This window comes from Schistocerca serialis, chromosome 4 (genome assembly GCF_023864345.2).
Source record: "Schistocerca serialis cubense isolate TAMUIC-IGC-003099 chromosome 4, iqSchSeri2.2, whole genome shotgun sequence".
Classification (NCBI taxonomy): domain Eukaryota; kingdom Metazoa; phylum Arthropoda; class Insecta; order Orthoptera; family Acrididae; genus Schistocerca; species Schistocerca serialis.
In genome coordinates, this window is record NC_064641.1 from 398,794,340 (window position 1) to 399,082,697 (window position 288,358).

Here is a 288,358-nt window from a genome sequence, read left to right on the forward strand (position 1 = left end):
CACTTGCAATAGGATGCTGTCCAGACAAATGACTCAGAATAAAATACGACTGCTCAACACAAAGTTTAAATAACACAAACTTATCGCTGAATAATAAATTGCATAACCGGTCATGGAGTTATATAGTGCTCAACTGATTCTTTAAAATGAAGGTGGTGATAGTGTCGATCTCTTGTGTTTATTCAAAAAATGCGGCAAAAGTATCCATTGCACTTGCTGTATAACAACCTCTGAAAATTATCTTCTTAGCGTAGTATTTTCATATTTCAGAGCAAACCAATGAATGCCATGGATAATGAACATAATTTATTCCCCGTCTAAGGCTATATAAAATAATCCTGCTGCTCTTATTGCCTCATTCCGCTCACAAGATGCGAACACTTCGCCTGATAGCTACCAACTGACTCTTGTCACAAATGAGCCTTGCCCCTCGACTGCCAAATCCATCTTTTATAATTCCGCCTACCCAGTGTCGTTGGAGAGGACTCTCCCTCCAAGTTTTACGTGATCACAAACCTACTTTTCCTATGCATGAATCAGCATTACAATTAAAGTTTTAACATTTCTGTTCTTTTACAGAATGTTATTCTTAAAATGACACTTATAGATTAATTACACTGTCAGAAATAATGAAAAAAACTTTACATATACACTCCTGGAAATTGAAATAAGAACACCGTGAATTCATTGTCCCAGGAAGGGGAAACTTTATTGACACATTCCTGGGGTCAGATACATCACATGATCACACTGACAGAACCACAGGCACATAGACACAGGCAACAGAGCATGCACAATGTCGGCACTAGTACTGTGTATATCCACCTTTCGCAGCAATGCAGGCTGCTATTCTCCCATGGAGACGATCGTAGAGATGCTGGATGTAGTCCTGTGGAACGGCTTGCCATGCCATTTCCACCTGGCGCCTCAGTTGGACCAGCGTTCGTGCTGGACGTGCAGACCGCGTGAGACGACGCTTCATCCAGTCCCAAACATGCTCAATGGGGGACAGATCCGGAGATCTTGCTGGCCAGGGTAGTTGACTTACACCTTCTAGAGCACGTTGGGTGGCACGGGATACATGCGGACGTGTATTGTCCTGTTGGAACAGCAAGTTCCCTTGCCGGTCTAGGAATGGTAGAACGATGGGTTCGATGACGGTTTGGATGTACCGTGCACTATTCAGTGTCCCCTCGACGATCACCAGTGGTGCACGGCCAGTGTAGGAGATCGCTCCCCACACCATGATGCCGGGTGTTGGCCCTGTGTGCCTCGGTCGTATGCAGTCGTGATTGTGGCGCTCACCTGCACGGCGCCAAACACGCATACGACCATCATTGGCACCAAGGCAGAAGTGACTCTCATCGCTGAAGACGACACGTCTCCATTCGTCCCTCCATTCACGCCTGTCGCGACACCACTGGAGGCGGGCTGCACGATGTTGGGGTGTGAGCGGAAGACGGCCTAACGGTGTGCGGGACCGTAGCCCAGCTTCATGGAGACGGTTGCGAATGGTCCTCGCCGATACCCCAGGAGCAACAGTGTCCCTAATTTGCTGGGAAGTGGCGGTGTGGTCCCCTACGGCACTGCGTAGGATCCTACGGTCTTGGCGTGCATCCGTGCGTCGCTGCGGTCCGGTCCCAGGTCGACGGGCACGTGCACCTTCCGCCGACCACTGGCGACAACATCGATGTACTATGGAGACCTCACGCCCCACGTGTTGAGCAATTCGGCGGTACGTCCACCCGGCCTCCCGCATGCCCACTATACGCCCTCGCTCAAAGTCCGTCAACTGCACATACGGTTCACGTCCACGCTGTCGCGGCATGCTACCAGTGTTAAAGACTGCGATGGAGCTCCGTATGCCACGGCAAACTGGCTGACACTGACGGCGGCGGTGCACAAACGCTGCGCAGCTAGCGCCATTCGACGGCCAACACCGCGGTTCCTGGTGTGTCCGCTGTGCCGTGCGTGTGATCATTGCTTGTACAGCCCTCTCGCAGTGTCCGGAGCAAGTATGGTGGGTCTGACACACCGGTGTCAATGTGTTCTTTTTTCCATTTCCAGGAGTGTATGTTATATCAAAGAAATTGGTGATACAGAAGTCACATCAAGTAAATCGCAGAGAAAGAGGTTAGATAAGACAAATATAGCTAATATCGATAATAGTGCTTCACATGCCTAATGTTTCAGTGAAACATACGCAACACCTCAAACAGTGATGGGAGAGAAAAAAAATTCCAAACACTTCGCTATAGCAGTCACTCTACATAAACAGCAACACAAAGGATATTTCACTCACATAGGAACTACTTAAGTTGCGTTTTGCAAAAACATACTTCATCATAGACAACTGTCTGTGTTACGTAGAACATTGGGTAATAACGACTATACCAACATCAGAATGACGCTACATAAGTGAATGCATAATGCATAAATACAAGAGAGAATATATGGTGAAAACTTTTGCATAAACATTATTTAAAATTCGTTCAGTATTTACTGATGTTTACTAGAAATTATTAGCAATCTGTTTATTTCACTTTCGAGGAAATATTTAATTTAAAATTTTTATCAATTTCTGAATATTACTAAAGTTTTTACTTTCAATTCATGTACAAGAAAATTACTTAGAAATAATTATTATTTTCAACAGATAGATTCTTCTGGCTGCACTGACTTTATGCAGTTAGACCAAGTAACACACTATTATTTATGCCCCTTCATTATTTCAGGCAGTTCACTCTAACACCCTTAATTACAAATCTTGTTTTCTCAAGGAAACACTTGGCTGTCCACGTAGGTTTCGTCAGTTCACTTGACGTACCCTTTTCTGCTGTATTCACTTAATAAGAAATAATGCTACCTATTTACTATAAAGACGACCCCTTTTTGAAGCTCCATTTAATAATGCATTGTAGGCTTTTAATATGTTATTCCTCCCTTTTGGGACGTTCATTTCATTGCATACACAGTTTAATAGTTCAGACTCTGAAATATACAAACATGTATTAGCAAAATTATAACAGAAATCTTCACAACAGTATAAAATTTGTTGAAACATTTTGTGTAAGAATAAACATTTTATAATACAGTACGTATTATTCATGACATGTTGTCAAACTGTATTCCTTTTGATTCTGTTCTGTGGACATAAAGTTACAAGTCGACTATACTGCAAACACCTCAGTACTTCTTTGATGTTAGCATGAATATTAGACCACTACCCATTTATAGAAAGGATGACTGCGTTCAACATTTTTTCTTCATCAGTATCAAAATTTCCGTCACACCAAGGCGTATCTATAGTGAAAATCACTGTTACATGAAGAATGATACTTTTACCCATCAAAATAGCGCATGGTCACTGTGATGCATGCAGCTGAAATTTTAGGATTATGAATCTAAAAAGATTCAAATGGATCTAAGCACTATGAGACTTTACATCTAAGGTCATCAGTCCCCTAGACTTAGAACTACTTAAACCTAACTAACCTAAGAACATCACATACATCTATGCCCGAAGCAGGATTAGAGCCTGCAACCGTAGCAGCAGCGAGGTTCCGGACTGAGGCGCCTAGAACCGCTCGGCCACAGTGACCGGTTACTATAAATCTACTAGTGCTACTACAGCTGACTGCGAATGTGTTACACTCTGTAGTAAAAATATGCCACCGAATTTGCCAATCGATCTACCTTTTGAATCTAAGGAATGAATGTACTACTAATACAAGCAAAAATACTCTACTTATTAAACTAAATTGATCACACAGCTTTGAAGATATGCCATAGCTCATTTTCCCTCACAAACATCCTGTGGTATAAGACTCGATGGTTCCACAATATGTTGAGGAGCACTCGCATTGACGTCCTAACCATGAAGGTTATATGTTTGGAATGCTATTGAACATTCATTGTTGTTGTCGTGGTCTTTAGTCCAGAGACTGGTTTGATGCAGCTCTCCATGCTACTCTATCCTGTGCAAGCTTCTTCATCTCCAAGTACCTACTGCAGCCTACATCCTTCTGAATTTGCTTAGTGTATTCATATCTTGGTCTCCCTCTACGATTTTTATCCTCCACGCTGCCCTCCATTACTAAATTGGTGATCCCTTGATGCCTCAGCACATGTCCTACCAACCGATCCCTTCTTCTAGTCAAGTTGTGCCACAAACTCCTCTTCTCCCCAATTCTATTCAATACCACCTCATTAGTTATGTGATCTACCCATCTAATCTTCAGAATTCCTCTGTAGCACCACATTTCGAAAGCTTCTATTCTCTTCTTGTCTAAAATATTTATTGTTCATGTTTCACTTCCATACGTAGCTACACTCGATACAAATACTTTCAGAAATGACATCCTGACATTTAAATCTATACTCGATGTTAGCAAATTTCTCTTCTTCAGAAACGCTTTCCTTGCCATTGCCAGTCTACATTTTATATCGTCTCTACTTCGACCATCATCAGTTATTTTGCTCCCCAAATAGCAAAACTCTGTGACGTCGGTGCCAATTGTTACGTCATACACAAAAGAAGTTACATATATATTTTATAGATTTTTATTTTTAATTTATCAGCATGAATTTTTTCTTTATTATAGCATGATTCTTTCTCTCAAGGATATTATCTTTTCTCGTCACTTTTACTTACGTGCATACGTAAATACACTCCTGGAAATTGAAATAAGAACACCGTGAATTCATTGTCCCAGGAAGGGGAAACTTTATTGACACATTCCTGGGGTCAGATACATCACATGATCACACTGACAGGACCACAGGCACATAGACACAGGCAACAGAGCATGCACAATGTCGGCACTAGTACAGTGTATATCCACCTTTCGCAGCAATGCAGGCTGCTATTCTCCCATGGAGACAATCGTAGAGATGCTGGATGTAGTCCTGTGGAATGGCTTGCCATGCCATTTCCACCTGGCGCCTCAGCTGGACCAGCGTTCGTGCTGGACGTGCAGACCGCGTGAGACGACGCTTCATCCAGTCCCAAACATGCTCAATGGGGGACAGATCAGGAGATCTTGCTGGCCAGGGTAGTTGACTTACACCTTCTAGAGCACGTTGGGTGGCACGGGATACATGCGGACGTGCATTGTCCTGTTGGAACAGCAAGTTCCCTTGCCGGTCTAGGAATGGTAGAACGATGGGTTCGATGACGGTTTGGATGTACCGTGCACTATTCAGTGTCCCCTCGACGATCACCAGTGGTGTACGGCCAGTGTAGGAGATCGCTCCCCACACCATGATGCCGGGTGTTGGCCCTGTGTGCCTCGGTCGTATGCAGTCCTGATTGTGGCGCTCACCTGCACGGCGCCAAACACGCATACGACCATCATTGGCACCAAGGCAGAAGCGACTCTCATCGCTGAAGACGACACGTCTCCATTCGTCCCTCCATTCACGCCTGTCGCGACACCACTGGAGGCGGGCTGCACGATGTTGGGGCGTGAGCGGAAGACGGCCTAACGGTGTGCGGGACCGTAGCCCAGCTTCATGGAGACGGTTGCGAATGGTCCTCGCCGATACCCCAGGAGCAACAGTGTCCCTAATTTGCTGGGAAGTGGCGGTGCGGTCCCCTACGGCACTGTGTAGGATCCTACGGTCTTGGCGTGCATCCGTGCGTCGCTGCGGTCCGGTCCCAGGTCGACGGGCACGTGCACCTTCCGCCGACCACGGGCGACAACATCGATGTACTGTGGAGACCTCACGCCCCACGTATTGAGCAATTCGGCGGTATGTCCACCCGGCCTCCCGCATGCCCACTATACGCCCTCGCTCAAAGTCCGTCAGCTGCACATACGGTTCACGTCCACGCTGTCGCGGCATGCTACCAGTGTTAAAGACTGCGATGGAGCTCCGTATGCCACGGCAAACTGGCTGACACTGACGGCGGCGGTGCACAAATGCTGCGCAGCTAGCGCCATTCGACGGCCAACACCGCGGTTCCTGGTGTGTCCGCTGTGCCGTGCGTGTGATCATTGCTTGTACAGCCCTCTCGCAGTGTCCGGAGCAAGTATGGTGGGTCTGACACACTGGTGTCAATGTGTTCTTTTTTCCATTTCCAGGAGTGTATGAAAGGGGTTCCTGAAGGTCCGCTATTATTCATGTACCAACTTTAGATTTTGAACGTGATGACTAAAATCTAGTTGCCGTTAGCTGAATTGAATGTAAATTTGTTAATTTCTATTTATTGATTGCAAAGCAAGGCTCGAGAGAATTTCGATTGTTGCCGTGGAGCGGCCAAAATAAAACTTTCTGAACTCATGGAATCTGTGTAATTTAAAAAATGAACTTTAACGTAAACTAATTATCTGTTGCAGTTTAAAAAGATTCTTACAACGAAATCTCTGGCATTTACATTTACTGTTAACACTTTGAACAGTAAATTAACTGCATCTGTAGCACCTGCACACAAATTAGCAGATAAATATATACATATACATTTACATTACAAAAACTCTTCATTCGAACTGTAATTACATAACGTACAACAGTCTTTTTCCTTCTGTACAGATAGTTGTTTTAGTGTTTGCTTTTTTTTTATTTTGGTAGTAATGTTTGTTACAATTTTACATGGTGTATCAGTTTATCGTCGACTAGACGTTTTTAGATCTGATCGAAGTAAACGTTGCCGACGGCGGTTTGTCGCTGCAGGCGTAGACGGTAGCGTATGTGACAGCTTGTTGAAACCGTCTCCGGTTCGTTGGCCCAAGCAGTGACGTAGGCGCTAACAGCTGCCGGTCGGTGGGCGGGGTTCCGCGCCACTGCACGGAAGGGACAACCGCCGATCACTCGCCGCATCGTGCAAAATGTAAACATTTCACCGAATATCAGTTCATCAACATAACGGAGTAAATATACCAGCTATAAGTGTTGGAAGAAACTTCATTAGTTTCCCAGACACTTCACAGTCACTCGTGTTCACTGTTTACAGAATGCATTGTAAGAATGTACGAACGAACGAGTTCCAGGTCGTTAAATAAGTTCTGGTCCGAACTCACACATTTTACACTGCTTTAACATAACTGTAGTTTTGAGCTAAGTGTTCACTGGATCGCAGTATGCACTGTCACTATGGTGAGTGTTCAGTTGAGTACGTCGCGGTGACACTTTTCGCTTCATACCACTTGGCCTGCGTCGCTTCTAGCGTGCATCTGCCGGTCCAGAAACCACAGTTCGCTGTGCGCTACCTATAGCGTATTTTTACAGGCCACTGGTATGGCTTCGTTTATCAGAAGTCTCACGTCTTTACAGAAACACTTATTCACACTATGAATGTCTATCAATTTGTGCATCCATTTTTTTTTTTTTTTTTTTTTTTTTTTTGTAAAGGCACACCATTTGAGTTATTAATTTTTATTCTTTTACTCGCCATACTTTCAGAACAGTCTTCCACTGTTAAACACAGTCACACATGTTGTGCTCTTGCACAGTTAACTGTTCACACTTTTATGTCGTTACAATTCGTAGTTCAGTATATCCGTCTTTTCACTATTTGAGCGTTCGATAGTCACTTTTAAATTGGAACATGATTTAATGCACTTTACAAGAAGTACATAATAAATATGCTTTTAATTTGACATGTTAATATTATATATATATATATATATATATATATATATATATATATATATATGTATACTCCAGGAAATTGAAATAAGAACACCGTGAATTCATTGTCCCAGGAAGGGGAAACTTTATTGACACATTCCTGGGGTCAGATACATCACATGATCACACTGACAGAACCACAGGCACATAGACACAGGCAACAGAGCATGCACAATGTCGGCACTAGTACAGTGTATATCCACCTTTCGCAGCAATGCAGGCTGCTATTCTCCCATGGAGACGATCGTAGAGATGCTGGATGTAGTCCTGTGGAACGGCTTGCCATGCCATTTCCACCTGGCGCCTCAGTTGGACCAGCGTTCGTACTGGACGTGCAGACCGCGTGAGACGACGCTTCATCCAGTCCCAAACATGCTCAATTGGGGGACAGATCCGGAGATCTTGCTGGCCAGGGTAGTTGACTTACACCTTCTAGAGCACGTTGGGTGGCACGGGATACATGCGGACGTGCATTGTCCTGTTGGAACAGCAAGTTCCCTTGCCGGTCTAGGAATGGTAGAACGATGGGTTCGATGACGGTTTGGATGTACCGTGCACTATTCAGTGTCCCCTCGACGATCACCAGTGGTGTACGGCCAGTGTAGGAGATCGCTCCCCACACCATGATGCCGGGTGTTGGCCCTGTGTACCTCGGTCGTATGCAGTCCTGATTGTGGCGCTCACCTGCACGGCGCCAAACACGCATACGACCATCATTGGCACCAAGGCAGAAGCGACTCTCATCGCTGAAGACGACACGTCTCCATTCGTCCCTCCATTCACGCCTGTCGCGACACCACTGGAGGCGGGCTGCACGATGTTGGGGCGTGAGCGGAAGACGGCCTAACGGTGTGCGGGACCGTAGCCCAGCTTCATGGAGACGGTTGCGAATGGTCCTCGCCGATACCCCAGGAGCCACAGTGTCCCTAATTTGCTGGGAAGTGGCGGTGCGGTCCCCTACGGCACTGCGTAGGATCCTACGGTCTTGGCGTGCATCCGTGCGTCGCTGCGGTCCGGTCCCAGGTCGACGGGCACGTGCACCTTCCGCCGACCACTGGCGACAACATCGATGTACTGTGGAGACCTCACGCCCCACGTGTTGAGCAATTCGGCGGTACGTCCACCCAGCCTCCCGCATGCCCACTATACGCCCTCGCTCAAAGTCCGTCAACTGCACATACGGTTCACGTCCACGCTGTCGCGGCATGCTACCAGTGTTAAAGACTGCGATGGAGCTCCGTATGCCACGGCAAACTGGCTGACACTGACGGCGGCGGTGCACAAATGCTGCGCAGCTAGCGCCATTCGACGGCCAACACCGCGGTTCCTGGTGTGTCCGCTGTGCCGTGCGTGTGATCATTGCTTGTACAGCCCTCTCGCAGTGTCCGGAGCAAGTATGGTGGGTCTGAGACCCCGGTGTCAATGTGTTCTTTTTTCCATTTCCAGGAGTATATATATATATATATATATATATATATATGTATATGATACAATTAGAGTTCCTTCTAGGTCAGTTTATCACTAAGTATCCAATGATTGACCTAGTTGTCTCCTCTTATTTAAAGTGCTGACCAGTTGGTCATACTGGACCCGTGAGTTCAGTAGGTTTTATGACATGTGTATTATTTATTCATTCAACACTGATTCAGAAACTTTTTTGTCATTGTTGCGCTTGCAGCTGCCTTGCTTGCGTGCGGGTGTACCTGCAAGCGCCTTCAACTTGGAATCAGTGTGGAAGTTAAGAGATATTATTCTGTTTGAAATTTTTTTATTACGCGTCCATACAGCGATTAGCTGTTAACGTGCGCGTCCGACGACCATGCACAATGCTTCTTCTCTTTTCAAGGTTTATCCTGTGCAGAGCGTCCTTACGCAGATTAATTTGCTAATCTCTTTTCTGTCACGGTTCTTGTTGAAGTGCAGTATTCCCCCTCTGTCACAACTCACTCATACATACACTTAGCAACTACTCTATATCTAACAAGCACAAGTATAAAATGAAATAAACATGAAATAAATCTTACTAACAAGGCATACAACTTACATCTACCTTTACACACTACACATTTTGGACTTAAACCCTTAAGTATCCCTGGATATAAATGGTCTTAAGTCCTTGTGTGTGAACAACCCTCTTATATTTACCGTGTCCGGGCGTGCCAGCATTGTACACCCGTCATAAGGTATTGCATGGGGCTTAATTAAAAAAATAAGATGGAATAATTTTAGTAGCTGTGTGTCCGGTTGCGAAGTCTCGTAACTGGTTGGCCCTGACTAGTATTAGTACGCAATCTGGCCGCATAAAATAAAAATAGAGAATGACAAGAAGTTTCAATTAACACAATTGATTAATTAAGTCCCCTGCAACTATAAAAGCTACGTAACAACAAAGCACAAGTGTAACTGTTCTGTGTGTGGTAGTGTGACTCAACGTACATGTATCTGGCTCGGTTCTTCCTCAATACGACAAGATATTTTAAACACCATTTACAATGAACTAATTGAAAAACCACAAATACTATAATTGCACATAGAAACCAGAATTACAAGTCTAATACATGAACACGAGCCAGATGCTTTGTTGACTGTACCTGTGACCAAGAGGCATTGTCATTAAAGAAATCTGTAATACCGTCTTTTTTACCTCCATATATTGTCGAAAAATACACTGTGATCATTGCAACATCTTCCATCTATACATTACATCAACCGAATAGCATATACTCTCTCGCTCAACAGAACAACAACTGCACTCGACATCCTCTGAACTACTGCTGCCCTCGACATCCACTGACTACTACTGCGCCAGTGGAGGCGGCGGAATAATAATCCTTGGCACAATCTCTGGCGCTGTGACTCAGTGTAGCCACCTTTTATATGCCCCTCCTCCACGGGCTAGAATTTGGTGGTATTTTTGCCAGCATTGGTGGTGAAAATACCACCAAATTCGTCCAAAAAACACAGACAAAAATAAAAGATGATATTAATAAGTAAATATTACATAACTAAATAAATTTTGGCTTTGCACTGACCCTTCAATACCCTAATATATAAAAGTACAGTAAAGAACACAAATGCTTGCATACATGAGATTTACGCAAGTATCATTTCTCAAAGTAGTTAAACAGTTCGATCAATAGCACCAGCAATGACGAATAGGTGCAGGTAAGAGTCTCATAACATTTCATAACCAGTGTATACACAATAAATCAGTTTACACAAATATTCACATAAAATCTTTTCACTAGTTCAATAAACAAGTAGCACTCCTCAGAGTAGTTGACAGTTCCAACAGTAGCACCCAGCAATGGTCAACAGGTGCAAATAGCAATCCCATAAAATTCACCAGTAGTAATTAAACAGTAACAACAGTGGCACCCATCAATGTTGAACAGGTACAGACAGCAACAAGTTACATCATCTCAGTAGCAGTAGTTCCATCAGTGGCACCCATCAATGGCGAGCAGGTGCAGACAGCAACAACTCACATCATTTCAGTAGCAGCAGTTCCATCAGAGGCACCCATCAATGGCGAGCAGGTGCAGACACCAACAAGTGACATCTCATCAGTGGTTGAGCAGTTCCAACAGTGGCATCCAGTAATGGCGAACAGGTGTAGGCAGGAATAAGTGTCATCACATCAATAGTAGCAGTTCCGACAGTGGCACTGATACCCAACAATGGCGAGCAGGTGCAGACAGCAGTCCCATAAAATTCACCAGTAGTAATTAAACAGTTCCAACAGTGGCACCCAGCAATGTTGAACAGGTGCAGACAGCAACAAGTGACCTTATCTCAGTAGCAGCAGTTCCAACAGTGACACTCAGCAATGGCGATCAGGTGTAGGCAGGAATGAGTATCAACACATCAATAGTAGCAGTTCCAACAGTGGCACCCAGCAATGGTGAGCAGGTGCAGACAGCAACAAGTGACATTCATTAGTGGTTGAGCAGTTCCAACAGTGGCACCCAGCAATGTTGAACGGTGCAGACACCAACAAGTGACATCATTTCAGTAGCAGTAGTTCCTACAGTGGCACCCAGAAATTGCGAGCAGGTGCAGGCAGGAATAAGTGTGATCACGTCAATAGTAGCAGTTCCAACAGTGGCACTGGCACCCAGCAATGGCGAGCAGGTGCAGACAGCACTCCCATAAAATTCACCAGTAGTAATTAAACATATCCAACAGAGGCACCCAGCAATTTTGAACAGGTGCAGACACCAACAAGTGACATCATTTCAGTAGCAGCAGTTCCAACAGCAGTGGCACCCAGTAATGATAATAGGTGTAAGCGCGAACAACAGTTTGAATGCACGCGCAATTGCTTTTACAAAATTATTATCAATGCCCTTACACTAAACAAACAAATTATAGTTGTTGTTGTGGTCTTTAGTCCTGAGACTGGTTTGATGCAGCTCTCCATGCTACTCTATCCTGTGCAAGCTTCTTCATCTGCCAGTACCTACTGCAGCCTACATCCTTCTGAATCTGCTTAGTGTATTCATCTCTTGGTCTCCCTCTACGTTTTTTACCCGGCATGCTGCCCTCCATTACTAAAATGGTGAGCCCATGATGCCTCAGAACGTGTCCTATCAACCGATCCCTTCCTCTAGTCAAGTTGTGTCACAAACCCCTCTTCTCCCCAATTCTATGCAATACCTCCTCATTAGTTATGTGATATACCGATCTAATCTTCAGCATTCTTCTGTAGTACCACATTTCGAAAGCTTCTATTCTCTTCTTGTCCAAACTGTTTATCGTCCATGTTTCACTTCCATACATGGCTACACTCCATACAAATACTTTCAGAAACGACTTCCTGACACTTAAATCTATACTCGATGTTTACAAATTTCTCTCCTTCAGGAACGCTTTCCTTGCCATTGCCAGTCTACATTTTATATCCTCTCTACTTCGACCGTCATCAGTTATTTTGCTCCCCAAATAGCAAAACTCCTTTACTACTTTAAGTGTCTCAATTCCTAATCTAATTCCCTAGCATCACCCGACTTAATTTGACTACATTCCATAACCCTCGTTTTCCTTTTGTTGATGTTCATCTAATATCCTCCCTTCAAGGCACTGTCCATTCCGTTCAACGGCTCTTCCAAGTTCTTTTGCTGACTCTGACAGAATTACAAAGTCATCGGCAAACTTTAAAGTTTTTATTTCTTCTCCGTGGATTTTAATACCTACTCCGAATTTTTCTTTTGTTTCCTTTACTGCTTGCTCAATATACAGATTGAATAACATCGGGGAGAGGCTACGACCCTGTCTCACTCCCTTCCCAACCACTGCTACTCTTTCGTATCCCGCGACTCTTATAACTGCCATCTAGTTTCTGTACAAATTGTAGATAGCCATTTGCTCCCTGTATTTTACCCCTGACACCTTCAGAATTTGAAAGAGAATATTCCAGTCAACATTATCAAAAGCTTTCTCCAAGTCTACAAACGCCAGGAACGTAGGTTTGCCTTTTCTTAGTCTAGCTTCTGTAATCTGTCGTAGGGTCAGTATTGCCTCATGTGTTCCCATATTTCTACGGAATCCAAACTGATCTTCCCTGAGGTCGGCTTCTACCAGTTTTTTCATTCGTCTGTAAAGAAATCGCATGAGTATTTTGTAGCTGTGACTTATTAAACTGATAGTTCGGTAATTTTCACATCTGTCAACGCCTGCTTTCTTTGGGATTGGAATTATTGTATTCTTCTTGAAGTCTGAGGGTATTTCGCCTGTCTCATACATTTTGCTCACCAGATGGCAGAGTTTTGTTAGGACTGGCTCTCCCAAGGCCGTCAGTAGTTCTAATGGTATGTTGTCTACTCCTGGGGCCTTGTTTCGGCTCAGGTCTTTCAGTACTCTGTCAAACCCTTCACGCAGTATCATATCTCCCATTTCATCTTCATTTACATTCTCTTCCCTTTCTATAACATTGCCCTCAAGTACATCGCCCTTGTATAGTCCCTCTATATACTCCTTCCACCTTTCTGCTATCCCTTCTTTACTTAGAACTGGGTTTCCATCTGAGCTCTTGATATTCATACAAGTGGTTCTCTTTTCTCCAATTGTCATATTAACTATTACAAATACACAAATATCAGTAAACCTATAATATTTATGGGTGTCAGTGCAAGCAACTACAAACAAGTAAAATAATTTTTAGGGGGTAAGTTGGTACCAATTATTTGGAATTAGCAAAGGAAAACACACAAAACACACTATCTTTCATCCACATATTAAGTACTATTGTGTAATTGAGTAGTTTTAACTGTGTAAATGCAAATCTGTCACAATTTGATGTTCAACATGTGTACCAAATAGTTGTGGCAGCAGTGTATAATAGTCAATAATAATTAGTCAACGTCATAGTCATCATGTCAAGACCAATATTTGCCAAGCCAAATCAAAATGTACAGTTGCTGAACAACTGTCAGTGTGCCAAGATATCCAAATACTTTCTCTTTCCAAAAAAACTATATACTGCTTATTGATTTAACACAGCATCAGAAAATCTCAATATTTCAATAATACCTCTTCAATACGTTGATACGTATAAACCTTATCACCAATATCATTTACCTTACCTCTTATCCACCAAAACTCCAGTAATCATCAGCATTACATAATCTAAATACTTCAATAACACCTCTTCAGTACGTCGATACATATAAACCTTATCACCAATATCACTTCACTTCCTTAACAACTCTCTCCTCTAGTCAGTCTCCTCGAACAAGTACAGATAAAATCCTAGTGCAAACTTCAATTCGTCATCCCATACAATCCTAAGTCACAGTGTCCACACACAACCTCTGTGTAATCCACCTGACGCAAATCTTCTACTCATTATGAATTATAAAATACGTTTTGCTTACCTTGTCCATCATAAAATAAAAGAAATGCATACATGACCTCTAACAGCCTTCAGTTTGAATAACTTTCAGTAAGTAGGTGCGAGTACACAGTACTAATTATCAGCTAAGAATCTGAATGAATAAACCGTAATATTTCACAGTGTGTACACCACTTCAAGAATCATGGCAAAACAGAAGCAACATGTGGAGTATTTTTTTGCGTCAAGTGTCACTTGCTATTTCAATTCCTCACGAAGAATGCAGTGTAATAACTGTCAATGGTCTAAAGTTAGTGTTGGTATTTCATGTCGTCAGCTTCCTTTCTATTAAAATGAATTAATACAGTTTCCACAAAACCTCCAGTTCATGTGACTTCAATGAAGTTTCTTGTGCCCATGTAGTTCGTAGAATTATAGCAGTTAATCTTCTTATCTTAAAATGTAAAGCACTGAGCGTAAGCAAAACATGCAATACCGAGTAAATATACCAGTAGAGAACTGAATTTCAACAAGTGGATGCAACACAATCCCTACAACGAGGCTCTGCCAAGCGATCAGTCTATAATGAATACCACAGTGTAACCTAAACTGTACGTTCGTACACAGTATATAAGTATTTCTCTATATTAAATTAAAGAGTAGTTATGACAACAAAACAGAAGTGTGTAAATATGAAATCCATACGCAAAGCAGTAAGTATATATCTTACATAATAAATAGGTCATTAGCATCTTATCAGCATAAGCAAATAAATGTTCATATGTATCTTAATAAGTAAACATGAAGGCGCAAGTACATAAATCACAAAGTGTAACTTACATACATCACCATATCAGCACAACTAATCAGGTGACAATTATAATTTAAGTAAATAGGCACAGCAGGCACATAATAAAAAATATGACATCAGTGAAAAAGCTGAGCAGGCAAGCGATGCATAATATACACAAGTAACAACACTGTTCATTAATAAAACATTGTCAAAATCAGTTAACACAAAGTATAAATCACGTAATCGCAAGCAGCAAATTACGTATAAAGTACGTACCTAAGTAGAAATATGTTACCTGAAAAATAAACTCAATTAATGGTTACCTCTGCAGTTTATTACTTTCTTCTTCGAAATTACATTCTTCTTGAAATTTTCTCGAAAGCAAGTTCTCGCAAAATCAGACACGGACAGAATTTACCTGAAGTTCTTAAATATTTTATACAACTGTACCCTGGAAAAAAACTGAACGTTAATAACATAAGTTATCAAGTCACTATAGCTTTATACTGAATTTCATCCGAGAAATTAGACTGTGTATTTGACTAAGGCTGTCAGTGTATTCGCACTGAGCGCTCGATCAGCGGTAGGTAAGCGTGACGTAGGAAGTAATTGTTTGCGGTCAACGGCTACCTTGTGCGGCGCGTGGACTGACTGTGGCTTTGTGTATGTGCCGCCGCCAGAACACGGCGCGGCACCCCTGGATTTTCTGCGCGTCCACGTGCAACTGTTAATCTCTCAAAAGCATGTCATTCCATAAAAACTTTAACGTTCGATATATGATGTATTCTCTTAGAGCGCCGTGATTTAAGAGTTTCTACTTCAACAGTGTTATCATGAATAATTTTGCGAACTCTATATGGACCGTTATAAAGCAGAAAAAAATTTGCGACACAAGCCTTTTCCTTTGTGAGACAAACGATGAGACTTAATTAACACCTTTTGACCAACTGACAAAGTTTTTAAACGACCAGGACGTTTAGCTGATTTCTCTCTTCCAGCAGCCGCAGATACAATATTTTGGGGAGCCAGGTTCACAACTTCAGAATGACGCAGTTTCCGAGTAGGCGGAAAAGGAACGATTTCAGAAATGCAATTTGTCGTTGCTTTATTTTTTAGTATCAATATAGGCGGTAAAGAAGTTAAATCATTAGGGAGTTCATTCAGAATGTTTTGAAAAATATGAAGTTACTGATCCCACGTTATGTGATTATGATGACAATAAAGACGACACAATTTATTGATTTCCTTAATCCATCACTCTAAAGCGTTAGATTGAGGGTGAAAAAGTGAAATCAAAATTGGTTTAATCTTACGACGCAGTAGAGTACGAAGCCAAATTTTAGAGCGAAACTGTGATCCATTATCTGATATAACTTTATCAACATGACCCACTTCTTTAAGAAAATGTTTGATGAAAGCATTAGATACTGAACGAGCTGTTCTCTATCCTGTTCCTTTTGTCTAATTTCTATTGAAATTAATCTATTATTATGAGCCTTCAAAATCAGTTGTACTTCTTCTCTTATTTCTTTCTTTAATTCATCTTTTATGTTTTTAAAACATGTCCCTATTCATGACTCTAACCGTGTTTCCATTGTTTTAATTGTTCCTATTTGTGAGTCTAACTGCGTTGCCAATGTTCCCATATGAGTTTTAATTGTTCCTATTTGTGAGTCTATTGACAATGTTCCCATATCAGTTTCTAACCGTGTTGCCAATGTTCCCAACTCTGTTTTTAATTCAGATCCTAACTGTGATCCAAAATTTAATATTGCACTCATCAACTGCTCCATATTAAATGGTTCGAAATTCTTTTCGCCCCTAACATTTCCCATAAAAATAACTTTCTTCGTCATAGCTGTAAAGCTATTTGTATTCGATACAATTCCAGAATCTTCTGTCGTTAATCTCGTATTCTGAAAATTTTTTGATTGTGAAAAATTTTGAACTGGTTCCGGACTATTTTCCCGGCTTATTAAATTGTTTTCTGCTTCATTATTAATCATACTGATCTCCTGTGTGGGCGAGTTCGCCATGTTAACAATTTCGTCATTCTGACTATCCATCATGTTTGGCTTTTTCATCGATAGCGTAATCATTTACAAAACATACAAAACTCGTCACTATACGAAAATTACACGCAATATAACACTTTATCACCAACAATACCATCCACACGAAATGCTTCCCGACAAACACGATTAACGAACAATTAAAACCTTCACAATTGCACAAAATTGTTAAACCCGTATATGACTCATCAAAAATTAAACTCTACAAAAATACCGTCAGAAGAATGACAAAACAACTACAAATGTTGAATTACAAAATCTATACGTTCAATATAGACTACAATTACTAAACTACAAATTACTACAACAATACTACTGTCTGCTATTTTTACTATCAAAAGAATTCCAAGGGACGATCCAAAGCAGCGGTCGCCACGTGCATGGGGGCTTAATTAAAAAGAAAGGATAAATACAATAATTTTAGTAGCTTTGTGTCCAGTTACGACGTCTCGTAACCGGTTGGCCCTGACTAGTATTAGTACGCAATCTGACTGCATAAAATAAAAATAAAGAATGACAAGAAATTTCCATTAACACAATTGATTAATTAAGTCCCCTGCAACGATAAAAGCTACGAAACAACAAAGCACAAGTGTAACTGTTCTGTGTGTGGTAGTGTTACTCAACGTACATGTATCTGGCTCGGTTCTTCCTCAATACGACAAGATATTTTAAACACCATTTACAATGAACTAATTGAAAAACCGCAAATACTATAATTGCACATAGAAACCAGAATTACAAGTCTAATACATGAACACGAGCCAGATGCTTTGTTGACTGTACCTGTGACCAAGAGGCATTGTCATTAAAGAAATCTGTAATTTTTTTTTACCCCCATGTATTGTCGAAAAATACACTGTGATCATTGCAACATCGTCCATCTATGCATTACCTCAACCGAACAGCATCTACTCTCTCGCTCAACACAAGAACAACTGCACACAGCATCCTCTGAACTACCACTGCCCTCGACATCCTCTGACTACTACTGCAGCAGTGGAGGCGGTGGAATAACAATCTTTGGCGCAATCTCTGGCGCTGTGACTCAGTGTAGCCACCTTTCAGTATCTCTAAAATTTGTCCGAACAGGTATTATTATATTATTAATATCACGAGCGTCCAGCATCAGCTGAACCCTGCCGTCTGTTTTTGTAACCGCTAACAACGGTCTACAATTTGGTGATGTTGAAGATTCTATTATTTCCCACCGCAGCATTCTCTGAATTTCTCTCCCCACGGTTTGTCTTTTCGACCACGGTGTTGATTAGGAGGCACGGCAGAAAGTTTGGTGAGGTTTTACTTGCATGTCGAACTCATTCTCTTTTATTATCCCCGGTTACTCTGAAATCACTTGTACAAATTGGTTTAGCACTTGGCTCAAATCAGATTGCTGTGACAGGCTCAGGTACGAAGATTTGGCTACTTTTGATGCAATATGTTGCGAAATAATAGCATTTTCCCGTTCCCAACCGGGTTCCGGTTCGCTGCTGTTTTGATTTAGAACACAGTTGATGTGATTCAATGCGTCAGGATCCTGTTAAGTTACCCGGACGTTCCGGCAGTAGTTCACATATGCGTCCGGAGTCCTCATTAATGCCAGATCAATTTGTCGGCTTAGACAGGTTAAGGTGCATCTGGCTTGGGTGAGGTCAATTTTTGCCTTTAATTCCCTAAGCGCGTCAAGGCCCAGGATGCAAGGTACTGTGAGATTTTTGATCACCAGGAATGAGCACAGCATGGCTTCGTTTTCCAGGGCAATCTCTGCCTGCACCGGATTCATTATTAGCTGCACCCTGCCCCGTAGGGCACCTACCATCCTACAATTTCCTACTGGCAGGCTCAATAACTTTTTCACACGATCAATGCACTTGAATAACTGCTCATCAATACAAGAAGCACTCGCCCCTGTATCCTATATTATTGTTACTTTGACCCCATTTATCTTTGCCACAAAGGGAGGCGGCATATGTTCTATTTCTTGTTGGTCCGCAGGTCGCGGATTAACTGTCACTTCATATTCCATCTAGCATCCGTCATTGTAGCGGAGCAGATTCACCCCCTTATTCTGTCTGCCCCCCTCTTTCATCTTGCCGACTGTCTGGGAAGGGCCTACAGAGGTCGGCCAGAGTTCGACGGCCTGTCGCACACTGCCGACACGTGATCTGACACACCGGTTATTCGAACATTATCAGTCACAATTGGTGACGTGCAGTGCGGTGCATACATGTGTGAGTGATTGTTCGGAGGCTGAGGTGAAGGTGGTGGCATCGGCATGACATTGATGTGATTAACAGGCACATGACCTGACGGTATGCTTTGATCTGCCTGCCAGTTTGCTGGCTCTGCCCGTTGCCACTGCTCATTGTTAGTTCTCATATTTTTATTGCCGAAGTTGGAGTTTCGTCCCCCTTCGCCTCGTCTCTTTCCATTGTAGTTTTCCCCACCTCTTTTTGGTGAAGACCGGTTTGACTGGCCATGCTGGTGCAGTGACCATCCACAGTGGGCGCACTATTCATAGTGTTTCCTTTTTAGAGAAGTTTTCCCATTGTGAATATTTGTCAGTCTTTGAATACCCGTTATTATGAGGTCTATTATTGGTTTTTTCCTTTACCGCTCGCCTGTCCGTTGTTTGTATTCCCTTGATCTCCCTGCCTGGCATCCTCGTCTATTAAATCGAGGGAGTCTATGGCAGCCATAAACAACTCCAAGTCCGTGTCAGGGACGTGTACGAGCTTCTCTCTAATCGTTATAGGTAGTTTACCCTTCAAAATTCTTAGAACGCCCCTGGCAGCCATGGGTTCGTCCCAGTATCTCGTTTTGTTCAGGTATCTTTCAAAATATTTTCGCAAGTTACCTGAACGGGGATTGAATGTTTCCGGGTTATACACTTGTTTGCGGAGACGCTCCAGAACAGACCTGGACCAGTATCTGGCAAGAAATTTACTTTCGAATTCAGACAACGACGGACACTGCACGGCGATTTCCATCGCCCACAGTGCCGCGTCACCTGTCATGAAAGAGATCGCCAACTGAACTTTTTGGTGCTCAGTCCATGACGCCGGGAGTATATTCCGGAAACTTTTTATAAATATTACCGGATGGACATCCTTTTTCTCATTATTAAACGTCTGGAACTGCCTGTGTTTTAATAGTGTTTCCTTGTGCTTTACTTGTGCTACAGTTGGTAGCACTACCTCTCCGTTCGCGGCGACAACGCCTGAACAATTGACTGGCGAGTACTGTTACACTCTCTCGTAGTCAGCTTTTTCCACTCGACATACATTTATCGGCACATTTCCGTACTGTGTATTGCTATTACATGTCGTGCACGTCGATGACTGCTCGGTCCGCTCTAATCGAGCTACCGCCTGTGTTACGCAGCAGTCGACTCGCTGCTCGAGCGAGTTAGAAATTTCGTCAACAGTTTAACAAAGTCTTTCACTTGACTTTCTAAGACGCTATGCGCATTGTCTAATTGATCTACGCGTTCATCTAATTGTACGATCCTTTGTGTAATATCTTTGTTCTGGTCTACCAACTCAGCCACTTGCTGTTTTACTGCATCGATATGTTGTGACAAATATGAAACGAGCGCCCTGTCACGTTGTTAAAACATTTCATTCATTTTTGCCAGGAACTGAGCATCACGCGGCTGTTCCTTGCTATCGTGTTTAAGGCGTCCCTGTCTTTCCTCTTCCTTACGTTTGAGACGTTCTTTGGCTCAAATGTCCTTAACTTGGGTAATTAATGCCTGCTCCCGTTGCTTGTCTCTCACGTCTAGTTGTGCCATCAGCACCATTAGAAAATCCGTCGTTGGTACAGGTACTTGTACAACATTTGATGTCGGTGCTGTAGCATCCTCCTTCCCTGTACCAGTAATAGAGTGGATTTCTTTGCTCAGTTGAGCTTGATCCTGATCAGTGCCTAATATTTTGTCCGTTTCAGGTTGCTCAGCTTTCGGTTTTGGAAGTTGAGAACCTGTCATTGTGGGTGGGTTCCTCACTGAAAACTCTTGTGTATTTTCGTCTGTGTCATAGCCTGACAGATCTTCCCCCTCTAACCATTTGTCCTTGCGTGTTTTCACCATTTCGACTAGTATTAATCCTGACTGGTAAGACACGAGTACACACAAAATCTATTTTCCCCCAAAAATGACTCACATACAAAATATACTAACTACACAAAGCATATACAAAACACTAAAATCAAGTAAAGCGAAGAAGCTACCTACTACTATTACTACTGAAACTAACAGTAACATTTTCGCACACGTAATATGTCCGTAGCACTGTGAAAAATTTTACTTCTGCTAAAACATTACTTTGGCAATCAATTGCACTAGCATTTATTTGATTCACACAGCTGATTGTGTGACCTCAAATGCAGAACACTAATAACTGTCTCAGAATTCCAACACTGATTTCTGTTCAGTAGCAGTTAATGAATCTGTTTCACTATCCGGTGACGTTATAACAAATTGAATAAGCACTTCTCACAAATTTTAACTCAAGAAGATAAAAACAGTGCATGGCCCCCGGATCCTTTCTTCCTTTAGCTTCAAGCCCAGAAGCGCATGCATATACACCCTTACCTTTATTAGTTATTGTTGCTTGGTGTTGTCTTTATCTCAGTCGAGACAATGGTACGCATCTAGTCAGCTTCATGTCCATATATCTTCAGTGGTTGGATCTCGTACAAGTTTTGTATTACATGGTACATGGAAATAGATTACATATATGGCATTAATTTCACATACATATAATTACATACATAAAAAATTTTCTTTTAAATATAGTTTTCTAGATGGACAACCATATCTCAAGTCAATTTCTGTGTACTTAATATTGGTACATAAAATTTCGGGCCCTCACGTTGTTGGGCGCCATTTGTGACGTCGGTGACCATTGTTACGTCATATACAAAAGATATTACAAATATATTTTATATATTTTTATTTTTAATTTATCAGTATGAATTTTTCTTTTGTTAGAGCATGATTCTTTCTCTCAGGGATATTATGTTTTCCTATCACTTTTACTTACGTGCATAAGTAAACATGAAACGGGTTCTTGAAGGACCGTTGTTATTCATGTACCAACTTTAGATTTTGAACGTGATGATTAAAATATAGTTGCCGTTAACTGAATGGAATGGAATTTTGTTAATTTCTATTTATTGATTGCAAAGCAGGGCCCGAGAGAATTTCGATTGTTGCCACGGAGTGGAAAAATAAAACTTACTGAACTCATGGAATCAGTATAATTTCAAAAATGAACTTTAACGTAGACTAATTATATGGTGTCACCGCCAGACACCACACTTGCTAGGTGGTAGCCTTTAAATCGGCCGCGGTCCGTTGTACGTCGGACCCGTGTGCCGCCACTATCAGTGATTGCAGACCGAGCACCGCCACACGGCAGGTCTAGTCTAGAGAGACTCCCTAGCACTCGCCCCAGTTGTACAGCCGACTTTGCTAGCGATGGTTCAATGTCTACATACGCTCTCATTTGCCGAGACGACAGTTTAGCATAGCCTTCACCTACGTCATTTGCTACGACCTAGCAAGGCGCCATAATCAGTTACTAGTCTGAACAGATAATATTGTGAATCATGTACCGTCAAGAGCGACGTTCATCATTAATGGATTAAAGTTAAGTATCAAATTAGCTACGTCCGCTGTCTGAATTCTAATTCCTTGTCATGTTCCAGACCTCACGTCAGTATAGTTCTTCCCTCCTCACGCCAGCCTGCATGAGCTAAAACGCATGCATTTCGGCCTCCTGTAGTAACACGGTGTTGGCTCTTCTGCCAACACAACATTGGCGACGAGTCAAAATGGTGTTCTTATCTATACTTCCCTGATTTAATTGTGTAATGGCTTCGCCACAATCTCCTGATGTACTGATCGAATTTTATCGCTTACAGAATCAGCAGACGCAGGCATTACTTGATGCCCTTGGACAGCTCGTCCAGGGTCAACGTGCAACGCAACACGATGCTGCAGCCGCCGCTCCACAGCTAACGAAGCTACAACACGCAGTTGCACCGACTTTCAGACCTTTTGATGCTGCACTGGAAAGCTGGACAGAGTGGTCACGCCAGTTTGGATTCCATCTCGTCGCCTACAGAATTCAAGGTAACGAGTGGCAGCCTTTTATTTTGTTGTCCATTGGTGTGCAAACCTACCGTGTGATAGTCAAATTATTTCCTCGACGCGACGTAGCAACTCTGTCCTACGAAGAAATTTTGTCTGCATTAGATGCATATTTCAAACAATGAGTCAATGTAGTTGCGAAATGGTATACCTTCTTTCGTACAGGTCAGACTAATCGGGAGTGGGTTGCAACATTGTAAGGCCTTACTAGGGATGGTGCTTTTGAGTGTCAATGTGGACTCCCATATTGAGATACTATGGTACGTGATGCAATTGCACAGAACGTTTCTGATGTTTGTATAAGGGAACAGATTTTGAAAGTAGTGAATCCCTCCCTTCAACAAGTAATGGACATATTGGATCGGCAGGACACACTTGACTTTGCTCAGGAATCATTTGAAACTTCGCCAGCCGTGTGTCAGGTTAACCGTCCTGCCGGGCGAGCTGCACGGAGCAGTAAACAGACCTCGTGCCTGGCCCCGCCGCTGCCGCCAGGCTCTCAGCCACACGTGCCGCGCCGGTAAGTAAATGCAGTGCCAAATCATGCCCGCGGTGCGCTACTAAACATTCGCGTGACAATCGCCCGTCACGCCAAGCTATTTGCTTTTACTGTACCAAAAAAGGACATGCTCAGAATGTTTGCCAGAAAAAGCTCAGATCGGAAACTCAAAACCATTCCAGGACCTTTGCTTCGCGCCAGAATGGGAATCGAACCAAGGATACTCAGGCTTGTGACACTTCGCCAATGGAAAGTAATGTCGTTCAGTCCATTCCACCCAGTGCCACTCTCTCTAACAGTGACTGTGTTCGTCCCACAAATAGTGTGTGTGCCGGAACTCCCATCAAGTCATAAGTGATTTTGTACCAGCGTCAGTTCATATTGCATGAGACAGTCGCTCCGGTCATCAGCAGGACAGTAAACTTTTTGTAGACTTGGACGCAACATGGCGGCGAGTGAGTGACGTGCGTTAGCTTGGCTCGCAAGTTTACGTGAAATCTGGAGGTGTTTTAAGCAGTTAGGCTAGTCTACATATACTAAAGCCGTATATCTACTGCCGAGTGTCGTATTTTACATCACATACTGAGCACCAATTACACGGAATCGTACTAAAAATGGAAAATCGCCGAACAACGCGCAGTGCAGCCAACGGCCAGGCCGGCGACAGCGCAGGCGTGGAGTCCACACCGGGAGCTGCGGCCGCTCCGCCCGGGATCGCTGACATCGCCGCACTCGTGAAGGCTGAGGTGAGTGCCGCGCTGCAGGCTAAGGAGACGCTCGGGCTCGTTGTTCAAACCATCACTGATGCTGTCACTGCAGCAGTGACGGACAAAATACAGAAAACTCTGGAGGCGAATGCGAGCGAGATCCGTGCACTGGACACATCTTTAAAAGCAAGTGAGGAGAAAGCACGACTGCTCGAACAGAAATTGATCGAGAAGACGGACGAGCTCGAACAATATCAGAGACGCAATAATCTCAGACTGTTCGGCATTCCAGAGAGCAGCAGGGAGAACACAGATGAACTTGTGATAAACCTTGTCCAAGAAAAGCTAGGCGTGCAGGTGACTCTGAGTGACATTGACAGAAGTCATAGAGTGGGTCGTAAGTCGCCAGGTTCTACAAAACCGAGACCTATAATAGTGAAATTTATGTCGTATAGGAAGAGATCTGAAATCTTCAGAGCAAAGAAGAATCTCGCGAAGTCGGGTCTGACAGTACGCGAGGATCTGACCTCTGAAAGACTAAACATTTTGAAGAGCGCGATTTCGAAATTTGGGCTACATAACGTATGGACAAATGACGGCAGGATAATGGTTAAGACCGAAAACGGAAAGAAAACAATTTGCAGTGTTAATGAACTCGAAAGCCTGTGCTTTAGAAGCTAAATCATGTCTAATCTTGCTGCCACTAACCTGTATGTTTATATTGTTTACACTGTCAACCATATCGTAACTAATGTATCATCAAATTGTTCGTTTCTCTAAATAACTATTTTTTTATCTCTAATTATTTTTTCTCGTGTAATATTTGTTATTATTTGTATTATCAACTCTTCGTTTCTCCACATAACTATTTTCATTTTTAATTGTTTTTCTCATGTAATTTTGTTAATTATTGCATTAGGTAGTCTCACTTCCATCCTTAATTAGCAACCCACCATCATACTTTAGTTGTTATCCTCATAAGTGCAATTAATATCACACTATGTCATAACGTGCAGATTACTCCCGTTGTATTTAGCGAAATTCCTTCCCCTGCCAGCCCACTGCTACTTCCATAACCGTTGCAGACCTCGCTGACCTTGGCCGCAGATCCCGTTGTCTCCCCGGGGACCTACCCCCTCCCGGCCGCTTTCACTGCACAGAACTGGGAGGACACTCCCTCACCCGCCTCTCCTTCACACGCTTTCCGCATTCCTCATGCCAGACCCTCTTGTCACCGCCAACCACGACCCGCAAACATCGGTCGGCAGCCTCCTCGGGCAATCAACACCCGAACGCACCAAGCTGCATATTGCACATGCAAATGTCCAGTCTCTGCCAGCTCACTTCGACGAGTTCAAATATATATTTCAAACTGCTGATATACACGTAATACTTTTGTCAGAAACTTGGCTCAAACCAAGTATTCCTACAACTTCCGTAAACCTAGATGGCTATATCTTTCTCAGGCACGACAGATGCAACAGACGAGGGGGCGGAGTAGGGGCGTACATACGCTCTGATTTGTCACCTACAGTACTACACACATCCGACAACAATGTAGATAAACAAGTGGAATATATGTTCATAGAGATCAAATCACTTAACAGAAAGTGCTTAATATGTGTCCTTTACAAACCTCCTAAAGTAGGTGGGTTCGCCTGCTTCGAAACTGCCCTCTCTAGTCTCGAATCGTCATATGAACATGTAATTATAGCTGGTGACACTAACATCAATTTTCTGTGCAATAGTCCTTCCACTGGGAAATTTAAGAGGATGCTTTCTTCCTCAAATATGACGCTACTTCAGCTGGCACCTACTCATCACACGACTACCAGTCACACGTTCATAGATATATTCGCAACGAAATCTCCGAACAGAATAATCTGCGCCTGGCATGTCTGCCCATGACATCAGTTCCATGACGTATTCACTAGAATGCCCTAGAAAGAAACAAAAACTGTCTACATACCGAGACCTCAAACGCATAAATTAGCCTGAACTAGAAACTGAGGCACAAAAAATAGTTTGGGGGATGACCTCTACTCCCCTCATGGACATAAACGACAAACTCCACGATTTCACTAACAAAATTACTCATCTGTATGACAAATATGCTCCAATAAAGACCAGAAAAGTAAAAAGGCAACCTGCACCTTGGCTGACTGATGAACTAAAACAGCTCATGAATCTCAGAGATGCTGCACATCGAGCATACAAGATACACCCTACACCTGAAAATCACGCTGTATACAAGCAGAAACGAAACAAAGTCAGTCAAGCGGTGAGAAACGCTAAGCTCAGACATGCCCGTACATTAGCTGACAATAGATGTAGACCAGCTATCCTGTGGAAAAATCTCCGTAGTCTCGGTTTAGGCAAAATAAAAGTTGCAGAAAATCCCATGGTCCCAGCTGAAGAACTAAACCGATTCTTCACATTACCTGCAACCAAAATTGATCCGCAAAAAAAACAGAGAATCATTGATTACTTCATTGGGATGAACGACTGTAGCAAAGAAAAATTCTATCTACAGCACATCACTTGCAGTACTGTCAAGAAAGCCATAATGCGGATTAGATCAGCATCTACTGGACACGATGGTATCACTATCCAGATGGTAAAACTTATTATTGACCAACTACTGCCCTCTATAACAGACATTTTCAACGATTCATTAATCACAAGTGTTTTCCCTGAGGCCTGGAAACTGGGACAAATTAAGCCACTGCCTAAAAAGGACATCGCCACAGCAGCCTCTGACTACCGCCCCATCTGCCTTCTTCCTGCACTATCAAAGGCCTTAGAATATATAGTTCATGACCAGCTCACCAACTACCTAACTACTAACAACCTACTAGACGAATACCAATCAGGTTTCCGTAAACATCGAAGCACAACATCCGCTCTGATAAAGGTGACAGATGACCTGAAACTTGCCATGGACAGACAAGAAGCGACTATTATTTGCTTCTTAGATTTCAGCAAAGCATTTGATACTGTCGACTTCGACATCTTACTAGCCAAACTTAGCGGTCTAAATTTCTCACAAAGCGCAATGCAATGGTTTCGCTCATACATGATGTCTCGTCAGCAACGCGTCCTGTCTGGGGATATAAAATCACAATGGCGGCAGGTAGTGTCAGGCGTTCCCCAAGGCTCAGTATTAGGTCCTATACTCTTCTCTCTTTATGTCAATGATGTGTCATCGGTCCTGACCTATTGCAAATACCATATGTATGCTGATGACCTTCAGTTGTATCTAAGTGCGAAACCAAGCAATCTCAAGAAAGCTATTGAAAATTTCAATACTGACCTCGATGCGCTGTCAAACTGGGCACAGGACATAGGTCTAAAACTAAACCCATCTAAAACCCAAGCGGTACTTGTTGGTCACTCTAAGCTCATTAGCCCAAAACATCGGGAATCCGTACCACCTCTTATCCTAAATGGAACAAATATTAACTTCTCGCCATCAGCAAAGAGTTTGGGAGTAATCATTGATGAAAATCTAAATTGGACAGAGCACGTAACTGCAGTGTGCAAAAAAGCATCAGCATCCCTTCATGTCCTACAAAAATATAAAAAACTCTTCCCTTTCGATCTGAAAAAGAAATTAGTACAAACGCTTATACTCCCAATCATTGACTACAGCGATATTATCCTACAAGTCCTCTCTCAGGAAAATTCCCGACGTCTAGAACTGGTCACGAATGCCTGCGTCCGATATATCTGTGACGTTCGACTTTTTGATCACATTTCACCAGCATATGCAAAATTGTCCTGGCTGCGTGCAGACAAACGCAGAGATTTCCATACACTCTGTCTCATCTACTGCCTTATAAATGTACACTGTCCCTCATATCTCTCCTCTTCCCTAACACTCATGTCGGAACAACATGACAGAAACACACGTTCCCATCATAATAAAATCCTCTCCGTTCCACTGCATCGCTCAGTCACCTTCTCCAAGTCCTTTACAGTAGCGGGAACCCGACTCTGGAATAACCTCCCTCGTTATGTTAGAGAACTTAAAAACATGACCGGCTTCAAAAAACAGTTAATGACGTATCTACTTAAGCAACAGTAATGCCTTCCTCTGTACATGAGTGCACTTCACCTCATTACTTCCCTCTCTCCCCCTCCTTAAACCTCCCTTACCCAAAACTCGCTATACTAGTAAACATCTACTTTACACACCAATATATTAATGTACATCTGCACAAACCTTCATTATTATTGCCACTCTTTCTCATGTTTGTCATTATTATTTGATTTTTTTGTACTGTTATTATTATTGCTTTCACCATAATCTGTATGTATAGCACCTGATGTAAAAATACTGCCAGCATTTACTTTATTAGGTCTTAGTCATATTCATCATTATTATTTGATTTTTTGTTTTACTGTTATTATTATTGCTTTTATCATAATCTGTATGTATAGCAACTGTTGTAAAAATACTTCCGCATTTACTTTATTAGGTCTTAGTCACTACTCTTTATTCATATTGTCACTAGAGTAAGCTAATTTTCTCATTTAAACTATGTTCATGATGTAACTCTGATGTGTGAAATGATGCATGTGTGAAACACTGGTCCGATGTAAGAGAGGGCCTGATGGCCCTAATCTGATCAGGTTAAATAAATAAATAAATTAATTAATTAACGGCAAAGTGATACCATTCCAGCTCGATACCAGAGCTGCAGTTTCACTGATCAATCAAGATACGTACAAACAGCTGGGCACACCTCCGTTGCATGCCGCAAATGTTACATTAACTAGCTATTCAGGTCAAGAGATCCTTGTGTTAGAACACTGCAGCCTTCTTGCAACATACAAAGGACAAACAAAACTTGTGTCATTTTACGTCCTTGGTTCATCTTCTGCAATGAACTTGTTTGGTTTCAATTTATTTCAGTTGTTTAACTTGTCTATAGTAAATCAGGTCCTATCAGTGAACCAGACTGTGGCTTCAGACAGTGTTTCTCGTCTATGTGAAGAATTTGCAGACATTTTTGCACCGAGCCTCGGTTGCGCTAAAAATTATGCAGCACATTTGGACCTGAAAGTAAACGCGCAACCAAAATTTTTCAGAGCGCGCAATGTTCCCCATGCATTGCGTGATGAGGTTGCAAAAACATTACACAATTTCGAATCACAAGGTGTAATTGAAAGTGTGCAGGCTTCTCTCTGGGCATCACCCTTAGTAATTTTGCCAAAACCTTTGGGGAAATTGAGACTTTGTGTGGCCTTCCACGCAACAGTGAATTCACGTCTAGTGATTGCCACTTTTCCTTTACCCCGCCTAGAAGATCTTTTTGACAACCTGATCCCGGGCAAATATTTTTCAAAGTTGGACCTAGCAGATGCGTACTTGCAAATACCCATGGATGAAGAATCCCAGCACGTCTTGGTGGTTAACACGCATCTTGGATTGTATCAATTCAAACGACTGCCATTCGGGTGTGCATCCGCCCCTGCATTGTTTCAGCAATATCTACAAACTGTTTGGGCGTCGGTCCCTACTGCAGCAAACAATCTGGACGATACTGTGATCTCCGGAAAGACGGAAGAAGAACATTTAGCCAATCTCAGAACATTATTTCAGGTCTTGCTACAAAATGGTCTTCGTTTGCAGAAGGAGAAATGTGTGTTTTTTGCTCGTGACTTACCATACCTGGGACATGTACTCAATGCCCAAGGCATACATCCTAGTCCCACGCCCCTCCGTGCCATACAAGACTTGCCTTCACCGCAGAATTTGAAGCAGCTACAGAGTGTGCTGGAGAAAATCAGTTATCACAGATATGTGCCGCATGCCTCTTCCATTTCAGCTCCGATTCATCGCTTACGCCGTAAAGGTGTTCCGTTCGTCTGGACGACGGAATGCGAACGCGCCTTTCGCTGGTTGAAATCGGCGTTGCTTTCCAATACTTGCCTTACGCCATTCGATCCCCGGTAGCCCCTTTTGTTGATGGTGGATGCATCGGATTTCGGGATCGGTGCTGTGCCTGCGCACAAAGATGGCTCGCACGATCGCCCAATTGCCTTTGCGTCCAAATTGCTCTCGTCTGCGCAAAGAAATTATTCACAGATCGAGAAAGAAGCATTGGCTCTCGTATTTGGTGTACGAAGTTTCATGATTTCTTGCATGCTCGTCGCTTTACCATAATCACAGACCACAAACCTTTGACATCGCTTTTTCATCCGAACAAGCCTGTACCTCCACGTACAGCGGAGAAATTCATTCGCTGGTCTATTTTCCTCTCGCAGTACCGCTACGATATCCTGTATCGGTCCACTTCTAAGCACGGAAACGCCGATGCGTTGTCCCGTTTGCCTGTTGCTGAGGTTAGGGCATTCGATTCCTCCGAACTTGCTTGCATGTTCATTGATTCGGAAACCGATGACGTGGTCGAATCGTTTCCGATTGATTTTCGTCGTGTAGCTACAGCCGCAACTGCCTACCATGTCCTTGCTACCGTTCTGCGTTTTGTTGCCACGCAGTGGCCCTTGTCAAAGTCACGGATCGGGGACCTGTTGGTTCGCCGATTTTTCTCTCACAAGGAGAGACATTTTGTTCGACGTGGTGTTTTTCTGTTGCGTTCTGATAATGATCAGTCCAGGGTCGTGGTCCCATGTTCGTTACAGTTCTCTGTCTTAAAGCTTCTCCACCAAGGACATTGGGGCATAGTGAGAACGAAACAACTTGCTCGTCAGCACTGTGCTTGGTTCGGAATCGATGCCGCTATTACGAATATGTGCTCTTCTTGCATGGTGTGTGCCGAACAACAATCAGCACCACCGCGGAAATTCTTTGCATGTCCAAAAGCCACTTTCCCCTGGCAACGCTTACACATTGATTTTGCTGGTCCATTCTGGCATGCTCGATGGTTGGTTGTGATAGATTCATTGAGTAATTTTCCTTTTGTTGTCCGGATGTCTTCCACAAAATCATCTGCCACCATCCAAGCGTTATCTGCTATCTTGTGCATTGAAGGTCTTCCACAGACAATTGTTTCCAACAATGGCCCACAATTCATGTCCGCATAATTTCAGTCATTCTGCAAGGCCAATGGTATGCAACATCTGACGTCCGCGCAGTTTTCACCACAGTGAAACCGTGCCGCTGAACGATTGCTCAGGACTTCCAAGTCACAGATGTTGAAGTTGAAAGAGTCGCATTGCCGGGAGGACGCGTTGTTGCTCTTTTTGTCCTGGTATCACTCTCAGCAGCAAGATGGTCGCTCGCCGGCTGAGTTGCTCCACGGTCGCCATCATCCACACTTGATGTCTTTGCTACATCCGCCGCATCGGGTTCCTGTGCAGCGGCAGACACCTGCTTTTGCCCCAGGCGACGTTGTTTGCTACCGCCACTATCGAGGTTCACGGCGTTGGCTCGAAGGGCGCATTTTCGCTGCCTCGGACGCGCTATGTATCTGGGTTTGGGGGCCTCTGGTGAGGTGCGCTGGCATCTCAATCAGGTGCGCCTCTGTCGTCGCACGGGATCTGCCGCTCCCCGTCTGATTTCAGCGACGGTGCCGTCCGGTCAGCGCCCCAAGGGACCCATCTACTGGCTCGCCTCAGCCCCAGGTGTTACCGACGCTGCCTTCCATTTTGCCCAATGGCGACACGCCGCCGCCGCCGCCTGTTCTCCCGCCGGCGACGCCCGCAGTGGACGCGTCGCTGCAGCCGCCGGGCGCCCCCCTGGGTCACGCGCCGCCGATCACTCCCCGGGACCAGTTGTAATCCGACTTGGAACTCTTGCCCGCTCCGGACCATATGTCGTCTTTGCCCGTCGGGTGCCCCGGCCCGATGGAGGTCGACCCTTCGGCAACTCCTGACTCTCTAAGGGCGCATACACCGCATTATGGCGTGCACCCTGGAGTAAGTTTTCAGGCGTTCCCTAGTTCCCCGCGGTCCGCCTCGCCTGTTAGGCTCCCCATCTCGTCACATACGTGAAAATGGGGTCCTCCCCACGGCGGGCGGTGGCCTTATACCACAACCGTCCGCCGATTTGCGGGGGAGGAATGTGGTGTCACCGCCAGACACCACACTTGCTAGGTGGTAGCCTTTAAATTGGCCGCGGTCCGTTAGTATACGTCGGACCCGCGTGTCGCCACTATCAGTGATTGCAGACCGAGCACCGCCACACGGCAGGTCTAGTCTAGAGAGACTCCCTAGCACTCGCCCCAGTTGTACACCCAACTTTGCTAGCGATGGTTCAATGTCTGCATGCGCTCTCATTTGCCGAGACGACAGTTTAGCATAGCCTTCACCTACGTCATTTCCTAACACCTAGCAAGGCGCCATATTCAGTTACTAGTCTGAACAGATAATATTGTGAATCATGTACCGTTAAGAGCGACGTTCATCATTAATGGATTAAAGTTAAGTATCAAATTAGCTACGTCCGCTTTCTGAATTCTAATTTCTTGTCATGTTCCAGACCTCACGTCAGTATAGTTCTTCCCTCATCACGCCAGCCTGCATGAGCTAAAACGCGTGCATTTCGGCCTCGTCCAGTAACACGGTGTTGGCTCTTCTGCCAACACAACAAAGTATCTGTAGCAATTTAAAAAGGTTCTTAGAACGAAATCTCTCGCCTTTACATTTACTGTTAAAACTTTGAAAAATAAATTAATACTTAGGCGCGTAATGGCCGACCAGAGGCTGCATTGGAAGGTGAGCTTCTCGCAGCGCAAATTACTGTAAAAATGCTTATTAAAAATAATTAGCCACTGCGAGCATTTGAGGTGACAACTACTACAAAGAAATTCATTTTGTGATAATAACAAATTTATTTTAGCATAATACAGAATAACTTAGGCAAAATATGTGTAGCCGCTCAATGGCTGCCTTCCGTATCGCGAAACAAAACAGCGTGTGTACCATAAAATACGTCCTTCCTCCTCGGCCGGACAATCGCGTCTCTTTTCCATCTTTTATTTTCATAGACATTAAATAAAGATGCTACTCTTAAATTATCGCTGCATATCAGTTGTTTCAAGATCATTAACTGTATCTTTTATGCTAATTATATTCATAAAATATGTAAACTACGGTTTACAACCGATACAAATGTCAATATTTATGTGACGTACCGTTACAACACCATTACTACTTTAAGTGTCTAATTTCCTAAACTAATTCCCTCAGCATCACCCGACTTAATTCGACTACATTCCATTATCCTCGTTTTGCTTTTGTTGATGTTCATCTTATATCCTACTTTCAAGACACTGTCCCTTCCGTTCAACTGCTCTTCCAAGTCCTTTGCTGTCTCTGACAGAATTACAATGTCATCGGTAAACCTCAACGTGTTTATTTCTTCTCCGTGGACTTTAATACCTACTCCGAATTTTTCTTTTGTTTCCTTCACTGCTTGTTCAATATACAGATTGAATAGCATCGAGGACAGGCTACAACCTTGTCTCACTCCCTTCCCAACTTCTCTTTCATGCCCCTCGACTCTTCTAGCTGCCATCTGGTTTCTGTACAAATTGTAAATAGCCTTTGGCTCCCTGTATTTTACCCCTGCCATCATCCGAATTTGAAACCGAGTATTCCAGTCAACATTGTCAAAAGCTTTCTCTAAGTCTGAAAATGCTAGAAACGTAGGTTTGCCTTTCCTTAATCTATTTTCTAAGATAAGTCGTAGGGTCAGTATTGCCTCACGTGTTCCAAACATTTCTACCGAATCCAAACTGGTCTTCCTCGAGGTCGGCTTCTACCAGTTTTTCCATTTGTCTGTAAAGAATTCGTCTTAGTATTTTGCAGCCGTGACTTACTAAACTGATAGTTCGGTAACTTCCACATCTGTCAAACCCTGCTTTCTTCGGGATTGGAATTACACTCCTAGAAATTGAAATAAGAACACCGTGAATTCATTGTCCCAGGAAGGGGAAACTTTATTGACACATTCCTGGGGTCAGATACATCACATGATCACACTGACAGAACCACAGGCACATAGACACAGGCAACAGAGCACGCACAATGTCGGCACTAGTACAGTGTATATCCACCTTTCGCAGCAATGCAGGCTGCTATTCTCCCATGGAGACGATCGTAGAGATGCTGGATGTAGTCCTGTGGAACGGCTTGCCATGCCATTTCCACCTGGCGCCTCAGTTGGACCAGCGTTCGTGCTGGACGTGCAGACCGCGTGAGACGACGCTTCATCCAGTCCCAAACATGCTCAATGGGGGACAGATCCGGAGATCTTGCTGGCCAGGGTAGTTGACTTACACCTTCTAGAGCACGTTGGGTGGCACTGGATACATGCGGACGTGCATTGTCCTGTTGGAACAGCAAGTTCCCTTGCCGGTCTAGGAATGGTAGAACGATGGGTTCGATGACGGTTTGGATGTACCGTGCACTATTCAGTGTCCCCTCGACGATCACCAGTGGTGTACGGCCAGTGTAGGAGATCGCTCCCCACACCATGATGCCGGGTGTTGGCCCTGTGTGCCTCGGTCGTATGCAGTCCTGATTGTGGCACTCACCTGCACGGCGCCAAACACGCATACGACCATCATTGGCACCAAGGCAGAAGCGACTCTCATCGCTGAAGACGACAGGTCTCCATTCGTCCCTCCATTCACGCCTGTCGCGACACCACTGGAGGCGGGCTGCACGATGTTGGGGCGTGAGCGGAAGACGGCCTCACGGTGTGCGGGACCGTAGCCCAGCTTCATGGAGACGGTTGCGAATGGTCCTCGCCGATACCCCAGGAGCCACAGTGTCCCTAATTTGCTGGGAAGTGGCGGTGCGGTCCCCTACGGCACTGCGTAGGATCCTACGGTCTTGGCGTGCATCCGTGCGTCGCTGCGGTCCGGTCCCAGGTCGACGGGCACGTGCACCTTCCGCCGACCACTGGCGACAACATCGATGTACTGTGGAGACCTCACGCCCCACGTGTTGAGCAATTCGGCGGTACGTCCACCCGGCCTCCCGCTTGCCCACTATACGCCCTCGCTCAAAGTCCGTCAACTGCACATACGGTTCACGTCCACGCTGTCGCGGCATGCTACCAGTGTTAAAGACTGCGATGGAGCTCCGTATGCCACGGCAAACTGGCTGACACTGACGGCGGCGGTGCACAAATGCTGCGCAGCTAGCGCCATTTGACGGCCAACACCGCGGTTCCTGGTGTGTCCGCTGTGCCGTGCGTGTGATCATTGCTTGTACAGCCCTCTCGCAGTGTCCGGAGCAAGTATGGTGGGTCTGACACACCGGTGTCAATGTGTTCTTTTTTCCATTTCCAGGAGTGTATTATATTCTTTTTGCAGTCTGAGGGCATTTCGCCTGTCTCATACATCTTGCTCACCAGATGGTAGAGTTTTGTCAGGGCTGGCTCTCCCAAGGCTATTAGTAGTTCTAATGGAATGCAGTTTACTTCCAGGGCCTTGTCTCGACTTAGGTCTTTCAGTGCTCTGTCAAACTCTTCGCACAGTATCATATCTCCCATTTCATCTTCATCTACATCCTCCTCCATTTCCATAATATTGTCCTCAAGAACATCGCCCTTGCATAGGCCCTCTATATACTCCTTGCACCTTTCTGCTTTCGTTTCTTTGCTTAGAACTGAGTTTCCAACTGAGCTCTGTATATTCATGCAAGTGTTTTCACCAAAGGTCTCTTGAATTTTCCTGTAGGCAGTATCTATCTTACGCTAGTGATATACGCCTCTACATCCTTACATTTGTCGTCTAGCCATGCCTGCTTAGCTATTTTGCACTTCCTGTCGATCTCATTTTTGAGACGTTTGGATTCCTTTTTACCTGCTTCATTTACTGCATTTTTATATTTTCTCCTTTCATGAATTAAATTCAGTATCTCTTCGGTTAACCAAGGATTACTATTACCCCTCGTCTTGTTACCTACTTGATCCTCTGCTGCCTTCACTATTTCATCTCTCAAAGCTACCCATTCTTCTTCTTCTACTGTATTTCGGTCCCCCATTCTTGTCAATCGTTCCCTAATGCTCTCCCTGAAGCTCTCTACAACCTCTGGTTCTTTCAGTTTATCCAGGTCCCATCTTCTCAAATTCCCACCTTTTTGCAGTTTCTTTAGTTTTAATGTACAGTTCATAACCAATAGATTGTGGTCAGAGTCCACATCTGCCCCTGAAAATGTCTTAAAATTTAAAACCTGGTTCCTTAATCTCTGTCTGACCATTATATAATCTATTTGAAACCTGTCAGTATCTCCAAGGTTTTTCCATGTATACAACCTTCTTTTATGATTCTTGAACCAAGTGTTAGCTATGACTAAGTTACGCTCTGTGCAAAATTTACCAGGCGGCTTCCTCTTTCATTCCTCACCCCCATTCCATATTCACCTACTACGTTTCCTTCTCTTCCTTTTCCTACTATCGAATTCCAGTCACCCACGTCTATTAAATTTTCGTCTCCCTTCACTATCTGAATAATTTCTTTTATCTCATGATACATTTCATCAATCTCTTCATCATTTGCGGAGCTAGTCGACATATAAACTTGTACTACTACGGTAGGCGTGGGTATCCTATCTATCTTGGCCACAATAATGCGTTCACTATGCTGTTTATAGTAGCATACCCGCATTCCTACTTTTTTAATTCATTATTAAACCTACTCCTGCATTACCCCTATTTGATTTTGTATTCACCTGACCAGAAGTCTTGTTCCTCCTGCCACCGAACTTCACTAATTCCCACTATATCTAACTTTAACCCCTCCATTTCCCTTTTTAAATTTTCTAACCTACCTGCCCGATTAAGGGATCCGACATTCCACGCTCCGACCCGTAGAGCGCCAGTTGTCTTTCTACTGACAACGTCCTCCTGAGTAGTCACCGCCCAGAGATCCGAATGGGGGACTATTCATTATACACGTATAATTTACAGGAGTTGTGTGTAAAACTTGCAGCACCAAATGCCTGAGGAGGAAACCGCTACATACTCGATCTGTCAGCTGTTGAATCTTTCATTTGAAATACACTATAAATCATAAGAGGAGAAATTTCATTGTAATGGTCATGTACTACCTCGGCCAGCAAAAGACTTCTAATACCAACATGTTGTGAAATGAATGACACCTTCCAAACCGCTGGATAACCTATACCAAAGAAAAATATTTTGTTCCAACGCAAAACTGAAAAATCAAGTTGTGCCCTTCTTAGACGTTAGTCACCACCAAAGGAAGATGCATGTGGGACGATGCGAAGTATGATATTTTCTTGTTACATTCTGGATGTTAGTTGAGTCATTTAGATTCTTAGCTGTACAGATTCTAAGCCAGAAAGTGGTGAAATACTGGCATTGCATATATTTCTCTAGCCATTTGCTTGATAGTTTTTATGTGTTCGAGAGAGAGAGAGAGAGAGATTGTGGTGATTTGGTGTTTTTTTCTGTTCTTCTTCGCAACATTAGTGCAGTGTATGGTTTATATTTGGACGTTGATAACATACATTTATTTGTTTTCTCCAAGGAACTTTCTGTCATCACAATGGCTAGTGAAGACGTGTATTGACGACAGTCTGTATTTTGTAAATGTAACGGGTAGCTAACAATGAAAAACCTGTAGTTTTCAGTGGGCAATGGTTAAATCTAAAAGCATGTTTGAAGAACCTGTGTAGTAGTTGAGATGAAGTACACCCTCAAGACGTGCAGAGATTTCACACACACATGATCAGCGAATATAGGGCTATTTGCAGCCTTTGTCTATGTCCAATACTTTCACATTTCTTCTCTCAAGGTCGAAAACTGTGATCTTATAAGGAGTTCGTGAGAAGCGGTTTAGAAAGCCCTCTAAAACATTTGATGTCTATCTCGTTTATGAGTACAGAGACGTGGACTATTCTCAGTCCTGTATAGCGAACTGTGTTCTGTAAATCCCAGGGAATGTTCTGCTGTAAAAATCTGTCTCAGATTCCTAACATAATCTTCTCCATCTCAATTTTACTTGTATGCATTTTGAAATAAACTGAAGTGTTCCATTTCATAGCTGTAGTCAGTGGCTGGATGTGGTGAGATGCTGTCAGCACTATTCATGCGTTCATCCAGCCTTCATCAGCTTAATAGGAGTGCTACACACTCACATAATCATGACTGAATCCAGATATACAGTTCAGAACATAACTGATTGCCAAACAGTAGTAATAAGTTTATGTACGTGTCTGCTATGCAAATTCTTCAGTGGCAGACTGGAATGAAGTAGGAGTCCCACATCCCATGAAAAGATTGTAGTTAAGGAAGCCTTTGGCAGTTACAGAGGCATAGTTCATTGCATTCGCAAGGTAAAAGTCTCAGTGGAAAATAATAAACCATACGCATCGAAGGATGGATTGTACTTTTTGTCTGACTAATTCGGTGATATCAATGCCATCAGCAACATTCTCGTAACACGGATTTCATGCTATAGTGTATACTGATCGCTCTTCAACAGCCATTCCTACTTCTCAAGAACTGGCCATAAATTTCAGATTTTTTGCAGAAATAATACTACTTTTCTCGTGATATCTCGACATCCTACTTGTAAATACAGGGCAAACGTTTGATGTATTTGTAGTTTGTATTGAACATATATCGCCGATTAACTATACTTTAGCGAGGTCCTTACATGACATGTTGATCGACCTGCTACTTGTCATAACTATAGGCTTTTTACAGTTTAGCGTCAACGTTTCGCAAAATAAATGTCCACACACTCTGAATTGCTTTGATACCTTCCGTTTGTCTGATTGTCTAGTTAAACAGTATTACATTGTAGTAGATGATGAAACAATTGTCTGGATCATGTGAGTTAACGAGAATTTCGCTCCCATTTAAGGATATGCCCGAAAGAGTCAGCCTTCAGGAATTGTGAAACGAACCCCGTCGTCCAGGACCGGAAGACACAAAGGGCACAGATTCACCACAAAATGGGGAAACTCACAGGCGTCTATTGTCTATCGAGGCCTAAGAGCTGTAGTAGCGAGTGAGGCAGACGAGAAGCTACGTCATAGGGAAACGCAGTAGAAGCCGTTGTGCCAAGGAGACGTAGCGGTGTTAAATATGGCGGACCTAAGATCGCTCATATAGGGAAGCATTTATCAAAACTATTTAACTCTGTAGTAATGCAGGAATGAAGCTGCAGTAATTTTAATCTGCCATGCTCCATAAATTTTTATGGTGATCCCAATAAAACTTGAATATTGATCATACGTATAACAGTTTAGTATTTACTGTTAAAGTGAAATTAACAAGTTTTGTAGCAAAGACCTGAATGCTAAAATCTGAACGCTTTGGTCGATTTTAACGATCGACATTTCGTATAGTAGCTCATCATTAACATGACAAACTTTGTAAATATCAACTTGTAAGTAGGCTGTTTAGGTTTTTATATTGGTAACGCCACGTAGCGCTCTGTATGAAAATCACTGACTGTGCTGTGTGCCGTCTGTGGCTAGTTTGCATTGTTGTCTGCCATTGTAGTGTTGGGCAGCTGGATGTTAACAGCGCGTAGCGTTGCGCAGTTAGAGGCGAGCCGCCAGCAGTGGTGGATGTGGGGAGAGAGATGGCGGAGTTTTGAAATTTGTAAGACTGGATGTCATGAACTGCTATGTATATTATGACTTTTCAACACTATTAAGGTAAATACATTGTTTGTTCTGTATCAAAATCTTTCATTTGCTAACTATGCCTACCAGTAGTTAGTGCCTTCAGTAGTTTGAATCTTTTATTTAGCTGGCAGTAGTGGCGCTCGCTGTATTGCAGTAGTTCGAGTAACGAAGATTTTTGTGAGGTAAGTGATTTGTGAAAGGTATAGGTTAATGTTAGTCAGGGCCATTTTTTGTAGCGATTACTGAAAGTCAGATTGCGTTGCGCTAAAAGTATTGTGTGTCACTTTAGTGAATGTTTGAGTACGTTCAGTTTTCCTCAGCTGTTTGGAAAGCAAATAATGTAAGAGGTTTATCAGCACAATAATTCATAAATTTTTCTAAGGGGACATTTCTAACTCTGTAAGAAACTTCCTGGCATATTAAAACTGTGTGGCGGGCCGAGACTCGAACTCGGGACCTTTGCCTTTTGCGGGCAAGTGCTCTACCAACTGAGCTACCCAAGCACGACTCACGGCCCGTCCTCACAGCCTTTCTTTCGCCAGTACCTCGCCTCGTGAGTCGTGCTTGGGTAGCTCAGTTGGTAGAGCACTTGCCCACGAAAGGCAAAGGTCCCGAGTTCGAGTCTTGGTCCGGCACACAGTTTTAATCTGCCAGGAAGTTTCATATCAGCGCACACTCCGCTGCAGAGTGAAAATCTCATTCTATCAACTCTGTAACTTTTTCAGATTTCCTCCACGCAAAACACATTGAACGATGACAGCATGAGACTTTATTGAATCGTTAGGTATTAGAATATTTGTTGTTAGGTTTTGTGCATAATACTTACTTTTGTTCTTTATTTATTTATCAGAAAGCACATTGGTGCAAGGGTACTGGCTGTGACATTCAAAGTATCTGTTTCATGTAAAAGAATTTAACGTTTATTAAGTGATGGATGTCATTGTTACTTTATTTAGAACGTGGAAGTGGTCAAGCTTTGATTATTTAAATATGTTAAAATGTAAAAAATGTAGAATAAGCTGTAGCCAATCATGTGGGCGGCTTCAGGAAAGCGAAATGCCATAGTCAGTCGAGCGAGGATATTCGGCGCGAGAAACGCGGCCGGGGACGGGCAGAGGGACTGCTGCTGCAGACGCGAAAGTGGACAGTTCGGCTCGAGACACCAAAGGGGATAGTCCGGAAGCAGGCGCCAAAGCCGACGGTCAGTCTTTAGGCAGCTAGGAAGTGAAACGACTTTGAAAATTTCGCGTTGTGTGGTATCGCGGATAAGCGCTCGAGTGTAACCTTCAAATACGACCATTTTTACAATTAGTTTGCTTTCTGAATAAACATTATTCTAACCAAATCGCAACTGTGTGGACCACATCATTTACGGGTCGTTAATTTAGTTCCTGATATTACTATTAATACTGTTATTATATGTTATGTTAACTTTATATTTCGCAAACTTGACATCAGCCAGACAATTTAACCAAAGGGTGACAAGTGTCAAATTTAGGGCGTGTAATGCGATTCGTGCGGTTCAACCCCTAGATGAGTTTGAGCCAAGACATTCCGACGAAGAGGAACCGCATGTGAGCCTGAACATCTTTGAGATGTTAGCTCGCAATGATCACATTTTTTGTCATTTTTTCGATAAATTTCGTTGCAGTAAACATTAACGAGTTGTCAATCACCGGACTAATTTCCAATTTTGGCAACTTGGTAGGTAGTGTACCCTCCCAGGTAGCGATTAAGAGTAGTAGTACATTCAGATGTCTTAAAGGTGGACGCAGATGATCACGCATACAACCGAACACTCACACCGTTCACTCGCAGGCACCTTGAGTTCTTACATCCGCGTGGAGAAAGTCTCTCCGACAATAGTGATAAATAATATAGGCACGTGAATTCGGTATAGTTCCCTGGTTGCACTCTTGAGGTACAGTATTTTTTTCTCCATGCATCTGATGGAGTCAGCCACTGGCGGTGTTCGGTGGCACAGCACAAGAACTCTTCCGACCGCCTGGCATGTGTAAGATGTTCACCAGACAACCACCGCTCTTATGCATTTCTTCCCACAGGAGGGATCTGGGTCCGACACCTACAACTGTTGAACGTTCTTCGTATTGAAATGCTGTATACTGCTATATTACAAAGCTTTACTCTCATAAAAATACCGTTCTTTTAGATATATCCCGTATTTTGATGGTTGCAATTCCAGTTGTTAAGGTACACTAGCGTTTGTGGAAATTGCAACACCAAGAAGGATGCCGGCCGGAGTGGCCGCACGGTTCTAGGCTCTACAGTCTGGAAATGCGCGACCGCTACTGTCGCAGGTTCGCATCCTGCCTCGGGCATGGATGTGTGTGATGTCCTTAGGTTAGTTAAGTTTAAGTAGTTCTAAGTTCTAGGGGACTGATGACCTCAGAAGTTAAGCTCCATAATGCTCAGAGCCGTTTCAACCATTTGATCCAAGAAGGAAACGCATGAATTCAATTAATTTAATACCACAGGTTAGGTACATGACAAGTAAGAAATCATTACCTTCTCAAATCTGTACATGTCCACTGAGCCCTACTATTCAGTATGTCGTGTGCCACCATTCGCTGCGATTAGAGCCGCTATACGCCGTGGCATTGAATCAATAAGGTTCTGAATACGCTCTTAAGGGATTTCCCTCCACACAGTTTGTATCCCAACCCACAAATCCGTGACACCATTTACTGAAGTACCGTGACGCACCTTGATCCGACCAACCATATCCCAGACATGTTCGATGGGCGACATGTCTGGCGAACGTGCAGGCCAGAGAAGCACTGGTACCCGTCAGTCTTCGAAGAATGCCTGTACAGTCCTCGCAATATGTGGCCGGGCATTGTCCTGTTGATATGTGGCCTGTGGAGATGCCCGAAGCAGGGGGAGTACTTCAGGCACTACAATCTCCGCTAGGAACCGGTTGCTGTGCAAAGTGCCCGCAATAGTACGAGGCGAGATCGGTTGTTGTAGCCAGTGGCACCCCAAACCATCACACCTATCTGAAATGATTACATGTAGCCACTCAACAACCCCAGCAGCGGTGATCATGTGCCCATTGCAGTCGGAAGAGCTTGTGATTTCTGGACAATGGAAGCCGTCGTAATGGCATGCGTGCAACCTGTCCAACCTGCAGCAGACGGCGACGAAACGTCGATGTAGACAAGTTCACACTTGATGCAGTGCTCCAATGACAAGCCAACACTGCGGATGAAGCTGTACGGTCCACAGTGGCCATGCATACAAGATGACGGTTATCTTGTGCTGTGGTCATGTTCCATGGTCCAGTTCCCGCTCATCGCTGCGTACGACCTTCCTCTATCCACTGCTTCCACATACGCATCACTGTCGTAGCAGTATGCTCTGTGTGAGCCGAAATGTCACGGTATAGCAACCCCGTTTCCTGGGACCGATCTTTCTGCCCCGTTCGAACTCGCTCATATGTCCCTTTGACGTCGACGAGGCATACTGGCACTCAATGTATTGTTTCCATCTTGTGTGACAGCTCTGCACCGACTACACTAGGCGCAACATTGACCCTGTCTGCCCGACACGAGAGGGCTCTGGTCGGCCCACTTCTACACCATCTCGCTGCAAAACGTATCAGGTATTGCTTGCACACCTGTCGCACATCCACCACATGTGGCGCTATTGGGCAATTCTTTCTCAGTGTTGCACTTTTCACAAACGACAGTGTATTTTGCTCTCATTGTGCTTCATACACGTCATAAACATCTTCACATGTTTGGATTTATCTTTGGGCCTGGTTATTGACATACCTGCCATCTATACCCTATACAAATTTCTTGTGTCGACTTTTACGGGAATAGTACCTCAACATATTATTTAAACCTGATTTCTAGAATTTCCTTCCAGAGAGAACACTGATCAGCCAGAACATTATGGCCACCTACCTAATAGCGAGTATGACCATTTTCGGCACGGATAACGGCAGTGATGAGTCGTGACGTGGAAGCAATGAAGCCTTGGTAGGTTTCTGGAGGGAGCTGCACCACATCTGCACACAAAAATCACCTAACTCCCATAAATACCAGGGAAGGGAAGTCCATGACCTCTAACGCCACTTCAGTCTCATCCCAGACGTGTTCTATCAGGTTCAGCACATCAGGAGGAACTCGATGCTGTGTTCCTCGAACAGAATAATGCCGCTACCGTTAGGGAACACGATCGTTATGAAGGGACGTACGTGGTCTGAAACCGGTGTATGATACTCCTTGGCCGTCATGGTGCATTGCACGAGCTCCACCGGATCCATGGATCCCACATGAATGTCCCTCGAGAGCACGATGCAGCCGTCGCCACCTATCCATGATGTTCCCCTGGAAGATGACGGACTGGTGACTTCCCATCGGCATGATGAAAAGGTATCGGGATTCATCAGTCGATACAGCATGTAATTGTGTTACGTTGGCCCATGCACAGATCGTCGGCTGTGGAAGCCCTTCGTTAGGAGTTTTTGGTGCTCTGTGTGTTCCGACACACTTGTACTCCGCCAACCATTAAAGTCTGTTGTTACTTCCACAACAGTTCGCTGCATGTGAGTAGCGGGACAAGGGGGTGTCGCCCCACTCTCCATTGTTGCCAAATTTATTCAAGATGGCGGCGATGCGTCATCCAAGATGGTGGCATGTAATCTTGCCAACAATGCATAATGTCATCCAAGATGGCGGATTTTGGCGGGAAAGTAGACCAATTCAGCTATGTCCACTAACTTAACCTAACCCCGGACATCCATAAATTGGCGCCAAATTCAAATTCCAACACGGTAATGCATGCAAAACCGTAGATGCATTTATTATCCTTTATTATAAGTTATCATCATTTATTATAATTTATTATCTTTATTATAATTTATTATTATTTATGATTTGTTATTATTATTATTATTTATTACTATTGCCCTATTTCCACTAGAAAATTCGCTCCAAATTCAAATTCCAGCACAATAATGGCTGCAAAACCGTACTTGTCTTTATTATTATTGATTATTATTCATTATCATTCATCATTTATTATTATTGGCCTACCTCCACTAGAAAATTGCGCCAAATTCAAATTCCAACACGATAATGTCTCGAAAACTGTACTTCTATTTATTATTATCGTTTATTATTTATTCAAAATGTCTGATTGCGGTGGGAAGAAAGCCATTTGCGTTACATTCATAGCAAAAAATTTGTCGCAAGTTCAAATTCCTGCACCATAATCTACGACATGTGTGAATTTTTGCCGTCACTTATCTTTTTTCACTGGTAACCTCTCAAAATCACATCAAATAATAAAGTGCAGTTATAGTAATCTAATGCACATCCTTTGATGTTGTGTGAAAAAAGGGCTTATGTCTTTATTTCAAGCAGTACAGTTACCATGTGTTCTCCAACACAATCAGTACACATCTTCGAGATCCCAGTGCAGTCGCCACAATGTCCACACAACAACTGAATTAGTTGAAATCGTTGCCACATCTGGCCCCGTCTCCCCGGCACCATGGTCACTGAGCGAGCGGCCGCATAGCCCCATGTGCCACAGGCAAGGGAATGGCCGCATCGCCCTATGTCATGCTGGCCTCTTGTCAACATGTTTTTGTGTACAGGGGAGTCTGACCCCACCGACCAGTTGGCGCCAAAGCTGTTCACTGGACACATTCAAACCTGTCGATGCCGACCATTCACCATCCACCACGTGGCTTTGTGCGACCAAGAACGCCATGCTACACTTTTGGCGCCAAATTTGTTCGACAGTGGAATATGTCACGATTGTAAACAGCACGTTTGGTCGCCATGAGAATGCTCGCTAATTAACTCTCTCTCACGCATTAAAACTATACATTCGGGGCGCCGCCATCCTGCTGATGTCCGACCGCTTACGTCACACACCCTCGATACACGCAATGGTCGTAGTCTTCTGTAAATATGCTAACTCCCACATCGTACATCTAACCTATCAATTACCTAGGTACTTAATTCCATTTTACTTTTAATAATATTAAATAATTCATTTTACAATTTCAAATATGTATGCAAATGTCTTCAACTACCTAATTTCAACTACTTTTCGAGGACCAGACCGCCACCTCTTCCTAGGAACCAGCGCCGAGTTTGAATTCTGGCAGTGAAGAAAGGTCACTTCTGCTTTCTCTACCAACCTAAGAAAATTGTTGGAAAGAAAGGGCACTTGTATTAACCTCAGCCACGCGACCGCCAATTCCTCCTAGGAACCAGCGCCAAGTTTGAATTCTGCCAGTAAATAAAGCTCACTTGCACTTCCACCACCAACCTATGAAAATTGTTGCAAACGAAGCTCATCATCACTAAACTAAGCCACCAGATCTCAACCTCTTCCTACGTATTTCAGGTAAAAGGACTCACCCTGCACTAGGCTCATGGATGGAGAAACGAATTTACTTTATTTAGGGATGGAGTACACACGCACTGACATATCCCACACCATACATACCTGCAAACCACTCATACATAACTCATTTATAATGCTCTAGACACACGCTTGCTAATTGTAAGCAGTTAAAAATAATGCATAACACAGCCCACAGACATGCGAACCGCTCGTAAATAATGTAAAACATTAACCTCCAAATAGCCAAACAGCTCCTAATTTTCGGAAATAATTTCAGTGCATAGGGTGATAGAAGGAGGAAGGAGCGTAGTACTTTTTTTATTTGGGACACATCTTTTTGAAACTTTTGCATCTCATAGGTTTCGATATGTAAGGCTGACCTAAGGCAGGTTCTGAACTCCAGTAGTGCACTACGCTTGGCAACACAACCACACCCATCAAGATATTCATTCCAATCCAGACCTGTAACTCCTCTACAGATAAATTTGTCCAGTTATTTGGTGACTCACTCACAGTCTGACCAGATTGCCATTTTTGCGCAAAAACTGCTCAGACTGCGCTGTGCTGCTCGTGGAAGCAAGGAAGGACTGCACTCTATTAATTTCGAGCCCTTTTATTTAGTTGTGGAGTGTATTTGTCACAAAACACCCGCACTGATCCGACCGTGGTCTTCCGAGACAGGTCACGAACACGTAAACAACTCCTAATTTCACCCCACAATAGCAAACTCCTCTTAAATAATGCATTACACAATATACACAAGCTCTGTACGCTTGTACTCTCCAAATAAAGCACAGCACAGTGCACAGACATCCTCGCAAAATAGTGCAACCGACACGCCCAAACACCTCCAGCTACCAAACCGACCAAAAGTCTCTGCTCAGCCTTCCCCAAACATGACCTCAACACAGTCGCATTCATGCGTAACGCCGGAGAAGTTGATGTCACATTTGCGCTTTAGATCACGCTCCAAGGTAGGCCGCGTGCGCGTGGGATCGGCGGGAGGGGGTGTTCCAGAGCCTCCAGCCTAGTTCAGCTTCCCCGCGCTCGTGACAGCCGACCAGAAAGGGTACTCTCCTGTGATACATTTGAAAGCTGCATCGTTCTTCTCAAGTATACCGCCGGCGTCTCAGAGCTGGACCTGCCTTCACGTCTATTGACAGAATAGCCCATAGCTCGTTTACACACAGGATTAACGCCGCCGCGAAAACACTCAGTACTCGCCTGCAACCGAGATGGTGACGGAAAACCAATCAAACTGATCTGCGCTGCAGGGGCGTGTAATGATTGACAGCGCTCTTTTTATTTTTTCAAAACATTTATTTAACCATACGGTATATCTATCACAGTATCACAAAACACCCATCCAGATGTACCCTGGGGCATGTTGCACAGCCTACAGACACGCACTCAACTCATAATTGCAGTACACACAATAACAAACTGCTGCTACATAATTCTTCACACAGATGTGTAGGTACACTCAGTATTCGCCAACTTTCCAAATAACGCATAGCAGAGCCTGCAGAGCCTGCAGATCCGCTCGCAAAATAACACAGATGACGTGCACAGGTACCCACCAACACACCCTGTTCACAGGATCGTGAAGTCACGCATCCGTCTGATTACAGACCGCCCACAGCCCCTGCTCGGCTTCCGCAAGCGTGAGTTGGCGCGGTCGACACGCTCTTCAGCTATCAAAGCACACACAGACGTCCGTCCAGGACCGTGATCTGTCACAACCGTGAGCCACGACCACCAAACGCGGGTGAAAGTCAACTTTATATCAATGTAACATAATTCCAAAGCACAGCCTCCATACGCTAGACACATCATAGCAGGTGCACATGTCTTTACCTCCTATGACACACTGCGCATTGCTCCTGACATGACATTACACAGCCCTTTAACTAAACATAACTACACATCCCTGCTCTCGCCTTGTCGCTTGACCAGCCATCTAAAACTTTCTCAATATTGTTCTTACTTTACAAGATTAAAAAAAAAAAAGATCTAATTTAAACCCCCCACCACGCCTAACCTCACACCCATCCCATCATCAACATACGCAAACGTCCTCAACCCTATCTTGACGCTCATATATCACCCCACAAACCATGTCCATCAATCAATTTACCATTGTCATCCCCTCTTTTCGAATTACAAACGTAGCCTCTATCTAAACACCAATCAACTCATCTTTCTCACACTTTCAACAGAAAATTAATTTTACACACACCCCGAAATACCAAATGCAATTAAAGAGTGAAACTTTTATACAGAGCATCAAACACATACAACACTCCCACCAATATTCAAAGTCTGGTCCATATTATCCACCTCCGACTTGAATTAAATATTATTACCATTGCCACAACATTATGCCAGCGCTCGATTTGGACCTATTTTTCCGTTCTTAACTTTTGTCACTAGCGGTCGAATACCACTGTCTATAGTTTGCATAAATTTCCACAGTATAAAAATCTCGCACCGCCGTTTAGAGACTCCTATATTCAAACACATAGCATCATTCAACAACTATCACTTGCTCTTATCTAATAACTCATCCATCAGGTCTGGGGGCAAGGTCACCCCTTTCTTTCTTCCTTTCTGTCTTTCTTTCTTTCTTTCTTTCAGCAGCAGACATCTATTGTTTACAGTGGTAGTTAAATTGCACCATCAACTTAACATCACCAATCACGAAACGTATTTTCAAATACATAAACACTCTTACTCAATCACACAGCATTCACGCTGAGGACATGACCTTCAGTATCACAATTCTTAATCCAATCACCACCAAAACAAGTACTAAATGCTCAAACTAATCCCATAGCACCTTACAAAGCTAGCATCCGAGCGCCGCCAGTGGCATCTGAAAGCCACAAATCTGTCCATCTAAACAGCCGTCCACTCAGCCCCAGGACCAGCATGCTGAAGTGGGCTCTCTCTATAACTGCTCTGCAGCTATTGTGTAACGACATACAGTACACAAATGGATTCCTGAATAGCGCGGATCTCCATCCCCCCCCCCCCCTTGCATCACCAACTCGACATGTAAACAGTGTCTCCCCCAACCAGCGAACCCGACGTCATTCACCAATTTGCTGACAATTTCCACTCACAAATCTTAAACACTCACATATATAAAACCATATTCACTCCTGCTAAATCTCACTTAATAATAAAAATGCATTCTTCCTTTCGAAACATAGATGAGTATGCATTTATCTTCACCCATCTGATCTCTGCAATTTAAGTCAGAGAAAGAGATATCCATTACCTTCTGCAGCCTGTCTAGAACCAGAATGACCTCAGTTACTGCAACAGGACCTTGTTTTGACCATTCGCCGGAAATGCGCGCAATGTTGTACGTCCCAAACCAGATACAAGTACAACAGGTCCTCAACACCCTATCATCTTTATTCCGTACCATCAAACAGTGAAAAAAGAATTACCAGCTATAAAAGCTCATCATATCTACAAGTCACGTAGGCACCAATGCAATCCACCTCCAGTGTGGACAAAAAGAATTCACAATACTCCCCCTCAATAACTCAGAGTGCTACCATTTAAGAATTCCTAACAGCTCACCTAGTCAGACACCTCAAACTGCAGTTGCCTATGTGAACAAGATCATATTAAATATACAGACGCTGCAGAGACCAGTTTAAAGTTTAATCACCCATACTCAAAGCGAATGAGAAGCTACCTCTGACCCTTGTTCAAATAGTGTTTTCTAACACGCTTTTGCACACATCTGAACATTTAGTCATTCTGCCGCGACTTCGAAGTCCATGTCTGGTTCTAAACAGACATTAACATGGACTGATGTATGGCCTCTCACAGGAAACTATACCTTGCACCTTGTAAATCATATTCTTACAGTCGATAGCATAACACTGAATGATTTTAAATAAAGGACAGCCACAACACAAGGAAACTAGAAGAGCCTGGTGGCGTTGTGGCGACTTTCCAAACTCCCCCCCCCCCCAAAAAAAGTGATTGACCACCTCTACATTTAAACTCATATGTCGGACTGACCGAATAGTTGATAACTCTGCGTTCCATTTCTAGTGACTGTTCATTTTGCACACAAGTACAGGATCACCGTTTTCAGTGCTAGCAACCCTGGAATTGCGATCCATCAACCAAAATTTGTTCCCCAGCTCAAACAAGCATTGTCAGTCATTCCAATGAACGGATGGGATGGATAAGACGCCACCTATCTTTTTTTTTTTTTTTTTTTTTTGGTCAGCAGTCTACTGACTGGTTTGATGCGGCCCACCATGAATTCCTTTCCTATGCTAACCTCTTCATCTCAGAGTAGCACTTGCAACCTACATCCTCAATTATTTGCTTGATATATTACAATCTCTGTCTTCCTCTACAGTTTTTGCCCTCTACAGCTCCCTCTAGTACCATGGAAGTCATTCCCTGATGTCTTAGCAGATGTCCTATCATCCTGTCCCTTCTCCTTATCAGTGTTTTCCACATATTCCTTTCCTCTCTGATTCTGTGTAGAACCTCCTCATTCCTTACCTTATCAGTCCACCTAATTTTCAACATTCGTCTATAGCACCACATCTCAAATGCTTCGATTCTCTTCTGTTCCGGTTTTCCCACAGTCCATGTTTCACTACCATACAATGCTGTACTCCAGACATACATCCTCAGAAATTTCTTCCTCAAATTAAGGCCGCTATTTGATATTAGTAGACTTCACTTTGTGGTGTCACCGCCAGACACCACACTTGCTAGGTGGTAGCCTTCATATCGGACGCGGTCCGTTAGTATACGTCGGACCCGCGTGTCGCCACTATCAGTGATTGCAGACCGAGCGCCGCCACACGGCAGGTCTAGAGAGACATCCTAGCACTCGCCCCAGTTCTACAGCCGACTTTGCTAGCGCTGGTTCACTGACAAAGTACGCTCTCATTTGCCGAGACGATAGTTAGCATAGCCTTCAGCTACATCATTTGCTACGACCTAGCAAGGCGCCATTATCTTTTGCTATTTATCTTGTGATGCACGTACCGTCAGACCGATGTTCACCAATTATGGATTAAAGTTAAGTATTCCAGAAGCTACGTACTTTTTTTACTAGACTCAACTCCTTTAACTGTTCCAGACCTCACGCCAGCCTGCGTGAGCTTAAACGCGTGCCTTTCGGCTTCCTCTCATAGTGGCTTGGCTGTCTTGCCAAGTCACAACACTCTTGGCCAGAAATGCCTTTTTTGCCATAGCGAGACTGCTTTTGATGTCCTCCTTGCTCCGTCCATCATTGGTTATTTTACTGCCTAGGTAGCAGAATTCCTTAACTTCATTGACTTCGTGACCATCAATCCTGATGTTAAGTTTCTCGCTGTTCTCATTTCTACTACTTCTCATTACCTTCGTCTTTCTCCGATTTACTCTCAAAACATACCGTGTGCTCATTAAACTGTTAATTCCGTTCAGCAGATCATTTTATTCTTCTTCATTTTCACTCAGGATAGCAATGTCATGAGCGAATCGTATCACTGATATCCTTTCACCTTGTATTTTAATTCCACTCCTGAACCTTTCTTTTATTTCCAACATTGCTTCCTAGATGTACAGATTGAAGAGTAGGGGCACAGCCTTGTCTTACACCCTTCTTAATACGAGAACTTCGTTCTTGATCGTCCACTCTTATTATTCCCTCTTGGTTGTTGTACATATACACTCCTGGAAATTGAAATAAGAACACCGTGAATTCATTGTCCCAGGAAGGGGAAACTTTATTGACACATTCCTGGGGTCAGATACATCACATGATCACACTGACAGAACCACAGGCACATAGACACAGGCAACAGAGCATGCACAATGTCGGCACTAGTACAGTGTATATCCACCTTTCGCAGCAATGCAGGCTGCTATTCTCCCATGGAGACGATCGTAGAGATGCTGGATGTAGTCATGAGGAACGGCTTGCCATGCCATTTCCACCTGGCGCCTCAGTTGGACCAGCATTCGTGCTGGACGTGCAGACCGCGTGAGACGACGCTTCATCCAGTCCCAAACATGCTCAATGGGGGACAGATCCGGAGATCTTGCTGGCCAGGGTAGTTGACTTACACCTTCTAGAGCACGTTGGGTGGCACGGGATACATGCGGACGTGCATTGTCCTGTTGGAACAGCAAGTTCCCTTGCCGGTCTAGGAATGGTAGAACGATGGGTTCGATGACGGTTTGGATGTACCGTGAACTATTCAGTGTCCCCTCGACGATCACCAGTGGTGTACGGCCAGTGTAGGAGATCGCTCCCCACACCATGATGCCGGGTGTTGGCCCTGTGTGCCTCGGTCGTATGCAGTCCTGATTGTGGCGGTCACCTGCACGGCGCCAAACACGCATACAACCATCATTGGCACCAAGGCAGAAGCGACTCTCATCGCTGAAGACGACACGTCTCCATTCGTCCCTCCATTCACGCCTGTCGCGACACCACTGGAGGCGGGCTGCACGATGTTGGGGCGTGAGCGGAAGACGGCCTAACGGTGTGCGGGACCGTAGCCCAGCTTCATGGAGACGGTTGCGAATGGTCCTCGCCGATACCCCAGGAGCAACAGTGTCCCTAATTTGCTGGGAAGTGGCGGTGCGGTCCCCTACGGCACTGCGTAGGATCCTACGGTCTTGGCGTGCATCCGTGCGTCGCTGCGGTCCGGTCCCAGGTCGACGGGCACGTGCACCTTCCGCCGACCACTGGCGACAACATCGATGTACTGTGGAGACCTCACGCCCCACGTGTTGAGCAATTCGGCGGTACGTCCACCCGGCCTCCCGCATGCCCACTATACGCCCTCGCTCAAAGTCCGTCAACTGCACATACGGTTCACGTCCACGCTGTCGCGCCATGCTACCAGTGTTAAAGACTGCGATGGAGCTCCGTATGCCACGGCAAACTGGCTGACGCTGACGGCGGCGGTGCACAAATGCTGCGCAGTTAGCGCCATTCGACGGCCAACACCGCGGTTCCTGGTGTGTCCGCTGTGCCGTGCGTGTGATCATTGCATGTACAGCCCTCTCGCAGTGTCCGGAGCAAGTATGGTGGGTCTGACACACCGGTGTCAATGTGTTCTTTTTTCCATTTCCAGGAGTGTAGTTTATGACCCGTCTCTTCCTATAGCTTACCCCTACTTTTTTCAGAATTTCGAACAGCTCGCACCATTTTATATTGTCGAACGCTTTTTCCAGGTCGACAAATCCTATGAAAGTGTCTTGTTTTTCTTTAGCCTTGCTTCCATTATTAGCCGTAATGTCAGAATTGCTCTCTCGTCCCTTTACTTTACCTAAATCCAAACTGTTCGTCACCAAGCGCAATCTCAATTTTCTTTTCCATTCTTCTGTATATTATTCTTTAAAGCAGCTTCGATGCATGAGCTGTTAAGCTGATTGTGCGATAATTCTCGCACGTGTCAGCTCTTGCCGTCTTCAGAATTGTGTAGATGATGCTTTTCCGAAAGTCAGATGGTATATCGCCAGACTCATATATTCTACACACCAACGTGAATAGTCGTTTTGTTGCCACTTCCCCCAATGATTTTAGAAATTCTGATGGAATGTTATCTATCCCTTCTGCCTTATTTGACCGTAAGTCCTCCAAAGTTCTTTAAATTCCGATTCTAATACTGGATCCCCTATCTCGACTCCTGTTTCTTGTTCTATCACATCAGACAAATCTTCACCCTCATAGAGGCTTTCAATGTATTCTTTCCACCTATCTGCTCTCTCCTCTGCATTTAACAGTGGAATTCCCGTTGCACTCTTAATTTACCACCGTTGCTTTTAATGTTAGCAAAGGTTGTTTTGACTTCCTGTATGCTGAGTCTGTCCTTTCGACAATCATATCTTTTTCGATGTCTTCACATTTTTCCTGTAGCCATTTCGTCTTAGCTTCCCTGCACTTTCCATTTATTTCATTCCTCAGCGACTTGTATTTCTGTATTCCTGATTTTCCCGGAACATGTTTGTACTTCCTCCTTTCATGAATCGACTGAAGTATTTCTTCTGTTACCCATGGTTTCTTCGGAGCTACCTTCTTTGTACCTATGTTTTCCTTCGCAACTTCTGTGATGGCCCTTTTTAGAGATGTCCATTCCTCTTCAACTGTACTGCCTACTGCGCTATTCCTTATTGCTGTATCTATAGCCTTAGAGAACTTCGTCATTCCTTAGTACTTCCGTATCCCACTTCTTTGCGTATGGATTCTTCCTGACTAATGTCTTGAACTTCAGCGTACTCTTCATCACTAATATATTGTGATCTGAGTCTATATCTGATCCTGGGTACGCCTTACAATCCAGTATCTGATTTCGGAATCTCTGTCTGACCATGATGTAATCTAACTGAAATCTTCCCGTATCTCCCGGCCTTTTCCAAGTATACCTCCTCCTCTTGTGATTCTTGAACAGGGTAGTCTTTCTCCTCTTTCATTCCTTGTCCCAAGCCCATATTCCCCTGCAACCTTTTCTTCTACTCCTTCCCCTACAACTGCATTCCAGTTGCCCATGCTTATTAGATTTTCGTCCCCCTTTACATACTGCATTACCCTTTCAATATCCTCATACACTTTCTCTATCTGTTCATCTTCAGTTTGCGACGTCGGCATGTATACCTGAACTATCGATGTCGGTGTCGGTCTGCTGTCGAATCTGATTAGAACAACCCGGTCACTGAACTGTTCACAGTAACACACCCTCAGTCCTACCTTCCTATTCATAACGAATCCTACACCTGTTATACCATTTTCTGCTGCTGTTGATATTAGCCGATACTCATCTGACCAGAAATCCTTGTCTTCCTTCCACTTCACATCACTGACCGCTGCTATATCTAGATTGAGCCTTTGCATTTCCCTTTTCAGATTTTCTAGTTTCCCTACCACGTTCAAACTTGTGATATTCCACGCCCCGACTCGTAGAACGTTATCCTTTCGTTGATTATTCAGTCTTTTCCTCATGGTAACCTCCCTCTTGGCAGTCCCCTCCCGGAGATCCGAATGGGGGACTATTCCGGAATCTTTTGCCAATGGAGAGATCATCATAACTTCTTCAAATACAGGCCACATGTCCTGTGGATAAACGTTACCTATCTACTGTAATATTATCCATCACAGCTGATATCGAGAAAAATTTGACAGTAAGTCCAACACCAGCCAGTCATGTGACAGCATGTTTTCCTAATTTCAGTATCATAGCTAAACCATACCTCCTCTACTTTGCAGGTATTATTGCCAACATTCGTAGATGACTGCTCAGTACGTCCATTCATTCTTAATTCTCAAAAACCTAAAAATGATTAAAGTATACCAGTCAACACTGTAGATATTTCTAAGACCTTGTACATAGTGCCTGATCAATCTCTCTGCATATGGCGGTCACAGAGCAATCTCGCAGTTTTTCATGAAAAGACCATCCTCACCTCGGCATCGACCAACCTACCCCGCAACATCGCTACCCAATTATTCCTCAACCGAGCAGATGAATACAGCTACACTCCACCTCTCTTGACTGAATAGAGCTTTCCTTATCCTAACCCCTCCAAGTGCACCACATTTCTCGAAATGTAACCAAGACTTGAAGCTTAGCACACCATGTCGATCTATAGTAACATATCTCAAGGTACCTTAATTTAATAGCATACAGTTAAGAAGAACAAGAACGGAGTGATATTTATACCTAACGTAGTTCAACACATTTTTACGTAAATCATCCACTCTATCATGTGTAAAGTATTGTTCTAGAGTCTAGAACCAGTGCATCGAAGGTTCTGGTAGGAGAAAGAGAGAGAGAACATAAACACACGCACTCCTAAGACTAGAACGGTCAGCACTGAAAAACGGGCGATCATCTTAGATAGCCTACTTTTCTAGTCAGACATATATCCTTCACCCCGGTTCCCCTACACTGAGCCATCTCCCCCCAATCGTAAAACTTTTCCTTTGTTTGATACGAACGCAATATAGCCCTGCGGACAAGTCTAGTGCCCACTTATCACATCCGATCACGAGTCAGAAATTATGCTATTGCTCCATCAGGTCTGTATAAAAATTATAGTTCGTAGTAGGTGGTACATCCTACAAGCAAACAGATACGCATAACAGCAGCGTCCAACATGTGAAAATTACAAATCATCCCATCACCAGCTCTGTAGACAGCCCATCTGTCCGGTAAGTGTGTACACAATGATTACAGCCCCTCACAAATACCCACAGCTAACTTAGTTATGACGCTGAAGTCTTGAGTTTACACCAGGCATGAGACAGGGTGGGGATCTTGTAAATCAAAGTGTATTTAGAGGAATGTCAACTTTCATCACACATGAGATGGAAGTTCACCTTTAACGATCGCAAGTAGACAGTGCTTTAAACCACATATGGAACACATAGCTGCATACAACTAGAACGCAGGCTATATCACGTGACTAAATCATCCAAATAGAACACTGGAATAAAATGTATCTTCAGCAACTTGTCCTTCTCTACAATAAACGAGTCAACGTTCAAATCGTACCTAGTTACAGCTCTATCTCAATCGATCATCCCATACACTCTGGTATCCTTTAACGCAGATGTGAGTAGGTTTGGATGTGAATGATTCTCTGTCCTCCTGAAAAGCATCAAATACAGTATTCAACTCGCCTGTATCACTGCTACCTCAGTAGACATACACTATAATACGAACTCAACGAGAAAAAATTGACTACCTTCCTGATTACACTCGCTTCGATGTCATCGTTTTCCTACATTCCTCTTGTTGCCGCGTATTTGACTCCATGTACAAATTGCTCCGTGCAAACAAGAAGATAAGGAAGTATGTCCTCATTTTCACCACATTTCGGTGTATATTAGGTTAGTTTATACATATACACTAATCAGTTTTCGCATTTCTTTCTAATTTATGTCAGATCCATTCACGCAACCACGACATAACATATCGTTCTGTGTTCTAAAATCACGTGTAAATGTACCCCAGATGTATCCAGCCACTTCCACATTCGGAGAGTGCTTGCTCTGTTTTCTGTATGTCTGTGTACATGCACACCTTGCAGACAGTGTATGTGCTTGATGCTTTGTATAAAAGTTTGACTCTTTAATTGCGTTTGGTATTTCGGGGTGTGTGTAAAATTAATTTTCTGTTGAAAGTGTGATAAAGATGAGTTGAATGGTGTTTAGATAGAGGCAACATTTGTAATTCGAAAAGGGGGGATGAGAATGGTAAATTGATTGATGGACATGGTTTGTGGGGTGATATGAGCGTCAAGATAGGGTTGAGGACATTTGCGTATGTTGATGGTGGAGGGTTTCCTGCCAAAATCCACCATCTTGGATGATGTCATGCGTTGTTGCCAAGTCTACATGCCGCCATCTTGAATGATGTCATCGCTGCCATCTTGAATAAGTTTGGAAACAATGGCGAGTAGGGCGACACCCCCCTTGTCCCACTACTCCTGTGCTGTTTTATCACCCTGCCCAGCCTTCGATGTCAACATGGGGGTAGTTGGACCCACCACGTCTGGATGTGGTTTCACCTTGGTTTCGCCAAGTGTTCGAGACCCTCATCACAGTACACCTTGAACACTCCACACGTCGTGCAGTTTCCCAGATGCTCATGGCAGATCTCCAGGTCATCACAATTTGCCCTCAGTGAAAGTCAGACAAATCCCGCATCTTCCTCGTTCTTAACACGGAAAGTACGCTCACTCGTACTATGTGAGCGCACTGGGTAGCTGCATGGTCTAGGGGTTATTGTCATGGTTCTCGCGGCCCCCCGACAGTGGTTCGAGTCCTCCATTGGGCATCTGCCATGGGTGTGTGTGTGTGTGTGTGTGTGTGTGTGTGTGTGTGTGTTGTCCTTAGTGTAAGTTAGGTGAAGTTAGAGTAATTAGTGTATAAGCCTAGGGACCGATGACCTCAGCAATTTGGTCCCATACTCCTTACCACGCATTTCCATTTTTCCATGCACCGAGTTTCTGTCTGAAGTCATTGCTCATCAGTTGACTTACTACTGTGTAGACGGGTTTATATTGATAGGAGGTCAGTGGTCATAATGTTCTGGCTGATCAGTGTATTTGTCATTTTAAATTCAAGTCAGTTCCGAATTTCGCCACCTGTTTACAATGTAAGTTAAAGCAAGTGTGTGAAGATTGCTTTTTAATATTTCCCATTCATTCAAACGCGGGTCACCTGGGCTGTGACTGTGGCGGAAATAGTAGTTACTATTCTGCTCTTCATGTTAGACAGCTGAACCGAGAGTATATGTCACGCAGTTTTATCCGGTACATCGAGTAGCTGGTGGCAGCTGCGGCAGTGGGACTACAGCGGGCAGAGCTCTAGTGATGGCGGCCATGGTTGACCAACCTTTTGACCAGGTGGGGAAGCCCACAGGACTCGCATTCGGGAGGACGACTTTTCAAACTGGCGTCCGACCATCCAGATTTATGTTTTCCGTGGTTTCCCTAAATCGCTTACAGCAAATGCCGGAATGGTTCCTTCGAAAGGGCACGGTTGCTTTCCTTCCCCATCCTTTCCTGTTCCGAGTTTGTGCTCCGCCTCCAATGACCGTGTTGTCGACGGGACGTTAAACACCAATTTCCTCCTGCTCCAGCCTTTTGCGGCATATCAGCGGCACAGGGCCCAGCATAATGCGGCACAGACTCGACTTACTAATCAGCATGGCGATCATGACCTCCACGATTGCAGAAAAGTTCTCTCCTCTGCGTGGTGTTTGCTTGAAAATTTAAAAGAATGCACAAACATTCCTATGTGCTCCCAGTTTAGCACAAGTGGTGAGATCCAAACGTAGGAGAATTTATCTGCACCTTAGGAAAAACGTCTGTGCGTGACGTCAGAGGCCATCTTGAAATGTAAAAGCGATATGACGGCTAAGAAAATAGATCGACATGCCTCAGAGAATAACAGCTTGGAAAAAACGTGGCACTGAAAATATATCAAGCAAAGACTAGTTACTACCTATGAAGCCAACAGTTTCTGATTGGCATTTATCTAACAGTGGGGCTTCAACCAGTGACGAAACAATCACATTTTGTCCTGACTGAAAAGCATACACGCCCTGGACCTGCAGTTGGGAGGCCGGCCAGAGTGGCCGTGCGGTTCTAGGCGCTGCAGTCTGGAACCGAGTGACCGCTACGGTCGCAGGTTCGAATCCTGCCTCGGGCATGGATGTGTCTGATGTCCTTAGGTTAGTTAGTATTAATTAGTTCTAAGTTCTAGGCGACTGATGACCTCAGAAGTTAAGTCGCATAGTGCTCAGAGCCATTTTGCAGTTGGGGAAACATCTTTTACCTGGATTGAGACAATGTCCTAGAGCTTGTGAGGGAGATAAGCAGCTTGGACCTTTAGGGAAACAAACACCCCTTACCTAAGGTGAGAGAAGTCAGAGTATCTGGCGATAAAGCAGAACTCACCAGCGTCCCAGGCCAATAATCTAGAATCGCCATTGTTTTCTGCGCTATCACAGAGTTGCACCGGTATTCCAGGTCAGCCATCTCGGACGTGCACTTTACATTATGACGTCATTAAACCTATTCCAGTATGCGGAGGTCACCATCTTGGATCACCATCCAGAATTTTTGAATATCATACCAACATGACAATTGGATCTTGAATGTCTGCATTTACTGCCAGTCTGTGCTTGGTACAACAGCTCTACTTCCACAGTGACATCATAGGAATGGCGGGTAAATCCACTAACGCAACTGGACTATTTCTAAATTTTACAATAAACTTTGTAATTTCCCACCAATTTATGATGTTTTTGCCAGTTTAGAGTAGGGTGACTGGAATACGTCTGAAGGGGACGAGACCGAAATCTAGAAACAATATGTGACATCGCGATGGGGATAAGGGATGGGGAACATTTGCAAAGGTGTGGCGTTAATGGAGATGGTATGTCAGAGTTGTGAAGTGGAGTCGGTGTGGGGAGGGCGAAAGGGGTGGGTTATAGAGATGGGTGGCGAGGGTTAAATCAGGCAAAAACGGGAAGTATGCCAGAACTGTCATAGCATATCTTCTGAAGCATAGCTAATAGTACACTCCTGGAAATGGAAAAAAGAACACATTGACACCGGTGTGTCAGACCCACCATACTTGCTCCGGACACTGCGAGAGGGCTGTACAAGCAATGATCACACGCACGGCACAGCGGACACACCAGGAACCGCGGTGTTGGCCGTCGAATGGCGCTAGCTGCGCAGCATTTGTGCACCGCCGCCGTCAGTGTCAGCCAGTTTGCCGTGGCATACGGAGCTCCATCGCAGTCTTTAACACTGGTAGCATGCCGCGACAGCGTGGACGTGAACCGTATGTGCAGTTGACGGACTTTGAGCGAGGGCGTATAGTAGGCATGCGGGAGGCCGGGTGGACGTACCGCCGAATTGCTCAACACGTGGGGCGTGAGGTCTCCACAGTACATCGATGTTGTCGCCAGTGGTCGGCGGAAGGTGCACGTGCCCGTCGACCTGGGACCGGACCGCAGCGACGCACGGATGCACGCCAAGACCGTAGGATCCTACACAGTGCCGTAGGGGACCGCACCGCCACTTCCCAGCAAATTAGGGACACTGTTGCTCCTGGGGTATCGGCGAGGACCATTGGCAACCGTCTCCATGAAGCTGTGCTACGGTCCCGCACACCGTTAGGCCGTCTTCCGCTCACGCCCCAACATCGTGCAGCCCGCCTCCAGTGGTGTCGCGACAGGCGTGAATGGAGGGACGAATGGAGACGTGTCGTCTTCAGCGATGAGAGTCGCTTCTGCCTTGGTGCCAATGATGGTCGTATGCGTGTTTGGCGCCGTGCAGGTGAGCGCCACAATCAGGACTGCATACGACCGAGGCACACAGGGCCAACACCCGGCATCATGGTGTGGGGAGCGATCTCCTACACTGGCCGTACACCACTGGTGATCGTCGAGGGGACACTGAATAGTGCACGGTACATCCAAACCGTCATCGAAGCCATCGTTCTACCATTCCTAGACCGGCAAGGGAACTTGCTGTTCCAACAGGACAAAGCACGTCCGCATGTATCCCGTGCCACCCAACGTGCTCTAGAAGGTGTAAGTCAACTACCCTGGCCAGCAAGATCTGTCCCCCATTGAGCATGTTTGGGATTGGATGAAGCGTCGTCTCACGCGGTCTGCACGTCCAGCACGAACGCTGGTCCAACTGAGGCGCCAGGTGGAAATGGCATGGCAAGCCGTTCCACAGGACTACATCCAGCATCTCTACGATCGTCTCCATGGGAGAATAGCAGCCTGCATTGCTGCGAAAGGTGGATATACACTGTACTAGTGCCGACATTGTGCTTGCTCTGATGCCTGTGTCTATGTGCCTGTGGTTCTGTCAGTGTGATCATGTGATGTATCTGACCCCAGGAATGTGTCAATAAAGTTTCCCCTTCCTGGGACAATGAATTCACGGTGTTCTTATTTCAATTTCCAGGAGTGTACTTCCAAAGCTTCACTGCTTCAGATAGATGAATAAGGGATGAAAAATTTTAGTTTTTTACAGTACTTCCTTCTGGCAGTGAGTGGTCCACCGTGTTTTGCTTTGGTTGTTCCTTTGTGAATGCAACTGTTTCTTTTTTCAGTACTGTACTGCAAAACTATTGACCACGAGCGTCTACTCTTGTCGAATCTTTGGTCGCACTGGCGTAAACCGTTAATAAGATTATTTTGCAGACTTACTAGTGTAGCTCACATATTTCGCGAAGTATTTGTTTGTGCCATAGACTTCAGTAGTCGAACTGCAAATCCTCTATCACGTGATGGTCGCTCAAATTGGAGCCCACACATCTATCGTAGTCCATTCATTTATTGCGCTGTCTACGCCGATACAGACTAATATTCCTGTGCACACTCTGCTTTGAAGTGTTTACACCTTCTATAATCACTCGTCGTCTCAACATTTGTGTCTATTAACAGTCGTATGATGACCGATGCGTCATAGGAAAGGTTCACTGCATTTTGTAACTGCTTCGTAACAAAATGAAAGAGGGTAATTATCAACCAGTCAAGTTACACAGAAAATATTTCTTTTCTCCAGAAGCTATGTTTGTTGCTAAGTTGTTTCAATGCAGGCGTAACATATCTACCTGTGGCCGAGTAGTTTGGGAACCGTCATTCGTTGGTCATAGTAGTGTGGGCAGCGATACTGATCGATTTCAATGCATGTGTTTGTTAGTTGTTGCACTGAACATTAGTGGTTATTAAAGTAAAATAAGTGTCGACGATAGGTAAGCAGTGGATGTGGGAAGAGTGTAAGGATATTAATTAGAAAATGCGAATGTAAGTTGGTAGGAAGGAAGTTGCTCATGGTATTAAAATACTTCAAGTGACAGTTTAACAATCACTTGTGAATGACATGAAAAAATTTAAGTGTTCAAAAATGGTTCAAATGGCTCTAAGCACTATGGGACTTAACATCTGAGGTCATCAGTCCCCTAGTCTTAGAACTACTTGAACCTAACTAACCTAAGGACATCACACACATCCATTCCCGAGGCAGGATTCGAATCAGCGACCGTATCAGCAGCGCGGTTCCGGACTGAAGCGCTTAGAATTGCTCGGCCAAAGCGGCCAGACAATTTCAGTGTCTTATGCCACGTTTCATCTATATTAATTTTTGTGACGGAATTTCCATAATGGCACTAAGAAGATTATAAGTAGTTTGTAGAAATAGTTTTAAGTTTTTAACAGCTGAAATTTTTATTCCGTGAACAAAGAATAAGTCATCAGTGTAAGTCACAGTGCCATATGCGAACCTCCAGTTATTAAGGGTGTTTTTGTGATCTTAAGTCAAGAGACTGGTTTGACGCAGCTCTCCATGCTACTCTATCCTGTACAAGCCTCTTCATCTCCGAATAATTACTGCAGCTTACATCCCTCTGAATCTGCTTAGCGTATTCATCTCTTGGTTTCCCTCTACTATTTTTACCCTCCACGCTTCCCTCCAGTGCTAAACTGGTGATCCCTCGATGCCTCAGAACCAATCGATCCCTTCTTCTTGTCAATTTCTCTTCTCCCCTGTTCTATTCATTATCTCCTCATTAGTTACGTGATCTCTCATCTAATCTGGAGCATTCTTCTATAGCACCACGTTTCGAAAGCTTCTATTCCATTGCCTAAATTGTTTATCGTCTATGTTTCACTTCCATACATGGTTACACTCCATACGAACACATTCAGGAATGACTTCCTGACACTTAAATCTACACTCGATGTTAACAAATTTCTCTTCGTCAGAAACACTTTCATTGCCACAGCCGTCTAAATTTTATATCCTCTCTACTCCGGCCATCATCTGTTATTTTGCTCCTTAAATAAGGAAACTCATTTACTACTTTAGGTGTCCCATTTCCTAATGTACACTACTGGCCATTAAAAATGCTACACCAAGAAGTAATGCAGATGATAAACGGTTATTCAATGGACAAATATACTAGAACTGACATGTGGTTACATTTTCACGCAATTTGGGTGCATGGATCCTGAGAAATCAGTACCCAGAACAACCACCTCTGGCCGTAATAACGCCCTAGATAAGTCTGGGCCGTGATTAAAACAGAACTTGGATGGCGTGTAGAGGTGCAGATGCCCATGCAGCTTCAATACGATACCAAAGATCATCCAGAGTAGTGGCTGGCGTATTGTGACGAGCCAGTTGCTCGGCCACCATTGACCAGACGTTTTCAGTTGGTGAGAGATCTGGAGAATGTGCTGGCCAGGGCAGCAGTCGTACATTTTCTGTATCCAGAAAGGCCCGTATAGGACCTGCAACATGCAGTCGTGCATTATACTGCTGAAATGTAGGGTTTCGCAGCGATCGAATGAAGGGTTGAGCCACGGGTCGTAATACATCTGAAATGTAACGTCCACTGTTCAAAGTGCCGTCAATGCGAACAAGAGGTGACCGAGACGTGCAACCAATGGCACCCCATACCATCACGCCGGGTGATACGCCAGGATGGCTATGACGAATACACGCTTCCAATGTGCTTTCACCGCGATGACGCCAAACACGTATGCGACGATCATGGTGTTGTAAACAGAACCTGGATTCATCCGAAAAAATGACTTTTTGCCATTCGTGCACCCAGGTTCGTCAGTGAGTACACCATCGCAGGCGCTCCTGTCTGTGATGCAGCGTCAAGGGTAATCGCAGCCGTGGTCTCTGAGCTGATAGTCTTTGCTGCTGCTAACGTCGTCGAACTGTTCGTGCAGATGGTTGTTGTGTTGCAACGTCCCCATCTGTTGACTCAGGGATCGAGACGTGGCTGCACGATCCATTACAGCCATGCGGATAAGATGCCTGTCATCTCGACTGCTAGTGATACGAGGCCGTTGGGATCCAGCACGGCGTTCCGTATTACCCCCCTGAACCCAGCGATTCCATATTCTGCTAACAGTCATTGGATCTCGTCCAACGCGAGCAGCAATGTCGCGATACGATAAACCGCAGTCGCGACAGGCTACAATCCGACCTTTATCAAAGTCGGAAACGTGATGGTACGCATTTCTTCTCCTTACACGAGGCATCACAACAACGTTTCACCAGGCAACGCTGGTCAACTGCTGTTTGTGTATGAGAAATCGGTTGGAAACTTTCCTCATGTCAGCACGTTGTAGGTGTCGCCACCGGCGCCAACTTTGTGTGAATGCTCTGAAAAGCTAATTATTTGCATATCACAGCATCTTCATCCTGTCGGTTAAATTTCGCGTCTGTAGCACGTTATCTTCATGGTGTAGCAGTTTTGATGGCCAGTAGTGTAATAATATAAAGATATAATGAACAAAAAACCAACCGATAGTAAAAAATCGAATAGTTACACGGTGGGGAGGGGTGGGGGGGGGAGGGGAGGGAAGCTTATGACAGTCACTTACTAATCGTTTATTCTTTTCAGAATGTGCCGCACATTACGAGGTAGGGAGTTTCAGTTTCATCATGACTGCGTGAGAGATAGTGGCTATGCTCTACTTGAAAGCTAAGTTCGGATATACGGAATGGAAAAACAGTAAGTTAAGGTGTTTCGAAGGTACTGTAATAGTGTCTTGCACTGACAGGGAATATCAATAAGAATTATGTTTGGTAGAATCCTACTGCACTGCGTTAAGAGTACTACCTTTCACTAGACAGACACAACTGAGAAAATAAATATGAAAAAGATTTCAATATTAATAACCAATTATTTCGTCATTAAAGGACCATCTTTCTTTAACAGCTTAGTCACGTGTAACACCTATGACATTCCATTTTCTCACGCTCATTAAGTATCACTTGGATGTAACGATCGTAAAAAATATGGTGAAAGGTTTTTCTTTGAAATACGCGAATTACAGTATTTAATATGAAGTAGTGACTGTATGTTATATTACCTTAAATTCGCAAATTTTGCTCCCTAACTTTTACTTCGTTTATAAATTTCGCACATACATCTAACCAAACTTCCAATCCAGTTACTGTTCCGAGTAAAAAAAAAAAAAATTGCAGGGAGCAATATTAATACTGTAAATGTTCTCCTTAATGTAGCGGCACTTACATTAGTCTGAGACTTTAAATTACGTCATTGAATGATTACTACAATATGGGAACGAAACAGAAAGTTAATCATATTTTAGGAAATGCTTTCATCTTCAGAAGTATCTTCACACAAGCATATTGGTGACAAAGAAGGCTTCATGGTACACCACCTCAGCGAGCTCCAGTAAGGCTACCTCCTACCTAGTAAATAAGACCTACAGTCTAACGTGGAATCCGAACTTCATGTCGTTACATCGTTAAGTGGTGAAGACTACGTTAACATAAACGTAGACCGACAGGGCCTCGATTCCACGATTTTTCAGTTGCGATACATGCCCTTTACCACTAAACCCCACATACTCGACATGGGTATGTGATGTCCTTAGGTTAGTTAGGTTTAAGTAGTTCTAAGTTGTAGGGGACTGATTACCACAGCAGTTGAGTCCCATAGTGCTCAGAGCCATTTGAACCATTTGAACTCGACATGGAAACAGTTTATAAACATCCATCCATGCAAAATGCTCGTTATTGTCTATTCCACTCAATAGACAGCTGCCAAGATTCTGCATGATTGAGCGTATGTAAATGTTTTACATGTACTGCAGATTCATGTGTGAAGATGGGGGTATGTACCTTATCCCTTAACATAAGAAGCGGGCGGCGGGCGGTTGGCGGAGGTGTCGTGGGGTTTCCTACCGTGGGGTTTCCTACGAGCAGTGGCGCGATAAACCTGTCAGAGGCCCGGGACGGCAAAACAAATTGAGGTTCGCACTTGCTGCCCCCTCCCACCCTCCTCACCACGGAGGAGTTCTCCGACAGTTTCAAATGCAAACGGAGGGAAATCGCCGGCCGTGGTAGCCGTGCGGTTCTAGGCGCTGCAGTCTGGAACCGCAGGACCGCTACGGTCGCAGGTTCGAATCCTGCCTCGGGCGTGGATGTGTGTGATGGCTTTAGGTTAGTTAGGTTTAAGTAGTTCTAAGTTTTAGGGGACTGATGACCTTAGAAGTTAAGTCCCATAGTGCTCAGAGCCATTTGAACCATTTTTGGAGGGAAGTCCCATATTCTTCATTTTGTGTCGTGACAATTAAAAGGTATAACGTTATTTTACATTATTATCATATTTATTTTACATTATTATCATTACATGATTTCTGTTGTTCGAATCTATTATTTATGTTTCGCAACTAAGTCGGCATAGAGCGAGTGGGGTGTATAAAAATGAATCCGTATTTTCCAAACCAAGAGGAAGGTCATTGTCTACATAAAACTTCGTTCAGTGCATGGTGGAGGGTACTTTACTTACCGATTTCAACAAAAGCCACAGTGTTCCTCCACTCTTGATGAAATTTTGTACATTTCATCTTCAAACCAAAGGGAACATCACCGTCTACGTGAAATTTCATATGGTGTATGGCGGAGGGTACCTAACAACAGAATTACACACCGTTTGACTGATCATCATGGGAGTTGGCTCATGTATGTATGTTTACGTGGTGAAGGTATTTATACAAGCCAACGTATGCTGGATGGCGGAGGGTTGACCTACCTTAAAATGAATTCAACATCGTTTCGTCAATCAGCATGAAAGTTGGCAGATATACGTATGTTTTCATAGACAGGGAAAGAGGAGATGGCATGACAGAGGTGGACGAGGAGATATACGGAGAGAGGAAAACGTGATGGGGGCGGGGAGGGAGGAGGAAGTGCATCCAGAGAAATCAGAGAAGCAAATTAAAAGAGAGAGGGAGCAGCAGGTAAACAGAGAAAGGGGGAAGGTGGTGAATGACTAATGGAACACTGTAATAAATACATGAGTTAGGGGTGTTATTGTGAATTTGAGGTACTATGAGAAAGAGCGCAGGAGGAGGTGGCCAGAGACGGGAAGATGGATGGAGAAGGAGAGGAGGATGGAGAGGAGGAGTAAGTGTTGTGAGAGAGTGTACACTGCATAGAACAGAAGTCGTATAGGAAAACGCACCGAACGTAAGCTATCGACGACACTGTCTGAGAAACGGTGACAACACCTGCACTAAGGGTGAGCGACTGTGGTAGACAAGCAGTGGGGGAGGCTCAGTTCGCAAACACCTCGTTAGGGAACCGGTTGCTCGGGACAGCTTCGCTACCTGATGCACCCTTGTAGGAATCCCCACGATAGGAAACCCCACGTAGCCGTTGGCGGCGGGTGTTGTTGGGGCGGGGAGGTTCAAATGGTTCAAATGGCTCTGAGCACTATGGGACTTAACAGCTGTGGTCATCAGTCCCCTAGAACTTAGAACTACTTAAACCTAACTAACCTAAGGACATCACACACATCCATGCCCGAGGCAGGATTCGAACCTGCGAGCGTAGCAGTCGCGCGGTTCCGGACTGCGCGCCTAGAACCGCGAGACCACGGGGCGGGGAGGGTTGGGGGTTTGGGTGGAAGGTAGGAGGGGAGTCCTGGGGTCCTCTAGAGGCTACAGCCAGTGATGACTGGTAATATTGTGCTACAGATGTGAGAGCCATTTGATTCTTGATTTTTATGTGTATCTTGCATCTGCCAGAGAAATAGATGCAGCGTTCGGAAAAAAAAAGCACTTGAAGCTTAAGGGCCTGGCGGGACCCCGCTCGGTACCCGATCTTGCAAATTTTATGAATTTATTTTTTGTTGGTTTTCGCAATGTGAACACAATAAAATCTCAAAAATGGCATCCAATCAAATCTCACATGATGATGTTTTTCGCACACTGGATGGATGTGATCTCAGTGACTCGAAAGACGTCTCGAGTGAACCTGACGAGGACTTTATTCCAGAACAAGATCCGCCAAAATCGCAAGATAACCTTGGTATGAAATCATGAGAAAGTGTCAAAATTCTGATGGGGTTTCCTACGAAAGAGATGAATTTATTGCAAAGTCATGACCAAAACGGACAATTTTAGTGTCCCCGTGACTTTCTCTTGTCAATATAACATTGTCAAAATCCCTCCCAGGCCAACGAAAGCCAGTGATCTTGCACCCACAACGCCCGATGTTTTCAACGTGTTCTTTCATGACCAAATTCTAGATTCTATATGCAACTTCACCAATGCTGAAGTGCCAAGTATTGTTCAGCATTACAGTGCAACTCGTGAACAGAATGTGAATTAGGACAGATATAGATTCCACCCAAAGGAGAGTGTTCTTTGGTGTGATACTGATTGCTGGAGCTCTTATATAATGTGGACAACTGATGGAAATATTTACCGTGCAGTTTTTACTGTTGCCAAGGCACGCAATCGATTTGCTGTATTTTTCAGTTTAACGACAAAGCAATACGTCAACATTGCTTATTTAATTTCAATATATTTTTAGACATCCAAAGAACCTAATCTCATTGATAGTCTACACTACTATGTTGAGAAATTATGAAGAAATTGGGGACCCCACAAGACTCCCCGCTTGGTAAATAACTTCGACGAGTTAGGCTTGGTGCGTTAAGGCTGAAAGACGCGCTGGATTATTATTTTTGTATTGTGAATGGCAGAGCTTACATTTTAGCTTTCAACCCTATAGGGCAGCCGCAAAAACTTAAACAATGACACTTATGAGATTATTAAGAAGTGAGACACTATAAATTATAGATGGGTTTTGCTGTTTGAGCAACATGGCTGAAGAAGAGTGGATGCAAAATGCAGACTGACAATAGGAAGGGATACTTCTGAGACAGAGAAATTTGTTATCTAATGCCGAGTATTAGGAAGTCTTCTATAAAGGTATTTGCTTCAAATTTACCCTTGTACGGAAGTGAATCGCGCACAGTAATCAGTTTAGCAGGAAGGAGAATAGAAGTTTTAGAACTGTGCTACTAAAAAAGATAGCTGGAGAAGCAGATCCACAGATGGAATAAGTAATGAGGCGATACTGAATCCAATTGGGGACAAAATAACTTTATAGCATAACTCGACTAAAAGAACGATAGGTTGATGGGGCACATCCTGAGGCTTCAGGGAACCGCCGCATTTGTGATGGAAGGAAGCATGTGGGCCCAAAATTATGGAGGGAGACAGAGGGATGAATTAATCAGTTGAAAATGAATGTCAACTGTAGTAGTTATTCAGAGATGAAGAAGCTTGCACAGGAACAAGTACCGTGAGGAGCTGCACCAAACTACTTTTCGGACTGAAGATTACAACAGCACCAAGATGGGGGAGAAACATAAACAGTGGCGTTTAATGTTCTGTTAACGGGCCATTGACTCAAAGACCAGCTCACAGCGTTGTTTGGCATACCGCTGGGATTGCACCACTTTCCCAGTGAGCACTCTTTGTGTCGTCTGTTAGCCCCAGGCGACAATATCGGGGAGAGAGAGAGCGCTGCGGGAGGCCAGACAGACAGAGCTGGCTGCGGGATTCTCATTAGCAGGCCGCAATTAAGGCCGGTGCGGCCTTCGCTTTGCGGCGCCGGCCCTCGACCGCGGCAGCGCGCGGGTTTTTGTGGCGGCTGCGCGCAGTACATCACTGCCAGCGGCCGGCGCGGAGCGGCGATAAACCACGGCTCGCCCGGCAATACTAACGTTGTTTGGAGCCGCGATTTATCGACTGCGCGCCGGCTGAGGCAGCAGGTCTTCTTTCCGGAACGGGACGCCGGCACAGCGGGAGGAACGCCCCAAACGCGAGGCTGCCTCGGATGGGAATCCTATCGTACTGCATCGGCACGAGTCATCGAAGTGGAAATCAACAGAGTATGACCGTAGGCAATATGGTACCGGTGGGCCCACTGTACCAACAGATTAGCCATCTGATTAAACGGAATTCTAAACGTAATGACGGACAGTTCCGGTCTCCTGTATACGATCAATTAGGACGATCTGAATATTTTCTGCCTGCATAATCGAATTTAAGAGCCTCCAGCGCTCTGAAGTAGAGCATAAGGTTGTCAGTTCAGTTCCACACTATTCATTACAATGTGAGGTTACTGTGCTCATTAGAATGTTGTGCATCTACGTTGCTTAGAACTTTACCTGAACTTCAGAACACAAATTAAATTTATTAATAATAATAATTCTGTCAGAAACAGCAAAGGGCTTGGAAGAGCAGTTGAACGGAATGGACAGTGTCTTGACAGGAGAGTATAAGACGAACATCAACAAAAGCAAAACGAGGATAATGGAATGTCGTCGAATTAAGTCGGGTGATGCTGAGGGAATCAGATTAAGAAGTGAGACACTTAAAGTAGTGAAGGAGTTTTGCTATTTGGGGAGCAAAATAACTGATGATGGTCGAAGTAGAGAGGATATAAAATGGAGACTGGCCATGGCAAGGAAAGCGTTTCTGAAGAAGACAAATTTGTTAACATCGAGAATTGATTTAAGTGTCAGGAAGTCGTTTCTGAAAGCATTTGTATGGAGTGTAGCCATGTATGGAAGTGAAACGTGGACGATAAATAGTTTGTACAAGAAGAGAATAGAAGCTTGCGAAATGTGGAGCTACAGAAGAATGCTGAAGATTAGATGGGTAGAGTACATAACTAATGAGGAGGTACTGAATAGAATTGGGGAGAAGAGGAGTTTGTGGCACAACTTGGCTAGAAGAAGGGATCGATTGGTAGGACATGTTATGAGGCATCAAGGGATCACTAATTTAGTACTAGAGGGCAGCGTGGGTGGTAAAAATCGTAGAGGGAGACCAAGAGATGAATACACTAAGCAGATTCAGAAGGATGTAGGCTGCAGTAGGTACTGGGAGATGAAGAAGCTTGCACAGGATAGAGTAGCATGGAGAGCTGCATCAAACCAGTCTCAGGACTGAAGACTACAACAACAACAACAACAACAACAACAACAATTCAATAGGAAGAAAATTACATAAATCACTTCTGATTTTAGTCACAAATGTTGTTGGCGCAAATGAGTGAATTCATAAAGCTGCCGATAAACTTTGAAACCCCTCTGCTGTTGATATCTTTAATACTACACATTCTAGTCATATTAACGTGATCACTACCGATTTTTGACGTGTAATAACCACTCACAGATGGCAGGTGGCAACAATAGCAGTGGATGGTATATTAAGCGATCGGTGTGATCTGGGTAACAGTATAGTCATTGTCGTTATGCGGAAAAGTAACTATATATTTGACGTCCAAAAGAGCATGATCAGTTACTTTCGGGCGAAAGGTGGAAGCATCTCCAAACGGCTAAGTTTGTAAACTGAGCATTTCCGAAACGTCTAAGTTTGTAAACTGAGCTTTTCCGAAACGGCTAAGTTTGTGAACTGTTCACGTGCCGCCGTGTTTGCAATATACCACGCAAGGTAAAATGTTATCCAAAACTTGCGCCGAGGCTACTGTGGCCATAGATGACAAGGGTGAACGACGGCTTCGGAGGTGTGTACGGATGAATAGACGTTCAGCTATAGATCAGAGTCCCTCCCAGACGATCCAACGGCTACCAACAGTGTCTGCTCAACCACCATTCAGAGACTGGACGTCCACTAAGATGCGACAGGGGGCCTATTCAGATGAATCACGCTTTTTGCTCCATCGGACTGAATACAAACACCCTCAACCATCGCCGGCCGGATTGGCCGAGCGGTTAAAGGCGCTACAGTCTGGAACCGCACTGTTGCTACGGTCGCAGGTTCGAGTCCTGCCTCGGGCATGGATGTGTGTGATGTCCTTAGGTTAGTTAGGTTTAAGTAGTTCTAAGTTCTAGGGGACTGATGACCATAGCAGTTAAGTCCCATAGTGCTCAGAGCCATTTGATTTGTACCCTCAACCATCGCTTGAAGGATACAGGCTGGATGGGACAGCACTGTGGTCTACGTAATGTTTTCGCGACATTCCCTGGATCATCTCACCTTTCTGGAAGGAACAATGGATCAACACAAGTATGCATCTATCTATGGGACCCCGTTCACCCGTACATGTTGTTTCGTTTTCCTCGGCACAGTAGCAGCTACCAACAGGACACCGCTCGCAGTGTAAGTGTGTTACCTGAAGAGCGCCAGGATGAGTTTATTGTATTTCCCTGGCCACCAAACTCCCGGACTTGAACCCAGTCGAGAATCTGTGTGTCCACCTCGACTGGATCCTCAACCGAGAAATCAAGTACAGCTGGCCACGGAGGCATAGCTCCACATCACTGCCGTCATGTTGCGCAACCTGACTGACTCTCCTCCTACACTTCTCGCAGCAGTCCGCACTTTAAAAGCTGGTTATTCAGATTTTTTACAGCTTGTCACATTAATGTCACTGGACACTGTGTGTATTCATACATGTGGCTACATGCAGTTGCATGTCTCAAGTAAGATGTAGTCTTTTGTCTGCTAGAGTAGCTTCATCTTTGATGAAGAACCGCAGAGACATGTACGAGAGTAGAGATTATCCAAGCAATAGTGATCGTGGGGATCAGGTTACAGCGATCACACTCCATTGGTGGCAAAGTGATCATATCATTCACTTCCTGCTGCTCCCGTCAACACGCTCTGCTTTCCTGCTGGGACGTTCTGTATTATTTAGTACAGATGCTCCTCTTGTGACACGGAAATGGGCACATTGAAGCGACGACATCCGAGAACATTGTGAAGTGACAGATTGATCGTGTGGCCTTTGAGTCACCTTACGTGATGTGCTTCAGGTGCATTCATGTGAGATACTCTGTAATTGCATTTCGTGTGAGCAAGGTTAGTTTCTTTGTTAGGTTTCTCAACTTGGTTGGAATATACGGGAATTACTAGCGACTTTCACTTCTATTATCTGAATCAGCGAGTAATTTCTCCCATTGCTTTACTATTCTTTAAGTAACATTATGTGGTTTGGTATGAATACAGGATTATTTTTCTGGAATTTGTAGCTGTGTGGTAATGTAAAATCATATGGTCCACAAAAGGGCACCAGTACGTAAGGTTTGAGACTGTTTGTACTAATTTCCTGCGTAATAGACAGGATCAACCAGAATTCCACAGACGAAATTTGAGAGATTTATCTGGGATACCTTCTAAGTATTTTGTAAGAAAGGATCGGCAGTCTCCATTGGCACGTTACAGAGTTATTGAATTTAGTTTGGTTTCTTGCCTCACTCAACTTTGTATCTGTATAGCACTGAAAATAGTTCATGAAAGTCAAATCTCGACGATATGCGCTCTTTGCCTTAGTTTTACTCGCTCACGGTACCTGTTGTTGGCAGCAGTGATGCCGTCCTTACCTCACTGCCCTCTTGGTTCAGCACTGCTAAGTTCGGTCTAAGTTTTTGTTTTATAGCAGTATTAGCTGCACATTAACAGTGGTGGATAGGTTTACTGATGAAGAGCCGGTTGTTACATACCTCGTTAATGGTTCATTGAATGTAATGGAAGATGAACGCTACGATGCTCTGCTAATGTTTCCTCACCAACGGCAACCACATCACAGTAGTTTTGCATTTGTACATAGGCACCAACAAGAAACTGAATTCTTATATGTTAGAATGGAAGAAACTGCCTGTGCTGGTGTGCTAGAACACTCGACATGGTAGAGAGTGCGTGTGAGACGTGATTGGTGGCAATCCTGCCTCCAGTATTCGCCACGTTGCATGAGCTCTCAACTCTAGCCAATCAACTGTCTTGAGAGTCTTACATTAACAACAACTGCACTCGTAATTTCCGTACAAGGAGCAATCACTGCAGTCTCGTTTCAAGTGGCGTTTGCAAATCGGTCCCTGTGACAATGTACTGTGAAACCAAATTTTCTTACTTTCATGTTGTTTACTGACGAAGTCATGTTTACAAGAGAGGGCATGTTCAACAGTAGTAACAATCATGAATGGGATGACAATCCACATACAATGGTCTGCTGGACCTATCAGCAGATGTGTGCTATGAATGTATGAGATGGTCTTGTTATTGATTTTGTAATTGGATCTCAGCTACTTCCCGATATACTGCAAGGAGCCGTGTGAAAAACATATCTTCAACATGTTCTCCAACAGTTTTCATACGATGTATGTATGTGGCTTCAACATGACGGTGTGCCGGCACGAATTACACTCGATGTTGGGAACCAAATTGGCGTATAGTTTGGACGACAATCGATTGGTCGCTGTGGTCTGCTCACTGGCCAGCTTGGTCACCCTAAATGACACCAGTGGACTTCTTCTCCTAGGGACACATGAAGAGTCTAGTTTAACACATTCCGGCCAATATTCCCACAAACGTCGTAGTTGGGAAGTTCGAAGCCACAGAAACCACAGAAATAGTGCACCGAACTGCTGGAATTCTCGAGTGTGTAAGACAGTTGATGGTGCCTCGTTGTGCACTCTACCATGATCATAATGGTCCATATTTTGAACAATACCTCCAATTGAACGTTTCTCGATTTGTTACATGCTGCACAACAGATTGAACACATTGTAATAAACGTGTACTTGTTTACTCAAGGGCTGTTGTGTGTGTTGTACGTTTCGCTTATTGAACTGTTGTGAAGGAACTTTCACAAAAACAAGGATGCTGCGGTAAGAAACCGAATAAATCGTAATTTTTCAAAGCATTTTTGTGAAGAACAAAATAGCAGTCTTAAAGGAATGTTTTAAATTAACAATTATAATGGAATAAATATTTTATTCCATTCAAGACTTTTAATTTTAAGTTGGAATAAATCGTAACTGCATTAATATTCTCTAGAGAGCAGCTGGAGACCTTCGTTACTTCGTACCAAAGTACTCAGAAGCTACCCTGAGTAACCTCTGAAAGTTTGCCGCTAGAGTTCTGATTCATCATGCACACAGCCTAGCCTGTTCAGTGTTCACATAATCTGCGACTCTTGCGAAGTCATTTTCCACTCCTCTAATCTATGATTAAATTCTTACATGTGCTCACTGCAAAGAGACGCTCACGTGGAATTACTTTCAGTTTAATTACACTTCAAGAAGCGAGTGGCTTTGCTCGGTAATGTGGGCGCAAAGTTAACAGAAATTGAGGATTGTAAATATTGTGTCAAAGGAGTAAGATAGGAGTGAATATTAGACAAAGTACCATGTTTATTTCGTTTGACGAGGTGTGTAATGCACGGCTTAAAAGGTCGGTGGTTTTGAGCGTGAGCACTCGCCCTTGCTCACGGTCTTATAAGCAAGTAGAGCAGTTGCGGCGAGGTGGGGATCGAGGGAAGAAATTACAGAATTTTAGGTTTCTCGTGGAATTTACTAATTTGTGTTTCTACAGAGGGAGCACGAGGCATGTCCGACAATAAACAAGGATTGGTAGCGCAAATTGAAAAAGCTTCCACTACCCAATCCTCGCTGATCCAGGTTCAGATAACTACTCTGCAACGCTATAGGGAATATAAAGACAGTCTAGATTTCTCCAAGCACTTCACTCAGGATCGATTTCCTCGTTTACACAAATCTCCACACGATTTATCACCCTGCTCCCTGTGACGATGAAGAAGCTACAGTACGTACACGTTGCCATCAGGCCTGTGCTCGCTGTCTGCTCACGAAGCACGCTGGCCGCGCGGCGTGGCCGCGTGGTTAGAGGCGCCACGTCACGAGTCGCTCGGCCCCTCCCTCCAGAGGCTCGGGTCCTTCCTCGGGCACGGGTGTGTGTTTTGTCCTTAGAGTAAGTTAGTTTAAGTCGTGTGTAAGTCTAGGGACCGATGACCTCAGCAGGTTGATGCCTTAGTAAGTGACACACATTTGAACATTTGAAGCTTCGTGTCATTGCAGCTGGGCTGCAACGACCATATTGACTAAATATAGTATTTCTTAGAAAAGTACGGCGAGGAACTTATTAGTGCAACGAGTTTTCATTAATCATGGTTGCAGAATTCATGAATTTTAGAAATAGCAACTGGTAATGCAGAAACCGCTGTACGCACGGGGCGCAGAGGCTCCATGCAGTACAGCGGAATCTGACGGGTTACCTACACAGTGGGCGTACACAGGTCGCATTGGGGCGCAGAAGGCGCCACCTTCTTCATACTACTTTCCTCCACCGATCACGTGGCTAGATGTACAGTTTTACTCACTATCCTACCACCCGCCGAGTACTTATGGGGCGGCACGGCCAGAAAACAGCACATCGAGATTGGAAGTCAACGGAAGTTCAACATGAAACTCGGTGGGTCTACTTCGAAGTCCGAAGTCGTGCCAACTGGTATGACAAGCCAGTGCCGGCCTACCATATTCGTTGCTTAGGGGAACTGACTTAAAATTTTAGGGCAGTACTGTATAGTAGTGAAACTTGGACTTTGGGAAAACCGAAAAACGAGATAATCGAACCATTTGAGGTGTAAATGTTACAGAAGAATGTTGAATATTAGGTGGACTTATAAGGTAAGGAATGAGAGAGGAAGACGGCGAGGAAAGGAATATATGGAAATACTGACAAGAAGAATGACAGGGTAACAGGACATCTCTAGCTGTAGAGGGTAAAAACAGTAAGTAGTCATCCTCTTTGTGTCAACGACTTTCTGAAAGAGTGCTGTGAGAACTCCTCCTAAAAGGCAGAAGAATCAACAGTCATCAACGGCATGAGGATGCAAAAGAAAATGGTAAACATTGCATTAAAGACACGTATGGACAGTAACTAGGAAAGTGTGATCATTTTCTCTCCATTGCCAAGCGATTCCGGATTGGTTCCTCATTTGGATCTCCGAGAGGGGATTGCCAAGGAGGAAGTGACCAAGGGTAAAAATATGGGGTAACAAACGATAGGATAACGTTCTACGAGTTGGAGTAAAGAATATCGGAGGTTTGAACGTAGTTGGAAAGCTAGAAAATCTGCAAAGCAAAGTCGCAGTACAGAAGTAGAAGGCGCCTGTAAAGTGAATTGGAAAGAAAATAATAATTTCTGGTCATATGAATATAGGGAACTCAACAGCAACAGAAAATTGTATAACGGGAGTAGGATTCGTTATGAATATTAAAGGAGGGCAGAGAGTGAGCTATTGTGAACAGTTCAGCGATATATTGTTTTCATCAGATTCGACAGAAAACCTACACAGACAATGATAGTTGAGTATATATGCCAACGCTGCAAACAACAGATGAAGAGATTGGCATATTCAGTACGTAAAGGGAAATGAACCTCTAAAAGCCATGCGGGCTTGTAACGTGGTTTCAGGGGAAGGAATTCTAGCTGCGATGACATACTTAAATTGATCGACAAAAGAAAAATTACAAAATAGTTCAGGGAAAGACAGGATTACAGCAACATAAATCCCTATGGAATAATATAAACAGCAAATGTAGGGCAACCAAGACGAAACGGCTGCAGGAGAAAAAGGAAATGATAGTCTATACGGCTGATTCAGCATAAAGAAAGGCCGGCCGGTGTGGCGGAGCGGTTCGAGGCGCTTGAGTCGTGCCTGATCGCATATCAGGCACAGTAAGCTTCCAACAGCGGTGAATAATTAAACAGGGGTACTCCACAGTATTACTCCGTCGCAGCAGCTCAGAGGCTTGTCAAAACGCAATCTGGTAAATGTACAAGGATCTCCACCTGGACATGGGCGAAGCTATCTTGGTGATGTTGACAGTTGTGCATAATCCGAAAAGCGCTAGTATCGGATCATTCCTGTCAGACCAATACTATAATTTCATAAAATGAAAATTTGGTCCCATGAGAGATTTAGGAACTATAGCGGTTTTACTGAGAAAACTTGCATCACGTTGGCTTCTGAAAGTTAAAGGGACCTCGCTGTAATACTCTCTCCCAGTGTAAGTCGGACGAAGACGTATTTCATAACAATTTCGGTTTTCAATTACTTTCCTTGTTCTGGAGCCCCTAAGTTTAAAAATTTATGGTTAAATTGACGAGAATAAAAGTGTCGGAGAGACCGACAATTATACTGAGTAGAAAATGCAGCTTCGGCGAAAACAAAGTTTTTGGAATTCTTGTGATTTCTTAACACCTGACAGGTACTTCTTGCTTAGTGACGATTAACGGTAGTAAAAATCGTCGTAGACGTCTGGGGGTGTCACTAGCAAAGCTTGAGAAGAGTTAACAGATGATCGTTTCTGGCTTATAAGAATATATCAGTGTCTTCCATCACCAAAAATCCCAACTTTTTGTTATAATTTTAAATCGTTCGTCAACCCTAAGTGCAATGGCCGCACGGAGTTCTGTCCACTGAAAATGAAATGTTTGGGCTTTGATTTATAATGAAGCGATCTTAATCTATCCCTGTGCAAGTTAATGCGAAGACGGTACTGCCTTGGGATGACGACTACTAGATCTTCACATGCGGCTGGTACCTTTCTCAATTATGCCACCGACTACTTAAAGATTAAAAATAAAAGGCAGGTTACACGAATACTTCCTCTGGGCTTCGGTATTACTCCACAGACATGAAAACAAGGAAAAACATATTATGATACGTAGTTAAATTAATCGATCACAGGATCAATGAAAGAGTGAACAGACAATGTGCATCTTACACACTGTATTGGAATCACTTGTTTAGTTCACATATGTCATTAACTCATTCTAATAGAAAATAGCGGTATCACCTGACCAAACGTACATCGTTCGTTATTGGACAGCAGGCTATTACAAATATTCCTGTGAAGCAGAGTACTAAATCAAAATAGGTTAAACATCTTTTCCATAGTACTACAGTATGGGCATAGGAAGCAATGGTTGGTGGTGTAAGGAGGTCAGATCGAGGTCAGAAGGCTGATGGAGCGCCACCCTTGGCTCACGAGTGCGTTGGTGATATTGTGTTTCAATATTATTCATTTACTGTTCACAGAGTACAACAGTTGATGCTATGAAGTTCAGGCGTCCGAACACGCAAGGCTGGCTGTAGCGTACTGCCGCTGAATGCGACTGTCAGCATTTTTGCATGCAGACGCCGGCGCTTCGTCCCAGCAGCTGCAACGTCACGAGGCTCAGCCATGTTCTCGCCAAATGCAGCTGCACACAGCTCCTGGGAGATGATGGGCTTGGCAGCCATGACTCCATTGTAGATTGCACTCTGAGAAGCAGTCTATCGGCTCTGTATGGCGTACGTCAAGTCGTCCAGAGAATGTCGTGGCCTCCCATCGAGAGAGAGACAGAGAGCTTGGCACGATTGAAGTTGACAACAAGAAGGGAGGCGTGCAACGGCAGTGGCTCATCCACATCATGACAGCTGACGGTCTGCTCCCAGACTCAGCTCTTTAGGCCTCCAGAAGACCTATCTGACAGTGACAGTCACAGATTCCCATCATTTACGAGTCGGTAGTCGGCGCTCCAGCTCACAGAGACCAAGTCTCTCCAGACAGAAGCTGCTGCTCCATAGAAAATCAAAGGCGACTAGACGAGCAGAGGGTCTCCTGACAGAGACATCACCTCTCGACAGGGTGGCTGCAGATATAACGGAACTCTACCACAACAGAAGTAGTATATATTTAGGAAGAGCTCGCGTGTTCTGCTACAGTGAGGTACCAATAACACCATTCGACTCGTTTTACTGTTAATTCAGCTCTCTTGGTCGCCTCAAAATTTCACATCTGCGCTCTTCAGACGCTCTCTTCTGCCACGTCAGTAAAGTGAATAGCTAATATTGTGCCTGACTGGAGCTTTCTTGTGATTCTTTACGCAATTGCCATTATGACCACCTGCTTTTGTCGTCATGTTTTTTTGCTACGTTGTTTGCTGGGGTGCTGAGCTCATTCAGGTTCAGTATCTTCCGTTTCTGGTGCGGCACTATCAGCGCTTCTTCGTCGCTGTTATTCTACCTGGCCTCTGACGTTGCTGTGGAAGAACTTTGAAATTTCTCTGCTATACACGGTATCTATTTAAATACTCTAGTTACCGAGGCTTCTACAGCCTGTTATTTGTCCTCTGGCCATTTAGGCTTAGGCATCTGACACTTTCTGCCAACCTCATTTTCCAGACATATGTACGCTCTCCTGCCTCCTTCATTTGCTGCATTTTATATATACTACTTTCATCAATTACGTAAAGTCTATCTCGTTTTATCGAAGGATTTCTACTAGGACCTGGATTTTTACATCTCTCAAAGCTAGCCATTCATATTCTTCAGTATCCCCTTCGTTGTTTCAGTCAAACATTGCCTAATGCTCTTTCTGAAACTGTCAATAATCTCTCATTATTCAGGTCCCATTCTCTCAACTTTCCATTTCTCCTTTTGTAAATTCCTGGGTTTTGGACGACACTTCATAAGCGCTAAATTACGCTTAGAACCCGTATCAGGATCTGTAAATGTCTAACATTTTAAATTTTGGTTTATAAACCTAAGCCTTACCATCACATAATCAGTCTGAAACCTCACGGTATCTTCCCATCTCTTCCACGTACAAGTTATTCTTAAAGCAAATATTAGCATTGATTAAATTATGTTCTATTCAAAATACTATGAGACTCGTTGCTCTTTCATCTATTACTTTTTCTGTTATCAGATTTCAGTACCCTAGCACAATTAATTTCTTTTCTCCCTTAAATATCTAATTTCTATTATCTCATCATAAATTTTTCCGATCTCTTGAGCTCCTGCGGAGGTTGTTGGCATACTAAATTGTATAACTATTGTCAGACTGACTTCGATTCTATCTGGTGAAAATCGTGCGTTAACTTCAGATTAGCTGTACTTTTATTTCCAATACATCCCGAAGAGGATATCCTCCAGGCAGTAAAAAGTACAATAAAAAATAACTGTACACAATAAATATTTATAAATAAAATACAGTGGTGCGCATAAAAGTGTGTTATGAAAAATATAAGAAGTTGCAACGACAGAACAAAAAATACCCTCAAGAAAGGAAAAGAGATATGACAATATACTTTACACAGCTCGAAAGTGAAATCTCATGGGTGGGGAATCAGACAACAATTTTAAACATATTTTGATTTACACTGAAGAGCCAAAGAAAATGGTACATCTGCCTAATACCGTGTAGGGCCCCCGCTAGCACGCAGAAGTGCCGCAACACGACGTGGCATGGACTCGACTAATGTCTGAAGTAGTGCTGGAGGGAACTGATATCACGAATCCTGCAGGGCTGTCTATAAATCCGTAAGAGTACCAGGAGGTAGAGATATCTTTTCTGAACAGGACGTTGCAAGGCATCCCAGATATGCTCAATAATGTTCATGTCTAAGGGGGTTCGGTGGGCAGCAGAAGTGTTTAAACTCAGAAGAGTGTTCCTGGAGCCACTCTGTTGCAATTCTGGATGTGTGGGGTGTCGCCATGTCCTGTTGGAATGCATAATGGACATGAATGGATGTAGGTGATCAGACAGGATTCTTACGTACATGTCACCTGTCAGAGTCGTGTCTAGACGTATCAGGGGTCGCATTCACTCCAACTGCATACACCCGTCACCTTTACTCAGAGCCTCCACCAGCTTGAACAGTTCCCTGTTAATATGCAAGGTCCATGGATTCATGATGTTTTCTCCATACCCGTACATGTCCATCCGCTCGATACAATTTGAAACGAGACTCGTCCGACGAGGCAAAATGTTTCCAGTCATCAACAGTCCAATGTCGGTGTAGACGCACCCAGAAGAGGCGTAACGATTTGTGTCGCGCATTCATCAATGGTACACGAGTGGGCCTTCAGCTCCGAAAGCTCATATCGATGATGTTTCACTGAATGGTTCCCACGTTGACACTTGCTGATGGCTCAGCACTGAAATCTGTAGCAATCTGCGGAAGGGTTCCACCTCTGTCACGTTGAACGACTCTCTTCAGTTGTCGTCGGTCCCGTTTTTGAAAGATCTTTTTCCGAGCGCTGCGATGTCGGAGATTTAATGCTTCACCGGATTCCTGATAGTCACCTTACACTCGTGAAATGGACATGCGGGAAATTCCCCACTTCATCGCTACCTCTGAGATGCTGTAGCCCATCATTCGTGCACCGACTGTAACACCACGTTCAAACGCGCTTAAATCGTGATAACTTGCCACTGAAGCAGCAGTAATCGATCTAACAACGGTGCCAGACGCTTGTTGTCTTACATAATTGTTGCCGACCGCAGCGCCCTATTCTGCCTGTTTACATATCGTATACCTATAGCAGTTTGTTTGACGCTTCAGTGTAAAAGCTAATAACGAACTCGTTGCAAAACTTGTAATTCTTCATTGCACTGAGGTACAAATCGTAATTCATTGGCTATTGTTGACACGCATCATCAAATAGGAAAATCGAATTTAGCACTAATTTATGATAATCGCATTACTGCACTAAATTGGTACAGAAACCACATTGCATGTAAAACTCCAATTACTTGATATTGTTAATAAAATATGCACATCATTCGGTCCTGCCAAGAAATTCAGCAATGCAGTTGAAGGGGCGCCACCAATAAATCTTTTAGGCTCTTCCTAAGCTTAACTTTATTAGCAGTTAAACTATTAGTTAGTGTACTCCTTAAAAATGCACACGGGACAGAAATTTTCATTTTAATCTGTTAGGTAGTCTGAAATCTGCTTTCTAGTACTCTTGCTAAACAGATAAACCTCCCTCCCTTTTTATATTCCTATTTACTTCCATATTCAGGGATGCTGCAACGGCCTTATGATCACTCATTCCCTGTTCTGCGCTTACAGAGTCGAAAAGTTCGGGTCTGTTTGTTATCAGTAGGTCCAAGATGTTATCTAGTTTTTAGTATGGATTCCACGAACTGAGCTGTTACTTTGAAAAAGAGATATGTTTTAATGAGCATTTCATTAAGTTATAGGTGTATTGCGAACCGATGATTAGCATGTCTAGTTCCTTAAACAGGTCATTGTAAGACGTTATTGAGTTCACATCACAGATAATTGTTATTATACATTCTGGATACACAGAAATTACTCTCGGCTTGTTGACGTATCAATCAAAACATAATACCGTATAAAATAGTGGAATGAAAATAACCAAAGTGTGCAAGTTTTATTATTTCTATATTACCCATGTCTGGCAACATTTACAAAGCAAATAGAGATCTGTTTATGGTCTTCAGAAATTCTGTGTTGTATTCCTCCCAGTTCAGTTTTATTATCAAACTGTAATTCCAAGAATTTAACGTTGCCAATAAATGTCTTCTATATGTTTGTCGCGGTATTGTAGGCAAATACTGGAGGGAAAACTCTTACAAGCTCGGAACCTACTGCGTGTTTTTTAAAAGTTTGGTGACAAAGAATTGGCTAGAACCGTTTATTAATGTCCATTAATAGGTATTTCTAAGATTATTTTCGATTTGCTGTTTATTACAATATTTGTATCATTGGCAAAGAAAACTAAGTTGGCATCTGGTAATGTTGTTTATGAAAGACGATTGATTACGCATGAGACAGCAAGGGACACCACAAGAAAGGAAATATGACAACACACGTAATTAGTTCCAGTTAGGTGATGCCATATAGCTCAGTACACAACTGGTCCTTCTGCAACCCTTCGTTTGATGCCAGAGATAAGGGATTTGGATCATTTTGCAGTACTTTCTGCTACAGTAATATTCTTACACACAGCTGACAAAAGTCATGGGATAGCAATATGCACATATAAGTATCGCTTACACAAAGAATAAAAGGGGAGTGCATTGGCAGAGCTGTCATTTGCACTGAGATGATTCATGTGAAAATGTTTCCGACGCGATCATGGCCGCACGACGCGAAGTAAGAGACTCTGAATACGGAGTGGCAGCTGGATATTCCATATCAAAAATCGTTTGGGAATTCAATATTCCGATATCCGAAGTGTCAAGAATGTGCCGACAATGCCATATATCAGGCATTACCTTTCACGACGGACAACACAGTGGCCGACAGCCTTCAGTTAACGAACGAGAGTAGCAGCGTTTGCGTAGGAATGACAGACAAGCAACACTGACTGAAATAACCGCAGAAATCAATGTGGGACGTACGACGGAAGATTCTTTTAGAGAGAAGCTGTGAAACTGGGCATTAATGGGCTATGTCAGCAGATAGCCGACGCGACTGCCTTTTCTCGTGGCCGTATCGGTTGGACCCTAAAAGACTGGAAAATCGTAGTGTGGTCAGATGATTCACAATTTCAGATGGTAGGACCTGCTAGTATTGTTGAAGTGTGGTGCAGACCCCACGAGTCCATGGACCCGAGTTGCACTGTGCAAGCTGATTTTGGCTCCATAGTGGTGTGGGCTGTGTTTACATAGAACGGACTGTGTGCTCTGGTCCAACTGAACCGATCATTGACTGAAGTGGTTTCGTTCGGATACTTCGAGGCCATTTGCAGCCATTCAATCAACACCTACATCTACATGGATACTCTGCAAAATCACACTTAACTGCCTGGCAGGGGGTTCGTCGAACCGCCTTCACTCTTGACAGCGCGTGGAAAAAACGAACACACACATCTTTCCGTGAGAGCTCTAATTTCCATTATTTTTATAATAATCATTGTTTCTCCCTCTGCAGGTTGGCGTCTACGAAACGTTCTCGCATTCGAAGGAGAAAGTTGGTGATTGATCTCTCCTGAAAAGATCCCGCCACAGCGATAAACTCCTTTGTTTTAATAATGTGCACCCTAAATCCTATATCATGTCCATGACACTATCTCCCCTATTTCTCGATAATACAAAACATGCTGCCCTCCACTGAACTTTCTCGATGTGCTCCGTTAATCCAACCTGGTAAGGGTCCCACATCACGCCGCAGTTCTCCAAAAGAGGACGACAAGCATAGTGTAGGCAGTGTGTTTAACAGATCTGCTGCATCTTCTAGGTGTTCTGCGAATAAAACGCAGTTTTTCGTTCGCCGTCCGCACAACTTTCCTACGTGTCCTTTCCAATTCAAGCTCTTCGTAACTGCATTTCCTAAGTATTTCGTTGAAATTACGACCTTTAGATTTGATTGATTTATAGTGTAACCTAAGTTTAACAGATTCCTTTTTTGGTTCGCATGTGGATGGGCTGACATTTTTAATTATTTAGGGTCAGTTTACAATTTTCGCATCTTACAGATGTCTTTTCTAAATCGATTTGTAAATTGTTTTCATCTTGTGATGACTTCACTGGGCGGGAAACGACAGTCATTTGCAAACAATCAAAGAGTGCTGCTCAGATTGTCTCCTAAATGGCTTACACAGGGTGATTTTTTCTACCGTGTGCAAACTCTAGGGATTGATCGATGAGAGAATACGAAAAAATTGATGTAATGAACTTCGGTCCGGAAATCCGTGATTTCCATGCTAGAGAGCATTTATTCTATCATATTTTGTTACAGAGACTGCAGTTTAATACATGCTATGCCATGCAGTCACAATTACAGTATGCATGGTTTCCTCCTAGAGGGTGGTGCTGTTACTCATACATCATGCCCTAATACCCTCTCCTGCCATAGTAATTGGTAATGTTGTGACCGATTCACTTCGCTTGCTAACTCACCTTGTAGTGGATGTGATACAGCTAGTACACAGTTGTTCCGAATTCGAATCGAGAGCGTGCCGAAATGATGGTTACGTACGGAAAGGGAAATGGCAACAGGCGGCGTGCAGCGAGATTGTATCAGGAGACCTATCCCCGCCGACAACAACAACAGCATTCAATGTTTGCAACAATGTTTCGCCGTTTGTCTGAGACAGGGTCCTTTCAAGAAGCAGGAAATCGTGAAGTACATACCCGAAATGTTCGGACACCAGCCTCGGAGGAAAATGAGATTAACACTGTGGAAGGCGACCGTTGTGTCGGTATCAGGCATTGACCCGCCAGCACAGGGTAAGCCCGACGACAATTTTTACTACGCGTATCACATACAGCGTGTGCAGTGCTTACTAGCGACTGACTTCCCTCATTGATCGGGAGCAGTTTCTGTCACTGGTTTCTTCATCAGTCTACATCTACATCTACATTTATACTCCGCAAGCCACCCAACAGTGTGTGGCGGAGGGCACTTTACGTGCCACTGTCATTACCTCCCTTTCCTGTTCCAGTCGCGTATGGTTCGCGGGAAGAACGACTGTCTGAAAGCCTCCGTGCGCGCTCTAATCTCTCTAATTTTACATTCGGAATCTCCTCGGGAGGTATAAGTAGGGGGAAGCAATATATTCGATACCTCATCCAGAAACGCACCCTCTCGAAACCTGGCGAGCAAGCTACACCGCGATGCAGAGCGCCTCTCTTGCAGAGTCTGCCACTTGAGTTTATTAAACATCTCCGTAACGCTATCACGGTTACCAAATAACCCTGTGACGAAACGCGCCGCTCTTCTTTGGATCTTCTCTATCTCCTCCGTCAAACCGATCTGGTACGGATCCCACACTGATGAGCAATACTCAAGTATAGGTCGAACGAGTGTTTTGTAAGCCACCTCCTTTGTTGATGGACTACATTTTCTAAGCACTCTCCCAATGAATCTCAACCTGGTACCCGCCTTACCAACAATTAATTTTATATGATCATTCCACTTCAAATCATTCCGCACGCATACTCCCAGATATTTTACAGAAGTAACTGCTACCAGTGTTTGTTCCGCTATCGTATAATCATACAATAAAGGATCCTTCTTTCTATGTATTCGCAATACATTACATTTGTCTATGTTAAGGGACAGTTGCCACTCCCTTCACCAAGTGCCTATCCGCTGCAGATCTTCCTGCATTTCGCTACAATTTTCTAATGCTGCAACTTCTCTGTATACTACAGCATCATCCGCGAAAAGCCGCATGGAACTTCTGACACTATCTACTAGGTCATTTATATATATTGTGAAAAGCAATGGTCCCATAACACTCCCCTGTGGGGCGCCAGAGGTTACTTTAACGTCTGTAAACGTCTCTCCATTGATAACAACAGGCTGTGTTCTGATAAAAACTCTTCAATCCAGCCACACAGCTGGTCTGATATTCCGTAGGCTCTTACTTTGTTTATCAGGCGACAGTGCGGAACTGTATCGAACGCCTTCCGGAAGTCAAGAAAAATAGCATCTACCTGGGAGCCTGTATCTAATATTTTCTGGGTCTCATGAACAAATAAAGCGAGTTGGGTCTCACACGATCGCTGTTTCCGGAATCCATGTTGATTCCTACATAGTAGATTCTGGGTTTCCAAAAACGACATGATACTCGAGCAAAAAACATGTTCTAAAATTCTACAACAGATCGACGTCAGAGATTTAGGTCTAAAGTTTTGCGCATCTGCTCGACGACCCTTCTCGAAGACTGGGACTACCTGTGCTCTTTTCCAATCATTTGGAACCCTCCGTTCCTCTAGAGACTTGCGGTACACGGCTGATTCCATGATTCCGGGATTTGAGTCCTCCATCCTATTCACAGATGAAGCCACCTCTACGCGGAGTCGTGTCTTCAACTTTCGTAACAGTCATCTGTGAGATAGTATGAAGAACCCCCATGTTATGGTGACAGCGAAACATCCACATCGGTGCAGCCGGAATTTGTCGGCCGGGATAAGTGGCGACTGTATTTTGGCAAAAGTCTTCCTTCCACGTTGCCTGACATGCCGGAAATAGCGGCGTTTCTGGCGGGTGACACTACCTCCCATGATGGAAGATGTGTCATTAATAATTCGAAGGGTTATGGGGCTGCTATATGGTGGTGTTCCAGCGCATTTCTCCGTTAACGTCCCGACTCATCTCAAACATGTCTTCTCTGATCGAAGGATCTGACGAAGCGGTTTAGTTGCGCGGCCTGCTCGTTCACCAGATTTCAAGCCGTGCCATTTCTGATTATGGGGCCATCTCGGTAGTGTTGTGTATGCGGAGCCCATTCCAGATGTGGAGACACTGAAGCAGCGTATTCGTGCTGCCTTTGACACATCGGACGCAGCCTGGTCGATGTGCAGCTATGGGACAGAACATGTAACGCCACGTACACGCGTGCGTTGAGGCACATGGGAACCATTTTCAAGACGGTGAAAGACGGTGAAAAAAATCAGCCTCGACAGATAAGGAAAAGCAGAGAGCCTATAACACTACCTTGGGAAAAGCCAGAAACCAGTTTGAGGTATTTTAGTCGGTGACTTGCCGTTAGTTACTACGAACTGTGACCCCTCTGATAGGAAATAACAAATCCAGTTGCATAACTGAGATGATATTCCGTAAGCACGCAATTTCATTACAAGCCGCTTATGAGTAACGGTGTCGAAAGCCATCTATAAATGCAGAATCAGTTTGAAATCTCTCATCGGTGGCATGTAACACTTCGTGCAAGTAAAGAGCTAGTTGTGTTTCACAAGAATGATATTTTCTGGATCCCTGTTCACTGTATGTCAATAGGTCGTCCTCGTCGAGGTAATTCGTGAAGTCTGAACACAAAATATATTGCAAAATCTTGCTGCATAATGATGTTAATGACATGGGCCTGTACTTTAGTGAATTACTCCTATTGCCTTTCTTGAATATTGACGTGATGTGTGCAGCTTTCCAGTCTTTGGGTACGAGCTGTAATATATGACTGTTAAATATGGAGCTATTGCATCAGCATACTCTGAAGGGAACGTAATTAGTACGCAGTCTGCATCGGAACACTTTGTTTTATTAAGTCATTTAAGCTGCTCCCGTACTCCGAGGATATCAACTTTTAAGTTATTCTTGTTCGTAGCTGTTCTTGATTCGAATTTTGTAGTATTTGCTTCTTCTTTGGTGGACGGATTTGGAAGGCTGTGTTTAGTAACTCTCCTTTAGCAGCACTGTCATCTATAATACTTCCATTGCTATTGCGCAGAGAAAGCATTGATTGCATCTTGCCGATAGCATACTTTATATACGACCAGAATCTCTTTGGATTTTCTTCTAGGTTTCAACACAAGGTTTCGTTGGGGAGTCTGCGCTAAATTTCGATCTTCTGTGAAAGATCGCCAGTGTTGGGTATTTTGCGTTCGTTTAAATTTGGCACGCTTTTTTTTGTTGGTTCTCCGACAGTGTTGTGGCCTGTTTTGTGGACCATGGGACCACCTCTGTCGTTTTATAATTTATTCGGTATAAATCTCTCAATTGCTGTCGATACTATTTCTTTGAATTCAAGCCTCAACTAGTTGTTAATGTGGAAGTAGTGCAGATGGTACATCAGGAGGGCGTCAAGCAAATTTTTTTCTGCTTTTCTGAACAGATACATTTTTCGTTTGATTTCGGAGCTACGGTATCTAGTCTTACTATGGAACCCCTGTGTTCGTTAATCCCCGTATCCGTTTTGATACTTGTTATTTGCTCAGGATTATTTGCTGCTACGAGGTCAAGTGTGCTTCCACAACCGTTTATTATTCGAGTAGGTTCATGAACTAATTATTTTCAGAGAATTAGTTAATCACAATTTCGGATGGTGATTTATGCGTACCTGCGGATTTAAACTTGGGTTTTCGCCAACATATCGAGGGTTAATTGAAGTCACCACTGATTATAATTGTGTGAATCGGGTACATGTTTGAAATTAGACTCAAGTTTTCTTTAAAACTTTCAGCAGCTGTCTCACCTAAGTTGGGAGGTCCCTTAAAGGTTACAGTTATTATTTTATTCCTGTTGCCAAGAGTGACACCTGTCTATACCAAATCACAGGACATGTCTACTTCGAATTCGCCAGAAGCCACCACCGAGCAGGTTAGCCCAGTGGTTAGCTCAATGGACTCACATTCGGAAGGAGGCCAGTTCAAACCCTGCCATCCTGATTTAGGTTCTCCATGATTTCTCTAAATCACTTAAGACAAATGTCGGGATGGTTGCTTCGAAAGGGCACACACGCTCTCCTTCTCCATCCTTTCCTAATCTGAGCTTGTGCTCCGTCTCTAATGACCTCTTGTCGACGAGACCTTAAAAGCTAATCTCATCCTCCTTCTCCCTTCTGAACACCATTAGACTCTTTGCAAAAATATCAGCTGGACTTATCTCCCGCTTCAGCTAGCTTTCAGTGCCTATACCGGTTTGAGCATCAGTGCTTTCTGTTTGCGTTTGGAGCTCTGGTACTTTTCCAGCACAGCTACAACAATTTACAAGTGCTATACCGATTGTGAATAGATCTACGATCTCCCTGAGCTCAGCCGTATCCTAAGACACTGGAGCCCTTTTTGTGTTTCCCCGAGACCCCCAACCTAAAAAAAAAAGTCCTACCCGCGTCACACGACCCTTGCTGCCAGTGAAACCTCCTTCTACCTATTACCGACTCCTGACCTATCTAGCAGAACCCGAAACTCCATTACTGTATGACGCAAATCGAGGAATCTGCATTTTACATTGTCGCAGGACCGTCTGAGCGTCTGATTCAGACTCTCCACTCCGCTGTGTACCATAGGTCTGCAATCGTTTCTGTCGATTATGCTGCAAATGGTGAGCTCTGCTTCTGTCTCACGAGCAAGACTGGCAGCCCCTGCGATAGCCGCTCGAAAAGAGAGAGAATCTCTTCCGATCCAAAGCGACGCACCTCATTGGTACCACCACTTGCAGTTGGCTTCACTCTGTGCTCTTCATGGCATACGGAAGGACCCATTCCATGTCAGGAACGACTTCAGCGGGTAAGCACACGGAGTGCACACTGGCTTTCTACCCCTATTATGCGGCCATGTCCCTAATCGCCCCGTAACGCACATAATATCGGAGCTTTCAGCCACCAACAATCACATTCTTTCTAACTGCCTTGATTTTGCAGGTTGCGAGGTTTCCTCTGAAACAGGACTGATCTGACTGGTGGAAAGCCACAGACAGAAGCTGGAACCGGTCTGTCAAACTAATTGGGGGGGGGGGGGGGAGGGGGGGTTACGTTTCGCCCTGTGAGGCGTCTTTTCCCGTCTGCCACGCCTCTTACTCGACTACAGGTGAGGAGTCACTCTCAATGCGAGCACTAACTGAGCTGGCCACTGCCGATCCACAACAGTGATGTCCATCAACTGCAGCCTCAATCTGTATAACCGAAGCCAAAGCAGCGTGGAGGAGAGAACGAAGTATCACCAACTCGGTTAGCATCCGGACACAGCAATCGGAGTCCCTATCCATAATAAAGACTGTGTAAAACTACACAATCAAACATATCGACACACGTTTAGGAAATCTACTGTAGACACTGACGAAAACGAAAGAACTGTGTCTCATAAGTAAGATTATCACGCAGAGATTCAAAAACTAGACTATCGAAGTACACAGGTATAACTAAATAATTCCCTCTTGCTTAGGAACTTTTAGAATTCCACAAAATCGGTTCCCTTTCCAACAGAAACGAAAACGGGAGAACAGCGTGTAACAGATATTTAATGAACACGCAGAAACTACCAAAGCACACAAATGAAACTAAGTAATTTGCTCCTGGCTAGGAATCCGTAAAACGTCATAAAATCGGTTACTTCTGTGTTGCTGTTCTGTCTTGGCTGGCGTCAGCTGACTGACAGACTGGACTACGGCATACTTCATGTTCCCTCACAACGATGGAATTTTTATGGATGATAGTGCCCCATGTCAGAACACTGGACAATTTGAACGAAAGATCTGGCGACCCAGATCGCCTGATATGAATCCCATCGAAAATTGATGGGACGTAATCGAGTGGTCAGTTCGTGCACAAAACCCTGCACCAGCAAAACTTCCGCAATTATGGACGGCTTCACAGGCGGCAAAGCTCACTATTTCTGCAGGGACTTCCAACGACTTGCTGAGTCTATGCCACGTTGTGTTGCTGCACTACGCGGGAAAAAGGAGGTCTGACACGATGTTAGATGGTATCCTAGGACTTCTGTCGCGTCATCTTAATCAAGAGTATATTGTGATTTATACGGTCAGATTGCTTTGAAAGAATAAAAAATGTATCAGTCGCCTGTGATTTACTGTGTAGTGAACCGAGAATAACACATTCAATATCTAAACGCTTTAGAAACGCGAAATGTCACTTTAACAATATATTTTTGATGTCAGACGGTTAAGAAGCCTGTTGTATTTATCTTTACTAAAATTTTCGGAAACGCCGGCAAAAGTGAAACTGGTCGGAAATTTTACGGTATTTAGTTAACTCAATAAATGCGTAATTTCAGCATATTTCAACCAAAATGACTGGTTACACAGGTAAATTTCTAAACTCCAAACCGCACTCTACAATTAACATTTTGGTTATTTTTTATGTATTTATTTATTTCGAGTATTAGATTTTTTGGTGGTCATTACTTCTACTGGAGTAGTGATAATCATATTCATATTACTGAAGCTATTTGTAATGACTGGTCTCGGAAATTCCGTGGCAGCAACCTAACAACCACATATTTTCAGTAACAGTTATGAAATGGTAGTTAAAAAGTTTTGCAAAGTTGCACACATCGGCTACAATGTGTGATTTACTCATAAAGCTGTGTGCTGCTCTTCATCTCTGGCGCTACCAGTCCCCTACTTCACTATATCACATAACGACTTTATTGTGTTAAGTAATGTGATTAATTTTTTTCTCGTAATGTATTTGCTTTGACATCTGCGTTACTATCTTTAATATTTTGCAGTATGTGTTGTAATGAACAAGGACATCAACAGTACCCGACTTCTTTCACACTGATTCTTCGCAGCGATTCTCTTAAATTCCCGTCTACTCTTTACCATTATTAAATTATTGCCTCTGTATCTGCTCGTGGATATGGCCTACAATCGAATGTCTCATTTCGGATTCTCTGTGGTGATATACGAGTAATTCACTGGTATCTTCTCGCGTCTTCGCCAAGTGTACAATCTTTGAAAAAAGTATTTTTTACAATGAACTGAAGACAACTGCAGAACTCTGTTGGTGTTCCTCCCCTCTCGTTCGTACTATCAAATCCATATTCTCCCATAACTCCTGCTTCTGGACCCCATAACAGCGTTCCAATTCCTCATGATTATTAGGATATAATTTGCACTAATATACTCTCTCTATACCTTTATCTTCTGCGGCTGACGTCACTGTATATATTTGATTATTTCTGTTGCCGCAACAGTTCGCTGTCAATTGTTGTTGTTGTAGTTTTCAGTCTACTGACTGGATTGATGCAGCTCTCCATGCTACTCCATCCTGTGCAAGCTTCTTCATCTCCAAGTAACTGCCACCTACATCTTTCTTAATCTGCTTAACGTATTCATCTCTTGATCTCCCTCTCCGATTTTTGCCCTCCACGCTGCCCTCCAGTACTAAATTGGTGATCCCTTGATGCCTCAGAACATGTCCTACCAACCCATGCCTTCTTCTAGTCAAGTTGTGCCTCAAAATCTTCTTCTCCTCAATTCTGTTCACTACCTCCTCATTAGTTACGGGATATATCCATCTAATTTTCAGCTTTCTTTTGTAGCACTACATTTCGAAAGTTTCTATTCTCTTCTTGGATAAACAATTTATCGTCCATGTTTCACTTCCATAAATGGTTACACTCCATACAAATACTTTCAGATTATGATGATAACAATGCTGTGCCGGATTGTTCGAAGCAGTATTCTGCCATAACTTCTTATTCATAGTAAATCCTGCTCCCATTACACTATTTTCTGCTTCCATTAATACTACCATATAATTGAGTGAACATAACTCGCTGCCCTCTTTCCTTTCCATTCCACTCCACTGAACCCCTCGTATCTACTTTGAGACTTTCCGTTTCTTTTTCCACATAGTCGAGCTTCTGTGCCGTATTTCGGCTGCTGACTTTCCACAGTCAGATTGGCAGAATGTTACCCTCTTCGTTGGTTAATAGTGTCGGGGGTGAGAGCACCACTGATTTTCCGGATGGTCGTTTCTAACCCAGAATCTCGTGATCAGACAGTGGGTTGTGTAGTATAGAGAACACAGCGACGGTGGAATCAGGAGAGCAATTACCTTCTTTATTTAGTAAACCTCCGGCCGGAGTGGCCGTGCGGTTCTAGGCGCTACAGTCTGGAGCCGGGCGACCGCTGCGGTCGCAGGTTCGAATCCTGCCTCGGGCATGGATGTGTGTGGTGTCCTTAGGTTAGTTAGGTTTAATTAGTTCTGAGTTCTAGGCGACTGATGACTTCAGAAGTCAAGTCGCATAGTGCTCAGAGCCATTTGAACTTAGTAAACCGATCGAACATTGGTTGATGGCGTCTCGAAGGCATGTGTGTATCCTCATGCAGCGGAGCCTACCTCGGCGTGACAATAGGCAGCGTGTTGGGTCTCGGCTGACTGGAGTCGCAGGGCAGGAGTGCTGTCTCACGGAAGTGTCTGCTTCTGGTGATGGCCTTGCAGACGTCGACCTGATATCGGGTGTTGGCATGCAGCGAGGCGAGTGTGTGCTGGGCTGCTGACTTGCTTCAGCAGTCGAGCAGTCATATGGCGTGCTGGTACACTAGATTTCGTACACAAGGCAACTTGGAGGTAACCAGACTGCATGAAGCTTCTGTGGAAGCTGCCACTCTCGGTGACTGCAGCCTAAGACTCGTACTCATCAGATTTACATCGGTTCGTAGAGTGATACCTAGTGGATGAAGCAGGTAGGCAAAGATGAAGCTCAGTGGCCCACATGGGACTGTCGACTGTTGTGGGGTACGTCTCGGCGTTGTTAATAACCGAAGACAGTGTTCAGCTAGAGCTGAATGGCGGGTATTTATAGCGACTCTGCCGAAATCTGGTGTGACAGGGCCACAGGTCCCCAACATTGGTCACGTAGATGACAAATGCAGCGCAGCAGAGAAAATTCAACTCGCCTATGTTGCGAACTGGTGTCTCAGACCATGCCGTTTCAGCAGTATTCCAGCCCCGGTGGAAGGATTTCAGAGCCAGATATCTGGCTTCGCCTTGCATTTTGAAGTCTGCTCGGAGGCCTGTTGCAGAAACAGTTTTCTGCCGATTCTGCTGAGAATAATCCTGTCCCTGATCTGTTCACAGTAAGTCACTCTCAGCCTTAACTTGCTATTCACAACTAATTCTACTCCAATTATACTATCTTCTGTTGTTGCTCATATTACCTTATATTCGTCTGATTAAAAAATCCTTATTTTCTTTCCATTGTACATCATGTAAACCGATTGCACCTAGTCTGATCCTTTGCATGCCCATTTTAAGATTTTACATCTTCCTTACTATGGTTAGACTTTTGAATCGTATAACGTAACTCTTTTGTTCGTTATTGCATCGTTTTCAGATCACCTTCTCCCGGGGGTCCGAAGGGGGGACTATGGATTATTTTTGGAATGGACGCTTTTGCAATTGCAGACCAGTTATCCTACGGGTACACTTTCGTATCCTCACTGATCATTGCTCATGCTTCTTCCTTTTTAAGAGCAGTTTCCCACCTCAGCGACAAGACAGTGCCCTGGACCAATGTCCACTCATTTGGTCTCTTTGACAATACCGCTACCAGAAGGAGGATGAATGGGTGAGATGAAAGCCATTTATGATGCTAATGTATGAAAATCTGTGGTTGGTGTCTAAAGTGGGCCCCAGGACGATTTGACTGTAATTTAAAGATGCTATCCCCAGACCACAGTGAGTTATACTGTGCACAAAACAACTGTTGTTTTTATGTAGCTTGATAACACGCTAGAGATGAAAGCCATTTATGATGCTAACGTATGAAAATCAGTGGTTGGTGTCGAAAGTGGGCCCCAGGGCGACTTGACTGTAATTCAAAGATGCTATCCCCAGCCCACAGTGAGTTTTACTGTGCACAAAACAACTGTTGTTTTTATGTAGCTTGATAACACGCTAGAGAAAGAAATTGCCTAGTTGCGAAATTATGCATTAGTGTGGTTATTTCAAAATGAGGAACTGCTCTCTTAGGAAAATCACTTAGTTAAAAATATTTCCAAAAATTTAATAAAACTGTTGACAAGATAAGAAGCGTAATCATTTATTTTGAGGGAGAATCGATAGCTAATATCAGTATTGCATTCTGGTAAGCCTTATACATATCAGTCGGTCCAATGGATAAGTTTCTTATTCCTTCTGGGCTTACTGTTCCCAACATTCATTGTTTCTACCTCTCACAAGTAAAGGTAGGTTGTTGTATAAATCGAAAGGCTAACGAATAAAAAAAGTCGACCGTTTGATATATCAAAAGTAGTATTACTGAAGGCCGCAGCCTTTTTTGTGACCGCAGGTTAGAGCACATAGAGCGATTTATGACGCTTTTACAGCGCTATCAGTGATAGTGAATGGCGTTGTCATTGCTTAGCCAGTCTCCATACATCAAGAACCTGTAAAGATAGGATTCACCATGTGGTTAAATTGTGTTTAGAGTGGCCACATGGCGAATGTTGTGCGGCCACAGTACAACAGAGTATAAAAATGTATTTAGAATGTGTTTGCACTGAAACATCATATATAAAAGAAATCTACTTTAATTTCGTGAAAGGTGTAGAAGGAGAATACAAAATTCGTTAATTTTTATGTAATATCAAAGCAGAGCAACAAGCAGATGAGTTATTAAAATTGATGAAGACAGACAGTTTATCCAGAAGAAGCCGAGATTACAAATCGACAATCTTATTTAATTCATAACGATGTCTTGTACCGAAGAAAGGACTTAAATTCTAAATCTTAGAGAATTTGCAAACCAAAACATGTTATCCATGATCTTCTCAAGTGTATCCATAATGTTTAAAAATTTTGGTCCAAATAAAAATTTACAGCAACTTTAAAAATAAGTGATGATAATATATCTCAGTGAGTATGAAGAACTGTGAAAGAATGTGACTTATGTCAGTGTACCAAAGTGTCTACAACGCTACATAAAGGATTCATGAACAATATTGTTCCAGAAACAATAGGTGATATCACTGGTTTGCATCTTTTCGCCCCCTTCCAAAACCTCATGAAAATTTCGCGCAAATCGTACTAGTTGTGGGCTATTTTCAAAATTTTTTTCGCTACTGAGAGAACCTAACTGTAAGATTGTAGTTAGAAAGTTGAAAGGAGAACATTTCCCGAATACCATTCAGCCACATAGTGTTTTGTCAGATAAAAAAGACAGTTTCGCTCTAAGGTCTGTAAATTATTTACTAACAGATAAGGGTGGTAAAGATTCGTCCTTTTGTGAAAAGATCTATGCGCGATGCATACAACTATTACCATCGCCACACCTTAGCGAAAGATCTGAAGATCTGACAGAGAACCCGAGAAAATTCTAGTCCTATATAAAATCGCTAAGTGGGTCTAAGGCTTCGATCAAGTCTCTTGTTCACTAGTCTGGTGGCCGGCTGGAGTGCCCGAGCGGTTCTAGGCGCTTCAATCTGAAACCGCGCGACCGTTATGGTAGCAGGTTCGAATCCTGCCTCGGGCATGGATGTTTGTGATGTCCTTAGATTAGTTAGGTTTAAGTAGTTCTAAGTTCTAGGGGACTGATGACCTCAGATGTTAAGTCCCATAGTGCTCAGAGCCATTTGAACCATTTGAACTAGTCTGGTGTGGCAGTCGAATACAGCAAAACGAAAGCCGAGGTTTTAAATTCCACGTTCAAGAAACCGTTCACACCGGAGAATCGCACAAACATACCATTGTTTGAACACCGAACAGACTCCCGTATGGACGGCACAGTAATAAGCATCCCTGGCGTAGAGAAACAACTGAAGAAGCTGAAAACAAATAAATTATCAGGTTCGGAGGAATCTCAATTCGGTTATTCAGAGAGTACTCTTAGGCTTTGGTCCCTTACTTAGCGTGCATTTATCGTGATTGTCTCACTCAGTGTACAGGCGCAAGCGAGTGGAAAGAAGTGTTTTGGGCCCCTGTATAAGGAGGGCAAACCAACGAATCCCCAAAATTACAGACCAGTATCCCTGGCATCAGTCTGCTGCAGAATCCTGGGACCTATCCTCAACTTGAATACAATAAATTTTCTTCAGGCCGAGAAGCTTATGCCCACGAATCATCACGGTTTTAAAAATAATCGTTTGTGTCAAATTCAGCTTGTTCTTTTCTCACAAGATATACTGCGAACTATGGATGAATGGCAGCAGGCAGATTCCATATTTCTAGATTTTCGGAATGCTTTTGACACAATAGCAACGGTCTTACGGCAGTGGATACATCTCAGGAGTTCCCCAGGGAAGCGTGATAGGACTGCTTTCATACTCTATATACATACATCATTTGACGGATAGCGTGGGCAGCAATCTGCAGTTGTTTTCTGATGATGGTGTAGTGTACGATAAGCTGTCGAATTTGAGTGACTATAGGAGGGTACAAGATGACTTAGTGACTGGAGGAGGATACGGCTTAGACAAAGTTTATAGTTGGCGTGATGAACTTCAGCTACATGTAGCAAAATGCAAATTAATGCTAACGAGCAGAAAAAAATCCGTAAATACTCGGACACATCGTTATTAGTGCCCTGCTTGACTCAGTTATGTCGTTTAAATATCTGGTTATAACATTGCAACGCGATATGAAATGGAACTAGCCTGTGTGAATTGTGGTAGGAAGGGCAAATACAGGGCTATTACAAATGATTGAAGCGATTTCATAAATTCACTGTAGCTCCATTCATTGACATATGGTCACGACACACTACAGATACGTAGAAAAACTCATGAAGTTTTGTTTGGCTGCAGCCGCACTTCAAGTTTCTGCCGCCAGAGCGCTCGAGAGCGCAGTAAGACAAAATGGCGACAGGAGCCGAGAAAGCGTATGTCGTGCTTGAAATGCACTCACATCAGTCAGTCATAACAGTGCAACGACACTTCAGGACGAAGTTCAACAAAGATCCACCAACTGCTAACTCCATTCGGCGATTGTATGCGCAGTTTAAAGCTTCTGGATGCCTCTGTAATGGGAAATCAACGGGTCGGCCTGCAGTGAGCGAAGAAACGGTTGAACGCGTGTGGGCAAGTTTCACGCGTAGCCCGCGGAAGTCGACGAATAAAGCAAGCAGGGAGCTAAACCTACCACAGCCGACGGTTTGGAAAATCTTACGGAAAAGGCTAAAACAGAAGCCTTACCGTTTACAATTGCTACAAGCCCTGACACCCGATGACAAAGTCAAACGCTTTGAATTTTCGGCGCGGTTGCAACAGCTCATGGAAGAGGATGCGTTCAGTGCGAAACTTGTTTTCAGTGGTGAAGCAACATTTTTTCTTAATGGTGAAGTGAACAGACACAATGTGCGAATCTGGGCGGTAGAGAATCCTCACGCATTCGTGCAGCAAATTCGCAATTCACCAAAAGTTAACGTGTTTTGTGCAATCTCACGGTTTAAAGTTTACGGCCCCTTTTTCTTCTGCGAAAAAAACGTTACAGGACACGTGTATCTGGACATGCTGGAAAATTGGCTCATGCCACAACTGGAGACCGACAGCGTCGACTTCATCTTTCAACAGGATGGTGCTCCACCGCACTTCCATCATGATGTTCGGCATTTCTTAAACAGGAGATTGGAAAACCGATGGATCGGTCGTGGTGGAGATCATGATCAGCAATTCATGTCATGGCCTCCACGCTCTCCCGACTTAACCACATGCGATTTCTTTCTGTGGGGTTATGTGAAAGATTCAGTGTTTAAACCTCCTCTACCAATAAACGTGCCAGAACTGCGAGCTCGCATCAATGATGCTTTCGAACTCATTGATGGGGACATGCTGCGCCGAGTGTGGGAGGAACTTGATTATCGGCTTGATGTCTGCCGAATCACTAAAGGGGCACATATCGAACATTTGTGAATGCCTAAAAAAACTTTTTGAGTTTTTGTATGTGTGTGCAAAGCATTGTGAAAATATCTCAAATAATAAAGTTCTTGTAGAGCTGTGAAATCGCTTCAATCATTTGTAATAACCCTGTAGTGGACTTCGGCTGACTGGGAGAATTCTAGGAAAGTGTGGTTCACCTGTAAAAGGGAACATGTATAGGACGTTAATGCGACCTGTTCGTGAGAGTGTTTAGGATCCGTAAGAGGTTGGATAAGGAAAGACATCGAAGCAATTCAGAGGAGGGTTGCTAGATCTGTTACGAGAGCGTTCGAATAACAAGCATGTGTTTTGGAGATGCTTCGGGAACTCGAACTCGAATCTCTCGAGGGAAGGAGATGTTCTTTTCGAGGCATAGTATTGAGAAAATTTAGAGAACGCGAAGCTGAATGCAGACCTATTCTACTGTCTGCATCAAACATTGCACGTAAGGACCACGAATACAAGGTACGAAAAATAAGGGCTTATTCGGAGGCATGTAGATAGTCGTTTTCCCTGTTCTGTTTACGAGTGTAAGAGGAAAGGAAATGACGAGTAGTGGTACGGGGCTACCGTCTGCCACGTGCTGTGTGGTGGCTTGCAGAATATCGATGTAGATGTAGATATTCATCATTGTACAGAATTGTGTCAAAACCTGCTAAATTTACAATACACGAACTGGAACGATTGTTCTGAGCATACTGCAGAAAGAAATACAAGAACTCGACTAATAAGGTAGCTGACTTTGGAGATGTGATGAATAATTTGGTGCATGATACTACTGGCCTGCCGGCTTGCACAGTTTTACATGGAAAAGAACTTGACAGTATTTTCTATGAGATGATTAATTTTCCTTCACAAACTGAATTAACCGCCAAAGAAGGAAACCAAATGACCTTTAACCAGATGGACAAGACAGCAATGACTAGGAAAGATAGATATGACCGTTTTGGTGAAATCCGTTGTAATACGATCACGTTTCAAATCTTCATTGGCAAAGGTCGAAAATAAGAAATTTTTGCATTATTACCCGGGACCATTTAGAACTTGGAGGACAGTGTGTCCAAATTCCGTTGAGTTAGAGAAATTGAATAGCGAAAATTATATTGTACTTCATGCTTTGGAGAATATTAAATTGTACTCTCGATACGTGAAAGAGAATAAATATGTAAATGAATAATATTGTAGAAACGATATCGTCATGTTATGCTTGTCTTGGGGTGTAATATAAGAAACTGGTTGAGGATTTCCCCTGTTAGTTGTTAGTGAATTATCAGTAATGGCTGATTAGAGGACAGATTTATTTAGTGTGTGCAAAATGGCAGTAGGTGGTTGGCCGAACTATACTGTATCTCACGTTACGTCAAGACTTGCGTTTGATTGTTAACCTTATGACGCCCCAGTGTGAGTTTTGTTTTGAGATGATACTGATCGCTGTTCCCTCTCCGTGTTCACGAGGTACCAATCTGCGACGAGATGTGACCGCTACATCGGATCGAGCAAGAAGGAGGGTAAGGGGAGATCTATGATGTCACAACACACATGTTCAACAATTAGCGAACCTTCCACAGATAGGTGCACTGATCCATGCTGCACGCAACAGCTACTTACGTGACAGCTCTGCATAGCTGGCTGCGGCATCGTCAGAAGGTAGCATGGTGCCCGTTTGTTTATCAACACAGTCATAATGGGTCTGGGTGACGATGCGACACTTCAGTTTCATGTGACGCGTTTATATTTTTTGTTAGGCTACTATAAAAAATTACAGAGTACCCACGACTACAAGGAAAAAGTGTGATAAAAATCCGCAACACGTTGTTGTTGTTGTTGTGGTCTTCAGTCCTGAGACTGGTTTGATGCAGCTCTCCATGCTACCCTATCTTGTGCAAGCTTCTTCATCTCCCAGTACTTACTGCAACCAAAATACTTCTGAATCTGCTTACTGTATTCATCTCTTGGTCTCCTTCTACGATTTTTACCCTCCACGCTGCCCTCCAATGCTAAATTTGTGATCCCTTGATGCCTCAGACCATGTCCTACTAACCGGTCCCTTCTTTTTGTCAAGTTGTGCCATATACTCCTCATCTCCCCAATTCTATTCAGTACTTCAAAAAAAATGGCTCTGAGCACTATGGGACTCAACTGCTGAGGTCATTAGTCCCCTAGAACTTAGAACTAGTTAAACCTAACTAACCTAAGGACATCACAAACATCCATGCCCGACGCAGGGTTCGAACCTGCGACCGTAGCGGTCTTGCGGTTCCAGACTGCAGCGCCTGTAACCGCTATTCAGTACTTCATCATTAGTTATGTGATCTACCCATCTAATCTTCAGCATTCTTCTGTAGCACCACATTTCGAAAGCTTCTATTCTCTTCTTGTCCAAACTATTTATCGTCCATGTTTCACTTCCATACATGGCCACACTCCATAAAAATACTTTCAGAAAACGACTTCCTGACACTTAAATCTACACTTGATTTTAACAAATTTCTCTTCTTCAAAAACGCTTTCCTTGCCTTTGCCAGTCTACATTTTATATCTTCTCTACTTCGACCATCATCAGTTATTTTGCTCCCCAAATAGCAAAACTACTTTACTACTTCAAGTGTCTCATTTCCTAATCTAAATCCCTCAGCATCACCCGACTTAATTCGACTACATGCCATTATCCCCGTTTTGCTTTTGTTGATGTTCATCTTATATCCTCCTATCAAGACACTGTCCATTCCGTTCAACTGCTCTGCCAAATTCTTTGCTGCACAACAGGTACATATTTGAACATATCGGATTTTGAGGTATATCTTTATTCATGTAATTGAATCTGTAGAATGCATGCCACAACGCTAATATAGCCTCCTTGTATTTTCTTTTTCTATCTCTCAGTTTATTACCTATTACTTCTAGTAAACTTTTAGTTTATTTATTTTGTGCATCCATTTTAAATATGTTGAGATTATTTTCCTTAGTTCCCACTCAACAATTTAACTTTCGTTTACTCTGATGATATTCTAATTATGGACTAAGCAAAGTGGTATCCACTCATCTGCATTACAGATGAAATAATACGTTTTTATGGACGTTTAAACATAGAAATGCTGCATTAATTCGTGCCTGTTAATTAAGTGATATGTTGTTGTTTGTCACAGGCGCTTAAGGCTAACAGTTTTATTTTTTATCTTTCTCTACCAATATTTTCATGGTTATAATGTAAAGAATTTGCTATCAATATCACGGACGCTTTACCTGTAAGGACATAATTTTATGTGGTTTAACTACTCATCGTGAATATTTTAGAAGCTTGTCAATTTAACAGTACGTATTAAAGTTCTGTTCTGTCTTTTCTGTCTACTGAGGCTCTTCATAAGTGATCAACATCACACTGAAACTTTATGTCGCCATACATTTCCAGTCGAAATTTATTTTTTGAGGTATGGGGATAGGTGTGGATCCTTTATCCTCAGATGTCGAAATATTTCTCATTATATGAACATATGATCGACCTGATTCTTCGCAATGTTATTTTACAGCTACTTCTGGTTTTGCCGAAGTAGAATTACTAAGTATTTGCTGCCCTCTAACAGCGTTTTGAATAAATCCTGATAGTTATGGTTAAGCCACGAGCACTTAGCTTATCAGTCTAGCGGAATACAGTCTTAGGTTACGTGCCCAGAGATAGGGTTCAGACACTATTCGAATGAAATGGTTAATTCGCTTGAATGTGATTATCCATGCTGCATTTGTTTACTTGATAGTTTCTGAGTGAAAAGATCGATGTCGTATGGTGGTGTGTGGAATAACGCTAGCCTGTGCGTATTTATAAGTGTTCGCTATGAGTAATGATTTCGGGAATAAACCGTAAAATTCGTGATCTGCCAACAGTAACAACTGGTAATCGAATGTGCCATTATCCGCTTTCTTAAATCATCAGACATTGGAATATGTGTTTTTAAATTAATAGAGTTGAGAGATGCAATAACATCGTCGTAATGTAGCACGCCCTAGTAGTCGTGTTGTGAACTTATAAAAAGTCTCAAACGTGTCTAAGTATGTTTGGGAGTAATGTAGATAATTATGGCTGACTTGAAATATTTTCACGTATAGAAAGGAAAAAAAAAGAAGGTGTCATGTACAATTAATGCAACTACTTGCGATGTAGTTTAAGTAATGGTATAGGCTATATATAGTCGCATTCTCTGCGTATTTGATCACTTAACTCAAAAATGTGTGCTATTAACATGTTTTGCCATCATTTCGTTGATTGGTGCTCTGAAATTATAACTATTGAGTCAAGGAATATACATGGAATATCAGGGATGTGTGTTTTTTTAATAAAATGCTAGTCGTCATTTATATATTTTATTGTTCAATAAAACATTTACTGGGAAGAAACAGTGATTTTTTCTGGTTTCTAACATCTAAATGACATAAAACAGAACTTAGGCCAGATTACAGACAGTACACAAAACTTACAGCAATTGTGTTTCTGAGTAGTGACGGTGAAACTGTCATACTTTACATAATTATGGGCATGTATGAAACGAGAATTAAAATACAAGGCTGTACTAAACATGAGATGAAAGAAGGGAACACACCGTTTAGGTACAAGAATAGTTCTTAAGGTTTTGTATGGCTCTAACACCGCTGAAGTTATTAACATTACAGAAAAAAATACACACCTTTACACGTATACGAAGAACATTAGTAGAAGAATATGAAATTTTCTATTGCACAGAGTATCGGGAGAAAGAACAGTTAGTTTCAGGAACTCCTTTTACACTTAGAATTTGGACTTTGGTTACAACTGACAAGCAGCGTCAACTGGCCGTTGCTCTTCAATATACGAATCGTAAGAATCAAACACCTAATCACTAATACTGAAGCAGTGGGAAAGGGTGGGGAAAACATTTTGGACAGATGATTTTGCCATGTTAAAACAAACACCAAAATTACACCTAAGAATCGTAGCACTTTGTTTCTAAGTGGTATGGAACATGTGTTTCTGTATCTGTGTAGTACTATTTGCGAAATCTCTGTGGCACATAACGGTTATAAAGTAAATTTGAGCTTCTCGTACGATGAATTGATATACTGCAATAATACAGGGAACGTTTGAAAAGTCGTAAATCCTCTGATAAAAAATAAATCACATCTCTTACACTAATGAAAATTACGCTTTTTATAAACTCAGAGGAGATATAGAGACATATAAACTCAACATCTTTGGAACATTTATTATTTCATTCTCTTTAAACCCGTTTTAAATTACAGTGGATTACGTTCTAGCATTTAGTTACGCTTAACGCAGCAATTGACGATTGCTTGATTACAACAACTTTCACACTTATTATTGATTGTACTGCATTAATTGTACGTGATCCAAAAATAAAGTTCAGAAATAATTAGACACCACTTTACCATGCGTCTTAATTTATACACCATACTATATTTACATTTCCATCAAATCTAAAAATTCGTGTACATATTTTTCAATTTTGATTCACTCGGCGTAAAATGTTCCTCTATTAAATATCTCTATTGGTGACAGGCTCATTTAGCATTTATTGTTCTTTATGGAATACACAAAGACCCATGTATCCCTTTATCACTGAAGTAAAGAACTTCTGACAGAACTTTGCCCTGCCACTTTATGGAAAAATGCATATAATTACTATCGTATTATTTCTTAGATAGGTACGGATTTGCAAAGCGTTTCGTTTTTCTGGGCCGAGGAAGATGATCGCAGAGGTTAAGGAAATATTTTGCCCCTAATGGATATGTATAAAGTGACTGGTTCCGTTGACAGCTGCAGTAAAAACTTGGAAGCACTTTCGATTACAAAAGAGAAAGTAGCTACTGAATAAATATTCTTTAGTCGCCCCTTCATAAACAGTTCCACAGTGTAAAGGTTTTGTTACCAAATGAGTTTTTCCTACGTTGTTATTGCCAATGTCGCGCTAATGCATTCTCCTTGAGGGCGTGAGCAAAGACAAAACAGATTCGACATAGCAGGTTATAATGAAAATTTATAATTCATATTACCACTGCGTAATTCGAACTTTTTGCGTCCAATAAAATTTATGGAACGGGCTCCCGGAATTGGTGATTGAATTTTCAAAGACCTCCTATTTAATTTGTCCCAGTATCTGTAAGTAGGACAAAGAGGGAAAGAAACAGTTACAAGTACAGTGGCAGTGAATTCATTTAAAAATAACAACAAAAGCCAGACGTTACTATAAATTTACATTCGACAATCATCCTGTACCTTTTGAGTACTTCATAACATTTATGAGTAGATCTAATCTCTCTTTCCTTCTATGGAATTTGCACTTCGCACAAAGGTCAAGTCCGGATTCGCTCTTAAAATTGGAGGAAAATTAAGCTGTGTGAATTTGTAGATAGGGCGTTCTGTTAATGGTCGTCAGTACTTTTAGCCTGACTAAATGCACGGCAAGAAAAGCGGTGGATATGTTGCGAAAAATATGCTTGTTTGTACGACAGACTTCCTTGAAACAATGACCTTTTATGTGCCATAAAATAATCATCAGTCCGTTGAAGGGCTTTTAAGCTGAGTGAGACCTAAGGTCTTGTTTTCTTTAGTTCGCATAATTTTATACAAAATTTTAAAACGCATATAAAACGTCTTGCTTTTTCAAGGACTAAGACTACCTTGTTCCTTTGAAACAATACTGTAGCGTAACTGTGAAACCACATTACACTTGCTGGAGTACACACTCAAAATTCACTATTACATTATTACATTCGGAATGCCTTTTAGGGCTTTTCATTATTAGAGTCCTTCAGCGACGAATAGTGAGCGATGAACATGAAGCAGAGTTCTGTTAAAGTCTCCGTATGTTGTGCGAATGGTATATACTAGATGATTATGTATAGTCACCAAAGCCACTGTAAATCTGTTAAGGTTCGTCATACTTCATCAAACGCAATTTCAGACTTGAATGACAAAATTAGAACCACAACATTTCTTTCGCTGATCCTGACAACAGGTCATATGGTGTACAATTATTATAATAGTTATTCATATGTTATTACAGTATTTCAAGATGATAACTTTTTGTGTTAACACCCAGAGCTCCGCTGAACACGAAGTTGTTTGAGGACACTTCCTATTGCTTACGCCACAAAGCTGCAGCTGTCTGACGTCATTTCTGCTTGCACCACCACTGAGACCAATATGTTAAGAGTTTCAGACACTGATATTTGTGGCATCTGCTGCATGATTCCTATGGTGCGACAAACGGAAGATGCTATTTCCATTCTGCATGTAGTTAGTAACTGCTGGGACCACAAATTTCATGGTGGCCTACGACGGTCACAAGAACAATTCCGAAAGGAACGCCTCCGATTTTTTTCTGTGTTAGCTAAGTGTCTGAGCTATATTGGTGTAGAAAGAAATTTTGAATTTTCTTGCTAATATATAGTTCTTCCGACGTCCTGCGAGAGGTAACAGCAGCAAGGGGGCACTCCACAATGGTACCTAGTGAGGTATAAGAACATATATGTATACAAAACTGTATACGGGCGTCAGTCACTTATTTATTTTTCCTCGAGGCGTTTCGATGGTTTACACCCTCATCTCCAAGAGGAGTATTATGTAGTTACACTGTTGGCGTTTGTGAAGAGCACAGACGCTTTCTCATTGCAGCAGACCAAATGCAAGTCGGGCTACTTTTGGTAGTTTGAACGGAAGTAGCGTTGAAAAAATACTGCATACTGCAACATACAGCAACTGTTCTTGTGTGTAGTTTGAGGTTTTCGGGCGCTAAACAGCATGGGCAACTGTTCTTGACTGTACATTTATTTTCACTGTCACTCAAAGATGTTATAACAAAACATGTTTGCAGTGACAGTATAAACAAATGTACAGTGAAGAAAACATGCCACGAGTACGAGTATGCAGTATATTTTCAACTCTACTTGCATTCAAAAGACGCAGCATAACATGCCTTGCCCTTGGTCTGCTGCTATAGAAAGGTACCAGTGCTGTAACGTCAGCAATGTAACTGCATCCGAACGTCATGGTGTGACCTGTTGAAAAGCGTAGTGGAAAAATAAATAAGTGATCGACGCAGTAAACTGTTTTATTTATGTTATCAATAGTCCAGCGTCTCATGATGTAGGCCTTTATGGACGAAATATTCAAACATTTATGTGTCACTGAACTTGTAATGTGCTGTACAAACTGTGCCAAGTGCAATACATCGACGCTTATTTGAGTAATGTGGGGACAATATAGTAAATGTTGATAATCTGAGGCGGTGGATACTGCGTTTCAGAAGTGAAAATCAAATGCACAAGCTAGACCCCGATTGATTCTGGTCAGCAGCCATTCGTCATCATGAACAGATTTTCGATAAACTCATCCGCGATGATCGCTGGATTACGAAGAAGGAATTGTGTGTACAGCTGAATATCGGCTGCTATGCCTTCGAGAAGATGTTACGTAATCTTAATTAACACAGTGTGTATGCTAGATGGATCTTGCACATGTTTTCACAGGACAAAGAAAGGTCACTGCATGCAAATTTGTCAGAATCTTCGGGACAAAACAGGGATGAAGATAACAATTTTCTTACATCATAAGGGCGGAAAATGAGACGTGGTAGCACGACTACTGGCCGAAACACAAAACACAATCCATGGACTGACGACATGAGAATCCTTCAACAGAAGAAACGTTCGGAACACAGCTGTCTGCAGTAAAACTGAAATTCCAAGCCGTTAGCGGTCGGCAGAATGTGCTTCTCTTAGGAATCTTGGAGACTACATCACAAGGCTGCCACAAGTTGATATTGACCGCGTAGAAAACCCGAAATTCCAGAGTCGAGCCAGGAATGGGGACCAGTTTTAGCTTGCAACAAGATACCGCCATCCAAACAACGGCTTTGCGTGCACGGATTCGTCACAAGTTTGTGTAGATTGTCCAACGACATCCACTGTCGCCCGCCAAGACAGTGGCTAGCCTCATTGGTTCAGGTTTTTACGAACGCGATATTGCGGCTTTGGTTCGTTATTGGAAAAAGTGTATACTGGCACTCGTAACTATGTCAAAATGTCAATACCTAGCTGAAATCTTGCTGCTCTTGTGCTTCCTGTACTTGTTGCATTTATCATGAAAATAAATTGGAGGCATTAGTTTAGGAATGAGTCTCATGAAACCATAGATACTAGGCTGAGGGCAGATAAAGCCAAAATATCAACGGTTTCATCTAATTTGGTCCACTTCTTTCCTCGGATTGAACCATTGACATTAGTTGAAGTTCATTAACTGAATCTGAGCTCCAAAGTTCTACAGTTTGATCTGCATGCAATTACTGTCATGCGTGTGGCTGCTGAAGTTATTTGAGACTCATGGAGTGGTACAAAATTGAAGCCAAAGCTCTAGAAATATAAATTTATGTTAGTGGGACATCTACAACGGTTATGGATATTGTTCATAATTGAAACAAATGCTACAGTTGTACAAAATGTTTATTACTCAAGTTATGCACAGTCCAGATTCGGGGTCTCTGCGCCATCTGCAGGTAGAATAACAAATTAAAAATGGAACTGTATACCTGAGAAGTTAATAAATAGTTACAATTGTGGTAGACCAAACTTATCATCGGTTAGCCTTTCGGAAGTGTAGCTATTAATGACTTAGTTTTAGCCCTTGTCTGATGCTCCTGGCGTTTCATATAGAATCAGATTCGGCTCTATTTGCGTTTATACAGGCTCTGTGCCGTCGCCGGCGCTTGCAGCATATGACTGACTTCCTTCGGACACATTTGAAATCTTGTTTCATCGTGTTCACTTTTCCTTACTCCATCTGATGAACCATGTATGTTAGATGTGTGGCCGTTTGACGTAACTTGGACATGTACACATTGTACTGATTTTACGTTTGTCATCGTAGCTTATATATTTGTGACCATCTTTGTTTTTTTATTACTGTTAGCCCGTCATGGGTTTGACTGCTCTGTCTTATGGTTTCATTTTTAATTTACAGCTGCACCTGAAGATGGAGCTGAGACTCAGTAACCGGGTTGCGTATAACTTCAATAATAGCGTATAACTTTAATAATAAAACTTTTGCACGACTATTGCGGTAATTTGTATTATGAACAAACCTCTACGGTCGTTTGTATGCAATGAATATTTGCAAGTTGTATTGAGTTGGTGACTGACGAGAATGTCACACGGACAGTTCTGTTTACGAGGTTCTCTTTCTGAAAGTGGGCGAATCAGTCACATAACCGGTAGTTTAACTGTTTGAGTATACAGCCTGAGTATTTTTGTTATAGCCACTCCGGACGACTTGTGGGTTCCGTGGCAGTGGGACGACTTGCGTCCCCGCCGGTGTCGCCTCAGATGACGTCCTCCGACTGGACGTTGTTGATGCTGACTTCGGTGGTGGCGGCGCCGCGCAGCTGCTGGTGGTTGGGCAGGCCGTCGGAGGAGCCGTTGCTGTCGCCGGCGGCGGCGCCGTTGCCGGGGGCGGCGTTGGCGCGCCGCCCCCTGGTCCGCCCCCGCGAGCGCAGACAGGCGAGGTGGCCGTGGCCCAGCAGCAGCCACACGCAGCACGCCTGCAGCGTCAGCTTGAAGGCGGCGCGGAAGTCGCGGTTGAAGTAGGCGTAGATGAGCGGGTTCAGCGCCGAGTTGAAGTAGCCGACCCAGAAGACGGCCGCCACCACCACGGGCGGGCAGTAGCACCGCTCCTCGCCGCACAGCGTCGTGATGATGTACCTGCACACACATATATTGCCAAACTTTCGCTTACTATTTCACACTGAACGGGAGGCCACCCCATCATCCAGTAACCTACCGTCAAGTGATCACACGTTTGCATGCATGCCTTAAAACGTTTAAATTCGATTAGCCTCGGTGTACTTCTGTCCACTACCATTCAGTACACTCTAAGGTAAAAGAGGTTCCACCACGTACCAAGAACTGGCCGCGGTAGCTGAGCGGTTCTAGGCCCTTCAGTCCGGATCCACGCGGCTGCTACGGTCACAGGTTCGAATCCTGCCTCGGGCATGGATGTTTGTGATGTCCTTAGGTTAGTTAGGTTTAAGCAGTTTCTAAGTCTAGGGGACTGATGACCTTAGATGTTATGTCCCATAGTGCTTAGAACCATTTTTGAACGTACCAAGAAGGAACTGTCCGAATGGGACGGGAATCGGTAGACGCTATATTCACGTACAGACAAGCAATGACTACATTTTAAGAACAATTTAAGAGGAGGAATTTCACAAACTGGGCAAGATGGTGACCGCCGTGTTACTGACTTGCCCAGTTTGTGAAATTCCTCCCCTTAACGTATCTGTGTAAGTTTGGAGGGTAAAGAAATATAACAAAATGATCTTAAGAGACGACAAGATACGCTCTTTTGTTAATCTTTTAGTCGTCTTCACTTTTTCTCTTGTCTTGGTTGCGTGCAGAGTGCTGGCCAATGTAAGCATATTTGTACTAATTAAGCAGATGATATATGGATTTAATATCATTGCTCACTTTTAATTTGTAAGAGGTGATCCCGATTTCATGTCTGCCTTCCTTTGAATTAACCTTCATTCGAGTAATTTACAGTTCAACAATCTCAGCGGCCGATGCAGCCAACGACGCCATCACGTGGCGATATTAACTTATAAAAAATTAGTGGAAGCGAAAAACTCGCAGGCTATTAACATAATATACGTTTTTCTCCACACCCGCCCGACGTTGCAGAAAACACGTAGCTTTAAGATTCTTATTTTCAGTGCCACAGCCGAGAGCCAGAGCCAGGACTCCGACTACAATGCTATGGTTAACGGAGGTAAGAAGAAATACCCTAGCGCGTCTGTTGGCCGCAATTGTAATTAATAACTAAAGATTTTTTGCTTTAAAGTGAACTAACTAGCCGAGGAAATTAATATGAAAAGTTTATTCCATTGTTCAACCTTTATACTCACGTTTCAAGATTCAGCGAGTCTAATTCCACTGAAGATCAATATTGTTAAAAAAAGAGAACTTCACAAAAGCGTTTAATTATAAATCAAAATTAAAATGAAGTCGGCAATAATCAACGTTACCAATAAATAATATATTAAATTACGACGGCCGACGGACGCGAGAGGATCCGGTGACCTTTCTGGCATGCATGAAGACAACGGTAGAAACTCTTGCCGTGTGCGGGTGGGAATTATCTTACCGAAATAGTAAGCCCAGGACGGCTCGCCATGAAGGGCAACAGAACGGGGCGTAGAATAGGGGCGTCGTACCACGGGACTTTAAGGGTGCCACATACGACAACCATAGGGGACTTTCTATGAAAACAAATGTTACCCCAGACCATCACTCCTGAATGCCAGGCCGCGTGGCAGGCGACAAACAGGTTGGTATCCCATCACTGTCTGGGGTGACTTCATGTAGCTCTTCAGCCTGGAATATCACTGACTGGAGTAAAACTGTCATCAGTGATGAGTACCGTTTGTAACTGAGGCCCAATGACAAGTGAAGACGTCGCCCCAGACAGCGGTCGGACACCAGCCTTACTGTCGCCCGCCGTATTGGCCCGAAAACCTGGAGTGATGTTCTGGGGTACCGTTTCTTTTGGTAACAGGACCCCTTCGGTTATTTTCCGCGCAACAATGACGACATTCAACTTCTCGTTTTGTTTCCCTTCTGGAAAGTCATCCAAAACTTTTATTTCGGCCAGATAATGGCCGCTCGCACACGGCGAGAGCTTGTACTGCTTGTCTTCCTGCTTGTCAAATCCTACTTTGTCCAGCAAAACTCGGGATCACTACCCGACTCAGAAACTTTGGAGCATTATCGGTAGGGCCCTCCAACTTTCTCGGGACTTTGACGATCTGACGCGCAAATTGCACAGAATTTGACGCACTACCATTCAAGAGGACATCCAGCAGCTTTATTTACAATGCCAAGCCGAATGACTTCTTGCATAAGAAACTGAGATCGACCACCACGTTGTTGACTTGCTAAATTTGTGGAGCTCTTTCTCTTGAATTAATCACCCAAATGTTCTGAAATTGTTAACGTTTGCTTGTCTGTACATGTACATCATTTCTACCGATTTCTTTCCCATTAGAATATTTCCTTCGTGATGCATCCTTTTTTCGTAGAATGAATTTATAAGTAATAATATTCCCACCCCCTGAAATTTTATTAAATGATTTTATTCACAATCGCCACTTGACCAATTATGCCATTCTCGATATGAAGAGTGTAAATGCATAATGGTTCGTTTCAACGTTTCAATCATATCCACATATTCCGTGTGTATAATTTGCTAACGTCGATTATAGATTTAAATGCCAGGAACTCTTGTCTGAAAGTATATGTATGGAGTGTAGCCATGTATGGGAGTGAAACATGGATGATAAATAATGTAGACGAGCAGACAATAGAAACTTTCGAAATGAGGTGGTACAGAAGAATGCTGAAAATTGCGTGGGTAGATGACGTAACATATGAAGAGGTACTGGATAGAATTGGGGAGAAGAGGAATTTGTGGCACAACTTGCCTAGAAGAAGTGATCGGTTGGCAGGATTCGTTCAGAATCACCAAGTAATCGCCTATTTAGTAATGGAACGAAGCGTGGAGGGTAAAAATTGTAGAGGGAAACCGAGATCGGATACTCTAAGCAGATTCAGGATGTAGGTTGCAGTAGTTGCTCGGAGATGAAGGAGCTTGCACAGTCTCTGGACTGAAGACCACAACATCAACAACAACAATAAGGCAGCAGTCCTTGTTATTCATAAAAAAGAATGTAGCACTTCAAGTAACAATTACTTTTGTATCACTTCATATACGCACATGATGTTCATCAGGTGTGACAATGACAACCGACACTGAATTGTCAAACATTACATCTGCCGGACACGAGTGAAAATTTTGAGGGTAGGCGAAATTTCAGTCTGTTTTCTTTCCCTGTCAGGAAATTTATAACCATCAATAAATAACAGCTTATGCAGCTACGGTTATTCTTTACCATTAACACCTTCTGTCCTTTCTCATCCCTGTTAATGACACCTTGCGTTACCTACAATAGTTACTCGTAATATTTATCAATTTCATATAATTTAGTATGTTACATTCTGAAGCAGGCTTCAGCCGTCATGAAAATGTGCAGAAGTCAATTTAACAATTCTGTAGAAATTTAAGTTGCACAAAATCAAGCTCAGGAATTTACTGAAAAGCTGAGTAGTATGGCCAAATACCAAACAACTTTTGATAAAGTTAAAAGAAAAATGAATCAATACTGAAAATGTGAAAAACTAATTCCACTGTTAAACCTGATGACAGATCAGGCAGGTGAAAAAAGCTCCTCTGTAGGCCACTACGAGGAGGGACTGCTGACAAAATGGCGCAAGAAGTAAGTGTAAATTAGGAATAAGACCAATATTGGACTCAGAGACTGAAACAGTTTTGGAATACAAGCTATTAGACAAGGCAGATTGTTTAGATAACGTTCCTCAGAATTTCTAAAATCATTACATGTGGCAATTTAACGATTATTCGTGTCAGTGCGCAGGATTTGTGAGACTGGACACAGACCATCAGACTCTTGGAAGAGCGCTTCTAGGCCCTACAGTCTGAAGCCGCGCGACCGCTACGGTCGCAGATCCAAATCCTGCCTCGGGCATGGATGTGTGTGATGTCCTTAGGTTAGTCAGGTTTAAATGGTTCTAAGTTCTAGGGGACTGATGATCTCAGAAATTAAGTCTCATAGTGCTCAGAGCCATTTGAACTATTTGGAATCTTCGAAAAATGTCATCCACACAATCTGGAAGATATTAAAGGCGAAATGGTAAGATCACAAAATCAGGGTAACAGCTGATGCATCCAGGTTGCGGATCGACGAATGCACAACAAAATTTGTGATCTTTAGAAAACGATAGGTTATATTTATGAAAGAGAAAGGCACTATAGATTTGGCTCTATTGTTCCTTTCCTCATGACAATGGATACAAAACAAAAGAAGAATCAAGACACCTATTTTGGCGACACGTAAAAATGAGCGAGACAACGTGATATTGTCTGAACATGACTAATGCAGGCGAAGACACCATTCCTCACTGAATCTACTATCAGTTACTAAGCTTAATTTCAACATGAATTTCTGTGAGTGAACGTCTTTATGCAAGTAAATGATGGCCTGCGAGGAAATCGAGAAAAGAAGAGAGTCGAATTGCTTGAAATATGATATTACAAAGCACCGGAGGCTTAAATGGAAAACAGACTACAGGGAAGTTCTTAAAGATAGGCCACTTTTTTAGAAATCGAAGAATAAGCTGCACGATACTAGAAACAGGCACTGAGGACAATAACAACAGAGGAAGACAGAGATGCCTACATCCAACAAATACACTTTCTACAAAAAAAAAAAGCGAAGCAGCCAGAGCCTATGGTTGAATGTCAATGTAAGTCAGTGCACGTACTCACCATCGGCGGGTGTGTAATTGATTACAGTTTAATTCTCTGTGAGAAGTAGAACAGTCACCAGAGAGCGTTAATGTGGCGTTCAGTGTTTTTAACAGGTCTGGTTAGATGTATAATGGGGTTGAACAGCGTCAGATGTTGCGTGATCATTTTAAACGAAAGATAGATACCGTGCACCCGTATGAGACCAGATTATTTATTATTGTGGGTCTCCATTCGGTCGATTCTTGAAATTGCATTTTATCCAATTTTGTGAGGCCTCCGGATGTGACAGCCCGATGCATGGGCACTTGACGGTAGGCGTACTCGTCGTCAAGGGTCCAGTCGACCGCATCTGATCACCACAAGAGTGCGTCAAGCGTATCATATTACCTTTACAGTTGAGCCTGCCAACCGAGAACTGGTGCTAGTCTCCCTGCAACATCTCGCGCCACTGGTCGAAGACTAGCAGTGCCGGACTAGGGGATTACCTCCCCATGCTTAGGCTTCCTTTAACGCAACACAAACACATGAAATCTGAGTCGTGCTGTGGCAGGGAAGCATAGACGTCCGATGAATAGAGTCGCAATTTGTTCAGAGATGATTCTGCACTACTCTGGATAACCTTCGTCGGCGACTATGACCTCAGCAGAGGTCTCATTCTCACAGTGTTCTGGAGAGAGACAGCGGTGTTACTTCTTACGTCATGGTGTGGGTATTCAACGGGTATGAGTTCAGGTCACGACTGTTGTAAGTGGCGGAACTAAGGCGGAGATCTGATGGAGCAACTGTACGCCACGGACATCCTGCTTCCTCATGCGACTCCTTCGTGGTGCAGTTTTTCAACAGGTAAACGCTCGTCCCCACATGATAGTGTCTGTATGAATTACCTGCGTGATGTTGAAGTACTCCCATGGCCAGCATGACAACCAGCTGTGTCCCTGATAGAACATGTGCAGTGTCGGACATAAGCTCAACCCCTGTGCCAGTACTCACGACAAGGCTAGTTACAAGAGTTATGGCCAGGTTTTCTCAGGAGAGGATGCAACTGATTTTTGACACCATTCCCAGCAGGATCAGTGTACGCGTCCAGTGTAAATGATTGTTACTCTCTGATGAAGAAATTGTCACGGGGAAGGTAGTTGTGGCGGGCCGCGTTTAAGCAAGATAACTGCCCCAACTATAAATGATAGATCCTATTATTTTAATACAGACTTGAAGGCGCACGCACATCCACACACATAGATGGTTAAATACCCAAACGAAAAAAATGTTACACAGTTGTATAAACAATAATATCCCAGGAAAATAGTCCCCCATTCGGATCTCCGGGAGGGGACTGCCAAGGGGGAGGTTACCATGAGAAAAAGATTGAATAATCAACGAAAGGATAACGTTCTACGAGTCGGGGCGTGGAATGTCAGAAGCTTGAACGTGGTAGGGAAACTAGAAAATCTGAAAAGGGAAATGCAAAGGCTCAATCTAGATACAGTAGGGGTCAGTGAAGTGAAGTGGAAGGAAGGCAAGAATTTCTGGTCAGATGAGTATCGGGTAATATCAACAGCAGCAGAAAATGGTATAACAGGTGTAGGATTCGTTATGAATAGGAAGGTAGGGCAGAGGGTGTGTTACTGTGAACAGTTCAGTGACCGGGTTGTTCTAATTAGAATCGACAGCAGACCAACACCGACTACGATAGTTCAGGTATACATGCCGACGTCGCAAGCTGAAGATGAACAGATAGATAAAGTGTGCGAGGATATTGAAAGCCGGCCGCGGTGGTCTCGCGGTTCTAGGCGCGGAGTCCGGAATCGCAGGTTCGAATCCTGCCTCGGGCATGGATGTGTGTGATGTCCTTAGGTTAGTTAGGTTTAAGTGGTTCTAAGTTCTAGGTGACTGATGACCGCAGCTGTTAAGTCCCATAGTGCTCAGAGCCATTTGAACCATTTTGATATTGAAAGGGTAATGCAGTATGTAAAGGGGGACGAAAATGTAATAGTCATGGGCGACTGGAATGCAGTTGTAGAGGAAGAAGTAGAAGAAAAGGTTACAGGAGAATATGGGCTTGGGACAAGGAATGAAAGAGGAGAAAGACTAATTGAGTTCTGTAACAAGTTTCAGCTAGTAATAGCGAATACCCTGTTCAAGAATCACATGAGGAGGAGGTATACATGGAAAAGGCCGGGAGATACGGGAAGATTTCAATTAGATTACATCATGGTCAGACAGAGATTCCAAAATCAGATACTGGATTGTAAGGCTTTCCCAGGAGCAGATATAGACTCAGATCACAATATAGTAGTGATGAAGAGTAGGCTGAAGTTCAAGACATTAGTCAGGAAGAATCAATACGCAAAGAAGTGGGATACGGAAGTACTAAGGAATGACGAGATAAGTTTGAAGTTCTCTAACGCTATAGATACAGTAATAAAGAATAGCGCAGCAGGCAGTACAGTTGAAGAGGAATGGACATCTCTAAAAAGGGCCATCACAGAAGTTGGGAAGAAAAACACAGGTACAAAGAAGGTAGTTGCGAAGAAACCATGGGTAACAGAAGAAATACCTCAGTTGATTGATGAAAGAGGAAGTACAAACAGGTTCCGGGAAAATCAGGAATACAGAAATACAAGTCGCTGAGGAATGAAATAAATAGGAAGTGCAGGGAAGCTAAGACGAAATGGCTGGAGGAAAAATGTGAAGACATCGAAAAAGATATGATTGTCGGAAGGACAGACTCAGCATACAGGAAAGTCAAAACAACCTCTGGTGACATTAAAAGCAACGGTGGTAACATTAAGGGTGAAACTGGAATTCCACTGTTAATTGCAGAGGAGAGAGTAGATAGGTGGAAAGAATACATTGAAAGCCTCTAGCCGACCGCGGTGGCCGTGCGGTTCTGGCGCCGCATTCCGGAACCGCGGGACTGCTACGGTCGCAGGTTCGAATCCTGCCTCGAGCATGGGTGTGTGTGATGTCCTTAGGTTAGTTAGGTTTAAGTAGTTCTAAGTTCTAGGGGACTTATGACCTAAGATGTTGAGTCCCATAGTGCTCAGAGCCATTTTTGAAAGCCTCTATGAGGGTGAAGATTTGTCTGATGTGATAGAAGAAGAAACAGAAGTCGATTTAGAAGAGATAGGGGAACCAGTATTAGAATCGGAATTTAAAAGAGCTTTCGAGGACTTACGGTCAAATAAGGCAGAAGGGATGGATAACATTCCATCAGAATTTCTAAAATCATTGGGGGAAGTGGCAACAAAACGACTATTCACGTTGGTGTGTAGAATATATGAGTCTGGCGATATACCATCTGACTTTCGGAAAAGCATCATCCACACAATTCCGAAGACGGCAAGAGCTGACAAGTGATAGATTTATCGCACAATCACCTTAACAGCTCATGCATCTAAGCTACTTACAAGAATAATATACAGAAGAATGGAAAAGACAATTGAGAATGCGCTAGGTGACGATCAGTTTGGCTTTAGGAAAAGTAAAGGGACGAGAGAGGCAATTCTGACGTTACGGCTAATAATGGAAGCAAGGCTAAAGAAAAATCAAGACACTTTCATAGGATTTGTCGACCTGGAAAAAGCGTTCGACAATATAAAGTGGTGCAAGCTGTTCGAGATTCTGAAAAAAGTAGGGTTAAGCTATAGGGGGAGACGGATCATATACAATATGTAAAACAACCAAGAGGGAATAATAAGAGTGGACGATCAAGAACGAAGTGCTCGTATTAAGAAGGGTGTAAGACAAGGCTGTAGCCTTTCGCCGCTACTCTTCAATCTGTACATCGAGGAAGCAATGATGGAAATAAAAGAAAGGTTCAGGAGTGGAATTAAAATACAAGGTGAAAGGATATCAATGATACGATTCGCTCATGACATTGCTATCCTGAGTGAAAGTGAAGAAGAATAAAATGATCTGCTGAACGGAATTAACAGTCTAATGAGTACACAGTATGGTTTGAGAGTAAATCGGAGAAAGACGGAGGTAATGAGAAGTAGTAGAAATGAGAACAGCGAGAAACTTAACATCAGGATTGATGGTCACGAAGTCAATGAAGTTAAGGAATTCTGCTACCTAGGCAGTAAAATAACCAATGATGTACGGAGCAAGGAGGACATCAAAAGCAGACTCGCTATGGCAAAAAAGGCATTTCTGGCCAAGAGAAGTCTACTAATATCAAATACCGGCCTTCATTTGAGGAAGAAATTTCTGAGGATGTACGTCTGGAGTACAGCATTGTATGGTAGTGAAACATGGACTGTGGGAAACCGGAACAGAAGAGAAACGAAGCATTTGAGATGTGGTGCTATAGACGAATGTTGAAAATTAGGTGAACTGATAAGGTAAGGAATGAGGAGGCTCTACGCAGAATCGGAGAGGAAAGGAATATGTGGAAATCACTGATAAGGAGAAGGGACAGGATGATAGGACATCTGCTAAGACATGAGGGAATGACTTCCATGGTACTAGAGGGAGCTGTAGAGGGCAAAAACTGTAGAGGAAGACAGAGATTGTAATATGTCAAGCAAATAATTTAGGACGTAGGTTGCAAGTGCTACTCTGAGGTGAAGTGGTTAGCACAGGAAAGGAATACGTGGCGGGCCGCATCAAACCAGTCAGTAGACTGATGACCAAAAAAAAAAAAAAAAAACCAATCCCAATCTCATTCAATTACATCAATGTTCTTACATGAGGAAAGAAACACATTTTAATTTTAACACCGATTCGCATTCCAAGCATCTATGGCGAAATGAGGTACGGTAAAACAAATGGTTATACAGGGAAACAGCGCCGTTTGGAACAGACTGGACGCGCATAAGTGAGATATTACCGGACTTCCAACGCTACCAGAGCAGCAAGAGAGCAGCTATAGTGCGCTGTAATCTGATTCTAGCAGCAAAAGGACTAATTGATGTTTTTGTTAGCAGTGTCAGAAGAATGTAACACACTGAAAATGCAGGAAAACATTTTTCATGTACGAATAGTGGTACCGTAGGTTACGTGATAGGTATGAACAATACTGCTGTGCCAACATCCTTTGCTTGTGATCGCATTAACCACTGATGATAACAACTGAGTAACAAAATTGAAGGATCAATAAGAAAGAGTCGTTAAATACCTTCTGTATTTGATTCATCCTTGGGTAAACGCTGGAAAACACATATCATTGTATGAATGTTACGGTATCAGACAATGCAAACTTCTTTATAGTTTTTTGTTATCGTTCACTAATCAAGTGTAATAGCAATTAAATATTTGCCATGTAAGTTACTTCAATTTTTTGAAATAATAAGAAAGGTCAGTACCCAGGTGTAATATGAGTCACGAAGGAGGAAGTGATTTCTACAGTCGCAATTGTGCTGTGGAGAATATACCACGTTAAACATCTATTTTTACTACAGTAGGAAGTAACAGTTCCTATAGTACGCTTTAGGCTCAGAAGAAATGTAATATTCTCATTATACTTTTCTGCTAACCGTAAATTAGTGAGTTTCAGGTTAAGTACAAGAATATCAACACAAAATTAAAACGGGATTCTCGTAGGATCAGGACTAGTAATTACTACGAAAACTGAAATGTGCGTTAACTAGTATGACCAGGCCGTAGTGAATGCATGTCTTAATCAAGAGAGACACACAGCTGAGACGCATCGCAGTAGTCCAAGTGTATATACCCACAAGCTCCTCAGATGTAGAGACTGAAAGCGTATATGATAAGAGGGAAAAAAATATTCATCTCATTATTGCTCACGAAAATATAATTGCGAAGGGGGATTTGAATTCGATAGTAGGAAAAGAAAGGGGAGGAAATACAGTAGGAGAACATGGACTGGAAGAAAGGAATCGGGAGGCACCTGGTAGACTTTTGTGCTGAGCACAATGTAATTGTGCATACATTGGTTTAAGATTAATGAAATAAATTTATATACACACGCGAAACTCTCAGATAAATTATGTAATGATAGGTAATGATTTTGAGAGCAGGTTTAAAAACACAAACATTCCCTGATGCAGATGTATTTTCCGATCGTATTTTATTTCTTATGAACTGCTAATAAAATCTCTGGATATCGCAGAATGGTAGGAAACTAAGGTGATGAAACTGAAAAAAAAGTAGAGGTTATTGAGAGTTTCAAAGGAAGTGACAGGCAACAGTTTAAAGACACAGGGCAAAGGAATACAATGGAAGAGAGATATGTAGTAAAGGTGACAGAAGTGCGTCTAGCTACACACTATATTGAACTTGACTGATGAAAGGAAAAAAATAAAAAAACACATTAGGTAAAAGGGGGTACAGACATCTAAAAGATGAAAATGACAAAAGGTGCAAAGTGACAAAGCATGAGTGAACAGATGAGATTGCCCAGCTGTTGAAGCATGCGTGACAATGGGAAAGACAGATGTCGCCTACATGAAGGGAGAAGAATCTATTTGAATGTTAAGAGCTCGTACAAGGCAGTACTAAACAAAAATGTGAAATTTGACATACGACAGGTATATACAAATGGTTCAAACGGCTCTGAGCACTATGGGACTTAACAGTTGAGGTCATCAGTCCCCTAGAACTTAGAACTACTTAAACCTAACTAACCTAAGGACATCTCACACATGCACGCCCGAGGCAGTATTCGAACCTGCGACCGTAGCGTTCACGCGGTTCCAGACTGAAGTGCCTAGAACCACTCGGCCACTCCGGCCGGCAGGTATATACAAAAAGGCTGTACAAAATAAACAAACATCAAGAGAATATTATGGAAAGGGAAGAAAGAGTACGTGAAGAAATGATAGAAGATACCATACTGCGAAACGAAGCAGACAGAACACCGATTTAAGCCGAAACAAACCATCTAGCGTATGAGACCTTCCCTCAGATATACTAAAATCCTTAGGAGAAACTATACTACCTGGAACGGAATATACAGTATGTGAAACGGGCTAAATACCCTCAGTCCTCAAGAATGTAATAATTCCAATTTTAAACGAGACAGTTGCTGACAGTTATCAATATCATCAGTTCAGTAAGTCATGGCTGCAAGGTGCAAACACTGTTTGGCTCTGACCACTAAGGGACTTAACTTCTGTGGTCATCAGTCGCCTAGAACTTAGAACTACTTAAACCTAACCTAACCTAAGGACATCACACACATCCATGCCCGAGGCAGGATTCGAACCTGCGACCGAAGCAGTCGCGCGGTTCTGGACTGAACGCCTTAACCGCGAGACCACCGCGGCCGGCAAACCACTGTTTATAAAAGACTGGAAAGGCTGTTGGAAGTTGAACAGAGAACGTCAGTTTTAGTTAAAAAGGAAACAAAGAAATCAATTACTCGCAACTACGAAGACTAGTGAATCACGCTAGACGCATATTTGCAAATACTAGATTCTTTTTGATGAAAATTGAATTCCCCGAATGCATGCTATTTCTATCGGCATTGAAATGCATTTGGAAGAATTAGAGAACGGAGATTCTAACCTGGTTAAATTTATAAATAAGAGTAGTACATAGCCCCTAAAGCACCGTTAACACTGAAAAGCAGGTGATCTGCCAATCCTAATGGAAAATTAACATATTGGTGCGTATGAAACACAGGGACACGAAAAATATATAGTAAGGTTGCCCAACGCGGAGAACAAGACGTTTCAGGAGAAAGTGGAGGTAAAGATGAAGTTCATTACGGTATGATTTTGAAGATGAGAAGTCCAGTCCATACAATAATTCCTCTCAATGAGAATATGTACTCAAAAATAGAAGTAAAGTGACTTTCTTTCCAGCTCGATCAGTACACACGAACTGTGCATTTGTAACCTACCTGATTCTTTTATGAAAGCTGCACTTGGCGCAGCAGCAAATAAAATATATACTCTCAAGCGGTAACCTGCTGGCGTTTCTAGCCTCACACAAGCAAATAAAAATTACTGTAGATTGAGTTCAATGAAGATGTTTTGCAGTTCCTTGTTCTGTGTGAAGTAGAACACTGCACAAAATAGTGATATAAAACTCTAATTTAAACAAAACCATTCAAAATAAATAAAAGAAAAATTATGGACACTATTAAACACTCAGATGCTGTGTATTACCACTTGTTGGTTCAAACTGCGAAACTTTAAAACAGGTTGCACTACTAAAAGCGACTAAAGGAAGCCATATTAAAAAATTCTGTGTGACTGAGTTTTAAATAAAGACATTTAGTCAAGTAAATTATCAACAGTCAGCTAACATGTTGTACCGTAGTAAACCTCCACACAACTACAGTTGTTGGGAAGGGTGTTGAAGAAAATTTCGGAGGAGAAGAAGCATAGAAAGTAAAGTAAATTTGAAAGGAAAGGAAAGGAACCTGAAAGATTGGAAAGGAAAGGACAGAATATAATTTCAAAGAAAAGAAGGACCGATGTTCTCGTGGTTGAGGAGTAGCGTCTTTAACTAGTGATCAAAACGTCATGCACCCCGAATTAGCACCAAGCCACTGCTTAAATTTTAAATAACGAACATCAACAATGGCTGCCGAAACCTTCTGGTGTAAGAAATCATCTTCGCTTGGCCAATGGGCTCGTCGGGAAGGGCGAAGAAGCCGACAGAGGTTCTGGGCACTAACTTGCCGTTGGAATGGAAAACTGCTCCAAAAATAAGAACCAGCGATGACCAACGGCATGAAGATGCAGAAGGCAATGAGAACTACTGCCTTAAAGACACATAATGTATATATATACAGAACATATGGCCAGTAATTGGAAAAATGTCATGACGATCTCTTCATTGACAAAAGATTGCCGACTTCTGTGAAGTGACTGCCAAAGGGGAGATAAGCACGAGAAAAAGCCCGAACAACCTACGAAGGAATAACATTATTCGCGTCGGAGCATGAGTTATCAGAAGTTTGAACATACTAGGAAAGCCAGAAGTGCTGAAAAGGGAAATGCAAAAACTTGGTCTAGGTAAGTGGTAGTCAATGCCGTGAAGTGGAAGGAAGATAAGCAATTTTGTTCAGAAAAATACAAATTAATATCGACAGCGGCGGAAAATGGTATAATAGGAGTAAGATTCATCGTGAATAGGAAATTAAGGCAGAGAGTGAGTTACTATGAACTGTTTAGTGATAAGGATGTTTCTGATTTTTCTCATGAGATTCGTCAGCAAACCAACGTTGTATAGGATGGTTCAGATATATATAGGGTGTTACAAAAAGGTACGGCCAAACTTTCAGGAACAATTCCTCACACGCAAATAAAGAAAAGATGTTATGTTGACATGTGTTCGGAAACATTCCGCACGCATGTCCACATAACATATTTTCTTTCTTTGTGTGTGAGGAATGTTTCCTGAAAGTTTGGTCGTACCTTTCTGTAACACCCTGTACAACGACATCGCAATCAGGAAATGAAGAACCAGAGACAGTATATGAGGATACTGAACGAGTAATTCAGGATATAAACGGAGATGAAAATCGAGTAATCGTAAGCGATAGGGACGCGGGTGTAAGAGAAGCAGTAGAAGAAAGGGTACGGGAGAACATGGGTTTGGCGGCAGGAATTAGAGAAGAGAAAGACTAATTGAGTACTCTTATAAATTTCAGAAGGTAGTAGCGAATACTCTGTTCAGGAATCACAAGAGGAATAGGTATACTTGGAAATGACGTGGACGCACGGAAAGATTCCAGTTGGATTAAGTTGTGGTCAGATGTTTGAAAGCAACACGTAGCCAGAAGAAGATGCAGACACAGACTACAATTTAGTGACGATGTTGAGATCACAGCAGTTTAAGAGAATCTCATGCCAGAATGAGTGTCGAGGGAATTGGGATCTTGAATCCTGGAGAAAGATGAGATGAGTTTCAAATACGCAAAGCATGTGACTACTGCGTTTGAGAAATATCTCAGTATACAATTAAGTTGAAGAGGAGTGGACATCTCAAAAATGGCAACCACAGATGTTGGACAGTGAGACGTAGAAACAAGGAAGCTAAATCCGCAGAAACCTCATGAAACACTGATCGACGAAAGGGCGGAGTACGAAACTGTTCAGGGAATTATGCATAAATATAAATCACTTAGGAATGAAATAAAGAAATAGACAGGAGGTGCAGGGCAGCCAAGGCGAAGTGGCTGCAGGAAAAATGTGACACATTCGTAAAAGAAATGATCGTCTGAAAAACTGACTCAGGATACAGGAAAGTCAAAACATCCTTCTATGAAATTGAAAGAAAGTGAGGCCCGTAAAATGAAGATTGTGATGGTAATTTCAATATTAAACCCGGAGGACAGAGTGGGGAAGTGGAAAGAGGGAACTGAAGGCATCTATGAGGGAGACGACTTGTCTGATGACGTGTGGTAGAAGAAACAAGAGGCCATGAGGAAGATATAGGCGATCCAGTATTAGGGTCAAAATTGAAAAGAGCTCTGAAGGGACAGACAACATTGCACTGCAATTTCTAAAATAATTTGGGAAAATTGTAACCAGACCTCAATTCAAGTCGGTGTATAGAAACTGTGAGACTGGCGAAGTACCATCAGACTTCGGAAAAATATCATTCGCACAATTCGGAAGACAGGAAGAGCAGATAAATACGAAAACGATCACACAATCAGCTTCACATCTTAAGCATCGAAGATGATAACAAGAATAATACACAGAAGACACGAAAAGAAAATCTGGAATAAATTAGATAACGACATGTTTCGTTATAGAAAGGTACAAGCAGCAGAGAGGTAGTTCTGATTTGGTGCTTTGTAATGGAAGCAAGACTGAAGAAAAATCAGGACACGTTCATAGGAATTGTACCTGGAGAAAGCGTTCGACAATGTAAAATGGTGTAAGATATTCAAAATTATGAGAAAAACAGGGGAAAGCTGTAGAGAAAGACGAGTACTATACAATAGTACAAGAGCCAAGGGTAACTATTTGTTTGGAAGACGAGAACGAAGCGCTTGGATTGAAAATGGTGTAATACAGGGATGAAACCTTCGCCTCTATTGTTCAATTTATACATCAAAGAAACAATGACGGAAGTAAAAGAAATGTTCAAAAGTGGGATCAAAATTCTGAGCGAAAGAATATCAGTGACAGGATTCGATAATGATATTGCTATCCCAAGTGAAGGTGGAGTACAATTATATGACGTGTTGAATGGAATTAACAGTCTAATGAATACAGAATACGGCTTGAGAGTAAACCGAAAAACTACAAAAGCAATTAAAGGTAGCAGACACGACATACGGAGAAGTATTAACTGAATCTTCCCTCGATGCTTGGCAGAATATGTTGATAATGTTAAAAAGGAAACACACTTTCTAGTGTCCTGCAAAATTATATTTATTTGCTCACTTGTCGGCTTCAGGTGACAACTGTAGCACTTACAGACATACATAATGACTTACATAGATATTATTTGTACAGAAGCAACAAATATGATAAACTGCTTACATAGGGAAATCATTACGATAATTACATTAACTAAAACAGGATGAAAACAAAGCATTTATGTGGAGATAAATGTAACAAATGATTAGAAATAAGATGAATTTACATTATGAAACTGGTATTTGTAATGAAATCTTAATTTAACAAAGGAGAAAATGGAAATGGAGTCTATTCTTTGTTTTGCGCCCTAAACAACCATAATTAAAAAAAAAATCTGATCTTGGATGTTGCGCCGTGCGCCGACATTCTGTGCCATGTGTCTGTTCATTTCCAGTATTTCCAGTAGGGTCATCATTCCGCTTTTTTAGATGGAATGTAAAACTTCAAATTCTGTATTATACGAATGGTTTTCTACTAAAAAATGATCAGCAAAGGTGAAATTATTGTTCTTCAATTGCCAGCTTCTCTTATGTTTACGTAGTCTCATTGCTACAGCTGTGCCTGACTGACCAGTATATCTTTTCTCACAGTGCTCGCAAGTAATTTTATCCACACCACTTATATATCATCATTTGTAAATTAACCATCACATAAAAACTTTGCTTACTTCCTTTTTAGTTAATGCAATTATTATAATGCTTTTCTACGCAAACACACAGTCCTTTTTGTGTCTTCTGTACGAATAATATTTGTGTAAGTCAGACATATATATCTGTGTTAGCGACATTTTGTTGTCAAATGAAGATGGCACATAAAGCCGAAAGCCGTTTCACTGGCAAATAAATAGGATTTTGAAGATCATTAGGAAGTGTTTTTCCTTTTCAATATTCAGAGGAAGTAACTTAATATGAAAACTTCTGATCATAAAGTAGACTACGGTAAGCTTTCTGCTGCCTTTGAAGCAAGGAAGGCATAAGAAGCGGACAAGCACGTTTAAAAATACGTTCTTGGTCAAGAAAAGTCTGCTGGTATCAATCATGGGGCTTAATTTTAGTAACAAATTATGAGAATGTACGATTGGAGCACTTCATTGCATTGTAGTGAAATATGGACAGTGTACAAACTGGAACGGCACAGAATCGAAACATTTGTGATGTGATGCTACAGAAAAATCTTGAAAATCACGTTCATTCATAAGGCAAGGAATGGGAGGTTCTTCGCTGAATCGGCGAAGAAAGGAACACATGGATGGCACTACAAGTAGAAGGGACGGGATGATTGAACATATATTAAGACTTAAAGGAATAATTTCCATGGTGCTAGTGGAAGCTTTAGAGGGTAAAAACTGTAAGGGAAGACAGAGGTTGGAATATATTCAGCAAATAACTGAGGATGTAGGGGCCAAGGGTTATTGTGAAATGAAGAGGTTGGCGCAGTTATTCGAGCTGTATGAGTGGAAATTTTGAGTTCTGAAGTTCTCACACAGAGCTTCCTCGTGCCATAGAGCCGGTTACAAATGTGCGCAGAATATTTTGATATTTTCTTTCCATCTACGGTTGGTTATATGAGGCGCTGCAAAGCTACATCCTTCCATCAACATGAAATGGTCGTCTCCTGGGATTACTTCACGTCACTCGAAGCACCACATGAATACTGAATATAAAGCGTTGGGTGGTAATAACATACAAGAGAACGTGGCGGGTAGTGCACGCCACCGCCTTGCCACTGATAACAGTATTTACTGATATACAAGGACTTGCTGAAAGGTAACGCCTTCGAACATTTTATGTGTACACTCTTAAAGTTTTTTAAATACAGGAAACGTTATTAACATTCTGCAACTTTGTTCTTCATGTATATGTATTTATTTTTCAACATGGTCTCCCTAGCGACAAACACATTTCTGCCAACTGGAGACCTGTTTGTTGATACCGTCACCGCAAAATGCTTATTTTACTGGCGGAACCGAGAACTTACCTATGCTTCTAACGCTTCATAACTATCACAGTGAAGTTTTGGAAGGTTTTAATTAAGTTTTGAAAACAGAAGAATATCCGATTGGGTGAAATCGGGACTGCGTGGAGGATATTCGATGACAGTGAACCCAAGATGTCTGATTGTTTTAGATGTGTGTGATATGGAATTGTCATGCTGGAGGGGAAGGTGCTCCATGTGGACGAAGTCTTCGAAATCGAAACTCGATTACAACACGCTATTTCTCACGTGCTGACGTAGTTGCGTTACACACTACCACACTACACGCTACAATTTGGAGCCCTATAGCGGCAAATGGCTGCAAATATGTACACATGAAGAATAATGATGTTGAAAGGTAATAATTTCTGCTTCTTTTAAAAAAGAACTTAAGAATTCGGAGGCATTACTTTTCAGAATGCCCTCTTATACCACGGACAGCAGGCGAAAATTTTGTGTGTCTTGTTACGTCGAACTCTGTAGATGCGGCATTTGAATGACTTCGTAGAAACTGAGGAGATCTAGTCCTATTAAAAAATGCTCAGTTTTTGTGCAGTATCCTATGTTGATATCTGAAGAGTGAAAATCGAAAAACAATGAACTAAAGTAGACGGATCAGAAAAAACTGTCCAGTGAAGATGAAATTTGTGCTTCCAGCGCGGCGTCTAACACCACTCAAGCCACAGGCCTATAACCTTGTGAAAGGTTAATGGTACTTCTTTAATGTAACTGAATGCAACCCTCTCCAATGAGCGACAGTAGCGAGTCCATTCAGGCGTCTACATTCACTCCTGGCAGATCGACCAAATGAAATGTGTGTGAAATCTTATGGGACTTAACTGCTAAGGTCATCAATCCTTAAGCTTACACACGACTTAACCTAAATTATCCTAAGGACAAACACACACACCCATGCCCGAGGGAGGGGTAGGTCGACCAACACATTTATTCATAACAGCCGTGTACTGTCGGAAGCGTTGTCAGTTTCATTCGCCTTTGATTCTGATGATTTTGTATTTTCAAATTAACTATTCGCAGTTCGTCCAGTTAGTGCAACAGCTTGTAAGCTCTTACAACCTTGCACACCCGTAATACATAGATGCTTATGTAAGGGCTTATGTATGGATGCCAATAACAAAGTTTGATTTATCTTCAACTTGATTTAATTACGATAATAAATAACGTAATCTAATTAAATTTTTTAAAGTTTTGAACATAGCTGCAGTCCTTCGACGGAGACCGTAAATGAATGATACGAGAAAGTCAGCAAACCAGTTGCAAGTATAAAGGTTTATTAATATCCGTTGACCACGGTATTAACAATTCTTCTGAATTACCTGAACCTATTGAGGAAATTTTTTCACATCATAGTTAAAAACGCCCCCTTCCCCGATTAATTTGCAGAATGAAATAGCTCTTATAAAATGTATTGCTGTTATCAATGAATATGATAAGAATTTAGTTGATCCCATCATGGATAAGAATACCTCTACAAACCTCTAAAATTGTTCTACCTTACAGAGAAATGCACCTGGTGCCAACAAAGCGAAAGATAGTAAACAAATTTATTTTCCTTTCACGGAAATGAATCCTGCTGGATAAAACTCTTTTTGGTGAATAAATACAAATGTAATATGGCTTTCTTCACTGACAACAGTTTAAAAAATAGTTAACAATGTGAATGATCCCTTTCCTATGTCAGATGTTTATAAAATGATTTGTGATAACTGCTCCTGTTTTTATATTGTTGAAACTTTCATTGCGATCAAAGTGAGGTATAAAGGACATTTACCAGGAAAGAATGGTGGTAATATGCAACACTCCAGATTTTCTGAATATTTATCCATCATTGCCCTAAATGTCTCAGAGAAACCGTAATTTTATATAAGGATGTTAAAGGGCGGAAATTAGACTTACGTGAACAACTGGAAATTTTTAAAGCCACATTCAGTAGTGATGGTAAATGATCAGCTGCAACTTGCGTTTCTCTGCCTCGTGATGACTGGGTGTTGTGTGATGTCCTTAGGTTAGTTAGGTTTAAGTAGTTCTAAGTTCTAGGGGACTGATGACCATAGATGTTAAGTCCCATAGTGCTCAGAGCCATTTTTTTGCAACTTGCGACTCTACAGTTTCTTGAAGGTCTTCAGCCGGTACTTCAGACCGGTTAATGTATTAACAGTTCGTTGGTGGTCCCCGCTTGTCATTCATTCCCATCAAATTTCTATGTTTCTTGTAAAATAATTTATCTCTTTCCATTTACTCGTTTTTTTACCGTTATATTTCATTTTTAAAGTTTACCCTCCTCCTGCCTACGTCTTATCTTCCCTCGTTTTCCTGCCTAGAAATTTTCTCAGTCTCTTTCCAATACAGCACGGCGAATGACAGATTACACTTCATCTGTTTGTTATGCGCATATTTTTTCGCCCACATACGGCACTGCAACAACTTTGCCAGTCGCTGCTTGGCATCAGCCACATATGGGCCACTTCACTGCCTTCTGACAACATGTTAATGTGATGACATCTACGCTTAGCACAGCTCCAGAGGAGATTTTTTTTTTTATTCAAGATCACATACACCTTGTTACTGGGCATGAGCATCTTTGCTCTGAAACTTTACATCACCGGCATGTGATTTTACGGGTAAGTAATTTATATTTTTATCCATCGGGTTTGTATATCCTTTCACTTTGATAATTCTTTTTAACTGTGAGATACTTCTGAAGACTTTTAAAATCGTTGAAACCCTGGCCAAGGATTGCAAATAATAGTTGATTCCTGCAACTGGTTCGCTGATTCTCTCAAACATTCAAATAATCTAATTACATTTTACTAATATGACAAAATGAAGAATAACGATATTTTGCTGTCATTCTTATCAGTCACTTGTGGGTAGGTGCTTCATATGACATGATACTGAGCCTGCGTTACTACTAAATTAATCGGTGAACCGTCCCTTTGTAGTGCTACAACGATGAAAATTAATATTACGACGATGTCAAACTTTATTTTCATGATTTAAAGAAGTATTCATGATATTAAAAATGTAATTATAATTTTATTACTTTTATTTTTGTGCTCAGTGTATCAAAGACTTTCTAGTGCACGGAATAAATGAGCATTGTTTGTACTACGAAACTATATATCATTGTCAAGGGTTAAGCATGTAATAATTCGATGTAAGAGATTTTGTGGAGCCTGAATTTTGTTCTCGTACTGGTCGGTAGAGAAGGAAAAGTTCCTTAATCGATGTGAAGGTATAAAGGCTGTAAAAAGGAGAGAGAGAGAGAAGGTAAATACAAGTTATTCAAAACAAATGTCTCCCAAGTGTAACGTCTTGTCATTTCCTATAACTAAAAAATAGCAAGGTCTAATCTGAGCCTGTCCTGAATAACAGCGAAGAACATTTATGTTATCATATATTTTCTTCGTTTGACCACGGTTGTGATTTGCATGTTTCTTTTTGTTACGCGAAGTGTTATGAATATTTTCATTATACGAGCGAAAGTGAACACAGCTTTAATCGAACCTGCGTCTTTCGGAAACGATAACTTTTAATCAGTACAATTACGCAAATACTGTCTAAATCGCAACCGTGATCGCAAAAGTGTTTCCTGGACCAAATAATTCTTATAAAATGTGTATTCTCAAAAGCGAGCTGCATTGCACTATCGCTGACTCGCAACAATCGAAAGAGTAAAAAACCGGTGCTTAAATAAAATTGCCACCTTTTAATAATTATTATTATCCCATTAAATAAATAAATAGCAATTCAGTGGCTATCCAATCAATAAACAGAGGGGGCAATTCACCTTACAGCAAAGCCTTTAACGTTTCCAAAGTCACCCATAGCCACAAAAGGTACAACATGTTTGTTGATATTTTATGTCCATAATGACGAAACAATACATATTGTTTTCTTTAAGGAAGCATCGCAGAGCAAATTATAAAGGCAGACATCAAAGTCTTCCGCTTACGGACTACTAGCAAATGAAATATAAATTATTCTAAAAATTTCGATTATAGTGCAAAGGAGACCCTCCTTGCTCGTGAATCTATAACATAAAATAACTTTCTTTTAAATAAATATTGTTTGTTGTATATGGTTTCATCAGTTGAGCTGAAACCTTGTAAACTTCACCTACGAAGCAGTTCAGGACAGGAAAAGAGGGCATTAGCCTTAATTTGAGGAAGAAATTCCTGAGAATGTACGCTTGGAGCGCAGCATTTTATGGAAGTGAATAACTGACTGTGGAAAAACCGGAACGGGAGAGATTCAAAATGTTCGAGTTGTGCTGTAGATAGATGTTCAAATTTGAGGATATATAAGGTAAACAATGAAGTGGTTCCCCACAGAATCGGGGAAAATATGGAACATATGTAGAACATTGACAAGAGTAAGGGACAGGATGATAGGGTATGTGTTAAGACATTAATCAGTAACTTCCGTGGCAATATGCACCAAGTAATTTGATAATTTAGGTGGAAGTGTAGCTCTGACAAGGGAACCTCCCCATCGCACCCCCCTCAGATTTAGTTATAAGTTGGCACAGTGGATAGGTCCTGAAAAACTGAACCCAGATCAATCGATAAAACAGGGAGAAGTTGTGTGGAACTATGAAAAAAATAAGCAAGATATACAAAGTGAGTAGTCCATGCGCAAGATACGCAACATCAAGGAGAGTATGAGCTCAGGATCGCCGTGGTCCCGTGGTTAGCGTGAGCAGCTGCGGAACGAGAGGTCCTTGGTTCAAGTCTTCCCTCGAGTGAAAAGTTTACATTCTTTATTTTCGCAAAGTTATGATCTGTCCGTTAGTTCATTGACGTCTCTGTTCACTGTAATAAGTTTAGTGTCTGTGTTTTGCGACCGCACCGCAAAACCGTGCGATTAGTAGACGAAAGGACTTGCCTCTCCAATGGGAACCGAAAACATTTGATAGCAAGGTCATAGGTCAATCGATTACTCCACAGGAAAACACGTCTGATATATTCTATACGACACTGGAGACGGCATGTGCCTCACATGACAGGAATATGTTGTCAAATGGTTCAAATGGCTCTGAGCACTATGGGACTTAACTTCTAAGGTCATCAGTCCCCTAGAACTTAGAACTACTTAAACCTAACTAACCTAAGGACATCACAAACATCCATGGCCGAGGCAGGATTCGAACCTGCGACCGTAGCGGTCGCGCGGTTCCAGACTGTAGCGCCTTTAACAGCTTGGCCACCACGGCCGGCAATATGTTGTCCACCCACCTAACTTGTACACTTGGCGAATGGATAAAAAGATTCTTCTACCTTGCCCGATTTAGGTTTTCTTGTGGATGTGATAATCACTCTCAAAAAGGTGATGAAAACATAAGAGTTTGTCAAATAAACTGCAACAAATGAATGAAACAGTTTCACAGTCGCACAGTTTTCCCTGTGCTCTGTCAAAACATATGTTTTTAACGTTTTCAAATTTTTCCGTGTGTAGACTGTCAAATCCTGCATATGTCCAAGCAAATATGAAAATGTCCTGGAGTTTTGGAGAGCGAAGTTGATTATGTGGGAGTGCCTGAAATTTGATAATTGTCTGAACATAAAAAATTTAACGTTTCACTCGAGGGAAGACTTGAGCGACGCACTTATCGTGCCGCAGCTGCTCACGCTAACCACGGGACCACGGCGCTCCTGGGCTCGTTCTCTCCTAGATGTTGCCTATCTTACGCATGGAGTACTCAGTTTGTATATTTTGCTTATTTTTTTCATACTTCCGCACAACTTCTTCCGGTTTTCTCGATTGGTCTGTGTTCAGTTTTTCAACGCCTATCCACTGTGCCAACTTATAACTAAATCTGAGAGGGGTGCGGAGGTTCCCTTGTAAGATGAAATGCTTGACACAGGAGAGGAGTTCATGTTAGGCCGCATCAAACGAGACACTAGGCAGAAGTAGGACAAAAAGAAATGAAACTCGAACAGGTAGGTGGACTCACCAGAGGAAGAAGGGCAGCCAGCAGGCGAGGAAGGCGGACATGATGATGCCGAGCGTGCGCGCCGCCTTGCGCTCGCGGCGCATCTTGCTGGAGGCGAGCGGCTCCACCGTAGCGGCCGGCGACGGCGGTGGCAGAGATGCAGCAGCCGCCCCCGGGGCCGCCCCCGGGGCCGCCCCCGGGCCTGCCGCCGCCCCCGCCGAGGCCTCGGCCGCGTCGCCGTTGAGCGTGCTAATGCCGCCGCCGATGCCGTTGATCTGCAGGTGCTTGTTCAGCAGCGCCGCCGCCACCTTCGTCCTGGGAACATGCGCACAGTGCAAGCTCTAGCGGCCCGCGCCACCTGTACTCCTTCTGGGAAGAGGCTTTCGAGAGACCGCGTGTGCCACATATTAAACATTCTCTACATATCAAATATTCACCGACACTGACCGAAGCTATAGTGAACTAATGAAGGGATGTCTGGCTACGACTAGCACGCCTTTTTCATGGTGCTTATCAACTTAGGGTGCTACCTTGTAACACCATAGCTCTAATACTCTACAGAGTTATTTTGCCTTCTATTTTATTTAATGTTACATCGTTGAACTTCTATAAATGTGTTTGACTGAATAGATAACACAAAATTGTATACTCCTTTCTTTGTAAAAACTTTGATGACGTGATTTGATTGTATGCAATGTAGTGTATCTGTCATTTAAATTCTTTGTCCCAATTGGAGGGAGACGAAACTTACTGTATATATTCGTAATTTGTTTAAAATTTTTTTTTTACAAATGTCAATCTGTGCAAAGGTTCTGTTTTGTTTAAAATGTTTGTTTGCTCTTATGTAAACTGCTGACCTTCACTTAGGGTTCTTAGTTATTTTGTATGTAAAAGGTGTTGTGGTTCCCCTCTGGAACGGAACTGTATAGCGCGCGCTAATTGTGGTTGGCCTAGGTAGAAAAGGTGGAACAAGAGTCAGTCGGGGACGAGCTACCAAACTGTCAACTGCTCATGTAGAACTTGTATATTGTGCTGGTGCCGAGAGAGGCTTTACGTGACGCTTTCCAATGCCTCGGATGGATGGATAAAGAGCTGGAACTATTGTGGAATTGATGTCCGTCATCGCCACCAAGAAATGACAGAGTCCGGCAATTCTACCTGCAAATCCACCTATTAACATGCATTCGCCACCACATTGCGCAATCACTGTAATGGAACACTATAGTAATGTACAGCGAAGGATCAGCTCATTGGATGCTTACTGTACTCAAATACAAGGTAATTTTTAACTGAACTCTTGTACCGACCGTGATTTATCCTCAGTCACATATCCACTTAGGGTCCCTCCCACGCTAAACTGCTTACCGAGTGTACTTTATTGAAAGAAAGTTAAAGTTAATGTGGCAAGAGAGTGAGCTTAAGTATATGATACTTGCTGAAAATAATTTTTCTATTAAAACTGCTTATTAATATGTTGTTGCCATATTCAAAATTAAAAGTTCTTAAAACTGAGGCTTATAAAGTTTTGCTTAGTAAATGATCACATTGCTGCCAGTTGTTAATCGCAAAAGGTGAGTCAGTTTCTTACAGATTAGTCAAGTTATGTTCTACTACAGTAAGAGATGAGAGCTAATACTGTTGAGGTTACATGTTCATACTTGTTAAGGGCTTGTTTCTTTAGAGTATTGAAAGTGTGTTTAGTATGCTCTGCTACAGTGGTCAAGACTAAGGCCCCTCCCCCCCCCTCCACTGAAAGTAGTTCAAATGCACAAAGTTACTTAATTATAGCAAATTTCAGTTACTCTTCCTATTCATGAACTTCTGTACAATATTGGACTCCCCTTGTGTATTAAAAGTGCATATTAATGGTGTAACAGGATCAACAGTTAGTCTATTGTGCTCATGCTTGATAACGATTATTAGAAAGACCACTATCTATGAAAACAATAATTTCTTTATTCAAAAGACAACGAGAAGTAACCTGTTAGTGAATTCCATTTAACTTTCATTCTAAATAGAAAAGTATTTAGCTGAGAGAGACTTAACCTGTGATCAGTCAAAATTTTGCAGTGAACTACATTTACAATTTTATGTCAGCTAGGAATATGTTTGAAAAGTAATACTGAACCTATGTCCAATTTATGATTCTACAGTGAATATCAACAGTAATGTTATAAAGACCATTCAGTTTGAATAAGCCATGAAAGTAATAGTGTGTATTGTTATCTTTTATATTTATGTAAATAGTTTGTTCCGCTCTAGCTGTTAGTTCTAACCTTAACTTTAACATACGCAGGTGTCAGAGTTCATTGCACTCGCGTGTGGCAAAGTATAGGTTGTGTGTGTCCGTTATAGTTACTAATAACTGTTTTCTTGAACAAGAATGTTAATCATTCTTACGCCTAATTACGCTGGCGACCGTTTTCCTTATTCTGTGGACAGTGTAGATAGGTAAAATATTTTTTTTTAGTGTTTAAATATTTACGTAATTCTGACTGTCACTTCCGATAAGCCACCACCATTAGGTACAACACGGTCAACATAACAAAATTCCTCTCAGAGGGTAACACTGCTCTGTTGCTTTATACCATAATTGCTTTAACAAGATAGTTTTATTTCGCGACCTGCCTCCGACTTGAAGGTTATTGTATAGCAGTAACGGACAGAAGTGTTATAACCTGATAAAATTTTCAATCGGAAGTATGAAATTCGGTACCCCAGTGATAAATGATCTCTGCTGAGTCAGAAGGATGACATTCTTAACAACCAAAATCTGTTGCGATAGTTATTTATTCACAGATACTTAATTTTGATTAAGCAATTATCTTCAGGTCATGAACCACAATTACATCAAGTTTAAAGAAGGTTACATGGTGTGAAGTACAACAGCAGTCAAATGAAAATCGAAGACAACGGGACCATAGAATGGTTCAATTCAAAAGTAATCACCACACGCATTAAGACACTTATATCACTGGGAGAAGTGACGATCAATTCGCGATTCGGGGAACGCGGTCGGCCGCTTACAGACCCGCAACCGCACCCACACTTGTTCTTCCTCGTCCAACTGAAACTGACGTTCGGACAAGTCTTCATTGAGGTCGCAACAGATGTGAAAATCACACAGTAGAAGATCCTGTCTGTAAAGGTACTGGCTGTATAGAGGATATTACAGTGTTCCCCAACCAAATCGCCGAAGCTTAGCTTTCGTCCAGCTGGCAGTGTGGGAGCGTGTGTTATCTTTCAACAGGATGCTTCCTCTGCGCATCGAGATCCTCGAGCGTGGAACCACAGTCATCGTGCTGCGCCATGAAGACACTTTTCATGAAACAGCGTCGTACCATTAAGTGAAAACGCCCAGGAGTGATGTACGACGGAATCATTCTTTTGCATGGTAACGCCTGTCCCATACTGCCAATGGGACGAAGGCTGTGCTTCAGCGATTTGGCTGAGAGACATCCTCCGTAAAGTCTGGATATTTTACCGTGTGATTTCCACGTCTTTGACGACCTGAATAAATACATTCGTGGGCGTCGGTTTCTGTCAGACGAGGAAGAGCAAGAGTGGGTGCTGTTGTGGATCTGCCAGTGGCAGACCGCGTTCTACAATTCAGGAACTGATCTTCTCGTCTCCCAGCGAGATAAATGTGTTAACTCTCGTGTTAATTACTCTTCATTTCGGTTCGGAAGGGAGTGAGACAGGGTTGTAGCCTCTCCTCGATGTTATTCAATCCGAATATTGAGCAAGCAGTAAAGGAAACAAAAGAAAAATTTGGAGTAGGTATTAAAATCCATGGAGAAGAAATACAAACTTTGAGGTTCGCCGATGACATTGTAATTCTGTCAGAGACAGCAAAGGATTGGAAGAGCAGTTGAACGGAATGGACAGTGTCATGAAAGGAGGATATAAGATTAACATCAACAAACGTAAAACGAGGATAATGGAATGTAGTCGAATTAAGTCGAGTGATGCTGAGGAAATTAAGATTAGGAAATGTGACACTTAAAGTAGTATAGGAGTTTTGCTATTTGGGGAGCAAAATAACTGATGATGGTCGAAGTAGATAGGATATAAAATGTAGACCGGCAATGGCAAGGAAAGCGTTTCTGAAGAAGAGAAATTTGTTAACATCGAGTATAGATTTAAGTGTCAGGAAGTCGTTTCTGAAAGTATTTGTATGGAGTGTAGCCATGTATGGAAGTGAAACATGGACGATAAACAGTTTGGACAAGAAGAGAATAGGAGCTTTCGAAATGTAGTGCTACAGAAGAATGCTGAATATTAGATGGGTAGATCACATAACTAATGAGGATGTACGGAATAGAATTGGGGAGAAAAGCAGTTTGTGGCACAACTTGACAAGAAGAAGAGACCGGTTGGTAGGACATGTTCTGAGGCATCAGGGGATCACAAATTTAGCATTGGAGGGCAGCGTGGTGGGTAAAAATCATAGAGGGAGACCAAGAGATGAATACACAGGTTCAGAAGGATGTAGGCTGCAGTAAGTACTGGAATATGAAGGATACAGTAGCATGGAGAGCTGTATCAAACCAGTCTCTGGACTGAAGACCACAACAAAAACAACGTTTTGGTCCCGTTGTTAGGGGTGTTCGATTTTCATTTGACTACCCGTCACACATAATTGGTTTTAGAAGCAGAATCTGTGACACATGTAGGTGCATATGTTATACTTTTTTCACTAGTCATCAAGTAAAAAATGGACAGTCCACGTGTGTGTACAAATGATGTAGCTAAATCCACTTACGTATGCTACACCAGGGAACCTTCTTTAAACTGGGTGTAGTGTCGGTACGTAACCTGACGATGGTTGCTTCAAGGAAACTGGTTGTTTGTGAATGACTATTCATAGAAACAGCTTTTAGTAATGCACTCAAGTCGTATTTACTAAGTACAACTGTGTACAACATTCCACAGACAATATTATGAAGCGTAAAATGGTCACTCAAGGTTGACTTTGACTTTTGATATGACTGCCTTGAGAATATATGGGGCACGAGTATGTCTGCTTTGGAACTATACACCACTACCCATGGTAAGCAGTTCGTTTTGCTATTCGTATTTGCTATTTACTTATAATTACAGACCGGTAATCTACCGCCAGGTCAATAGTAGATGACGAGGGGAAAATTGTAAATGAAAACTTTCACAGCCAAATGTCCCAATTAATAAAGTGATTCGGGCTATTGCGCCGTGGTCGAATGGATTTCAGATTAAAACCACTTAAGCCCAGTTATAGCGAATATATTTATGGAAAAATTCGAACAGCAGGCATTATTGGAAACTGCCAACAAAGAAAGCTTAATGTTTGATTCCGCTACGTAAATGATATGTTTGGTTTATGGAATCGTGGCAGAGAGGAATTACGTCATTTTCACAAACATCTCAAGGGTTAATCCGAAGATTCAATTTACCATGGAAGAGGTGGCAGGCTAAATACCAAATTTTCTTGACGCGCTAATTTTCAAATTCAAAAATGGCTCTGAGCACTATGGGACACAACATCTGAGGTCATCAGTCCCCTAGAACTTAGAAATACTTAAACCTAACTAACCTAAGGACATCACACACATCCATGCCCGAGGCAGGATTTGAACCTGCGATCGTAGCGGTCGCGCGGTTCCAGACTGAAGCGCCTAGAACCGCTCGGCCACACCGGCCGGCTCTACTTTTCAAGAAAGATGTTAGTCTAGGCCACACAGGTCACCAAAAAACCACGCACACACACCGTCATCTACGTCTGGATTCGAAGCACCACCCACAACCAAATCGAAGGATCATAAAAGGCTGTTTGACGAGGAATGAAAGAAACTAACCAATGCGCTCCTCAAGGATCGTTATTCGTACACGGAGGTAAAAAGTGCTTTAAGATCGCTGCTGAAAATTCATAGAAATGCACAAACGTTTGTAAAGTGGAAAGTTCTCCTGCCTTTCATTAAGAACGTTACTGGCTGCATACGAAAAATCTTGAAAAAACGGAACATCTTGGTAATCCATAAACCAAACAGGAAGAAATGAGGACACCTAAAATAGGCCAAGATTCTCGCAAACCGCTGACAAAAGCAGGAATTTATAGGATTCAGAATAATTGTTGGGTACTAAATAAATAACGGTCAAAAAATTACTAGAAGAACTGTAGAAGGTCTGTAAAAGGGGGGAGAGTGAGGGGACAGCTGTTGCGGAACATGATTTGTAGTCAGGAGACCACCACGTTCATTTTAATAGGACGTAGTTACTGGTATCCACAAGCGAATACCGTGTTACAGAGAGACCATAAAGATTGTTAAACACCCCAGCAATTTCAGCAGGAAGGAGGAGGGCTTGAAATTGAATGACATTTGGAACCTGATGCTGAAGAAGATGTGTAGGAGTCTTCCACCAGTGGGTGATAGCAACAACGGACGACGGCAGCCGACAAAGGCCTATTGCGCGCGGGAACACTCGTAAACGGAAATTTGCTGCTGTCAGTAGAGAGCCAGGGTGCGAATGGGACACTAAAAGAAGTTGCGATCCCCGTTGAAAATGTCATCCGCAGAAGAGAACGAAACTTTGGGTTTTAAAGTGAAATCCATTCGACCATGGCGTGATAGCCCGGAATAGTTTATTAACTGGGAAGAGAGAATTGTTGAAGGGTCCTCTATTGCGATGTGTTTGAAATGAAAGTTTTATATCCTAGTAGCACCACCACTTTGGATTATGACGTAATTTCAACCGCACTGGCGGATATGTACAACCTTGAGAGCTTACGGAAGTCAGGCAGAAGACAGAGGCAAAAGGTGTGCGTATGTGCGTGTGTGTGTGTGTGTGTGTGTGTGTGTGTGTGTGTGTGTGTGCGTGTGTTTGTGTGTGTGTGTGTGTGTGTGTGTGTGTGTAATGGAAGAGAGGTTACGGAGGTTTGGGGACTCGACTGAAATTTAGCAGAGTTGGCTTGTAATGGCCTGAATGGGTGAAAATGTCAATACAATCTTCTTGGTGTGAACCGAATTTTAGTATTTCCAGTACACTCACATCAAAATTTTCAGCACAGCAAACGGAGGTGCTAGATAGTGTAGTCTTTGCATGAGATACACCCCTGAAGTTTCAGGATAATAAGCAAACATACCAGACGGTTTTTCATCTGTCACTTTCCAACACCTGTTAAGAGTGCATGAAACTGAACGAAATTAGACGAAGTTTAGTACCAAAGTAAAAACAAGAAATTCTGTTGCAGCAATGAGCGCAAGAACCATGTATGTGTATGACGAATGACGGAAAATGTTAACAAGAGAACCGCTTTTGCTTCACGGGACTGTAGCATTCCCCAAGTAACACTTGGATGATACTAAATGGCGATACCCTCAGAGATCTCAGTATTCTGTATATGACTTCGGGTTTGGCGAACCTTACGTTAATGAGCTGCAGTTTGCAATTGCTGTAGCCCTCTATAGCCAAGCTGTCTACTGTCAAGAAGTCGATATGGAGGTCGAAGACGGAAGAAGAACAACGACGGGAGTGAGAAGGGAGACGGGAAGCGTAAATTTGTGGTGTGTTATGGTTTCGTTCCTATTACTTGGTTTTTTTTTGTGTGAAAGTAACATAGCTAATAGAGGAATTGTAAAATCCATAAAATGTTATTATTATTTAACAATGAGAGTCCGGCTTCATTCCCATTTTCTGTGTAGAGTGTTCATTGATTTAACATTAAAAGTGGATTGTAATAGTTCAATATTTCAGAAAATTGCTTTTATTCTCCCTGAAATTTTTTGAACATTGTTGACGGGAAAGAATTTAGTATTTACAACTCAAGAAAAAAATGATAAATTGAACTGTCGTATGAGAGTCTGTTCACTGTAGGGATCTTGACTAATTTTGGAGAGGTGTAAGTTGATTTTCAGGTTGGTGTAGTGTGTAAATATATTGAATCATATTTTGTCAGTCAAACGATGTTCAAGTCTTCCGCAATGCTTCGCTCGCTGATTCAATGGAGTGCCTAATTTCTTATTTTATCGGTCCACCTAATTTTCGACATCCCTCTGTAGCACCACTTCTTAAATCATTCGACCTTTTTTCCTTTTTCAGGCTTCGTTCCTCATGCTTAATTTTATTTACAAGGTAGCAGAAGTTTTTGACCTCGTCTGTTCCCCGTATCTGCTATGTACGCAGCTCGTGGTCTCGCGGTCGCATTCTCGCTTCCCGAGCACGGAGTCCCAGGTTCGATTCCCGGCGGGGTCGGGGATTTTCACCTGCCTCAAGATGACTGGGTATTTGTGTTGTACTCATCACTTCATCATCATTCATGATGAATGTGGCAAGTTTGGACTGAGCGAAGGTTGGGAATTTGTACAGGCGCTGATAACCGCGCAGTTGAGCGCCCAGCAAACCAAAACATCATCTCATATCTGCTACTTTTTTTTTGTTTACTCTCATTCCACATTCTGTGGTCAATAGGCTGTTCATTCCATTCAAGACATCCTGCAATTCTTCTTCACTTTCACTGAGGATGCAAAAGTATAGCCGCCCATAGGTGCGAAGGTGTTGCCGGTGTAGAATCTTGTGCACGAACTGACGTCTTGACTATGCCCCATAAAATTTCGATGGGATTCATGTCGGGCCATCTTCGTGGTCAAATCACACTCTCCAACTGCCCAGAAAGTTCTTCGAACCAATCGCGAACCAGTGTGTCCCGCTGACATGGCATATTGTCATTCATAAAAATTCCGTCGCTGTTTGGGAACATGAAGTCCATGAACGGCAACAAATGATCTCCAACTAGCCGAACATAACCATTTACAGTAAATGATCGATTTATTCGGACCAAAGTACCCAGTTCATTCCTTGTAAACACAGCACACACCATTATGGACAGATCACCAGCTTACTCAGTGCCTTGTTGACAACTTGGGTCCATAGCATCGTGAGGTCTAGCCGCACTCGATCCCTACCCTCAGCTCTTACCAACTGAAATAGGGACTCATCTTACGAGGCTACGGTTTTCCAGACGCCTAAGGTCCAACCGATATGGTCACGAGTCCAGAAGAGGCGCTGCAGGCGATGTCGCGCTGTCAGCAACGCCACTCCCGTCGGTCGCCTGCCGCCGTATCCCACTAGCACAGAATTTCGCCGCACTGTCCTCACAAATACGTTCGTCACGCATCCCACAGTGATATTCGCGGCTATTTCACGCAGTGTTGCTTGCCTTTTGGCTCTGACAACTCTATCCATACGCCGCTGCTCTCGATCGTTATCCGAGCGAGGTGGCATAGTGGTTAGCACACTGGACTCGCACTCGAAAGAACGACAGTTCAAACCCGCGTCCAGCCATCCGGATTTAGGTTTTCCGTGATTTCCCTAACTCGCTTCAGGCAAATGCCGGGATGGTTCCTTTGAAAGAGGACGGCCGATTCCCTTCCCGAATCGGAATCTGTGCTCCGTCTCTAATGACCTCGCTGTCGACGGGGCATTACTCTTCTCCTCCTCCTCTCAGTCGTTAAGTGAAGGTTGTGCGTGTTGAGAGGAAATGCCTGAAATTTGGTATTCTTGGCGTACTCTTGATACTGTGGATCTCTATTTCTGAAATGGGATGTCAAATACTTCTAGCTTCAAGTGTCATTCTGCGTTATAAGTCTGTTAATACCAGTCTTGCAGCTGTAACAATGTCGGAAACCTTTCCACATGAATTAGCTGAGTGCAAATGACAGCTCCGTCAATGCACTGCTTTTGTACCTTGTGTACGCGATACTGCTGCCCTCTGTCTACGTGTATATCACTATCCCTGACTTTTGTCACCCTGTTTCACCATAGATAATGCGTATTTTTAGAGAGTTTTAAACATCTACGTTTTCATAGATTTAAAAATCCTACCAAGGTGCCTTTTTCTTCATTTACTCTTCCGTTATCAATGTGTCTTCGAAATCGATACCCATTTCTTCTTTTATCACTCAGCAGATACTTTCCAGCCATGGTAGACTTTTCAGTGTACTCTTTCCAACATCTTTGCATTGAATTTAACCGCATGGTCCCTTAAATTTTGTATATCTACATCTACATCTACATCTATACTCCGCGAGCCACCTTACGGTGTGTGGCGGAGGGTACTTATTGTACCACTATCTGATCCCCCCTTCCCTGTTCCATTCACGAATTGTGCGTGGAAAGAACGACTGCTTGTAAGTCTCCGTATTTGCTCTAATTTCTCGGATCTTTTCGTTGTGATCATTACGCGAGATATATGTGGGCGGTAGTAATATGTTGCCCATCTCTTCCCGGAATGTGCTCTCTCGTAATTTCGATAATAAACCTCTCCGTATTGCGTAACGCCTTTCTTGAAGTGTCCGCCACTGGAGCTTGTTCAGCATCTCCGTAACGCTCTCGCGCTGACTAAATGTCCCTATGACGAATCGCGCTGCTTTTCGCTGGATCATGTCTATCTCTTCTATCAATCCAACCTGGTAAGGGTCCCACACTGATGAGCAATACTCAAGAATCGGACGAACAAGCGTTTTGTAAGCTACTTCTTTCGTCGATGAGTCACATTTTCTTAGAATTCTTCCTATGAATCTCAACCTGGCGCCTGCTTTTCCCACTATTTGTTTTATGTGATCATTCCACTTCAGATCGCTCCGGATAGTAACTCCTAAGTATTTTACGGTCGTTACCGCTTCCAATGATTTACCACCTATGGCATAATCGTACTGGAATGGATTTCTGCCCCTATGTATGCGCATTATATTACATTTATCTACGTTTAGGGAAAGCTGCCAGCTGTCGCACCATGCATTAATCCTCTGCAGGTCCTCCTGGAGTACGTACGAGTCTTCTGATGTTGCTACTTTCTTGTAGACAACCGTGTCATCTGCAAATAGCCTCACGGAGCTACCGATGTTGTCAACTAAGTCATTTATGTATATTGTAAACAATAAAGGTCCTATCACGCTTCCCTGCGGTACTCCCGAAATTACCTCTACATCTGCAGATTTTGAACCGTTAAGAATGACATGTTGTGTTCTTTCTTCTAGGAAATCCTGAATCCAGTCACAAACCTGGTCCGATATTCCGTAGGCTCGTATTTTTTTCACTAAACGTAAGTGCGGAACCGTATCAAATGCCTTCCTGAAGTCCAGGAATACGGCATCAATCTGCTCGCCAGTGTCTACGGCACTGTGAATTTCTTGGGCAAATAGGGCGAGCTGAGTTTCACATGATCTCTGTTTGCGGAATCCATGTTGGTTATGATGAAGGAGATTTGTATTATCTAAGAACGTCATAATACGAGAACACAAAACATGTTCCATTATTCTACAACAGATTGACGTAAGCGAAATAGGCCTATAATTATTCGCATCTGATTTATGACCCTTCTTGAAAATGGGAACGACCTGCGCTTTCTTCCAGTCGCTAGGTACTTTACGTTCTTCCAGCGATCTACGATAAATTGCTGATAGAAAGGGGGCAAGTTCTTTAGCATAATCACTGTAGAATCTTAAGGGTATCTCGTCTGGTCCGGATGCTTTTCCGCTACTAAGTGATAGCAGTTGTTTTTCAATTCCGATATCGTTTATTTCAATATTTTCCATTTTGGCGTCCGTGCGACGGCTGAAGTCAGGGACCGTGTTACGATTTTCCGCAGTGAAACAGTTTCGGAACACTGAATTCAGTATTTCTGCCTTTCTTCGGTCGTCCTCTGTTTCGGTGCCATCGTGGTCAACGAGCTGAATCCATCCCTACAACGACGATTTTCCGTTCGATTACTTCACTTTTTTTGGGGGGAGCCATTTCGTTTAGCTTTCACGCACTTGCTATTAACGTCATTTCTTAGTATAATTAACCTACTGTATACATCTAACTCCAAACAGATCGTATCGCACACTGAAGTACATGGCTGAAGTTTTTTATTATGGTATCGCATGTTACGGTTTCTCCACGTGACAACAGCGTTTGATGCGTGGAGATAATGGCTGCTTAAATGCCTCAGTATGTGTTGTAATGAGTCTAATTTTTTCCATACAGTTCCTTCTGGAGCGAGGTGGAGGGAAATTAAAAATGAATCACGATTCCTCACTTAATACTTGTTACTGAACTTCCGTAATATCCTTTCGCTAACAATTTGCGTACTTTCGAGAGGATATCAACTCCTTTCTTGTTTAAACTGGGCTAGTAGGTAGGGAGATCAAAATAATGTAAAACGTATTTATTTGTTTTTGTCCAGTTCCACTTTTAAGCGGTAAAACACACCCTAGAAGAAAATTTGGCATTCAGAGTTTAGAGAAAATATCTTGGAAACAATGACACTCAAAAAATGTATCTCACATGTTAAAATGTAGTTAACGTTCTTGAAAACTGTAGAATCTGCTTTTGTATTAATCAAAAATTTTGCAAAATCCCCCTTTACTTTAAATTAATGTTGAAAAATAAAAACATTTGCCAAATATCTTGCAAACAGCATTAATGGCGAATGTGAACTTGAAAAAGTGGAATAACATATATTTTTTTCTCTAGGTTATGCCTGAAGATATTTCTTCCACTGTCGATGACACTATATTCTAAAATAAAATATTGCGTCCTGCCTACCAACAAATCTCCAACCCAACCTTAAATCTCGTTTCGTAATCAATATGATCACAATTTCGTTAATAAACATTAAATGACGTATATTCCACATTCTTGAGTTTCCTGAACGTGTTGTACTTCCTGCTTTGCAGCTATTATACCCATTTTAATGTTCTTACTGAAACTACAAAAATAAGTTTGCGGGACGATATTTCAGTTAGAAACACTTGCGAAATCTGTAGGATGAATGACCGAATCACCTTTTCACGTGAAACGCAGAGGCAATCACGATTTTTAATCTGCTTTTAACAGCACATCCATTGCTTTCACAGTGTACCCCGAAGAACGGCCAATGGTATTATACATTTACCAACCATATGATCTTTTTTAGATGGTTTGCCATATTCAGGAACACACAAACAGCCGAAATGCAAAATCATATATAAAAAGAGGAGTGATGCTGGCGGAATTAAATCTACGAGAGCTGGTCGGTAAGAATATTTGCCCTCGAAAGGCAAAGCTTCCGGGTTCGAATTCCGCACCGCCATACAGCTTTCATACACCAGTAAGTTTTCTCTTCAAAATAAGATTATGCGATTTACAGAGAGAGACTATGTTTGGATGAAATATTTCAACTCTCTGTCGGCGTTGCCATATCCTCAGGCTTACCTCCAGGCGAGACGCACTGCGAGGAATGCAGTAAAGCATATTCTGAACTTCACAGCTTCGCGTTGGCTGTGGGTTAGATTATATTCCTGAACTCTGCGAGTAGTTTGTTTCATCTATAAACCTGAGCAAGACACCTGAGTAAAACATTGGAAATCGTGAGATTCCCATGCTCTTTCATAAATCCGAAATTTTTAAACAAATTTCAATTCTGAATTACACAAAAAGTTGAAAAACTAGGACGAGATATTTTTTCCTCTTCTGAAAGTAATGACAGGAAGCATATTCTATAAAAGCAACAAATGCAGGGAGTAGCTATGAGAAAGTCAATATTTCGGAGACATTAAAAAGCGTGTTATCCGAAATACTGGCAGTTATTATAGTGTGTTTAAATTGAGATCCCTCAACATAGGTAGTACAAGGAAACTGCCAAACAACAGGACACATGTAGAACGAGACTGGCCAGAAATACGAAGGACTCGAATGCTAACCTCAACGAGCATGCAAGAGAATAAATGGGGCAGTGCGTGATGCATTCTTTGATTGTTAGTACTCAACAAATGCGGGATATTTTGCAATTCAAATACGGATTTTGGGTTACAAATGGACCACCTTTATCAGGATGCGTAACAAATGCCTGGTACTACGTTGTAAAGCCACAGCTGCGTACTCGTAAATATAGATATTGCTCGCATGCGAACATTGAGAAAATTGATGAGGTATAGGCTTGAAGCGAAGACAAATGACCAATGTCTTGTATTCATTCACACTATACGCTCACTTGATGGAAACAGTAATTGCGAAGTATCGGGGGCTGTAATGCAGGGAAACAGCGACAATAACAGTGTCGATTCGATTCTAAGTAGGGGTCACGATGCCAGGGAAAATTCTTAAACACTGTACTCGCAAGAAATAGTTTACATACCTTCTACTGCCGTGTAGGCTATTCCTGGAATGGAACAAAGATTTATCTTAGAAAAATATCTCTCGAATGTGTCACTCTTAATCCATAAGCTTTTGTTTATAACTCACGGCAACCTCTTATCTGGTATCGGATTGCAACCTGGGCTATAAGTAAAATATAATTACACCAAAGGTTGATGCCTAATGTGCCGTATTTATCAAATTATTAACGTATCATTGATATTAAGCACCTTATGTTAATTTCACGCCCCATGGCATAGCTAATGGCTAAGTGCGGGGATCACACGCTACCAGGCTGGCAAGCTGTTTAACACAGGCGGCACCACAGCAACAAGGAATGAAAATAGACCTATACTTCTGGATTTGTGAGAAGGTTTTTAAGTTTTTTGAAGGAAAGGAACGTGTTTATTGTATGGGGGGAGAGCAGCAAGAGCAAAATATTTCAACTTCAAGGAAAAGTACATTTTTAACTTTCGTGTAATAACATATGAATGTAAGAGATCAAGATTTCTGAAGTGACAAATATCAGTTATAACTGTAATCGTGTATGTGAAAAACCCGTCTCTCAAAAATTTGCTAAATGGAAGACCATTCAAGGGGTGAAAGTACGTAATTTCTCTTGGCGGCGTTCAAAGAGTAATATATTTACAAATATTTTTACTTCGTCACTGTTTCTACATTACAACTCTTATCTTCCATTGTCGCTATTACATGAAACATGCAGAGACAAGTAACTGAATATATCTAGTGATAAGAGTAACTATAAAAAATTTAGTAATGTTCATTTTATAATTACTATTGTTAGATAATACAATAAAGGTAAAATCTCTAAACAATATCGTATCTGACCATTAGTGTAACTTGAACGTCTTTTTTAAGTACGGTATTCCTTAGAAGGTGCGCATTAGAATCTACAGAGATTTGTAAGGGACGATACAAGAAAGGTAAAATTTCTAGACTGTCCTAATTTGCAAACTGTGAAATTTAATCATTATTTTTAATGTAAGGTATTGCTTAGAGGCGCGTCATAAAATTATTAGAATCTACTGAGTTTTTTCGTGCGAAGTAATACAAGGAGGAATAGAGTGGAGCATTTATTCCATGTGGAAGTCATTGCAGAATGACCGTTAGTTGAGTTTTGCAGTAGTGGGGGAAGGAAAAGAACGTGGTTTTATGGGAAGAACATTTGAGACATGCTACTCAGTTATTCGAGTACCAAAGCCCCAATTTGTCGAACTCTATGAGCAAAAACTGTAATAATTTATAGGAGATCCTTAATATCAAAAATTATACTGGTATAGCAGCTGTGTTACTACGCATTAACACAGCTTGCCATTCAAAGCAGAAAAAAAACTCATACACTGTTCCTTCTCTATGTCCGGAAGAAAATACTTTCGAATAATGAGAAGACGAGGTAGGAATTCTTGCAAGACGATTTAGTCTCCGCGCTTTGAAGAAGTATTCTTAGTATTGGTGCTGTACAGGCACCATTTGTAAAAAATAAATCAAAAATACATAAAGCTAAGAACCTAACAAGTAAAACGAGTGAAATGCATAATGAATAACAGATGTAAATACAAGAATTATTTTTATCTACAAAAACAAAGAGAAATACAATATAAAAATATAGCTTACGTAGTGAGCAATATCAACCATGTAGGCAAGGAATATATGACAGTTAACGATCACTTACTCTTAAGAACGAGAACGATGTTACTTAGCATGTCAGTTTTTGATAGTTGAGTCGATAAAATTAGTCATTTAAAATTTTTCAGAATAGTTAAGAAAGAAAAAAGATAAGTTTACCTGCTATTATCGTCACAATTATCAACGACTGCGGCGCCTGTAGATCTGCTCATGTACATCTACATCTACTGTACTGATCACACTTAAGTTCCTGGCAGAGCGTTCATCTAACCACCCTCACAATAATTCTCTGTCATTCCACTCTTGAAGAGCGCTCGGATAAAATGAACACCTATATCGATCCGTGAGAGTTCTGATTCCGTTTACCCTTGTAATACTGTAAGAAAGTATTTACAGATTTGAAAAACAAATGGAGTTTTGTGTAAAGTTTGTACACAAAACTTTGTTTGTTTTTCGAAAATTATATATTTTATTTTCTTTCTTTTCTTTTACCTCTGCGTGACTTTCAATACGTCGACATGTACAAAGAAAAAGATCTTGTTTGAGTTGAAAATCGCTGCGCCACTATGGGACTTAACATCTGAGGTCATCAGTCCCCTAGAACTACTAACCTAAGGACATCACACACATCCATGCCCGAGGCAGGATTCGAACCTGCGACCGTAGCGGTCGCGCGGCTCCAGACTAAAGAGCCTAGAACCGCTTTTTTTTTTTTTTTAATCTCATTTTTGTTCGCTATTGTTCGTTGCATCTGCTCGGGGCGGACGTCGTAAAACATCCGTTTAAGTTCGTTGTTGATCGGTTAGCTCAGTTTTTTTTATTACGGAGGGCTGCTAACCCTCTGATCGAACACGCTGAGCTACCGCGCCGGCTTCGGCCAGCAAGGCCGGCTTTTGAGTTGAAGCTTTATTGTCAATGTGTACTGGGTGTCGGTCCTAACAGTCGTCAGGCGCATTTTCTGTGATGTTTAGTCAGATATTTGCAGTGTGTAACCGAAGTCAGTACAGACAAATACAGCTCGCCACATCGTTCATGGAATGCTCAATGTCAACGGAAAGCGTTGGCTTGTGTCCCGTTAAAAACAGAATGATTTTGAAAATAGAATTCTACGTGCCCATCCCATATAGTGGTCTCCGAAAGTTCTAGTATGTGATTTTCCTTTTATTAGTATGTGTTTTTACTAGTATGTAGTAACATGAATAGTAAAAACGAAAAATATCTAGAATTCCAGCAGCAACTCAGCAGCGCCGCTTCATGGCGATACCAGTCCGCACGGGCCATGGGTGTGTTGTTGCTGCAGGGTGTGTCGTGGCCCATACAACGGGCTTAAAGTGAATTTCTACAGTTGGTTTAATAGAAGTGACAATACCTTATGGTTATACATCAAGTTTTACGAAGTTGACTTAGGACATGGCCTGTTTTAGGCAAACATTTAAATAATAATTTATGTTCTGAAGAAGACGTTATTACTAACGTTGAAACTTAGGTAAACGATAAAGTTAAGCTGCAACTGTAGGCTGTATATTCTTATATACACTGATAATTATGACAATTTTCAGTTGAATTTAATTAAATCGGTTTCAGAACATCAACATTGGCTAGTCACATGACTGATGAGTAACAAACAAGTAACTGCATGAATTAAGAGCGTCCAATGTAAAGCTACTTAATATAAATATACGTTGGTTTCCTAGTTATCCTATTTAAGCAATTTAGGTTTTTGTGGATATTAATTTTTTTACAATTAGCTTCCATCTGTTTATCGTGTTCTGGTTGACGAAAATCATTAACACAATATATGTTAGGACCGGAAGCTCACTGGACTCAAACGATAATACAGAAGGAATGTTTCCAGCACAATTTGTGTAGTAGTTCCGGTGTCAAGTGAACACTCAGGATTGATTCACGAAAATATTCATTTAATCAGTAACATCTACTTACGCTAATGGTATGAAAGATGTTCAAAAGAAAATGCACGAAGCAACAGTGAGTGTATAATTGAACTCGTTGTTCAGATTAATCACCAGTGACCTAATCACAACTATCCCACTGTTTCATGAGCCGGTGGGTTCCCTATTCCCAGAAATGCCGCGGCTGTGACAGGAGCTAGTCCGCACCGTTTCCTTTAGTTCGTCGTCCAAGTTGAAGCAGTTCCCTTTGAGACTTTTAGCGGACATTAAAGTCGCAGGACGAATGCACATGCTGCTCCCACTTGCACTTGACCATTACACTTTGTATGACACGCGTTTTCGTGGAACAGAATCACTGCTTCCGCGAGCAGCCCAGGCCGTTTGGACTTTATGGACTTGCGTAGGCGGCGAAGTGCCCCGCAGCTCACGTCACTGTGAATGGTTTTCCGTGCTCGAGGAATTCTACGATTTTCGGATCTCGGACGTCGAAAAAGATCGCATTACCTTTTCTGCTGATGGCAAAAGTTTAGAATTTTTTAGGGACGCCCAGGACACAAAATTCGCTTCCCTAGATGTCTCCCTACGGTATCCTAAAACGTAATATGCAAATTTCAGCCGGTTTTGTTGTTACGACTTTTCTTATCATTCCATTTGAACACTCCTGATATTATTATATTGAGGATGTAACAAGAGAAATATCCCAGTGAATTCTATTAGTTTAGCGTTCTTACAGTACTTCGACTGCGCTAGCCATTTGTTCTAGAATCTACGTCTATCACCGGCATCGTAATTGTACTTGTCCTGCTCCTCCAGAAACAGATCTCTGATGATAAGTTTGCACCATATCTTTTCCATGTTTTGAGTGGAAAGAAACTGCATATCGTATAAAAATCTACAGTAGTCACAATTAATTTCACATTACAAAAATGCTTAATGTTTTCGAAGGTCCAACTGAAGTAGCTACTTGTGTTAAAATAACGAATGCGCGAAGTTTCTTAAAAGAGATAAATTCAGATTCATTTCGCTAAGTTAATAGGATACTTCATTAAAACCTTGAGAAATGTTGAGGAAGTTGGTCTTCTAACTGCCTTCATTAGGGAATCTCAGCCTTTCGTAATTGAGGAATGAGGCTCTTGTCTTCAGACGAGAATGGCATTAGCTCCGAGAAGAAAGCACGTCCGCTTAAACTTTACTTGTGCCTCTTGCTTATGATGCATGTCTACATGTATTGTATCATTGCGCATTACTTGAATATCTAGTGGTAATGTGGTTAATTTTTCGTAAGTATTTTTTACGTGCACATGTCATGCAGCATTAGCAGTTTAGTTTAATGAATTGATATGGTTGTGTAATGTTCGCTTTGTCGGTGCCGGGAGTCATATATTAATGGAAGTAAATTTGAAGGAAAATTGCTTTTTGCTCATATCGGAATGAAGTTAGGTGCTAAATACTTCCCTATTGCCATAAAAAACTTTTCTGTACATCACTTGTGAATCGAGTGTCAAATATAACGGCCGATTGGTTGTAAATAGAGAATAAACTGTTTCTATACAGGATTCGCACTGTGCTCTAATGTGTTTCGAAACAGCGTCCGACTACCCATATATACATTTTCATTCGCGGACGGGGCCATAGTTTGTGAAGGAGCAACCAAATGATTTCAACTACCGACTGTCCAGTGGATTGTCTTTTCATTGAGTTAATTTTTTCTGTCGGAATAAAGAACCGCATTAAACTAGTCTCTGCGCCTAAATCAGTTATATGAAAGTTTTCACTCACTCTCCGGGTTTGAGAGGTGTCCGTCAATGTGAGACTCTCTGACGTCTCAGTCAGTTATATAAATAATTTCACATTGTCTCCAGGTTTTAGAGATTTCATTTACATACTTTTTCAGCCTCTTCCGTTATAAGTGAACCATCACTAACAATTTTAGAGACAAATAGTGTATCCTATGTCAAGATGAGACGAATAAAAAGTATGCTTCTAAAAACGAAGTATTTTCAAAATTTCTGTATTTATTTCCTTAAATAATAACTTCCGTTCTTCTAGCATTAAAATGGAATCTTGGTTGGTTTTAAGAAGTTAGTAACTGGTGCTACATTATAATGTTATGATTTAATAAATGAATAAACAGCTTGTTATTTATATTTAGTGAAGATCGTTCTCTGTCTTCTGAACTGTCTGAGCCTATAACCAAGGGCGGCTACACGGTATTTTGTAGGAGGGTGCCTGGACTGGGGGTATAGGGTATTATTAATATTTTGGAAGACAAATAGCGGCTTGTAAGTAGCCATAAAATTTCTCCAGTTCCGGCTCTGTTGAAAACGTTCGTAATACCGACTTTTTTAATAATTTTCTTAAAAGAAAAACACCCGACTTTACTATTTTGCAGGTACTGCCTAACACGTTGAATTTAGAGGATCATTTTTAATCGAGTCATATCTCCTTCATTCCCACACCACAGGTCGGTTTGCATTCTGATCCAGGCACTAGGTTCACTATTAATAAAACACCTATTTATGAACATGGACGAAGGACTCAACTAAAAGCTACAGTAACGGTAAAGATGGTGATAGCAAAATTAAGTTGGTAATAATATTTCTACAGGAGAAAAACAATCTATTGTTCTGGCTGGTAACTAAATACGGCGGATTGCGAGGACTGTTTTCATTCGAGTACTCCCATAGACTGGTTTCACTCAAAAGGAATGAATGAATAGTCCAAGTTATAAGCAAAACTACAATTGACTGAATAGATTTTTCGCTTTCGGTTGCTGCCGTGTATTGGTTTTACCCAAAGGAATGAAAGAATAACTGAACCAATACGTAAAAATACTACCGAATGAATGATTGTTTTCCAGCAATCGAATGAGTAGATTGGTTTCACTCGATTGTTCCCGTCACTAAGCAGAGTGAACTATGTCTTGGCAATGTGCGCTGTGCAAGTCTCTTTATGTGATGACCTGATCAGCAGATTTACTTTTTAAGTATTTGCTAGCGTATCTGGATTAAGCGTCTACACTGTTACACTACTGAATCAGCCTAGTAAATAGTTTTCCAGCCTCGCTTTGGACCGCAAAAAAAACATTGTCACTACCCTATACCACTAATAAATGCCCTATAGTAACCCATCAACATTCAGACATACCCTCAGATGCGCACCCCGACAACAGTCACTACACCACACCACTTTGGTTTCTATGGTCTTCCACCGACAATTTTCTCTACGAACAAAACAGGACACAGTTCGTCAAAAGGGATAAATGTCATGCAGGAAACACGAAACTCTAAGTTTTGAGTAATATATATACGTAATTTATCGGCATAATTACAGCTAGCTAAGCCCGTAACTATCATCGAAAACTACCTACAGCTATCCAGTCCCCCAGATTTTGACGAGACCTTTGTGTAGCGAGCACGTGCTAGCTCTCTGGATCACAAAACTTGCCCAGAACCCTGGAATATAAGCCGAATTTGGTGGCCATGCATGTGAATGCACTTTCAATTTCCGGTGTGGTTCCGCAAGAACAAAATAACTGTGCGAGCTTCAGGCAGCTCCGCTATAATTATTGTTTACGTAACGGCTTTCCAACCAACAAGATTCAGGGAGTAGAATGAAGGCAGCTTCATTGACCACATCCCACCCATGCAGATAAAAATTCTTCAGGAAGTGTTGCTTCTCAGCAGGGCTTTCCAGAAATTTACGAAGAGGCGCTGGTAAACACTTTCCTTCATGGGAAATTCGAAAGATGCTATATCGGGTTAGAAGGCCCCAATCATAAGCAATTTATGAGGATTATAGGAAGATCAGCCTATCAGTTTCATATTAGCCGGGGACCTGTAACCGACTATGGCGCCCACAGCAGACAAATGGAACCATGTGTGACTACCCAGAAAAAGAGATGGTTCCTTGTCGGTGACCAGTATCTTGCTGAGTGTCAGATTATCCTGTCGGTGATAATAGTCATAAACAGGACGACGAATGTATGTTTAGAGCTGCAGCCGTTCTCTCGATTACATTCTTAGCGGAGAGAAGTGGGCAATCATTAACTTTTTCTTCTCAAAGTAGGCACATAACGTAATACACATATCTCGACTAACCTCGTACAGCAATCCGCTGGCCTAGAGAACGACATGGAACATTCCCATTCATAACTTTCGACGAACTACTTCCAGTGTTGTTCAGTATCACACAATAAATAACAACAACAACAAATCAGATAACTCCTGAAGCAGTATAAACGACAAAAAACAAAATTACAGGGTGCAACGCTCACGCAGGGCAGCAAGCTGCCTGAAACTCAAACACAGTGTATTGTGTAACCCCACAACAGGCTACAGCAGTCTACTCACCCCACCGCCGCCCCACACCGAACCCAGGGTTATTGTGCGGTTCGCAACTCCTCCCCCCCCCCCCCCCCCCGCGGGAAAATCTCATACCAGATGAGCCTAACACAAATGTTTGCGTGGTAATCATGATGTACGCATACGTGCAGACAGTGTTTGCGCTGCAATCGCCGACATAGAGTAACTGAGGCGGAATAAGGCCTGAACCAGCCCGCATTCGCCGAGGCAGATGGAAAACCGACTTAAAAACCATCCACAGACTGGCCGGCACATCGGACCTCGACATTAATCCGCCGGGCGGATTCGTGCCGGGGACTCGCACGCCTTCCCGCCCGGGAAGCAGCGCTTTAGACCGCACGGCTTGCTGTGTGGGCAACGCATTACAAGTTGGGAGTACTGTGGTGGTGGGGTGAAGGCTTAGCAACATCGGGTGTTTGCTGCAGCTACAGATATCTTGGGACTTGCTGAATGCGATCTGTGCCTTTTAAAGTAATTTTGAACACACTAAGAGAGCCAGTACGGGTTTTCCACCGTCGCGCACAAAAGGTTCTATCTTTGCGGCTATGTGAGAGTCTTATCTTACCTCTATTTGTGAGATATATCTGAATGTAATGGGTGTGTGTGCACTGTGGTGTTACGTGTGTGTTGCCAAGAGAAAGGGTGACGCGCTGTGCTGGCACAGAGCTTAATCCTACCTGCTCCTGTCGAATATCACCCTCGATCTCGTCGCCATCCTACTGACGGATCACCATCAAAAGTATGACATGTCCTCACTTCACGAGAAACTGCAGAGAGATTTGCCATTTCATCCAAGATATAAGCACAAAATCTGGTGGCCAGGAAATTTACGCCATAACCCTCATCCCCTAACCATCCAAATATTGGCAGTGAAAATTTCATCTGTCACCGTGATTATAACCGGCTTGTCTGCGAGTCAAGTCCTATCACAGGGGCATACATTAGCTTCCTCGGCTATGAGGCGGATTTCTAAGGAATTAAAACACGCAAACCCACAAATCTTTCTCCTTTTACTAAGGTTTCGCTGCACTCACTCAAGATTTCAAAATCATTTTTCGCAGTAACCACATGTAATGGTCTTGTCTTTGATTTTATCCGTTTGACATAAGTCTTTGTAGATGCATGACATACAGGGTGTTAAAAAAAGGTACGCCCAAACTTTCAGGGCCGGCCGCTGTGGACGTGCGGTTCTGGCGCTGCAGTCCGGAACCGCGAGGTTGCTACGGTCGCAGGTTCGAATCCTGCCTCGGGCATGGGTGTGTGTGATGTCCTTAGCTTAGTTAGGTTTAAGTAGTTCTAAGTTCTAGGGGACTTACGACCTAAGATGTTGAGTCCCATAGTGCTCAGAGCCATTTGAACCATTTTTTTAAACTTTCAGGAAACATTCCTCACACACAAAGAAAGAAAATTTGTTATGTGGACATGTGTCCAGAAACGTTTACTTTCCATGTGAGAGCTCATTTTATTACTTCTCTTCAAATCACATTAATCATGGAATGGAAACACACAGCAACAGAACGTACCAGCGTGACTTCAAACACTTTGTTACAGGAAATGTTCAAAATGTCCTCCGTTAGCGAGGATACATGCATCCACCCTCCGTCGCATGGAATCCCTGATGCGCTGATGCAGCCCTGGAGAATGGCGTATTGTATCACAGCCGTCCACAATACGAGCACGAAGAGTCTCTACATTTGGTACCGGGGTTGCGTAGACAAGAGCTTTCAAATGCTCCCATAAATGAAAGTCAAGAGGGTTGAGGTCAGGAGAGCGTGGAGGCCATGCAATTGGTCCGCCTCTACCAATCCATCGGTCACCGAATCTGTTGTTGAGAAGCGTACTAACACTTCGACTGAAATGTGCAGGAGCTCCATCGTGCATGAACCACATGTTTAGTCGTACTTGTAAAGGAACATGTTCTAGCAGCACAGGTAGAGTATCCCGTATGAAATCATGATAACGTGCTCCATTGAGCGTAGGTGGAAGAACATGGGGCCCAATCAAGACATCACCAACAATGCCTGCCCAAACGTTCACAGAAAATCTGTGTTGATGACGTGATTGCACAATTGCTTGCGGATTCTCGTCAGCCCACAAATGTTGATTGTGAAAATTTACAATTTGATCACGTTGGAATGAAGCCTCATCCGTAAAGAGAACATTTGCACTGAAATGAGGATTGACACATTGTTGGGTGAACCATTCGCAGAAGTGTACCCATGGAGGCCAATCAGCTGCTGATAGTGCCTGCACACGCTGTACATGGTACGGAAACAACTGGTTCTCCCGTAGCACTCTCCATACAGTGACGTGGTCAACGTTACCTTGTACAGCAGCAATTTCTCTGACGCTGACATTAGGGTTATCGTCAACTGCACGAAGAATTGTCTCGTGCATTGCACGTGTTCTCGTCGTTCTAGGTCTTCCCCAGTCGCGAGTCATAGGCTGGAATGTTCCGTGCTCCCTCAGACGCCGGTCAATTGCTTCGAACGTCTTCCTGTCCGGACAGCTTCGTTCTGGAAATCTGTCTCGATAGAAACGTACCGCGCCACGGCTATTGCCCCGTGCTAATCCATACATCAAATGGGCATCTGCCAACTCCGCATTTGTAAACATTGCACTGACTGCAAAACCACGTTCATGATGAACACTAACCTGTTGATGCTGCGTACTGATGTGCTTGATGCTAGTACTGTAGAGCAATGAGTCGCATGTCAAAACAAGTACCGAAGTCAACATTACCTTCCTTCAATTGGGCCAACTGGCGGTGAATCGAGGAAGTACAGTACATACTGACGAAACTAAAATCGGCTCTAACATGGAAATTAAGCGTATCAGGATACATGTCCACATAACATCTTTTCTTTATTTGTGTGTGAGGAATGTTTCCTGAAAGTTCGGCCATATCTTTTTGTAACACCCTGTAGATGTGGATGCGGGACTGTGACTGGTCAATAACTCGTAGAAACAGGATACCAACATCCGTATTTCTTGCAAAAAATTTTATTTATGCTACTAGTTTCGGCGCTTCATAAGCGCCATCTTCAGGTCCCTACGCAACATTTTCGGTTGCTTACATTAGTACTCATCCTGATAAACTCATATAAAGAACCTGATATTGTAGCTCCGTGTAGCCGAAATATTCAGTAGAATGCTGTGATAAAAGTGCAGATGTTGTAAACGAGGAGAAGTGAACTGGTACCCGCTCTCTGTCACCGCAAGGCAGAGCATCCCTTCGGCTTGCGCAGCGGTCTGTTCTAACATAGGCGGTTGCGGTGATGACATCTTTCTTCACGACCAGTCGCCCGCGTCAGCCGCGGAACACGTGAATAGCAGGCGAACAGCGCTAGCGAGATGCGAGCAGCGAAAGAGCAGCGACTCGCCGAGCGGCCACGGCCCTGTGAACGTGGTGCAGCCGACGTCATCAGCTCCAACAAAGGCGCGCGACTCTTCCTCTCTCTCCCTCCCCCTGCCGTGTTCCCGCGCTAGGGCGAAGCAGCAACCGCGCAGCAAACACAACCTCTCACGAGGACAACGGCACTACTTTCCGGCTTCGAGGACGTCACTCCGGCATGAATAGACTGACGACGATTCACAGTAAATGAGGTCGAACCTACGACAACAAGCCACTGCAGTGGCGTGTGCGTTCTAGAGGTCACAGTGCACATTCTTGCTCCTTCTACAACAGACAGTTGAGTACCAGAATAGAGTGAAGCCACCAAAATATAAACTGCCATATAAAAAAGTCTCCTTTTCCTCTCCTTATCCTTCTCTAGCTCTCTCTTTTATGTCTTCTTTTCTTCGTTGAAAAGAAATGTAGATTGAGGCAAAAGTCATCATTTAAATGGAAATCAATTGCTACATCTTACTGACCTTGGCGAAGATTGTCTTTGTCAGGGAAGAGACAGAGATCTAAATTTATTGAATAAAAAAGTTTAATATAAATGACTAGACCGCGATTTATATTAATATGCACTGAAAAACATCATCACTAGCAACAGTGATGCAATGACATGCCAGAACGAAGTTAAAAGGATAATCGAAAGCGAGCAACGTTGTAAACAATAATTTCACAAGATGCAAGTAATTAAGAAGGTTCAAATGGTTCTGAGCACTATGGGACTTAACATCTGAGGTCATCGGTCCCCTAGAACTTAAAACTACGTAAACCTAACTAACCTAAGGACATCACACATATCCATGCCCGAGGTGGTTGGCCGGTTCCAGACTGAAGCGCCTAGAACCGTTCGGCAACACCTTCCCGCTATAAAGAAGGAAATTGGACAGTAGCACGAGTAAAAATGGCTTCAAATGCCCATTGCATGCAACTGTATAGAAGCTATTATAGTGAGAAAAATATCTGCCACAGTAACAAGAATTGATAGCTGTTCCACAGCCTGGCTTAAAAAGCGGTGGTCCGTCGTGGCTTCCCGAGCTCGTTGGAGGGCCCTGCATATAATGCTGCAAACTTTCTCAATTGAGGAGGGGTCCGGCAACCTTGCTAGCCAAGATATGGTCTGGCATTAACGTAGACAAGTGTAGAAACTCTAAGTAAGTGCCGACGGGCATTATCTATCTGAAATGTAAGCCCAGGATGGCTTGCCATGAAGGGCAACAATATGAGGCATAGATTATCGACGACGTACCGCTGTGAGGTAATGATGCCACGAATGACAGCAGAAGGGGTCCTCCTATGAACTGGCATCCCAGACCACCACACCTGGTTGTCGGCCCGTATGGTGGGCTGCAGGCAGGTCGGTATCCCACAACTGCCCGGAGTTTCTCCAGACATGTCTTCACAGGTCATCGGGGCTCAGTTCGAAGTGGGGCTCATAACACAAGACAATTCTACTTCAGTCCAGGACGAAGGTAAGTAAACTGCTTATTATTTCAAATGTAATCAAATGTACTGACTTGGCAGAAAATCCTAAGAAATTTTAGTCTTATGTCAAAGCGGTAGGTGGATCAAAACAAAATGTCCATATACTCTGTGACCAAAATGATACTAAAACAGAGGATGACAGACTAAAGACCGAAATACTAAATGTCTTTTTCCAAAGCTGTTTCACAGAGGAAGACTACACTGTAGTTCCTTCTCTAGATTGTCGCACAGATAACAAATGGTAGGTATCGAAATAGGCGACAGAGGGATAGAAAAACAATTAAAATCGCTCAAAAGAGGAAAGGCCGCTGGACCTGATGGGATACTAGTTCCATTTTGCACAGAGTACGCGAAGGAACTTGCCCCCCCTTCTTACAGCGGTGTACCGTAGGTCTCTAGAAGAGCGTAGCGTTCCAAAGGATTGGAAAAGGGCACAGGTCATCCCCGTTTTCAAAAAGGGACGTCGAACAGATGTGAAGAACTATAGACCTATATCTCTAACGTCGATCAGTTGTAGAATTTTGGAACACGTATTATGTTCGAGTATAAAGACTTTTCTGGAGACTAGAAATCTACTCTGTAGGAATCAGCATGGGTTTCGAAAAAGACGATCGTGTGAAACCCAGCTCGCGCTATTGGTCCACGAGACTCAGAGGGCCATAGACACGGGTTCCCAGGTAGGTGCCGTGTTTCTTGACTTCCGCAAGGCGTTCGATACAGTTCCCCACAGTCGTTTAATGAACAAAGTAAGAGCACATGGACTATCAGACCAATTGTGTGATTGGTTTGAAGAGTTCCTAGATAACAGAACGCAGCATGTCATTCTCAATGGAGAGAAGTCTTCCGAAATAAGAGTGATTTCAGGTGTGCCGCAGAGGAGTGTCGTAGGACCGTTGCTAATCACAATATGCATAAATGACCTTGTGGATGACATCGGAAGTCCACTGAGGCTTTTAGCGGATGATGCTGTAGTATATAGAGAGGTTGTAACAATGGAAAATTGTACTGAAATGCAGGAGGATCTGCAGCGAATTGACGCATGGTGCAGGGAATGGCAACTGAATCTCACTGTAGACAAGTGTAATGTGCTGCGAATACATAGAAAGAAAGATCCCTTATCATTTAGCTACAATATAGCAGGTCAGCAACTGGAAGCAGTTAATTCAATAGATTATCTGGGAGTATGCATTGGGAGTGATTTAAAATGGAATGATCATATGAAGTTGATCGTCGGTAAAGCAGATGCCAGACTGAGATTCATTGGAACAATCATAAGGAAACGCAATCCGAAAACAAAGGATGTAGGTTACAGTACCCTTGTTCGGCCACTGTTTGAATACTGCTCAGCAGTGTGGGATCCGTACCAGACAGGGTTGATAGAAGAGATAGAGAAGATCCAACGGAGAGCAGCGCGCTTCTTTACAGGATCATTTAGTAATCGCGAAAGCGTTACGGAGATGATAGTTATACTACAGTGGAAGACTCTGCAGGAGGACGCTCAGTAGCTCGGTACGGGCTTTTGTTGACGTTTCGAGAACATACCTTCACCGAGGAGTCAAGCAGTATAATGCTCCCTTCACGTATATCTCGCAAAGAGACCATGAGGATAAAATCAGAGAGATTTGCGCCCACACAGAGGCATACCGACAATCCTTCTTTCCATGAACAATACGAGACTGGAACAGAAGGGAGAACCGATAGAGGTACTCAAGGTACCCTCCGCCATACACCGTCAGGTGGCTTGCGGAATATGGATGTAGATGTAGATGTAGAATCACCATAACTGTTAATACATTTACCCCTCTATGAGACAATACTTTCAATTCCTTGATGGAAAATGTTTGCGGTTTCCTACGGAACCATGATTGTATCCAGGCCAGTTATGCACCTATTTACCCGAAGCAAATCCACGGCCACGAATGTTTTTCTTCAAGATTCCAAAAATATAGTAATCGCATGGAGAGGGATCGTAACTGCATGGAGGATGTATGAGGGCTTCCCAGAGCAACTTCTGCAGCTTCATTGAAATCAACTTGTTGTACACATTTGTGTGGACATTAACTTGCATCAGAATGATACCGTCCGTCGAAATTCCTGAGCGTTTGGACTTGATGGCTTGGTTCAGTTTTTGTAATGTGTTCAGGTATCGCTGTGCATTAATTGTGCCGCAGTGTTCCAGCAATTCAATGAGCAGCGGGTCCTCGCAGTCAGAGTGAAAGGCCACCGTGGCTTCCTGGAGGTGGCGTGCCTGTTCTGCCGAGTACGTTGCAGAATTTTCACTGGGAAGCCCTTACACGTCATCCATGCAGTCGCTATCACTCCCCATGGAACTTCCATAGTTTTGTAGACCTAAGAGGAGATTTTCGTGGCCGCCGATTTGCTTTGGACGAAGAGGTGGATTACTCGGGTACAATCAGGGTGCCATAGGCAGTCGCAATATGTTTTCCATAATGGCATTACCCTTCGTGTCCCACAGCGCGATAAATGTATTAACAGGTATTGCCATTACATTTGAAGTAATGAATCATTTACTCGCTCGTTTTCCATAGCCTCGTTTTCATTTGATAGCGCCTTGTATTAGACTGTTTTAAATCGTTAAGGCTTTCCTTCTCCCTATTTCTTCTTCTTCATGAAAAATTATGTTACAAGGGCGAGAGAGTACTTCACAATATATCAACTTTGTTTACTTGACATTTCGTCGCTTGATGTCTTTCGTATTTTCCAAAGGAGACAGTCTGAAAGAAACATCGTCGCATGTCAAGGTACACAAACACACGACAGGCACATACACTATTCGCCATTAAAATTGCTACACCATGAAGATGACGTGCTGTAACCTCCCCCTCACTTACCGACCTTAATGACAGTGAAAAATGAAACCGCGTGTACCTAATGGGAGTTTTGGAAAAGCAATCGTCACCGAAGTTAACCTGTCGGTAAAGAGGGAGGAAAGGGTTACATCTAAATGAAAGGAAAAATGCAAATGAAACTGGTGGAAATTAATTTAGAAAAGGGGTAAAGTTAATAAAGAAAGTAAATGTGCGGCCGTTACGTTAACAATTAACTAGCGGTAATTAGATATTTGAGATTTGGGGGAAATCACGGTCGCCAGTCCTAAGGACAATTACTATAGTAACTGAAAAAGAAAGGTTATTACACATATAATTAACACTAGAAGCGTGGCAACTGAAGGTTGACACGTGTAGTGTGAAAACTGAAAGTTTGTCAGAAGTAATAAATTTCGCTACACCCTGACTTAATTTAGCAAAAGAATTAATAACCGGAAAATCGAAAGTTAATTTAGTGACTGAAGTTAATAGTGAGCTTTCTTTCTGAAGCACATCGAAATTCAGTAAAATACGGTTAGTCTTGGACTACCTCAACAATCATTTCAAAAACTACTTGAATCTACGCAATTTAGAAATAAGAGATTTAACTTTGAACTTGAATTAAATGATCCTGAACAATTAACAATAGTAAAATTTAGTACGTACCAAGCTGAGCTGCAGTCACAGGTAAGCTAAAATACGATAACAAAACTCGCACTCTTAATTTGTGCTTGTGTAATCTGAATATTGAAGCCAGCTATGAATACCTTTGAGATTAAAGCAGTGGAATGATGTTACTTTAATGCTGGCGTCTGAATTTCAACGATACTCGGGTTCATTCCGGAAAAGGAAGGGACCTTGCTTGGTAATGCAATTGGGACAATGAGCAACAAAGGTTCATGCTAAGTTGCTGTAATTTTGCGAGGCAAATGGAACAATTTAAAAAGCTGAGGTCTGCCATACAGTTCTGAAACTTTACGTGCTTTTAGTCTTCCTTGTTGGTTGATTGAAGGTTTGAAGCCGTCGATCGAGGAGGTGGCGACAGTCACTCATTGTCGGCCGCCGCTGTTGCAGAAGCTGGATGTTGGCGCGCCTTCTTCTCGACACGGTCACCAGGCGAAACGGGCTCTTGATGTGCGCCAGCTAATGCTTCCCGTCCACGACACCATGTCAGAAACTATCATCGCGAGTCGAGCGCAATTAAATGCTGCCAAACCCCGAAAGCGCGGCAACTCGCGGGAGCGTCACACCACACACCTGATCCACTCGCTACTCCAGCCAGACTCTTACTGTTCTGCCCGCGCTCCACGCGGCAGAGTTAACACTACCAAAGATCCTACACACTTTGATTCGTCACACGACCTATAGACGTAATCGTTCGATAGCAGTTTTCCCTAGGCAAGACCCAGCGTAAAAATACAAATAATATTTACGAAACAAACCAATTATACATCGACATGAGTGCATAAATATATATATACAAACAGTAAAACAATTACAATATATAAAGAGACAGAAATGTCATATCTTGAGGTAACAAAACAAGGAAAAAAAAATAATAGTACAATAGATGGAAATAGGAGTATATGCATTTCCGGCGTTACACGTGCCCCACATTGTCTGAGGATGTTCGTGTAACGTAAACAGACTCAGAAAATGCCCCAAAAAAGAAACAGCGGAAATGCATATGCTCAAAACATCAACAAAATTTAGCATTCGTCTAATTAATCATAAATCAATTTTTAGACCATAATAATTGAGTGGGGACACTCCTAATCTTATTCCACTCTCTCATCTTGCACAAAATAAAACAGGTTGACAACATATTAAAATTCATAGAAGATATAGAAAATGGTTTAGCTATTCCAAAATCATTAAAATTCGTAACACTATGAGAAATGGAATACTATTTGCAAAATTAATCAGAGTACATGGTCATAAAAACAGGTAGATCAAAATACGCAAATTAATAATTAATTACATAGAATACACATTTTTACATAACCCTTCCATAATTAATATTCTCGTCATGGGAGTCCATTAAACGCTAAACAAGAAAATAACACACATCAGATCGAAAAAAAACCATAAATATTGACAGTAGAATTCTTTCAGCTGTCCAGGAAGAAAAACAATTCCGCCTTCCGTACTCGCAAGTACAAAGAATGCCGACAGCGGCCCAAGAGCCAACAGCGGCACAAAGGCCGACAGCGGCTCGCCTCGCCAGTATTGTTGCGCCCGCGTGTGCGGCACGCTTGATCTCACTCGCCCTTGTGACGGCGTTTCCAGAACGTCCGTTCCACTGAATTCTTTCGGAAAAACTCACTCCCGAGTAATCTCAAGGAGTCCATAAACACTATCACAGTGGATAACTCAACACTGTCCATCATCACACGCATGTACTAGCCTGAAACTTAAAACAGCGTCTAAGTACATCGGCAATGACTAGTAAATCACATATTTATGGAATCTTACAGCTAGTTACAAAATCATATTTACATTGCTTAATCTACTGTGACTCAGCTGAAAACTTAAACTAGCAGCTTGGATTTTTAAATTGATTAATATTCAGTAACTCTTAAATCATTTAATCAACATAAATTACTTATTAATTACAACTTCTTTAATGACCTCTAGGTCAGGCAAAAGCATCGCCACATGGCACATCCTTAAATCTTACACTCTATATCTACATACTGTGCAAATTACCCTATCTGTGGTACTAATCAATCCTTGGTTGGTACAATTTCAAGTCTACAATATTCCGTAAGCATTTGTGTGAGGTATACCAATGACTTTATATGGTCCAATATAAACAAACTTAAATTTAGAGATTTCATGGTCTATCTCGCTCGATTTCTCATGAGCTTTTACAAGTACTAAGTCTCCGATTGCAAACTTAGCAAGACGCGCTTTAGCGTCATGACGACGTATGCGAGCATCAGCTTTTAGCTTCGTTACTTCTCGCAAACGATCTTTTTTCACACCAATACTAATGTCAATCCGTGGAGGGAATTTGATTATCTCTTCCACTAAACTTTTACTTCTGTCGTCCAACAGGATTTCCTCTGGAGAAAATCCCGTCGATTCATGTCTCAAGGTGTTCATAATTCTCTCAAATACTGCTACATATTTGCCCCATGCCCTATGGTTGTGATGGCAGTAGGTACGGGAAAGTCGGCCTCGTCTTTGTTCGTGTGTTACGTTTGACACACCTTCTACAATACTTTCCAATTCACTTTCTACATTATTGTCAATGCCGAGATTCTTCACATTACAGTAGTTCAGATTCATACCTACGTCGTCCGCCCCAGTAGCTGAGTGGTCAGCGTGACGGATTGCCGTCCTCTGGGCCCGGGTTCGATTCCCGGCTGGGTCGGAGATTTTCTCCGCTCAGGGACTGGGTGTTGTGTTGTGTTCATCATCATTTCATCCCCATCCGGCGTGCAGGTCGCCCAATGTGGCGCCGACTGTAATAAGACCTGCGATATGGCGGCCGGACCTGCCCCGCGAGGGGCCTCCCGGCCAATGACGCCAAACGCTCATTTCCATTTCCATACCTACGTCAATACCATCCGGCCAGTTAACAATGTGTATAGGCTGGTATTGCCTATGCACACCGTCTCCTGCCTCGTCAAAACTAACTACTATTGTTTTATCTTGGGACGTACATGTCAACGTTTTGCTTTCGCAGTTAATCACTGCACGGTACTTTAATAGCCAATCTAACCCGATAATTACTTCCGTAGTTAAGTCTGGCACGACGACAAACTCTTGTTCAAATCGTGCCCCACATATCTCGAAGTTGACAAAAATCTGTTTTGTGACCGGTTTACTGGCCTTCCCAGTAGCACCGATAATTTTCACTCCTGTTACTGGCATAACTACGATGCCAGGTCTGTCTTTCAGTAACTCAAATATTTTCCCAGATACAGCACTCAATTCTGCACCGGTGTCAATCAACACGTTTAGTTGTAGGTCGTGCATATTAACAGACACTACTATCTGTCTACACTTGTCCTCGACTGTTTCTTTATTTTCCCACAGTAAATCCTCGTCTATATCCAGGTCATTCCAGAAAAAACCATCCGGCTTTGATCCTAAATCCGATTTATCTGGCGGCTTTTTCAGCCTCTGTTTACATACAGTTTTAATTTCAACACGTTTGTCCTGAGGCTTTGTCTGTAGCTTCACCTCCAATACCGAAACCTTTTCCTGTAACTCGTCAACTAGTGAGTGTTGCTTTGCTATCAATTCACTAATCGTCACCTTCGTTGATTCCACTTTGGTCAGATTAATCTCATCCGCCAATCTACCTGGAGGAATGTGTCCAGTAGTTTCTGCAATTACTTCCGCTAGATCTGCGCAACCCACACTGCTATCGTCTGACCGTATAATGTCAGCTCTAACCTCATACACGTTGTAATCTATGTGCTTTTCTACCAATCGTGTCCGGCTATCACTAAAATTTTCGCAATCTTTCTCCTTAATACTCTCGCAATGTTTAAACTGGAGGTTTGCGTCGGATGGGTCGGTTACTTCTACCACTGAAACTTTCGGAAAGGTCTGCCGGTTAGGGCCAGAACTTTCCGTTACTACTTCAACATCTAACTCCTGCGGGACGAAACACGACGAATCTTGCTCGTGCTCCCCCTTAACATCAACTATTTCTAGTAAAGTCTGCCGATTAGGGCCAGAACTTTCTATCATTTCACAAACACTATCTTCCTGCGGGACGAGACGCGGAAAATCCTTCACGCGCTCCCCATAAACGCTTCTCCCATACAGGCCCCTATAATCTCTTAGTTCGTCGTATAAGCGACCGAACTGCCTTAACCAGACCTCATCCCTCTCTGCATCCCCTCGCTCGATGACGGACGTTTTATCCGACATCTGATCTTCTCTCAACAATTGCGAATCATTCTTAAACTCAATCTCCAGTTCCGCTGTGGGTATTACAGCTGCCACTTTATAATCGATTTCCGGAACACTACTTAAATTGTTCTCACTGACAGTGAATGTATTTTCTGCTGCCATGTATACAGCTGATTTACTACTTGTGGGCGCACTCCTTTCTCTTAACACTGGCACACTCTCCCGCCATTGATTATTCCATACGGAATTTTCATAACGGCGACACCTGGGTTTTCTCTTGTTATTGGGCCGCCAAAATTTCTCCACGCCCGCTCGGCCCCTCACCGGCGCGGCTAATGGTTTCCCTGTCTCGTCCCAGCAGATACGCTCCCCGGATGCTGCTGAGGCGGCTGATCACACCCTCTGGCGTTATTACTATTCTGTGAAGCCCGTATCACGTTAGTATGATACTGGTTTCTGTCATTCCTGTTATTATTTGCATTGTACCGATTGTTATTACGGTCCGAACCATTATTGTTATTGCTGCCATGGTTGCGGTATGCATTATTCCCATGGTTATCGTTGCTGTGGTTGCTGTGGTACCCGTTGTTGTTACCACGGCCTCTACCACTGTCGCGATTATTGCGCCAATTGTCCTCGTCCTCAACTCTTTCTAGGAAATCATTGATTGTCCTGTAATTGCTTCCTACGTAGCGTTTTGTATCATCTGGAAGCTTCTTGTAGAGTTCCCAGACTATTTCGGATTCCGTGCGGCGATCACGCAAATATTCCAACTTGCGGATCCAGCCCTCACAAAACTCCCTCATCGAACCGCGCGAATTCGCATCGAAAGGCCTCGATACGACAAATTCGCGCCAGAGACTTTGCTGTTTTTGCTCTGACCAGTATTCAGCCAGAAACAAATTTTTAAACTCGTCAAAAGTCAGGTTCGTAATGTTGAGGTTTAGGCCCCAACGCTTGGCATCACCAGCCAACACATCAATAACCGCATTAATTTTTCTCTCATTAGTCCATGATCTGGGTAAAACTCTTTCACAATTCTTAATGAAATCCGTCGCGTGTATACCGCCTTTTTTCAAGGGGTCGAACCGCTCCTCTTTCGTCAACAATTCCGAACTATGTGCACAGATTGGCACATAGCTCTGTTTTTCATCAAGTTTCTTTTCTAATTCCGACACTCTCGTAATTACTTGGCAAGTGGTTGTCGCAAGCGTTTCCACTTCCCTCTTTTTCTCTTCGCAGGTATTAGCCTGCTCCCTCACTTTAGTGTCTACTTCGGACACTAAAGCCTTTAAAGTTTCCACCTTCTGTTGATCCTCTTTTTTCACTAATTGAATTTGTTCCGTCACCTTATTCTCGATGATCGGAGCAACTGCTTCTCCTACACTTTTCTCGATTCTGCTAATTTCGGAATCAAAACGAGTATTTATGCTCGCAATTTCCGCCTGAACGCCTATCATTTCCTGTTTAAGATTACCGATTTCGGTATTAATTACAACAATATCTTCTTTGATTTTATCAACTTTTGTATTAACAACTCCAACATTGTTGTTAACAACATTAATAGCTTTGTTCTGATTGTCTAGCTTTCGTTCAATCTTTTCAGACTGAGCTTCTTGCTTGGCAGACAGAGCTATAATTTCTGCCGGTTGACTCTTGATTTCATTAATCAAAACATTCAATAAATCAGTTAAATTCCCGGAGACTACCGGTTTTACTTCCGTAGCTGGTTCCTCTGTACATGTTCCCCCGTATTCATCATCAAGGGGTACAGATTTGATTTTCGCTTCCGATTCCGAAACATTTTCTAAAGATTGGAATTCCATTTCTGCTCTTAGTTGCGTTTCGGCGGTCGCGTCTTTCATGCTAGCCGCCTGCCCCTGAACAATGGGTACCGTGGTGCGCGTTTCCCACTGTTCGACCGATTGTTCCGTATCCAAGTCTACCAATTTCTGGCAATTGTTGCCTTCACTCATTTTAATATTTTTCAATATAAATGCCAAATCTCAAATATAATTAGGATTACTCCCACTACTTATTCTCGCTGACGTAACGACCATTTCGTAACCAGTACTTTGTTACGAGATTTGCACAATGCAAAATTCGTGTCCAGAACAACCTCAAATTTGAAGATTGTCCTGTCACGAGGTCGCCACGTGTAACCTCCCCCTCACTTACCGACCTTAATGACAGTGAAAAATGAAACCGCGTGTACCTAATGGGAGTTTTGGAAAAGCAATCGTCACCGAAGTTAACCTGTCGGTAAAGAGGGAGGAAAGGGTTACATCTAAATGAAAGGAAAAATGCAAATGAAACTGGTGGAAATTAATTTTGAAAAGGGGTAAAGTTAATAAAGAAAGTAAATGTGCGGCCGTTACGTTAACAATTAACTAGCGGTAATTAGATATTTGAGATTTGGGGGAAATCACAGTCGCCAGTCCTAAGGACAATTACTATAGTAACTGAAAAAGAAAGGTTATTACACATATAATTAACACTAGAAGCGTGGCAACTGAAGGTTGACACGTGTAGTGTGAAAACTGAAAGTTTGTCAGAAGTAATAAATTTCGCTACACCCTGACTTAATTTAGCAAAAGAATTAATAACCGGAAAATCGAAAGTTAATTTAGTGACTGAAGTTAATAGTGAGCTTTCTTTCTGAAGCACATCGAAATTCAGTAAAATACGGTTAGTCTTGGACTACCTCAACAATCATTTCAAAAACTACTTGAATCTACGCAATTTAGAAATAAGAGATTTAACTTTGAACTTGAATTAAATGATCCTGAACAATTAACAATAGTAAAATTTAGTACGTACCAAGCTGAGCTGCAGTCACAGGTAAGCTAAAATACGATAACAAAACTCGCACTCTTAATTTGTGCTTGTGTAATCTGAATATTGAAGCCAGCTATGAATACCTTTGAGATTAAAGCAGTGGAATGATGTTACTTTAATGCTGGCGTCTGAATTTCAACGATACTCGGGTTCATTCCGGAAAAGGAAGGGACCTTGCTTGGTAATGCAATTGGGACAATGAGCAACAAAGGTTCATGCTAAGTTGCTGTAATTTTGCGAGGCAAATGGAACAATTTAAAAAGCTGAGGTCTGCCATACAGTTCTGAAACTTTACGTGCTTTTAGTCTTCCTTGTTGGTTGATTGAAGGTTTGAAGCCGTCGATCGAGGAGGTGGCGACAGTCACTCATTGTCGGCCGCCGCTGTTGCAGAAGCTGGATGTTGGCGCGCCTTCTTCTCGACACGGTCACCAGGCGAAACGGGCTCTTGATGTGCGCCAGCTAATGCTTCCCGTCCACGACACCATGTCAGAAACTATCATCGCGAGTCGAGCGCAATTAAATGCTGCCAAACCCCGAAAGCGCGGCAACTCGCGGGAGCGTCACACCACACACCTGATCCACTCGCTACTCCAGCCAGACTCTTACTGTTCTGCCCGCGCTCCACGCGGCAGAGTTAACACTACCAAAGATCCTACACACTTTGATTCGTCACACGACCTATAGACGTAATCGTTCGATAGCAGTTTTCCCTAGGCAAGACCCAGCGTAAAAATACAAATAATATTTACGAAACAAACCAATTATACATCGACATGAGTGCATAAATATATATATACAAACAGTAAAACAATTACAATATATAAAGAGACAGAAATGTCATATCTTGAGGTAACAAAACAAGGAAAAAAAAATAATAGTACAATAGATGGAAATAGGAGTATATGCATTTCCGGCGTTACAGTGCTACAGACGCGAAATTTAACCGACAGCAAGAAGATGCTGTGATATGCAAAGTATTAGCTTTTCAGAGCATTCACACAAGGTTGGCGCCGGAGGCGACACCTACAACGTGCTGACATGAGGAAAGTTTCCAACCGATTTCTCATACACAAACAGCAGTTGACCGGCGTTGCCTGGTGAAACAATATTCCGACTATGATAAAGGTCGGATTGTAGCCTATCGCGGACGCGGTTTATCGTATCGCGACATAGCTGCTCGCGTTGGCCGAGATCCAACGACTCTTAGCAGAACATGGAATCGGTGTGTTCAGGAGGGTAATACGGAACGCCGTGGTGGATCCCAACGGTATCGTGTCACTAGCAGTCGAGATGACAGGCATATTATCAGCATGGTTGTAACGGATCGTGCAACCACGTCTCGATCCCTGAGTCAAAAGATGGGGACGTTTGTAAGACAACAACCATCTACACGAACAGTTCGACGATGTTTGCAGCAGCAAAGACTATCAGCTCGGAGACCATGGCTGCGATTACCCTTGACGCTGCATCAGGGACAGGAGCGCTTGCGATGGTGTACTCAACGACAAACCTGGGTACACGAATCGCAAAACATCATTTTTTCGGATGAATCCAGGTTCTGTTTACAGCATCCTGATGGTCGCTTCCGTGTTTGGCGACATCGCGGTGAACGCACATTGGAAGCGTGTTTCCGTCATCGCCATACTGGCATCACCTGGCGTGATGGTATGGGGTGCCATTGGTTACACGACTCGGTCACCTGTTGTTCGCACTGACGGCACTTTGAACAGTGGACGTTACATTGCAGATGTGTTACGCTCCGTGGCTCTACCCTCCATTCGATCTCTGCGAAACCCTACATTTCAGCCGGATAATGCACGACCGCATGTTGCAGGTCCTGTACGGGTCTTTCTGGATACAGAAAATAGTCGACTGCTGCCCTGGCCAGCACATTCTCCTGATCTCTCACCAATAGAAAACGTCTGGTCAATCATGGCAGAGCAACTGGCTCGTCACAATACGCCAGTCACTACTCTTGCTGAACTGTGGTATCGTATTGGAGCTGCATGGGCAGCTGCACCTGTACACGCCATGCAAGCTGTGTTTGACTCAATGCCCAGACTTATCAAGGGCGTTATTACGGCCAGAGGTGGTTGTTCTCGGTACTGATTTCTCAGGATCCATGCACCCAAATTAGGTGAAAATGTAATCGCATGTCAGTTCTAGTACAGTATATTTGTCCAATGAATACCCGTTTATCATCTGCATTCATTCTTGGTGTAGCAGTTTTAATGGCCACTAGTGTATGTAAATGATTTAAGCAGCAATTCTCTTTGACAGGTTGAAAGGTCGCCTAAGTACATTGGCGTTTTTCGTGTTTAGAGTTTCTATCATTACTAGTAGGGTAAATAAAAGGCGTGAACAGAGTCAGATGTTGAGTAATCACTGTGCTGGACACGGAGGTGCTACGTACTGCGTTATCAGCATCTGACGCATGTTGAAACAGGCCTCGTTGCATGTATCCACTTGGCCGGCTGATCGAACCAAGCGCTGTCAATATGTGAAGGGCAGTTGGATGCGAGAGTGACAGTGCCCAATGTCAGACTGCATGGGAATGTGACGAAAGCATATTCGTCACATTCCAAGTCGACTTCATCTGACCACTACAAGGGATTCTCACTGTGTTGTACAACAGGTACTTCGAAAACATGTGCCTGTCAGTAATTACTGGACCATCTGCAATATGTGAATGCGTGGCGTCTACTCTTTCGGGGACGATGGGAGGGGGACGTGCGGGAGGGGGGGGGGGGGCTGACGAGGAGCAAGGGAAAGGGAAGAGGTTACTGCATCGGGTCTCCAGACTGGTGGGAATGTGGGTCGGCCGTGAAGCGTGCTGAGACAGTCCGCGCAGTTGCGATAATACTGTGTCCAGGATGGGACAGTAGCTAACGCACCTGCCTAGTAAGCAGGAGATCTCGGGTTCGGATCCCGATCCAGTACTAGTTTTCACTCGTCGCGGCCGATTCCCGCGGAATGTCCCGATGCAGCTGACATCAGTAACCACTTCCCTTTCCTTCTCTTTCTTCCCGCACCTCTCAACTTCAGATTTACGTATCTCTGCAACATGTTAAATCAACATGCACGATAGGTCGGAGCTAAGTGGGGAATTACCGTCCCACGCGTAGTTCATAGTTGCCACCACAGTACAAACGGCTACATTTGGAGTGACGCCGAGATGAAGAAGATTGGTTTGCCAATGACTGGTGTCCCATGGTGTACAGCGATGATTCGTAATACCACGGATGACCATCGTTGCCAAGATGTCCCACTCTTCCAGTGTGTTGTCGTCATGGTACGTGAAGGCATCGAGCATGTCTTCTGGCTATGGCCGATACTGATTGCGGGAACTCTGACGGTACATTGGTACTTCACGGACATCCTACGTGCTCATGAGACGGCATCGAAGTTCCATTTCTTCAAAAAAATGGTTCAAATGGCTCTGAGCACTATGGGACTCAACATCTTAGGTCATAAGTCCCCTAGAACTTAGAACTACTTAAACCTAACTAACCTAAGGACATCACACACACCCATGCCCGAGGCAGGATTCGAACCTGCGACCGTAGCAGTCCCGCGGTTCCGGACTGCAGCGCCAGAACCGCACGGCCACCGCGGCCGGCTTCCATTTCTTCGTTCATACATGAAAGCTCTTTCTGTGCCGGCCGCGGTGATCGAGCGGTTCTAGGCGCTTCAGTCCCGAACCGCGCGACTGCTACGGTCGCAGGTTCGAAACCTGCCGTGGGCATGAATGTGTGTGATCTCCTTAGGTTAGTTAGGTTTAAGTAGTTCTAAGTTCTAGGGGACTGATGACCTCAGATGTTAAGTCCCATAGTGCTCAGAGCCATTTGTTTTATTCGGTTCTCTGAAAGAGACTTGAAAGCAGATTGTGTATTTTTGATTTAAGGTTCTGTTATTTCATTCATTTTCATACATATGATCAAACTTGGTGGCACACTCAAGCCATCCTCTGTAGTTCCTTTTCCCCATTCGTTAGTGCAAGAACGATTACCTCGTCACTGCTATCCAAACGGGAAATTCACGCACAGGCGAACTTCCACCGAGCTGTGCCGCCATCTGCGTGCGTTTTCCTCCTGGTTCCGCTCTGTGAAAAGGTCACGTGGCCATCTGTTTGTTGTTCGAGTCAGGTTTTATAGTCAAACAGGATGACAACTGCAGTGCACTCCAGTGACGTCACACCGATATGATACACTTACCTATGGGGACGCGCACTGCAATGCGGCTAAGGCCCGAAGGCTGTTTTCTCATTTCCAACGCGACGTCTGCCTTCTGCGCATGTTTTCAGACATACAGGGATGCCTTTGAGGACTGAGGAGCTTTCCAGGTACAACCCCTGACGCACCCGATGTTGCCCCGAAGGATACTGGGTATTTTGGAGAACATCCATTGCACAGAAAGCGTAGCCCAGAAAGTAATAACCCGCATTTTTTTTCATCAACAATTTTTTATTGAACATAATGAAAATTACACTCACGAAAGAAGGGTGTTTTATGTACACACACTATTTTTCCACGTAATTTGCATCCTGTTCTCTAGGCTTCCTCGAACGCGAAACAAGGGCGTGTATGCCCTGTCGGTACCAGCCCTAGCCTGCTTGCGGAGCCAGTGCTTCACTAGGTGAATCACCTCTTCATTGACAGATGCAGCGCCAGTTGCCGAGTCGTAATGCGTCTGTCCTCGCCAGTGACAACATCAGCTCGCTGCAATATATCAGGTGCGACAGCCATGGATGGTCTCCCAGGCCGCTGCAAATCGTGGAGCTCCACCGAACCACCTTCTGATGACCGCACCCTCCGTGCCCAATCACTAACTGTACTTCTGTCGACAGCATATGCTTCATAGACTTTGCACAAGCGTTTGTGAATATTCCCCACAGTTTCTTCCTCTGCAGTAAGAAACTTAATGACGGCCCGTCGCTTGTAATGTACGTCTCCTACAGACGCCATTTTGAAACTGTCCTGTATTTACGATACCTGTGGAAGTGACGGAAACTTGTCGCGCTCACTCAGAGGACTTCAAATAATACATACGTAATGTTTCGCATTCGTTGCATTGTATCGGATAATAAAAAAAATGCGGTGCATTGCTTTCAACGCAACCCCCGTATTACAAACGAAAGCGTTATCGTGTTGTCGCATTTAGGTTGCAGTATTATTTGTACCTATAATAATAATAATAATAACAATAAAGAATAGGCCTCCGGTATGTTCTGCCAGTCGTAAAAGACGACGAAAAGAACAAACCACTAATAGGGTTGGTTCAAATGGCTCTGAGCACTATGGGACTCAACTGCTGTGGTCATCAGTCCCCTAGAACTTAGAACTACTTAAACCTAACTAACCTAAGGACATCACACACATCCATGCCCGAGGCAGGATTCGAACCTGCGACCGTAGCAGTCGCACGGTTCCGGACTGCGCGCCTAGAACCGCGAGACCACCGCGGCCGGCCACTAATAGGGCTAACCCCCCTTTTAGTGTGATTAGTTGGTTCAGGACAGAACTAAAGAAGCCTCGGACAAGCGCCGTCATGGTCGGGGACGACGCTTGAACCCTATGCCCGCCCACAATGGTTACGACACTGCTAGCCGACTGGAAAATGATTCAAATCCAAATAGAGGTGTTTTGCAGGATATGCTTCCTGCAACCACCCTAGAAGGAAGACAAAGACAGAGGATGAGATGGTCAGATGAAGTTAATCGACACCTCATGTTCTGTTATTACCAAGCAACAAACCTAGGAACCAATACAACTGGATACAGATCACAAGTATACACAACATTTATTACCAGATACCCAGAATTAAAATTTTTAACAGAGCAACGACTAACTGATCAGATCAGTGTAATAATCAAAAACAACAGGATACACCAGTCAGAATTAGAAAACATCAAACAACAAGTACAACAAATACTGGAACAAAATAATGTGCAATCAGAAGAAGAAGAAAATACAGTAATGGACTCAAACATCCCAGAGCAAACAAAGAACAACACGCATCAATTAAACAGTCGGAGGAAAACGAAATCTTAAGACAGCCACCAGAACAAACACAAATAGAACACGAAGTGACACACATGTTAGGTATAGAAGAAAAATTTCAGTTGACGTATATAGAATACAAAGACACAAATACAGACATTAGACCATTCTTGCATAGACCGCCAAATAACCCACAAGTCGAAACAACAATAAAAACTATCAACACAATCATACACAACAAAATAAATGAAAACACAACTGTGGAAGAGTTACAACTACAGGTTTATATAGGAGCACTCACTACACTAAATATACACACTAGGCAGAGATCAGAACCAACCAACACACAGAAGAAACCCACAAAACCAGCATGGCAACACAGGCTGCAGATCAGAATAGAAAAACTGAGAAAAGACATCGGACAGCTAACACAATTTATAAGAAATGAAATGTCAGAAAAAAACGAAAAAGGTTTGGTAAAATCTCACAACAAGAAGCGATAGAACAGTTAGATGAAAAGAAGCAGAAATTACAAGCGTTGGCCAAACGACTTAGAAGATACAATAAAAGTGAAAATAGAAGGAAACAAAACCAAACATTCAACACAAACCAAAGGAAATTTTACCAGACAATGGACTACTCACACATTAAAATACACAATCCACCAAACATAACAGACATGGAACACTTCTGGAGCAACATATGGTCAAACCCAGTACAACATAACAGGCATGAACGGTGGATACAAGCAGAAACAGATACATACAAGATGATACCACAAATGCCTGAAATGATAATTTTGCAACATGAAGTCACCCAAGCAATTAATTCTACTCACAATTGGAAAGCCAATGGAAAAGATAAAATAGCAAATTTCTGGCTAAAGAAATTCACCTCAACACATTCACATCTAACTAAATTATTTAACAGTTACATTGCAGACCCATACACATTCCCTGATACACTTACACATGGAATAACTTATCTGAAACCTAAAGATCAAGCAGACACAGCAAACTCAGCTAAATATCGCCCCATAACATGCCTACCAACAATATACAAAATATTAACTTCAGTCATTACACAAAAATTAATGACACATACAACACAGAACAAAATTATAGATGAAGAACAAAACGTCTGTTGCAAAGTAGCATGAGGATGTAAAGAGCAACTGATAATAGATGCAGAGGTGACATATCAAGCTAAAACTAAACAAAGGTCGCTATACTGTGCATACATTGATTACCAAAAAGCTTTTGATAGTGTACCCCACTCATGGTTACTACAAATATTGGAAATATACAAAGTAGATCCTAAATTGATACAGTTGCTAAACATAGTAATGAAAAATTGGAAAACCACACTTAATATCCAAACAAATTCAAATAATATCACATCACAGCCAATACAGATTAAGCATGGAATATACCAAGGAGACTCATTAAGTCCTTTCTGGTTCTGCCTTGCTCTGAACCCACTATCCAACATGCTAAATAATACAAATTATGGATACAATATTACTGGAACATACCCACACAAAATCACACATCTGCTATACATGGATGATCTAAAACTACTGGCAGCAACAAATCAACAACTCAACCAATTACTAAAGATAAGAGAAGTATTCAGCAATGATATAAATATGGCTTTTGGAACAGACAAATGTAAGAAAAATAGCATAGTCAAGGGAAACACACTAAACAAGAAGATTACATATTGGATAACCACAGCGACTGCATAGAAGCGATGGAAAAACAGATGCCTATAAATATCTAGGATACAGACAAAAATAGGAATAGATAATACAAATATTAAAGAAGAACTAAAAGAAAAATATAGACAAAGACTAACTAAAATACTGAAAACAGAATTGACAGCAAGAAACAAGACAAAAGCTATAAATACTTATGCTATACCAATATTGACCTACTCATTAGGAGTAGTGAAATGGAGTAACACAGACCTAGAAGCACTCAATACACTTACGCGATCACAATGCCACAAATATAGAATACATCACATACATTCAGCAACTGAAAGATTCACATTAAGCAGAAAGGAAGGAGGAAGGGGATTTATCGACTTAAAAAACCTACGTTATGGACAGGTAGACAATTTAAGAAAATTCTTTATAGAACGAGCAGATACTAGCAAAATACAGAAAGCAATCATTCATATAAATACATCGGCTACACCACTACCATTTCATAACCACTTCTACAACCCTTTAGATCACATAACATCAATAGATACGAAGAAAGTAAATTGGAAAAAGAAAACACTACATGGCAAGCACCCATTTCATCTAACACAGCCACACATTGATCAAGACGCATCCAACACATGGCTAAGAAAAGGCAATATATACAGTGAGACGGAAGGATTCATGATTGAAGTACAGGATCAAACAATAAACACCAGATATTACAGCAAGCATATTATTAAAGATCCCAATACCACAACAGATAAATGCAGACTTTGCAAACAACAAATAGAAACAGTAGATCACATCACAAGCGGATGTACAATACTAGCAAATACAGAATACCCCAGAAGACATGACAATGTAGCAAAAATAATACATCAACAGCTTGCCTTACAACATAAACTTATAATACAACATGTTCCCACATACATATATGGACCACAAAATGTACTGGAGAACGATGAATACAAATTATACTGGAACAGAACCATTATAACAGATAAAACAACACCACATAACAAACCTGACATCATACTCACCAATAAAAAGAAGAAATTAACACAACTAATCGAAATATCCATACCCAATACAACAAATATACAAAAGAAAACAGGAGAAAAAATTGAAAAATACGTCCAACTGGCTGAGGAAGTCAAGGACATGTGGCATCAGGATAAAGTTGACATTATACCAATTATAATATCAACTACAGGAGTCATACCACACAATATCCAACAGTACATCAATGCAATACAGCGTACATCCAAACTTATATATACAACTACAGAAATCTGTAATTATTGACACTTGTTCAATTACCCGAAAGTTCCTAAATGCAATGTACCATATACCGTACAGTTAAAAGGAAGTCACGCTTGATCAAGGTCCGTGTCACCTTTCATTTTTACCCAGACATAACGTCTGAGACAAGAAAGAAATAATAATAATAATAATAATCCTGCCTCGGGCGTGGATGCGTGTGATGTCCTTAGGTTAGTTAGGGTTAAGTAGTTCTAAGTTCTAGGGGACTGATGACCTCAGATGTTAAGTCCCATAGTGCTCAGGGCCATTTGAACCATAATAATAATAATAGGGTCGTTGTTATTAATATTATGAAAGTCATTAGATCTCGTCCAGTAACACCTATTTCTCATCGGAAATAGTGCAAAGAACAGCTGCAGTGGACCTGGGGATATCGAGGTCTACAATACAAAGGATTCTGGAGGAGCGAAAATGGCATCTCTTTAACCTGCACCTACAGCAACAGCTACTTGGAAATGATTTCCAAAATCGGCTGTCGTTCTTCAGACTCCTCGTACACAATGTAGACGCAAATCCGGGCTTTATCGGGCAGTTTTTATGGAGAGAAGAATGGAATTTCGACAATGACACCAATCTCAATAGACACATCTACATTACTGGGTTCCTGAAAATCCTCCATGGCTACGACCACTTCACATACTATCGCACTGAGGTGTTGACGTATGGTGCAGTATTCAAGAAGGCCACATCATTGGAGCAGTTAATTTGGCTCCCAGAATAACTGGTCGGCTGTATTTGCAATTCCTACAGAATGAGCTGAATCTTGGACATCTCCTAGGAAACATCCCACTGCAGTCAGCTGTGAGGCACTAGTTTCAGTACGAGTATGCACCACCCCATTACTGTAGAAGGAATAGGGAATATCTCAACAATATGTACCCCAAACGATGGATAGGTCGTTGTGGTTGCATTCGATAGCCAGCGAAATCGCCTGATTTAATGCCCTTGGATTCTTTTCTTGTGACGTTATGCCAAAGCCAGGGTCTATGAAACGGAACCGCAAAATCCAGTGGTGTTAAAAGAACGAATACGTCAAGCTTGGGCTTCAATATCTGCGGAAATATTAAGAGGTGTCCGTACTAACACCGAGACGCGCTTACATCAATGCATACAACAACGAGGACATGCATTTGAACATTTGTATTATGAATATTGCAGTTATAATGATCAGTGTCTGTAACATAGGTTTAAAGGAACATAATTTATGTTATTCGTTATATTCATTGTCCTTCATTGCAATCAAAGGTACGATAGCATTTATGTAATACTGCCAGCTGTGAAGCACGAACTGGTGCCTTATGTGTTGTTAATAAATTAGCTGTCACATGCTGATATTCCTTGAAACAGAAAACCAGTATACTTTGGCCTTTGTGAATATTGCTTTGGTCAGTGACATTCTTCTACACAGACACCTTTATCGGCCCAGGAATCGAACCTGGCACCTCTCCTGCAGCAAACTAGTTTTCTAGTGAGGATCAATAGGACCAGTTATACCTATAAAGCGTCTTTTATCAACTCTGGTCTAGTGTTTAGCAGGGTCTCCTCTGTGGTGGTGTGGAATGCTCTTTACAGTTCTGCTTAGGCAAACCTTTCGGCGTCAGTGGGATCCGCGATCACTTAACGTCAACTGAGGATGTAGTGGGCCAGCTGGTAATATATATACAAGTTTTTCCTTACTGGTAGCTTGGCTAACCTGATCATTTAAAAACAAACCATACAGTCAGCTGATTGTTGACAAGTGGCACACTAGCAGCAGCAGACATTTACTTAGCGAAAATGGTTTCCTACAAAATGTGCGAAAGCGATAGAAAAATGTTATATGAGTTGCTACGAGATGCAAATTTACATGGTGATAGTGATACCGGTATCTTTGGTGGTGATGATTATGAGAATGATATCGATGTACCGAGCGAACATTTAGGCATAGAAAGAATGAAACCCGTATCTGCAAATGAAGACTATTCTGACATGGATGATGAAAATTATGAAATTGCAGAATCTGGTGACAACGAAATGGGCGAAATTTACATACGATAAAATGGTAAATTGTGGAAAGAGTTACCTCCTCCTGAAAGGAGATAACAGGTAAGCTCGGGCTGACAGCTTTCACCGAAAACATTTCAAAAGTATATGACAACATGAAACTTTTTTTACTGTTGACATACAGAACGAAATTTGTCTGCACACTAATTCTGAGGACTCTTCTAAAATCCCATATTCATGGAATGATGTTACTACAGAAGAGTTGCTAGCATTTACTGGATTTCCTTGCGTGTTTTCTGAGACTGGCAAAAGAGTCAGTGGTAAATTTATGGTTCAAATGTCCTGCATTTTCAAGACTAGTATTTACTGCAACAATGGGAAGGTACACATTTGTTTAAATTTTCCATTCCTTCGATTTAATGCTAAAACCACAAGACGTGATCATAAGAATGTCTGACAAATTACCACGAAACAGAAAAAAAAGTTAAGAGGGTAAAGACTGGATTTCAAATCGTTACGTTACAGCAGATCAGTGTCTCCCATCCATTTTTAGACCATTATCGTTGAGTGCAGTCAGACATTATGTATTAGATCGGCCGCCTCTGCCATCTGTTTTCGCCCTCCCCCCATCCCGTAATTTATTACCAACCTTAACACTGATCCAAACTGTAGCATGAAAGACTCTTCTTGGCACATTTTTACTTTAAAAATGATGGAAGATGAATGAGATTTAATTTGTGTGTGTGTGTGTGTGTGTGTGTGTGTGTGTGTGTGTGTCTGTATGCGTGTGTGTGTGTGTGTGTGTGTGTGTGTGTGTGTATGTGTGTGCGTCTTAGAATGAATGTCTAAGGAATTCGTTGTGGATCACAAGTGATACCCAAAACTAATTCTCAAAAATGAAAGCAAACTATCCACATTGAGGGTACACACATCGTACAAAGCATGCTTCCCCTTCATTACTTCTCTCAACCGCGGCTCTTGCTTGACATTCAGGCTGAAACCCCATTTAAAATCAAACAAGTTCGTAAATCACTTCACTGCTGCACTTCTTACCTCTATGCTGACAGAAATTGGGCGAATTCAGGCTGTTAATGCTTTGTGTCTGAACACTCTAATAATAATAATAATAATAATGAAACTGCGTACAGCACTATAGTAACCCTTACGTAGTTACAACTCTGTCATGCTGTCAGTTAATTTATTTATCTATTTAGAGGGTGGTAATAAAACAATTTATGGACTACTGCAGTAGTATCTACAACTTGGAGAAGACATTTTGTTGTGATGTTTAGGATCTGTTACATGTATGTCTCACTCTTATCATCAGCAATGTACGGGAAAAATCACAATATATGTGCGTGGTGAATGGACTACGTGAGGAATCTGTAACCTCCACCACATTAATGCTACTAACTGAGAAAAAGTAATTATTGATAACTTGTGTAACCAGTATTAGAGCCTTACAGAATAGTGATAATAATAATGATCTTTTAAAAATAATTTAGTTTCCTGACTCACTCATTATGTAATTGTTTAGTTTTTAGCCCTCAGAAAATTTCATTTTATCCCTCAGGGGGTAATTACCCCCAGGCTGGGAACCACTACAGTAGACGAACAAATGGTTGCATTTAGGGCTGGATGCTCGTTTCTTTTTTCATGAATACAAAACCAGGAAAACATGGGATGAAAATTTTTGTCGCAGCAAATTCCCGGACTTTCTATGAACGCAGTACGCATGTATATATTGCAAAAATAACGGAGGGAGAGAAAATAAGCAAAGGCTCTTGGAGACACGGATCTCTTCAGTAATTTGTATGGCACAGGCAGGGGCGTCACTACTAACAAAAATTCTACTAGCCGCGAGCTTCCAGAGTTACAATTAACAAAGAATACGACGTTGGTAAGCATAACGCAACATAATAAACCAGAGATTCCAGTATTATTTTTGAAAAATAAACAGTGGACGATACACTCTTCCGTCTTTGGTTTTACCAATGAAAAAACGGTGGCATCTCATGTACCACCAATGATAACAGGGGTTACATTTCTCTCTTAGCAACGTCATGATGGCTGATGTGTTAACGAAGCAAGTTATCTCAAGCCGGAAATTTCATGCATTATAATGCTACCAAAAGTTGTGTTAATGTGCTCGACAAGTAGATGAAGAAAGGTACACGCTCGAGATCCATAGGTGATGGCCTATGTAACTCTTCTTCAGTTTGATTGATGTTGCCTGTGTGGTTGTTTTTGTTCTCCGGATGACAAAATACCCAACCTGGCGGCAAAAGAAGGAATATCACCGGCGCCTGTTTCTGCAAGCGTTGGAAGAAGAAATGGTGATACCTCACATCTACAAAGAGCAAAAAGTTGGAAGAACGTTGGCAAACATGTCCTCAGTTCGAAGAATTTGGTGGGTGTATGTAAAGAAACTCAACAACCCCGAACAATAGGAAAACGTTAAGACAGGCCACGAGGAAAATGCTTCATCTGTCAATCAGGAATGTGACGAAAAAAATGAATGCGTTTGCAACGATCAGTCTCAAAGGTAATCCGTGTAGTTTACAAAAATTGTTCCTAACTGTTGTCGCTGTTTCAAATTAAATTTTCTCTCTGGCGACAAAAGAAATGGAATAACACCACACTGTAACATTTAAATTAAATTTTGATTCTAAAATACTGTACTTGCAATAATTTGGAATAAAAAATGTAATTTAATTTATCTTTACACGCCACACTCTATAAATAACGTCCAAAACTATGACAGAATGCTTCTTGCAATCATAATAAAGTTGAAACAATAAAGTACAATGTAAAATACGCTTCAAATTATTTTTAAAAAAAGGACGTAGTAGATATAAAATGCATCAACTCAGTAAAAGAGAAAAATGTTTTATCTCAGTATATCGAAGGTTGAGGTAAGTTTATGGTACTTTCGAGAGACCGTTATTTTATAAATTCTGCAGTTACAACGTTTCCAATTCCATTCATGTAGCAACTATGATTAACAAAGATAACTACAACAACGTGCTGTTTTTATATGCACGCCACACATTTGTCAGAATCATTAAATTAAATGGTTGTACAGTAACGAACATGTACAAATCAGACATAACAGTCGAAACCTTACAAATGGAATCCTACGACATGTTCAGAAGAAATGTCTGTGTGAGTACCTTTGTGTTATAGTTTTCTTGAAAATCTGGAGAGAAAATTTGCGCTCCTTTTGATCTTCGTCAATTGGATACATGCGAGAACATCCTTGAAACACTATTGTATTATAGATATTAAGCACCGTAAAAGAGCAAAAGTGCAGTAACAATGACACACAATTTGCTGTTGATGTGTAGCACCGTATTTGCTCCGAACAAGATCTTTCTACCGTTGCCGTTGTGAGTCAATGTGTAATACTCATTTTATTTTATAACGAGTATATTACACGAATACAGTGCAGTTCAGGTTTATACTTATAGCCTTCGACGCACGTATAAAATCGGCTAACTCAAGAGAGATGTTCTTTAACCGGAAAGCTCGCTGTAGAACCGCGGTTCCTTACTCTGCGTCGTGTTAAAGCGACGGTGACCTGTGAGGGGGATGGAGCCTCAGGAACTTAGCGTAGCCTTCAGTTCGCCGCAGCGCGAGACGACGTCGATTATTCAGTGCCCGCGCGGTGAATTATGAAGGCCCGCTGGCGGAACCCTGTGGTAGGCGAGCCGGCTTCTGGATCAGCGGGGCTCGCGGCTGTCGCCACTGGATTATCTGGAGCGACAAGTGTGACGAGCCTGCCCCCTCTCATCCAGTTACACGATACTCTTCCTGCAGACTCGAGAGCGGGCAGGCGAGTCCCCACTCTGTCTACAAAGCTACTACGTTACACGAAGCAACTACAGGCTTCTTCACAACGCTATACCGACCCTTCCAGAGCAAACCCTTATATCAGTGTCGATACAGTGCGCAGACACGCTCGATAAGTGTTTATCATCCGCTCAGTGCTTAAACAGCGTACGGAACACAGAAATTAGTAACGCCTGTGAATCCAACACCTTCAGTGCAAATGCGCGTCACGGTCGACCTCCTACAAGAATCTCAAAGCAGTGAGCATGGAGGACCTGAACGGGGGCAGCGTATAGGTGACATTAGGTGAGAGTGTGGGTCGGCCGAGGGGCCGAGAGTCTGCACAGTTGCGATAAATACTGCGTCAGAGTGGCGCAGTGTTTGACGCAGCTGTCTAGTAAACAGGAGATCCTGGGTTCGAATATCGGTCTGGCATACAATTTCACTCGGCGCCCCTTACTCCGTGAAAATTTCCAATGCAGCTGACATCATGAGTTCCTTCCCTTTCTGCCCCCTCCAATTTACGTAACATTATATTTCTTGACAATTGCTACCGAACAGAGACATTGTTGGACAGGAATCGCACACAAGTCATGACATCGGGTTCTCAGTAAGGAATATTCCGTCCTCAGGCACTAAAGCACATTTTGCACCAGTGTATGCTGACATGAGTTCCTTTCCCTTCTCCCCCTCCAACTTCAAATTACGTGACAATACCTTTCTTGACAATTGATACCGAACAGAGACATTGTTGGACAGGAATCACACACAGATCATGACATCGGGCTCTCAGTAAGGCATATTCCGTTCTCGGGCACTAAAGCACATTTTGCAACAGTTGCTCATACTGGTTGTCAAACTGTTGAGGAATCCTTGGGGGATATTGTCCCACTCCTTTCTCATGGTGGTTTACAGGTCTTTCACGCTTCGCTGACGGGTATTAGTTCAGTAGTAAGTAGGCCATTCCATACGTTCAACATCTTGACTTCCCTTTGTGTGCGACACCTCAGAGGTCCTGTGCGGGTGGACTTTGTCGTCGTTAACAGAAAATCGGGACCTACCACATCCCTAAACAGACGACTCGATCCAGAATAATCTTTCTGCAATACCGCAGTGCTGCAACAGTATCTCGCGCCAAGATGTGCAAACGTGTTCAGTCATTGTGAGCAATGCCTGCCCACACCTCAACGCCTAGGCCATACCGTTAACGTTCATGAACAATCTGTGATATGTAACGTGTTCCCCTCTCTCCACACTTGCTACAGTGAAGCTAGATTCGTCAGAGCACATCACTCCGGACCGCCGTTGCTGACTCCAACCGATATGCTCCCTTCACCAACGAATTCTCCCTCGACGTTGAACTGGGTGCATCTAATAGGATTCCGAGCACACAAATCAACCTGATATTAATCGTCGTGATGTGGTTCCGTCTCACATATGTGTAAATACCGAGAGTGGTTGCAAGGTGTGCAGCGATCTGGCTAGGAGTGAGCTATCTGCACTTTTTTGGCACTACACTACGTATAGATACCCTAACGGTCAGATGGCATAATTCCGCAAAATATTTGCACCTTCAGAGACCTTTTTTAATCAAGAGACGACGCTTTTGGACACACCCATTCCTGCGGCCACAATAGCGACATTTAACCGTCTTCGAGCCCTCCAACTGCTCGTCCGCGATCGTAAGCACTGAACTGATGTCTTGCAGGCATGTTGCCGTACCGCAAGGAAGCTTGCACTAATCAGTTCCACAACTCCCTTCATCAAACATCGTATTGGATGAACTGTCACTAACACGTTCCATCCCAAAAATTACTTTTAGTGTTATTGGTCGGGTGTTCGTAGCAATTGTCGGTTCTTCCATAGTGAATGGCAGTTGTTCCTTAGCAAGTGTCAGTTTTTCCTTAGCAGTTGCCAAGTAGTGTATAATCTATGCAGGAAACGCGTGCGCGCAGAGTCTATGTGAATCAATACACGATGCCCTGTACTGCTAGACGCGAAATTGGTTCTTAGTCATCCCGCACGGCTTCTGTAGCTTTCTTCCGGGAAAGGCAATTTCCCACACCACAAACGCTGCTCGCTCTTCAGGTTACAGACAGACTATGCCTGTACGCACACTGTATGCGCCTCACCAGAAATAACCCCTTTACCGGCGCAACGCACTCCTTGATACAAAGGAAACCCCTACGAGGGCAGGTTACGGTGTGTGGTATTAGGAAGATAACGGGTTTAGCTGGAAGGGGCGGCTTCTCAGCAGGTGGGACGGACATGTGCTGTCGTTTTGCCCCTGTAAAAGTGCCTGTTTCTGTTGGGCTAGGTGCAATGTCCGTACAGGTACTGTCTGTCTGTCTAATGAAAAAACAACAGCTTTTGTGATCGAAGCTGCGTCTCCCAGAAGAATGGCGCAACTGTCATACACGAAAACTAAGAATCGATTTTCCGCGTAGCAGTACAGCGGAGCGTTCTATAATTTACGAATATTCTGTTCATTAGCTGTCAGTGTGACTTAAGGTTTCTCCGTTCACCCAGAGCAGTTACGTTTAACAGCATCAGTGACTGGACAATGTGTCACAGTAGTTAAAAGGCTAGACGCATCTGGGAGGAGTGCGATCCACATACCGTTCGTGGCTTACGTATTTTGTCAATAAATGACATAAAATCTTTGTAAGATTGATTATTGGTTGTATATTTGTTTGGACGAATTTTTATAGGAGTCTTCGATCATAAAGTACTATTTTAATAAATCTGTCATCATCGCTTTTTGTTCTCATAAACTATACAACCTGACATTTAGCGATGTAGCGAAACGATGTGTAGCGTCGCGCTCGCAAGTGTATTCTTCTTTGGCCAGAAGTCGTGGCTGGCGGTCTGAGGCGCCACGTGGCAATGAGCCACGCTCCCTTGAGGTTCGGCTGTCGGACAGCGAGGTTTGCTGAGGAGCAGAGTCGGAAGATGGTCACAATCTTGCTCCGTGATGACTCGAGTGGTTTCGTATTCTGGGTCCTCGGTTCGTCGCCGAAGACCCTCCTGGTGCACACGGGGCGTGTGGCCGTGGGGACTTGAGCAGATGAGAGTGGGGCCGGATGAGCGGAGCATGTCGCCTGATGTTTATAGCCGTAGCGGTGTTGCTGTCGGCAGCAGCTAGCAGAGAAGGAGTTCTACCACTGGGGAAAAGCTCCTCTTACACCGAAGTCAGCCTGTGACCTCTAGCAGCTTGTCGGACACTTATTACGGGTGAGAAGGTTTCGAAACTTTCCCTATGGTTTGTTTAGTTCGTTGCCTAGCACGTTGTGGTCTTGGGGCAAGATTCTTCTTTCTTTTGATCTTTTCAGTGGCTTTAATTGAAGATGCTTGCATTCTCCTCCTCGCGTCGCTGACTAGAGTTAATCTGGTTTTAGGCCATACAAGGACGCTCCAGACTTTTAAATTTGTATATGGTGTAGCTCTGCCTTCCTTAAAGTGTATTTCTGATTTTTGTAAGTATTATGTTTTTTGTGATATCTAAAACAATTCTTTAATGCACTCCCGCTTGTGCTTCACCTGTATGAACTGTTAATCTGAATAACTTGTGCAATTGGGTTGCGTAAATTCAGCTCCCTTTCAAAGTGTGTTAACGGGAAATGTTATCCTTTTTGGCTGTGTAACTTAAGGTACTGTAGGCCCCACGTTAAGACGACGAAGAGGGTGGGCGCTTTCCTTTTCTTATTTACTGCCTTGCCGTGCCGTTTGTTTGGTTGTAGCTCACATTGCTAAAGAAATTGATACGTATTTAATTCAAAGCATTTCATGTAACCGCTTCTTTGCTCACGTGCGTTTGCTATTTAACTTTTGTCTGTAGAGTCCTTATTTAAAGTAATTCCAAGGTTTTGAAATTGTTGCTATTGATGTTTGTATTAGTTCAATTTGCCTTTTGAAGTGACTGATAATTACTTTACGTGTGTTGCTAACTCGCGTTTTGAACGCTTGTCCGTTGTTGAACATTTTTCTTGGTATTGATTGCAGTGAAGCATAATTCAGTTTGTTTTTAAAAGAAGGCTCATGTGATCAATAACAAGGTTTAAAGTGTTAACTGGATCTCTTTCTACTGTATGAATTTCAAGTTGTTTAAGGTTTGTGTTTCAGAAAGAAATGATATCTGATTTTCTTGACCAGTCTAGCGAGTAAATCGTCCCGAATTGAAACTTATTCCTTCAAGCTTTTGCTGACATTGTCATTGTAATAGTGTATTTAAAATTTATTTGTGTCACCCAGTCCTCTCGTCACCAAGCGATACGCAGCGTTACGGACACGTTTCAGCTTAAGTCGACGGGGTTCTTTCATGAAACTACATCTTTTGTCACTTGCACATCTTGTTTGTTGCGCCTTTATCGAGTGTACCATTCTAGTTTTTCCCAGTGAATGATTGCACAGAACCTTAAGAGAAAAGGTGTACCAAGCTAATAGCTTTCTTTGACTTACACCTAGTGGATTCCATTTTTCCTTCGTCCTGTATTCCATGAGTGTTTCTGCTGAAAAATGGCGTGAGTGTTAAATCACAAAATAAAAAAAAAATGGGATGTAGAAGGAAGCAGCTGAGCACGGGGCGAGGGAGTTGGTTGGGCATTCGAAACTCAACGATCTCTCCCCTCCGCTTTTTAAGCAGAGAAACCGTGCTGTAGCTACCGACGTTTTAGACACGACAGAGAAAGGGTAACAGGCCATGATAAGGATGAAAAATCTAAACCTGGTGCGAGAGAAGTGGTTGAACATTTCAAATTCAACGAATCTCTCTCCTGCCCTTTTTTATAAAAGTGGAGCAATTTTGGTAGCCGAGGTCGCTTTCTAGTATTCCTTTCAGGGTTCGGTTTGCTGACAGACGTGCCTTCCGCACCAAACCTGTCTGGTCTTGGGAGGAACGTATCAGAATGCCAGTTTTGTAATTTATCGTTTTTATTTCCTTTTACTTCTGTCTTGTTATGATAGGGAACTCTTTCGTGTTACTAATCGCTTTTCTGACGGTATTTTGGTGTGCTTGGGAAGATCATCACAGAAACCGTCTACAAGTGGGTAATCTCTAATTATTGTCTGAGACCCTTCATTGCAACTTTTGTCAAATTGGTCAGTCTTGCATGTGGAAGAACTCAGGTCGATTTCCTTTCGGTAATGAGTTGTAATGAGTTCCTGTGCTTGCTTAAGTTAGCTGTATATGTTGGTGTTTCCTATGCAATTCGTCATTGCCCTGATGCAGCTCAGGGAGCTGGGGGTATTGGGCAGAACGAGTACCTATATCGTACTAGAATTACGGCATGACAGTGACTTTTCAGAATTTTTAAGAGTTTATTTGGACTACAGGTTCCGCCCAACCCCCCCCCCCCCTTCCGCCCCCATCCAACTATCAAAGCAGTGTTCTCTATCCACTCTGTCACCACTGAATTTCCGTAGCGAACAGTGAACGACATTATGACATGATTTCTAAGCGTATGTGCAAGAAATGCGGGAGACTAAAACACTCTTCTTATATCACAAACGAATACGTCAGTTCTTCGGCGTAGAGCTCATTTCCCGTCGTCTTAGATTAATGTTCCATTAGAACTAAACCATCGTGTATTAGGGAACCAGCTGATGTTTATGGTGAATGTTATGAATTCTAATGTAAAGATGTGTTGAACCATTTATCCTTGTTAAAAGAAAGGAAATAAAATACTGTAATTGAAAACTTCACTGTTAACCTGAAGACATCGCGATCATACCTGAGACTGTACCCGACATCCCAACTTGTCTCATACGAAAGAGTAAGAGGGGCAACATAGTAATATCTTTTCCCACAAGCATGTCGATGTTGAATTATGTGCAATAGGTCCGAATGTTATAAGAGCTCCGCTAAGCCACATTTCACCACCTGTCTGCTTATAAGACGTTCTTTCGTTATTACCCAGGTCAATGCTCAAAGAAGTGGGATACAAAAGCTCTATACACACCATATCATAACTTTTCCGTTGCACCCTTACTTTTCTGGGACTAAACTGATCTTCGTGGAGTGTCTTTTTTAATTTATCTTTGTTTCTGTAGACTATATTCCGAAAAATGTTCACAAATGTCAACTACAAAAAGCGAATAATCGTTTGTTTCGTGTCCACATGGATTTACGGTAGGTCGTGTTGTGTTTTGTATGTTCGGAGCCGCCGAAGTGTGACCGCTGCCTCATGGCGGCAGAGTCGAGCCTCTGGCAACGGGTACAGTTCGTCAGTCAGTCTTTTGCTCGCCGCCATGTTTGCTGCACGAGGTCCGTATGGATGACGCGCACATACCGGCACCGAATGCAGTCTGTGTGCCTGTCCTTTTACGCTGCTGTGTACTGTGACGATGCCCAGACAAATGCTGCGGAATTACAAGAAAAGAGCGCAGGCTATCTCCTGCCATTTTCGCGCTGCCGTGTTCGACGTATGCTGTTCCCGTTCATGCTACACTTGTCATATTCGGACGGAGCGACCAAAACATAGCGGGTGGTTGTAATTAAAGTGCAGACACTGACGGAGGGTTAGTGCAGGTTGTAACTATGGTATGTCAGCGAAACTAGGTAGATATGCTAATGCACTAATGCACTTACACAGAAAAAAAACTTTCATTTCTGGCCACCTGGTGAAAATCTGACACTGTGAATGCAAGGAAGACGTATAGGAATGTCTCCATATGTAATGGATTAGGAACGGAACGTGGGGAGAAAATATCATACAGTTGAGAATGCCATTATGTTAATTTCATTATTAACTGCCTCTTACGCAGTTTATTCTGTGTCACCACCAGAGACGTCAAGAAGATGCTTCATAGATATAACGACGTTATCAACAGTGGCTCGCAGCAGCTGCAGTGGAATATCAGCAACTTGTTCCTCTATACTGGCCTTCAGGTCAGGTGGAGACCGAACATCTCTCTGGTAAAACTATTCTTTTAGATACCCCCAGAGTCAAAAATCAACTGGATGCAGATCAGGCGATCTTACTGCCCATGCATCAGGAAAACCTCTGCAGATAATACATTCGTGGATTTTTTTTTAATGATGCTGCCGCCATTTGACTAATAATTTTTGTTTCTTTGCTATACGATTCAGCTTTTGACCTTAGGCCATTTGCAAGCACCAAAACGTATTTGCATGTCAAAAGGCATACTTCAAAATGGGCCAAGACCGAAATTTGGATCATAGAACAATAAAATAAAAAATATTGCATCAAATGGCGGCAGCATCATTCAAAAAAATTACCATGACTTTGGCTCCAGCCGAAATGAAAATTATCAACGTACGTAGTTATCAAGCAGATGTTTCACTGGGCTAGCGACATGAGGTACTTGCCCCATCTTTCATGAATACAGTGATCTCCACACGGCTGGGCTTTTCCCAAGCAGGATTTACGTGTTGTACAAGGAGATCTCGACAATGTGCAGATGTTACGCTACACCTGACAGACCCTATGGGCGTATTCTCTTCGAAGAAGAATGGATTGAGAATGAACGTGAATGTGAATCCATACCACGCAGTCATATAGGGCGAGTACAATGGCTGTTCATGCACAACACCCGGTTTAACATTACCTCAAATTAGGTAGTCCTTTGTATTCAACGCTCTCTGTAGTGTAAAATGTGCCTCGTCACTCTACTGAGTATTGTCCGGCCATTTGTCATCAACTTCCACCAGTGACAGAAACCGGAGAGCAAATTCAGAGCGTTGCTGTGGCTGTGGCTCGTGAGGTTTCATATGCTGCACCGTCTACATCTTGTACGGCCCCTGTGTAAAATAGACAGCAAATTTTGCGTACTGTTGACCATAGAACGAGCAATTCTCGTGATACTGTGCGATCACTACATCACATTGCTTCACATTACTTCCCTTCTACTGTGAATTCGTGTCTAGTTCATTATATACACTACTGGCCACTGAAATTGCTACAGCACGAAGATGACGTACTACAGACGCGAAATTTAACCGACAGGAAGAAGATGCTGTGATATGCAAATGATTAGCTTTTCAGAGCATTCACACAAGGTTGGCGCCGGTGGCGACACCTACAACGTGCTGACATGAGGAAAGTTACCAACCGATTTCTCATACACAAACGGCAGTTGACCGGCGTTGCCTGGTGAAACGTTGTGGCGATGCCTCGTGTAAGGAGGAGAAATGCGTACCATCAAGTTTCCGACTTTGATAAAGGTCGGATTGTAGCCTATCGCGATTGCGGTTTATCGTATCGTGACATTGCTGCTCGCGTTGGTCGAGATCCAATGACTGTTAGTAGAATATGGAATCTGTGGGTTCAGGAGGGTGATAAGGAACGCCTTGCTGGATCCCAACGGCCTCGTATCACTAGCAGTCGAGATGAAAGGCATGTTGTCCGCATGGCTGCAACGGATCGTGCAGCCACGTCCCGATCCCTTAGTCAACAGATGGGGACGTTTGCAAGACAACCATCTGCACGAACAGTTCGACGACGCTTGCAGCAGCATGGACTATCAGCTCGGAGACCATAGCTGCGGTTACCGTTGACGCTGCATCAATGACAGGAGCGCCTGCCATGGTGTACTCAACGACGAACCTGGGTGCACGAATGGCAAAATGTCATTTTTTCTGATGAATTCAGGTTCTGTTTACAGCATCATGATGGTCGCATTCGTATTTGGCGACATCGCGGTGAACGCACATTGGAAGTGTGTATTCGTCATCGCCATACTGGCGTATCACCCGGCGTGATGGTATGGGGTGCCATTGGGTACACGTCTCGGTCAGCTCTTGTTCACATTGACGACACTTTGAACAGTGGACGTTACATTTCTGATGTGTTACGACCCGTGGCTCTACCGTTCATTCGATCCCTGCGAAACCCTACATTTCAGCATGATAATGCACGACCGCATGTTGCAGGTCCTTTACGGGCCTTTCTGGATACGGAAAATGTTCGACTGCTGCCCTGGCCAGCATGGCCAGCACATTCTCCAGATCACTCACCAATTGAAAACGTCTGGTCAATGGTAGCCGAGCAACTGGCTCGTCACAATACGCCAGTCACTACTCTTGATGAACTGTGGTATCGTGTTGAAGCTGCATGGGCAGCTGTACCTGTACACGCCATCCAAGCTCTGTTTGACTCAATTCCGAGGCGTATCAAGGCCGTTGTTACGGCCAGAGGTGGTTGTTCTGGGTACTGATTTCTCAGGATCTATGCACCCAAATTGCGTGAAAATGTAATCACATGTCAGTTCTAATATAATATATTTGTCCAATCAATACCCGTTTATCATCTGCATTTCTTCTTGGAGTAGTAACTTTAATGGCCAGTAGTGTATGTATGTTAGTGTAATCTCGTTAATAAATTCCACCCGGATTGGACGCTTTTCTCTTCCAGATGCCACATCAAGCTCACCCGTGTTTTCAAATTTCGTTATCATTTTCTATAAATCAATTAATTACATTGGGTCTCTCCTCAGTCCATTAAGTGGGCAGTACTCCTCCAATGCTTCACCGGTCATTGCGCCGTTCACATAAAACAATTTCACTAATGGATCACGGTGTTTCTTATCGATAAGCGTACTGTTCACTAACGCTACGGCTTGTCAAACGGCAGCTTGGATGTCATACCATCCTACAAAGAGTGCACAGCGCCAGATACGCAACAGGTGGCCACAAATGGAACTAATCTGTTGTCCTGCACAAATCGGTTCCGCGCTATTCATTACCACATCCAGCAATTTCCACTGAAATACGATAACCGGGACCTGCACTGGACTTAGGTGGGTAGCTGAACATTAATTATAACTACTCGGTTTCAGTAGGATTTGCGTTTGTGGCTGCAAGAGGACAAATATCCACCACGTCTGTGATTCCCAGAGTGTATTAATGGTCTGTTTATTGTTGTTCAAAGAGTTTCCCTTCTCGTAGACGCTATGTGTCTGTTCTGTTTACTCCTGTGCGCTGGTACAGCAGTGTGATGTGTTTCTAGCGTGTGGGTTAACAGTGTTTAAGCCACGTTGTTTACCAGTCTGTGTGTCGTTCAATTTTGAATAACACTGCTTGGGACGCATTGTGCTATTACAGCATTGTCCTAGTCAGTGGTCTTGTCTTGTTCACGTTTGCATCAAGCATTGCTTCACATTACTTCCGTTCTACTGTGAATTCGTGTCTAGTTAAGCTAATTATGTATATCAGTGTATTTGGATCTAGCACAAATGTGGGGTTTGTTTATGCTGACAATATTTTTTTTGTCCGTTCCCAACCGTCTTTAAGTCATGAAAACAAATGTGGTGTTTCTGGATTTACGGAAGCAGTCCCGTTTTATTGTTTTGTGCTTTGCTAATGCCGTCAGAGCGTACAGATTGTACCATGTATCTATGTATATGAGAGAGCTGGAGTGAGTCAAAGTTTAATTTCATGGTCACCCGGTGTTTGTTGGGTAATTGATCGACTACGTTAAGGTTTGGAGTGCTCGTTGCACTAGAACCATAAGAAGCCTTTGTGATCTGTGAAATAAATTCGTATGTTTGTTATGTATGTTTCAATATGTGTCGAAGAATATTTTTAAAAGGTCTGTTGTAAATTCTTTTTGTGCGACTGGCAAGATGAAAGATTTGCTTAACTTATTCGTCGGTGTCACCCTAACGCAAATTTCTGCCAAATTTGGGGGTAATGGATGGTTGTAAAATCGCTCTTACCACCAAATGTATTATGGTGGTAATATGTTTACTAGTAAATGATAATTTGGAACTATACCTAGTAAACCCTCAGCTCATTTTACTTCCTACCTCCCAATCACACTCGTGATGTATCAGAAAGAAACTGAGATTCAGAGAGAAGATATAAATACTTCTGCGTCCTGATGACACCATAAGTGTCAGAGACGGCAAGGGGCTTGGAATATTAGTTGAACAGAATGGAAAGTGTCTTGAAAATGGCTATAAAATTAACAGGAGTAAAGGTAAAACAAGTACAGTACAAAATGGCTCTGAGCACTATGGGACTTAATTTCTGAGGTCGTCAGTCCCCTAGAACTTAGAGAACTACTTAAACCTAACTAACCTAAGGACATCACACACATCCATGCCCGAGGCAGGATACGAACCTGCGACCGTAGCGGTCCCGCGGTTCCAAACAGTAGCGCCTAGAACCGCTCGGCCACTCCGGCCGGTAAAGTACAGTACAATATAGTGTAATGAAGTGAGGTGAAACTGAAGGAAATGCACTAGTAAATAGAATGCTGACTGTAGTAGGCTAGGTTAGCTATTTGGTAGCAAAGCAACTGAGAAATTGGTAACGTTTACCTGGAAAAGGGAAAATAAATTACCATCGAACATACGATAATTCAAATTCTTCTGGGTGCCGTAATGCGTCATTATATGAAAAATTTTAACTATGAACTACAAAAGCGACTATTCGGCTGTGTTGTAAGGGCCTTCCTCAGAGCAGTATTGCCCTCAGGAAGGACGTTTTAATACGATCGAAACGTTGCTTTTGTAGTTTATAGTTCAAGTATTTTATACAATGACATTGTACAACACCCAGAAAAATTGTAATCATCTTAGCACCGGCGGAGGCCTACGTAGCATAAATGTATGTGTTGCGAAGTCTTTTATGAAAGTATTTCTATTTTATCCTTACGTATATCACCAAACCGCTGTCCCAGAAGCCGATAACAGTTGTACGTGACGGCATCAAGGGCAACAAAAATTTGATTTTCAATATTTTGCAATCTTATTGACCGAATTAAAAATTTGAAAATGCTGTCGTAATCTACTCATTAAGAATTATATCTGTTACTAAAATGTAAAAATATCCTACAGGTATTGCAGTTAGAAATCGTGTGTTTGTCCTGATGCAGCGTAATTGACGGTGCGCAAATTTCCAGCATATATTCATAATGAGAGCAATTACCGACTTCCAAAAAACTTGAAGTATTTCTCGCTTATAAGCTTAATGTGAAATTATTTACACTCTCTCCTTCGTAAAGCAATCACACGTTTAAAGCTGTTTGATACCTGGGAGTTGGATTCTTTAAAGAATCGAGGGTTTCAAGTTCGGAACTGTAATGTGATAATCAATACAGACAAGAAGAGAAGCTTTTGAAATATGGTGTTACGCTTGAACTGAAATGTAAAGATCGTATGACATTATGAGCCGAGAGACCCGGTCTGGAGTTGTACGGACGCCTGGTGCATGTCCTTCTGTTTTCCGCCACTTCAAGAATTGCGGATCTTTCTGCAGAAAAGTTATTAAATGATTAAAACAACACAAACACCCAGAACCAGAGCGAAGAACTTTTCCGATCCGGTCCTGTGATCTTGAGGTAGTAAAAAATAAACAGTTACTGAACGGATTTGAGGCTTAAAGATTTTTATGAACAGGACAACACTTAGATACGTGAAAAGAACACAAAAACAAGTGCAACTTCATTGCCTAGCATGAACAGGAGAAACGTTTTAGGTAAAAGTAAATAATATATTAAGTTGAAGAAGATAGGTTATTTTTGTACATGATACAGTGGCAGCTGAAAGAATGCTTCTACAAGCCTTAACTATATTTTTAGGCCCATTTAACTAAATGTGATTGCTCGCTTCCTTAGGCGTAAAGGAATACATAATGCCGTAATGGGCGAAAAGTGGGGGGTGAAAATTGTAGAGCATGGCCAAGATTTGTATGCAGTAAGCAGACACAGATGGATGTGGGATGTCTTAAGTACTAAGATACAAAAATATCTGCACGGGGTCAGTTACAGCGGAGAGCTGCATTAAGCCATCTTCAGAACAATTACTAAAACAACATGTAAGTCAAGATGAAAAAGGCAGCAAGAATGAACAATAATCTTTATACGTAGAGTACAGAAATGATTTCTTTCAATATCTAAGTTATGAAGCAAAGTCATTAACTGTCAATCACTGTATGAAGACTGTTATGATAGTTGTACAGCTTAAAACGTTTAAAATGAATTTCAAGTGTTTAAATGACACAGTTAGGCCTTCATATTGCGGAGAAAATGTGAGTCTATTATTGTAAATGTAACGGAGCAATACCCCCGGTCTCTGCAGTTATCTGAATGATTCATAAGCCGTGTTATATGTATTTCCTGTTAAAGAGAAATAAATTCGCGGACGTAATGTGAACGGTAAATTCGTAACCCTGGAGTACAAAAATGACAATACAAATATTCCGACGACAGTTATAGTTTCTTGAACATATGAGCCTTTCCCAGCGTCTACACCTAAATCTGCACCTACATGATTGCTCTGCAGATCACAAATAAGTCCTGGCAGAGGGTTCGCCAAACCACCTTCAAGGCACTTCTCTCCCGTTCGACTATCACACGGCGTGAGGTAAAAACGAGCACTTAAATCTTTCTGTGCGAGCTCTTTTTTATTTTATTATGATGATCATTTCTCCCTTCGTAGGTGGACGTCAACAGAATATTTTCGCAATCGAAGGAGAAAGTTGGTGAGTGATATTTCACGAAAAGATCACGGCGCAACAAAAAAGGCCGTCGTTTTAATGATTGCCATCCCAATACAGGTGTGATTTCATGATCATACAAAACGATCTGCCCTTCTTTGAACCTCTTCAATGTCCTCCACCAGTCACACCTGATGCGGGTCCCACACCGCACAGTAATACACCACAAGAGGGTGGACAACAGTGGTGTAAGCAGACTCTTTAGTAGATCTGCTGCTACGTGTTCTGCAAAGAAATCGGAGTCTTTGGTTTCCTTAAACCATAACACAGTCTATGTGATCGTTCCAATTTCAGTTACTCGCAACTGTAATCCACACGTATTCAGTTGAATTTACAGCCCTTAGATTTATGTGATGACGTGTAACCAAAATTTAGCGGATTTCTTTCAGTGATCATGTGGCCGACTCCACACCTTTCATTGTTTAGAGTCAACTGCCACTTTTCGCATTATACTCCCATCTTGTCTATATCATTTTCCAATTGGGTTTGCTCATCTGATAACTTTACAAGGCCGTATCATCTGAAAACAACCTAAAAGGGCTGCTCAGATTGTCTCCTATCTCGTTTATGCAGCTCAGGAACAGCAGAGGACCTATAACACTTTCTTGGTGAGCACCAGATATTTCTCCTATTTTAGCCGTTGACTTTCCGTCGGTTACTACGAACTGTGACCTTTCTGATGGGAACTCACGAATCCAAGCGCACAAGGTGAAAGTTGTAAGTCTGCATTTCGTGGCCGTGGCGTAATTAGTGGTGTACTACAAGGGAGCGTGCCTTTTGCGGCAGACCTTCTCCGGACGGACCACTCGGCTTCAGTGTCGCTGGCCACCGCGTGCCGTGTGTTCTGATTACTGTCGCTGACACCAACGCCAGCCGTAACTCTGCCAGCTTGGAGGAAGGACCGCCATATAGCGTAGGAGAGGACGACTGAGAGAAACACGTAGCGGGTGGTTCTCGCCTTTAGCCGGTACAGCACCGTTTAATGATCCGCTGGACGTCCTCCCCTTCACTGCCTATTGGAGGACATTCCAGTACCGCTTCTACTGCACAAACATTAGAAAGTCGACGTGATAAAATTCATAAAATTTTTGAATGACGAACAATGATTAAGTTGAACCACAGTTGTATGCCTTAATCAGATACGGGAAAAAATCACAATGCTCAGATTTACTAAGGTTCTCTATTAAGGTTAACTGAGGTGTACGGATTTGTAAGAACAATGACGACAACTATCTTCCATCCATATGAAGATTCGTCCATCTTCGGAGCTTCCGTGGCGTCAAACGCGGTGGCGGACAGAACCCGTGCACTCTTAGCAATGTGCAGCCGGCGAAACAAATTACGCAACATACTGTGATCTAGGGTAGCGTCTTTTTTCAGTATCCATAACATCCTAGGTCGAGTGCTCGAGTCTAGCCACTGCAAACATTTTTAATGAAAAATCATGACAATGCCGGTCTGAAATACCCGACATAAGGAGGCACCCTCGTACTGCCAACGGCCTTGTCAAAGCGGGCGGAGGAGAGGACTAAAGTTTAGGTCACCCTCTGGCAAACTGCCCCCTGAAATGTGGCAGAATCAGCGGCGATCAACAGGATCAAGACGGAAAAGGCAGTGGGAATCTCTGCATTAGAGGCACACAGGATATGCGGCCTGTAATTGGAAACATTTCATGATGATCTCTACATTGTCAAACAAACGTTGGTCATTCATTCGGATCTCCGGGAGGAGATTATAAAGGGGAAGCTGTTCATGAAGAAAGATTAAGTAACTAAGAAAATGTCATCATTCTACGAGTCGGAACGTGGAGTTTCAGAAGTGTAAATGTAGTGGAGAAGATAGAAAATCATAAAAGCGGAATAGAAAGGCTCCGTCTATGTACAGCGGGTGTCAGTGAAGTGAAATGGAAAGAATATATCGATTTATGGTCAGACAAATATAGGGTAATATCAACAGAAGCAAAAAATGTAGCGGGAACAGAATCGTAATAAACAGAAATGTAGGGCACACGGTCAGCCGTGGTGAATAGTTCAGTGACGGTATTATTCTCGTCTGAATCGGCAGAAAACCGAGAACAGCAGTTCAGTTATACCAGCCGAAGTCACAACCTGGTCATGAAGAGATAGAAAAAGTAATCAATGTGTAAGTTAATACTTAAAGGGAGATGAGAATTTAAGATCATGTTGGATTCGAAGGCTGTATTACGGGAAGAAATAGAAGAAAAAATGGTTCAAATGGCTCTGAGCACTATGGGACTTAACATCTGAGGTCATCAGTCCCCTAGAACTTAGAACTACTTAAACCTAACTAACCTAAGGACATCACACACATCCAGGCCCGAGCCAGGAGTCGAACCTGCAGCTGTAGCGGTTACGCGGTTCCGGACTGAAGCGCCTAGAACCTCTCGGCCACAGCGGCCGGCGAAATAGAAGACATAACATCGGAAAATATGAGCTCTGTAGTAGGAAGAGGTGAGAGACTAATTGTGTTTTGCAATGTATTTCAGGTGGTAAAAGCGAATACTCTGGTAACACAAGAAGAGATGGCAAGTTTAAGAGGATTGTAAATCGTGCATGGAGAAGTATGTGCCGAACAAGCAGATTAAGGATGGAAAAGACCCACCGTGGTTTAATAACAAAATTCGGAAAACGCTAAGGAGGCAGAGACACACTCTCGGTTTAAAAAGGAGGAAATGAAGACTAGGGTTTAACGTCCCGTCGACAACGAGGTCGTTTGAGACGGAACACAAGCTTGAATTGTTTTGAGGAATGTGAAAGGATTTCGACCGTTCCCTGCTGAAGGAACCATCCCTGGGAGCGATTCAGAGAAATCACGGAAAACATGAATCGGTGTGGTCGGACGCGGATCTGAACCGTCGTCCAGCCGAATGCGAGTACAGTGTCCTAACCACTGCTGCACCCGCGCTCGGTCGGTTCAAAAAAGAATCGGAAATGTCGCCAGGAAAAAGATGGTAGAAATTCTTTTTTTTTTTATAAAGATCTATGTCGAAGATATAATAACTTGCACCGTCATACATCAGAGAAATATTGAGAACCCGAGAAAATTCCTATCTTACGGAAGATCACTACGCGTGCCGAAGGCTTCTACCCATTCTCGCGTCGACCAAACTCTTGTGGCAATAGAGGACAGCAAAAGGAAAACTGAAGTTCTAAATTTTGCGGTTAAGAACTCATTCGCACAGGAGAATCATACAGTCGTATCCTCTTTTGACCGTCGCATAGATATCTGTACGAAGGGTACTGTAACATACATTAATTACGTAGAGAACCAAGTGAAAGTGTTGAAAACAAGTAAGTCGTCACGTTCGAATGGAATAGCAATTCGGTTTTACGGAGAATGCTCAAAGGTAATGGCCAATTACCTAGGTCGCATCTACTGGGAATCTCTCGTTCCTTAAAAAAACCCAAGCGACTGCAGAAAGGCGCAGATGACTACTGCGTACAACCAAGGTGGAAAGTCACAGGGGCCCAAGCGATTGCATAGAGGCGCAGGAATCTACTGCCAATAAGCAGGGTAAAAGAAAGAATATACAAAACAGCCGATCGATATGCTGCAGAATTCTTGAACATTTTCTCAGTTGGAATACAATAAATTTTCTAGATCCAGTACATTTTCTGTCCACAAACCAGCATGGATTTGGAAAGCATTGCTCATGCGAAACTCAGCTTCTCACACAGTAACCTGCCAACTATGGGTAATGTGTAATAACCAGATTCTATAAGCCTAGATATCCGGAAAGCATTTGATATGGTAACCCACTGCAGACTGTTGATTAAGTCGTGAGTATGCGAAATATGTTTCCAGATATGTAAATGGGTCGAAGACTTCTGAAGTAATGGAACCAGTACTTTGTCGTTGACAGCGAGTGTTCATGAGAGACAGGGATATCGTCAGGAGTGCCCCACGGAATAATTCTATGTTTACATAACTGATCTGATTGGGCTTTCCCGACGGATCTGTAGCAAATACCCTTGACAGGTTCGCCGTTGGATCACAAGTGGAAATCACACAGTATTTCGTCGCCATCTTCAGGTGTTTACAGCTGCTGTTGTCAGTTGTGCAAGACGTCACTGACAATAGGCACACGGCGGCGTCGAAATGTAGGGCAAGGAGCAGGCAGTGTGCGTGCAGGGGACGACACTCGTAGTGGCGCTCTGCCGGGAGCCGTAGAAAGGCCTTTCGTGCGTGCACTGTGGGCAATGCCTTTGCTGCCAGACGCTCCTGCTGTTAAAAGCTCAAATAAATCTCATCAGTGCGCTGCATCGAGTCGTTGTCGGAAGTTCTCGTTTCACTGCTTTGATTTAATGGCAGCCAGTGCTGGATTCCAGCCGGCGCTTAATTGAAAACCTGCATTCCTGTTGATAGGATTGTCCGCCTTAGGGATACGTAAAAACACAGGTTCAGAAAGATGATGCCGAGGATAAAACTTCAGTGTTCTCGCAAAGCATGTATTGCCACGTGTCTAGGCAGTGCTCCACACCCAGCCTCCAGACACCAGCATGTAAGACGACGTTGTTCGTGCACGGTTCGACATGACTGGCCAATATAAGATTTCCCAAATTTGCTTGTGATCTTATATACACCACATTTCATAAGGTCACGATCGTCTTTGACCGAACACAAAAAATTCCTCAATTTTGCTGGTGGCCAGAAAACACACTTGATATCGTGTCTCTTGAGGCTTCTTTCTCTTCTTGAAGACAAGCCGCCAAAATATGGCAAGAACACCTTTGCAGTGGGTGTCTCCGAATCTTCATTTACGTCCCTTCTTTTGAACCTGCACCGAACGGAAATCATAACGAGTCTGTCTATCGGAATAGCTGTTTTGTTTGAACATCGTTCTTTGCTGTTGAAGGTCACCGGGCAGACTGTCGGTATATGAGACCACATGTTGTCTACGCACCAAATAGTGTATAACATTACCGCATTGTGCAGGATGACTACACCTTCTACTCTGGACAAACTCTGTGTGAGCTGGTCAGTGTACGTGGACATTTCTGTTATGAAATCCAGGAATGATAAAATGCCGTATTTTTTACTTCCAAGCTAAACTGTACGTTCTGATGGAGCGAGTTCAAACTATGGAGAAACGTCGGCAACGTGTCTGTTCCGTGGGGCCACACCACGAATGTAGCATCTGTATACTGCCAGAAGTATGAGGGTGGGAAATTTGTCGACTGCAGAGCCCTTACCTCAAAATCTTCCATAAAATAGTCGGCTACCATGGGAGACAGAGGGCTTCCCTTGGCGACACCGTCCACTTGTTCAAAATACGGTTACCGAATAAGAAATAACTTGAGGTGAGCACATGTTTGAACAATGCCACAATGTCTTTCTCAAACTTGCAGCTGATAAGCTCCAATGTGTCCTGCAGAGGTAGTTCGGTTAGGCTGTTGTAGATTAAGTGTCTTCAGGCGTCTAGATATAATGCTCACATTTGCCTACGAGAGGACCCAACAGCAAAGTGAGATGTTTAGTGAGGAAATAGGTATGGGCTCCAATACTGCTACTATTGGGCGAAGAGGGAACATAGCCTTATGTATCTTTGGCTAGCCGTACAATCTTGGGGGAAACTGCACCCTATTGGAGCAGGTCCTTGATAAATTTATTTGGAACTGATCGCATATTCAGAAAATTTGATGTTTTCCTCTGAATCTTGCCAGTCGGATCCTCTCTTAGCCTGCCATAATCAGGATCGTACAGCAGCGCCTCTATTTTAAGCTGCAACCATCTGATCTTTTCGTTAGCTTTGACGTAACTTTATTGACGAAACTACCTCTGCAGGACTCATTGCAGATTCCCAGCAGCAAGTCAGAAAAGACATTATGGCAGTCTTAAAATACACTCCTGGAAATTGAAATAAGAACACCGTGAATTCATTGTCCCAGGAAGGGGAAACTTTATTGACACATTCCTGGGGTCAGATACATCACATGATCACACTGACAAAACTACAGGCACGTAGACACAGGCAACAGAGCATGCACAATGTCGGCACTAGTACAGTGTATATCCACCTTTCGCAGCAATGCAGGCTGCTATTCTGCCATGGAGACGATCGTAGAGATGCTGGATGTAGTCCTGTGGAACGGCTTGCCATGCCATTTCCACCTGGCGTCTCAGTTGGACCAGCGTTCGTGCTGGACGTGCAGACCGCGTGAGACGACGCTTCATCCAGTCCCAAACATGCTCAATGGGGGACAGATCCGGAGATCTTGCTGGCCAGGGTAGTTGACTTACACCTTCTAGAGCACGTTGGGTGGCACGGGATACATGCAGACGTGCATTGTCCTGTTGGAACAGCAAGTTCCCTTGCCGGTCCAGGAATGGTAGAACGATGGGTTCGATGACGGTTTGGATGTACCGTGCACTATTCAGTGTCCCCTCGACGACCACTAGTGGTGTACGGCCAGTGTAGGAGATCGCTCCCCACACCATGATGCCGGGTGTTGGCTCTGTGTGCCTCGGTCGTATGCTGTCCTGATTGTGGCGCTCACCTGCACGGCGCCAAACACGCATACGACCATCATTGGCACCAAGGCAGAAGCGACTCTCATCGCTGAGGACGACACGTCTCCATTCGTCCCTCCATTCACGCCTGTCGCGACACCACTGGAGGTGGGCTGCACGATGTTGGGGCGTGAGCGGAAGACGGCCTAACGGTGTGCGGGACCGTAGCCCAGCTTCATGGAGACGGTTGCGAATGGCCCTCGCCGATACCCCAGGAGCAACAGTGTCCCTAATTTGCTGGGAAGTGGCGGTGCGGTCCCCTACGGCACTGCGTAGGATCCTACGGTCTTGGCGTGCATCCGTGCGTCGCTGCGGTCCGGTCCCAGGTCGACGGGCACGTGCACCTTCCGCCGACCACTGGCGACAACATCGATGTACTGTGGAGACCTCACGCCCCACGTGTTGAGCAATTCGGCGGTACGTCCACCCGGCCTCCCGCATGCCCACTATACGCCCTCGCTCAAAGTCCGTCAACTGCACATACGGTTCACGTCCACGCTGTCGCGGCATGCTACCAGTGTTAAAGACTGCGATGGAGCTCCGTATGCCACGGCAAACTGGCTGACACTGACGGCGGCGGTGCACAAATGCTGCGCAGCTAGCGCCATTCGACGGCCAACACCGCGGTTCCTGGTGTGTCCGCTGTGCCGTGCGTGTGATCATTGCTTGTACAGCCCTCTCGCAGTGTCCGGAGCAAGTATGGTGGGTCTGACACACCGGTGTCAATGTGTTCTTTTTTCCATTTCCAGGAGTGTATATGCTAACCTCAACTGATTTCTTATTAGACAACCAGCATTTTGAACAAGTGGTCAGTGTCGCTATAGTGTCCCCCATGGTGGCCAATTATTTTAGGGAAGACTTTGTGGAAAAAGCACTGCAGTTGCCAAATCCATAACATTCCTGATTCCAGCGGTGTGTAGAAGGTATATTTTTGGAGTGGTCGCACGGAATAGACACTGTGCCCATGTTACTCCAGAGTCTGAACTCGATCCATCCGAATATACAGTACACCAAGGAAATGGAAAAAGGTGGCATCTTACCATTTCTGGGTGTCATGGCTAGAAGAAAAGTCGACGATAGAGTAGAACATAGGGTGTACTACAAGCCAACACACACACATACAGAGTTATACTTGCAGGCCACAATCTGTTATCATTCTGACAAAGCGGTAATGTCTTACGCTCTTTGGTACATAGAGCACATGTGGTCTCATACACCGAAAGTCTGCCTGGTGAGCTACAACAACTACTGACGGTGTTCAAACAAAACAGATATTCTGATAGGCAGATAAGCTATGCATTTAGTTCCATGTAACGGCGTTCTTGTGGTATTTTGATGGCACGTCTTTAAGAACAGAAAGAATCCTCAAGAGACGCGACATGAAGAGTGTTTTCCGGACACCAGCAAAACTTAGGAACTTTTTGTGTTCGGTCAAAAACAAACTTGGAAATTTTGGAAATCTTATATTAGGCAGACATATCGAACAGAGCAAAAAAGTTGTCATACACGCTGTTTCACAATATCACATATTACCTGTTCATAAAAAGTATAAATCGGTCTACAAAAGGCTAAGAGCAGTTTCGGGATAAGGTATGCTTCCCACTATCTAAAATGTAAGAAGAGAAGCGCCTACTATGCAACATGTGCTGTAAACTAAGCTACTCAATGCGGCCAAGGGAAAATACCTTACGTTTTAGAGTGGGCTAATAATGTGAACACATCAACAATATTCTTAAAAGCGTTTCAAATACAGCCAAAACGAATACATTAATTGCCTGAAGCTTCACGTTAATAAATTTCAAACAAATGGCTCAAATTCTAATGGTTATATGATTAATGGCTGCGTAGAATTTTACATTCGGAAAACTGATCCACGTGTTTAAAGCTAATGATCGCTGGGTGATTCGATACACAAAAAGGACTTAGGTACAGACTTCTTGATGCGTCTTACGTACGTGTTTAGGGTTCCGTACCACATCGGGTAAAAACGGAAGCAGTACTAGATCACTTTGACTGTGTGTCTCTATTACTGTTCAGGCGCTTTTTCCTCAGGAACGTAGAAGTAGAAAGTTCAAATTCATGTCACTAACTAAGGTCTATATCCACTTGGCGGGGCACAAAATTTAATGTCCCAAGTCAAATCTGGCAAGAAACAAGGTACGCAGTAGAAATAGAGGAAAAAATTCGAAAAATTTTAATTTTTAATTATATCACAAGTAATTTTTTGTCTTTTTTATTTGTCTGTCCATTTGTTAAGACCCATTTTTGTCTGGAAGGGGTAGATGTTTCTTTTTTGGTCATCAGCCGTCTGACTGGTTTGATGCGGCCCGCCACGAATTTCTCTCCTATGCTAACCTCTTCATCTCAAAGTAGCACTTGCAGCCTACGTCCTCTGCAGCGGAGTGGTTCAAATGGTTCAAATGGCTCTCAGCACTATGGGACTAAACTTCTAAGGTCATCAGTCCCCTAGAACTTAGAACTACTTAAACCTAACTAACCTAAGGACATCACACACATCCATGCCCGATGCAGGATTCGAACCTGCGACAGTAGCGATCGCGCGGTTCCAGGCAGCGGAGTGTTTAATGATATGAAACTTCCTGGCAGATTAAAACTGTGCGCCGTCATCTATTATTTGTTGCATGAATTCCAATCTCTGTCTTCCTGTACAGTTTATCCCTCTACAGCTCCCTCTAGTACCATAGCAGTCGTTCCCTCATGTCTTAAGAAATGTCCTATCATCCTGTCCCTTCTCCTTATCAGTGTTTTCGACATTTTCCTTTCCTCTCTGATTCTGCACAGAACCTCCTCATTCCTTACGTTATCAGTCCACCTAATTTTCAACATTCGTCTGTAACATCACATCTCTTCTGTTCCAGTTTTCCCATAGTCCATGTTTCACTACCACACAATGCTGTACACCAGACGTACATTCTCAGAAATTTCTTCTCCAAATTAAGGCCGATATATGATATTAGTAGACTTATCTTGGTCAGGAATGCCCTTTTTGCCACTGCTAGTCTGCTTTTGATGTCCTCCTTGCCACATCCGTCGTTGGTTATTTTACTGATTACATAGCAAAATTCCTTAACTTCATCTACTTCGTAACCATCAATCCTGATGTTACGTTTTTCGCTGTTCTTATTTCTACTACTTCTCATTACCTTCGTCTTTCTTCGATTTTCTCTCAATCCTTAATCTTTACTCATTAGACTCTTCATTCCGCTCAGCAGATCATGTAATTCTTCTTCACTTTCACTCAGGATAGCAATGTCATCAGCGAATCGTATCATCGATAAATTTTCACCTTGAATTTTAATTCCACACCTGAACCTTTATTTTAATTCCATAATTGCTCCCTCTATGTGCAGATTGAACAGTAGGGGTGAAAGGCTAATTCTTGTCTTACACCCTTTTTAATACGAGCACTTCGTTTTTGTTCGTCCACTCTTATTATTCCCTCTAGGCTGTTGTACATATTGTACATGACCCGTCTCTCCTTACAGCTTATCCCGACTTTCCTCAGAATTTCGAACATATTGCACCACTTTACATTGTCGAACGCTTTTTCCAGGTCGGCGAATCCTATGAACGTGTCTTGTTTTTTTTTTTTTTTTTTTTTTTTTTTATTTTGTCTGGCTTCCATTGTTGAGCGCAACGTCAGAATTGCCTCTCTCGTGCCTTTACCTTTCCTAAAGCCAAACTGATCGTCATCTACCTAAGTTTTCCTTCCCAACTTCGGTGATGGCCCTTTTTAGAGATGCACATCCCTCTTCAACTGTACTGCCTACTAAGCTATTCCTTATCTGCAGCCTTAGAGAACTTCAACCGTATCTCGTCGTTCCTTAGTACTTCCGTATCCCACTTCTTTGCGTAGTGGTTCTTCCTGACTAATGTCTTAAACTTCAGCCTACTCTTCATCATTACTATATTGTGATCTGAGTCTATGGCTGCTCCTGAGTACGTCTTACAATCCAGTATCTGATTTCTGAATCTCTGTGTGACTATGATGTAATGTAACTGAAATCTTCCCGTATCACCCGGCCTTTTCCTAATATACCGCCTCCTTTTGTGATCCTTGAACACAGTATTCCCTATTACTAGCTGAAACGTCTTACAGAACTCAATTAGTCTTTCTTCGCTCTCATTCCTTGTCCCAAGCCCATATTCTCCTGTAACCTTCCGCTACAACTGCATTCCAGTCCCCCACGACTAATAGACTTTCATATCCCTCTACGTACTGTATTATCCTTGTAATATCCTCATACACTTTCTCTACCTCTTCATCTTCAGCTTGCGACGTCGGCATGTGTATCTGAACTATCGTTGTCGTTATTGGTTTGTTGTCCATTGTAATAAGAACAACCCTGTCACTGAACTGTTCACAGTAACACACTCTCTGCCCTAACTTCCTGTTCATAACGAATCCTACTCTCGTTATACCATGTTTGCTGGTGTTGATATTACCCTTTACTCAGCTGACCTGAAATCCTCGTCTTCTTTCCAATTCACTTCACTGACCCCTACTACATCTAGATTGAGCCTTTTCATTTACCTTTTCAGATTTTCTAGTTTCTCTACTTCGTTCAAACTTCTGACATTCCACATCCCGACTCGTAGAACGTTATCCTTTCGTTGATTATTCAATCTTTTTCACATGGTAATCTCCCCCTTGGCAGTCCCTCCCTGTGATCCGAATGGGGGATTATCTTTTGCCGGAATGTTTTGCCAATGGAGAGATCATCAATTACAGGCCACATGTCCTGAGGATACACGTTACGTGTATCTAATGCAGTGGTTTCCATTGCCTTCTCCATCTTCACGCCTTTGATCATTGCTGATTCTTCCGCCTATTAGGGCAGTTTCCCACCCCTAGGACAAGAGTGTGCCCCGAAACTCTGTCCGCACCTTCGCCTTCTTTGACAAGGCCGTTGGCAGACTGAGGGTGACTTCTTATGCCGGATGTCTTCGGCTGCCAATGCTGATTATTAATCAAAATTTAAGCAGTGGCGGCATTCTAACCCGGAATCGAAGTTTTGATTGTGGATTAAAGACGCTACCCCTACATCACGGGGTAGATGTATCAAACTGCAATTTGTGGCATCTGTCGTTCCTTGGCGGTATAATAAACGTTACCTTCTAAGGCAACGCAATCAAAATGTACGGCCATTTCTGTCACATATTTTGAGAATCGCAAACTCACTCATCATAACCTACGGAGTAGCTCCCACTGGCCTAGAATCATGAAATTTGGCAATAGGCAAGGTTTCACACCTACAAGTAGAGGGGAAAAATGCGAAAATTGTTAATATGTAATTATCACATAAGCAATATTTTTTGCCATTACAAACTTACACTGCATTAGTAATCCTTAAAAAAATCTCAGGTAACTACTGTAGGGATTTTGAAATGGTATTCAGTAATATGTAGAGTAATACACGAGGTAAGTTTTCATATATAAATTACAAGTATTTCGTGCTAGTTAGCTGAGCTGTGACGATGTGAAGACCGCTGCTGCTGTGAAAACGATACCTTTCCCGTCTACTGGGAATAGCTGTAAGGCCACGCGATCACTGCGCTATGCTAGCAATTGCAAATTGCAGTTTCAAAGCAAGTTGATACTGGTAGCTGATGTTGTATTCCACTTTCATTGTTTGGTGTGCAGTTCCAATTTCCCACACAATATCCGTTGAAGCCGTTCGCAGAACATTTCGACATTTGCGTAACAACAAAGGCTGCGCCATTCTCTTCTCAGAACTCTTCCATCAAATCGTACCACCAATCGCAAGAGGGACGAGAGAAGTCGAAATCAACGCATCTGCAATCATCAATTACGGTAGCTTGTTAATGTATCTCCAATATTAAGAAAATAAATGAAAAATTTCACAAAAATTTCAGGTTTAAATTTAAAATATTCTCGAAAGTCTTGGAATTCCCAGAACGGATATGGTCCCCGTATCGAAATCGACAATACGCAAAAACAGTTTAGATTTTTGATGATGGATGAACTTTCTACATACGTAATTAACTTTTACGTAACACTCGGAGCGCGAGTGAGACACTTGAGAGACACTACCCCAACCCTCACAATATCGCGCTCCAGATTGCAGGGATCTGGGAATTTCTTTTTTTTTTTTTTTTTTTTTTTTTTGCCAATTTCGATTTCTGAGAAGTTCACTGAACGTGGAAACGGGGCTCTTCTCAATAAGGCTTCGCATTAAGGAAAACCATTTTCGCTACGTTTGGTAACTTATTTATGCCTTAGTTATGAAGAAATTAGAGGAAATTGTATAAGAGAGAAATGCCAATAGGTAACCACCGCCTTCCAGTTGCGTGTGGAGCATACATAGAGTTAATAGGTACTTAGCGACACGCCAGGCCTCACACGGTCAGAACTGCTTACGGCCAGACAAATTGTCTGGTGTAGCGGTGATAACATAGACAAATCTTCCTCGAGAATCACTCTCTAAGTGATAACCTTATCAAAATCTCTACTACAGTCCCTGAGATTAGCCTTCGTATACAGACAGAAAAACGCGGTGGGAAATTAAATTTATATTATGTATTCAAAGCTTTTGGACATCGCTTTTAATTTACTTCTGCTGCTTGTTTTCAAGAGATTATTAAATATAAACGTCGTATCGCTCTCTCCTGTGCTTGTCAAATCACAAGGTGTTAAACTGAAACTCAGAAGCGTGTTGTTTACTAGCAGCAGAATACGTACTGGTATCAGAGTTCCCAGTGTCTTTCTGCTGCTACGTAAAGGACATTCCAGAGACGTCAGAACTGAATTTCAAGATGTTAAAGACATATTACAGCGAGCAGAGAGCGCTATGATAGGAATGAAGAATTTAAATATTTGTGTTACCTGCTCACTGTAAAGAGTGTGTCAGAACTCACCATTATATTGATTAAATATTACACTACTGGCCATTAAAATTGCTACACCAAGAAGAAATGCAGATGATAAACGAGTATTCATTGGACAAATATATTATACTAGGACTGACATGTGATTACATTTTCACGCAATTTGGGTGCATAGATCCTGAGAAATCAGTACCCAGAGCAACCACCTATGGCCGTAATAACGGCCTTGATACGCCTGGGCATTGAGTCAAACAGAGCTTGGATGATGTGCACAGGTACAGCTGCCAATGCAGCTTCAACACGATATCACAGTTCATCAAGAGTAGTGACTGGCGTATTGTGACGAGCAAGTTGCTCGGCCACCATCGAACAGACGTTTTTAGTTGGTGAGACATCTGGAGAATGTGCTGGTCATGGCAGCAGTCGAACATTTTCTGTATCCAGTGAGGCCCGTACAGGATCTGCAACATGCGGTCGTGCATTATCCTCCGAAATGTAGGGTTTCGCAGGGATCGAATGGAGGGTAGAGCCACGGGTGGTAACACATCTGAAATGTAACGTCCACTGTTCAAAGTGCCGTCAATGTGAACAGGAGGTGACCGAGATGTGTAACCAATGGCAGCCCATACCATCACGCCGGGTGATACGCCAGTATGGCGATGACGAATACACGCTTCCAATGTGCGTTCACCACGATGTCGCCAAACACGGATGCGACCGTCATGATGCTGTAAACAGAACCTGGGTTCATCCGAAAAGATGACATTTTGCCATTCGTGCACCCAGGTTCGTCGTTGAGTACACCATCTCAGGCGCTCCTGTCTGTGATGCAGCGCCAAGGGTTACCGCAGCCATGGTCTCCGAGCTGATAGTCCATGCTGCTGCAAACGTCGTCGAACTGTTCGTGCAGATGGTTGTTGTCTTGCAAACGTCCCCATCTGTTGACTCAGGAATCGAGACGTGTCTGCACAATCTGTTACAGCCAAGCCGATAAGATGCCTGTCATCTCGACTGCTAGTGATACGAGGCCGTTGGGATCCAGCACGGCGTTCCGTATTATCCTCCTGAACCCGACGATTCCATATTCTGCCAACAATCATGCGATCTCGACCAACGAGAGCAGCAATGTCGCGATACGATAAACCGCGTTCGCGATAGGCTACAATCCGACCTTTATCAAAGTCTGAAACGTGATGGTACGCATGTTTCCTCCTTACACGAGGCATCACAACAACGTTTCACCAGGCAACGCTGGTCAACTGCTGTTTTTGTATGAGACATCGGTAGGAAACTTTCCTCATGTTAGCTCGATGTAGGTGTCGCCACCGGCGCCAACCTTGTGTGAATGCTCTGAAAACCTAATGATTTGCATATCACAGCATCTTCTTCCTGTCTGTTAAATTTCTCGTCTGTAGCACGTCATCTTCGTGGTGTAGCAATTTTAGTTGCCAGTAGTGTACATTGAGTATCGGAAACAATATAGCCAACTTAAGGCTATTCTTTGCATTGTGTAAGACTGGAAATAAATAAGCACTCAGATATCGATACTGTAGTAACAGTCTGAGGGCGAAACGTGGGAGCGCGATCCCAAGCATTGTTGTGAGACAAGGTAGTGCTGGTCGAGAACTCGGAGACAGAAGACGTGACATGCTGCCCTCACGTCGGTGATGGCAGATCAAACCACACTCATGGCCTAATTTCATTTATATTGCCTGGAGAGATTCAGATGGCTTAACTACGCTTGAAGATGGAATACAAGGAAAAATTCGGAGGCATAGCGTAGAGAGCAATTTCAGGGTTAGGCTCGTGAATGTTAGTGCGAGTTTGCAATAATCCTGTGTTTTGCTTGTCAGTGAAACAAACCTCCTGATCCTCCAAATAATAATAATTATCCTCCATATCTAATTCATAAATATGCTGTAGTTATTAAATGTTAGTGCAACATTCAAATTGAAATAATTTGTTAATCTAACACTCGGCCATTATTGATACTTATTGGTCGTGATGATTTCTGAGACATAATTTATGGAATTCCTTCTTACAAGTTATTTAGTAGTTAATAGGACCCAAGCAAACTCCTTTTTGTTGTAAACCACTTGAAAAAAGGTAGTCATGTAATGAGGCGAGTGCAGAATTTAGGGCCAAAACAGAGACGCTGATACATCTCAACATTGCAAGTAACCTAATCCAATAAATTCCGTTGTACAAGTCAGATTTTGTATCACTTGTAAATTCTTATTGAATACGCAGTCAGATAGCTTATTCAAATGTCAGTTTTAAGTTTTTCATTTAACGATCTGTCGAGGGCTTAAATGACAGTGAAACTGACATTCATACATCACGCACACAGTGTTATGCAGGTTAGATTCGGATAACGGATAGCTCAGGTTGCTTATCGAGTCCATTTTCACAGATGAACATGGTCTGGCTATATTTGTTGTAGGTACGCTACATCAAGTCCGTCGGCACCCGACATGATGAGGGAAATTCGATAGCGATCAGCAATTATTAAACAAACAGATCGAAGACACAGTTACAAAACTTCATCAGGCTTGTCTTGATTATAAATATGTGACGTTACAAGTTTACCGATGTTTAAACATCGCTGTTATGGAAGAAAAATTTTGTCTAGAATGTGAATAGAAGGTGTCAGAAGGCTTCCTGAAGAATAAAAATAGCATTGCGATACCGATATACTTTCGTTGGGAATACGAATTTTAATTTGTCTCTCACTTTCGCAACAAACTCTGTCAACAATGGGTAATGCTATTCGGTAAGACAGGCGGAAGTTCCTGTGAACGTACTGGCTTTTAGGAGTATCCGCACTTAACTGTTCGAAATGTTACAAAAGTCTACATGGTCCGCAGCAGTCTGCACTACCTGCGAACTGATTCATTGGCATTTAACCCGTTTGGCACTCAACTTACAGGACTATAAGCTGAAAATCATTAACCGAAAACTACGTCACAGTTGAGCTATCCAGATTGCCTTTCGTTAGAGTAGTAGTGCAGGAAGTGCTACGCTGCAGGCCGGTGTACTGAGCAAAAAAATATGGGAAGCAGTAGAGGATACGACAGATTCTGGTATAAAAGAAAGCGAAAATGAGAAAAATCGGTATTACGGAGTATTTCTCATCTACTCCCACACGGGTAAAGGAATTGAAGATATGCGTGCCGGAGCATTTAGCTGAGTCTACGCAAGAAACAAAGGATTGGGGCATTTGGGGCTTCGATGATCACGAAATTAATTACAGGGATTTTGTTATGTAATGCCCTAGGATTAGAAATTAAGCCTGAAGTCAGTTTGCTCAATATTTATTAATTGCGTTAATCACCGGAAATTGTACACCACTATCTGATGCACTTTCGAACTGTTTTTAGCGGATCAAGCAAGCCTTGCGTCGTCCTTTCAGACGAGTCACTATTCCGCTTACAGCATTAGATAGACTTGTACGTATGTGGAGGCTCCAAGGAGAACGAATTTTGCCCGATTGCATTTTTCATTGCCATAGGGGCCCAGCACTTAGTATGATGGCATAAGATGACATTGGGTACAAAACACTATCACCACTTGTTCGCACAGCTGGTAATTTGCGCAGCAGCCGTTACATATCTGACGCGTTGAGGCCGCTCGCTGTACCCCATCTTCGAGGTGTGTATGGCATTCTCTTCCAAGAAAATAACTAATGACCACATGTCGCCATGCAAGCGTGAGCTACTTCGATACGTAGTGCATTTACCTGACACGTAATCGCAAACCAGTACAATTCATAAACTGTGACATAGTTGAGCCAGCACGGAATGACCTACTGATGTGTCATGGAAGTTCACTTCAGCCTTGTGTCAGCCTGTTTTGAGTCATTGTGGTTCCCATAGAGGGCAGGTGTGTGTAATAAATTTCGCACTCGGTATACTCCCCAATCATCTACAAATGTCCGCAGCTCGTGGTCGTGCGGTAGCGTTCCCGCTTCCCACGCCCGGGTTCCCGGGTTCGATTCCCGGCGGGGTCAGGGATTTTCTAGGCCTCCTAATGACTGGGTGTTGTGTGATGTCGTTAGGTTAGTTAGGTTTAAGTAGTTCTAAGTTCTAGGGTACTGATGACCATAGATGTTAAGTCCCATAGTGCTCAGAGCCATTTGAACCATCTACAAATTTAATCATACATTCCGTTACGTTGTTTATAAAAATAATAACATTCGTTATTTGCTATACTTCTTGTTGTTACAGTTTTAATAGCAAACAATGTAAATAAGAACGTCTCAGACAGACGCTCACTTAATGGTTGCAGTGCCAGTACTAGCTATGTCCCTATATGTGAATCAGGGACGCGTGTAGATGTTTTGGTGACCTAAGAGTTTCCTTAATTGTCTCTTCGAGAGGTGCTTTACCAACAATGCCATTAACGAAAATTATTTTCCGCTCATCCTTCTTGCACACATGTGTGTGCGTGAATATCCACGTCAATCGAATAAGAGATGTGTGAGAAAAGTAACGAGACCGATGTTTAATTATCATTTTATTTTTATTTTTTCAAACAACTATATTGTCCCCTCCAAAGTTGTTCCTTCGGCAGCTATACACCGGAGGAATCGCTGTTCCCAGTCTTGGTAGCAGAGCTGAAAGCCCTCAACTGGTACGGCCTTTAACATGTCGGTCACATTCTTTTTAATGTTCTCCAATCCCACAATGATGTCGTTTTATGACGTTTTCCAATTTTTGTTAAAGAAATGATTCACAAGGACTCAGATCAGGTAAGTAGAGGGTGGGGGTTGGGCGGAGGGTTAAGGGAAGAGGCTGTGGAACAATAATAATGCCTTTTGAGGTCAGAACTTCCGTAAGTGAAGTGGCCGTGCAACATGGAATGTTGTCATGATGCAGCATACTTGTCTGCAAAGTCCAGCCTCACTCGATTTATAGTTTACATGAGCCATTCCATAACATGTTTGAAAAACGCTTGGTTGAGTCTTTGTCCAGGAAAAACAAGCTAACAAGGGCAGGCACACGTTCGACGTTTTCGTCTGTTTTTGAAATTGAAGGTCTCCCTGGTCGGATATCATGTTATATGTACTCTCGGCCTTCCAAAAATAATGTATCGCAGTGAACAACTTGTACCCTTAACAAGACCTGATTCAACTTTTCAGTGGTCACGGTCACGGATTCACTAATTTTAATATAAAGGGATGGCACATTGTCGCTCTAAATTTCACACCTCCATTTCAGTAACATACAAAATAAACACAACTTCACTGATGGCGCTCTCAAAAATCACGTGATGGCTGTACGGTGCTAAAAATCTGGAAGGGATGAACACAGTGGTCTAGGCAAATAGATCAATAGAGCGTTGCCAAATCGCTCGCAGTGTTGTCAACCCACAGCGGTATTCACTTTGATGCCAACCTGTTGTGGCTACAGACCCGTCACACGACCGTCACCTGCGGCCATACTGAGACTTTTTTCTCACACACCTCGTACAAGTCCACAAATGAGGTTGTGTGGGTTTGACAAGTCATGACAAAATATAATTGAGCATCACTTGTTATTTTCACATTTGATGAAACCGAAACATTTTACAATCACCACGTACATTTTTTCGTACCCGACGTGTAGCGGAAATGGTATAAGCAAGTTGACCAAGATTTTATTGCCAACGTCTTTCATTTTTCCTTTAATGTTAGTTTTTGCTGTTATTTAGTTTTACCATTATATAGCACACATCCTAAAACTTCTGATTTATTTCTTTTATTTTTGTTTTGATATATGAACAACTGGAACTTGGGAGCGGAATGATGAAAAGTGAACTGTTGCTTGATTCTTTTTCGTTTTAAATCTAGGTGTTAATTGTACGTTTATGTGATTTTACGTTCTACATTTATTTCACTTGATTACTAATGTATCTCTAAATAACTTGCAGAAGCTGTCTCGCTGTCGCAGAAGTTGCCTTGGTTGCGAATCCATTTGATTAGAAGAAAAGTAGCAACGACGCGGTCCTACGACTTCTGATGGTGCTTAATGCTGGCCAAGTCAAGACGAAGGAGAGATGGCGGGCATTAGCGCTGAAGGCGTTCGCCTGGCTGACACGAATGGAGGGCGTGGTTCGCACTGGGCGTTGTTAATGAGAGAACTGCTGCTGCTGGGAAGAAGTCCACTACCACATTAAAGATGAGGAACCCTCGCAGGCATTAAACACTATCGATTATTCCATACATCTACTATTTCCAGTAACAGATTTACTCTTCAGTTTCATCTCATAAAATGTAGCGTCTCACGTCCCGAGTTTACTTCATTTAAAACCTACAGGGCGAGGCGCCACTGTCGATATATGCACGGTACAGTCATATCAATGTGATCATCATAAATCTTCGACATCAACGTCCAATAACTCACAGGTGGCAGGTCGCAGCACAAGAGGCGCCAAAATTATACAGACGGTACATCTCGGTGTGTTTGACAAAAAACTCTAATGACATTTTCTTGTATCATGTACTTTATTTTTGTATTATTAAAACCTAATGTTCGTAGGATAGATAGTATACGCATTTCTGTTTACGTAGTCAACCGACAGTACAGGGCGTACCGAGTTTATTGCCTACAATGACGGGGCGGCCAGAGAGAGGCAACGAGCCGACCAGAGGATTGAAATCATTAGACGTGTGCAACGACGTGGTGTGATAATCAGGTGGTACCGAAGAAAGGAATGTAAACGGATTTGGGTTGTCAAGAATGTATAATTCGCTTTACGTGAATTGAATACTACCAGCCTGTTTCTCAACAAGTCGATAACGAAGGTCGTAGTAGTAATGACAAGCTAATGTCAAACACAATGTATTTCCATTAGTACAAATTCAATCAGTCACCAAGTAGATAGTTGTGCATTAATTACAAGCAACTGTTTCATCTTTTTACGGCAATGCCATAACAAATACTAAATTCACATTATTTTCCTTCTGTACAACAACATAGTAACGAAAAACAAACCCATTACTTCGTTTCCTCTTACACCAATACTACAATAAATGTTCGAAATGACCACCATTCGCTTCTACACATGCTTCATTACGGCGACCCCAGTTTCGTCGCACTCCTTCACACACATGCACATTGGCCTTTATGGTATTGGCAGCATCTAAAATCTTCTGCGTCAATTCGTCCACATTATTTACTGGCTCAGCATAAACAAGTTCCTTCATATGGCTCCAAAAGTAAAAATCCAGTGGATTTAAAACAGGGCTGCGTGCTGGCCATCGAAGTGGACCCGAACGGCCGATCCGTCGTCCTGGAAATCTACTATCCAAAAATCTCCGTACTCTGTGACCAATGTGGGGTGGAGCACCATCGTGAAGGAACCACATGTTATGACGTATGCCTAACGGAATGTCTTCTAACGACGTTGGTAACAATGTTTCCTCTAGAAACGTTCGGTAATAGTTACCAGTCAAACGTGCAGGTAAAACATAGGGCCCAATAATGTAATTATCGAGCATACCGGCCCACACATTTACGGAAAATCGTCGCTGAAAATGTGTTGCCACTACGTGGCGAGGATTGTGTACACTCCACGTGTGCATGTTGTGGAAATTAATTGTTCCGGCGCGAGTGAAACACGCTTCATCTGTGACGAGTATTTTGTTGACAAAATGATGCTGCGCACTGTGTAACAAAAACCACTCTGAGAATTCACGTCGTGGAGCGAAATCTTGTTCTTGCAATGCTTGTATGCGATGAATGTGGTAAGGCCACAGACGCTCCTCTTGCAAAGTGCGATGAAAGACAGTGTGCGATACACCCACGTTGCGGGTGATGCTTCTAGTACTCTGAGAAGAATCCTCCTGGATGCGGTCCAGAATTCTTTCCTCAGCTTCCAATGTACGATCGGCGCGTTGTGGGCCTCTGCCTTCTGCGTGGGGTAGTAAAGAGCCAGTATCTCTCAATCTAAGGAAATTAAATACGTCTCGTCAGTTGTGTTCTGTCATGATGTAACAAGAACGGAAAGCATATCAGAACAGAAAATACGTTTCGCATACGGACGAAAATTTACAAAGGTTCAGATAATTACTGTACTTTATTAAGATGTAAATGCATAATAATCGCATACAAGTAGAGAATTACAATGACATAAACCTTTGGTGCACAGCAGCAAACGTCTTTCGTGCAGGAAGTCGTCGTTGTGGGAAGCGTTCTCGATAAATTCGTACAGCTGCCCGCGCAACATCTTTTACCTCGCCATAAATTAAATGCATACCACATAGTTCAGCTATAGTAAATCTCCTTTCCATCCTAACAGTTAGCAGAGTTGCAGTAACATCTGCACAGATTACTCGCCTACTGTCGTCACTCGGTGTGTTACAATGACGCAGCCACTCAGGCCGCAGTTGCCTATGTGTTTACGATTTACGCTCGCGATGTCAATACCCGCAGCGGGCAATAACAGGAACCGATTGATTACGTACGTGCACGGCCAAGTACTACTTTTCCAAAACCATTATCCTGAGACGAACTGTTTTTTTCTGAGACAACCGTAGGAAATACGCAGACATGTTACTAGACTTTTTTGTCAAGCATTGCGAGATGTGCCATCTGTATAATTTTGGCGCCTTACACCTTTTACACCCTGTATAAAGCATGTCGGGAGGACGCAAACGGAGTGGTTTATCTGACCTCCAAAAGGGCATAATTAGTGACTTTTGAGCCAAGGATGGAAGCATTTCCGAAACGGCTGTTTGTAACCTGTTCATGTGCACCCTTGGTCGAGCTATACCATGCATGGCAAAGTGGCGTTGTACAAAACCGGCCTTACAGCCCATAGGTGACAGTGGTGAATGGACATGCATACGGGCGAGTAGATGTGCACCTCTTAAGCGACTGACGGCTCTTCAACGACCATTCAGCGAATGTTGCTGGTTACCGCCCTCCGCAGCACCCATTGCGACACTTGATCATCCGCGACACAAACTAGAATTTGCTCGCCAGTGCCGCAGCTGAACGTCCGTAGAGTGGCAGCGCGTAGCCTTTACGGATGAATCATAGTTTATGTTCCATTAGACAGACGGTCGTTCGTGTGTACGTCGTGAAACATCTGAAAGCAAACACCCTGCAATAATCGCCGGAATGGTCCAGGCCGGATGAGGGAGCGTTATCGTCTGGAGAATGTTTTCATAGCATTCCATTGGTGATCTCGTCATTGTGGAAGGCAAAGTAGTTTTTTCGCCAGCTGGACATTGCAACGTGTCACACAGATCGCTGTTTCCGTGTGGTTCGAAGAGCACCAAGATGTGTTTACAGTAATCCCCTGGTTTCCAAACTCCCCCGATTTAAACCTAATCGAGAATCTGTGCGACCACCTCCAGCAGACTCTTCCCGCCATGGATTCTCAACCGAGAAACCCTCCGCAATTGGCCGCGGCACTGGAGTCGTCATGGTTCCACATCCCTGTCGCTAGCTTCCAGAACCTCATTCACTATCTTCCTGCACATTTCGCAGGGGACCACGCTGCAAAAGCTAGTTATTCAGGCTTTTGACGGCTGGTGACATTAATGTGACCGGACGGTGTAAATTTTTAACTTGACGTTTCGTCTCCGGCAGCGGGAGACATCTTCGGAAGTAAAACGGCAACTGCACGAAGGTGCCCAGGGGCTGCCGCAATTATGGAGCTGTATATAGGGCACTATTACGTGGTGACGAATACGTGATTATATCTGACACCATCGTTCTCGATTCTGTTGGTGAAAACTCGGCTACCCTGTTTTATTTAACTTAATTTTGTCTTCCATTCTGATAAAATTATTATGGTGTTTGTAAATGTCTATGTGCGCTCTGTTCTTGCGTGCTCGATAATGTGTTATCTTTGTTAAAACGCTAGTCTCACTGAATTTTATTTAGTGGTTTACATCTCGGGATGTACGCATTGTTGACGACATCTGGAAGTATGGATCTAACCGTGAGTCGTGCACAGATATACAAATGGGAAGGCGACCGCTCGCGATAAGCGGCAAATCCGGGTTCGAGTCCCGGTGCGGCACAAATTTTCATTGTCGTCATTCCATTTTATAGTTGATGATTGTCCTCATTCGCAGTTGCGAATACATTTGAAGTTCCTTTTGTGTTCTGATGATCAGGTTCCCAAACATATTTTTTTCATTCCAACGTATACTTGCCCGCAGCCACACAGTGTTTTATACACACCAAGTATTGTTAATGGATGCCGTACACCGTCTACTTTTCTTCTACAGCTACAGCTACATTTATACTCTGCAAGCCACCCAACGGTGTGTGGCGGAGGGAACTTTACGTGCCACTGTCATTATCTCACTTTCTTGTTCCAGTCGCGTATGGTTCGCGGGAAGAACGACTGACCGAAAGCCTCCGTGCGCGCTCGAAGCTCTAATTTACATTCGTGATCTCCTCGGAAGGTATAAGTAGGGGGAAGCAATATATTAGATACTTCATCCAGAAACGCACCCTTTCGAAACCTGGACAGCAAGCTACACCGCGATGCAGAGCGCCTCTCTTGCAGAGTCTGCCAATTGAGTTTGCTAAACATCTCCGTAACGCTATCACGCTTACCAAATAACCCTGTGACGAAACGCGCCGCTCTTCTTTGGATCTTCTCTATCTCGTCTGTCAACCCGACCTGGTACGGATCCCATACTGATGAGCAATACTCATTTTAGGTCGAACGAGTGTTTTCTAAGCCACCTCCTTCGTTGATGGACTACATTTTCTAAGGACTCTCCCAATGCTTGACCAACACATTCCTGATCCGTAATTTCGCTGATAAAAGGGAGGAAAACTTCCTCATTTATCACCTGTCGTTCCTCATTAGTCCTGGCTTTCTTGCTTATTGTACTGCGTCCTCTATCAATCTCCTAACTGGAGAAACAATTTTTCTTGAATGCTGGCTGTTAGTGATTCAGCACATCTGAAACTTAAATCAGCAAATAAATTTTATTTTGATGTGTATCTTCATATTTTCGGGGTGCAAAGACTGATGCATAAAATTTCGTGTGTGCAGCCACATAAATTCGACTTCTTCTTCTGATATTTCGGCTGAATACCGTCCAGCTATGTTCAAAGTGAGCCGAGGTGACTGACGCTCCAGCATTTGCTCTGTCCTTTTAATCCTACAGGCCGCACCACTGCGCATGCGGCCACAGATACACAAGGCGCCAGAGAGGTAAGACATATGCATGGAATTAGAGTTATGGCTGCGCTGTCGATCCACACGGTGATACCAACGTATCACTGCGAGCAGCACCATCGCGACATTTTTGTAATGTCCAAGCTGATATTAATTAGATTCGTCGCCGACTGAAGTTCAATTGCTTCCGTCGCTACTGAGACCCAGAACGATAAAGTCCAGGCTAAAATTTCGAAGTTATCGTACAGTATAGAGGGCCCAGTGTCAATACAATGCCCTGCCACAGCAGATTTATGAGGTTGTAAGAGCCGGGTGTACCTGCGGCGCTCTGTGCATCTGTCCTGGACAGTACGTGTCGTCCGTCCGATACATGAATGGCCGCATTCACAGGGGATCTTGTAAACACCCAGCTTTCGAAGCACCAAATCATTTTTAACGGATCCCAGGAGTACTGCTGTCGTTGGTGGAGGGCGAAACATCACTTTCACTTTGTCCTTACTGACCATCCGTCTTATTTTTCACGAAAGGCTTTCCACATGTGGCAGAAAATCCATGAATTTAAGGCTTTCCGTGTCTTTTTCTGCTTTTCCTATACCCACTGTTGATTTCCTTTCTAGTTCCTTACGTATCTGCTGTGGAGAGTACTCATTGGCTTCCAAAACACTTCCTCAGGTGTAGAAACTCGTCCTCCAGACTGCTCTCGCCATCAGTGGCGTGTGCTATGTGTACCAGAGTTCTCAGAACACTCATCGTCTACGAAGGATAATGACAGCTATTTGCACGTAAATATAAATTCGTGTGGGTCGGTTTTCGATATACTGCGTGTCCCAAAGTGCAGTCATCTTTGCACCGTACCAACACATCCAAATATGGAAGGCATCAATCTTTTTCGACTTCCATCGTCTGTGAATGGAATTCAGAGGATTTAAAAATTCTTTTAATTTGTCTTCACCATGAGGCCACACTACAGACGTGTCATCAACATACCTTCAAAATCTGTGGGATTCAAGCTAGCAGATTCCAACGCCTTCTCCTCGAAGTCCTTAAAAAAGTTGGCTACCAAGCGCGACAAAAACCACCCATAGAGACATCGTCAGTCTGTTCATAAAATTATCTATTGAATTAAAAATATTTCTAGGTCAAAACATGTTCAAAAAAAGCTGAAATCTTGCGGTGGAAAGTTTTTCCAATGAGAAACAATGATTCCGATAGAGGAACCTTTGTGAACCACGACACTACATCCAAACTAACATATCACAATTGCTCAGTTTGAGAGATTTCAGTTTGCCAATGAAGTCCACAGAGTTACGTATGTGATGAGGGCATTTTCCCACCAGAGACCGTAATAACGACGCTCAGTGTTTGGCACAATCATAGGTTGGAGTGCCGATGTTACTATCGTACTCAGAGGAACACCATTCTTGTGGATCTTTCGAAGTCCATAAAGCCTTTGAGGAACCGCAACACTTGGTTTCAATCTTCGCACAACTTCTGGTGGAAGGTGGGAGGCTTTCAGAAGCGAAGCAGTCTTTGTTACCACCTGGTTGGTGGGGTCTTTACTTTTCCCGTATGTGCTGTCACTCGGTAAACTGTTCATTTTATCACGATAGTCGTCACGAGACGTTAAAACAGTGACATAACCTTCCTCAGCTGGAAGAAGCACCGCCTCGGTATCCTGGCGAAGTTTACGTAGTGCAGCCCTCTCTCCTACAGATTTGTTACTCCTTTGGGGGCGAACCTTGTTAACTGCTCGACAAGTTTCGCGTCTAATTTGTTCTTCTGATTCCGTATAAAGAGGACGAACAGCTTCTTCAGCGGAACTGGTGTAAGCTGGTATTTGTAAAATCTTTATCTTGGGTTCAAAGTTCAGTCCTTTACTTAAAACCATCATCGTAGAGTCGTTCAAATTTTTATCCGTCATATTAATAACGAAGCGTCGAAAAACAGTTTCTTGATACGAAAACCTCTCAAGCCGGCTACACTTTTCCATCTGTCCAGACGTTGCTACCTCACGAACCCAGTCGGACTTGGCTATACCATCAGTCCAGTTCCATGAATTGTAGTGTAACTCCACAGATATCTTTAGATGCAGACGATAAAGTTGTTCCGAAACCTGGACAAATGTGCGGCAGGTGAAAAGGATCCTCTTCTTAACAATAGCACCACCAGCTTTCCTTAAAATCTAATTCATGGCATTTTATTTTCTTTTGCACCAAGGATTTACTGACACTTCTTTTATGTCTTCGGTGTTGGTTGGATCCCTTAGTCCCTTCCACGTCTTTGATTACTGAACTATTTGGAAAATTAAGTCGTGCGTTGGTCTCTTTCTCCATCGTATATTGAATTTTTGCCGCTTACGTCCTGAGATGTGCCGAGGAGACATTCAGCTATTCTTCATCATGTGTCAATGGTACCAAGGCACCATCCACACAGCAGTATCAATTAGCAGGTCTGGTCTGCCTCTTTGAGGTGTCCGTTATTTCTTCTGTACATACATCCATCCATCCCATCATCCAGAAACAATAATATGGCATCATTCGCATCGATACTATTTGAAACAAATGTTCAGAAATTTAAAATTTAGTCAACAGAATGTATCCAAAATCACGTTCCGAACGACACTGGAGAGTAATACCTACATAACGAATGAATCGACAACTTCTAGGCAAATTATCTGACTGGAATGTAATCAGTTTCCCGTATTATATCTATGTATCTCATTCGACCTTATTTGTGATAGTTCGACATTACAGATCTTGATATTTACTGATGATTGTCACAGCGGAGAGGATAGAAACCTCTGCTGCTTTTACAAGGTAGAAATATAATTAAATGGCATCCAGTATTTCACAATACAGAAGACGAAATTGAAATGACAGAAGCCACAGCACTGTCTCTGCGTGAGGTATACGACCCTCACATCTATTTATTAGACAGAAAATACATTATTTTCCTTGTCTTTCAGTTACTCAGATTATTTACATTGTTACATTCCGTAATGTTTTAGTTTCGTGATAATGCACAGCTTTCTACTGGCTCCATATAGCACTGCTCAGACTGGTCAGACACACTCCGCCACATTGGCTTCCGCGTCTACAGGACATGGGTGCTGTCGTTGGTAAATGATAAATTTAAATGGCAGAAGCCACATCACTAACACACCGCAACTCACACAGTATACTTTTTTTTCAAATATTTAAGTAATCTGTGAAGTATTTTTGTTATGAGCTAAGTGAAGTTACTTACTGTGAAAAGTTCGGTGACAGGGTTGTTCTTATCAGAATCAACAGCAGACAAGGCCAACAACAACAGCTCAGCTGTGCATGCTGACGACACAAGCAGAAGATGACGAGATAGAGAAAATACATGAGAATATTAAACAGGCAGTTCCTTTACGTAAATGGAGATGACTAACTATCGCAGGGGACTGGATTCCGACAGTAGAGAAAGGAATAATAGATCGAGTAACGTAGCATTATGGCCTACGTAGTAGAAATGAGGGTGTAGAAAAATAATTGAATGAATTTCAGACAGTAATACTAAATATAGTGTTCAAAAATCATAAGATGAGAAGGTATATTTGGAAAAGACCGTGGGTGACAACAGGGTCAGACAGAAATTCTGATTTCACATATTAATGTATGCAGGATCTGGCAGAGCCTCGGATCACAATTTAATAATAACGAGGAATAGACTAAAGTTTGAGAACCATCCAGAAAAAAATATGTGGAAAGAAGGAAGTTGAGGAAAAACGTTTTTAGTTCTCTTACGTTGTAGATAGGCCAATAATGAATAGCACGATAGAAATTCCAGTTCGAGAGGAGTGGATATCTCCAAGAAGGGCACTTAAAGATGATGGACAGACAAACACAGGAACAAGAATGGTACCCGCTAGGAAACTTTTGGTTTTCTCCGCTATTTTACATTTTAATATATTTAAATAATCAAAGCTTGATCACTTTGACGTTCTAAATAAAGTAACAATAATATCCACTACATAATAAACGTTAAATTCTTTTACATAAAACCAATACAAATTCCTTCTTAGCTTTGAATGCCATGGACAATAGCCTTGCACCAATGTGCTTTCTAATATATAAAAAGAACAAAGGTAACTATTATGCACTAAACTTTACAACAAATATTCTATTACCTAATGATTCAATAAGGTGTCATGCTGTCATCGTTCAGTGTGTTTCGGATAGAGGAAATGATAATCTGATGCTTAACTGAAAATACTGTTAATTAAAATTTACTATATCTTTTAAACAAATAAAGTTACAGAGTTGCTATTTACAACATTTGTCATTTTAATGATGCCCTTCTAAATGAAATGACGATCGTTAAGATCGACCACAGCGTTCAGATTTTAGCATTCAGATCTCTGTTACAAAACTTGTTAATTTCACTTTAACAATAAATCCTAAACTATTATAGAAATGATCAATATTCAAGTTTTATTGGGATCACCATTAAAATTTATGAAGAAAGGTAAATTAAAATTACTGCGGCTTCATTCCCTGAATTACTACAGAATTAAATAGTTTTCATTAATGTTTCTCTTTTTGGCCAATCTTAGGTCCGCCATGTTTAACACTGCTACGTCTCCCTGGCCGCAAACAGCTTCTACGGGGGTTTCTCTACGACGAGCCGCGCGGGATTAGCCGAGCGGTCTTAGGCGCTGCAGTCATGGACTGTGCGGCTAGTCCTCCCTCGGACATTGGTGTGTGTGTTTGTCCTTAGGATAATTTCGGTTAAGTAGTGTGTAAGCTTAGGGACTGATGACCTTAGCAGTGAAGTCCAATAAGATTTCACACACACATTCCCTACGACGTAGGTTCTCGTCTGTCTCTCTTTCACACTACAGCGCTTAGGCCTCATTCAGCACGATAGACGCCTGTGAATTTCCTCATCTCGTGGTGAATCTGCGCTCTCTGTGGCACACGGTCCTGGACGACAGGGTTCGTTTCACAATTTCTGAAGGCTGACTTTTTCGGCCATATACTTAAATGAGAGTGAAATTCTCGTTAACTCACAACTGTTTGCAGCTGTAATGCAGACTGATGCCTGTGTTTCAGCCCTACGTTGCTACACAAGTACAAGTGGCTGACAGCAAAACATGATGCTAACACGACTAAGAACGCAATTTCTACAGCGCACGTTCTGAACATCAGTCCTATAAAATTGGGCACCCATACGGTAAATAGTTTTCTATCTACATTGGCTCAAGTAGTGGAAGTTTAAATGCAACTACCTGCACTTAAGACCATGGTCTAGATCCAATACATCAATCACAAGGTACAACTTAAACAATAACAAGAAGAGGAAGGTTTATCTCTCTTTAATGAAGTCGCTGACAACTTACTCATAGAACTTCAAACTCCTAGCTACCAATACAGCCGTCGAGAAATAAAGTTGACTGACCGACTAAAAAGGTTATGCAGAAGCCATCTTATTAGATGAATCATGAAAGGGACATGACATCACTCACGCAATGCACTCAGACAGTTTGTGTGACAGCGAGTGAAATCTGGCTGATACAACATGGCTAAATGTGAAAACAAAATTTGCCAAGTTTAGTTAAATTACATACTTTAGTAGTAACTGGTGGAATGAAAGCTGAAGCTAAAATGGGCGTAGATGTGAAAGCGAGATCAAAGAGAAAGTAAAGAGCACAATAAGTAGTCTTCAATGTATGAAGCCATGCAGTAATCTCACGGCAGATATGAAAGTTCTGGGCTGTATTTAGGAAGGCATAGCAAAAATATATTTTTTTCTGTATATAATAAGAAAAACGTTCTCCTTAAACTGTCCCCCAACCCGACGGATGGCTAAAACTGTTTTATGCTAAAAATTAGGACTCATTTTCGTGAATGTTTACCCAATAAGACTAAAAGGTGTAAGAGATTTATTGTTAACCTTCTGACAGAAATTGTACCTTGGTCACTGGATATCTGACCAGAATAAGGCCCCTGTCGAACATTAGTTCAGTAGCTTTTGCAATTCACTGCCTCCTCCGGAAATAATGAGGTATTTCTGAAACTAAACAGTAATCGATAACTATAATATATTTCAATCGTTTAAGCCACAGGTGTGGCTTATTATGTTTGAAGTTTCTGTACTTTAGAATAATAAAATAGTCTTTTATCACGTATTGAATCGCAATGTCCTTAGGTTAGTTAGGTTTAAGTAGTTCAAAGTTCTGGGGGACTGATGACCATAGATGTTATGTCCCATAGTGCTCAGAGCCATTTGAACCATTTTTGAATCGCAATGAATGCCGTCAAAGTGTAACGTTTAGCCTGTAATATGAAAACTCGATTACATGTTGATTTTAACCCAACACTACAGTTTTGTTATCAGGAGTACGAAATTTCCTCAGGTAACTTACTTAACTACAACTCCATTACGTCCAGAAACAATAAGTTCTAACTCGATAGTCAGATAGGCGATCAGGAATTTCTGAGCTGCGTAGCGTTAAAACGTGGAACTTATGAATTCCATGACATTTTGTCACATTGTTGAGGGAAATAGACTTATACATCAGAAATTATAACGAAGGTGTCGCAATTGAAAGTTTATCATCATCAGAAAAGTGAACAATAAGAAATTGCAATGAAACTCACAACCACTGTGAGATGGTGAGTAATGTATGTATTGATTATAAGCTGGGTAGTAAACAGGATTAGTTTTATGTTTTGTGAGAAATTTAATTCAAAAATAAAAATGGCTCAAATGGCTCTGAGCACCATGGAACTTAACATCTGAGGTCATCAGTCCCCTAGAACTTAGAACTACTTAAACCTAACTAACCTACAGACATCACACACATCCATGCCCGAGGCAGGATTCGAACCTGCGACCGTAGCGGTCGCCCGGTTCCAGACTGAAGCGCCTAGAACCGCTCGGCCACACTGGCCGGCTCAAAAATAATAAATCTTAAGGGCAACAGAACATCCGGTAAGTATCCAGAATGTTAACGACCTATGCGTTGACTGTAATGTTTATAGAGGTTCGTTCAACATTTCTGCTTATACACACACACACACACACACACGCATTACGTTAAGTTATGGTCTGCAGTACATAAAGTGGGCATTTTATAAAAGTTAATCGCAGTTTCTGCCTTAACATGGTGACAGCGACTAGTTACTATTGTCTGAAGATTCTCTGCCTGGTAAATGACACACCCTCTGCAAAGGAGGGTGCATCTGTATCTGTTATCTTTTCCCCTTTTATTCAGTCCTCTTTCCTAGCCATCTTCTATCTCCTCTAGGTGAGCGTACGTGCTCACGTGTGTGTGTGTGTGTGTGTGTGTGTGTGTGTGTGTGTGTGTGTGTGTGTGTGTGTGTGCGTGCGTATGTTTGTGTTTTTGAGTGTAAGTGAAACGACAAGAGACATTTGCACGTGTGTGTGTGTGTGTGTGTGTGTGTGTGTGTGTGTGTTTTTGTGTAAGTGGAACGACAAGAGACATTTTTAACTTGCTCCAGCGTATCCAGAGTATTCGTACAGTCTTTTGTGTAATCGAACTCGGTGTTTCTTTTATGCACTAGCACATATGTTAATAAACTCTCAGACATAGACGCACTTGAACAGCATTGAGAGTTTCTTATAAACAGAGTTGCTTGTGGAAAACTTGCATTCAAGGCGGTTACACCGACCAGATATTCCCGAGCAATAGATCAAGGCTTTAATGATGGTGGGAATAATTTTATCTTTAAGATGTAGCAGTCCTTCAGGAAAAATGTTAAAACGAAGCTATAGCTATGAGAAGTGGGGGATGGAAGGCCGTGGAAAATATGCGAATGTTTTGACTACGTCGGTGCGCCACGAATTTGCTCTATTGCGTCAACTTCTTCATTCGGAGCAGCTGTTCCACCCAACGCCCTCAATTATTATACGGATGTGTTTCAGTCTCTTCCGCCCCTCTAGTACAATGAAGGTCAACCACTGATGCCTTACCACATGTCCCTTCATCCTGCCCTTTCTTCTTGTCAATGTTTTCCAGATGTTCCTTCCTTCACTGATTCTGCGGAGAACTTCCTCATTCCTTATATTATCAGTCCGTCAGATTTTCAGTATTTTTCTATGGTACCACAGCTCAAGGGCTTCGATTCTCTTCGATCTTCCGCGATTGGGTACAATAAAATGCTTTGCTAAAAAAGCACATTCTCAGACACTTCTTTCTCAAATTAAGAACTAAATTGGGTAACGGTAGATATTTCTTGACCAGGAATGTCTCTTTTGCCAGTATTAGTCTGCTTCTTATGTCCTTACTCCGTCATGGGTTATTTTCCTCCCAAGGTAGCAGAATTCCTTAACATCGTCAACTTTTTGCTCCACAATTTTAATGTTGCGTTTCTCGTTATTCTCACTTCTGCTCCTCATTACTTTTGTGTTTTTCCGGTTTACTCTCAAACCATATTCTGTAATTATTAGACTTCATTCCATTCAACAGATCCTGCAGTTCCGCTTTACTTCCACTGAAAATAGCAATGTCATTAGGGAATCTTATCACTGATATTCTTTCACCATGAATTTTAATCCCACTCTGGAACATTTCTTTTATTTCCGTCATTGCTTCTTCGATGTACAGATAGGAGAGTAGCGTCGAATGTCTCATTCCTGTCTTACACTCTAATCCAATCATTTTGTACTTGATCTTCCAGTTTTATTGTTCCCTCTTGGTTCTTGTATATATAATGTATTTCACCCTACTTTCCCTATAGCTTACTCCTATTTTTCTCAGAATGTCTAACATTTTGCACCATGTCACACTAGTGTACTCTTTTCAATTTCCCTTTCCGTTCTGCAGTGTATGATCTTGCCAGCAGCTTAGATGTATAAATGTTAAGCTGATTGTGCCATATGTATCGGACCAACTACCTGCTCTCTCCTCTGCATTTAACAGTGGTATTAACTTGGCAGTATTAATGTTAGAACCCTTGCTTTTAATTTCACCAAAGTTTGTTTTGATTGTTGTAAGTGTCGAGCAAAATTCTTCCAACGATCATTTCTTTTTCGGTTTCTTTACATTTTTCTGCAGCCATTTCACCTTGCCTACCGCCCGTTCATATGTGTTTCATTTCTAAGTGATTTACACTCTGGTATTTCTGTCAATCCTAGAATATTTTTCTACTTTCTCCTTTCGTTGATCAATTTAAGCATTTCTTCTGCTGCCGAAAGTTCCTTCAGAGTTACCTACGTTTTACCTATGTCTGATGTCGAACATCTGTGATTGCCCTTTTTAGATATCTTCAACTGAACTGTCCATTGTGACATTCACTATCACACTATCCACATTCTTAGCGAACTTCCAGCACTTATCATCATTCCTCAGTACTTCAGTATCCCGCCTCTATCCACCCTGATTCATCTCTACGAATCTCTCGAACTTCATTCTAGTCTCCAGGAAACTGAAGCTGCTGAGGAAGTAGCAGATGAACTTAAAAATGGACACCAAAAAGAGGCAAAATATCTATTTACTAACTGATTTAAGAAAGGAATTTTACAATGCTAGTTTTAAAAAGTTGATGCAACGTCTCAAGAGTAGTAACTACACCACTTTTTCAAATATGAACCTGGCTGAACACACCGATAGCACTCTCAAGAATATGATGCTCAAAACGTTTACTACACATTCAACCTACAAAAAAATTAACATTGTATAAGAATCATCTTTCTCAGGTTAGAAACTCCTCTTTACGTTTTTCCATGTTTGGCAACTAAATTTTTTTTCTTAATTCCACCTTATGCAAAACACTATTTTTTTTTCACCAAGGAATGTTTCGGCACCTACGTTTCGTCTTTCGTGGGTCAAAAATATTTGTGTAATGAACAATATAAAGTTAATAATTGTTTATCTACTACACTTTTAAAAATTATAACACGTATATATTCTTTGGTTTGTGTCGCTTGTTCACCTGTTAAGTACATTACTTTTGGGAAATGCATTATGTCGGCATACATCAAAACAATCAGCAGACTGATGATTAAAGAAAGATATAATAAACTGACAATTATTCAAGACGATTGTTATCAGTTAACTTTTTACAACCCTCTGTTTGGTGCCCATCGTCTATCATGATACAAGGCTAGTTTCGATCTTGGAGTGTAGTAAATGGTTACTACTTGTTTATCTACTGTGATCAGGAGGAACAAATGAAGATAAAAAGAGTGTAGTGGTATGGTCCAAACGTTAGGGACCAGATCAGTCTATAGTAAGAACACACATACGTTAGGAGCCAAATGTCGAAATCACAGCGCAATCATTGTATCGGCGACGTTCACCATGCCTACCATTTATTGCATCATTAAAACTCGTCCACGAAGCACCTGTCAATACATTACGCAGAGCTGTGTGCAGTGGAGAAGGCACTGGAGCAATGAGGTTTCTTGTGCAGGGAAATTTCTTGTCTGCACCCACTCCTGAGTGCACTGCAGTCTCTTCAGTAAATGTTACCACCAGGCAGGGTAGTTGAGATCGTTCAGGAAACTACCCAGCTCCTGCACCGGCAAAAGAAAAGGGTGGCCAGCTGGGACATCGACACGTGGAGATCTTAGGGAAGGAGAACGCTGACAGTGCAGCGAAAGCAGCCTGCCAGGAAAATGACTCACTTCAACTTCGTGTACGCCTGAAGGCTGTCATTTCGTGATTAACTAAGAGTGTAGTGGCAGCCGCCTAGCCGAGAGGACGCTCAGCAGAGCAGCAGCAGCACTTGTGTGATAAACTGTAAATTAATCTTTGTTTCTTGTCCATGTGCTTCTGCAAAGAAGTGATCTGTACGTGTGTATTTTGTAGACTAGTGATTAGAATATTAATCGTAGTTTATTTTTTCGTTAAGTCTTGTGAATATCCTTGTGTAGGGCGGCTTCCTAGTGTAAATTTTCGGCGTAGAGAAATTTATTTCTGTTTAATAGTTTGCGGTCTCGGAGTCCAGTGAGAAATCTGCACACCAACTTTTAGTGTTACTTTCTTCTCCTTTGGTATATTTTCAAACTCAGTAGCGCCATTTGGGACCTTATCCTTATATCTATTTCACACACAGCACGATATGGCTAGGGACTGTGCTGGTGAGCGGACACAAGGCGGGTTGGCTGCTGTCCGTAAACAGCTGCGCTGGCTACCGTTGACGAGCTTCTAGCTAATGCTCGAAGTTGCGGTCATGTCGGAGCACCAGTGATGAGACTTGCGACACCGTTGGGGTCACTGGAATCCCCTGGTGGCCTGGACGTCACTGCGGCTTCCGATACGCAACATCTGATCAGTCCGTCCCCACTCCAGAGTGGGTGGAAGATAGTGGTGGGTTCGTGTGTCACTGGGCGGAAGGCGAAAGAGGCAGCTGGCCATGCGGCTGGCTCCCTACGTCTTAGCAACAGGTACGAGGTGCTTCCCACTGTTGATGATAACTCTGAGCAGCACGAGATGCCTCTCCTGTTGGGCCAGCGGTCGATTTTCCTGCCCAATCCGGACAAGTACAGAGGATGGGTACGCTAGTCATTGGGAGTTCCAATGTCAGGCGGGTGATGGAGCCCCTCAGGGAGATAGCAGGCAAGGCGAGAAAGAATTCTACTGCGCATTCGGCATGTTTGCCGGGACGTCTCATCCGGTGATGTGGAGGATGCCCGGCCGGAGGCTATCGAGCGCATTGGGTGCAACTGGCTGCATGTAGTGGCACATGTCGACACGAATGACGCCTGCCGCTTGGGTTCTGAGGCCATCCTCGGTTCCTTTCGGCGGCTGGCTGATTTGGTGAAGGCAACTAGCAACGCGCGCGCGGTGCTGGCTAAGGTCTCATCGTACCTATGGTTGATCGTGGTCCTCTGGTTTGGAGCAGAGTGGAAGCCTTGAACCAGAGGCTCCGAAGGCTTTGCGACGGTGTCGGATGCGAATTTCTGATCTCCGCTATCGGGTGCAGGATTGAAGGGTTCCCTTAGTAGGTCAGACGTGGACTACACGCAGGAAGCGGCTACTATGGTAGCGGAGTAAGTGTGACGTGCACATGGGGCTTTTTTTAGGTCAGAGGACCCCTACGTTGGGAGGAACCACGATTTGCCTGTTAAATCAGCCTCAGCGACCACAGAGAATCTAGGCCCTCGCTGATCGTAAACAGAAACGTTAATATGATTTTAGTAAACTGCGGGAGCATCCACGAAAGGGCCCATAATTAATATCGCTTATTGAAGGTTATAATGCACAGACAGTATTCAGAACAGAAAACTGGTTGAAGCCAGACGTCAATGACAAGGAAATTCTAAGTTCAGACTGGAATATCTATTGTAAGGATAGGTTAGTCGCCAATGATGGCGGTGTGTTTATTGCATTACAAAATTCGATGAAATCTAGAGAGGTTATCACGGATTCCGAACGTGAATTAATCTGGGTGAAACTGAGTATCAAGGAACGGTCAAAAATGGTGAGCACCTGGGCCAGGATCTGTAGTTGTAGAGCACTTCAGCGAGAACTTGCAGAATATCATGAAACGCATACGTTTCAACCAGCGATGGCAAGGCATGACAGAATCTCTGACCAGAGAGTTATTTATCGTGTCTAGTCTGCGCTTGACTGCGCGAGAGTTCAGTTGCGAGTTGTACTCAGTCGGAAGTAGTGTGTGTGGAGTCGGCAGAGCGAGTAGGCTGTACTCAGCCGGCTGTAGTAGCGAGTGGACGGTAGTACTGAGCGGGCGTCGGCATGGGTCGGCGGCGTGCGCCCTTTACATCTCTGGTCAAGGTTCGGGACGAGGTATGTTGTTAAATAAGGTAATGAAGCAGCATTGCGCACATCTGATAATGTAATGTATGTTAATTGTAATTAATTTGTTCAAGAAATGCCCCAATAATAATTTTGTTTTCAAAGCAATGGTTTTTAAGAAAAGAATCATTACAATTGAAACAATATTTCCTATGTTTTTCCTCACAGAATCAATTTATCAGGTTAATTATTGCACAGGGCCTAAGGTCAGCGATGCAGCCCTATTACTGTGGGTTTAATGATTAATCTTCATTTCTCAATTTTTGTGTCGAGTTTACATTTGTGTCATTATTATTCAGTAATCTTGTGGGGAACTAACTTTTGGCACGTTTTCATTATCATAGACTCTTCTTTTATTTCTGCTGGGAGGTTACGTTTAGCACGATGCCCATTTACATTTAATTATTGTCATTTACAAAATTCTGCGGGGAGTTTACAATCATTAGTAATTTTCCTGATCATGCCGTTGTAATAGGGGGTGACTTCAGCTTGCCAGGTATAGGTTGTGAGTGTTATGCCATCAAAACTGGTGCCCGAGACAGGGAACCGTGTGGCATTGTTCTGGATGTTTTGTCCAAAAATTACCTTGAGCAGATAGAGAACCAACTCGTCAGGGTAACTTCTTAGACCTCCTTGCAGCAAACAGACCTGAACTTATCGAATCAGTTAACGTAGATGAAGGTACCAGTGATCATAATGCTGTGATAAGATCTATGACGACGGATCCTGCAAGGAATGTTAAGAAAGGTAGGAAGACATATTAACTCAGCAAGGCTGACAGGATACAAATTTCAAAATATCTCAGCAGTCAGCATCAAATATTCCGTGATGAGGACGAAGATGTGGAGAACAAATGAAAAAATTCAAACGCATCGTTCAATATGCCCAAGACAAGTACGTTCGGAGTAAGTTTTTAAGGGATGGGAAAGATCCACCATGGTTTAATCGCCGTGTTAGAAAAGCGCTACAGAAACAAAGAGCACTTGATCTCAGATTCAAGTGAAGTGAAAACCTAGCTGAAGAACAAAAGCTGAACGAAGCGAAAATGAGCATAAGCAGAGCAATGAGAGAAGCGTTCAATGATTTCGAAAGTAAGACGTTCTCAACCGATCTCGGTAAAAACCCTAGGAGATTTTGGTCGTATGTAAAATCAGTAAGTGGGTCAAAATCAATCTATTCATTCTCTGAGCGACCACACCGGCACCGAAACGGTAGATAACAGAGAGAAGACCAAAATGCTGAATTCGGTATTCCGAAGTTGTTTCACCGCAGAAGATCGTAACACTATACCTCCTTTCAGTCGTCTTTCGAACGTCGAAATGGCAGATACTGAGATAAACGATCGTGAAACTGAAAAGCTGCTACAATCACTTAGTATTCGAAAGGCTTCAGGGCCAAGATACCTATAAGACTCTATAAAGATTATGCGAAAGAACTTACTCCCCTTCCAGCAGTAATTTATGGTAGATCGCTTGAGCAAAGAAAGGTACCTAAGGACTGGAAAGAAGCGCAGGTCATTCCCGTTTTTAAGAAAGGTCGTAAGACAGATCCACACAATTATAGACCTAAATCGTTGACGCCAATCTGATGTAGAATTATGGAACATGTTTTATGCCCAAGAATTATGACGTTCTTGGAAAATGAACAGCTCCTCTATAAAAACCAACATGGATTCCGCAAACAGAGATCCTGCGAAACTCAGCTCGCTCTGTTTCTCCATGAGGTCCTCAGCGCAATGGACAACGGCGCTCAGGCTGAGGCCGTGTTCCTTGATTTCAAATGGTTCAAATGGCTATAAGCACTATGGAACTTAACATCTGAGGTCATAAGTCCCCTAGACTTAGAACTGCTTAAACCTAACTAACCTAAGGACATCACACACAGTCATGCCCAAGGCAGGATTCGAACCTGCGACCGTAGCAGCAGCGCCGTTCCGGACTAAAGCGCCTTGAACCACTCGGCCACAGCAGCTGGCCCTGATTTCAGTAAGGCATTCGACACCGTCCCGTAATGCCGTTTAACGAAAAAAAAATACGTGCTTACGGAGTATCGGAGCAGACCTGCGATTGCATTCAAGACTTTCTTGCAGATAGAACTCAACACGTCGCTCTTAACGGAATTAAAGAGACAGATGTAAAGGTAATATCCGGAGTACCACAAGTAAGAGTGATAGGACCGTTGTATAAATGATCTAGTAGAAAGCGTCGGATGCTCTTTAAGGCTATTTGCAAATGATGCAGTTGTTTATACCAAAGTAGCAAGGCCAGAAGATAGTAAGAATTTGCAGAACGATCTACAGAGAATGGATGAATGGTGCAGACTCTGGCAGTAGACCCTGAACGTAAATAAATGTAACATATTGCGCATATATAGGAAAAGAAATCAACTACTGTACAGCTACACTATTGATGACAAACAGCTGGAGACAGCGTTTGCCGTAAAATGTCTAGGTGTAAGTATCCAGAGCGACCTTAAGTGGAATGACCAAATAAAACAGGTAGTGGGAATAGCAGACACAAGACTGAGGTTCATCGGAAAAATCATAAGGAAATGTAACTAATTCACGAAAGAAGTGGCTTATAAGGCGCTTGTTTGCCCGATTCTTGAGTAGTGTTCATATATCTGGGGTCTCTATCAGGTAGGGCTGATAGTGGAGATAGAGAAGATCAAACGAAGAGGGGCGCGTTTCGTCACAGGATAGTTCAGCTGTCGAGAGAGCGTTACGGAGATGCTAAACACATCGGCAGATGTTATAAGAGAGACGTTGTTCATCACGGAGAGATTTACTATTGAAATTTCGGGACGGTACTTTTCAGTTGAGTCAAACAACATATTTGAAAGTGATTCGATCTTCAAACATGTTGAAGTGAGTTATTTTCCTGGCAGACTGCTTTCGCTGCTCTGTCAACGTTCTTCTCCCCCAAGATCCCCACGTGTCCAGGTCCCAGCTGGCCACCCTTTTCTTTTGCCGGCGCAGGAACTGGGTAGTTTCCTGAGCGATCTCAACTACACTGTCTGGTGGGAACATTTACTGAAGCCGCTGCAGTGTACTCAGGGAATGGGTGCAGACAAGAAACTTCCCTGCACGAAGAAACATTACTCCAGTGCCTTCTTCACTGCACACAGCTCTGCAAAATATATTGGCAGGTGCTTGGTGGACGAGTTTTAATGGTACAATAAATGGTAGGCATGGTGAAAGTTGCCGATACAAAGATTGCCCTGTGATTTCGACATCTGGCTCCTAATGTTTGTCTGTTATTACTGTAGACTGATCTGATCCCTAATGTTTGGACCATACTACTTGTAGGTTGCTCTTTTTATCTTCGTTTTTTCCTCCTGGTCACAGTAGACGAACACGTAGTATCCAGTTACTGCATTCCAAGTTCGAAACTAGCCTTTTATCATGATAGAGGATCTGTACCAAACAGAGGGTTGTAAAAAGTTAACTGATAACAGTAGTGCATACGTTCATAGCGTTTTTGTTTTGCACGTTGGTATTCCAGTTGCTATGGGTTTATATATCGATCATTATGTTTTATGTGTAGTTCACAGTTATCATTTGAGTTTACGCATCGTCATTTTGTAATTTGGAGACAGTGAGTGGAGCTGTGGACGCTAGAAGGTGGAGTGCCAAGTGGAGACACTGGAACATTTCGGACACATTCTTCTGTTTGAGTTTAGTACAGGGGCGACACCATCGGAGGCAACCAGAAACATATGCCCCTTTATGGGATTTACCCCACTGGACAGAGCACGGAAAGAAAATGTTTTTGTCTATTTAAGGAAGATCATTTTGACAGTGATTTTCCACCTTTATGATCAGCTGGTAAGTTTAATTCTAGCTTTGATTATGATCGCTTAAACTCATTAATCCGCAATTATCTACGTCAGTGTACTCGAGATCTGCTAAATGTGATGAAATATGATCATTCCACCATTGTGTGACACTTGCATGCAGTGGGGAAGGTCCAAAAATCGGGTACTTGGGTAGCGCAAGCTCTAAGTCAAAACCGCAAAAATCAGCGGATTCCCATATGTGCCTCCCTGCTTGTTTGCCATAAATTGGCTCATGGACAATACTGACCCTTCCTATCCTGTATCGTTACTTCTGGCGAAAAATGATGCCTATATGAAGAATCGTTGAGCCCAAACAAAGCACCAACTTCCCGTACAGCCGGCCGGTGTGGCCGAGCGGTTCTAGGCGCTACAGTCTGGAACCGCGCGACCGCTATGGTCGCAGATTCGAATCCTGCCTGGGGCATGGATGTGTGTGACGTCCTTAGATTAGTTAGGTTTAAGTAGTTCTAAGTTCTAGGGGACTGATGACCTCAGAAGTTAAGTCCCATAGTGCTCAGAGCCATGTGTGAACTTCCCGCACAATGCCTTGCGCGGATCCACAAAAATAGTGTTGTGTGTATGGTAGAAAAGCGCCCCTGTGGTCTGCTACGAATTGTTTCCCTGAAATGTAACTATCATTGCTGACATTTATTGTCAATCACTGTAACGTCTTGCAAATGCAGTCGAAGAACAACGACCGTAACGACTGCGTGAATTGACCCTACTCCACTATAACACCCGCCCACAGTCTGCTAGAATGAGACAAAACACTATAGATGAGTTGTGTTGGGAAATCATTCGGCACTCACCTTATTCAACTGATCTTGCGCATGCAGATTTTCACCTTTTCTGCTCTCTATCGAACAACCTTCAATGAACTTCCTTTCCCGATGAAAGTGACTCCGAACATGGCTCGCCTCAAAACCAAGTGTTTTATACAGTCACGGAATTGAAGATGTACCTCACCGTTGGCAGACTGTTGCAAAGGGTAAACGACAATATACTACTGACACACTACGAACGTATGCACCAACTCAGTACTTTTCAAACGGTACACATCCAGACATATGTTCATTATCAAAACTCTGTCTCATTAGTTCCCTCTACACTTTGTAGAAGCCTGTAATAGGAATTCTGAAACACCTGTATTTGGTGGACTGACCAGATGTGTATGATGTACTGTGCCTAAACGCAGGAGAAGAGAACCGAAGCGTTTGTGATGTGATGCTGTAGGAAGGTGTTGGGAATTAGGTGGATTGCTAAGAGAGTAAATGACCAGGTTCTTCGCAGAACTGCCGTGGGAGTAGAAAGAATATGATGCTAGCACATGTGTTAAGCCATCAGAAAATACACTCCTGGAAATGGAAAAAAGAACACATTGACACCGGTGTGTCAGACCCACCATACTTGCTCCGGACACTGCGAGAGGGCTGTACAAGCAATGATCACACGCACGGCACAGCGGACACACCAGGAACCGCGGTGTTGGCCGTCGAATGGCGCTAGCTGCGCAGCATTTGTGCACCGCCGCCGTCAGTGTCAGCCAGTTTGCCGTGGCATACGGAGCTCCATCGCAGTCTTTAACACTGGTAGCATGCCGCGACAGCGTGGACGTGAACCGTATGTGCAGTTGACGGACTTTGAGCGAGGGCGTATAGTGGGCATGCAGGAGGCCGGGTGGACGTACCGCCGAATTGCTCAACACGTGGGGCGTGAGGTCTCCACAGTACATCGATGTTGTCGCCAGTGGTCGGCGGAAGATGCAGGTGCCCGTCGACCTGGGACCGGACCGCAGCGACGCACGGATGCACGCCAAGACCGTAGGATCCTACGCAGTGCCGTAGGGGACCGCACCGTCACTTCCCAGCAAATTAAGGACACTGTTGCTCCTGGGGTATCGGCGAGGACCATTCGCAACCGTCTCCATGAAGCTGGGCTACGGTCCCGCACACCGTTAGGCCGTCTTCCGCTCACGCCCCAACATCGTGCAGCCCGCCTCCAGTGGTGTCGCGACAGGCGTGAATGGAGGGACGAATGGAGACGTGTCGTCTTCATCGATGCGAGTCGCTTCTGCCTTGGTGCCAATGATGGTCGTTTGCGTGTTTGGCGCCGTGGAAGTGAGCGCCACAATCAGGACTGCATACGACCGAGGCACACAGGGCCAACACCCGGCATCATGGTGTGGGGAGCGATCTCCTACACTGGCTGTACACCACTGGTTATCGTCGAGGGGATACTGAATAGTGCACGGTACATCCAAACCGTCATCGAACCCATCGTTCTACCATTCCTAGACCGGCAAGGGAACTTGCTGTTCCAACAGGACAATGCACGTCCGCATGTATCCCGTGCCACCCAACGTGCTCTAGAAGGTGTAAGTCAACTACCCTGGCCAGCAAGATCTCCGGATCTGTCCCCCATTGAGCATGTTTGGGACTGGATGAAGCGTCGTCTCACGCGGTCTGCACGTCCAGCACGAACACTGGTCCAACTGAGGCTCCCGGTGGAAATGGCATGGCAAGCAGTTCCACAGGACTACATCCAGCATCTCTACGATCGTCTCTATGGGAGAATAGCAGCCTGCATTGCTGCGAAAGGTGGATGTACACTGTACTAGTGCCGACATTGTGCATGCTCTGTTGCCTGTGTCTATGTGCCTGTGGTTCTGTCAGTGTGATCATGTGATGTATCTGACCCCAGGAATGTGTCAATAAAGTTTCCCCTTCCTGGGACAATGAATTCACGGTGTTCTTATTTCAATTTCCGGGAGTGTAGCTTCAATTGTACTAGAGTGACCAGAAGAGGGTAAAAACTGTAGGGGGTAACGGAGATGGGAACACATCCAAAACGTAATTGAGGACGTTGGATGTAAGTGCTAGTCTGAGGTGAAGAGTCTGGCACGGTGAATCGAAGACGATCGATATGGTATAACCGATGTGAACTTGCATCACAGAGGCACTCAGAGCAGTGCACAGACTAGCAATGGTAGTGCATGCGGGCAAGCAACGCATACGCAGTGACATGTATGTACGAGTATATCACGCATGCGCGAACGGCGATCTGCAATAGGTGAGCTGAGTGACTTCCACCAGAGTGCACCTAAGGTTGTTCAGAAGACGTTGTATCGAAATATCGTGGAAGCAAGAGTCTGAGACACTGCACGTATCCCGAATGGATGTTTATCATGAGTCCGTTGAAGGGTGTGAAAGGTGAATGACAATTTAGATACTAAACGGGATTGTAAAATATAACCAAAGTTTTATGTGCATCCACACATTTTATAAAAATGTGTGTATCAATGTATATGTATGTTCCACGTCTCCTAAACCACTGGACCGATGTCAACCAAATTTGGCACAGTATCCGTTACCGTTCGAAAAGAATAACTACAGTGGTAAGAGCCACCCACCTATCAAAGGGGTGCGGATGCGGGTGAAAAAGCTGTGTAGCCTACGGCGCGGGTATACCCATACTATTGTCGTCCAGTATGTGATAATGGTCAACGAAACTTTTCTGGTTGACGACTCCCACAAAATGATTGAGGGAAACCAATTTAGCGTTACTACTTTTCCGCTGTTCATTCAGTAAAACTGCCACATGAACCATGACGCTTTAATATATTGCTTCTTTGCTATTAACTGCATTCGTGACACATTTTGCAGACAATATTCATATATACCACTGAATGTACCTGAAAAATTAGATCATTGTACGACACTTTTTGCAGGAGATACGAGTCATGAACATTTAATTCGCGAAAAACTACCGCATCACGCAAGACGGCATAATGCCAGATGTTTAAATTTATTACTTCATTGGTACTGACTATTCGAAACTCACATCGTAGACAATACCCACATCTATACGTAGAAAAATATATCACTGTACGACATACAGTTCGAGACATATGACGTCAAATGTTGAGACGCAAGGAAAAATTACGTCACCATGCATGATATTTTAATTTATTACTACTATGCTACAAACTAGTCGCAACTCATTTCGCAGAGAGCATCGTTTTATGCCGCTGAAAGTAACAAGAAAAATACCGATTTCTACCACACATTGTGTAAGGGATATGACGTCATAAAATCTGTGACCCGTAAGAAACCGCCGCACCATGCGTGTCGTTTTGATTTACTACTAACTCTATTCACTATAAAATGCAGTAAGTACGTTTGTCACTGGATACACCTGCAAAAGAATATCATTGTACAGCACACAGTTCAGGAGATTCGATTCCATAAACATTAATCTCTGGAACTGCAGGGCGAAATTCACTAGACGTACACCTGAAATATGTGTACAAATACACGTGAAATACTTGTCAATATATTTGACATACACGATTGCGAGCAAAGCCACCGGAAAAAAATTTATCCTAAGCCCCTGGAACGACATCACCCAAATTTGGTACATATATAAGCTATAGTCTAGAAATAAATTCTATAGGGGTGAGAACCACCAGCCCCCTTTCAGGTAGGTGTGGAGAGAGAAGCGAGGACGAGGAGATGATAAGCAGTGAGGGGGAAGGGGGAAACAGGAGGAGGAGGAGGAGATGAACAATGATAGGGGAGGGGGAATGGACAGAGAGAGAGGGGTGGTAGGAGAAGATGGACAGGGAGATGGAAAGGAGGAGATGAAGATGTACAGATATAGGGGGAGGAAGAGAGATTGTGGAGGAGGAGGTGAACAAAGAGAATGGGAGGGGAGGGGAGGAGCTGGGCAAAGAGAGAAGGAGGAATGGACTGATAGAAGATCGACTGTATAAGATATAGGCTTGTAAAGTTGAACGTTTCTTTTGAAAATAAATATTCTCTTGACCTATGCGGAATTAAGACTTAAGCCAAGTTTCTGTCTTCATTCATTTCTTGTGAGGTCAGATGGACGTTTCTGAAACACATTGTAAACTAAATACTACGGTGCGCCTCTGCAAAGTTGAGACTGCTTGCCCACTGGGAACGGGAAGCAGACTAAGTGAATATTTGCCGGAGGCGCTGGCTGCAGTGCCTGCCAACATGGCGGCGCTGCTGTCCCTGAGGTGGTACCCACTGCCTGCTCCTTTTCCTGCAGCTGCTGCTGCTGTCCGGATATTGCTGGACCACACGGAGCGTAGTGGAAGCCCCGCCTGCTCTGTCGAGACGAAGAATCCCGCCACCAAGTACAGCCCCGATGCCGGCTACAGATTTATTTCCCAGCTTTCCAGATGGGGCCAACACATTCCTTCGTCTTTTTCTTAGCCGATATCAGTATGAATAGTTACAGCGAAGAGAAGTAAGTGGAATATAGTTGCGATAACACTACCACCATGTGGTGCGACCTGGTTGTCTAATCAGTGGCGAAATAAGGATATGTTAGTCGGGACACATCCCTTGAATGCCATTTCCGTAATTACGCTGTTTTGTGACATCCAAAAAAAGGAAAGAAGTGGAAAGGGGAAGTAGAGAGAAGTACGAGAGGCCTTCAGTAACTGATGCAACACTTTTTTTCTGAAAGGAAGTTGGTTTTATTCAGGATTCAATACAACGTTTTATTCCTCTCTCTTCTGGCTACGAAATGCTATTTTTCAAATTATCTTCCGTTCAATGCGACGGCTTTACACCTGTATGCCTGCATGGTACCATTCTGCTAGTCGACGTCGGAGCCAACATCTTAATGCATCAAGACCTCACCATCATTGACGTACTGCTTCCTGCGCAGTGCATCCTTTATTGGGCCAAACAGAGGGCAGTCGGTAGTGTGGGTGAGGAAGAACAGTCCAATGCAGTTTTGTGAGTTCCTCTCGAGTGCGCAAACTTGTGTGAAACCTTGCGTTGTCATGGAGAAGGAGAATTTTGTTAGCAGTTTCGCGGCGACGAAGTCACTAAAATCGTTTCTTCGGATTCGTGAGGGTAGCACAATACACCTCTAATTTGATCGTTGCCACATTAGGGAGAACATCAAACAGAATAGCCCCTTCAGAGTCCAGGAGACTATCGCCATGACTGGGAATGCAGCTTTGAACTTTGTCTTCGGAGGAGATGTAGTGCCTGTTTTGTTTCCGGTTCGAGATGATGAACACATGTTTCGTCGCCCCTGACGAGTAAAAACTGTCACTATCAGCCTTGTAACCCGCAAGCAATTCCGCGCACATGGTGCTTCGTTGCTCTTTATGGTCTTCTGTTTGACGACCAAGAACCCACCGGGCTCTCACCTTTGAGTACCGTAACTGCTGGTCAAGTGTATCAGCACCACCAACAGATATGTCCAGTTGAGCAGGGAGGTGTTTGATTGAGACCAGTCTGTCACCTCGAATGAAATCATCCGTACGTTCCAGCATTGCAGGAGTCACAGCTGTGTGCTGCCGGCACGCGGGAGATGGGACAGACTTGCGCGACCTTGTTGCGATGATTACAGATGCCTCGCACAACGACTCACCCTGCTTTTGTCAACTGCCAAGTCTCCGTTTTCAGACACTGTTCAAGCGCCTATGAATATCTGCGATGCTTTGGTTTTCCACCAGAAGAAACTCAATGACAGCTCTCTGCTTGGAGCGCACCTCCGTTACAGACGCCATTCTGAAGGCTACGTCAGTCGTAACGTCATGAAACTATAGGGGCTAAGGAGAGAATATTCCACGAAATCCCACAAGAAATCCAGAATGTTTTCAACTGAAGCTGGAACAAAAATTTGTTGTAATACTTTTTGAACGTCCCTCGTACGAAACAGCAGTTACAAGTTTGGTGCAAGTTGCGAGGCTGGCGGATAACAAACTTCTGGATTGCTGCGGCTACGCAAGGACTGAACAGTGTGAAATACTGAGAATCTGTGGTCAATAACAAGCCCACCCTACTGCTACGAAACATCGAACAACAGGAAATAAATGGTTCTAAGCACTATGGGACTTAACATCTGAAGTCGTCTCTAGACTTAGAACTACTTAAACCTAACTAACCTAAGGACATCACACACATCCATACCCGAGGCAGGATTCAAACCTGCGAGCGTAGCAGCCGCGTGCGTCCGGACTGAAGCGCCTAGAACCGCTCGGCCACAGCGGCCGGCTCAACAGAAAATACACTGGAGTGCAAAACATCGAATTCAACGTTTGCGTGATGTATCACTGCCAAGTAACACAGCTCGATGAAACATGGGCCGTAAATGGGAACAGTAGGTACGCAAGGTAACTGAAGGAAGACGCAATGAAACTATTCAAAGGTAATAATTTTACTGAACTCACTCTGATGAATGATGGTCCCCTGGACATTACGAAGTGCGGGACATGGTTCTTATAGGGTTTGTGGTCATCACGGACGACAATACAAGCTCTGCACAGTGCTCCCATGAATGGCTACAAGGTTAGTAAGAAGTTCTTGTGGAGAGGCATTCCATTCCTCGATCAACATGGTTGACAACCGCTGGATTGTCGATGGTGCAAGTAGAGATCTTGCTATACGCTCCCCAACTACCTGGAGAGCAAGACACACGGAAAGCGGGACGCCATTGATAAGTTACTAGGTCTCAGATCAAGCAGTCCCATTGTCCAACGAGGTTTCAAAGCGGATAAAAATCAGTCAGCTGAGTCTTGCCGTAATCAGGGAAACATTAACAATGTCCTGACTTCAATAAGTGCCGCGCGGGATTAGCCGAGCGCTCTTAGGCGCTGCAGTCATGGACTGTGCAGCTGGTCCCTGTGGAGGTTCGAGTCCTTCCTCGGGCATGGGTGTGTGTGTTTGTCCTTAAGATAATTTAGGTTAAGTAGTGTGTAAGCTTAGGGAGTGATGACCTTAGCAGTTAAGTCCCATAAGATTTCACACACACACACACACACACTTCAACAAGTACCTAACGTGAAAAGAACAAGTGGACAGTATAAGAAACGAGCACTCACCGTTAAGTCGTGATATAGGTAGCACCTCTCCGGGTAGCCAGTTACTACCGAATGTTACCAGACATTAGTAGATACAGTAGCGGCCGTTCTAACTGCTCCCTAGCTACTTAAACTACAGCTCTCAAATTTAGATAACTTTAATTAGGTTTGAGTCACTTACATCTAGGTCACAGGGCATTTTCGACCAGTTGTCAGTACGCTGATCGGCTCCAGTATTAACTCGAACTACGTCTTCAGTTGAAGACGCGAACCTAACCACTTTATGACTAATCAGGCTCTAGCCTCAGTAACAGTAAGTCCCGCCTGCACTACAGCGGTACCCATCATAAGCAACACAGGCTAATTAATCACTAAAAATTAGAACAGTTCTCGGTGTAAGACTTAAAAGCATAAGACACGAAGACCACCACTGAGAAAGTGGACTACGGCGATAATGAACACACGTCCGTTGTTAATTACATATTGCATGGGCTCAACAACTACGGCCACGTCCATAAAATAAGCAACATGGACAAACATAAAACATGTTCAGACAGCGACCCACAAGGTGACTAGGTGCTCGATTTTTAAAACCACTCAAAACGCACAACGGCAATCCTGAAGCCACATGCTGATCAGCAGACAAGTAATACCGAAATCACAAATGGGAACACGCATGATACGTTCAGAGGAACACAAGGAGCCCCACACAGTTAGGCACACCCAGACTCGTCCAACAACGAACAACACGATTGTAACAAATTAACTAAATACATTCAGACAAATTCAGTACCCTGTGAAACATAAGTCTCACTGACCGCAAGTCGTCGAACAACAGAACAGAGTAACCATCTAACTCGTACTGTTGCTTCCTGTATTAATTTAGTCGCCGCTCCAGTTTCGACACTGAAAAACACGCGAGGCATTCGGGTCGTCGTCTCGTATGAGCAGCTAAACTTATTTGCTCGTTGACAAACACAACTGGAATCATACCGCTTAAGTAAGGAATCAATCAAATTTCAACAGAACCTACGAGATCTAAACACAACAGCTGATACAAGACGCCAGACAGACAAACTATAATTGGCTGACCTTTCATGTAGTCGGACTGGCAGAACACAAGATGCAAGCATACCTAATCACTGATCACACGCCACAGATGAACCGCACACAATGGAACCGGCTCCCGAACACATGATACAAGTTAAGTTAGGAATACGTACGCCAAGAAAACTTCCTACACACCCGCGCCGACAGCACCTTGAGGAAACAATTTTTCGCATCTGGACTACCAAACCCTTCACACGAGACATGTGTACCTAACCACCTATCACACATCACAGTGGAACCGCTCCCAATGGAACCATAACCGATACCCAAACACACGATATATGATAGCCTAGGAACACATACGCATTTCAAACGCTACAAAACCATACTATGGTGACGGCTTCCCGGTGCCTGTAGCAGTGAACAAACCATAGCCAGATGCTGTTGGAACGTAACCGAAGCTAGCGAGCACTTCCATATTCCATAAGCCAATAACCAACCAATATAACAGCAGAGAAAACAATTCAGTAAACGCCGGCCGGAGTGGCCGAGCGGTTATAGGCGCTTCAGTCTGGAGCCGCGTGACCGCTACGGTCGCAGATTCAAATCCTGCCTCGGGCATGGATGTGTGTGATGTCCTTAGGTTAGTTAGGTTTAAGTAGTTCTAAGTTCTAGGGGACTGATGACCTCAGAAGTTAAGTCCCATAGTGTTCAGAGCCATTTGAAACATTTTTTTGAATTCAGTAAACACATTCGCTTCCAGAGGAATACGGCGTAGCACATGTGTGCCGGTTTCCTGACACATGAGCGAGCTCGTTACATGAATGATGCCATCACTTTTAAGGAAAACAACTACAGAATTTCAATCGCACTGGGCGAACGAGATCTCAACGTACAGCTTAACAGTACCAAGCATCGGAAATGAACTTTCGAGGACTGAACCTCGAGACATTTTGAACGAATGGCGAACTTACATATCCTACGCAGGAAACCTCGCAAAGCGATCAATGCGATTTCGCTAGTCGTGGTGCTAATACCGACCGCCAACACATGCGCTCACTGACGCGAAACATGAGACCGACAACTGTCAATGACTATCTCTACTCGTAGCTTGCACACAAGTCAAACGTAACAGATATTTCTATTCACTAACCACTCGCCGTTTGCTGAACCGCCCACAATGGAGCCAGCGCGTTTGAGACCGTGTTCAAAAATGGTTCAAATGGCTCTGAGCACTTAACTTCTGAGGTCATCAGTCAGCTAAAACTTCGAACTACTTAAACCTAACTAGTCTAAGGACATCACACACATCCATGCCCGAGGAAGGATTCAAACCTGCGACCGTGGCGGTCGCGCTGAGACCGTGCGATTAACGGTTCATTAGGATCACAGAGACTCACTAAACTGAGCGCAAAACTACGGAGACGTCGGCTTGCCGGTTCCTACAAAACCAACTCCTACAAAAGATGACAGAAAGTTAGAGGTCAACCCGACGCATGAAACATTCAGAAGAATTAATTAGTACGAACTTAGTAGAAAAATACATAAAAACTCTTCAGCTACTTATAGGAATACCAACACCCAAATACACCACTATGCACCTCGACGGTACAGTGAGGAAAACTTTACAGCAACTGTAAGAGACGGGCCATACTGCTCGCTAGTTCCGCACTATAGCACGTATCGCGAGAGAAGACTGCTGCTTGCGCCAACTCGCAAAGACAACGCCACACTGGCCGAAGACGCCGCACACGGACTGGAGCGGGAGTTATAAAATTTGCGCAAGCCAGAACAGCACAGCAATTGGATTTGAATGCAAATTAAGGAGAACAGCGGTGGGAAGGAAACTGCCGATCTAAGGGGCCATTATTGAAAGAAGTAAACTAAATTTAACAGGAAGGACATGAGGAATGAATGGGGTTTCCCAACGCAGATGTTGAGGGAAGATAAATTCGTATACGCAGTAGTAAGGTTCCCTGGGTGCTAGTGCAGAATTTCCCCGAGCCTCCCAGAGCTTTGTTTTATATCTGTGCAGCAGTCCATTTTCTCAAATTTTTTCTATCACCACGATCCTTATCTTTAACCATATTTATGAAATGCGTGGCACATATTGGTTAAAAAAAATGGTTCAAATGGCTCTGAGCACTATGGGACTCAACATCTTAGGTCATAAGTCCCCTAGAACTTAGAACTACTTAAACCTAACTAACCTAAGGACATCACACACACCCATGCCCGAAGCAGGATTCGAACCTGCGACCGCAGCAGTCCCGCGGTTCCGGACTGCAGCCCCAGAACCGCACAGCCACCGCGGCCGGCTATCGGTTAAAATATTTGCCAGTCTTTAGCTGTGCTTAGTGTCCGTATGGGAAATTTGAATTATACCGTTATATAAATTACGAAAATTTCTCGCAAAATTGTTGAGATTTTTTAGGCTTATCGAATCTGTAAGAAGGTTGTTTAGGTTTTTATGATGGTAACGCCACGTAGCGCTCTATATGAAAATCACTGACTGTGCTGTATGAAGTCTGTGGCTGGTTTGCATTGTTGGAATATTTGGTATTGTAGTGTTGGGCAGTTAGATGTGAACAGCGCGTAGCGTTGCACAGTTGGAGGTGAGCCGCCAGTAGTGGTGGATGTCGGAGAGAGGTGGCAGAATTTTGAGAGCGGATGATCTGGACGTGTGTCCATCAGACGTTGAAATGACAACATCTGCTGCTGACAAGAAGAAGAATACTATAAAATCTGTCGCCGCACATTCACTACTAGATGGACCCGCTGTCTTCTGTGGATGTAGACTGAACTTCAGTATTCATCTGAATGATACATTTTCGCATGGTAATGGCTGGCTAACTGTCGCTGTTGTACGAGGTGGTACAGGTGTACCCAATGTATCAGGACTGGAAAGTTTCGTAGACAGAGACATTATAGCCTACCGCACATATCATGTTTGTGAAAATGCAAATAAAGACTTTGGCAAATCATCATATATGTCACCCTCACCCTCTTCCTTGTATACACGTAATAGACGTAAGATATCTGTAAATGATGGTGTTTTAGCAAATTATATTAAAGTACAAGGTGACATTACTGTATATTATCATTCCTAATAAATATCCTTATCTCCAAAAAAAATTTCTTATCAGCTACTGAAGCATCTTTCTCTTCTGGGGGTTGCAGGGGCTACGACCCCTGGGGAGGTGGGTGGGTTATTTTCATGGCTGTGTGACTTTGCCTTGTGCTGCTGTGTAAGTCTTTTGAATATTGTTAAGGTAAATACATTGTTTGTTCTCTATCAAAATCTTTCATTTGCTAATTATGCCCATCAGTAGTTAGTGCCATCAGTAGTTAGAATCTTTTATTTAGGTGGCAGTATTGGCGCTCGCTGTATTGCAGTAGTTCGAGTAACGAAGATTTTTGTGAGGTAAGTGATTAATGAAAGGTATAGGTTATTGTTAGTCAGGCCATTCTTTTGTAGGGATTATTGAAAGTCAGATTGCGTTGCGCTAAAAATATTGTGTGTCAGTTTAGTGTTGATCAGAATAAGCAAAGAGAGAAATGTCTGAGTATGTTCAGTTCTGCTCAGCTGTTTGAAAATCAAATGACGTAAGAGGTTTACCAGCACAGTAATTCGTTAATTTTTCTAAGGGGCCGTTTCAAATCCTCTCGTGATACATTTCATTTGGTATTGCTTTTTAGTAACTTTGTAAGACCCTTCTGACGTATCGGCACAGAGCAAAGCGCAGCCCTGTGATGGTTCGCCTTTCAGAGTCGACGCTGCACTTCAGAGATACAGAGAACCGCGAAGGGTAAGGGAAGGGGTGAGTGGGGAGGGGGAGGGGCGATCACTGTGGGCGAACAGCGGGCAGCGAGACACAGAGTATAACTGAATCGGCCGGCAATCCAGTGAGGGGAACTCAAGTCGAGCGCGGCGCTGTTGTATCTCTTCCGCCTCCAGGCCAACGATGAAAAAAGCTATAAAAGTCACCAGTTGACCTCCGCAGCGATCGCCCGAGAAAAGCGAATGTGCAGCTCGGCTTTAACTTCGTACTCCGTGCTCCGGAGACAAATGCAGCGCTTTTGTTCACGTTCTGTGATCGCCGCAGCGCCTGCCTCAGGGGCTTCGTGAAACACAATTGTTTTTTGTATTTCATGGTTGAAAGCGTGTCTCGCTGTTAGGAGAACTAACTGCCAATAAATGTCCAGCAGCATGTCTGTCATGTAGCTATTTTGAGAGCAACACACGACGAGTCTATAAATGCTGCGCGTCGTGATCTGTCCTTTACTTCTTTATCACATACAGGCTGACAAGCCCAGCGTTATCCGGACATCCATTTTGCTAATTTTCTGTTATAAGCAGAAACAGAGAATGAAGTGTTTGTAGTGTAATATAAAAAAAATTGAAGGCCGCTGTGGCCGAGCGGTTCTAGGTGCTTCAGTCCGGAACCGCGCGACTACTACTGTCGCCGGTTCGAATCCTGCCTCGGGCATGGATGTGTGTGATGTCCTTAGGTTAGTCAGGTTTAAGTAGTTCTAAGTTATAGGGGACTGATGACCTCAGATGTTAAGTCCCATAGCGCTAAGTTTTGTGTAAGCAGAAGAGCCAACACCGTGTTACGAGTGGAGGCCGAAATGCACGCCTTTTAGCCCACGCAGGCTGGCGTGAGGAGGTAAGAACTACACTGACATGAGATCTGGAACATGACAAGGATTGAGAATTCAGAAAGCGGACGTAATTAGTTTGATAGTTAACATTATTCCATTAATGATGAACGTCGCTCTTTACGGTACATGATACACAGTATTATCTGTTCAGAATACATTCTTGAAGATAGTAATTATAATAACTGAATATGGCGCCTTACAAGGTCGCAGCAAATGATGTAGCTGAAGGCTATGCTAAACTGTCGTCTCTGCAAATGAGAGCGTATGTAGACAGTGAACCATCGCTAGCAAAGTCGGCTGTACAACTGGGGTGAGTGCTAGGGAGTCTCTCTAGACTAGACCTGCCGTGTGGCGGCGCTCGGTATGCAATTACTGATAGTGGCGACACGCGGGTCCGACGCATACTAACGGACCGCGGCCGGTTTGAAGGCTACCACCTAGCAAGTGTTGTGTCTGGCGGTGACACCACACTCAGAGACATTTGAACCATAAAAAATTCTTTTCCGTGCTTACACATAGTGTACAAATGTGTAAGTACGATGTCCCGGACAATTTCTGTACGCTGGACGCAGCTGTTTCACGTGTCTAAAATGCGATTTTGTGAATGTTTCGGCGCCAATGCCTCTTCAGAGCTCTGTACATGGCTTGAAAGTCTTTTCGGGTTTGCTGACAGATCATAAAATCAGCTCGATTCAGTATTTCGGAGATCCAACTGCTTGCCACCTTCAGGAGAACACTGCTACTGCTGCTACTTAAGTCCAACAGAGAATTAATGACGGCTGTTGTTTTCGCCTATAGCCGTTCGATTTTCACAGTTTAAAGCTGCCAAAGGCGCTGCCATGTGGCAGAGATTTCCTGGAGTTGACTCGACTGTAGTATCTTCGTAGTAAAGAGTAAATACAGGGTAATTCACGAAGATATGCAAATATTTTAATATGTTATTCTACAAGTAAAACTAAAGAAAAAAGTTCATATAAACATAGGTCCCAAATATTTAGTTACAGAGTTACAGCTAATAAAGTATTTTGCCTGAAATTTAGCAAAACTGTAAAAGGTTAAAGTAAACCACTATTTCAGTTTATTTTGTTGTTAATGATCTGGTGAATCCAATGAAACATGTCCGACACGTGTATCATCGTTTGATTATACCACACCACACATTTATGCAAAATCGCTGCTGGAAATTGCGTTGCACTGCTGCATGTTGTCGTACAACGATATATTTGTGCAGATACGTTCTTCAACATTTATGGATACTGTCTGCTAAATACGGTACTAATGGACTTAGTAGCAAAGAAATAATAAAGTTAAATGTAATGCACAGTGCGAAAGTTTTTCACGAATGTCAGTGTTCATAGTACCATACCTCATCAACTATGAGTCACAAAATGATTTAATATGATAGATACATTCAGCGACAAATGTGAATACTATCTGCAAAAGTGTTGTGAGTAGAATTAGTACCACAGAAGTACAAATTTAAACATCATGCATGATGCGGCAATTTTTCACATATGTATATACTATGTCATATCTTGCATCTTGTTGGTGCATTTAGCGGCACATGTGGGTATTGTCTATGAACTATTTGTGAATACAGTTAGTAGCACAAAAGTAGTAATCGTCATTCATAATGCGGCAGTATATGCCCAACGCTTTGGACGAAAACTGGTCACTGTGCATCAGCCACCATATCCTACCGGGACTGTAGGTGGTTATTACCACATCAGCGACGATTACCAGACAGTAACGGATGGTTGGACCAAGTTTGTCTGAAATCGACCTAGTGCTGTAGACGGAGATGTGGTACACACAGACAGATACAACAACACTTACACACTTACACACACACACACACACGCACACACGCGCACACACGCGCACACACACACACACACACACACACACACACACACACACACACACACACACACACATACAGGTACACACATCCATCCATTTTTCTAATATTGTTGGACATAGTGCTGAAGTGCAAATCCAGTAATATAGGTATATCTGACATGACATAAAATGTTAAACATTTTATGTAGGATAGGCAACAGGTACGAAAACATACGAAGAAAAGCGCAGTAACAGAGGAAAGTGATTTTCAGAAATGAGACCACTATCAGTACTCACGTTTAAATGGAAAGCATTTTTTTATCTATACATTCACCTAGAACATTTTGCTTGTGTTACGATTCTCTTCTGTCTACCCCTTACAACACGAAAGAATCGATATCGAGCAAGCTATCGGTACCAAATCTATCAGTCTAAGGTTTCTTAGTTCCCTAACACACAATTTCATGTATTAAAATGAGGCTCTCATGTAAAAAACCGTATAATTTTGACTTTTAAAATAGAACATTGCTTCGAGTTCTCTATTTCTTTGCACATCCTTTATTTTACGTATATTTACTTTATCATCTGTACTACGTGACTACAAATTTCACTTTTAGATTACATTTGTAAAACATGTGTGATATTACATTCGGTCAGAGTCATGATTACCTTTACTTACCTAGGAATAACAACTCTTTAGGGACACAGCTTCCATGAATTAATTCCACCAAAAATGACAACATGAGAGCACTATAGTGCTTAGTTTATTATGCATTTTTGAATCAGCTTGTTGAAGCAATTACACTGTCTCAGTTGATGCAGAAGGTCAAAATACTTTGATTCAAACATCTAATTTCTCACACAAAACAGTTTCTCAGTTAATGTGAATGGATCAAAACGCTGATGTAGAAATATGGTGCGATGATAAAATAAGAATCCAAATTCATATTTCTGAGGTCTGGTGATACAATTTCATGTGTATCACTTTAATGAAGAAAAAATGTCACCCATATCAAGCATAGCTAATGAAGTCTCAGGGAAGCAAAAGGACTACAGGACATGCAGATGAGTTATAATTAGGACAGAGGAGATGGAAACAGCAATCACGGAAAAACAAGAAGCTTTCAAGGCCTACACAAACAATCCCACAAATTAAAACTATTATGAATTTGTAGAGAAAAGAAAAACACATAACAATCAACTCGAAAAACATTCACAGAATCATGAGAACGCTTTCTTAGCAATACAGAGAGAGCTTGATTGGCCTGGCTGAAAAACTATCACTTTTAAGTCATGAGATCAGTCAACGCAGAAAGAAAGAATCGTATATGTGTCAATAATATAGGACAGTATGTATCAATTCCTCAATATAAAAAATTATGGTCTGATGATACTATAATTGAAACCTCACTTGAACTAAACAACACAAAAGGCCTAGGTCATATTGTTCTGAGAAATTTGATGGAAGCTCTAAAAGTCACTAAGAATAAGAAAGGCACTTGTTTGGACGGTAATAGTATGGAACTGTGTAAGTACGGCGGATTATTTCTACATCTAAAGCTTCTTCAAATCTTTAACCAATAATGGAGAAATAAGAAGGTGCCAAAAGACTTTCTAAAATCCAAAGTAATATCTATATTTAAAAAGGGTAATAAAAATAATGGTAGTGACTGTAAAGGAATAAGCTTCCTGGTTTGTCTATAAAATATACGCGAAGAACTTGAACGGAAGATTAAAAATATCATGGAAAAAATAATATCTGAAGAACAATCAGATTTAGAAAGGGCTGATCAACTATTCACAATATGGAAAACAGACGAAAATTCGATAGGGTAATCCATCTTTCTTTAATAGATTTTGAAAAGGTATTTCATAATTTAAACAGAGAAATGAGGTATGATATCTGAAAGAGGTTAACCATCTCACCTCATAAAAGATCCTATACAGAGTCTATACAGAAACACCACAATTGTTATTGATATTGGAAATAAAGTCACAGTGGGGTACTAGAAGGGGGAGGTATTTCTCCTACGCTATTCAATATACACACAAATGAAGTGATCGGTAAATGGGAAAAGTCAAATAAAGAAGATTAGACTAGAAAAACTGTAATTTTTTATGCAGATGAGTTACCTCAGATTGAAAGAATGAAGATGACCTTGAAATAGGGGTCTCTAAGTTACAACGGATGGCCTCAGATTACAACGAAAGTTTTCTGTACACAAAATGAAAGTGATGACATTGAAGGTCATAAATCCCCAAAAATCTAAACTAGTCTTGAATAATAAAATAATAAAATCTTGACAAAAGCTAAACATTTTAAATATCTAAGAAGCGACAACACTTGAGCTGATAACTTCGTTGTTGAGCGCCATTAACTCACACACACACACACACACACACACACATGCACACGCGCGTGCGCGCGCAAGGAGTAACCGCGCGCCCGCGCGTGTAAATACAACCATGACATTCCATATGTGGAATGATCGTTAAAGGTTTGCAGAATAAGGCCAGGGCAGAAACCCAGATGAAGCTTTATAAACCCGTAGCAGTGCCAGCCATTACTTCTGATGGTGAGGTATGGACGACAACAAGAAACCGAGAAAGTATATTGCAGGCTCAAGAAATGTATAGGAAGAGTGGCAAGATGTATCATGGAAGATCGTAAGGAAAGAAGGCGTAAGAAAGATTTACAAATATATAACCAAAACGAAAAAAAGGAAATCAGAAGAAAACCGGATACCGAAACAAGCATTTATTTTAAAATTCATGCAGTGAAGAAGAAGATAGCACAAAATTTAATTAATTTATTCGCTTGGAGCTTAGTGTGGGATCGACCTCAGAACGTGAACACAAGGAAAACAAAACGAGCTGAACAATTTAAAACACAAGCAAACAGAGAGAAACACCACTGCGGGTTACGCCTTAGGCTTCCTCGACTGGCCAGCACACGGTCAACATGTCGCCGATCGCTCCAACCGAGTTTGTTGTGGATGAATACTGATGCTGCTGCCTCTCTATGCAAACAGCTCGTCATTTGACCTCACGAAGGTGTGTGGACCCTGTTCCAGTCATACCTAACTCATAAAAAAGTCTAAGAAAATACCAGCAATAGAAGCTATGCTCTTCAGCACCGAAGGCAACTATACCAAAATTTTTGAAATTTTTTTTAACCATTTGACTACGGAGATGTTCTAAATGAGGGCTCTGTGAGTTACGCTATACGACCAGGCCACACAGAACCTGCTGTACCTAATGTTTATTTGTAAGTACTTCGACCGCCATCAATTGAACATACAGAGTGATAAAACAACTTCAGTGGCAATGCTTACTGAAACATACCTTATATTACGTAAATATAGCCATTAAACTTTCTTTCTTGCTCGACGTATTCACATTCACAGGTGCTAGAAATACAAGAGAAATTAGCTGTAGCGGGTGTTGTGTGGCATGCTCGTATAGCAGAAAATGCAGCGCGATATCTTACAAGAAAGTAACATGATCTATACCCGGATAGAATCCGCACAACGGTTAACGACCGCGGACTGGCAAACCGGCCAGATTGAGTGTGGTTTGTAGGCGACTGTTCCCACTCATTTAGCCAATGTTGGTCTGGTCCCCACATTCTGCATGAGAGAATGTGATATACAAGTAAAATGCAATAAAACATAGTTAAAATACGATAACACACAGAACAAACGTGACACGATTCACACCATATATGACGCAAACGGCTTCCCTCTGTTCAATTGCTTTGACGAGTGTAGCATCAGGAAGGACATCTTGCCACAAAGTTAAATAATGAATTAAAAATAGTAAAATCCTGAAAAAGTGGACTCGATAATCGAAAGGATAAACGTTCCGGGAAAGAAATAAAAGATACAAGATCACGCGCTGTATGGCTGTACAAATCGGACACTTTTAACAACAACAAGAAGCACTGGAGACGATAGTGATGTGTCTCTCGATGATATTAACGAAGACCAGATGGATATATAATGAAGAAAATTGAGGAGCTTTAAAGAAACGTACGACACCTACCACTTAATACCCAGAAGCCCAAGACTAACATTTTTGTTTATCAATTTAAACGGTATGGATCCAAAGGGCTTTTAAAAGCTCAAAAATATATCATGTAGATATTCTCATCGCAGACTGAAGCGACAAATGAAAATTTCTATCAAGGCGGGGATTCGAACACGGATCTCCTGCTTCACAGGCAGATGCGCTAACTACCACGTCACCCTGGGACAATAGCTTCGCACAACCGTATGGAGTATACTAGCACGCCTTCCTCCTCAATACGAAATCCCACTCACCCCTCAGACCACTTGGCACTTCCCCCAGACTCGAACAGCATTGCAGAGGCACTCCAACTATATTGCAATAGCATCTCAGCGTGGAATCGAATGGGAGATGCTGGCTGAATCTCAGGCAAAGCTTTAATCAGATGAAAGTATGTGGTTACAGAAACCTTTAAAAGTCTGAAACGTGTATGATGATGACTGAAGCGAGGAGAAAATTTATGTCTCCAATAAAAATTTAGAAGAAAGCATTTTAGTACGAAAATGAAGATGAGACGATGTCATCGAGTAACAGAAAATGTTCTGGAGGTAATGAAATGTCGTAAGTAAGATATGAAAGCCTAAAACACAGATGATAGATTGTAGGAACAAAGCATGATCTTGGTAACAGTGTTTATTAAGGAACTTACATCAAATATGGCACAATATACTTCATACAGTTGTGGTAAAACCCCAAGGAGAAAACATTCACTGCTAAGATATCAGATTCATAGTTTTTGACCTTTGTTAGTAAGAACCCAAGTTTATCCTACTCCCATCCGAAACAAAAAACTTTCTTGATAACTCAAATTTGTCATATTATAGATCAGCTGTGACTTCGCTTCCTGTCTTACATTGTAACTGTCTCTGCGGAAGATGATTAGCTTCTTGGTTAGGATTAACTGCAATGAACACAGAAAAATTTCACAGCGTTAGTCTGAAACAGAGAATGAAGACGGACATTCTAGACAGATCTAAGAAGACTGATACAGATGTTGCACATTCAAACGGTTTCTCTCACTGGAGATAAGTGAACTTCCGTGACTGCTGCAGACAAAAGATACCAGCGTTGGTTCTGCATTAAAGAATCGAGCGCACTTGAAGTTTCTGGAATCTTTCCCGGTCTCTATTTTATTTTCGTTGCTGCGCACACTTATTTGCTGCCGGCGTTTTACAAAAAAGAAGAAAACGTATAGCGCAGGATAGTAAAACCATTTTCGTTAGTTACGAAAATATGCAATATGAATTACATTCAAGATAGTGTATCACATTCAATTACAACGAAGAATAATACGTCTACAGCCACGTAACTAAAGTAAATGATAATATGTGGCATGCACAACTAAATTATTCGCACTGAAATTCAGAATTCATTTGGTTACTTTGTGTGTCTGCAAGAAAGGAAAGAGGGTTAGCGTTTAACGTCCCGTCGACAACGTGGTCATTAGATACGGGTGTTGGTCCGGAAGCAAGTGGTACATATACTGTATTAGGGAATGAACAAATGAACAGTTAACTCCTGATTCTTTAGCGAATCGGACTCCCCCATACAGAGCAGCTTCAAAACTCTGATTACTTCACAAATGAGCTAATGTGTTAAATATTTGACGTTAAGCATGTAAGAGAGAAAAAGTTAGAAAATGTTTGAAATTATCGTCAAAGTTCGTTGGAAGTTTCTAAGCGCTCTCATTATAAATCAATCCAATCTAAGTGATTTGAGCTCGTTTATTTTATGGGGAAAACAGATTTTTCAAGCTTATAAATGTTATTAAGCAATATTTTCTGAATTATGTGACGTACAGTTATATAACTCTGTAGGTACATCGAACGGTATATGTGGAAACTGCCTAGAAAGTGTGTTGTGAATCGAGTGGGTAGTGAAGAAGTAATTAACTAAAACGTCATGTGTGATGCCTAAACGTGAACAGCAAAAAATGTTGTAAGCGATAAACTTTTCCGCTTTTATAACTTTACGATGGGTATCATAGGAAAAAAGTTCCGCTAATATTTGAAACTTCGTGTAAAGTGTGTTGCTAAGTGCTCTCATTCTCAAACATTGTATATGGCATCGCCCAGAGATCGTGGTACCATATCAAAGTCGGCAACGTACAGAGATATGACAGGTATTTTCGATGTCTCGCTCCCATACGCAACGACGAAAGGGAGAGAGACTAAAGACGACACACCCTCTCTCTTTCTGTCTCTCTCACTCCACAGCAGCGTCCTCGACAGAGGTCAATACAGAGCCGAACACCAAAAACCTTTGCCCTAGTGCGTGATCTAAGCTGAAGCAGTCAACATCATCGAGTAGGAGTGAAGATGATTATTACCTGAAACTGTCATCTTTATAGGAGGCGATCTCAGAATCTAAACACGTTCCCAAGTGAAGATTTATTCAAGTCTCAGATGGAAAACCACTTTTGTAATTTCTGAACATCGTACTACAAGCAAAAGATTGTTAAATAGTGCTTCAAGTGATACTTAAATAGTCCTAAGGCAAAGGACTGTATCAAGTTAAGTATATCTAATGGCTCTAAGCACTATGGGACTCAACATCTGGGGTCATCAGTCCCCTAGACGTAGAACTACTTAAACCTAACTAACCTAAGACATCACACACATCCATACCCGGGGCAGGATTCGAACCTGCGACCGTAGCAGCAGCGCAGTTCCGGACTGAAGCGCCTAGAACAGCTTTATCCTTCATGTATTAAAGTGAACTAATGTTTCATATATTGTAGTCCAATGGACCATCTCCCAGAGACATCAAAGAAACCGTTAGCAATGGCCGGACGATTGTAGTTTGGTCTGGTCATAACAATGGATGAATAATATCCAGGTATTTGCAAACTGTCAGACACGCTACCTCAAGAAAAACACACAGATTCTAACTATAATACTTATCTTTTAACGGAAGATTGTACCTCTTAACGAGAACATTGTGATATCTTTTTACATTTTTATATTAGACCAGTAATTACACGAAATATTGAAAATCATAATTTTGTTGCCCCTGGAAGCTGCTAGAAAGGCAACTTGTAACTGAAATGGGGTTGCTGGTTCCGGGATAGTCTGTTGGTAATACGGGTATTAGCGTCGATTCAGGACGTGTATTGGCACTGGTGTTCATGCCGTTTGATGTGAAGTTAACAGAAAGCCGTTAATTAACACTTAATTCAGAATACGAAATTTCCCAAGTTTCCATAATATACGGAAATACTCTCTATTTTCGTCAACTATGTGACTAGCTAACATTCAAACTTTCATTATGTTCCGTATCAATAAGAGAAGTTCAATTAGCTTTTCGACTTATTAGTATTTAAGCGGATTTAGTACAATATTTCTTAAATTATAAGTAACCAGAAAATCGCACATCTAATGTGCAGTCATGCTTATAACACTCCGCCAAGTCCTAACCGTTACACCCCACTGACATACCGGTCAGGTGAGGATTGGTGTTACCGACCCGAGGAACTCGCATTCCACACCACGTTTTCAACTGAACGGTTGGCGAGTTTAAAATATACACTTTTCACTACGTAGAGAGCAGATACATATCATTAGTGCATTTAAGACATATTGGCCATTAAATTTGCTACACCACGAAGATGACGTGCTACAGACGCGAGATTTAACCAACAGGAAGAAGATGCTGTGATATGCAAATGATTAGCTTTTCAGAGCATTCACACAAATTGGCGCCGGTGGCGACACCTACAAAGTGCTGACATTAGGAAAGTTTCCAACCGATTTCTCATACACAAACAGCAGTTGACCGGCGTTGCCTGGTGAAGCGTAGTTGTGATGCCTCTTGTAAGGAGGAGAAATACGTACCATCACGTTTCCGACTTTGATGAAGGTCGGATTGTAGCCTATCGCGATTGCGGTTTATTTTATCGCGACATAGCTACTCGTGTTGGTCGAGATCCAATGACTGATAGCAGAATATGGAATCGGTGGGTTCAGGAGAGTAATACGGAACGCCGTGCTGGATCTCAACGGCCTCGTATCACTAGCAGTCGAGATGACAGGCATCTTATCCGCACGGCTATAACGGATTGTGTTGCCACGCCTCGATCTCTGAGTTAACAGATGGGGACGTATGCAAGACAACAACATTCTGCACGAACAGTTCGACGACGTTTGCAGCAGCATCGACTATCAGCTCGGAGACCATGACTGCGGTTACCCTCGACGCTGCGTCACAGACAGGAGCGCCTGCTATGGTGTACTCATCGACGAACCTGGATGCACGAATCGCAAAACGTCATCTTTTCGGATGAATCCAGGTTCTGTTTACAGTATCATGATGGTCGCATCCGTGTTTGGCGACATCGAAAGGAACGCACATTGGAAGCGTGTTTTCGTCACCGCCATACTGGCGTATGACCTGGCGTGATGGTATGTGGTGTACTGTATCTTCCAAAGAGCTCAAATGACAGTCAGATTAGTTCGCAAGCAGTAGAGCGCTTGCCGTTCATTCAGGAGCTGAGGTGAAACGAAAAGACGATAAAAGCAGAGACGGAAATTGCCTCTCCGCCCTTTGGCGCGCCGCGGCCATGTCGCCTCATCGCTCCTTACACAAGTGGCAGCACCGTTTTGCCGGCTGCGCTCCACTACGCTATGCAAATACGCGCTGCGACCCGAGAGGTCGCTCTGCGGGCGCCTGAAATCCCAGCAATTAGCTACGGAGGATGGCGGTGGGGGGGGGGGGGGGGGGGGTAGGGGGCAGTGGCTGCTGAGCGGAAGGGGTGCGCACAGTGCAAACGTCCCGCCCGGGAACGGCGCAGATGAAACAAGCCCGGAGGAGGGGAAAGAGTCTGCTCAGTGTCCGCTGTGATGATGAAGCACGCACAACGGTCTCGGCTAAGTCGTAATTCTTGTCGAGATTATGTTTATTTAGACGTCTAGCATGTAAAGAATATTACCACAGTTAATAGCAAGAACTGACACGGGTGAAGCTATAGGATAACCGGTAACATAGTGTTCTAGTAAACATGCGTCCGCAAACGAGCATTTTGTGAGGTAACAGGGAATGTGTGCTTCGAATCCACCACTAATTCCAGTATGAAATTTAATCATAGCTAGTACAAATTCATAAAAAATGCGCTAAGTAGGATGGAAGTAAATGCGCAGAGTAAAGATTCAGTAATTTTCATTAACATTAATGTATTTGTTTAATACGAGTGCGTTCAACGAACAATGCAACACACGTTTTCTCGGCCACTTTAAGCTGAAAAAATGCGGAATTCGCTGTGAGACGTCGTGGAATGCTCCCTCTTCAGCCTGTATAGTTCCATGAAGTTTCGCTAGGTGGCGGCACTATATGTAGCCTTTAAAATGGCGTCTATAACGCAGGTTCATTTCAAGCAGAGAGCTGTCATCGAGTTTCTTTTGGCTGAAAACCACGTCATAGCAGATATTCGTAGGTGGTTGTAGAATGTCTACAAAAGCACGGTGAGTCGCTGGGACAGGCGTCTGTCATCATCGCAATGAGGTCACGCAAACCTGTCCGATTTCCCGCCTGCCAGCTGGTCGCACGCAGTTGTAGCTCCTGCAGCTCCTGTAGCTCCTAGGTGATCGACGGATCACAAAAAACTACGCTGCTCAGCTGGACGTCTCTGTTAGTGGTGCCGACACACTCGTTCACCAGTTGGGATATTCAAAGGTAAGTGCCCACAGGATTCCTCGCCGCCTAACGGAAGACCGTAGGCAGCATCTGTCTGGCCCAGTGAAGGATGCACTCCGCGGGAAGCAGTAAGGTGGCCTAAGGCCATCACACTGAATGGAGACTTTGGTCAAAACAGGGTTTTGTAGGGAAAAGAGTGTGGAATTATAAGCTCTATTGTAACCCTAAATGAAACCAACCATCTTTCAAAAAAAAAAAAAAAAGTGTGACGTTACTTATCGAACTCCCTTCGCCCAATTACTTTCTTTGCAGTGGAAGAATTTGATCTTCATGGATGGATTTGTGTCAGAGTGAGATCGAATGCAGATGGCATCTCGATATGAAATATGACGTTTTTGATCCTGGTAGACAGATGGTAAGGACTGTGCATGTGCCACTCTCCAGTGAGTGCAGCAAGGTGGGGGTTCCCTGATGCTTTGGGGTGGCTTTATCTGGGGACGACGTACGCCGTTGGTGTTCATGGAGGCGCCGTAACGGCTGTACGATACGTGACTGCCATCCTCCGACCGATAGTGCAACTATATCGGCAGCATGTAGGCGAGGCATTTTCTTCATGGACGACGATTCGCACCCCCATCGTGCACATCTTGTGAATGACTTCCTTCAGGATAACGACATCGCTCTACTAGAGTGGCGAGCATGTTCTCCAGAAATGAATCCTATCGAACATGCCTAGGATGTATTGAAAAGAGCTGTTTATGGACGACGTGACCCACAAACCACTCTGAGGGATCTACGCCGAATCGGCGTTCCGAAGTGGGACAATCTGGACCAACAGTGCCTGGATGAACTTGTGGATAGTACGCCACGACGAAAATAGGCATGCATCAATACAAGAGGACGTGCTATTCACTATTGGAGGTACCGATGTCTACAGCAGTCTGGGTCACCACCTCTGAATGTCTCCCTGTATGGTGGTACAACATGCAATGTGTGGTTTTCACGAGCGAAAAAAAGGGGGGAAATGATGTTTGTGTTGATCTCTATTCCAATTTTTGGTACAGGTTCCGGAACTCTGGGAACCGAAATGTTGCAAAACTTTTTTTGATGTGTGTATTTCTGTGGCCGTCATTACGGCTATATAAGAAATCGTTCATTTCACTTCTGATTTTGCATGTTATTCCACTAGTGCGCATGCGCGAATTCAAGCCATGGATACTCCACGTATATCGTGTGATCGGTAAACGTGAGTCAGTCTGCAGTTCCAGACATGTACGCTAGGTGCTCCGCTGCATATTTGTATTTCATAGGTGTACCGTGTAATTAGGACTTTAAATACGAATGACGTATACGAAATTACGCAGCGTGCTCTGCTGTTGTTGTCAGCTTAACTGGACGGGTACACTCTTTCAGATTAACCGGAGAATAAAATGACGTCGTAAAATGAGAGCCCCAGGTTGCGTCGTGGTTAGCTTATTCCACCGATTTCTAGCTGAGTTTTTATCATTTTTAGCATACTCTTTGAATATTTTGGGCGTGCATTCTGCGTCATCATATACAGAAGCAGTTAGCCTGGTTGGGGTTGTACAGAAGCTTTTTTGCTAGATCCACCACGCGGTGAAAATAATGGGAAAATTCTACAAAAACCAACTTAAAAGCAAGTAGGCAAACAAAAACGTCAGCTAAGCACCTACTGTTACAGCGCTATTAAGGGGATACGGAATCACCTATCCCCGCAATGTTAATATATGCCTACTATAGGGAACATTTTCTCACAAACTACTGGAGACAGAGAGGTAAAAATTTTACTGTATGTGCATTCATATGTTACAACAATACTGAAACAACAGTTTATTGTCAAAGTATTTTCTTACAGAGATATTGTACATTTATTTTTAAGTAAATTTTTTCCATCGCTTTTTACTAGACTATCACCCCTAAGTCTTTTGTAAATCAAGTAATTAAAAAATCGTTGTTTCAGTATGTAATAGGGACCTATGTCACTACGTCATAAAAATTTCAGACTTCTAGGTTGACCAGTACCTGAGATAATGTTCCTAGATGAAGTAAAAAGTAAACTTACGGGAAACGGAGAAAGAAGATTAAAACATTCCTGATCCGTAGCTAATACCCCCTTCACAGTCTTCATAATCATCTTCAAGTCTTCTTTTGGCACCCCTCTGCACCTGTCTTGCTTTTTTCACTAATGTCTTGATTATATTATCAGCATGCCTTAGTCTGTGCTGATCTAAAAAGAACATAGCACGTACCGTACGGGAACCAACACACATACCCAACTTTTGAAGGACCTGGCATTTAGTTATATTTCCAAGATTGAAGGTTGCCACAGCATCATACACACCAAAATGTAGTGTATTAATTCCGACAAACACTGTTTTTGGGAGACGATGCCATATTACACTATTCAAGCACTCGTTGGGGTTCTGCGTTTTTCCGTGAAGACATTTCATCAGAAGACTTCTGTCAGCCAGATCTCTGAAAATGGGCTTTATTTCTGCCATGATGGCTGATGGTAGACTGTGGTGGTGAATGTATTTCTCTCCTGTTGTTAGTCCCCTATTGTATTTACACCAGCTGTTTTCACCTTTGGGGCACAAACCATGTTGTGGATGCTCATCCGTGGATGCGGTGTGGAAATATAAAGCCCATATAGCCCTCCTCATTTCTTCAAGATTGCCTGTATTTTGCCTGATTGCAAGGCCATAGCAGTTCTGAATGTGGTCTATTATGGAATCAGTCAATCTTCCTCTGCCATCCAAGGTTTTCCCATCATCTAGTTTTTTCCCTTTCATAACTGATTTTAACCTTCTCAGCCTGGCACCCATTCTCTTCTGCACATGTCCTATACATTCAAGTTTGCTTATATTTACACTGTTCCCATATGGTTTGCTTTCCAAAACTTCTTTGAATGCTTTAGAGTCACCATCTCCCAGATATTTGACATAGCGAACATTATACCACTGTGAAGAGCGATGAAAAATTTTCTTCACCCCAGCAACCTCCATGCCACCACTACTACCATAATAATTAGCAATACAGTCATCACTGTGTTCATTTTTCAGCCTGCCTGTGCACCTACAGTATTTAGACATTATTGCAACATCAATAACCTTGCCAGTATCAACACTAGTTGCTGTTACAACACCATTGTTGGAGGTGTGGCCCCTTTTCTGCCACGTGCCATCAAACGCCACTGTGAGGTCACGACTGCCGTCATTTTCTTCCACTGCTTCTTCCACAGCAACCTGCATTGACTTCTGTGCTACATCTTCAGCTGCAGATCCTAGTACATAATTGTAAGCTTCAAACTTTGAAGGTGCACTTGGAAGATTTAGAACACCACATAGCATATCACCAGCTGCTTTGCCCTTACCAATTGCTCGCAATCCATAAACTAACCTAATATTTACACTATAAAGTTCAGTTTTCTTGTATCCATTATTTACAGTTACTGAAACCGAACTTGGAAACTTACAGCTGTATTTACAAACACTGCATATTAAATTAAACTGGGCAGCCAGGCCAACATGGGATTCTACTTTCAGAGAAACGTTTCCATGACATTTTTTGCAGCACAAACTGTTTTCAAGAGCTTCACACAATATATTCGTATCAATGAGTTCAAAAACTTCATTCCCTCTATCAAGTAATATATATTTCTCTTCCAAATCTCTTAGTTTTTTATGAGAAGCACTGTTTTCATTTGGTGTAAGTTCGTTCGGCAAATCAGTAATAAGTGGATTCACATTTTCCAACAGTGATGATGATGAACTGCTTTGCTTTGCTAATGAATCATTATTTCTTTTCTTTTGCCAGTTCACACGCTTTTTAAATACTTTTGCTTTAGCTCTAGGCATTTTCACTGCGAAAAATGAAGCACTAAATACGAAATAACTCAACAACAACTACTTTCTTATATCACACTGTTTACAAAACAGTCCCGCCACAAAGTCAAAGAGTAACTTGAGGAAACCAGAGAGAAACATTTTCGGGCAACTAGTGTATAAATAGTCGCTGGAAACCGGGATATTTGAATTCATGTCACTTTAAAGGTACTGCCAAAAAGTTCATGGTCAGCCACGAGAGACGTGTATAACTAAAGCGCAATACCCGATCTCACAAATATATAAAAATAAAATAGTTATAATTGTAGTAGAGCTATGTATGATACGTCATTTTAAAGAGGAAACATGGCAGAATATAATACGCCAATAAAAAAAAATCGATTTTTTAACCCAAAATCCGACTCCGTATCCCCTTAAATAATTTACCGAAGTTGTCAAAGCTGTGGTTGAAATTGAATATTCGTCTCTTTTCGCAGAATCTAAGTATGTAAGTATGAAACTGGTCATCTACTACATGCGGTGATGGATTTTAAGTTTATCTTCAACTTAACTATTAGGGCTGGTATTCTTCGAGAGAGTATTAGAGTGAACGTCGAAATAGAGAAAGACGCCATTATTATTTCGCGCTCTGTGGTACTAATGCAAAGCCATGTTAAGATTTTGCAAGAAATAAGAGGGAAGCGAATAGATCAATGGATGTCGAGCTTGTTCTCAAAAGCAAACGAACCTCCAGAAAGAGAAGGCAACACGACGAAATCTGCGAGGACGAATTAAGAGCACTAGACCCGACTAAGAGTTGTTTCCCACAGGTATGAATGTATTATTTGATGAAATGTAGTACAAATCGAAACAGTGATGGAGCGCAAAGAGTCTATATGAAAATTTCGCCGGCCTAAGTGGCCACGCATTTTTGTATACGTCGATTGAGAATCTGTAGAAAAATGGAGCTGCTCTAGCAACGAAATATTCGAAATACATGAATGCAGTTGATTTTTGGCTGGATTTCGCAGTTTTAAATAAGTTAGTAACGGAAATCAATAAAAATCGAGTGCGTTCGACCTATTACAACATTTGTGCAAGCAGGACTTGCAAGAGGTTTTTCCTAATATTAGAAAAGCTTTAAGGATAAACTGCACAAAACCGACGACATCAGCAAGCTATGAGCGAAGCTTCAGCGAGATGAAGACAATTAAAAGCTATCTGCGTTCAACAGTGGTCAGGAACGTCTATCTGGCCTCACGATCCTAGCCATCGACAATAAAATTGGCTATGAGACGAACTTCGATGAGGTAATAGATTCTTTCGCAGTTAGGAATACACACCGTGTAAAGATGTAGGAGGATTTGAGATAAAAAATGCTGGTATCTGATTGAAGAAATGTGTAAAGCCTTGCATGACTCCTTTACCGCAGTAAAGAGTGCAGATTTTCTGAAGAGTTCTTATTTTCAAGGCCGCAATTTTTTTTTTTTTTTTTTTTTTTTTTTTTTTTTTTTTTTTTTGCAGGCCATGGGATGTCAAACAGGCCGACTGACACCAGGAGAGGCACTACAGGACATTTTAATTTCCGCTGTCCTGAATACAGGTTTGATAGCTTCTGTTATTAAACATACGTGGTTGAATTCCACTGAGCGAAGTACAGTGACGAACGATAGAAGAATGCTGTGAGAAGTGGAGTTTTACTGTACTTCGGCACACTTAGGAACAAATAACACATGCTTCCACATGTGTTACCTACCATGTGACTGTATTTTGGGTACCACTCATCGGGCAGGACAATGCTGAATCACATGTCACCTGTGTCTCACTGAGTTGTGTGCGTGATGTTGCGGAACTCCAGTTTCAGTCGGCATTCGGCTGGCTTGATGCGGCCCACCACGAATTCCTCTCCGGTGCCAAACTGTTCATCTCAGAGTAGCACTTCTACATCTACATCTATATCCATACTCCGCAAGCCACCTGACCGTGTGTGGCGGAGGGTACCCTGAGTACCTCTATCGGTTCTCCCTTCTATTCCAGTCTCGTATGGTTCGTGGAAAGAAGGATTGTCGGTATGCTTCTGTGTGGGCTCTAATCTCTCTGATTTTGTCCTCGTGGTCCCTTCGCGAGATATACGTAGGGGAGAGCAATATACTGCTTGACTCTTCGGTGAAGGTATGTTCTCGAAACTTTAACAAAAGCCCGTACCGAGCTACTGAGCGTCTCTCCTGCAGAGTCTTCCACTGGAATTTATCTATCATCTCCGTAACGCTTTCGCGATTACTAAATGATCCTGTAACGAAGCGCGCTGCTCTCCGTGGCATCTTATCTCTTCTATCAACCCTATCTGGTACAGATCCCACACTGCTGAGCAGTATTCAAGCAGTGGGCGAACAAGCGTACTGTAACCTACTTCCTTTGTTTTCGGATTGCATTTCCTTAGGATTCTTCCAACGAATGTCAGTCTGGCATCTGCTTTACCGGCGATCAACTTGATATGATCATTCCATTTTAAATCACACCTAATGCGTACTCCCAGATAATTTATGGAATTAATTGCTTCCAGTTGCTGACCTGCTATTTTGTAGCTAAAAGATAAGGGAACTATCTTTCTATGTATTCGCAGCACATTACACTTGTCTACATTGAGATTCAATTGCCATTCCCTGCACCATACGTCAATTCGCTGCAGACCCTCCTGCATTTCAGTACAATTTTCCATTGTTACAACCTCTCGATACACCACAGCATCATCCGCAAAATGCCTCAGTGAACTTCCGATGTCATCCACAAGGTCATTTATGTATATTGTGAATAGCAACGCCGGCCTCGGTGGTCTAGCGGTTCTAGGCACTCAGTCGGGAACCACGCGACTGCTACAGTCGCAGGTTCGAATCCTGCCGCGGGCACGGATGTTTGTGATGTCCTTAGTTTAGTTAGGTTTTAAGTAGTTCTAAGTTCTAGGGGACTGATGACCACAGATGTTAAGTCCCATAGTGCTCAGAGCCATTAGAACCATTTTTTTTGAATAGCAACGGTCCTATGACACTCCCCTGTGGCACACCTGAAATCACTCTTACTTCGGAAGACTTCTCTCCATTGAGAATGACATGCTGCGTTCTGTTACCTAGGAACTCTTCAATTTAATCACACAATTGGTCTGATAGCCCATATGCTCTTACTTTGTTCATTAAACGACTGTGGGGAACTGTATCGAACGCCTTGCGGAAGTCAAGAAACACGGCATCTACCTGTAAACCCGTGTCTATGGTCCTCTGAGTCTCGTGGACGAATAGCGTGATCTGGGTTTCACACGACCGTCTTTTTCGAAATCCATGCTGATTTCTACAGAGTAGATTTCTAGTCTCCAGAAAAGTCATTATACTCGAACATAATGCGTGTTCCAAAATTCTGCAACTAATCGACGTAAGAGATATAGGTCTATAGTTCTGCACATCTGTTCGACACCCCTTCTTGAAAACGGGGATGACCTGTGCCCTTTTCCAATCCTTTGGAACGCTGCACTGTTCTAGAGACCTACGGTACACCGCTGCAAGAAGGGGGGCAAGTTCCTTCGCGTACTATGTGTAAAATCGAACTGGTATCCCATCAGGTCCAGCGGCCTTTCCTCTTCTGAGCGATTTTCATTGTTTCTCTATCACTCTGTCGTCTATTTCGATATCTACCATTTTGTCATCTGTGCGACAATCTAGTGAAGGAACTACAGTGCAGTCTTCCTCTGTGAAACAGCTTTGGAAAAAGTCATTTAGTATTTCGGCCTTTAGTCTGTCATTCTCTGTTTCAGTACCATTTTGGTCACAATGTGTCTGGACATTTTGTTTTGATCCACCTACCGCTTTGACATAAGACCAAAATTTCTTAGGATTTTCTGCCAAGGCAGTACATAGAACTTTACTTTCGAATTCATTGAACGCCTCTCGCATAGCCCTCCTCACACTACATTTCTCTTCGCGTAATTTTTGTTTGGCTATGTTTATGTTTGCGGTGAAGTTCCCTTTGCTTCCGCAGCAGTTTCCTAACTCGGTTGTTGTACCACTGCGGCTCTTTTCCATCTCTTACGATCTTGCTTGGCACATACTCATCTAACGCATATTGTACGATGGTTTTGAACTTTGTCCACTGATCCTCAACACTATCTGTACTTGAGACAATACTTTTGTGTTGAGCCGTCAGGTACTCTGTAATCTGCTTTTTGTCACTTTTGCTAAACAGAAAAATCTTCCTAATCTTTTTAATATTTCTATTTACTACTGAAATCATCGATGCAGTAACCGCTTTATGATCGCTGATTCCCTGTTCTGCGTTAACTGTTTCAAATAGTTCGGGTCTGTTTGTCACCAGGAGGTCTAATATGTTATCGCCACGAGTCGGTCCTCTGTTTAACTGCTCAAGGTAATTTTCAGATAAAGCACTTAAAAAAATTTCACTGGGTTCTTTGCCACCCGTTATGAACGTTTGAGTCTCCCAGTCTATATCCGGCAAATTAAAATCTCCACCCAGAACTATAACATGGTGGGGAAATCTACTCGAAATATTTTCCAAATTATCCTTCAGGTGCTCAGTCACAACAGCTGATGAGCCAGGGGGCCTATAGAGACATCCAATTACCATGTCTGAGCCTGCTTTAACCGTGACCTTCACCCAAATTATTTCACGTTTCGGATCTCCGTCAATTTCCTTCGATACTATTGCACTTCTTATCGCTATAAACACGCCTCCCCCTTCACTGTCCAGCCTGTCTCTGCTGTATACATTCCAATCTGAGTTTAGGATTTCATTACTGTTTACGTCTGGTTTCAGCCAACTTTCTGTCCATAGTACTATATGGGCGTTGTTACCGTTTATTAATGAGAGCAGTTCTGGGACCTTTATACAGACGCCCCTGCAGTTTACTATTAGCACATTAATATTCTACATCTACATTTATACTACGCAAGTCACCCAACGGTGTGTGGCGGAGGGCACTTTACGTGCCACTGTCATTACCTCCCTTTCCTGTTCCAGTCGCGTATGGTTCGCGGGAAGAACGACTGTCTGAAAGCCTCCGTGCGCGCTCTAATCTCTCTCATTTTACATTCGTGATCTCCTCGGGAGGTATAAGTAGGGGGAAGCAATATATTCGATACCTCATCCAGAAACGCACGCTCTCGAAACCTGGACAGCAAGTTACACCGCGATGCAGAGCGCCTCTTGCAGAGTCTGCCACTTGAGTTTGCTAAACATCTCCGTAATGCTATCACGCTTATCAAATAACGCTGTGACAAAACGCGCCGCTCTTCTTTGGATCTTCTCTATCTCCTCCGTCAAACCGATCTGGTACGGATCCCACACTGATGAGCAATACTCAAGTATAGGTCGAACGAGTGTTTTGTAAGCCACCTCCTTTGTTGATGGACTACATTTTCTAAGGACTCTCCCAATGAATCTCAACCTGGTACCCGCCTTACCAACAATAAATTTTATATGATCATTCCACTTCAAATCGTTCGGCACGCATACTCCCTGATATTTTACAGAAGTAACTGCTACCAGTGTTTGTTCCGCTATCATATAATCATATAATAAAGGATCCTTCTTTCTATGTATTCGCAATACATTACATTTGTCTATGTTAAGGGACAGTTGCCACTCCCTGCACCAAGTGCCTATCCGCTGCAGATCTTCCTGCATTTCGCTACAATTTTCTAATGCTGCAACTTCTCTGTATACTACAGCATCATCCGCGAAAAGCCGCATGGAACTTCCGACACTATCTACTAGGTCATTTATATATATTGTGAAAAGCAATGGTCCCATAACACTCCCCTGTGGCACTCCAGAGGTTACTTTAACGTCTGTAGACATCTCTCCATTGATAACAACATGCTGTGTTCTGTTTGCTAAAAAATCTTCAATCCAGCCACACAGCTGGTCTGATATTCCGTAGGCTCTTACTTTGTTTATCAGGCGACAGTGCGGAACTGTATCGAACGCCTTCCGGAAGTCAAGAAAAATAGCATCTACCTGGGAGCCTGTATCTAATATTTTCTGGGTCTCATGAACAAATAAAGCGAGTTGGGTCTCACACGATCACTGTTTCCGGAATCCATGTTGATTCCTACATAGTAGATTCTGGGTTTCCAAAAACGACATGATACTCGAGCAAAAAACATGTTCTAAAATTCTACAACAGATCGACGTCAGAGATATAGGTCTATAGTTTTGCGCATCTGCTCGACGACCCTTCTTGAAGACTGGAACTACCTGTGCTCTTTTCCAATCATTTGAAACCCTCCGTTCCTCTAGAGACTTGCGGTACACGGCTGTTAGAAGGGGGGCAAGTTCTTTCGCGTACTCTGTGTAGAATCGAATTGGTATCCCGTCAGGTCCAGTGGACTTTCCTCTATTGAGTGATTCCAGTTGCTTTTCTATTCTTTGGACACTTATTTCGATGTCAGCCATTTTTTCGTTTGTGCGAGGATTTAGAGAAGGAACTGCAGTGCGGTCTTCCTCTGTGAAACAGCTTTGGAAAAAGGTGTTAAGTATTTCAGCTTTACGCGTGTCATCCTCTGTTTCAATGCCATCATCATCCCGGTTTCGAGCCACTTACTGATTTAACGTAAGACCAGAACTTCCTAGGATTTTCTGTCAAGTCGGTACATAGAATTTTACTTTCGAATTCACTGAACGCTTCACGCATAGCCCTCCTTACGCTAACTTTGACATCGTTTAGCTTCTGTTTGTCTGAGAGGTTTTGGCTGCGTTTAAACTTGGAGTGAAGCTCTCTTTGCTTTCGCAGTAGTTTCCTAACTTTGTTGTTGTACCACGGTGGGTTTTTCCCGTCCCTCACAGTTTTACTCGGCACGTACCTGTCTAAAACGCATTTTACGATTGCCTTGAACTTTTTCCATAAACACTCAACATTGTCAGTGTCGGAACAGAAATTTTCGTTTTGATCTGCTAGGTAGTCTGATATCTGCCTTCTATTACTCTTGCTAAACAGATTAACCTTCCTCCCTTTTTTTATATTCCTATTAACTTCCATAGTCAGGGATGCTGCAACGGCCTTATGATCTCTGATTCCCTGCTCTGTACTTAAAGAGTCGAAAAGTTCGGGTCTGTTTGTTATCAGTAGGTCCAAGATGTTATCTTCACGAGTCGGTTCTCTGTTTAATTGCTCGAGGTAATTTTCGGATAGTGCACTCAGTATAATGTCACTCGATGCTCTGTCCCTACCACCCGTCCTAAACATCTGCATTGTTATTCCCTGTTGCATTTTGCCTATTCCTACCTTGCCGCGTCTCAGGAGGCGTCTTGTCGGGCCTAGGGAGGGAATTCTCTAACCTAAAAAACCCACATGAGCACTCCACACGTACTCCGCTACCCTTGTAGCCGCTTCCGGCGTGTAGTGCACGCTTGACATATTCAGGGGGACCCTACATTTCTCCACCCGATAGCGGAGGTCGAGAAATTTGCACCCCAGATCTCCGCAGAATCGTCTGAGCCTCTGGTTTAAGCCTTCCACTCGGCTCCAAACCAGAGGACCACGATCGGTTCTGGGAACGATACTACAAATAGTTAGCTCTGATTCCACCCCGCGAGCGATGCTTTCCGCCTTCACCAATTCCGCCAACCGCCTGTACGAACTGAGGATGACCTCTGAACCCAGACAGCAGGAGTCATTGGTGCCGACACGAGCAACAATTTGTAGTCGGGTGCACCCAGTGCTCTCTATCGCCGCCGACAGGGCCTCCTCCAAATCTCGGATGAGACCCCCCGGCAAGCAGACAGAGTGAACACTGCCTTTCTTCACCGACCTTTCCGCTATTTCCCTAAGGGGCTCCATCACCCGCCTAACGTTGGAGCTCCCAACAACTAATAAACCCCTCCCCCCGTGTGCCTGCTCGGACCTTGCTGAGGGAGTGGCCACATGTCCACTCACAGGCAGAGCGGGCGATGCCACACGGCCAGCCTCCACATTGACCCTCCACCTCGTGCGCCGCGAACGCCGCCGAACCCGCCACTCCCCTTGGGGAGAGGGTGGCCCAACCGCGCCCGGTACCCGCGACGATGTCTCGACAGCAGGGACAGTGGGTGAAGCATGTAAACCCTGGGGTGTACCATGCGACGCACCAGACTCCCCACTGCCGCTACACTCCGAGGCAGCAGCCTGAAGACGGCTGACCGCGGCCATCAACACGTTCAGCTGTTCGCGAACATTGGCCAGCTCCTCCTGCGTCCGTACACAGCAGTCATACATCCTATCCATCCTAAGAAAGCAATTTACTGTAGAGAGTTGATCAACTTTTAACTAGACTGCTAATTCACTAAATGGGGCTGTTTGTTGACTAAACTGTGGTTGCTAGCCACTTCTTGTAGAAAACAATGAAAATAGCACTACCTGTCCATGGACTGTATTGAAAACAAACACTAGTACTACTGGCACTATGGTTGACTGAAGGGACTCTCTCTCACTGTATTCAGAACAAACACGAAATCTATGGAACACTATTACTAGCGCTCGACAATTAAAGCTTCCTAAAAGCAAAAACACACGGAAGAAGAAGTGACAAGTAAGAAATATACAGTTAATACTTAAATTAAGGTAGCTCGCTGCACTCGCAACTTAGTCCTCCTGTGCCAGATAAAAAGTATATAGTAAGATATTTTAAGGTCTTTCGCATACTTCTACAATTTTTTTGTTTGCGCCAACTTGACTCATTGCCTCAGAAGAGGATATTACGGCCTTAGCAACCGAGTCGGTGACTGCATCCAGCCCAAAATATAGATGAATTAGTCCCGCGTTTTTAGATGGACAAGAACATTCGAATTAAGACGTTCTGTACATTTTCTCTCGGATTTACTGAGCAAAGTCGCTTATCACATGCGAACGGTTGTTGAGTGGAAATAAATATGGCTGTAGGTTTCTAAGAATTTCATCACTATGTAAAGAACAAATTGTCCCTAAGTGAAATAGTAAGTTTTCTGATAATCTTGGGTTCTGTTTAGATGAGATATCAACGTGCAGTATTTTCTGTATGGAATTGTATAACAGCAACATTCTGACATGACAGTCACGCTAATAAACACACGAGTCGTATCTTACTTCTGTGTTTGAATTTATTTTCTTATAAGGAAAATAATAGAGCGACCACTCCTCTTGATGGTGGTACATAGAGTCCTCTTCCCTAGTTACTATTAGATCAAGTTCCACACATTTTGTGTTGTTTGAATCTCTGTCGAAGGCTTATTCCAGTACCAGATAAAAAGAAAAAACATAAAAAATTTCAGAGCGCTACTTCCAACATATGTCCTAAATTATTTGCTAGATGTATTCCAGTCTCTCTCTTCCTCTACAATTTTTACCCTCTACAGTTCCCTTTAGTACTATGTAAGTTATTCCCTGAAATCTTAATAGATGTCCTACAATCCTAACCCTTCTTCTTAACAGTGTTTTCCCTGTATTCCTTACCTCTCCAATTCTGCGCAGAATCTCCTCATTCATTCCTTTTCAGTCCATTTAATTATCAACATTCTTTGGTAGGACCACAGCTCAAATTCATAGATTACCTTTTGTTGGGACTTTCCCACAGTCCATTCGTATCATACAATGCTGTGCTCCAAAGGTACATTCTCAGCAATACCTTACTCAAATTAAGGCCAATGTTTGATACTAGTAGACATCCCTTGGGCTGGAATGCCTTCTTTCCCTGCGATGTCCTCCTTGCTCCATCCGTTAGGGTTGTTTTGCTGCCTAGGTAGTAGAATTCCTTAACTTTATCAGCTTCGGCACCACCAATCCTGATGTTAAGTTTCTCGCTGTTCTCATTCCTCCTCCTCCTCATTACTTTCGTCTTTCATCGATTTACTCTCAATTCATATTCTGTACTCATTACACTGCTCAGTACAATCGGCAGACCACGTAATTCTTCTTCATTTACGTTCAGGATAGCAGTATACTGCGCTAATAGTATAATTGACATCCTTTCACCTTGAATTTTAATTCCGCTCCTGAACCCCAAATATAAGAGATACGTTGGGCCCTGTTAAAGACAACATAGCTCTTCGTGTGCCCGGAGTCAATTGTGTCCCTTGCGAGTGCGGCAGCATCTATATAGGCCAGACGAATCGCACAGTCTCAGAGCGTTGTACAGAGCACAAGAGACCCATTAAGCAAAGAGATCTCGAGAAGTCAGCAAAAGCACGGCATTGCCTCGAAAACGGACACAAAATACAGTTTGAGAACACGAGAATCTTGTCTCACGCGTCAACACACGAGGACTCCGTTATACTCTATTGGCCATTAAAATTGCTACACCAAGAAGAAATGCAGATGATAAATGGGTATTCATTGGACAAATATATTATACTAGAACTGACGTGTGATTACATTTTCACGCATTTTGGATGCATAGATCCTGAGAAATAAGTATCCAGAACAACCACCTCTGGCCGTAACAACGGCCTTGATACGCCTCGGAATTGAGTCAAACAGAGCTTGGATGGCGTGTACAGGTACAGCTGTCCATGCAGCTTCAACACGATACCACAGTTCATCAAGAGTACTGACTGGCGTATTGTGACGAGCCAGTTGCTCGGCCACCATTGACCAGACGTTTTCAGTTGGTGAGAGGTCTGGAGAACGTGCTGGCCAGGGCAGCATTAGAACATTTTCTGTATCCAGAAACGCCTGTACAGGACCTGCAACATGCGGTCGTGCATTATCCTGCTGAAATGTAAGGTTTCACAGGGATCGAATGAAGGGTAGAGCCACGGGCCGTAACACATCTGAAATGTAACGCCCAGTGTCCGAAGTGCCGTCTATGCGAACAAGAGGTGACCGAGACGTGTAACCAATGGCACCCCATACCATCACGCCGGGTATGGCGATGACGAATACACGCTTCCAATGTGCGGTCAACCCGATATCACCAAACACGGATGCTGTAAACAGAACATGGATTCATCCGAAAAAAATAACGTTTTGCCATTCGTGCACCCAGGTTCGTCGTTGGGTACACCATCGCAGGCGCTCCTGTCTGTGATGCAGCGTCAAGGGTAACCGCAGCCATGGTCTCCGAGCTGATAGTACATGCTGCTGCAAACGTCGTCGGCCTGTTCGTGCAGACGGTTGTTGTCTTGTAAACGTCCCCATCTGTTGACTCAGGGACCGAGACGTGGCTTCACGATCCGTTACAGCCATGCTGATAAGATGCCTGACATCTCGATTGTTAGTGATACGAGGCCATTGAGATCCAGCACTACTGAACCCACAGATTCCATATTCTGCTAACAGTCATTGGATCTCGACCAACGCGAGCAGCAATGTCGCCATACGATAAACCGCAATCCTGATAGGCTAAAATCCTACCTTTATCAAAGTCGGAAACGTGATTGTACGCATTTCTCCTCCTTACACGAGGCATCACAACAACGTTTCACCAGGCAACGTCGGTCAACTGCTGTTTGTGTATGAGAAATCTTGTGTGAATGCTCTGAAAAGCTAATCATTTGCATATCACAGCATCTTCTTCCTGTCAGTTAAATTTCGTGTCTGTAGCACGTCATCTTCGTGATGTAGTAATTTTAATTGCCAGTAGTGTAAAAAAGGCGGCTGAGATTAGAATGACCAGCAACAGCTTCAACAGAGACCAGGGCTAGTCACTGAGTAGGAAGTAGGAGCGCGCTTTGGATGTTGAAAGGAAACAACGACGGAAGCATATCGCTTGTAGGGAAGCGGGAGTGGCAATTTCAAACGTGATGCTGGTCCTTCGCGCCATCTGACGTCACTCGGTCCGGTGGCGTTCTGGAGTTGCTAGGATCGGCCCAACTCACCTTCTGCCCACGCGTCGTGTCAGGCCTCTCTGATTGGCGCCAGCGATCGTAATCGTGGGTTTGTAAGCCGGAAACACTGCCAGTCCCAGCAGCCAGTGGTTCTACTCCTGACGGCGATGGCGGAGCTAGCCAACGAGAGTTCGCAAATTTTATTCGAATTGATGCGTCTTGGATACCGGAAAGAATTTATTCAGTCATGACGCCGCCAAATACCCAGAGTACACAAATTGTATCACTGATACCCTTTCACCTTGAATTTTAGTTTTAGTCTTGAATCTTCCTTTTATTTCCCTCATTGCTTCTTCGATATATAGACTGAACAACAGGGGTGAGAGACTACAGCCCTATCTTACACCCCTTTTTAATTCGAGTACTTCGTTGTTAGTCTTGCACTGTTATTAATCCTTCTTGGCTCTTCTACATGTTGTATATTCGCCCCTCTCCCTATAGGTAACCACTATTCTCTACAGCGTTTCGAACATCTTGCGGCATTTGACATTGTCGAATGCTTGTTGCAGGGCGACAAATCCCATGGAGCTGTCTTGTTTTTTCTGAAGTCTTGCGTCAATTATCAACCGCAACGTCATAACTGCCTTTCCCCTGCCTTTATGTTGTCTAAAAACCAACCTCATCGTCATCTAGCAGATCCACAATTTCTTTCAATTCTTCTGTAAATTATTCTTGACAGCACCTTGGACGAATTAGCTGTTAAGCTGATTGTGCGATAATTCGCCCACTTGTCAGCTCTTGCAGTCTTCGGAATTGTGTCGATGATATTTTTCCGAATGTCACATGACCACCTGACTTATACATTCTACACACCAAAGATAATTGTCGTATTGTTAACCCTCCCACCAATGATTTTAGAAATTCTGATGGAATGTTATCTCTCCCTTCTGCCTTATTTGATTTTAAGTCTTCCAAAGCCCTTTCAGAATCTGATTCTAATATTGAATTCCCTACCTCCTCTAAATAGATTCCCATTCCTTGTTCTGTCCCAACAGACAAATCTTCCCAGTCATAGAGTCATAGAGGCCTTTAATATACTCTTTCCACATATCCGCCTCTGTATTTGACAGCAGAATTCCCGTTACACTCTTAATGTTACCAATTCGGCTGTTATAAACTACATAAACCGCTTGCTTACGTCCAAAGCTTTGTCCCACTCTCCGGCTCTAACAGCCCAATAAACCAGCTGCGACAGAACACTGCATCGACACCGGTCACACAACGGGGTATGAAAATGTCGGAATTCTATCACCGACGTCATCTTTGTGGTGAAAGAATCCTTTGACATTCGTTTTGCGAAGAATTTGATTAATAGATATACAAGTTTCAGTTTGGGGCATTGGCATTTTCAGTCAGTCCTGAGGTTGAAAATCCACGCAGGGCATAGCATCAATAGGCAGTATCCACTATATTTGACTAAGTGAATTTGCTGCCTAGGGAATGATTGAAAACGCCAAAGTACCGACCACTAACAGCTGTTCACTACAGTTGATATTAGAAATCAACGAAAAGGAAAACATAGATCAACTGAATTGAATGTATTGGCTAAAACTTTTAGTTTATTTACGTAAAATGTCACACTTGATTGCAACTTGCGAAATCAATCGCTACTTTTAAGCCTAATATAAACTACAATGCATTTGAGAGTGTTCCACAACGTCAAGTTTCAAGAGAAACATTACGTTGTACTTCGATTACTATCCTGCACCACCACGTCCGCCCCAGAATAACCCACAGAGATTACTGACGTCATTCCGAGCAGCCAGATGGTCAAATATAAGAAGAACTACCCTCGTCGTCCTCTTTAGGTAATATTAGCGTTGCCGCTGTAAGGACTGGCGTATGACTTTGAATTACTAGCGGGAGGACGCTGGCCTTTACTTTTCGCGTACCAGCTGTAATGCAGTAGTAGTATACTGTCGTCTATTGCTAGTATTTAACTAATCTTTTGAGTGGGCACTGAACCAGTAATAATATACTTTATGCTAATTTTCACTCTGCAGAGCACTGTAACGTACAGTTATTCCGTATTTAGTGAATGCAGACATGATACTAACTCAAACAAACTGTATCATTACAGAAACTTCCTGGCAGATTAAAACTGTGTGCCCGACCGAGAGCTTCTGTAAAGTTTGGAAGGTAGGAGACGAGATACTGGCAGAAGTAAAGCTGTGAGTACCGGACGTGATCGTGCTTCGGTAGCTCAGATGGTAGAGCACTTGCCCGCGAAAGGCAAAGGTCCCGAGTTCGGTCTCGGTCGGGCACACAGTTTTAATCTGCCAGGTAGTTTCATATCAGCGCACACTCCGCTGCAGGGTGAAAATCTCATTCTGTATCATTACAATTGTCGGATTAAGTTTCTTAAAGGACGTGAAACTTTTCATAACTGTTTCCGCTGATGCTACGGGAAAAGTCACAAAGTAATGGTAGGAAAAATCGAATGTCTTACGTAATTGATCACTGTTGATGAGAACACAAATTGTTAATCGGAAAACAACATCGCGAAAAAGAAAAATCTCAAAATGAATTGCATTCGCCCTTATATCTGAAGCCGCATCTTATCACAGCAAAAAATACTTGCCCAGAATATATATTATTGGCTGCAGTATTTTACCGAATAAGATCTGGTACTTCCCGGTACTGCGCTGAGTCTCAGTTTAGTAACAATTAACAAATAATTTATTTTACGGTAGTCGTGCACTGTAGAGAGATGAAAAAACAAACTTTTTGTAAACTGACAGAAATGGGAAGTGTTGCGCAATGGATCACCCTTTCCACATACATCAAATGTTGTGGAAATGTTTACCACTCATCAGGCTTAAAATGACTGAACACTCACTCAGATGGCATGTGCGTCATCAATGACAAAATAAGATGTAGTCACCACGAAACGAATATACTCGGGAAGCAAATACCCTCCGTATGTCATGATGAATTTCTTTCCGTGATTGAAACACTTGCTACGTCAGTACTTGAGGATTGCTATCCGGAGGCTTTTATGAAATTATACTTTTCCAATCTGATCCCAAACATGTCCTATGAGTCGCAAATCAAGAGACTAACGATCTAGTCAATCGTCTTTGGTGTGAAGTGCAACGTGGAATCTGACATTATCTTGCTTGTATTTTTAGTGATGAAGAATAAGGCACGATTTATTTTCTAGTCTCATGCTAGTGACAATTCAAACGTTACAAGAGCAGTCCTGTTCTCACAACCTGTAGCTCTCCGCAACATCGTTACAAGGGTTGGAGTGGTAAGGGTTTCGTGAATCGCAGCTTTCTGTGACTTTTCATCTGCTCCTTTACATTACATTTGCCATCTATTTAAAAGAACCTAATGGAAGAAAACTCATCGGTGGGAAACCAGAATGCTGCTCAGTATTACAGTGGAAGTGTCTGTTTCCTTTGGTATGATGTCAGCCGTAAAAGACGCATGATAACTAGAGATGTTAACCAAGCCTCTAATAATAGGTTCCCCACGGTTCGTGGTGAGATTTGTGCCTGAATTGCAGTAATTGTTATCCATTTAGTCGTCACAGTAAGTAGAAAAATTTTACGAATTTCTCGCGGAGTAGTTCTTCTATAGGACCTCGAGCCTTTCTTGGCACACTGATGCCCTTAGCCCATTACCTCACTACTCTTTCTCAGGAAATGTCCTACAGGCGACTGTCTGCGAGATCTATCGCTACGAAGTTCCCATTTCCCTCTTCTCAATGCTTCTACTTTTCCCACTGCCCGAAAGTTTGAGATAAACTTCACGCCCTCTTGTCCATGCTGTTTTACGATTTCCTCATGAGACTTTCTTGCAACCTTAGACGCATTCAACGGCCGTTACATATACGGTCCAGTCACATGAACGTGACCACCGCCTATGTCCGACGTCAACGTGTAATACACACTAACAGAGGGCTGGTGGCAGCACTAGCAATGGAGCGTGTATAAAGCGTCTCGGGAGACGTGGAGACCAGTGAAGTAGTTGTCAAAATGCGGAAACATAGCGATTTATTTAACATCCAAAACGGCTCGATCATTGGTTTTAGGATCAACAGTGGAAGTGTTTCCAAAACAGATCAGTTTGTAAACAGTTCGCAGGCCACTGCGGTTACTGGCACTATCCAAAACCTGTGCCCAGAAACTTGTGGTGCTCCACTGGCCACACACTATGATCAAAAGTATCCAAACACCAGACTGAAAATTACTTACAAGTACAGCCCTACTTCGGTAATGCTGGGATTCAGTATGGTGGGCCCACCCTTAGCCTTGATGACAGCTTCCACTCTCGTAGGCCTACGTTCAAACAGATGCTGGAGGTTTCTTGAGGAATGGCAGCCCATTCTTCATGGAGTGCTGCACTGAGGAGAGGTATTGATGTCGGTCAGTGAGGTCTGGGTCGAAGTCGGCGTTCCAAAACACCCCAAAATGTTCGATAGGATTCAGGTCCAGACTCAATGCAGGCCAGTCCATTACAGGGATTTTACTGTCGTGTAACCACTCCATCACAGGCCGTGCATTACGAACAGGTGCTCGATCGTGTTCAAAGATGCAATCGACATCCCCGACTTGCTCTTCAACAGTGGGAAGCAAAAAGGTGCTTAAAAGGTGCTTAAAACATCAATGTAGGCCTGTGATGTGATAGATCCTCGCAAAACAACAAGGGGTGCAAGCGCCTCCATGAAAAACTCGACCCCACCATAACCCCACCGCCTCCGAATTTTACTGTTGGGACTTCACACGCCGGCAGATGACGTTCACCGGGCATTCACCATACCCACACCCTGACATCGGATCGCCACATTGTGTACCGTGATTCGTCACTCCACACAACGTTTTTCCATTGTTCAATAGTCTAGTGTTTACGCTACTTAAACCAAGCGAGGCGTCGTTTGGCATTTACCAGCGTGATGTGTAGTTTATGAGCAGCCGCTCGGCCATGAAATCCAAGTTTTCTCACCTCCTGCCTAACTGTGATAGTACTTGCAGTGGATCCTGTGCAGTTTGGAATTCCTGTGTGATGCTCTGGATAGATGTCTGCCTATTACACATTACGAGCCTCTTCAACTTTCGACTGTTCCTGTCAGTCAACAGACTTTTCAGCCTGTAAGCTTTTGTGCTGTAAGTGTCCCTTCACATTTCCACCTCACTATCACATCGTAAAAAGTGGACCTAGGGATGTTTAGGAGTGTGGAAATCTTGCTTACAGACGTATGACACAAGTGACACCCAATCACCTGACCACGTTATAAGTCCGTGAGTTCCGCAGAGCGCCCCATTCTGCTCTCACACGATGTCTAATGACTACTGAGGTCGCTGATATGGAGTACCTGGCAG

General features: G+C 42.9%; 1 protein-coding gene across 1 annotated transcript; it reads right to left on the bottom strand.

The window, feature by feature from the left end:
• Positions 1-111,051: 111,051 nt before the first annotated feature.
• Positions 111,052-193,910, bottom strand: LOC126474483 (octopamine receptor beta-1R-like). The gene is made up of 4 exons (XM_050101955.1): positions 193,789-193,910; positions 135,360-135,653; positions 111,197-111,430; positions 111,052-111,151 (listed from the first exon to the last, which is right to left on the bottom strand). Exons 1-4 carry the CDS (start codon positions 193,908-193,910, stop codon positions 111,052-111,054), a joined length of 750 nt encoding a protein of 249 aa, XP_049957912.1.
• Between the last annotated feature and the right edge of the window lie 94,448 nt (positions 193,911-288,358).

Bases quoted from the DNA above. Each gene is read 5' to 3' on its own strand.
- LOC126474483 (XM_050101955.1), bottom strand. From the start codon at position 193,910: ATGGCGGCGAGCAAAAGACTGACTGACGAACTGTACCCGTTGCCAGAG. The intron at 135,654-193,788 runs GTAAATCCATGT...GCATGTTCCCAG, and splicing joins AAAACACAACACGACCTACC to GACGAAGGTGGCGGCGGCGC. The intron at 111,431-135,359 runs GTGAGTCCACCT...ATGTGTGTGCAG, and splicing joins TGGCTGCCCTTCTTCCTCTG to GTACATCATCACGACGCTGT.